This window comes from Staurois parvus, unplaced genomic scaffold (assembly GCF_062004578.1).
Source record: "Staurois parvus isolate SC_StPar_1 unplaced genomic scaffold, SC_StPar_1.0 ptg000096l, whole genome shotgun sequence".
NCBI classification, from domain to species: Eukaryota; Metazoa; Chordata; class Amphibia; order Anura; family Ranidae; genus Staurois; species Staurois parvus.
In genome coordinates, this window is record NW_028317892.1 from 4,250,666 (window position 1) to 4,505,278 (window position 254,613).

The following is a 254,613-nucleotide window of genomic DNA, read 5'->3' on the forward strand; positions in this document are numbered from 1 at the left end:
TTTTTTTCATAAATAGAATAAAAGTATAACTAAAGGCAAAACTTTTTTTTTTAGTTTTGGACAGAATGGAGATGGATTAGAACACCTGTCAGCTTTTATTGCTGCCTGTGTCTCCGTTAGAGAGGTTCACCCTTTCTATTCGTCCTGTTTACCATTATCCTTGAAAGTGAAAGTAATTGAAAGTCCCACATTTTGGGTTGTCCCTAGAAAAGTAACAGAGGGGAAATCTTCCAGTGGAGACACCAGTTCTGGTGGGGGGTTCCAGGTAATTCCCTTACTTTGCAGGGATTTAGTCTCATTTCCTATTTGGCAAAAGGACAGGAAGTGAAGAGAAGTCTTTGTCTTCATTTGGCAATGGAAGACAAATGGCAAAAATACAACAGGGGTTTTAACCCTTCCTTGCTCTCCCAGCCTTTTTCAGCCAGGGTGCCTTCAGGTTTCTTCAGGAGTGCCTTGACAAAATGCCTAAAAAGTGACCAGAAATTTTGTACAAGCCACCAGGTGGATCAAGCCTGCCTTTTAGTTACACAAAGCCACAGGTTTTCATTGTGCGCCACTGGCGACATAACAGCCAATGATGTCATCAGTTGATAAGAACATCGGGCACCTGCACAGCATCCTAGCTTTCCCCTTCCTTGCCCCTTTCTGTCAGCACAGGGATCACATTAGCTGAGAGAGGGAGAGAAGAGAAACAATGGAATACTAGTCAGTACCAGTTGCAAAGGTGTATTTGCTTTTGAAGAATAAATCACCTCTAATATTGGGTGTCCTACATGTGCAGATGTTGCTGCGTTATATAAAACTATTCGTTTTTTACACTTTGTTATGAGTGCCTTGAGATTGTGAAGCATTTTAAAGGGTGCCTTGAGTGAAAAAAGGTTGAGAAACACTGCTCTAGCCAACATGAAAAAAGTTTTGCCTATAGTTCTACTTTAAGCATGGTTGATTACCATACGCATACTAAAAACTTTGAATATCAACCAGATCAAATGTAAAAGTAGCTTCTGCTATATAAAATTATATAACAATGCACTGCAAACATAATAGCGGTGAAAATAATTACACTTTATAAAATAAAGTGTGTTGGAACTTTGGCAAATTGAGACAATTGCAGTAAAGGACTAAAGGGAAGATCAATCGTCAAGTCTCTTGGTAAGAATCTCTTTAAAGCAACAAGATCATGGACATAGGTTATCATTTCTGCAACTGTTGAGAGAAGTAGAGGTTTACAAATTAAATATTTAGTATGTGCAGTAATGTCTTTTAAGCTACTCCATAGGGACACTATGCAATCTTAAAAAGAATAGTGTATCTTCAGAGAAATGCAGCACTTAATGCTCCAAAATCCATAGAAATCTGTAGTTGTCATCTACAGAAGGATTTCTATTTCGTTGGTTAGAGCCAGAGGCATAGTTTGAAGCTTGTAAGCCCTGATGCAAAAGTTGAACTGGGGCCCCCCACTACCATCACTGCTTCCACTGTGTGTCAAGATGCTCCAAGTGGCTAAAGCAGGGGTAGGCAACCTTTGAAAGGTAGAAATCTACCTAAACAACATGAAAGATCAAAGATCACATGGGGTTCAGTACCCTTTTAAAAAAAAAAAAAAAAGAAATAACCCTGCTTATTGACTACCCCACAGCAGCTTTACTTCTACAGGGCGGGCACTGTGTGCAGAATCACGTATATATACGTGATTTTGCACTTCCTGGTAGGGAGCGTGCAAGCCCCCGCCTCGCCACAAGCTGATCAACGGGGGCTGGCCAATGGATGACAGCTGGCACCCACTGATCGCCAAGGAGAGAGAAAGAACAAGGCAGAGCCCTGTCTTGTCAGCAGCGATGTGCTGGATTTTGTTTCCCTGCAAAGCAGGTAATAAAATCCAGCACATGCCTTTCTTAAAAACAGCACACTGTACCCACACTGGTTAGGCACACAGTTAACCCCTTGATAGCGCTGGATGTTTAACCTCTTCCTGCCTAGTGTCATCACTAGTATAAAAAAAAATTACATAACTTTTGCGCAAACCAATCAATATACGCATATTGGGATTTTTTTTAAAATTTTTGGTCTTTTTTTGTTTATAGCGCAAAAAATAAAAAAAACAGTGGTGATCAAATAGCGCCAAAAGAAAGCACTATTTGTGGGAAAAAAAGACAAATTTAATTTATGTACAGCATTGCATGACCGCACAATTGTCCATTTAAAGTAAAAAAATGGCAAAAAATGGCCTGGTCAGGAAGGGGGGGGGGGGTAAATCTTTCAGAGGTCAAGTGATTAATTAGCAAGGCCCAACTAAATAGTAATGAAAACTTGGAAAAATATAATAAAACAAATGTCACTGTAAAAATATAAGCCTACCTTAAAAATATAAGCCTACTTTAAAAGTCGACATTGTCAGTCAGTAGGGCAGTGGACGGTGTCAGTAGGGCAGGGGATGGTGTCATTAGGGCAATGGATGGTGTCAGTAAGGCAGAAGCTGGTGTCTGTAGGACATAGGATGGTGTGTGAACAGTATCAGTAAGGCAGTGTACGGTATGGTGTCAGTAGGGCAGAGGATGGTGTCAGTAAGGCAGTGAACAGTGTCAGTAGAGCAGAGGTTGGTGTCAGTGGGGCAGTGGACAGTGTCAGTGGGGCAGTGGACGGTGTCAATAGGGCAGAGGTTGGTGTTAGCAGGACAGTGGATGTGTTAGTAGAGCAGAGGCCGGTGTCAGTAGGGCAGTGGAGGATATCAGTAGGGCAGTGGACAGTGGCAGTAGAGCAGTGGATGGTGTCAGTAGGGCTGTGCAAAGTGTCAGCAGTGCAGTGGACAGTGGCAGTAGGACAGAGGATGGTGTCAGTAGGACAGTAGCAGTAGAGCAGAGGTTGATCTCAGTAGGGTAGTGGATGATGTCAGTAGGTCAGTGGATGTGTCAGTAGGGTAGAAGTTGGTCTCAGTAGGGTAGTGGATGATGTCAGTAGGGCAGAGGTTGGTGTCAGTAGGGCAGTGGAGGATGTTATTAGGGCAGTGGATGGTGTCGGTAGGGCAGTGGAGGATGTCAGTAGGGCAGTGGATGTGTGAGTAAGGCAGAGGATGGTGTCAATTGGGCAGTGGACAGTGGCAGTAGGTTAGAGGACAGTGGCAGTAGGATAGTAGACAGTGGCAGTAGGGCAGTGGACAGTGGCATTAGGTGTCTGGCAGGGTCGTGCTAGTGTGACCATGTGGGACAATTGACTCTCTTGTGAGGTTCCCAGATAGCCCCCTCTATGGCAACTGGCATCTCTTTTTGATTTAGGAGGTTGGGGTAGGAGGATATTAAGCGGTGTTAGAGGTAATTTTGAAGGGGAGAGGATTTGTGTTATGGGGGGGGGGGGGGTCAGACTTCAAATCCAACCCTCCTTCTAGCACAAGTCTTCTCCACTTCCAAATCACCCCTTAACACATGTCTGCTTAACCCACCACCCAAAATCACTCCTGGCAACATGAAACTGTGATACTTGGCCATGCCCCCCACCCCACCTTCCCGGTCACCGTTTCCCGTTTTCTTGGCTTCGTTAAACCTCTTACAGTCAGACCTCAGATCACTGCAAATGCAGAACGCTGTCCCTCTCTGGCTCCTTCTGTCCTGTGTACATGAAACATCAGAGCCAAGCAGGAGGCACCTTCAATCTGCTCTTCAGTGAATGGCTTATAAAGGCAGCTGGCAGGGAAAGAAATGCCGGCTCCCATAGAAAGATGGTATTGTGGCGTTTTGGACTCCGGGCACCTCGAAAGAGATACGGGGCCCGCACTAGCACACACATGTCACACTGGTTAGTGGAGAACTTGTTTTGGAACTTGGCTGTACTGCACTGGCCTCCAGGAGGTTTGGATCACCTGTATTTTCCTCCTGGAATGCCAGTGTTAGAGGAGGAGAATACGGTATTCAGCTCCTGCGGTTCTAGTAAGTGCCACCCCTCCTGTCCAGTGTGTTACAGGCCTCCTGAAGCATGGGCGGGGTCACTCATGTCCGGGGATGCTCCTGTCCGGTACTTGCTGATAAAGTAAAAATGGGAACAGCAAGAACAGGAAATATGGTGGAACAACACACGTTTCATTACAGTATACTGCGCCTGCTTTTAAAGGTTGCCATTAACGGTGACTCAATGTGTCAGTAAAGACTTGGTCTTCAGGTGGTTTGAAGAGTGAGTGATGTGTGGCATAAACTTCTAATGCTGGGCATAAAATGCCCCCACCCCCTAAAACGACCCCTCTTTGGGAAGTAGACACCCCAAACTATTTGCTGAGAGGCATGTTGAATCAATAGAAGAATTTATTTTTTTACCACAAGTTTATGAAAAATTACACAAAAATGTTTTGTTTTTGTTTTTTACACAAAATTGTCACTTAAATGATTTATTTCTCACACATGCCATGGGTATATGTGGAATTACTCCCCAAAATAAATTCTGCTACTTCTTCCGAGTATGGGGGTACCACATATGACAGATGTTTTGGCAGTCTAGCCAAGTACAGGACCCCAAAATCCAATAAGCACGTTCAGGCTTTTAAAAGGGCTTTATTTCCACATTACACTTCCTGACTACCTATCACAGTTTCGCAGGCCCTGAAATGCCAGGATGGCACCAAACTCCCCCCAAAGGACCCCTTTTTGGAAAGTAGACACCCCAAGAAATTTGATAAGAAGCATGGTGAGTATTTTGCAGATCTTGTTTGTTTTTTGCAGATCTCGTTTGTTGGCACAAGTTTTTGGAAAATGAAGAAAAAAAACAAAAACATGTTTTTTCTTTTCTTTTTTATATTTCAAAACCTTGTGATGCACTCCATGCACTCCCTGATCACCACCACACCAGTTATATGCTGACGCTGTACTGCACTGGTGACAGTCTGTAAAAAAAAATAGTGAAAAGTTTTTTTCATTTCTTCATTTTCCGAAAAATTACGGCAAAAAAATTACAATGCCAATGCAAAAAGGGGTCATTTGGGTGATATCTGTACTGTTCGGACATTTTTGGGCCTCAAGAAACTAGAATGGCCGTCAGTACTTCAGGATTGATCAATATTCAGATATATACCATAGTTTGTGAACTCTATAACTTTCCTACAGACTAAATAATAAATACTGATTTTGGTTACTTTCACCTAAGAAATGTAGCAGAATACATCTCCGCCTAAATTTATGAAGAACAATTATTTATTTGCAAACTTTTATAACAGAAACAAAGAAAAACATGTTTTTTTTCTTCAATTTTCGGTCTTTTTTTGTTAATTTTACAAAGCATAAAAACCCCAGTGGTGTTTAAATACCACCAAAAGAAAGCTCTAGTTGTGTGAACAAAATTATAAAATTTTAGTTTGGGTACAGTGTTGCATGACCGCGCAATTGTCATTCAAAGTGTGAGAGTGCTGAAATCTAAAAATTGGCTTGGGCAATAAGGGGGTAAAAGTGCCCGGTATTGACATGCTTAATGTAAAAGCAATCCTAGTGGCTAATTAGCCTCTGGATTGCTTTTACAGGTGGCTGAAAGGCTCTGACATCCCAGGCTCTCCTGTTCTACCGAGGAGTCCAGACTGAAGTTGGTGGCTGACCAAGGATCGGAACGTACCCGATCATCTCTATGAAAAACTGGAAGCGACTAGTATTTTGTCACTTCTGGTTTCCATCTAATGTAAACAGACCATTACCAGCCTGTGAAAGCACCTAATCAAACTGATCTGGGTTTGATGAGATAATTTGAAGGGCAGAGGACCTAAAGAGGACCTGTCACTGCTCCAGCTATCACAAGGGATGCTGTTCATTGTTCCTTCTGATAGCCATAAAAGTGATAAAAAAAAAGTTAAAGAGAAGTGTAAAAATACAAAAATCTAAATATAATAAATAATGTGAAAAAAAGTTAAAGCACCCCAGTACCTCCTGTACATGTGCACAAAGGCAATCGCATACACAGGTCGTGCATGCATATGTAAATGGTGTTGGAGCCACATGTAAGGTATTGAAATTAACATTATAGCGAGAGCAATAATTCTAGCTCCAGACCTCCTGTGTAACTCTAAACCTGTAAAGGCTTTTGAGTGCCGGTTCACACTAATGCGGTGCGAATGTGATGCAGTTTCACAGTGCAGTATCACAGAGCAATTTTGTCTGTGACGGGTGCCAATTGAATCTAAGGGGACTAGGCATAGCAAGAGATTAAATTTGCACCACACATGTACTAAACTCGCACAGGACATGCGAATCTATGCTTTACAGATCGCATCTGATCCGCATAGAATTTGCATCAGTGTGAACAGGCACTCAAGCGTCGCCAATGGAGATTTTTAGGTACAGTATTTTGGTGCCATTCCACGCATATGCAATTTTAAAGTGTGACATGTTAGGTATCTAATTACTCGTCATCAGGGGTGGACTGACAACTCATGGGGCCCCTGTGTTCTTGCCCACACTCAAACAACACCCAAAAAAGCCTATGAAAGGTACCAAGGGCATCTCATGGGCCCCCTACCAACCCCGGGCCTTCGCGCAGTGCCCGAGTGCCTAAAAGGTCAGTCCACCCCTGCTCGTCATAACATCATCTTTTATGTTTCTAGAACAACCGGGTATTCCATTGTGTCTTTGTGCACTAAAATGCAGTAAAGTGTACTTTTTTCCATAAAATTTGAGTTTGAAAAACCCCTGTGGGACCTAAAAAATTGCATCACCTACTATTTATTTTTTAGGGCCTCTGCTTAAAAAATATATCATGTTTGGGGGTTCTAAGTCATTTTGTAGCCACAAAAATGCTGATGTTTACATGTAGGACAGGAATATCAGAATTGGCCTGGGTTAACCACTTCCCTACCACCTTATAGCAGTACTACTGCCACAGGGCGGCAGGGCTGCGCAAAATCACATATATATGCAAATTTGCATCTCCGGGTAGGGAGCACACGTGTGCTGCCTTACCCACGCTGCCATTGGCGGCTACATATGTCTGGAGACCGGAGATTCCCAGCCAGCACCTGGCCATCCCCGATTATCACTGACGGGAGAGACGTGTGTGTAAACAATACAGGTCTCTTTCCTGCCAGAAGTAATATGCTGCTGTGTATTTCTCTGCACAACAGAGAAATACACAGCAGCATGTTTCCCTAGTAACACACAGCACACAGTAAAAATGCACACAGTTAACTTTTTGATCGCCCCAGAGGTTAACCCCTTCCTGCCCAGTGTCATTAGTGCAGTGCTTTTATTAGCACTGATCACTGTATTGGTGTCACTGTGATGTCAGTGGCAGTTAGTCTAGATCAGCAATGGGCAAACTACGGCCCGCGGGCCGTATATGGCCCGGCAGACCTTTTAATCCGGCCCGCGGAGCTAGGCTCCCGCTAGGCTCCTCTCACAGTCCACCCTGAAGACCGGTGTAGCATGAAAATCTGTCTCCTATGAGGATCTGTCCCCCTCGACGTATCTGCGCATGTGCCGGAGATCGCCGATCGGCTGCTAATGCCTGAAACTGGCACATGCGCAGATACGTCGAGGGGGACAGATCCTCATAGGAGACAGATTTTCATGCTACACCGGAACGGTGCGGGACACGGCGAGAGGAACGCGCGGAGCAAAGGTAAGTGAATTGACACAGGGGGGACTTGGGGACTTAATATGGGGGATGAATTAATATGGGGGATGAATTACTATAGGGTGGATGAATTACTATATGGGGGATGAATTACTATATGGGGGATGAATTACTATGGGGGATGAATTACTATATGGGGGATGAATTACTATGGGGGATTAATTACTATATGGGGGATGAATTACTATGGGGGATTAATTACTATGGGGGATGAATTACTATATGGGGGATGAATTACTATATGGGGGATGAATTACTATATGGGGGATTAATTACTATGGGGGATTAATTACTATGGGGGATGAATTACTATGGGGGATGAATTACTATATGGGGGATGAATTACTATGGGGGATGAATTACTATGGGGGATGAATTACTATATGGGGGACGAATTACTATATGGGGGATGAATTACTATGGGGGATGAATTACTATGGGGGATGAATTACTATATGGGGGATGAATTACTATGGGGGATGAATTACTATATGGGGGATTAATTACTATGCTTACTATGGGGGAATATTACTATACTTACTATGGATGACACATACACATCATTCATCTACTCTTGGTCCGGCCCCCGGGTCCAATATATGAACCCATTGCGGCCCTCAAGTCAAAAAGTTTGCCCACCCCTGGTCTAGATTCACACCTATGCAGGTTGTATTTGAGGCATTTCTGCATTGCATTTTGCGGTTTTGTCGCATTTTTAATGCGTTTTGCGTTTTTTTCCATTTTTTTTCTTGTTGCTAGGCAGATTTAAAACACAAAATGCATCAAAAAATGTGGCAAAAACGCAGTAAAAGTGCAATACATGCTTTCAGCAGCGTTCCTATTGAAGTCTTTAGAACTAAAAATTCAACGTTTTGCATTCGGGTAGGTTCACACTATAGAAATGCAGTCTAGATGCATTCCGGATGCATTTTTACATGTGCTTTTTATACATTCCAGTTAATTATTCCCCTCTTTTTCTTCAATCTAAATAGGGACATGTGCGTTCTAGGTGCATTCCAGTGCATTTCAGTGAGTTTTTTATGCATTTTACCGCAGTTCTGTGCAGAAAAAATGCAGCATGTTCTACTTTTTTTCTGCAACTGGAACACACTGGAACTGCAAGCACTGGTGGGAATATGACACTGACAACCATATAACCTACTTTCTGTGCTTTTGAATGCAGAAAAAAAGCAACTGAAATGCATGTAGTGTGAACTGGCCCTTCAAAAAAGTCCCTCACCGTTTCCAAAAAATGCATCGGATGAAAACGCAGAGATGTGAATCTGCCCCATAGGAAACCATGTTAAGCCCCCGGTCACATTGGGTGCGATTTGGCATGCGATTTGCATGCCAGGCGACTTGCAAATCATGTGTCAAGTCTCACCCTATTGTCCACTATTAGAATGGTCATATTGGTGCGGTTCCAACTTGGTCGGATCCACACCGATTTCAAAAGTAGTGCATGCACTACTTTTGTTGCAATTTGCATGGACATCTGTTGTCAGATGTCTTGCAAATTGCAAGGAAATCGGCAGGTCACCCAATTCTGAAATCGTTCGACTTCACTGTAAGCCACCAGTCCGATCCATTATGCTGCCCAATCCGCAGATCCGATCCATCCTGCAGGGATCGTCGGCTTGTGGCCTATATGGGGTTAACTGATCTATCCACGAAAAAGGTAAGTTTTAAAGCAAGCCGACGATCCCCGCAGGATGGATCGGATCTGTGGATTGGGGAGCGTAATGAATCAGATTCTGATCCATTATGTTCAATCCACGGGCGGACTGACAACACATGGGGCCCCCGGGCAGTAGGGGATCATGGGGCCCCTGTGGCCTTGCCCATACTCAAAAAAGCCTATGAAAAAGGTACCAGGGGCATCTCATGGGGCCCCCTACTGACCCCGGGCCCTCGGGCAGTACCCGAGTTTCCAAATGGTCAGTCTGCCCCTGGCTCAATCTGTAGATCCGATCTATCCTGTGGGGATCGTCAGCTTACTTTAAAACTTACCTTTTCGTGGAGCTTGTGGAGAGATCAGTTAACCCCGTATAGGTTGCAAGCCGACGATCCCCGCTGGATGGATCGGATCTGCGGATTGGGGAGCATAATGGATCAGAGTCCGATCCATTATCCTCAATCCGTAGATCCGATCCATCCTGCAGGGATCGTCAGCTTACTTTAAAACTTACTTTTTCGTGGAGCGGGTCCGTTGTTACCCCGTGCAATAGGTGCTCACCCCCCGCACCTGCCTAGGGACACCCCTGTTTAGGGGTTCTATTTTTTTTTTTTATTAGCCAAAAAAAATGCTGATTTTTACATGTAGGAGAGGAATAACTGAATTTGCCTGGTCAATTATAGAGCACTTTTTCCATAAAATCTGTGTTTGAAAAACCCCCTGGGACCTAGAAAATTGCATCACCCAACATTTATTTTAGGGCCTCTGCTTAAAAAAAATATATCATGTTTGGGCAGGGGCGGACTGACAACTCATGGGGCCCCCAGGCAATAGGGGATCATGGGGCCCGTGTCCTTGGCCAAACTCAAAAAAGCCTATGAAAAAGGTACCAGGGGCATCTCATGGGGCCCCCTACTGCCCCCGGGCCCTCGGGCAGTGCCCGAGTTTCCAAATGGTAAATCCGCCTGTGTTTCTAAGTTATTTATTTTCTAGGCAAAAAAATACTGATTTGTACATGTATGAGAGGAATATATATATATTGGCCTGGGTTAATTAAAGGAAATTCTCCGTGCAAAAAAAAAAAGAAACCTAAAAATGTTTCCAGTTGTATGAAGCGAATGTGTAGCAAATGTCAGTCACTATAGGCTGCACTTTCCTCACAGATATAATGGGTAGTAATAAACAGTGCGAACTTTCCGTGTGCACTAAGAGGAGGGATAGAGAGCATACATCATCCCTCTGAGGTAATAAAAAAAAAAAAAAAACAAGCCAGAGAAGACGGTGGTGGCGGCATATGAAGGAGGAAGTGAGGAAGGCGGGCGGGCCCTGGAAGCGAAATATCCACCGTGTGGAGGCTCCTCGCTGCCTGAGTGTCCCTTTGTCCCTCCTCTCTCCGCACAGCCCCAATGACAGCGGGGACCTCCGGACCCATGCCATCCTGATCCCGGCCCCAGCATGCCGGAGCCAGAGCCGGACAGAAGCAGGAAAGGCCAGGCGGAGGGTGACAAGACAGAGCATGGCACGGCTGGGGTCCTGGGTAAGGCTGGTGCCAGCTTACAATAAACACTACAAATAAAGGGGGGGGGGGGGGCACAGCACAGGGTGACACATAGGAGGCTCGGGGAAGGGGGTGACACCATGTGTGCGGACTGACTGGCTCTCTGCAGTCTTTGTGTGCACCTTGTGATCAGCCAGCTGGGGATGGACGACCTGGTGGTGGCAGCTGTCACATCTGACATTGCAGAGCCCCTACCTACCTCGTGCTTCCTCCTGGATGCCTCTAGCAGGCATGCTTTGTGCACTTTACACAATGTGTACTGCATCACATGAGGGATGAGGATGACACCAGGAGGGGAGATGCTTGCTGTCAACATGCATGGCTCATGTAGGATGGTGGATTGGACATTGGCTGCTGCTGGATGCTCCCATCACTTTGTGTATAGGGGAAGCAGATCTCCGCTGCTGCAGTGGATGAGGTGTGCATTGTGTTTAGGCTACAGGACCCCCCCCCTCCCTCAATCTGCCTTCTCTCTGCATGGAGTGTGTATACTACTACCTGTCCGCCACCAAATAACCAGACTGCCCATATGGATGTCTGCGTACTAGTCCATAGTACAGTATTACCCCTTGCTAGGCTTTTGTCTAATGACATGGCACTTCAGTGGACTGATCTCCAGTCATTGATTTATTACATTCAGCCACTGCCTACACCGATCTATTATTTGGGATCCAGTCACTCTGAAAGCAGTATTAAACCCGAAAGCAAACATTTCTTATATTGCAGTGCATTCATTCTTAGATGTGATGGCTGCATTAGTTTCCTTTTTTTAAGTGTTATTAAACCCACAACAGTAAAATCAGCCTGTATATGCAGTAAAGTACGGGTGTCAAACTGGCGACCCGCCAGCTGTTGCCAAACTACAAGTCCCATGAGGCATTGCAAGATTGACAGTTACAAGCATGACTCCCAAAGGCAGAGGCATGATGGGACTTGTAGTTTCTCAACAGCTGCAGTTTGACTCCCCTGGTTTAGAGGGTGTGTCCTTTCCCTCCACTCAGGTCTCAGATTACACTCAGCTCCCTGCTGTATGCTGTGCCCTGTGTAACTTCTCTTCCCATGCCTTTTACTGCTAAGAAATAGCCTGTGTGTTTTAGAATGCTGTAGAGAAGAGATGGTTGCAGATAAACAGGTACAATGAAGGAGAATTGCTTCATCTATGTGTATCACCTGAGGCTTGTAATTACAGTGGAAGGGTTTAGGACCACCTAAAAAAAAAAAAAAAAAAGGAGTGGTCATGGCATCAGGACCACAGCATTGGACAAGAGATGTGGGTGCTGTTACTAGCGACAACTCTGCATTGTTGATTTACAAGCATGACTCCCAAAGGCAGAAGCATGATGGGACTTGTAGTTTCGCAGCAGCTGGAGGGCCGCCAGTTTGACACCCCTGCAGTAAAACATGCTTGTTATACTCACTGATGAACTCAAGGGGTTAATCCTCCACATTTGTGTAAAGAGGCTGTTTGATCCTATCTTCTCTGATCCTCCCCTTTTTTAACTGTCCCCAACCCGTCTACTGATAGTAAAGAACCTTGGGGGCAAGCTGCACATGCTCAGCTTGGTGTGTATTGCTAGAGATTTTTTTTCTTGGGCGAGTGCATGTGATCCGCATAGGACCAGTCAGTGCTGTCCAGACAGAGGGTCAGCGGTTTTGCAGCCTAATAGGACAATCAGGGGAGAATGAAAACTCCTCCTACAAGCTTTAACCAGTGCTCTGCTGGACACTGATAGAAGTCACAAGACTGCTATAACTGCTGATGAGAAAAGGTATTTAGCTGTTTATATTTACTAAAATAATTGCATTTCCATGTTCTGTGTACTGTGGGAGACCGGGTATAGTTTAATGCAGGGACCTGGGTTTAGTAACACTAAGCTTTATTTCTTCTATTTTCATCTGGTGATCCATCCAGCAAGTTTGTTTTCAGAAGCACAAGCTCTCCATCATCATGTGCACATGGATGAGACAAACCATTTAACACTGGCAGGGGTGGTTAAAATGATAAGCTTTAATTTATTTATGTATTCCAGTGGTCTCTAAACTGTGGCCCGCAGGCCAAATGCGTTCCTTTGCTTACTGTTTTCTGGCCCTTCAGTCACCTATTCGTCCACTGATATGAGGAGCTAATCATCCCACTGACACCAACAGCAGGGCAACAATTTCTGACACCAACAATGGTGCACTATTCTTTCCACTGCCACCAATAATGGAGCACTATTCCTTCAACTGACCCCACTGATGGAGCACTATTCCTTCCACTAACCCCAATGATGGAGCACTATTTCTTCCACTGACACCAATGATGGGGCACTATTCCTTCCACTGACACCAATGATGGGGCACTATTCCTTCCACTGACACCAGTGATGGGGCACTATTCCTTCCACTGACACAGCTGATGGGGCACTATTCCTCCCACTGATACCAATGATGAAGCACTATTCCTTCCACTGACACCAATGATGGAGCACTATTCCTTCCACTGACACCAATGATGGGGCACTAATCCTCCCACTGACACCTATGATGGAGCACTATTCCTTCCACTAACCCCAATGATGGAGCACTATTCCTTCCACTGACACCAATGATGGGGCACTATTCCTCCCACTGACACCAATGATGGAGCACTATTCCTTCCACTGATCCCAGTGATGAAGCACTATTTCTTGCAGTGACACTAATGATGGAGCACTATTTCTTGCAGTGACACCAATGATGGAGCACTATTTCTTGCAGTGACACCAATGATGGAGCACTATTCCTTCCACTGACACCAATGATGGGGCACTATTCCTTCCACTAACCCCAATGATGAAGCACTATTCCTTCCACTGACACCAATGATGGGGCACTATTCCTCCCACTGACACCAATGATGGGGCACTATTCCTCCCACTGACGCCAATGATGGGGCACTATTCCTTCCACTAACCCCAATGATGAAGCACTATTCCTTCCACTGACACCAATGATGGGGCACTATTCCTTCCACTAACCCCAATGATGGAGCACTATTCCTTCCACTAACCCCAATGATTTAGCACTATTCCTTCCACTGACACCAATGACGGGGCACTATTCCTTCCACTGACACCAATGATGGAGCACTATGCCTTCCACTGACACCAATGATGGAGCGCTACTCCTCCCACTGATACCAATGATGGGGCACTATGCCTTCCACTGACACCAATGATGGAGCGCTACTCCTCCCACTGATACCAATGATGGAGCACTATTCCTTCCACTGACCCCAATGATGGAGCACTATTCCTCCCACTGACACCAATAATGGAGCACTATTCCTCCCACTGACACCAATGATGGAGCACTATTCCTTCCACTGACACCAATGATGGGGCACTATTCCTCCCACTGACACCAATGATGGAGCACTATTCCTCCCACTGACACCAATGATGGAGCACTATTCCTTCCACTGACACCAATGATGGGGCACTATTCCTCCCACTGACACCAATGATGGAGCACTATCCCTCCCACTGACACCAATGATGGGGCACTGTTCCTTCCACTGACAGGCCAAATGCGTTCCTTTGCTTACTGTTTTCTGGCCCTTCAGTCACCGTTTCTTCCACTGACACCAATGCTGGGGCACTGTTCCTTCCACTGACACCAATGATGGGGCACTGTTCCTTCCACTGACACCAATGATGGGGCACTGTTCCTTCCACTGACACCAATGATGGAGCACTGTTCCTTCCACTGACACCAATGACGGGGCACTATTCCTTCCACTGACACCAACGATGGGACACAATTTTCCCTGCATGAAACACAGGTACAGCAGTTCATTCAAATGAATGGGTTGCCTTGCCTGCGCAGTTGAGACTTGCAGATCCACAATAATGTGAACCAGGCCTCATTCAGGAAGTGTGTTACTGGCCAGATCACTAGGTGAAAACAAAGGGAAAAGGTTTAAAAAAACAACTAATGCAGCCATTACATCTAATGAATGGTAAGCTGCAATACAGTACATTTTGGTTTTGTTATTAATGCTTTTTTAAATGTTTCTAGGTTTTTTTTTTTCTTTGTAAGGTTTATGCACAGGGCTGTATAGTAAGCTTGAAATATTTAGAATAATGTGCAGTTAGGGAACATCCTTTAAGTGGGCTTTAATGTTCCAGGAGAGGGGGGGGGCTACACGGCACACATTTTATATCAAATGACCGCTATAATTAGTCACATGATCAGGATCAGGAGCGCAGTCAATGGACATACAGAGCCACACTTAGGAGCGCAGTGAATGGACATACAGAGCCACACTCAGGAATGCATCTGCTTTGGTGCCCCCATAGCAAGCTGCTTGCTGCAAGGGCACCTGACAGGAGGGAGGGGCCAGGATCACCAGCCGGGGGACCCGAGAAGAGGAGGATCCAGGCTGCTCTGTGCAAAACCATTGCATGGAACAGGTAAGTATAGACATGTTTGTTTAATAAAAAAGTCTTTAGTATCACTTTAAAGTGTTACTAAACCCAGGACCCTGCATTCACTATATCTGGTCTCCCACAGTACACACAACATGGAAATGCAATTATTTTAGTAAATATTAACTGCTAAATACCTTTTCTCATCAGCAGTTAGAGCAGTCTTGTGACTTCTATCAGTGTAGGCCGAGCACTGGTTAATCTTGTAGAAGGAGTTTTCATTCTCCTCTGTCTGTCCTATAAGACTGCCTCTGCCTGGTCCTCTGTCTGGATTGTGCTGATTGACCTTGTACTTATTACATGCACCCTCCCAAAGAAAAAAATTAATCTAGCAATACACACCAAACTGAGCATGTGCAGAGTGCCTCTTAGGGCTCTGTACTATAAAGCAGATGGATTGGAGACAGTGGAAGGGAGGATCAAAGAAGACCTAATCAAACAGCCTTTTTACACAATGCAAAGGATTAACCCCTTAGGTTCCACAGTGAGTATAACAAGCATGCTTTACTGCATATACAGACTGATTTTACTGTTGTGGGTTCAGTAACACTAGCAATTAGGGCCAGTGCAAATTGTAGCATCAGGAATCTTCTAATTCCTGCTGTGGCTGTGAGCAGCTAGGTGCGGCCATCAGCCCTGTTTACTATAATGACAGGTCACCTTTCAATCACAGCTATTCATGACAAGCATACTTTATTGCATATACAGACTGATTTTACTGTTGTGGGTTTAATAACACTTTAAAGACAAAACTCTGCATGGCAAGATGCAGTGATCTTCAATTAGCCTCCTAAAGCAGGAAGTTGTTTGGTATGTGTATTGTATGTTGAAAAAACCAGAAACTAGTCTCAGTACATGTTTATCAGTATATCGGGGTCTATTTATAAATACAATTTGTTTAGCCATTTGTTCAGTGACTCTGCAGCACATTTATTTGGTTCACATTGGGCAAAAACTAATGTTCTTTAGGCTGTTTTATTATTATTAGGTTATTATTGTTGCACTGATTGAATGTTTTATTATGGACAGTAGTAAAATACTGCATTATGACCACTAGATAGAGCGGAAGAGCATAGGAAATACGTACATATTTGGAACATACTAGAGAATGCTAGAGGGAATTAACAGCTGTAATTGGCTTCATTTAGTACTCTTGTCATGAAAGAAATATCAGGTATGTAATTGTTGGCCTTCCCTGAAAATGCTGTTTGCCTGGTTGTGTTTGACTCACAGACCCAGAACAAGTATACAACACACGGGTGTCAAAAAGGTGTCACAATTCTGTATCTCTTTATTACTTGTGTGTTAGGGCTCGTTCACACTTGATAGTTTTACCAACTCTTGCCAAATGCCCCTATAGCGTTTGGCAAGCGTTGGTCCGGCGTTTGCAGAACGTTTTTTAACTGACACCAATGATGGGGCACTGTTCCTTCCACTGACACCAATGATGGGGCACTGTTCCTTCCACTGACACCAACGATGGGACACAATTCCTCCCTCTGACACGAATGATGGAGCATTTTATATCCCCTTAATCCCACTTTTACAGTAGTAGAAACCTCCCACTCTGGATGGATTCAGAGTAACACAGCTTCATGAAAAAAGTACTCCCCATGCGGGGTTAAAGCAAAAAGGTGCCCATAGTGTGATAAAGTTTGAATAAAGCGAATTTTATTTGAAAGAACAAAGGATTGGGGAGTACTTTTTTCCGGAAGCTGTGTTACTCCGAATCCATCCAGAGTGGGAGGTTTCTACTACTGTAAAAGCAACACCCATACATCCCTTAAGGGGAACTCTGTATCGGAGCCTAAATTGTTGTGATCCTGGACCTGCTTGATCTAGAGAGGGACACTCTTCCAAGGGCTGAACCAGATGTACACTTCCAGTGACACCAGGGATTAATATTCATACACTGCACTGTACCAAGTGTAGTTTCCGGTGAGTGAGCATTTCTTCCATTCTTTATTGAGGAACATCCACTGATCGGGAATTACTGAGGACTATTAATTTAAAGCGCTGCACTATTTCTTTGATACTATATATTGAGGTTTTACTGGTTGCCTTGAGTGTACAGCTGCTGAACGGATTAGCGCTCACTTTTTTACTCTGTTTACCATGCTTGTTATACTCACTGTGGAACCTAAGGGGTTAATCCTCTGCAATGTGTAAAAAGGCTGGTTGATCCTGTATTCTCTCATCCTCCCTTTCTTTTACTCTCCTCAATCCATCTACCATAGTACAGAGCAGCAGTGGCAAGTCTGTACATGCTCTATTTGGTGTGTATTGCTAGAGGTTTTCACAGAGCCAATCAGTGCTGTCCAGTCAGAGGGCCAGGGGTCATGCAGCCTCATAGGACAGTCAGAGGAGAATGAAAACTCCTCCTACAAGGTTAACCAGTGTTCTGCTGGACATTGATAGAAGTCACACGACTACTATATACTGCTAATGAGATAAGGCATTTAGCAGTTTATATTTACTAAACTAATTGCATTTCCATGTTGTGTGTGCTGTGGGAGACCAGATATAGTGAATGCAGGGCCCTGGGTTTAGTAACACTAGTTTAAGCGATGTTATTTCTTGCTTTTTTCTTGTTCATTCAACCTTGGATTATGTGTTGAGGAAGAGAGCTTTGTATTTCCTATGACAATGACAGGTACACACTGCTTTAAAAAGTATGTTGGGAATTCTGGAAAATGTTCCTGAAATACTTCCCACACTTGTGCCTGGCTATGATTGTTGTAGATTTGTATGGATGTATTTGGGTTCACCTCCTCACTGCCTATTTTAACCCGCAAAATGGCAACCCGCCATGGTCAGGTGGCACTAGTAACACCCACCAAATGCATCATGCTGGTTTGGAAAATGTTCTTGAAATACTTCCCACACTTGTGACTAGCTATGATTGTTGTAGGTTTGGATGGAGGTATTGGATGGATGTATTGGGGGTCGCCTGCTCACTGCCTGTTTTAACCCGCAAAATGACAACCCGCCATGGTCAGGTGGCACTAGTAACACCCACCAAATGCAACATGCTGTTTAATTATTGCGGCAGTTGTACAGCCCTCAGTAGCTGTGCTTAGCTGAGCAGTCGGGGATGGTAAAACCATGGCACAACCAACTGCTTTTACTGCCCCCTGATTGGCCATGTGAATTTAATTATATTTGCATTGTATGGGGGTTGCATTTACCTACAGTATGTTGTGCAGCCGTTAGTTGATTCTCGCCATAATGTATTTATTGAAATCTTAATCATTTTTTGCAAATTTAACCTCTAAAAATGTTTTTTTTTAATTTATTTATTTATTTTTATCCCCGACCTTTCCCAACTCAACAAAGGTTTACATGCTATCATTCACTGTAGCTGATACCCAACACTGTTTGTTTTTCATGCTGGTGGGCAGGCAGTTCGGGTAAAGCAAGGTGTCTTCTGTTTCATGCTGGAGTCGTCTCTGTACATGATGTCCTCTCACACACAGAGCAATACATCAGTTTTGCTGGTTATAAATACATTTTGTATCTTTAGTGTGTTTTAAAGCTAGGAGATGAAGATGGTTGGCTTTAAAGCTCCAGATAACGCCGACAGTCTTTTTTTTTTTTTTTTTTTTTTTCATAGCACCTTACAGTTTAATGTGCATGAAGCTGAATTCCAGGCAAACTGCCAAATGTACTGTACAGTTCAATTACATATATGTAAGAGGTTCTACCTGCCATACAATGTGTATTTCTGGCCCTAACCGCAGCACAGCCAGCTTGGAAACCTGACTTTCTCTGCTGCAGGTAAGGAGGTCAACTTGGTCTCGTCCCTGTCCCCTGAGAGCAACTGATTTGCTTCCTGTGCTGCTTCTTTCAGTCTGAGCTCTGCTCTATAGGGCTCAATTCAGGGACCTTAATTAGTTGCTTTGTAAACTATACATAGGGGCCAATTAATAAAGAACCTGTTGTACAATGTGAACTGTAGATGTTTGCAGGACAATTTTCCATTTGTATTACATGGCAAAAATCTTGTTTTAAATTAAAATGTAACTGGTGAATCTTGTTTGCTAGTGCAATCTCTGTTTTGTTGTATGCTGATTGGTGAACCTTGTTTGAATTTAATTATTAGAACCTGTCATTGTATGGGGGGATATTACTTGACAACAATGGGTGAATTTTCTGAAAATGCAGGGTGAAGGGGACGAATTCTCTGAAAATGATCATTTTAAAAGTCATTTTCAGAAAATTTCAAACAAAATTCACTAATTAGAGATTCCAATAACCGCATTCGCTTTCAGAGGCGGTTAACACGAGAATGTGGTGCAATAAAGGTGCGTAAGGGTGTGCCATGTTCAAAATGCACTTTGCGAATGGCTGCGGGTGCAAATGTAATGATAATGGCACCCCAAACGCAGATTGTATGGTACCGCAGTACCATGCGATTTGGTGCTGCGCATTTTTTAAAAGTAGTGCATGCACTACTTTTTCCACATTCAATTGAATGAGCTAAAAATTACACCACAAGGGAGCGTGCAGGAATTGCACAGGGCGTGTACTGCGTGCTGCGGAACTAAACCGTTCTATCTGTTTTTGGCCAAAGACATTGCCATCTTAGCCTCTGATCTTCAACTGCCATGATTCTGCACATGTGATCAGTTATAACACCAGCCATTTCATTGTTTGACATTTTGGTGAATAGCACAAGCAAATCCCTACTGTCAGAATACAATACCACAGCGGGAAGGATTCCCTTATTCACCTTGAATGTGTGGATAGGGGGGAATTGAGGCATTTGCTGCATAATGTATGGGCTGCCTAAATTTCACACATTTTTTCTCCATTTGATATCCAGGGATAATAGTATTACCCAGTGCCCCACAGCACACACTTGCAGGTAATAGACCTTCACAGAGCCTGGGCCCACAACAAATGGACAGATGGGGCCGTGTCATGATCCGATATAAAGGACGACTGTTGCCAGCACTTCTGAGGGGAATTATAAACCTCATCAGATATATTGATGACATCATGTCCGAGTGTTGTCTCACAAATATACAGTACCAACATAAATTAAAATAGAAGACTGCAGGAAAGAAAATTAATAGCCACTGCTACTGGAACAGACACAATATTGGCACCGGTGCCTGAAGCAGCATGGAAAAAGAATGGAGCCTCCATACAATATGTGGAAGCCAAAGGCTTTCCTAGTGTGATGGAATATCATTTCCAAAGCCAACATCCCAACGATCCTAGTAAAATAACAGGGAAGCTATAAGCTTTCTAATTGGTAACCAACCCTATGTAATTAGAAAATATGTGTCTCAAAGTAATGGAACACCAGTAAGGAATGGTGAGCACTGGTATTGTCCCCTTAAAGTAAATCTGCTCCCTTACAGTGCGGCTCCCCAAGTACTGCAGGGGTTAGGGGCCACAAAAAGCAGTTTTACTTACCCAGTCATCCTCTCCCCCGGCATCCAGCACTCTCTTCGCATTCCCTGAACTCTGGCAGTGGACTGTCCGCATCATAACATAGGCTATGGGCTCTGCATTGGATTTGATGACATTAGATGGTCTGTGACCTCTGGAATGTAGGGAAGAACAGGCTGCAGAGACCAGTCTTATAACCAGGAAGAGCCTGCAGTGGAGAAGGATCAAGTATGAAAAAGGTCTTTTTGTGTCCTTCTGGACCTGAATGATCATCTAACCCTTGCAGTGCAGGGACAGCCCCACTGCAAGGGCAGATTTTTGTTTTCTTTGGAGATCAGCTTTAAAGTGGATGTAAAGCCTGAAGGTTTTTTATAAATTAATTCATTTTATGCAGGAAGGTAAAAACCTTCAGTATGCAGCTCCCCTTGAACCTCCCTCCCCCCCAATACTTATCTGAGCCCAATCCAGTGATGTACATGAGAGCAGCTGTTTTCCTGGCTCTCTGCCTCTTCATTGGATCAGAGATAGCAATGGGAACCATTGGCCAGTGAGGAGGGAGCGGGGGCAGAGCCGAACCTGATTCTGTTATGGACACACAGAGCGGGACACAGGAGCGAGCATGTACAAGTGCCCCCATATCAAGCAGCTTGCTATGGGGGCACTCTGTGGGGGACCCGAGAAGAGGAGGATTGGGGCTGTTCAGTGCAAAACCACTGCATAGAGCAGGCAAGTATGACGTTTGTTATTTTGCAAAAAAAGAAAAATATTTAAGTCTTTAGTATCACTTTAACTGCAAGGCTCGCATTGGTGGAGGGGGGGGGGGGGGGGGGGGTTGGGTGTCTTAAATGCATTCCCAGTGGTTTTAGCCAATTTTCATTTTTCACACTATACTTTGACAGGCTTGATTAAGGCCGGATTCACTCTATTTTGTATGCATTGCAGTGAAAGGAGTATCGTGGGAGTGAATGGGCTCATATAGTTTTCCTTTAAGGTATTTCAACTTGAAATGCATTTTCATACACTAGAATGCATGTGTTTTGCTGCATGAAATTAGACCAGGGTGACTAGGCTCTAAAGCTGAACTCCAGGCAAATGTCCTAAAAAGCAGCATTTAATCCTGTGGACGTATTCATTAAAAAGTATTGAATGTGTTTTTATACAGAACATGCACAAGTATCTTCATATTGTCAGCCATGTGTAAACCTTTGCAGAGCATCACCTAGGCTGGTGAGCTGTCTGAGCCAATGTAGGCTCTGTTACTTTGTACTATACTGTTTTCTATGCTAAACATACATAGGAAAGGGGAGGACATCAAGGGGGATAGCCTCATCAGCAGACGCCTTCTCCTTCTTTGTCCAGGAACTAGCAGCTGTTTTTATATACATTTATTAAATAGGTGATTGCTATCACCATGATTTCAGGGGGAGAAGGTCTTTGAAATGTGCATACAGAGGATGCTTGCAGTGAATGTAGAACATACAGTGAGATCCTGAGATGTAAAGTTTTCCCTAAAATTACACTTAAAAATCTAATGTAGCATTTCATAAACAGGGACTTGTCATCTGATACTGAATTTTTTTTTAGTTTCACATTTTTAGCTCTGCAATTATCATGCTCCCTACTGATTGGAGAGCTCTTGTTCTAAATCAGCAGGGAGCGTGTCAGATTTCTGTACAGAGACAATTGCTTCCTCACAGAGAGCATGAGTCTCACTTTGCAGCATGCAGGTATTGGACAGGCTTTTCTTCTAAGGCTGTGGCTGCTTTCTAAAGAAAAACAACTTTAAAGCAGAGTTCCATCCATGGATCCACTTTAAACCTTTGTCCCCCGCTCCCCATTAAGGATTGGCACCTTTGGAAAGCGGGAACCTGAATTCGACAGGTACCTGCTCCCACTTCTACTGCAATTGGCTAGGCCAGGGGTAGGCAACCTGCGGCTCTCCAGCTGTTGCAGGACTACAAGTTCCATCATGCCTCTGCAAGTGATAGCTGTAACTGTCAGTTTTGTTATGTTGCAGTGCATCATGGGAAATGTAGTTCCACAACAGCTAGAGAGCCGCAGGTTGCCTACCCCTGGCCTAGGCGATCGGAAGCGGAAGTTGTCCAACCCCTCCCCCCCCCCCTCTCCCCGTAGTATTCTGGGACACGTGACAGGTCCCAGAAGACTACGGAACCATTCACAAAGCGCAGCGCTTCTCGCGCATGCGCAGCGGGCACCCGACTGTGAAGCCGCAAGCCATCCCAGCCAGGTGCCTACACTGAAGATGCCAGGCAGAGAAGACGGCTGGTGAAACCAGCCATGGTGAGGACACCGCTGGACCCTGGGACAGGTAAGTATCTGTATTTTAAAAGTCAGCAGCTACATTTTTTTGTAGCTGCTGACTTTTTTTTTTTTTTTTTCTGCTGGAACTCTGTTTTAAGTGCTCATGCACACAGAGTGTTTGCCTAGCTCTCCTAAATGCTTTTCCTTCTGGTAGCAACACTATGGCAGAAAAAAAATTTGATGAATGTAAACTTGTTTAGGCCTGTGAAGCACTTGGGTGTTAATTCATTACATTGGCAATAATAAGAATAATTTATTCTGGCTATTGAAATGAATTAACATTGAAAAGCTTGGCCCACCTCATGTTAATGCACATTTGAATACCCCTAAAAGCAGCATTTTTCCATGAGGCCTAAGACTTTGCACACGCTTTGTTTTGATGCATCTGGAATGTATTTACAATGGGTATAGAAAAGAATCAAACCGCATTGATATAACACCAACATGTCAGAAAAAATAAAACAAGCTCAAAAACAGAATCATTGAGTTGGAAAAAGGATCACTCCGCCGTGTCAGTATTTTGTTGAAAACATTCTTCCCATTGCCAACTTTCTGGCAGAGGGCAGCAGATTTTGCTCAAGAATTTGATGGTATTTTGCCCCATTCATTTTTCCTTCTATCTTAACAAGTACTCCAATCCCTGCTGCAGAGAACCCCCCCCCCCCCCATAACAGGACATTACCACCTCTATGCTTTACTGTAGGAATGGTGTTATATGGATGATGAACTGTATTGGATTTCCACCAGACATATCATTTAGTGTTGAGGCCAAATTATTAAATTTTAATCTCATCTGACCATAACACCTTTTTCCATGTGGCCTCAGAATCTTCAAGGTGCGTTTTGGCAAAGTTCAGTTGTGACTGCATGTGGCCTTTCTTGAGGAGTGGCCTTTTTTTTTTTTTTTTGTATCCATCTCCTGACTTATGCCTGTCCACAACTTTATCCCAGAGATCTTTTGACAGTGCCTTGCCACCCATAGTTGATTGTTTGCTTCAGTTGGACTATCAGGGACTGAAATGTTGAAGGAAAGCTCTTTTCATGCTGAGCTAATCAAAATGACCACAGCTGATCACAGCTGAAAGTCAGATGCTTTTGTGTGCCATTGAGAAGGTGATTAGCTACACCTGATTGACTTTAGAATTAGGGGGGTGATCCTTTTTCCAACTCGGTGATTCTGCTTTCGAATTTTCAAAAAATGTTTTCTGACTTGTTGGTGTTATACAGTCAGGTCCATAAACATTGGGACATCGACACAATTCTACCATTTTTGGCTCTATACACCACCACAATTGATTTGAAATGAAACAAACAAGATGTGCTTTAACTGCAGACTGTCAGCTTTAATTTGAGGGTATGTACATCCAAATCAGGTGAACGGTGTAGGAATTACAACAGTTTGCATATGTGCCTCCCACTTGTTAAGGGACCAAAAGTAATGGGACAGAATAATAATCATAAATCAAACTTTCACTTTTTATTACTTGGTTGCAAATCCTTTGCAGTGAATTACAGCCTGAAGTGTGGAACGCATAGACATCACCAGACGCTGGGTTTCATCCCTGGTGATGCTCTGCCAGGCCGCTACTGCAACTGTCTTCAGTTCCTGCTTGTTCTTGGGGCATTTTCCCTTCAGTTTTGTCTTCAGCAAGTGAAATGCATGCTCAATCGGATTCAGGTCAGGTGATTAACTTGGCCATTGCATAACATTCCACTTCTTTCCCTTAAAAAACTCTTTGGTTGATTTTGCAGTCTGCTTTGGGTCATTGTCCCCCAACTCACCCCCTCGGTCTCCGCCCGAATCACACACCTGCTGAGCGACAGACTGGATGTCGCTCCACTTCCTTAAACTGAACCTCTCCAAAACCGAGTTTCTTGTCTTCCCCCCAGCCCGGACACCACCCCCCATTGACTTCTCTATCACATCGAATAACGCTACCATCAAACCCGCCCTGCAGGCCAGAGTACTGGGTGTCATTCTGGACTCCAACCTATCCTTCCAGCCCCAAGTCCAATCTTTAACAAACTCGTGCAGACTACACCTCCGCAACGTCGCCAAAATCCGCACGTTCCTAACTCCAGAAACCACTAAACAGCTCATCCACTCCCTCATCATATCACGACTCGACTACTGCAACTCCCCCCTCACTGGCCTGCCTCACCGCTGGCTATCCCCTCTTCAGTCGATCCTGAATACGGCTGCCAGACTCATTCACCTTTCCTACCGCTCTGTCTCTGCCACCCCCCTCTGCCAATCCCTCCACTGGCTTCCGATTGCGCAACGGATCAAATTCAAAATCCTAACGCTGACGTACAAAGCTGTCCACCATACTGCCCCGAACTACATCACTGACCTAATATCCAAGTACCGCCCAGCACGCACACTCCGCTCCTCACAAGACCTCCTTCTCTCTAGTTCCCTGGTCTCCTCCTCCCATGCCCGCCTACGGGACTTCTCCAGGGTGTCACCCATCCTCTGGAACTCCCTGCCCCAACCCATCAGATTATCACCTACTCTCCTCTCCTTTAGGCGCACCCTGAAAACCAATCTCTTCAGGGAAGCCTACCCCACCCCCTGGTAACTTGCCGACCTCCTCCACTCTTCCTACCACTCCATCCCCCACAGCTATCTCCTCCTGTGCCACCATCCCCTCCCTCCTAGATTGTAAGCTCCAAAGAGCAGGGACCTCAATCCCCTCATGTTTTGCATTGTATTGGTATTGTTCTGTCACATGTTCTGTCCCCCTTTGTAATGTACAGCGCTGAGCGAACTATTGGCGCTTTATAAATACTGTATTATAATAATAATAATAATTGTCCATCTGCACTGTGAAGTGGCGTCCAATGAGTTCTGAAGCATTTGGCTGAATATGAGCAGATAATATTGCCCGAAACACTTCAGAATTCATCCTGCTGCTTTTGTCAGCAGTCACATCATCAATAAATACAAGAGAACCAGTTCCATTGGCAGCCATACATGCCCACGCCATGACACTACCACCACCATGCTTCACTGATGAGGTGGTATGCTTAGGATCATGAGCAGTTCCTTTCCTTCTCCATACTCTTCTCTTCCCATCACTCTGGTACAAGTTGATCTTGGTCTCATCTGTCCATAGGATGTTGTTCCAGATCTGTGAAGGCTTTTTTAGATGCCGTTTGGCAAACTTTAATCTGGCCTTCCTGTTTTTGAGGCTCACCAATGGTTTACATCTTGTGGTGAACCCTCTGTATTCACTCTGGTGAAGTCTTCTCTTGATTGTTGACTTTGACACACATACACCTACCTCCTGGAGAGTGTTCTTGATCTGGCCAACTGTTGTGAAGGGTGTTTTCTTCACCAGGGAAAGAATTCTTCAGTCATCCACCACAGTTGTTTTCCGTGGTCTTCCGGGTCTTTTGGTGTTGCTGAGCTCACCGGTGCATTCCTTCTTTTTAAGAATGTTCCAAACAGTTGTTTTGGCCACGCCTAATGTTTTTGCTATCTCTCTGATGGGTTTGTTTTGTTTTTTCAGCCTAATGATGGCTTGCTTCACTGATAGTGACAGCTCTTTGGATCTCATCTTGAGAGTTGACAGCAACAGATTCCAAATGCAAATAGCACACTTGAAATGAACTCTGGACCTTTTATCTGCTCATTGTAATTGGGATAATGAGGGAATAACACACACCTGGCCATGGAACAGCTGAGAAGCCAATTGTCCGATTACTTTTGGTCCCTTAACAAGTGGGAGGCACATATGCAAACTGTTGTAATTCCTACACCGTTCACCTGATTTGGATGTAAATACCCTCAAATTAAAGCTGACAGTCTGCAGTTAAAGCACATCTTGTTCGTTTCATTTCAAATCCATTGTGGTGGTGTATAGAGCCATAAATGTTAGAATTGTGTCGATGTCCCAATATTTATGGACCTGACTGTATCTTTGATGAAAAGCACAAAATGTGATTATTTTAAAGGGGGCGATTCTTTTCTATACCCACTGTAGCTGATTTAAACTAAAAGCTCGATTTAACTTTAAGAGTGAAGTTTTCATTGTGTTATTTTGTTCATTTTGATTCTGATTTCATCATTTTGGATAGAGTAGAGATGGGTCAAACCCCTGTCCATTTTTGTTGCCTTCTGTGTCCCATTTGGAAGATTTTCCTTCACGTCAGAACAGAAAGAAAGAAGAAATCTCTATAAAGTAAAGGAAATTGTCACTTAGATGTTTTCAACCAGAACAGATGTCCCCCCTATCATTTTTCTGGTTACAACTACCAATTTGGGATTTTTCCAAGTTCTTTGCTCCTATGGTGGTGTTCACCAGGAGAAACAGAGGGGTGAATTTCCCTAGCAAGGACAACCATAAAACATTGATAGGGGCGTAACTATGTCCTACTGCAAAAATAGTTTTGCTTTAGGTATACTTTGAATGGAAAGTATGAAAAACAGAATGAATGTGAGCTTGGTTTCGCACAGGGGCGGACTGACAACTCATGGGGCCCCCGGGCAATAGGGGATCATGGGGCCCCTCTGTCCTTGCCCAAACTCACAAAAGCCTATGAAAAAAGGTACCAGGGGCATGTCATGGGGTCCCCTACTGACCCCGGGAGCTCGAGCAGTGCCCGAGTTCCCAAAAGGTTAGTCCGCCCCTGGTTACGCACTTGTTTAGTTACAGCTTTAGGGACCCCAGCTGCATAGTATGGTGAGAATGATGAAAACAGTTTGCAGTATTACTCATTGTTTTACTAAGATCGTTTATTAGCATTGCCTTCCCTGTCGTCAAACATTGTCAGACTTGGTTGTTGGAATGAGCACAATAAATGACATGGACATGTATAGAAAATGTTCGCACTCAAGTGATCAGGAAAAAAGCAATTACTAGACATTTGTAATCCCAGATTGAAGTACATTTAATAGTTTTGATGTGCGAACAGTGCCCTGTGTTGCTTCAGGATACATGTAACTTCCTCTTGCCTTTGAAGTGTGTGGATGTAATTTTATTACTCATTTTCATGTGGATATGTTAAGTAAATGTACTTTTTTTTTAAAACTAGACCTCAGCATTTGATCTGGTACGTGATATATATATATATATATATATATATATATATATATATTTTTTTTTTTTAGATGCCTATGCATCCTAGACTGTCCTGGTGTATGCCATCCAAGACATTTTAGATTTATTTTTTCTCCCAATACCATAACATAATGTTTCATCAGTACCTATATATGTAGCATTTGGATCCTGTACTGATGTGACATTCTTTGGAGAGAAAATTGGGAAAGATTTGGTGTCTTTTCAGATCATTCTCATGGTTTTCTAGTCTAAATTGAATTGCCAAAGGTGCAGCTGTGGCTTTTCTTTGTCAAGGCATTGCTGACCAATTAGGCTGCATTCACACTTGAGCGTTTTGTAGCTTGAAGCTCCGAAAACGCTCAAACTTAAAAAATCAATTTTTCTCTATGGTGCCTGTTCGTGCGATCAGATGTGAACAGGCACCATAGAGAATAATTGATTTTTTTCAATTTGAGCTTTTATGGAGCTTCGAGGTTCAAGCTACAAAACGCTCAAGTGCGAATGCAGCCTGAGTGTGTGCTACGTTTTTATCCACTACTGGAAATGATACAAAGTATGAATAGTTTCTTTAGGTCTAAGAAAACGTAGGTCCCCATTAGTGATGGTACCAGAAGGAACCAAAGAGCGCAGGAAGAAACACAGGCGACTGACTCCTTAAATTATCATTGTTTTGAAGGTATATGAGCAATGATTCCTCTTCAATGGTGTGGACAGTAGTAGAGGTAGAGGTGAGAATTTTCTTTCTTCTTTACAGGTACAGCTGGTTTTTCAACTTGAATTTTTTTTTTACAGAGTCTCTTAAGTAGTTTGCCCTTGCTTAAACCTTTTCCACAAGTGAACAGCTCTGTTAAGGGTCCATGCATACTGGATAAAAAAACACCAGTGCTCTTGCCAGAAGAAAAACACTCATTTTGAGCGTTTTTTATACTAGCGTTTAGGAGTGTTTACTGTTTTTTTTTCCCGCCAGAAAACAGCTCAAAAACTCCAAACAGAAGGGTTTTCTTTTCTGCCTCTAAATGCTGAGTCTAAAAACGCCTCCAGACTACCTAATGTGCATGGACACATAGGATAACATTAGTTGCTTCTACAGGCAAAACGCTAAACTCTTCTGGAAGCAGCGATTTCTTTTTTTTTTTTTTAAGCCAGTATGCATGGAGAATTAACCACCGTCCGGCCATTGTATATAAACGGTCGGACGGTGGCAGTGCAGGGCTGGGTGGCTGTTTATAAACGGCCTCCCCGCCCCCTGCTTGTGTGCACTCCCTGGGAGTGCGCAGCACCGCGATTAGGTGCCCGTTGTGTCCTCTGGACACATGGGAACACCGATCGTCGTATGGGACCTCTCTACGAGGTCCCAATCATGTGATCACTGATTGGCCAATCAGTGATCACATGCGGAGTAGTAAGCAAGATGTCATTTCTGACATCATTGCTTACTACGTGTGAAATCTGTGAATGATCACAGAGGTCACATGGTACAAGGCTATTCACAACAGCCTTGTACTATGTGACAAGCTGTGAACAATCACAGCTCACACAGTAGTTCCCAATGGCTGCAAGAATGCAGCCAAAGAGAAGGAGAAATAATTGCTTTTACATCCTTTATGGGTGTAAAAGCAATCAGTGTAAAAAAAATCTTCATCACCCCCCACAAGTAGCACAGTGTCACCATGGTGACACTGTACTGCTAGGGTGACAGTATGTAAAATAAAAACAAAAAACATATAATCATATAAAAATGTAAAAAAAAATGTTTAAAAATGATAATTTTTGGTTATAAACTAATTTGGGTTATTTATTTTTTTTTTTTACTAAAAAGATAACGGAATACATTTTGGCCAAGATTTATGATGAAATAGTATTTGCAAAATTTTATAAGAAAAACACTTTTTTAAAAAAATGTTTTGGACATTTTCATTTACATAGCAAAAAAAAATAAAAATCCCAGTGGTGAATAAATATCACCAAAATAAAGCTTTATCTGTGTCAAAAAAAGGCTAAAAAATTCATATGGGTACAGTGTTGCATGACTGCGCAATTGTCATTCAAACTGTGATAGCACTGAAAGCTGAAAATTGTCCTGGACTGGAAGCGGGTGAAAGTGTCTGGACTGGAAGTGGTTAAAGTGCAGACATCTTGCAGTGCCTACACTTTAGATCAACCTCTGTGTCCTTGGAGTCACCTTGAAGCCTAGGTCTGTGTTATGACTGAAGCTTTGAATTTCAAATTGAGTCAAGAACCTGGGTCTAGGATCCACGAAGGCTCCACAGCAACAAATGGACTGGTTTAAAGGCTGAGAGAGAGGCTGACATTGATGACCCCTCCTGCGTGTTGCTTGACTGTCATACTGGCCTAGTGTCTTTTGTTACCAGGAGTAAGTGGTTCAGGAATTCTGACTAAATATGCTGAATACTTGTTCCAGGTCAGTAACTCGGGAAGCTCTGAAGGCAGAGACAGTCAGGCTGCTAGCATTTTCAGGAATAGGTTTTTAATGGTAGATAATGGCAGTGTACAGGAGAGCAAACAATCTGTAATGTCTTGAATGCTTGGTCTGCAGGTGACGTCCCTTCTGTGTGATTGCAGACAAATACAAGAGTAGTGGGAACTCATTCATATGTCGTAGAATCCGTACTTGTGTTTCCCTTGTCATGCGTAGCGTGCTGATGACAACAGTAACTAATGTATATCGCCAGGATTATTGTTGAATGGGGAATAGGATAGAATTTATAAACCCTACACTGCAGACTGAAAACTGCCGTTTCTGTGATATGAATATTCCCAGAAGTGCATACATGGTATATTTTTTTTTGTTAACAGATTTATACTTGCAAATTTATTTGACAGACTTACAAATGTTTAATATGTCAGAGAAAAGGTCTGATTTTTGGAATAGACAGGTTTTACGTGCCCACCATGCTTCCAGAGAATGTTCAGTAATGCCTATTGACTTGGTCTCCATGCATATTAGCTTTTTTTTTAAGCTCCGAGAAGCTATTAGCATTTTCTGCTGCTAGAAGCTAAACAGCATTTTTCTAGAAGTGAAATCGTGTTATCCGATGTGCACACTACTTTAGGTTATTAACATTTTTTTGAGCTTCAGCATCTAGGATCAGAAAAAAAACTTATTGTAAAGTTTTTTTTTTTTTTTTTTTAGAGCACTTTTCCAGCAGAAAAAAACACTTAATGCTCCTAAATGCTACTAAAATCTTTCTAACAGCTTTTTTTTTCTAGCTTTTTTCTTTGTACATGTACTGTAAAAATGCTAATAAAAAGCCAATGCTCCTAAACTCTACTAAGAAAAAAAAAAAAAAGCTATTACCAGCATTTTTTACTCTGCATTTTTTCCAGTGTTTTTTGAGCTGGAAAAATGCTAGTGTGCATGGAGCCTTAAAGAGGAACTGAACCCATCGATATAACAGTTTAAAAAACCATTACATTCCCTGCATTTGTGTACTTGACCAAACTGTCAAGCCATCAAATGGCTGGTGTCATAGCTGATAACATGTGCAGGACCATGGCAACTGTAGCTCAAACAGAGGCTAAGAGGGTTTAGTTCCAATTTAAAGCAGTTGTAAAGGCTCAAGGTTTTTTACTTTCATACATTTAAAGCATGAAGGTAAAAAAACTTTCTGTGTACAGCAGTGCCCCCATCCCCACCCTAATACTTACCTGAGCCCCACTGAGATCCAGCAATGTGCACGACAGCCTCTGCTGTCTCAGGTCTTTGTCTCCTCGTGGCTGAGACAGCCATTGGCTCCCACTGTTGTCAATCACAGCCAGTCACCCAGTAAAAGAGAGGGGGTGAAGCCAAGCCGCGACTCCGTGTGTGAATAGACACACGGAGCAGCAGGTGCCCCCATAGCAAGCTGCTTGCTGTGGGGGCACCCGACAGAAAGGAGGAGCCAGGAGAGCCTGCGGGGGACCTGAGAATCCAGGCTGCTCTGTGCAAAACCAGTGCACACAGCAGGTAAGTATAGACATGTTTGTTATTTAAAAAAAAAAAAATTAACCTTTTAGTATCTCTTTAAGAAACGGAAAACCTTTCTGCTCAAAACCATGTTTCCTCTTCCTAAGAAAGTGACAAGGGTTCCCATGATCAGTAAGCCTTTGTTTTGAATCTAGTCCTTTTTCATGGCAATAGTTCCCTTCTCTTTAGCTTAAAGTGGAGCTCCACCCAAAAGGGGAAGTTCTGCTTTAAGACCTTCTCCCTTGCTCCTCTTTCAGCATTGGCACTTTTGGGTAGGGGTTGATTTTGACAGGTACCTGCTCTCACTTCTGCTCCAATGTCCTATGTGAACGGAAGCTGAAGTTCTCCTCCACCTCTCCCTCCCCGCAGTCTTCTGGAACACCTGACAGATCTCAGAAGACTCTGGGACCCTTCACAATGCACAGCATGGCTTGCACATGCTCAGTGGGCTCCTGACTGTGAAGCTGCAAGCTATCACAGCCGGGTGCCCACGATTAAGATGCCAGCGCCAAAGACAGAAGATGAGAGGTGAAAATGGCTGGGGTGAGCACACCGCTGGATTGTCGGACAATTGAGTGACTGTTTATTAAAAACCGCAGCTACAGTTTTTGTAGCTGCTGACTTTTAATTTTTACACAGCAGAATGGAGCTCCGCTTTAAGTGAAAACGAAATATCCTCATTCTCCAAATATAAATCATACACATCCACTGTCTAATGACTGTAATCTTTTTTCATTACATTTTCTAATTGTGTTTTTGGCCTTCTAGAACGATGTCTGTGGGCTCTCGAACTTATCCTTCCCCCCCCCCCTCATTTCCATCTGTTTGGAATGAGCAGTGCACATTTGTTGCAGTCATGTGCCCTGCTATATATGCATTCACTGGCCACTTTATTAGGTCCACCTTACTAGTACGGGGTGGGGCCTCCTTTTGCCTTCAGAACTGCCTTAATTCTTCATGGCATAGATTCAACAAAGTGTTGGAAACATTCCTCAGAGATTTTGGTCTATATTGACATGAGTTACTGTTGCCTTTCTATCATCTCGAACCAGTCTGCCCAATCTCCTCTGACACCAACAAGGCATTATTGTCCACACAACTGCTGCTCACTGGGTATTTTCTCTTTTTTGGACCATTCTCTGTAAACCCTAGAGATGGTTGTGTGTGAAAATCCCAGTAGATCAGCAGTTTTTGAAATATTCAGACCAGCCCATCCGGCACCAACCACCATGCCACATTCAAGGTCACTTAAATCCCCTTTCTTTCCCATTCTGATGCTCGGTTTGAACTTCAGCAAGTCATCTTCACCACGTCTAGATGCCTAAATGCATTGAGTTGCTGCCATGTGATTAGCTGATTATCAATTTGTGTTACCATGCAATTGAACAGGTGTACCTATTAGAGTGGCCACTTTGTGTGTGATAAGTATGTATATGTGTGTATGTATGTATGTGTGTGTATATGTATATATATATATATATATGTGTGTGTGTGTGTGTGTGTATATATATATATATGTATGTATGTATGTATGTATGTGTGTGTGTGTGTATATGTATATATATATATATATATATATATATATATATATATATATTATGTATGTGTGTGTGTGTGTGTGTGTGTGTATATAAATCCCTTAGTCCATAGTTCCTAGGACATCTGAGCTACCTTCTCTTGCTTGTTCCTATATACCCACACGTAGTGGACCATGGCAAACAATGCTATCTACCCTATAACAGGAAGTCTGGTCACAGCAACAAAACTAGGAAATTAAAATAAACAGGTCTTTAACCTGGACAACTGACACTGAGAATATACTAAAAAATACATTAGCAGAGGTTATTGTTGGTGATGATGGTATGTCAAAATGTGAGCCAGAGATGTAGGTAGTTGAAAGATGAAGTTATGTATAAATTTGAACTTTTTTGTAAGCTTAGAGCTTGGCCCCGTTTATCCAATTGAATTTCTGCATTGGTCCTTTTTTAGGCCCTGTTCACACCATACGTGTAGAAAAACTGATGGAAACTATCACACGGATTTCAGTTGCAGAGACATCCGTTTACATCAGTTTTCATGCACTCTTCAATTAATTTTATATACGTTGCAGATTCTTGCGCATAAAAAAAATCTGAACGTGATACTAATGTTGTGGTGTGAACAGGGCACATAGAGAACAATTGTTTTTGTTGTGCCCTTGCAGAACGCGTGTAGAAAAACTGCACCATTATGTGAACGAGCCCTTAATGTGAGGCAAGATCTTAAAGTAAATATAAATCTTATTTTATATTTTTTTATAGATTAAAATAACCAACATGTCATGATTACCTGCTCTCTGCAGTGATTTTGCACACGGCAGCCCTGATCCTCCTCCTTTAGGGTCCCCTGCTGGTGCTCCAGGCTCCTCCTATTTGAGTGCCCCCATGGACAGCTACTTTCCATGGGTGCACCCATTCAGGCTCACTCCTGAACCGCCCTGACACAGAGTGAGCAGCTCGGCCTCGCTCCCTGTTCTCTCATCCCAGCACTTGATTGACAGCAGTGGACACCAATGAAAGTGTGTGTGACAGTTTTCAGTTTCTGCCTAACATTTTTTTTTTCCCATCATGTGTTCAGTGTCTCTTAATCAGGTTTGTGATAAGTTTACTTTAAATAAGAGAAAAGATATGCATGTTTCAGAAAGATCAAGATAAGCTTTTGGTAGCAATGCATTCTCTTAGTTGTCTTCATTGAGCTTGACACATAACAGACAACAAATATGTCAAATATGTACTGTATGGTTTATTATACATTTTTTGACAATACATCTATGTGGGAGCCTTTGGAGACCAGTAATGGAGGGGGTTTATATAGCACAGTAGAAGTAAGAAAGTGAAATAAAATGGAGTTCAAATGCTGCTTCCTGAAAATAAAAGGAAGCTAAGCATCAGAAGGACACAGGATATCAGAGCAGCTTGGAAAATGGCAGATTTGCTGCTTTTATCTGCTGTTTCATCTCCTGTGTATCCAAGGCACTCAAAACTGACAGGTAGAGTACTGTTATATCCAGCCACTAATGCAGCTGCTGATCACATCATTTTTCCTTTAACATGATATGTCGAGTGAGTTCACTTATGGACTGCAAATAGTCGATGCTGCATTCCAAGCACGCCTGTAAAACATAAACACCTATTTGGATGACGTTTTTCTTTAAACCAATATTTTGCTCTGTACTTTGCTGCTGAATGTATGAAGGTTAAAAATAGATGATTAGTTCTTTCTTGAGCTGCTTTTGATGATTGCACTCTAAGCTTGGCCCCATTTAGGGCAAAATGACTGGTCTGTTTTAAAGCGGGGAGGGCAAGCAGCATATACCAACCTTCCACTCACCCCCTGCCACCCTATTTTTATGCCACCTTGTTTCAGGTTTAGAGACATGAGAGATTCTCTCCCTCTGTACAGTGGGGACTCAGTACCAGAGCCAAACAATGCCACATAGGGGTGTGAAGGGGAGCTATGCCCCAGTGTTGGGTCAATACAGCCTTGTTAGTCCTCATACACACTGGACATTTTGATAACGCTGGTAACGTTAGCTGTGTAAAGTCGTGCAAAAACATTAGTTTTTTTTCAGCTTTTTTTTGTGTTTTCAGCTTTTCTTAGTGTTTTTGCATTGGCGTTTAGCGGCGTTTTGCCGCTTTAGCGGGTTTTTTGCATTATTTAGCATTTTGTTACCAAAACAATTGTGGGTTTTTTTGGTCAAAAAACATCCAAAACTGCTGGTTTGCAGCGTTTTGCCACGTTTTTCAGCTTTGGATCGTTTTTACAGCTAAAAAACTCCTCTAGAAACCCACTAGTTCTGGGGTTTTTTTTCCAACGAAAAAATGTTCCAGCCAAAAAAAGTTGATTAAAGTCTATGTGTGCATGGACACATAATATAATATGCTGGGGGGTTTACTGGCTGTAGAAAAAAATGCCAAAAGCCAAATCCAGCAGCTGTAAAAATGTCCAGTGTGCATGAGGACTAAGATGTCAGAAGATGCAAACCACTGTAGGGAGTTCTCATCATTGGAGTCTCAAAGAATTCTAGGAAGCCGCTGGGCAATAAAAAAAAACAGTGCCCACCAAACTGAAATATCCTTTTTTGGGATTACAGTGAGGTACATAAAAAATGCAATTAAAGAAAAAGACAAGGCTAGCTGAATATGGGTACATTGACACTTGAGGACATTTATAAAGCAGTTAAATGAGTTCTATAGTCATAGCATGCATATTCATTCTATAGCATCAGCATTGTAATTGCAATTCATAGATAGTTCTATTTGACAGTCAAATTTTTTTCAATATGCTTATTGAAAAATCTCCTTTCATGTTATGAGTTCTGCCTGTCTGCTAGTTATCTCTTTCCACAACTTCCTGGATTCCCAGCATGCTTTGCAACTTATCCTTTGCTCTTTACTTTCCATTTCTAAGGACTACATATCCCATGGTACCTTGCTGCCTGCAAGCAGTGATTCCTATGACTCCGGCTCCTGAAACGTCTCCTCTCAGCACCTGTATAGTTCAGAAGGCAAGCTCTGTGAAATGTGTGACACAGCAGTGCCTACTCACAGGGCATAGTGAATTCAGTGTTTGTCACTGAATTCAGGGAGGTAAATGTGTGCGGATCTTCACAGAGTGAATTTACAAACTTCAAAGCCATTCAGATTAATAGAAGTAGGCCAGAAATAACTGGAATACAGTCTGGACAGGAGTATACGAATTTACATTTTGACCATGGATGTAATTTAATGTGACTTTCACCAAACAGGCATGGGTGGCGAATTGTTCATTGTTGTTTAAAACACAAGCACCAAGAAAGATTCATCTGAAAGTTTTTATTGATTGTCAGATTCACTGATTTATTTTTTTTTAACCTACTTTTAAACAAAAGCAGTGGCCTGCAACAGAGGGCTGTTTGCTCTAGTTACTTTTTTACATTATGGTAAGAAGATAATTCTGTTTATCCAGCAACACCTATGTTTTCTCTAATTCATACCTATTCATTACTGCCCTATCAATAGGAATTCATTGCTATAGAAGTTCTCTGTACTACAAACACATTTCTCATCCTTTGCCTATTTATCCTAGGGGTCATCTCCATGGGTGATATCTGGATATGCAGCCTTTTCACACACAATTGTTTCCAGCACAACACACCTTCAATAGGAATGAATGGTAGTGAATATAAAGTTTCCCTAAAACACAGCACATCTGTCATGTAGAAGTTTGATGTGGGTCAGGATTGTTCAGTCGGAATCAGCCTAGTTACCAGTGCAGGTTACAAAATGATAGACATGTTTCCTGGTATCCATGAGTGATGTGGACAGTAGTAGTAGTAGTAGTAGTAGTAGTAGTGATTTATGCAGCTCCAATTTGTATTTGTAGAATTTTCTTAAAACTTAATTCAACCAGAGTGAATGGTTGATGGTAAATGTCAAGGTTTTTCTTTGTTTTTGTATCGTAAGGTTTTCAGACTTTTTTTTTTTTTTTTTGGAGTATCATGGGTGCTTTATTATGACTAGTATTGATGCATTCTTGGGTGAGGAGGCTTAGCATTAGTTTTGTCTGTTTGTCCTCTGTATAACGAATGGAATTTGCATGCAGCACATTACTACCCACTTTGGTAAAGATCCCCTTAGGGGCCAAGTCGAGAAACTTAGAAATTAATTTCCAGTACCATTTCTTGTCTGTTTCTTTTAAAAAGACACCACCACTTTGCCCACAGTAGACAGCTCTATATTGAAGGTTCATGAACTGGTGGCTCCAAAAAAAAAATTGCTCTGATTTGCACTTTAAATTGGACCTTGCATGCAAAAATGACATTGCAACATTTTAATTACTAGAGTACATTATATGCAGTACATTGATCCATTTTGTCCACTCAGCTTTTTAAAATGAACAAGGGAATAATCAATCCTATTTACCTTTTCTAAAAAAAAAAAAATAATAATTTGAGTCAGGATTAGAACTTGGCTCTTCTAGGGTGCATGGTGAAAGATGAGCTTGTCGATAGACAGTGCTGATGGCATACATATTCGGTATCATGTATCATTAGGATGGGTACCAACCATGGCACACAAAGGACTGTATCATTGAAAATGCCTAGAGGAAGAGTGGTATCAGACACTCCCTTCTGCCAGATCGATATAGGAAAATGAAAGGCATGTGATTGAATGCTAGGGGTAAGACTGCTCTGAGCTAAATGCACAAGTTCTTGGTGTATGGACAGTCCTCTGCTGATTTTTAAGGCTTTTTTTTTCTTCATATTTTGGATAGCTTTATGGGGGGAGGGTATAACCTCTGCCAGTTTTTTGCCATCTGTTTCCCATTGGGAGATTTCCCTTCACTTCCCATCTCATAGCCACAACAGGAAATGAGAGAAGATCCCTTCAAAGTGAGGGGATCCCTGGTTGTCACCAGAACTAGTGTCCCCATTGAAAGATTCCCCTTTATTCCTGTTCTGCAGACAACCTAAAATTTGGGAGTTTTCTTTTACTTTCACTTTTGTTGACAACTGTTACTGTCACGTACCTGATAGGAGACTGAAATGATGAGGTCGGCCTCACTTGTGTCGCTAGCCCTGACCCCACTGGACGTGGAACAGAGGGAGTCTAGGGACCAGGGGGACAAGAGCGCCAGTAGATGTTGTTTGTAGCTCTTGCAGTTGGTGACCTTGGAAGATTGATGAACCTCCGATTCCGGCACCGTAGTAATATGCAGAGCTGGTATGGTAGATCGCCAGGTGTGCACCAGAGCAAGGCAGGAAGCGGGGGTGAGAGACAGGAGCAGTATCATAGGAATAGCCAGGGTCATCAATGGGCGGACAGCGAGGTACCAAATCATAAGCAAGCCAAAGTCAGGAGCAGAGCCGAAGTCAGGAAGAAGTATCAAGCAGGAGAGTAATCGGAGTCAGGTCAAGAACAAGCCGGATCAGCAACAAGGGAATCACACAGGAACAAGCAGGACACAGGGGGGAGCTGAAGACCAGTCAGCACTTAGCATAGGCAGAGGCAACCTTTAAATAGTCCGTCTAGCGCCAATCTTTGCCGTGCGTGTGCGCAATCGTGCATTTCCGTGCGTATGCGCACAACCGATCACTCTTCTCCGCACATTTCTATGCGCATGCACATTTCTATTTGCAAATTGTCTCATCGGGAATCCCTTACATTGCCCCCCCTTAGGGGCAGCCTCCGGATGCCCACTAAAGCTTGTTTTTTAGGATGAAGATGGAGATAGGCTCGAACTAACCGTGGCGCATGGACATTAGCGGATGGTTCCCAGAAATTATCCTCTGGACCGTAGCCTTTCCATTTGATGAGAAACTGGCTCTGAACACACCTCTTTCTACAATCCAGGATAGCCTCCACCTCGTATTCTTCATTACCTTCAACCAGCAGTGGAGCAGGAGTCTCCGGATCTTGATTGGGAAATACACTTGGTATGGTTGGTTTTAACAGGGAGATATGGAATACCAGATGAATGAGGAGGAGTTGCAGCAAAATTCTTTCTTTTACATTGGCTGGAGGGTGATCTAGTTTGTTTCATAGTTTAGCAGAACCATCAAATGTATATCACATAGGAAAATAATAGGAAAAAGTGGGTTTGACATCAAGGGACCCCTTGCAGAATGAAATACTGGGGTCAATTAAAGTGGTTGTAAAGGCTGAAGGTTTTTTACCATCACGCATTCTATGCAAGAAGGTAAAACACCTTCAGTGTGCAGCAGCCCCCCTTCACCCCCCCCCCCAATACTTACCTGAGCCCCGTCTTGGTCCAGTGATGTGCACGGGAGCCCCAAGTCTCTCCTTCCTCATTGGCTAAGACACAGCAGCAAGAGCCATTGGCTGTGTGGAGGGGTGGGGCTAAGCCACACTCTGCTGTGTATTATGGACACAGAGAGTGGGGCTCAGAAGCGAGCATGCTCCAATGCCCCTATAGCAAGCAACTTGCTGTAGGGACACTACTCGGGGGGGAGGAGCCAGGAGCACTGGCAATGGACCCGAGAAGAGTAGGATCGATGCTGCTCTGTGCAAAACCATTACACAGAGCTGCTGAGTATAACATACTTTAGCTTATAACTGTGTGAAAGCCGTGTTTGTCCACATGGGATGCACAGGTGTACCTTGCATCCATGTGCAGGTAGTCCCATTTATGTAAATTGTGATGCAGCAGATACATGGACACAGTCCTGTTCTCAATTTGACACCAATGTGGGTGTAGGTGCATGTCCCTGAATGCAGACATTGTGGGTTCAGGGACTTGCATCTGCACCCATATGGGTGCACTGTGTCAGTGCAGCTGCAGTGTCCCAGTTGACATGAATAGGACTGTCTGTACACAGATGCATGGAACACTTGTGCATCTCTTGCAGGCAAAACATGGTCCTCACATGTAAATAAGAGTTAAATGCCACATGAATTTTTGCCCTAAAGCAGAGTTAAACCCTACTATATAGATATTTTTCTAAATGGGCTCCCATGAGGTGTATGCCATAATGTGCAAGTATGCACTCCATTTTAGCTCATTAGGGAAGACTTGCTATCAGGGGCGGACTGACCATTCGGAAAGTCGGGCACTGCCCGAAGGCCCGGGGTCAGTAAGGGGCCCCATGAGATAGGCTTGTTTGGGTGTGGTTTGAGTGTGGGAGAGGATACAGGGGCCCCATGATCCCCTATTGCCCGGGGGCCCCATGAGTTGTCAGTCCGCCCCTGCTTACTATGTACTCTGGAAAACATTTAGTATGCCATCATTTACACAGTGATTTTTCTCTGGTGCAATGTTACAAATTATTTACATTCCTGAGCTAACAACTTTGCATTCACACAATGACATATTGTTTCCTTTTCACTTACTGACCATTGCAGAGTTCCCCTCACTTTTCTACATTCCTAAAATATCAAATGCCTGTACCATGAGAATTTTTTTTTTGTTTGTTGTTAGTGAACTTTCTTTGTTGATCTTTATATTACATTTTTTATTTTATTCTTTATTAATAAATTTGCTCCTAAAGATGAATGCCAGGTATGGATATTTTATACATAGTTACATTGATCCAAAGCATTCTCTGATTGGATGAGGTGGAGCGGTGAGGCGCTTATGTCTTTTGAGCCACAATCTTGTGTTTCAAATGCAGTAGGGCAGCTGCTTAGCACAGAACCCGGAAGCAAGTGTAGACCACTGTATCAGGGGTGCCTACTTCAATGATTTCCAGCTTCCAGGGGGATCAGCCAGGTATGTTTTATATACTGTTCATAGTTACGTTGGTCCAAGTTGGACCAGTGTAAATACATATAAAATATCCATACCCAAAATTTGTTGCTGTGCTAGGAGCATACAAGCACTGTGCTTTCAGCACAGTAAAATGTTTACATTGGGCCGCATATATGCAGCCGTTCAGCTTTAACCACTGGCCCTCAAGGAGGATTTACTCCCCTTCCTGACCAGGCCACTTTTTGCGATATATGGCGCTGCATTACTTTAACTAACAATTGCTCGATCATGCAACGCTGTACATAAATAAAATTGATGTCCCTTTTTTCCCCACAAACAGAGCTTTCTTTCATTGGTATTTGATCACCTGTGCAGTTTTTATTTTTTGCGTTATAAACAAAAAAATACCAACAATTTTGAAAAAACCCCCCATTAATTTTGACTTTTTGCTATAAAACATATCCAGTAAAAAATTAAAAAAATCAAATTTCGTCATACATTTAGGCCAACATGTATTCTGCTATGTCTTTTTGCTAAAAAAAAATTACAATATGTGTAAATTAATTGGTCTGCATGAAAATTATAGCATTTACAAATGGCGGTATATATACTAGAATTTTTATTTTTATTTTTTTTATACTAGTAATGGCAGCAATCAGCAATTTATATTGGGACTGCAGCTGCCATTCGGACACTGGCTGAGAACTGACTAACTGCTACTGACATCATCCCAATGACACTTATACAGTGATCAGTGCCTATAAAAAGCACTGACACTGTACTAATGACACTGGGCATGAAGGGGTTAACCTCTGGGGCAATCAAAGGGTTAACCGTGTGCTGTTTTACTAGGGAAACATGGTGCTGTGTATTTCTCTGCTGTGCAGAGAAATATACAGCAACTTGTTATTGGTGGCAGGAGAGAGACCTGTGTTATATACACACAGGTCTTTCCCCTGTCAGTGTTACTCAGTGATCGCTGGGTGCCGGCGGGGAATCTCCGTCCGGAACCAGGTGATCAACATCTGTAGCCGCCAATTGCAATGCAGGTTTGGCGGCACACACGCTCCCTACCTGGAAATGCAAATCATGTATATTTACACGTGATTTTGCGCAGCCTTGCCACCCTGTAGCAGTACTTCTGCTATAGGGTGGAGGGGAAGCGGATAAAGCCCACGCACCCGGAGGCCGCATATATGCGTACAGCCGACGGGAAGAGGTTACATTTATGCAAATAGGCTATGTGACACTAATGTCACACACAGTAAACATTTGTTTCAATTGACCACTGTCTTTTATGAATCCCGTCATCAGGATTCAGGTATTTTGTTGCACTTACTGAAACCTTGAAAATGAATACACTAGTTTTTACATTCTTATTCTCCTAAACCTAGGCTAGTAAGAACTTGTGTTTCCATCATGTTTTGCAGCCCTCTTTATATCTACTGGACAGTCCAGTTGCTCACAGTAGCTAAAGAAGCAAGTCTACTGGGGCTCAGAAATGTGTTAACATTTAAACCGTTTCACATAACACTTAGCAAGTAGACATGCACATTGCTATATGCGTTTTCCAGGTGTATTCTTCCAGCTATTTTGTAATGATTCTTGGCAGGAAAACTAAATTAACTTTCACAGCATCTGTTTCTTTTGTTTCATTAGATTCTAATTTTGTGCATGATAGAGTACAACACATTTAGTTTTAACCAGTAAACCTACATAATAGCATGTGATAGGTACTTGTTTTTTTTTTTTTAGCATGAGATATAGAATTCTCACCACTAAATGTTACAAATATTCTATGAACTTTGTTGCCGCTTTCAGCCTCTGTATGTGTGAGTCAAATGTCAGATCAATATTGTGCAATGGTTCATTTATGTAGCAAACATAGGTTGTATTGTGTAGCTTATAGGATCATGTTTCTGCTATGGGCCTCACATTTTATGACTTTTCTGTAAGGAATGCATCTAAAAATAAAAACGATTCAGTTGCATAGCTATATCCAAAGTATATACCAATTTGGGTTTTTTGTATTATAACATTTTATTTTATTTTATTTTTTTTGGCTTTCTTTTTTTTTTGTAAAATGTATGTCAAGCAAAAAAAAAAATATTTCTCTCTTTGTTGCTGTTGGAGAGTTTCCTTTACTTCCTGTCTGGCAAAGGGTTATCAGCAGGACAGGAAGTGAAGGGAAATCTCTTTAACAGAGATAGCAGTAAAAACCGTATGGGGGTCTAGCCCTTCCGACTGTATCCAAATATAAGTAAAAGATTAGCTTTTTTTGTTGGAGTAGGCAAAAGCTAGAACCCCTATTCATTTTTGTTATTTCTATCTATGTCCCTGCAGATTTTTCCTCACTGGACAAACTGTTGACAAACAGAAAGTGAAGGAAACCCCTGTAATACCTTACCTGGATTATAGTCCTTTCCAACTCCATCCAAAACTAAAAAAAACTATTGCGTGACATTCACTTTAAGTGCCGGTTCACACTATTGCGGTGCGGGATACTGCATGTGATTTGGACAGGAATCTCACCGCATTCCTGTTCAAATCACATGCGATTCTTTGCAGAGTGATTTGGGACATTTATTTTGTATGGCTCAAATCGCACTGCAAATGGCATCAGCAGGAAAGGTGCATGTACATTTTTTTTTTTTTTCGGACTAGAATTGGATCGCATGGGTGTTCACACCAATCAGCCAATCACACTCATGTTCTGGGAACCAATTTTGGGGTGTTGTTAACATAGACACCCACATTTTACATGAATGGAGTGCAATTGTGATGTGGTACAGGAAACGCAAATCTCGCACTGCATCAGTGTGAACCAGCACTAAAGATAACCAGAAAAGAGTTACACTTAATTGGTAGTTCAGGGGAACAATTGAGCAACATCAGAGCTTTTTTAATTATTTTTTTATGTAAAGTGCTTTGCATTGTCTTTCACTCTTACATCAGTTACTGTTTTTCTTCATGAAGGTGCATAAATAGTATAGCGCGTTCTCTTGCTGTAAAGGAATAGTCTCAGGGGACTTCTTTCCTCGGGCATATTTAAATATTGTTAGTACTCGCAAACAATCATGATCTCTATTGTAATGGAAAAGAGCACTCCCAAAGTTATGTCAGAAAGGTCTGAAAGTTTATTTTATTTGGGTCTGTGGAAGGAAATTTCATTATATTCCACATGGACTGCAGGAAACAGGAATAAAAACAAACAAAAGGTCCAGAATGGCAACCTTCTATTTTTACTGTTGTGAGCTCTAAAGCAATTCTACAATGAAAAAAATCAATGAAAAAAAGCATCCTGTAAAAGAAAAGTACTACTACTCATCAGCCCTGTAATCGCTGAATTGGAGCATTGCTGTCTCGCAGCGCTAAAAGGTCCACTAGAATCCTCAGCATCCATCGATTCGGATGTCTGGTAACTTGTTGCATACTGTTTCACCTGCTCAGTAATAAGTCTTTAGTGTGTCCCTGGGCAGGGGGGACTACAGCATGCAGTGGGGGGACGCAAAACATCCAACATGCTTAGAAATGTTGGATACTGAGCATTCTGCTGGGCCTTCTAGCTCTGCAAGAGAGAGGCGATTCAATTCACTGCCCACAGCAATTGTAAGTATTAGCAGAGGCATCCCTAAGGTTGGTGTCACCTGGTGCGGTAACACTTGGTGACACCACCTTCGACGATCCCCACAGGATGGATCGGATCTGCGGATTAAGCATAATAGATCGGAGTCCGATCCATTATGCTCCCCAATCTACAGATCCGATCCATCCTGCAGGGATCATCGGCTTGCTTTACAACTTACCTTTTCGTGGAGCGGGTCCGGTGTCACCCCGTATAGGTTGCATGCCAACGATCCCCACAGGATGAATCGGATCTGCGGATTGGGGAGCATAATGGATCAGACTCCGATCTATTATGCTCAATCCGCAGATCCGATCCGTCCTGCGGGGATCGTTGGCTTGCTTTACAACTTACCTTTTTGTGTCACCCTGTGCAGTAGGTGTCACCCAGTGCGGCACGCACCCCCCGCACCTGCCTAGGGACGTCACTGAGTAGTAGTACTGTTCATTTACAGTTTCCTGATTTTATTCATGACAGTCGCTGTAAGGGCATAATCATACTTTTGCATTGTGGTAATGTGTCGGCACAATATGGTATTATTCATTTTGATAGGCACCCCAACACACCTGCATTGTGGCATACTGCAACAAAAGGTAGTGCATTGCCATGCATTGTGTTACAAAAGAAGGGTCATGCCTGATTTTTGGTCACATCTGGGTGTGCTGGTAGCCCATTCAAAATGAATGTACTGCCTTAATGCAGCTCATACATATGCACTACATAACATGCCACCCAAAAGTAAATGAATCCTACAGCTAAACTTCAGACATGTTAAAACACACTTGAATCCACTGTTTTATATTCATTGCAAATCACAGAACGTATTTTAAATGTAGCTAGCGTGTGTCCCTGAATATAACGTTCTGAAAGCCTATGCTAGCAGGACTCCGAATGGGAGGGAGGAACGACTCGGTATGCTACTGCTCCTTCATTGTAAAGGTTGAGGGGGATCTTTGATCAAGCTGTACTGCTTAACTGCAGTCAAGAATTGGGATGTTTTAGACCTGATTTTGCTTTCTGGCTGAAGTTCCAGGATCACGAGACTGGATGAACAGGATTACAAATTCCCTGTCAAGTACACCGTTTACATATATAAATCTCAACTGTGTATTTACTACCCCAATTCCAAAAAAAGTTGGGATGCTATGTAAAATCTGCATAAAAATGCAATGATTTGCAAATCTCATAAACCCTTATTTTATTCACAGTAGAAAATGGAACTGGAGTTGTATCTGCTTGCATAGAGTTCAACTTGTAGAACATGATAAAGCAGAATTTCAGGCTTGTTGGCATATCTTGCATAGTTACAAGTCCATGCATAGTCCAGCTTAGTGTACATCACACTCTTCGCCTTGTCGAATCAGAGAATACTTTGCATTGGCCGAACTCCTGTATTCAAAGTGTATTAGGTCAGCCGCTCAGCATGGGTCCCAGAAGCAAATGGAGATCACTGGAGCAGTGGTGTGTATTTCATTGATTTCCAACTTCCAGGGTTATTGGCCATTTATGGTATATACATAGTTACATTGATCCAAGCTGGACCAATGTAAATATGTATAAAATATTCATACCTGGAATTCATCTTTAACCCCTTAACGCCACTTTAACCACTTGTCTACCGAGCACTTTCACCCTCTTCCTGCCCAGGCCATTTTTCAGCTTTCAGCGCTGTCGCATTTTGAATGACAACTGCGCGGTCATGCAACACTGTACTTTTTTGAGACAGATAGAGCTTTCTTTTGGTGGTATTTAATCACCTCTGGGTTTTTTAGTTTTTGCTAAACCAACCAAAAACAACAGAAAATTTTGAAAAAAAAAACTTTTTTCTTAGTTCGTGTTATAAAATTTTGTGAATAAGTAATTGTTCTCCTTCACTGATGTGTGCTAATCTGGCTGCAGTGATGGGTACTGATAGGCAGCACTGATGTACACTGATGAGGAGGGACTGGTAGGTGGCACTGATGGGTATTGACAGGCATCACTGATGGGCATTGAAAGGCAGCACTCATATATGGCACTGATAGGTGGCACTGACTGGCACTGATAGGTGGCACTGACTGGCACTGATAGGTGGCACAGCAAAGGCAACTCAGATGGGCACTGATATGTGGCTTTGATGTGCACTGGACGGCACTGATAGGTGGCATGGATGTGCCTCTGATAGGCACTGGCAGGTGGCACTAATGGGGCTACACTGATCATCAGGGCACTGATCATCAATGCCCTTATGATCAGTGTACATGTTCCATCTGAGGAATGCCGATCACCGGCTGTTCTCTCCTCACGAGCTGTCAGCGTGACAGTTCATGAAGAAAGGAATGCCGCATTTCCTTATTTACATGCTATCAGTTGTGATTGGACACAGCTGATCAGTTGACAGAGCTGACGTAATCGACTCTTTCCGCTAATCAATTATCCGCTGTTTCTCAGGGACACAGCGCACTACCGATTGCCACACTGCATGCCCCCCAGGGGCAAGAATGCGCGGTCAGAATGGGAGGACGTCATATGATGTCCTTCCAGAACAAAAGAACCTCTGCCCTTCTGTCATTACTTTATATGGCGGGCGGGAGGCGGTTAAAGAGCTTCACATGCCGGGTTCTAGTTCATGTGACTGTTGTTATTGGCTGTTACAGTGGGCACATGATCGGAAGGCTCCTAATCACAAGTAGCGATTGAGAGCTTTCCATTGGGCGCTGGTAACTGTGCCGGGAGCATGCTTTCGGCACATGTTTGTTTACATGCAGGTACGCAAATATTGTCATCAAGGCCCACCTACCAAGAGGCCGCATATTTGCGTATTGTCGGCGCAAAGGGGGGGTTATATATATGTGCAGCACTGAGGTCCCGATTCGAATCCTGGTCAGGACATTATCTGTATTGAGTTTGTATGTGGTAATGTAGGGTTTCCCAGGTACTACAGGTTCATCCCACACTCTAAAGACATGCTGGTAGCTTAAGTGGCTTCTGTCTAAATTGACCCTAGTATGTGTACAGTGGGGCAAAAAAGTATTTAGTCAGCCACCAATTGTGCAAGTTCTCCCGCTTAAAAAGATGAGAGAGGCCTGTAATTGGCATCATAGGTAGACCTCAACTATGAGAGACAAAATGAGAAAAAAAATCCAGACAATCACATTGGCTGATTTGGAAAGAATTTATTTGCAAATTATGGTGGAAAATAAGTATTTGGTTACCTACAAACCAGCAAGATTTCTGGCTCACAGACCTGTACCTTCTTCTTTAAGAGGCTCCTCTGTCCTGCACTATTACCTGTATCAATGGCACCTGTTTGAGGTTGTGGACAGGTGTCTTTTATACTGATAACAAGTTCAAACAGTCACACTCCAAACTCCACTATGGTGAAGACTAAAGAGCTGTCGAAGGACACCAGAAACAAAATTGTAGACCTGCACCAGGCTGGGAAGACTGAATTTGCAATAGGCAAGCAGCTTGGTGTGAACAAATCAACTGTGGGAGCAATAATTAGAAAATGGAAGACATACAAGACCACTGATAATCTCCCTCGATCTGGGGCTCCACGCAAGATCTCACCCCGTGGGGTCAAAATGATCACAAGAACGGTGAGCAAAAATCCCAGGACCACACGGGGGACCTAGTGAATGACCTGCAGAGAGCTGGGACCAACGTAACAAAGGCTACCATCAGTAACACACTATGCCGCCAGGGACTCAGATCCTGCAGTGCCAGACGTGTCCCCCTGCTTATGCCAGTACATTTCTGGGCCCGTCTGAAGTTTGCTAGAGAGCATTTGGATGATCCAGAAGAGGATTGGGAGAATGTCATATGGTCAGATGAAACCAAAATAGAACTGTTTGGTAGAAACACAACTCGTCGTGTTTGGAGGAGAGAGAATGCTGAGTTGCATCCAAAGAACACCATACCTACTGTGAAGCATGGGGGTGGCAACATCATGCTTTGGGGCTGTTTCTCCGCAAAGGGACCAGGATGACTGATCCATGTACAGGACAGAATGAATGGGGCCATGTATCGTGAGATTTTGAGTGCAAACCTCCTTCCATCAGCAAGGGCATTGAAGATGAAACGTGGCTGGGTCTTCCAACATGACGATGATCCCATTGTCATGCGGTATGCCCGGGCAACGAAGGAGTGGCTTCGTAAGAAGCATTTCAAGGTCCTGGAGTGGCCTAGCCAGTCTCCAGATCTCAACCCCATAGAAAACCTTTGGAAGGAGTTGAAAGTCCGTGTTGCCCAGCGACAGCCCCAAAACATCGCTGCTCTAGAGGAGATCTGCATGGATGAATGGGCCAACATACCAGCAACAGTGTGTGCCAACCTTGTGAAGACTTACAGGAAACGTTTGACCTCTGTCATTGCCAACAAAGGATATATAACAAAGTATTGAGATGAACTTTTGATATTGACCAAATACTTATTTTCCACCATAATTTGCAAATACATTCTTTCCAAATCAGCCAATGTGATTGTCTGAATTTTTTTTCTCATTTTGTCTCTCATAGTTGAGGTCTACCTATGATGCCAATTACAGGCCTCTCTCATCTTTTTAAGTGGGAGAACTTGCACAATTGGTGGCTGCCTAAATACTTTTTTGCCCCACTCTATGTACTGTATGTTTAACTGTAAGATAGGTGCCTTAGATTGTAAGATCCCTGAGGGCAGGGACTGATATTAATGCACAGTATCTGAAGCATTGCATACATTCTCTGCTTTATATAAATGCCTGTAAAAAATAATTGTGAACTTTTTGTATTCTTACAAATTGCTGCATATTTGTACCTGTTTGGTGTTGGAGGTTGTATTACTGGTGCTGGTTGTGTTGTGTATGAAGGCCTGTGTTAATACTGGTCAAGCACAGGAATTTTCTGTCTAAGGGAAAGGTTTGGCTAAACCTGGCAAAAGAAGAAATGGCTGCAGTATGAAGCCCCCATTGCTGAGATAACTAGGCTAAATACAGGATTGCATACACAGTACAAAATAAGCATCATTTTTAAAGAAATACTCATAACTGAAGAAAAATCAGCTGCTGACTAAGGCTGATGTAAGGTAGGAGACTGTCGCTGGAGATTTGTTGAAATCACCAGTAGCAGGATGGCTAAGAGGCTGTTTGTCCTTATGGAATTGCTCCCTCTTTGGCTGAGGCAGCGAGATGTTGCTCCCATTGCTAGATTCAGCAGTGCTTGGGCCAGCAACAAAGCTACTTCTTGTGGGGAGAGATTCCATAGTTCCAGTACTGTTTAGTGTATACAAAATATTTTCTATAGATGTTGATACTGAGTTTTCCATTTCTTCCCTGGCTGCTCTTCCTGGCCTGTGGGCATTGGCTTCCTGAATGTGTATTCTCATCAGAACTTGTCAATTGAGAGAAAAGGGACATTCATCTTGCAGCATTCTTAGGGAAATTTGGCATGCATCTGAGACTACTGTACACATAGTGATTGACAGCCTTGGCCCTCCTTAACCATGATGTCCCTAGAGAAAGATGGTGGCCCCTGGACTTTGTATACTGGCTTGTATAGACAAACATAGCACCTGTTCCAGAGAGATGATTATACTTACATTTCTTGACATCTGTCAGGGTTTGTTCTAAAGTTTGGAAAATCTAACTGTTGCTTTAAAGCTGAAAACCAGGTATGGATTTTATGGAGTAGTTACATTGGTCCAGCTCAGACCAATGTAAGTGCATATTCCATACCTGTGGGATCTCTGTGGATGCTGAAAATCTCTGTAGTAGTTATCACTACTAAAGTGATGGCCACTGTCTTCCCCACTGTGTTCACATGTCAGTTTGTATACACTTTTAGGGCTCATTTACACTTGCTTCGACTTCAACACATTAAAGCACCTACTGCTTCAACATGCTTTTTTAATGTTTTTGATGCTTCTGTAATGCCTCAGTGATGCTTCGATCGTCATCAGTGATGCTTTTTTGAACCTTTAATGAAGTTTGGCAGATGCCATGTGTGTGTGGTGATTTTCTATTTGTTCTAAAGGGGCCCAGTAGAACCCCAGCTCAGTAGTACCTCCCACTCAGCAGATCTCCAGCTCTTTAGTACGCATGTTCAGCATTGGTACCCTCGTTCAGCAGATCCTCAGCTTATTAAAACTCTCGCTCAGCAGATCCCCAGCTCTGTTGATTCCCCACTCAGTAGTACCCCCAGCTCTGCTGGTCCCCCACTCTGGAGTAACCAGCAGCATTGCTGATCCTATGGTTTGCGGATCGTCCTCTCTCTCCAGATCCCAGTCACCTCCTGCTAATTGCTTCCATGCTGCACACCACATGTGACATTGCTAGTTTCTCCTGCTCTGGTCTGAGAGCTCTGCTGATCCTGTGCTGCTCAGCCCTCTCTGGTCCCCGCTTACCTTCTGTTATAACATTCCCATGTTGCACACCACATGTGCCATCTGCTAATTTCTTTTCTCTAGTATGGACCCCGCTCACCTTCCTGCTGCTCCACGCTGCACACCAAATTTGACAGCTACACCAGACACTTCCAGAATATATACCCATGAACCAGACGTGCCTGCTGATGACCTCTTTCTGGGTCTCTCCCAGTGCATCCTGGGATATCCCATACCTGCAATACCTCCAGAACAAAGTGAAGCTAAAGCTGAATAAAAGCCTCTCAAAAGCTGCAGGTGCTGTAAGCGAGCTTTGCCATAGACTTCTATGGAGACTTTGAATACGCTTTGAAGCACATGGGATATAGTTTTTGAAGTGAAGCAAACCAAACATGTGAAAAGGACTGTAAGCTTACCATTTTATTTAGTGACGGGCTTTGATGGGCAGAGTGCTTTAAAAAAGCATGTCCAATGCCACAATTTGAAGCAAGTGTAAACGAGCCCTAAATGTAAATGGGCCCCTAAACAGGCGGCAGCATGTATGACAAATGGAGGTGGAGATAAATGACATACATATGTAACAATAATGATGTGATGGTAGAAATAATATTGTACTGTTTTTGTTTCTTTGTTTTGCATATAAAAATATGTGCCCCATTATTATAGAAAGTTTATTCTGTGCTGGTTGAATAAATCGGATCAGCTCCAGACATGTCTGACCTAATTTGTGACCTAGTAGAAGTGAGTTTCGAGATGTCATTTTTTGTTGGGAAGGAGAGAGATTGGTAATCTGCGTGTAGCAGATTTCAGTCAGAGCAAGGAGCGGCGTGATGCAGTGTGGAGAGCGAGGCAGCTCGTGTGACCTTAATCCGAGGAGCCAAGGTGAGTTAGGGGCTCTGGAGGAGGGGATGTGAATGATACAAGACCCGTCAGCAGAGGCTGGCTCTGTCACACAGCAGGATTGGGCAGATAAGACACACGCAGCACTCTATAGGGCACAATACCTATTTCAATACACATCAAATGCAACTTCATGTACAGCGTGCTGCCAAGGGTATTGATGGACAAGTTTGCATATTTTTTTTTTTTTTACATCAGAACGTGACCCTTTTAGCAATTGTTTGTGTTTTTATAATTATTTATATTATAACAATTCTATCATCTACAGACATAATTGAACGGTCGTAGTGTTTTGCAGGTTAACGGAGAATGGAGAGAGAATGAATTATATTATCTGCATTGGCTTTATGGGTGGTTATAGTGTAGATATTTGGATATTTATTAAACCCAGCGAATGTGGATTTCTGCGGTGGACATAACACTATAGATTGTTATATTTTGTCAGCCTGGCAGGCAACATTCTTGCATCCTCATCCTGCTTCTGGGGGCTGATGATAAAAAAAAAAACAACATTATGGTCTTCTATAGAACATTATCATATGAGTAAATTCTAAAATATTAAATTGCATGGTATGGTAGCTACAGATGTGACATCTCATTATTATTATTACTAACAATCATAAAAAAATATAATCTTTCACACTCATCTTTGATATTGCAGCTTTTTAGGAGTTACATTTTCATTGTTCTTCAACTTGAAATCTCAGTAAATGATAAAACATAATTATCCATTTACCCCTTTGTACTGCTTGGTGTTTGTAATGTATATATCCATTCCCTAGAGCATCGGTAGAGGCTATGTCATCTGTGTTTCAGCTGAGGCTAGTGGAAGGGAGAAATGATCTGTCTAAACATGCCAGACCTCCATTTTTCATATGTCTTTCATCGGTTTGTATGCACAGCTTCCAATTCAGCTGCTTGGCATGGCATTGGTTAAGTCTGGTGCTGGAGGTAGACCGCTCTGTGTGACTTTGCCAGTAGGGTAGTGAGCACATTTTACTGCAGTCACATTACTCGGGCTCCTCCCAGCACCATGAATGGGACAATTCATAGTACCGAGGATTGACTCATGACTGAGATGCACAATTAGCAATTGTCCAATCAGAAACTGAAACCTAGGTCCATTCACTGCACAGACACTTGGTAACATCACAAACCAGTCAGTGATGTTCTGCCTGTCATGCAGGTACACTGTGTGCACTGTACCCCTATGTGCACTGCTCTTCTAGATACGTGTCTGCAGTGTTTACAGGATGCCTGCTTGCTTCCTTGTTTACAGCTCTGTTTTTCTAACAAGATTTTCTAAAATGAGGCATGCAAAAATCTGTCCTATACAGTGCCCACTAAAAGAATGTGTATATAATAGATGAAGAAATAACATTTATAGGGATAGATCACTAACCTCCAAACCACACAGATGCTTACTGCAAGCATAAAATTGACTCATTCTGTGACATCTCAGAAGAAAACAAAAAATAAATAATAATTAAAAAAAAAAAAAAAAAAAAAAAAAAATATATATATATATATATATATATATATATATATATATATATAAATATATCACTTTTTATATCTGGAAGCACCCACCTATTGTTACCCAAATGTTGCCATTACCTATTACATGGCGTGTGTAATCTTTGTTATGTCTTACGTGTATTCTTTGTATCTCTGCTTGCCATTTCTGAAAGATCCTTTGAGGTCCAACACTGCTGTATTTTGTCACATGCAGATATAGGATTTTTGACTTAAAAATAAATAAATGAAATTAGGAAAAATTAAATAAGAAAAAACAATATTTTTTTATTTCTGCTATAAAACATATCCAATAATTGTTTTTAAAAAAATCACATTTCTTCATGAATTTAGGCCAATATGTACTCTGCTACATATTTTTGGAAAAAAAAATCTCAATAAGCGTATATTGATTGATTTGCTCCAGTTATAGCGTCTACAAACTATGGTATATATAATGGAATTTTATTTGTTTATTTTTATACTAGTAATGGCAGTGATTAGTGACTTATAGTGGGACTGTGATATTGCGGCTGACAATCGGACTCTGACACTTTGTGGGAACTAGTGACACTAATACAGTGATCAGTGCTAAACGTTTTACACTGACACTGTACTAATGACACTAGTTAGGAAGGAGTTAAACATCTAGGGCGATCAAATGGTTAACTGTGTGCCTAGCTAGTGTTTTAGTGTAAACTGTGTTCTGCTTTTCCTAAGGGAAGTGAGGGATCTTATTCCATGCTTTGCAGGGACACAAGATCCATCACTTCCTCCCTGTCAGAACTTATTTACACAGGCAGAGCTCCGTTCTGTGTGTCTGCCCGACGATCGGCAGGTGCCGGCGGACAGTCACTGCCTGGCACCCGCAAATTAGTTTCTGCTATGAGCAATCACAGCCGAAGCAGCCCTCATGTGCACCCCCTAGGCGGAAGTGTGCAATCATGTATATTTATGCGATTTTTGCACAGGAGGACTGCCCTGTAGCAGTATATCTGCTATAGGGCGGTCCTTAACGTGATACTAAACCTAGGACCCTGCATTCACTATATCTGTTCTCCCACAGTACACACAAGATGGAAATGCAATTCTTTTAGTAAATATAAACAGCTAAATACCTTTTCTCATCAGCAGTTAGAGCAGTCTTGTAACTGCACTGGTTGAAGCTTGTAGGAGGCGTTTTCTTTCTGCTCTAGGAGGATGTAAAACCACCTGACCCTCTGTCTGGACACTGCTGATTGGCCCTGTGCTGATCACTTGCACTCTCCCAAGAAAACAAAAAAATTCTAGCAATACACACCAAACTGAGCATGTGTATATGACTACAGATTCAGTCTGTATCAGGTGGTCATTTCAACAAGAGGAGGGGCAGTAAGAAAGGATCAAATAGTGTTTTTACACATTGCAGAGGATTAACCCCTTAGGTTCCACAGTGAGTATAACAAGCATGCTTTACTGCATATACAGACTGATTTTACTGTTGTGGGTTTAGTAACATTTTCAGTGCTTGAACAGGAGGTTTATGGGAGGATCAAGGAGTTCATGGTCCAACAGAAATAAGATATAAAGTTTTACAATGGGATCAGGCTGGGAGCTGTCTAGCATTTCAAGTGGCACAATAAAAAGAGCTACTGCCAGACGCAATAGTGGTCCTGGATTCCTATTTGGATCCTGAGCGCAAGCGTCCCTCATTATTGTCCATTGTGTCTTCCCCATGCTGTATGCATTAAATTGGATAGTGAAAGCAATTTGTTTAGATACAGGTTTCTGTTACAGACTTCCTTCAGGTCTTTTCAAGTCATTCAGTAGTTAGTGCATCTCCAGTGCAAAAAGTTCCCTGGGATAAGACCTGTTAAGAAAACTTTCAGCCATCTCGTTTGATCTCTCAGACTAAGCCTTTTAGACCGTGTTCCTGTAAATACATTAGGGGGATAATACCTATTGTATAAAAGCAGTTGATTTGTATCAGTAAGTTTGGTGTACATGTCTCTACATAAAAGACTGCCAGACTGGTACACCAAGGTGTCCAGAAATGCAACCTTTTCTTTACACTTGACTGAATTGAATCTTTTAAAAACCAAATATTTCAATTTTGTAATGAAATAGAAAGAGGGATTCAGTTTAGCCCTGCCACAATATGAAGACATCATAAATGTAAGCTAAACACTGTAATAGATGAACTACTGTAGTTACCAGTAGATGCATTGGTTCTTAATTGTCCCCACAAAGGAGAGGGCGATATTGGATCCCATCACTATACTTTTGGACTTTGCTCGAAACTGTCATTGTGTTTGCACAGACTGTATATTTTGCAATAATAAAGACAGGGATGCCCAAGAACAGTCCAAGTTTGTCATGTATTTTTATGTTGTATTCAGGCAGCAAACAGTTTCAGTGCAGAAGGGCATTGTACAGCAATCATATGGCATAAAACAAGCAAAACATCTCCTCGCCCAAGTTGCTACCTAAACTCAGGTCAGTTCCTAAGTAAATGGGTGCCCCCCTATTGGGTTCCCAAAAGCAAGCAGGCAGTAGTACCTTTTTTAGTGTTCTGTCAGCACTCCACCTTTTCACTCAGCAGCAGCACCTACATATGAGAGACTAAGCGAGCCTGAGCACCAGTCAAAGTGGCTGTAAAGGCTGTAAGTTTTTTTTTTTACCGTCATACAATGTAAAAAATGTATATGTGCTGCTCTCTCCACCCCCCCCCCCCCTCAATACTTGCCTGAGCCTGATCTCAATCCACTGATGTGCAAGGGAGCTTTGGCTCTCTTGGATCTCTCTCCCCTCATTGGCTTAGACACAGCAACATGAGCCGTTGGCTTTCACTGTTGTCAGCCAGTGAGGAGCGAGCAGGTAAATATGACATGTTTGTTTGAAAAAAATAAAAAATACAAGCCTTTATTATCACTTTACGATATAAAAAGGTCTGTGGACTGCTGAGACTAACAATGAGGTGGACCTAGGAAAAGAGGCTTTTCTCCTTCTCAAAGCTCTGCAAAGCCTTCATGTTCCAGAACCCAAAATGGAACTTATTATGAGCTGAGAAACCCAAGTTTTAAACTCTGTAGCCTAAAGTGAGTGCTGTGCAACAGGGCTTTCCCAATCTGCCTCAAATATAGAAAAAAAAGTCCAACATTGCAGCACTCAATTTTTTTTTATTGAAGAAAGATTACAGTGTTTCACAGCGCAACAGTTTCGGACTTAGATCAGCTCTTCCCCTGTCAAGGAAACACATCTATTAATAATTTAACAAGCAAGAATGCTTTTGCAAATAGAAACCAAAGAAAAGAAATAATCACAACGGTACCTTGCAGATATACTGCATATTAGGCAGTTTTTGGATCAAGAAACCGAATTCAAAACATAACAATTTGTAAAAAAAATAAATAAAAATATAAACCAACATATTCCTAAATACCATCGACATAGGTTCAAACCCAACAGGTAGAGAGTGTCTAAACGATGAATCGATTGAACTGCTCTTTTTCTCAGAATCATTTCATGATCCTTTCCTATCCTATTTTTAAGGATATGGTCTACCATAGATTTTACCTGTGGCAGAAAGGAGCACATCCTACAGAATGTCTAGCTACAGGTAATTGTATGAACTCTGATAATGAGTATGATCTCTGATCAAGTATTTGTGCCTTGCAACTCTATCCATTGCCCTCTGTCATTTCTCCTGCATATAAAAGCCCACAAGGGCATTTTAAGATGTATACCGCAAAAGAAGATTGGCAAGTGTGGTATCTCTGAATTTTAATTCCATATTCCCTTTTTTGTTTTATTCTTCTCTCTGTTTTGATCATATTCTTTTTGATCACTTTTTTTCTTTAGGTTTCTGAGGAAGTTTTGAACTTATTTATGCTATATTTGCTCATGCTACTATAGCCTCTAGGAATTATTACAGATGTTTTGCTTTTTATCCTTTTTTTCTTTATACCGATTATCCTCTATATGCATATTTACCTTGGTGATTATGGTTCTTTCCAGCTCCTGTTTGCATAAATACACTTGCTTGTTAAATTGTTACTAGATGCAATTCCTTGCCTGAGGAAGCGCTGATCTAAAGGTTTCACTTTCTTTGAAACCCTGATAACAAAAACCCATATTGCACTAAAACACAAGGTCTGCTAATGTGTCAGCTTCCCACTCTCCAAACTAAAAAATGTTGGAGGAAAGCGGTAAAAAGAGGAAAAAAAAAAAACCACAAAAGAAAACCATCTTACCTTACTTTTCAGGTTTTTGCTACTTTCTCTGACTTAAACAGTATTAAATGCTCATATGTAAAAAAAAAAGAGCTGACAGGTAGTGTTTTCATAACAGAGGAGACCCTAGTGGTGTCTTCTGTCATAAAGGCCTCTCTCAGCCTATCAGTGGTAATGTAATCTGAGCCATGCATGTATAGCTCAAACCACATTTAAGCCACCGCAGATTGAAAACCCCGAAGGAAGAATGGAAGCACCGGAAGCCATGACAGCTGAGCGCTGGAAGGCTCCATTTGAGATTGTACTGTAAGTCTGTCACAATGTGCTAGTATGTGGTGCATATGAACACATTATTGCATCAACCTACAGGTAGACCATTTAATAAAATGTCAATTTTGCATCACAATAAGATCTTGGGAACAGATCAGGATACCAGAAAATGCTGTACAGAAGTGCATTATTATTTATTTATTAAAGGTACTTATATAGCACCGTCAATTTACGCAACGCTTTACATATATATTGTACATTCACATCAGTCCCTAACCCTCAAGGGGTGTACAATCTAAGGCCCCTAACTTACATTCATACATACACATACTAGGGACAATTTAGACAGGGACCAATTCACCTACCAGCATGTCTTTGGAGTGTGGGAGGAAACTGGAGTACCCGGAGGAAACCCACGCAGGCACAGGGAGAACATGCAAACTCCAGGCAGGTGGTGCCGTGGTTGGGATTTGAACCAACAGCCCTAGTACTGCCAGGCGGAAGGGCTAATCATTTAGCCACTGTGCTGCCCATTCAAACAGGATTTGAGATTCTCCTTTTTCCAGGATCCAGCAAAAAACCCTGAGATGTCCAGAGGCCAATGGGGAGTAAGGTATCTGTAATTAGGGAGTGGAGGTGTGCCACATAATTGGACTTCATGTAGTAATTCAAGGTTCGATTTAAAGAGCTTGTAAAGCAAAGCATTTTTAACCTTAATGCATTCACTGTGTCAATCAAATGTTCTGCCCATCTCCTCTCTCCCCTCTCTCACAGGAAGCAGTGGGAGCCATTTGTTCCTATTGCCTATTGAGGAGGAGGTGGGGCTGAGTCATGCTGTGTGTGTGTCGATAGATGCACACAGCCCGAGTCCAGAGTAAGCCCACAGGTGTGCCCCCATAGGAAGCCACTTCCTATGGGGGGACACAAAAAAGAGGAGGAGCTGGGAGGCCAGAAGAGGAGGTTTAGGGCTGCTATGTGCAATACCAAGTATAACATGTTTACTGTGCCTTTACAACCTCTTCAAGTCAGACCAGGACAAATCTCATTCACATCTATGAGATGGCTTTAAAAACCTAGGAGCCAGTACTATTGATTGTATAGTAAAACATGTTGCTGCATACTCAGCTCATTGTACATTGTCAATAAGAAGGGAAACCGGAAGATAAGTCCTTTTATTGCGTAAAAAAAGTGAGCCTCTTGTGCAGTAAAAAGCTGGCCTGGTTGCCTTTTTTAACTTCTACATAAAGTTCCACTTTACGTTGTTTTTTTTTTAGTTAGAACCATGTCTTGGTTAAAACAGTTCTATTTATTTTGAAGTATCTAACCCACACTTCTTGATATAAGTTATTTCATGGCAACTCTTTATAATATGATTGTCTGCAGATGTACTCTACGTTTGCCAGGACTTGCTATTGAAATCGTTAGTGTTACTAAACCTAGGACCCTGTATTCACTATATCTGTGAAAATGTGAAAAGTAAAGGAATGCTGCTGCGCTTTATGAATAAAAACCTAATGTGAAATGCCAGTGTAAGCTGTGAACTTATAAACACTAAGTTAATAATAAATACTAAATACCATGGTATTTATTATAAACTGCTAAATACCTTTTCTCATCAGCAGTTAGTGCAGTCTTGTGTCCAACAGAGCACTGGTTATAGCTTGTAGGAGGAATATTCATTCTGCTCTAGGAGGATGCAGAAGCCCTGATCTCTCTGGATACTGCTGATTGGCCCTGTGCTGATCACATGCATTCTCCCAAGAGAAAAAAAAAACAAAAAACCTCTCTAGCAATACACACCAAGCTGAGCAAGTGCAGAGTGTCTCCACACATTGCCTTATCAGGAGATAAGAGGGGGACACTGGAAAAAGGGGAGGATCAGAGAAGTCAGGATCAGACAGCCTTTTTACACAATGCAGAGTATTAACCCCTTAGGTTCCACAGTGAGTATAACCAGCATGATTTACTGCATATACTGACTGATTTTACTGTTGCGGGTTTAGTAACACTTTCAGTTATGATGAGCGACTGTTACTTAAGATAGTTTATGCTGTTCATTTTGGTGCCTTGCTTAGACTGTGCATCATGTATACGATGTCATGAAATGGTTTTTCAATTAAAAGAGGAGAACCATCCATTACTGTTTTTTTTTTTTTTTTTTTTTAGTGCTGTGCTGGTTTTCTGAAGAATTTTAAAGGAAAAGTAGGGCCAAAGCTCATTTGGCCCTACTTATCCTGTGGGTCACAGGAGTGCATAGAGTTCTGCTAAAGTCTGCTATCGGCTGATGTCACAGAGCTCCTCCAGACTCTGGAGAGATTCTTACTTTTAAGTCGGGATCCACCCAGATGTCTGGAGCAGCAGTTGACTGAGCCTCTCAGCATGCTTCGGTGAGGCTGGGCCAACCCCTTCTCCCTGAACAGCCCAGCGTTCTAGTGAGTGCTGGAGGGGCAGAGCAGAGGCCAGTGACTGATAGTCTCCGGCTCTCTGCTCACTGAAGACTGAGAACTGAGCGATCAGTGGTCATAGAAGCAGGGGGTGGTGGAGGACAGATGCAGCATCGGACCAATACTGCATCCACCTAGATGAGTATGACTGTTTGTTTGTTATTATCTAATCCAATATTTTTCTTTAAATTGACCATAGATGAATCAAAATGTGTCTGGTTCAGCAGCGATGGTCGAATTTTGATCAATCTATGGCTGTTCCTGTTCGAGAGGAGTTAATCTAATAATCAACCCCTCTCCTACAGGAGTTTTGGTAAATTATCGCTCGATCAGCACTGCAGCCAATCGACTTCAGCCCTGCTCAGTGTGTTCTGACAGCGGAGGAGTCCCTGCTGTCAGAATACAATACCGCAGTGGGGAAGATTCCTCCATTCACCTCGCTTGTGTTGTTTTTTCAGTCAGCCCGCTGGCTTGTATATTATTATTATTATACAGGATTTATATAGCACCAACAGTTTGCTCAGCACTTTACAATATAATGGGAGACAATACAGCAACAATACAGTTCAATACAAGAGGGTTAGGAGGACCCTGATCCTGGGAGCTTACAATCTAAGATTATTATTATACAGGATTTATATAGAGCCAACAGTTTGCTCAGCACTTTACAATATAACGGGAGACAATACAGTTTAATACAAGAGGGTTAGGAGGGCCCTGCTCCTTGGAGCTTACAATCTAGGAGGGATGTATATTCATTATGTGTGTGTGTATGTATGTATGTATGTATGTATGTATATATATATATATATATATATATATATATATATATATATATATATATATATATATATATACAAAAACACCAATCAGCTATAACTTTGACTACCCACCTAATATTGAGTAGGTTGTACTTTTGCCAGCAAACACGCTTCTTTGACCTGTTGTGACGTGGATCTCTGAAGGTATGCTGTGGTATCTGGAACCAAGCTGTCAGTAGCAGATCCTTCAAGCCTTGTAAATTGCACGGTGGGACTTCATGACTTGGATTTGTATTTCCAGCACATCCCTCAAATGCTCAATGGTTTGAGATTTGGAGAATTTGGATGAACACCATGAATTTGTTGTGTGCCTCAAACCATTCTTGATCCATTTTTGCAGTGTGGCAGGGCGCATTATCCTGCTAAAAGAGGACATTGCCATCAGTGAATACTGGTTTTCCATGAAAAACTGTACTTGGTAAGCTACAATGTTTTTAGGTAGGTGGTACGTATCAAAGTAACATGAATGGTAGGATCCAAGGTTTCCCAGCAGAACATTGCCCAATGCATCACCAGTCTGCAGTTATGCAACCCCATACACAACAAACTGCAATGCCAATTTTTCAGGGACATCAACTTCAGGGACAACATGTTTACTTGCTGCCTAATACACATTATATACCCCACTGATCGGTGTGTATGTGTGTGGGTTTTTTTTTTTTTTGTATTTATGAAAAGCTGTTCATGTGAGAAAAGCTGTGTATGTGCATTGTGCTGCATTGCCGCATTGCTGTTCATTTCGAATGGCACTCTGTGCACATACAGTGTAAACAAAGCAACTGTCCTTCAGGGCACCACAACGCCTGTCATCTGTCTTGTCACATTCCATGCCCTATACTACTGTCACAAGTCATACTTGTCATATCTTGTTGTGCACAGTCAGCCAGGGGTTACCTTTCAGTGTTGCTGCATTCTGAACACATTTTATCCAAAGCCTAGAGTAGATAGCAGATAGCCTAGCTTTAGATGAGCTCTATATGATTTGTGTGGCTCAGGCACATTAAAACACACACACACACATATATATATATATATATATATATATATATATATATATATATATATATATACATACACATATATATATATATGTGTATGTATGTATATGTGTGTTTTTTGTTTTTTTTCCAGCTATAATCTAGACAAAAGCACAGCTTGTCTCTTCTCATCTGCCATACTCGCTTAACTTCAGAAATGTTGCATGTCAGGTTGTGTTGTTACATGAGCAAAAATGTTCCGATTTGTTCAAATAGGGTTTGTTTGGAAGGGATAGGTTGTTGGTATAATTACAAATAGTTTCATCCCTTTCTGCCTGGTTGTTTTTTTGAAAGGTGCTGCAAAATTCATCCATGTTTTCTAAGGGTTTTCAAACTTTATCCAGGAGCATTCTCATAAAGCCCTGAGCTCTTTCATATCTCAGTGAGCATCACCTAAAGGATAACTAAACCCAACAGGAAAAATGTAATACATTGCTGCTTGCCAGTCATGTAGAGGCGGCATTAGATTTCTTTGTTTTACAGGCTAAGAATATTTACAGCAAACACAGAAAATCATGCCAGAAGATCTTGCCAAAAATGCAGCGTCTCTTTGTGTGAGCTGACCTGGAGGCATAAAACAATGTTATCTTATTGGTGTAAACTACTAATCTCATTACCTCGCCATGTACTAGAGATGAACAGAGGCAGGCGTGCTTGAAGTCCAGCATGTGTGCTAGCCATGGCTCCCTCTATAGATGCAGTAAAGGAGTGAACATAGCCACCTAGGACAGGAAATGTGTAATCCTTAGAAATACCAAGTGCAAATAAAGGGAAAGAAGCCTGAAAATAAATGATGAAGCCTCTAGATTGGAGGATTGATTTGCAGCAATATATTTTGTTTTTGGGTTTTTACTAGTTGATTACAGGAAACCAAGCAGACGCAAAGTGTTTTTTCTTTGCTGAAGTTGTAGCTGTATTTTTCCCCTTATTTAGGAGGCTGTTTTTTTATGATAAATTTTTAAATTTTGTCTTGGTGTCCTTTATCGTATGATAGGCTGCTATTTTTGTGGATTATGAATGTAGTAACACTCAAGGGGATGTACAACCTGTTTTCTAGGCTCCTTGATCTGCAAGAACCCAGCTTGCCATTTTGGAAATCTCTTGCTTGTCATATAAACGGTTTGTTTCTCCGTGAGGGTGATAAAAGTGCATTGCTCTGCAGTACCATCTGTCACATGTGGTGCTTATTACTGTCAGTACCAGGCAATGTTGGAAATGCAGAAAATCTGTTAACAGTGTGTTTCCTGTTTGTTGCATGCATCCTATAATGCATCAATGCCATTTTGTCCATCTCATTCACAGACGCAAAGCAGGGCATTGTGGGTATTTTCGTTGGAAACTAGGGACCAACAATCAAAAGTGGCTAACTTAGTTTGAAGGGCTCAGTCACCCGATGGACAGAGTTTTCCAGAAGCATTCTAACAATCTGTTTAAACAAGCAATAGCCTTGTTTTTAAAGCCTATCTATGGTCGCAGTTTAAAATCATATGTTAATTTTCACATTATATATCAATTATTTCTGTCCTCTTTTTTTTGAAGTTTGTAAACTTACTTTGCAAAGATCCCCACACATTTTATAGTGGGTATAGAAAAGAATTGCCCCCTTTTAAAATAATCACATTTTGTTGCCTAGCAGCCTGAAATGAAGAACGATATAGTTTTTGGTTTTATCCAGCTGTACTCACCCAGTGTAATTTATAACATCCAAGTGAAAGATATAACAATATGTCACAAAAAAAATTCAAGAACAGAATCACTGAGCTGGAAATAGCATCCCCCCTCTCCTACAAGTGTAGCTAATCACCTTCTCAATGGCACAAAAGCCATTTGACATTCAGCTGTGGTCATTTTGATTAGCTCAGCATGAAAGGAGCTTTCCTGGAACATTTCAGTCCCTGGTAGTGCAACTTAAGCAAACAATCAACTATGGGTGACAAGACACTGTGAAAAGATCTCCGGGATCAAATTGTGGACAGGCACAGGTCAGGAGATGGATAAAAAAATATTTCAAAGGCTTTATCAATGGCTAGAAGCACAGTAAAGTCAATTAAGAAGTGGAAGGTATAACACAGATCCTCCAAGGACCAGGACATCGCACCAAACTGGATAAAAGAGCCAGGACACTGGTCAGAGAGGCTACAAAGAGGCCTACAGCAACTCTGAAGCAGTTGTAGAAATTTATGACAAAGAGTGGTCATTGTGTGCATGTGACAACAATATCACAAATGCTCCACAAATGTGGCTTGTATGGGAGGGTTGCAAGAAAAAACCCACTCCTCAAGAAAGGACACATGTAGTCACAACTGAATTTTGTTAAATGCACTGAAGATTCTGAGGTCACATGGAAAAAGGTGTTCTGTCACATCAGACTAAAATTGAATTAGGTGGTAATATCCTGTTATGGGGGTGTTTCTCTGCAGCAGGGACTGGAGCACTTGTCAGAATGGAAGGAAAAATGGATGGGGCAAAATACCAATTAATTTTTGAGGAAAATCTGTTGCCATCTGCCAGAAAGATGTCAATGGGAAGAAGGTTTACCTTCCAACATGACAATGACTCAAAGCACATAGCAAGAATGAGCACACGGTGGTTGAAGGAGGAAAAGGTGAATGTCTTTGCATGGCCTAGTTAGATCCCAGACTTAAACCCCATTGAAAATCTGTGAAATGATGTGAATACTGCAGTACACAAATGGTTACCATCAAATTTAACTGAACTTTAGCAGTTTTACAAAGAAGAGTGGGCAAATATTGCAAAGTTTGTAGAGACATATCCTAACAGACTTTTCTATACCTGCTGTTCTTGAATTCTGTGGCATGATCACTATGCCCTGTGGGTAGGCACTGTGCCACTGAGACACAGATCCTGCCTTCTGGATTACAGTGGTGCCGAAAGGAGGAGTATCAGGACACGGAGTCAGTACAAGAAGCACTGCTTGCAGACAGCAAGGTACCATGCTTTAATGAAAGGAGATTTTTCAAGTAAACTTATATTGGATTGTCAAAATAACTATTGTTTGTATTACTATTACAATACTGATGTTATAAAATGAAAGTGTATACTGTGACTTAAAATTTCCATTCAAGAAAACATTTGTTAAGAAAATTGATGTCCTTGCTGACTTTTTTACTGAAAATATTAGTTGCCTTTTGGGCTTTCAAGAAATGAAAAAATACCTGTGGGTTGGCTAGGGGACATTTGGGTGCAGAAAATGAATTCCAAGATGAAACCCATAACTATTTAGCAGTTGGGCCTGAGAATGTTAGGAGTGAAGTGTACATATATTTTACATTTCATATATTCATTAGGGATGCACCGAAAGTTTGGTGGCCAAAACGTTTCGGCTGAAAACACCCCTTTTGGCCATCGGCCAAAATGAAAGAAAGCACCGGTACAGGTGCCAAAAAACACCGCCCCTTGTCTTACTGACCCCATATCTTTCCATAAAGAGGACCTGTCACTAATTACTTCTATCATAAGGGATGCATGCATTTCTTGTGATAAGAATAAAAGTAATTACATTTTTTTTTAAAGGAACAGTGCAAAAAAAAACCCCAAAAAAACCAAATGCATTTTTTAAAAAAAGTTTAAAGTGCCCCCGTCCCCCCGTGCTCGCACATAGTACTGAACGCATACATAGGCCATGCCCACTTATGTAAATTGTGTTCAAACCACACACGTGAGGTATCTCCATGAATGTCGGAGCAAGAGCAATAATTCTTGCACTAGACCTCCTCTGTAACTTTGCACTGCTAACCTGTAGACATTTTTAAAGCATTACCCATGGACATTTTTAAGTACTGTAGTTTCACGCCATTCCACGAGCGTGCACAATTTTAAAGCGTAAATCAAAAACAAATTCTCCTGCGCTCTAGGACCCAGACGGGTGGCGAATGGATGGAACCAGACCTGAAAAAATCGACCACCAATGCATATAGGGTTTTGCGGCTCCAAACAAGGCTGGGGAAGCCCAACCAATACTGCAGAACGAAATGAAAACGAGAAGCGCATCAACCTTGCGCATTACCTCAATAACCAAAAATTAATTCATTATAAAAATATACTCACAAACAGCGAATAAAATCAGGCATGTAAGTCCTCAAAGAGACTTGAAGACAGCATGAATCCCATCAAGGGGATGGATATTCAGTACAGCTGACGCGTTTCGAAGGGTGTCCCTTCTAATAATTAATACATTTTAGTTATTGAGGTAATGCGCAAGGTTGGTGCGCTTCTCGTTTTCATTTCGTTCTGCAATTTTAAAGCATGACATGTTGAGTATCTATATACTCGTAGCATCCTCTTTCATATTTTATAAAACAATTGGGGTATATATATATATTTTTTTTTTTAATCAAAGTGTATTTTTATCCAAAAAAATATATATTCATTTTTAAAAACTGCGCATTTCGGTTTTCGGCCAAGTGCATTTTGAATTTTCGGTTTCGGCACCAGAATTTTCATTTCGGTGCACCACTAATATTATGTCATTTTGTATTACAAACCATTTCAAACCTGATGGAGAGTCTTGTCTGCACTGCAGTATATTTCAAAGTAAAACTGCACAGGAAGTCTTCTATACATGGATAATAATACTTGCTACACACAAAAGCTCATCTGTTCCTGTGTAGCCCATCTTGCAAAGCCCCCCTCCTAACCCCCTTCCCCCCCATACTTGCTTTGTCTGTACACTCTCAGTGCTCCTTCCTTCATTGCAGCCAGTGCCGGAATTGGTGAGCCAGAGTAGTGATGATGTTACTCCCTCAGTCACATGCCAGTGCTCAGATTTAGTGGTTGGCTACCAGGGAGGAGCACTGTCACAGGGAAGCAGGTCACAGGCTCCCCCATACCTGAAAATGCTTGGGCAGTGTTGCTAGTTTAGGGGGTCTGTGTCTTAGAGCACTGCATGGGCAAGGTAACAGTGTCATTTTTTTGTTGCTAAAATTTCTACTTTCCTTCTCCGAACAATTACTATTATTTATAATGCATACCGCTGATTAGGCACTTGTATTTTTGCAGCCAGCAAGCCTGCAGCATTCAGGCTTTGTTTACAAGGCTTTCCCTGAGCTTCCGGGGTGTAGTATTGTGCAAATAGCTGGCAGCTGCCTACACTTCTATGAGTTGTCCATCTGTTCATCTGTACTGAAGCCCATCGTATTCCTTGCAACTTCCTTGTTTATTAACACCTGCCTGTTTCTGTTTTAGGGTTTTTAGTCTTTTATTGCGGTTAATGTCTGCTTTATTGAATTGAAAACCTACCTGGTAGAACTCTTTGCTTAGATTTGCTTTACTTGTGGGCACAAATAGCTATTCTGTAAGTCAGGTTTATTCATTTAAAGTGGTTTTAAAATCTTAAAGAGGAGCTCCAGTCCTTTTTGTGCTTTTTAAAATTCAACAAAAACTGTAGCTGCTGATTTTTAATAAACACACATTCACCTGTCCCAGGATCCAGCGATGTGCTCAATGGAGCCATCCCTTCTCTCCCTCTTTTCTCCCTGGTACCAGCATCTCAACTGTGGACACCTGGCTATGACAGCTTGTGGCTTCACAGCCAGGAGCCCATTGAGCATGCGTCACGCTGCTCCTCCTGAATGGTGCAGCAGTGTTCTTCAGGGACTTGTGAAGTGTCCCAGAAGACTGGGGGGGGGGGGGGGGGGAGGAGGGAACTGAACTTCCAGCTCATTCTGTGCATTAAGGTAAAAAAACCTTCTGTGCCTAAGTCGTCGCCCCCCCCCCCCACTTACTTGATCCCTATTGTGATCCAGCTATGTGCATGCGCGGCTCTCCAGGCTCTGTCCCTTCTCAATCACACTCTGTGATGAGGCAAGTGAAGGGCGGGCCCCACTGTCTGCGTATATGGATGCAGGCAGCAGGGCTCGTGAGCAAGCTCGCATGAGTACCCTCATAGGAAGGGCACTGGATGAAGAAGACGATCCAGGAGCACCTGCAGGGAATCCAAGAAGTGGAGGATCGGGCTTTTCTGTACAAAACCATTGCACAGAGCAGGTAAGTATGTTTTGATATTTTAATTAAAAAACCTAAGCGTTATAATTACTTTAAAGAAGTCTGCTTAGCATTATATGCACTCATTGGTCAGAAAAATTGGGCAGAAAATGTAACCACTTGCCTACTGGGCACTTATACCCACTTCCTGGCCAGGCCAATTTTCAGCTTTCAGAGCTGTCACACTTTGAGTGACAATTGCGTAATCATGCAACCCATATGAAATTTTTACATTTTTTTTGAGACAGCTGTCTTTTGGTGGTATTTAATCACCTCTTGGTTTTTTTATTTCTTGCTAAACAAACCAAAAACAACTGAAAATTTTGAGAAAAAAAAAAAATTTCTTAGTTTTTGTTATAAAATTTTGTAAATAAGTGATTTTTCTCCTTCTCTGATGTGCGCTAATGAGGCTGTAGTGATGGGCACTGATAGGCGGCACTGATTGGCAGCACTGATAGTTGGCACTGACTGGCATTGATAGGTGGCACTGACTGGCACTGATAGGTGGCACTGAAAGGCAGCTCAGATGGGCACTGATATGTGGCATTGATGTGCACTGGTAGGCACTTGTGACGTAACCGTTCCGCCTGGGCTTCCTCGTGTGGAGCGATGCGTCTCAGCCAATGGTCCCCTTTTCCGGCAAGTCTTCCAGTGCTCTGCCAAGGCAGGTATTAGAGCTGAAAACCAATCCTTCCCTGCTATCCCAAACCACGAGTCGAGACTTCATGTAGGGTGAAATGACTCAATCTTCATTGAACACAGTTCACTATATACAGCTTCACCCCCACCCCCACCCCCACCAGACAGCCTGGCACTGGGTTTTCCCCACCCACAACAAAACCCTATGACACAACAATACAGTATGAACTCTATAGACATGAAAGACTACAAGTTCACATTACCCTAAACAAACAGTGTAGAATGCCTGTCTACATAACAGCTGCTAAACATATACAGCTTTACCAAGGGGAAAAAACTGAAACAGAAAGGGCAAAATGTTATCACAAAGGGACGGTTCGTCACAGCACTGATATGTGGCATTGATGTGGCACTGATGGGCACTGGCAGGTGGCATTGATGAGCACTGACAGCTGGCATTGATGGACATTGACAGGTGGCACTGCTGGGGCTACACTGATAATCAGGGCACACTTATCAGTGCCCTGATGATCAGTGTACATTTCCCCTCTTAGGAATGCCGATTACCGGCTCTCCTCTCCTCACGAGCTGTAAATTCCTTATTTACATGCAATCAGCTGTGATGGACACAGCTGATCACATGATCGAGCTGACGTCTTCGGCTCTTTTCGTTGACCAGTGATCCGCTGTGTCCAAGGGACACAGCGCACCACCGATCGCCACACTGTGTGCCCCCGGAGTAGCGCATGCGCGGTTAGAGTGAGAGGACATCATATGACGTCCTACCAGAATGAGAGAACTGCCTTGCGCCTGTATTTACCTTATATGGTGGGCGGGAGGCGGTTAAAATCTGTCCCTACTTTAGTAATAGGTGTGAAAGTACATAAACAAAGACTTGAATAGTTTACTGAGAAGTGGCCTAAAACATAGCAAGTTTTTTTTTTAGTGCGGATTTTCAGTTATGACAGCTTCAGACTCCAGTACCAGGATTCAAGATGCCTCATCGATATCAACAGTGTTGAAGGCAGCCATTGTTTGATGAACATGGGACTCAATGGACGGCTTTGGACTTAATGGCAAATTATGGGTCCACAGTAAAGTAGTTAACATCAAAATAAAGCCGTGGGTGTCAGTAATTGATATAATGCATTGCACTCTTGACTGTATTTGCAAACATCAGTTGACCATACAAAGAGCTTCTCTGCTAAACCAGTTAGAGTTGTTCAATGAGTCCCAGTTCCAGCTATACGACTGTGATGGATGATTTTTGTCCTGGAGTTATATTTAATAGATGCAGTTTCAGCACTGATCTAGCACTGCACGCTGAAACTGCATCTGATAAATATAACTCAAGGATAATAATTATCCATCCATATTTTTCCAGCAGAAAATACCTACGCCTCAATGAAGGAAGGCTTTTGTATAATCATTAAATTGTGTTGTCATTCTTCAAAAGACAACTTTATTGGAACAAATAAAAGTTGTACCTGAATTAACTTTCATGATTTGGCACTAATGTCACTAATCAGTGGTCAGGCGCGTAAGGAAGTGGACAAGTATCAACTAGCTAGTTAAAGTCAGTACTGTGCATAATAGAGAACCCTTATTTACTATAGTGGAAGTAATTAAAAGTTTATTTTTATTTTACTTTTTTAGTAAGTAAAATGGCTGAAACAGATGTGTCACAGGTGTCAAAATTTGGATTCAGCAGATGCACCATGTTTCAGTAATTAGCCACATTGGTTATGAGACCTTTTGCTTATGACAGTAAACATGTATCAGTCACTTTTCTTTTTGCAGACTATTAGGAGAGAAGAGTAAAATACTTAGCAGTAATGAGTAATAGTTTGAATTCATATGTGGTACTAAGTGACATGGGTTGGCAGTTAAATTCAACCTGAGCTGAAATTAACCCTTCAGCTGTAGATGGAGTAGTCATTGGATTGCTCTATATTTAACAGGAGTGGGTTACTGTGACAAGATCAGGTTCCAATGACCTTTGCAGTGTCCAGACATCAACCCTGCCTACAGGTTTCTTGATATCAGTTTATCTTCTAGACATGAAAAGGAAAGCAAAATCAAAGCTGTCTTTTTAATAACATAAAGCATTTATGTGTCCTAGTGTATATAGTTAGTTAAAAAAAACAACTACATAGTGGTATGTAAAAGTATTAAAGATAATCACATGCTTTAGGATACCAGCTGTCCCAAAAATGGGGAAAAAAAGAGGGAAGACCGTAGTCCAATGTTTTGATTTTGTAAAACTGTGTATTTTCTCATGGTAAAAATGGGACAGTGAAAAAGTAACCAGACGTTATCCATACTCAACAATTTACTGCTCTTTGAGAAAATGAGGCAAGGACTCTTGATTGATTCCTATAGGCAACAACTGTTCTTAATGCATAATAAAGTGCTGTTCTTAATGCATAATAAAGTGCATTGTGTATTGTTTAGAAATGTTTTATGGTGTTTCAATTCGTGTTAAAATGGCAAAGATATTGGCATTTGTTGCACTGATGTGCATTCACATAACACATATCACGTAGCCTGTACAAGTTCATTTTGGGGATACACTACAGATAGAGCATGAATTTGTAGGCTATACTGCAACCTGTTGCTTTTTTTTTTTAACATATGTTTTCACCATATTTCTGCCAATGAGATTGTTCTTTTGTGCAGTTCAGCAGCTTTTTGCTATCTAAATAGAATTGCAAACTCTTGATATTGACTGAAGTGCGCTATTTTTCATTTTTGAGGAGTAAGGTTGATGAAATCTTTTGTGTAAGTAGATAAATTTGAGTTAGAAAAGAATTGAATGTTGCCAAATCTCTCCTAGAATAATTCTATTATTTTGAATGAAGTCCAGTAATGAAATAGTGCATCATCTATTTTATGAAGTCCATGTAAAATATAATAAAAAAAACCCTCAAAAGCTATATGTATTTCCTCTCTCAAATGATTACTGTAAGTGAGCTACTATCGCTGAAGAGCATTAAGTCTTACTATGCTGGCATTATACCCTTCTGCACCAAGTATGTGTTTTCAATGGGCCCCTGAAAAAAAAAAATCTGCAGCTCATTCTTGATAGGCTGCATGGTCTTTGGTACTCCTAATGCCTCAAGTAGGTTGTTTTAGGTCATGGGGAGGGTACCCATGGTAATATTCAATTAATAGACACAATTTTTCCTCACTGCACTGTTTAAGTGGTCAGTTTGACAGCTTACAAGTTTAAGTTTAATGTAAGGGGTTGTGTGAAAACAATTTAATAAAAAATACTTCCTTTAGCCATGCACCCCCCTCCATTTTTTACTATCTTTCCACCTCCTTCCCCAGATAGCATGATATTGCTTCGTGGAGCTGGAGGGTAATCTATATATCCTGTCCTTCTCTTCTCGCCCCCTACCCTGTTTTAGATTAAGAAAAAACCTAAGATTTCTGTTGTGCAACGCTGTAAGGCAGCCTTTCTCAACCTTTTCAACGCAGAGGAACCCTTGAAATAACTTTCCGATCTCAGGGAAACTCTGCTAAAAATGACTATATCTAAAACTCATGATACATTAGTGAGATGGTCACTGGGAAGAATGCTCTTTACACTTGTGGTCATTGGAAATAATTACCCCCTCATAGATAGCTAAAAAAGATCAGTGGTGTTACCGGGAACTTATCAGAGGGGCAGAAATTGCTAATTTCTCAAGGATCCCCTTGCAACCTCTGGAGGAATCCTGGCAGAGAAACGCCGTTGTAAGGTATTAAGATGAAACATAGGGGTGGATTTACTAAAGGAAAATAAGCTGTGCATTTTGCAAGTGCAATTGTACTCATTTTCCCTAGAGCATAGTAAACATGGTGAAGCTTTACTTTGCAGAGAATACCCAGTCTGATGCAATAAAAATAACATTTTTGCTTGCACATGATATGATGATGGAAATCAGCAGATCTTCACCACATTCACTAAGCTCAGGTGAAAATGAGTGCAACTGCACTTCCGAAGTGCACAGTCTGTTTGTCTTTAGTAAATCAACCCCGTGGTCATTTGGCCTTTTTAGATCTTGCTTTATTTGAATATAGATGTGAAATCATTAATTACGCTGGCCAGACTGTTCAATTTGTATACCATTTGTGTTCACTAATCTGAAATCTTAAATAAACTAGAAAAGCTACAATTCCTGGTGAAATTGTGTGAAGTGTTCTTGCCTCCACCAGTAGTCTACAACTGGAGTGGGCGGAGTAACTGGGTGGAGTGGCTTGAGTAACTATTGTGTGGTTGGAGTGGCTGGAGTAACTGTGAAAAGGTTGGACTGGGCAGAGTAACTTTAAGGAGTGGGCAGAGTAACTGTGTGGAGTGTTTGAAGTGAGTAAAGACAGTAAACATTACACTAACCAATTGATTGATCAAATTTAAAAAGTGCACATGGCAAGCTTGATAGAGTGAGAAATGCATTTCAACTTTTAATTATTTATATAGCACATTTAATTGCAATATTGTTGCCCAAAGTGCTTCACAGTTACATTAAAACATACATTTATAAAAACATTAGCAGCATTATTACCTCAAATACTCTCTACTGTAGAAAACTTATTTCCAAACCTTTAACCAGAAGCCGGCCAAACTGTCACCAATTCAAAATTAGATTTCAAATAGGGCAGAGAAGAGCGGTTAAAAACAAAATGCTCCAAATTGCTCACTTCACTGGCATCTTCAAATGGTCGTAGTTTTAAAAACTATAAATCCTACAGCGAAGAGCTTTATATTGTGAGAATCACAAGACCCAGACCTACATTTTGATGCATAGTATGTCTCTGAAATATTAAAAATGAAGGCACAGTCGCAGTTTAGAAATTGCCCTTCAAATTTGAGGTGGCTAGAGTGCAGTTTCAATGAATGTCAATGGGCGGCGTGAGTTGCAAACAAATGGTCATATTGTGAAAACTATCAGGACTATGGCTTAGCCGTGGACATTTTTTTGTGGCAGCAGGGATAGCTGAACGTTTTGATATAAGATTTGTGTAGGTGGGCTTGAAAATGAGGGATTGATGGCAGTTTAGAAATCATGTCCTGATTTTTCAGCTCATACTCTAGCTTTTGTCAGCTCCCACTCTAGTTTTGAACATTCCGCCATTCCTTCCTATGGGAACAATTTCACCATAAAAACGCTGATATTTCGTGAACCATTCGGCAAAACGTTCCACAAAGTAATAGCACACCAATCGGGAACAGTCCGCACGTTTCGGTATATTACTGTCTATGTAGAGTAAAAACTGTGGGAGGAGATAGGGTGGTAAATTTGGCTATAATAACAAGAATATATATGTGAGATAACAGTAAGTGGTATTGCCATGCAAGAACACTTAATTACAAACAATGTTTCCTCCTTTCACCATTTCAGTAGTGAAACAGTTAAACAAAAGAGTAATATTTTTTTTAGTTCCCATGATGGTCTTGATTCTTAGAAACCATTTGTAGGACACAGCAGTTCCCCACAGCCTTTCCTTATGGCGCCCAGATCTAGAGTAGGTTGGATCTCCTATGAGATCAGCTCTACAGTGTCAGACTGCTATGAATTCTTGTGTAATCTTCTTCTTTTGCTTAATAAAATACAATTATTTAAAAGGCCTATTTAGAAACAAAAATAGAACCCTTGCACTTGACTAACCCATTTTTCAGGTTTGTGTAACATTTACAATTGTAGAGGAACTTGGGGCACTTTTAAAAAGTCTCTCCAGTAATACATTAAACACACATTCTACCAATAAAATGCATATTAATAGTAAATGTCACTTTATATCTTTCTATTGGATAAAATATATGCAGATGAGAACAACATCAATTAGCAACACAGACTAATTTGAGCTCTAATGACAGATTGCTTGAAATGCGCATTATTGTAAAAGAGGAAACTAAAAGGCTAGTTAATTGCCATGTATATTAGTGTGTCATGCTTGAAATTATGTTTAGCAGTGTGTTCAGTATTTTAGCTTGGCTGATGATCTCTTGGAGTGAGAACATTAATCTGTATTAATCTGTAGAATGTTTTTTGTTACGAGAAAGCTTATTCCATCTTCTTAGGAAAACAGGTAACCTGGGGCTAATGGCATTTATAAAGATATGTAACTGTGTCTATTTGCTCTAGTAAGTTGAATGCAAGCAATAGCAAAGTAACTAGTATTGTAGTCTTTTTTTTTTTTTGTTTTTTTTTGTTTTTTTGTCAACTAAAACAAATTATGTCAACTACTTTCTCTGTTTCAACAGATAAACTTTTTGGAAAGCGCCTCCTCCAAGCTGGCAGGTACATCACATCACATAAATCCTGGATGAGAACTGTGCCCACTGAAAATTGTGATGTGGTCATGACATTTGCAGGTACGTTCTACAGTTTACATGTCTAAACTTTTTAACACCAGGATATTTTCATGAAGTCATGATGTAATTGTGCTTTTTACCTTTTTATGTGCTTCCAGACACAACAGATGATCACACACTGCTCTGGCTGCTGAATCATGTACGATTGGGAATCCCTGAGCTAATAATGCAGATCCGTCATCACCGACATACCCGAATCTATGCCTTTTTTGTTACAGCAACATATGAAAAGTATGTGCCTTAAAAGTATTCACTATGGCAAGTTAAAAATTGCTTATTGGCAAAGCTGCTGCCTTCAGTTATAAAGGTTGTTTACCATACTTTAAAATTTATGTTGCTGAAAACAGAAGCTTCTGAATGGGACCAGTGTTAAAGCCCAAAATCTAACTGGTTGGAAAGATAAGCTAATTCACTTTTAGCTGTGGACTCTTTCTTCATTTATATATGGTATTCAGAACCAGAAACCTTTTAGTGCAAATTGTAAAAACTTCTTCAAAGGGTTCTGCAAACATTGTGTGGTAAAAGTTGATCTTTTTTTTAAATTCTACTTTATGTTTTAAAGTGGTTGTAAACCTTAAATATACTCATTGAAGTGACTGACCTCAGGTGATACACAGAGACATAACAAATCCCCCTACATAGGTTGTACCTATCTGCAGTCTTCTCTTCTCTATATCCATTCAAAGTACTGAATGTATAAAGCTTGTTTGATAGTTCAAGAAAAAGGGGGCAGAGAGCTGAAATTACACACTGCAGTGCTCAGTGAGGAGAGCTCTGAGAGCTGATTGGAGGGAAGAGATACCACCCTCCCCCTCCACACCGTTCACAGGTACAGATCTGAGGCTGTCAAACTGCTGGCACTCCCTCCCCTGTCACCATTTTTCTCTTGGTGTCAGGAAAACCTGTCGGAAGTGATTCATGCTGATCACAGAGGAATGAAGCAGCTGACAGAAATGACACTTAGTGCTCTTTATTGAGACAAGTACACACTTTAGAGGGATGTGCTTTGTTCATATGTCACGTCTAGAGGTTTACAACCTCTTTAAGCTAAATCTGTATAGTCATCGTAAATACAAAAAATACATAACACCAGGTAATTATAAAACCTTATTTAAGTTATTGGAAAACTTTATTTTTCTCTATATTTACCCTATCCATCTTCAAACCACCTTATCCATTTTTAGAGCCTGAACACCCAAGGCCACAAAAAATTATACTATTAAAAATCTACTAGTATGATATATTATATTACTTTTTTGAGGTACCTTTCTCTTAACCAGTCTTTTGAGTAATTATTTTAATGTAATCAATATTATCAAAATTGCCATCCCTTTCCTGGGAACTAGGTAGAAACACAATCTTTTTTAAAATATTTTTTTGTCTCACCATTAAACCACTTACCCTCAATTCTATTCCAAAGCCTTTTAACCTTTCTACAGTCAAAGAGTAAATATTTCAATTTGGAGTAAATTTGGCCCCACACCTCAAACAGTGACAAGTATTATCACCATTCTACCTTCAGAGCATCTAGTTGTAGAAATAAAGGCCTTATTGATACATTTCAGATATATTTATTGTCTCTTAATCAGATCTTATGTCTCTTAATCAGATCACAAACCTTATAGCCTTCCTCTACCAATTCCCCCAAGTGTCTTTTCCTGGGGAATGTAGTCCTCAACTTTTTAATATGCAAATCCTTTACTTACAATCTAATTGTACAGTCTGTTTAACTCCTTTAGAGTTACCAAAACTATGTAATATGAGGACAGATCTAAACAGCCAATTCAATTTGTATCAAAGCAGACAAGCTTTTGTGCTATATAGTTGATGGTAAATCTAAATGAGATCTACCAACTAATGAACCATGGCATGCTACTGTTCATGTACAGCATCCATTGTGTCCAACAAAAAAGTTTACAATTCTAGGGCGGTTAGGGGATAGTACGACTTGATTGTTTACAAATACCTACAATAAGACTTCTGCTTCTTTGTGCTATGCATCTACTGTATGTACATTTAATGCATTGGCAATGCGTTTTCATGCTTCATGTTTCTTTGGTTTTGGCCAGTGGCAAGCTATAAAAGGTTTTTTTTTTTTTTGTTTTTTTTTAATGCATAGTGACAATAGAGAAAACACGTTTGCATGCAGATGTGTCATTTTGTTCCAAAAGTAACATAGGTTTGCTTACTTTCTGTGTGGAAAAGTAACAATGTCCTCCCATCCTCTCTCACAGATAGGTGCAGTCTTTGTAGGTGTCAGATGGGTCAAAGAAGGAAGGTCTTGCCCTCATCAGCTGGATTAGCTCTTCTGTGTCAACCATGCTGTGGCCTTCTCACTTGCTCGTTCTGTACAGCCAGTAGAGTAGATGATGCTGGTGGTGTTTTGCTGTCATGCTACAAAACAACTCAAAAATGCACCAAAATGCATGTGCGCTTTCATTGAAGCCTATTGACTCAAAATTGCACCATCCTTCACAAAAAAAAACACCTGAAGCTTTTCCAAAAAGGAAAGTGCATAGATATAAATGGATATAGAATAGAATGAGAAATGCTATCTTGTGTGCTGTTGCTTTTCAGTAAATGTGCATGAAAATGCACAGGTATGAACAGAGCCTGAGCTATGATTTGACCAACCTCCTAAAGCCAACTATACAACTAAAGAGGGCTGTTTACATGCTACGGTCTCAATCCTTTGTGACAAGGCCATGGCAGATTTAGCATAGTGTGTCCACTGTGGATCGCTTTTCAGAGACTGTATAAGGGTTTGCACTTTTAAGCCAGGAGAGACTTTGTATGCCTTTTTTTGTCAGAAATGTTTTTCCCTACCTGTCAGCTTTTTTCTTTCCCAGTGGGCACTGAGCACATTATAGTTCAAGCTCCTGGAGTCTCAAAATTTGTGGGCTGTTTAGTTCTGCTTTAAAGGATAAGTTCACATTTGTAAAGAAAATGTTGCAGGTAAACAATGTGCATTTCTATCTATCTATCTATCTATCTATCTATCTATCATATTATTTTTTTAACTAGGAGTCTGCAAAGCATTGCACCCATGATCAGCAGATTGATGGGTGCAATCTCAGGCTCCAGCAGACTGTCAGTGTATCTGTCTGCTCGTACCTCGCATGGGCAGGCAGCTACAGAAAGTATCAATGAACTACAGTACCTAGAGAGCTCGACAGCACCTTGGTAGTTCATTGAGAACTACAAAAGCCACAAAGGCTGTTGGTTCTTGTAGTTCTCCCATTCACGAAACTCTGTGAACAAATGACGCGGCCGATATACTTGAGACAGCGGGTGAGGGAGAGGATCCCTGGCCTGCTGTTACAAGGGGGCATCAGGGGGATGTGGAGGCTGTTGTAACAGTAACATGTTACATCCTGAATATGGGTGTAACATATATCATGTTACAAAAGGTGGACATATCCTTAATTCAAGAATCATAGCCCCTTATGTTTTTTTTTTTCTTATTTTACACAGGTGAAAGAGCTATCTATCTATCTATCTATCTATCTATCTATGTGTATATATGTATATATATGTGTGTGTGTGTGTATATATATATATATATATATATATATATATATATATATAATGGGGTTTTGTGTTTTGTTTTTTTTTGTTTTTTAAAACATGGCTAAAGTAAAAAATCCCATATGCATTTGCATGAACATGCTGTAATATGTACAAATATAGTGTCATATGATTGCATGCCTGCTAAGCCCTGCCCAAGTCATCAATATGCAAATAAAGTCCCCTGGTAACCATGAAAAACAGAATAGTTGGCATATAAGTTATGGGTCATCCCTATGGAGATAATGAAAGGGAGGTGCCTTAGTTCTGCTATCCCCAGTATCTCAGTTATGTTGAACTTTCTTGTGTTGCATATCTTAAACATGATGCATGCAGAGTACCTTCTACACCCTGAAGAGCACATTCAAGTCTATGAGTCAATGGATGCAGGGTTTATTCAATTTTGTGTGACTACTGCCAGCTTGCAGTGGCATGCAGGAAATATGGAGCCAGACAGAATAAAGACATCTGCATCTCCAGGACTGTTAGAGCCACACGTGGACCCGGAAAACAGTACACAAGGAGGGTTGCTACTTTGGAAAAGTAATTGAATTTATAAAGGAGACAGCTTGGATACAATTAGCCGTTCCAATAATTTTATTGGCATCTGTGCTGGCTCCAGTATCTTTCTGATTTCCACTATCTGTGACATCTGCCATAAGAGGTTGATTTGAAAAGTAGTTTGCATCTTTTATTTGCAAAATAGAAACCTGGTAAATCAAATGCTTGTTCTTTAAGTTGCAGGTTTTGTAATTTTCCTTTCTCCTGTACACACCTCCCAGTTTATCACTTTTTCTACAAGAATAATGACCACACCAATCCCATTTCTACATATATTCCATTTCTTATGTTTCAGTTTGGCATGATTTGTTTACAACATTATTCAATTATTTTATTAATTGAATTATTTTATTTGCTATTATTCTATTATTATACTAAAACTTACATGTACATATGTTTCTCCATAGTACTGTGTCAGTAAGTGTCTTTTTTTTTTTCCCCCGTTTTACCTTTTGCAGTTTGCTCCGCGGTGCGGAGGAGATTGGTCTACGTAAAAACGTTAAAGCTGAGTTTGGGGGTGGAACGCGTGCTTTTTCCTGTGAAGAGGACTATATTTATCAGAACATTGAAAATGAGCTGAACTTTTTCACATCTCAGGTAATTTTACCTCTTGTATAATATACAAGAAATAATTGGCGTGTGCTATAATCACTTTTTGTATTTATCTCATAGAAACATTTTATCCTTTTAATGAAAGAGCTGTAACCCATATAAACAAATCAGGAATCATCTTACTGATCTGACTGCAGTGCAACTAAGTTTAATTGGATGCTATGGGTTACTGCACTTCCAGTATCATCATTGCTGTTATGATGCCTTAATGAATATGCCACTTGAGTACATTTCATCTCTTTATAATTCATAAATGGTTCTAGCAATGACAGATACAATTAATAATATTGTGAAAATGTGCATATCAGCAAGAGCTTTGTCCTGCAGTTTGCAAGAGCAGCACAGAAACCAAACTGTACAGTTGTGAAAAGTACGTCTGTAGAGCTTTGGAGTCAAACCTCTGGTTTGACGCATCTGAAATAAAAAACAAGCAATGCCATGTGCTGGCACAACACATTGCAGCACTGGCAGCACACATTCACATTGCACGCCAGCATATGCATTTTGTGCTATGTGTTATGCACTGTAAAAAGTGAAGGAGCCCTAGGTGTCATGTCATACTTTTATCTACAGTGATGCTAGTTGCTTTGAAAAGAACACTGGTCAGAGTAGAATAAAAAGCACAATTTTTTAGTTTTGTTAAAGCATATCTAAGGTCAGAATGGTCAAAATGTAAAATCATATATTTATTTCCACATTACAGTTCAATTATTTCTAGCCTACTCCTATTAATCTGAACAATCTTGAAGTTTGTAAACTTTGTGAAGACCCCCACACATCTACTTTATTGAGTTCTGTGACATGCATTCACTATGCCCTGTGAGTAGGCTCTGCTGTGTGTCACATTTCACAGAGCCTGCCTTCTGAACTACAGAAGTGCTGAGAGGAGTAGTTTCAGGAGGAGGAGTCAGAACAGGAATCACTGTTTGCAGGTAACAAGGTACAATGAGATATGTAGTCCTTAGAAATTGAAAGAAAACCACAGAGGAGAAGCTGCAAAGCATGCTGGGAATCCAGAAAGTTGTGAAAAGAGATGACCAGCAGACAGGTAGAACTCTTTCAATAAGCTTATATTGGATTGTCAGTAATAACTATTATTTGTATTGCTATTATAATGTTAAAGTTCTAAAATGAAAGTGTATGCCATGGCCATAGAATTCTTTTGTGTCTTTTGCCTTTAGATTGTGTATAAAATAAAATGATTTTTGTGAGACCATCAAACCAAAGTGTTTCCAGAAAAAAAGATATATGCATTGCTTCATTATCAGAAAATTATTACCAAAACAAAAAGCATATAATGGAAAGGCAAAAATTGCTCTGGTCCTTAACTGGTACAAGAGCTGAAGTGCACTCTAAAAAATAATGTTTTGGCTCAACAAAAAAAATTAACGCAACAGTTTGCATCAAGCTTTTTAAGTTATGACAATGTCTGGTGAAATTAAGTTGAAGCAACAAACTACATTGCATTGAGGTAATTAGCTTTTCTGATAGAAATGAATGCATTTTTATTTACCGCCAACTTAATTACTGGCATTATAAACACATGTTTTTAAGTTGAGTACTTAAACATATTAAGTTAATTCAAATAGTTTTTCCAGTTTTTATAAGAAACCTTCAAGTCACGTGTACTTAATTGCTACAATTATGAGCAAGTTTTTTAAAGTTGAAAAGCAGTTAAAAATCAAGTTGATCCAAATTGATTTTCTGTATTAGTTTTTAGCTTTGTTTTTTTTATACTAGCTTTCAAAAATGAATTAATCAGTTTAGGCTTACACTAGAATGTGTTGCAGAAACCCCGCAATCTGTGTGCATTTCGCGCACCGCATTCAAATCGCACTACCCTTGCAGTCTGCAGTGGATGTCAGTGTTGCAAACACAGTGCATTTGCTGGCACCAGATTGCATGGTACAAAACAAAACATGCAATCTGGTTGCACTGTGGTTCAAAAATTGGTGCATGCATGTCTTTGGTGCGATGTGGTGTGATTTGAGCTCATTCAAAATGAATGGGCTCAAATTGCATTACACTGAACCACATGTGAATTGCACAGGAATGTGTTGCCGTTCCTTTGTGATTCACATGCACTTCATTGTGTGAACCAAGGCCCAACAATCTAATTGTTAAACAATTGACATTTTTTGCACACCAAAATCAAATCCTTAAAGTTGTACTGATGAATGAGTAAGCACTTTGCATTAAGATTTTTTTTAATATTGTCTGTCTGGTGCAGAAACTGTTTCTCTACAAGACCTTTGCTATATTGTGCAACAAATTGTGGCAATATAGTGAAGCTATTGGAGGATATTGAAAGTTGATATTTTGTGAGCTTTCTTACAATTTGCTATATTCTTTCCGCATTACCCTGCGACAACCATTTTGTGAACTGAAATAAAAGTGAAAAATGTCATCTGAGTATGACTGTGCTATGGAACACATACGTTCTTCAGAGAATACTGTACTTGAGACCCATTACTTTAGCACTGGCTTTCAGTCCATCAAGTTCAAGGAACAGTTTTTGAAACAACTGAGACTTGATTTGTGTTAAGTGAATGGGGGTGGAGACTTGCAATGCAGCTCTCAATGTAGAGCAAAATTAAGTTACCAAGTCAAATTTATTAAGGTACCTTAACTTAAATTTCATTGTACAACAATGAATGCAGAAATGTAACTGTACATGACACACAATATTAAGTTGATGTAATTTCCAACATTATCATTTCAACACAACTCATGAAAGTAGGTTTTTAAATGAAAAACCAATAAATTAGTATTTTTATCTTGGAAATACACATTTAATTAAGTGGTGGTAACAGGTCGCTTGAGTTATTTTTTAGAGTGTGGCTTAAGCCTCCTTTTTTTTTTTTTTATCCTGTGCAGCTCCGCACTGCAGAGATTTCTCCCACTAGAGCAGGGGTCTCCAAACTGCAGCCTGGGGGGGCCAGATGCGGCCCATGGCTTGCCTTTATTTGGCCCTCGGGGCACTATTCATCCCACGAATATTAACAGTGGGGCTTAATTCCTCCTAGTGACACCAACATGGGGCACTATTCTTCCCACTGACACCAACCCTGGGGCGCTATTCTTCTCTTGGACACCAGTGATGAGCTCCGTTCCTCCAACTGACATCAACAATGGAGCCCTTAACACCAATGATGGAGCACTATTCCTCTCACTGATATCAACGGGACTGTGAGAATCCAGATAGATAGTGGGGGGGGGGGGCTATAGGTGAATAGGAGTTTACCAAACTCCTCAGAGTTGAATGAAACTGGGGGCAATCAGATCTGAACCCTTTTGGTTTCAGAGCTCCAGAATCCCAGTAAGGTGCTCACCTGAAATCTGTATGGATTAGAGGCATAAACTCCATGAAGAGAATCTGTCAGATAGGGACTTATCCACTGCTTGTGATAATGGTGTTCTACTTTTTAGTAGAGGTTCCTGAAGCTGATGATGGGAATTGAATGGTTCTGTGGAAGACTGGCATATAGGAAATAATATCCAGTCTGCCACAGATCCTGCTTCCCAAATGTAAAGCTCAGCGTAGGAACCCACTTCTATTTTAGAGCTATAGATTATTTGAAATTCAATATTATATTAGAGATGTAGTGAACTCATTCTCAGCCTTGAGTGAGTGAAACAGTAGGGACTGATCACAGCATGTATTTATTTATGTAAAATTGTAACTCTTATTGATGGTAACATGGATAACTTTATGTTCTAGAAAAAATTCACAGCGATGAGCAAGGTTAGGTGAGCAGAGTTCTCCCTGAATGACAGGTCAAAGAAATACATCTGCCCACAGCCTGTAGTGCTTGAATCTTGGATGAACAGTTGTACAATTTGCCCAATGAATTAAATTTGTATGAATGTTGTTAATAGATTCCTTCCCTCCACTTAGTGAAAACATGTTTGCGTATGGCCAGCAGTAAACAATTAGTTCTATTTCACATCCTGTTTTTCTGCTGGCATGCTCTATATGAAAATTTACCTTGCTTCTTAGTCATTGATGCATAGCAGGTCATTTGTAGGATACCTAATAATAAAGTACTATATGTGATTTGTTTTATAGGAACGTCAGAGCATCATCCGATACTGGATGGAAAACCTCCGAGCTAAACATGGAGAATCTCTGCACAACATACACTTCCTAGAAGGCCAGCCAATCAGTGAGTACTTCATAGCTATCAACATGAAACAAGATCACTGATATATCTGTAAAATGTTTACAGCTGTTTTATAAGACATTTTTGTACAGCATTCTTTCTAAAATTGTGCTTTACAAACTTTATAGTACATACTTCAGTGGCTTATATTTACTACAGGAACTTTGTGTAGAGTCACATTTTATAATAATAGATTTACAATAATTTTCTGATTTTAATTAGAATGCTACCTATTTTTAGGATAGCATGGGAGGGCTAGAATTTCTATCAGGTTTTATTAGTGTCTGTCCCCACCCCCCACTGAGGAGATTTCTCCTCTGCTCTTGGCCTGGTCAGGTAATTACCAGAACAGGAAGTGAGTGAAAATCTCCCTAATAGGAATAGGCCTGCGTAATAAAAAAAGGGCAAAAATAATAATACAGATTGTCAGTAAGAAGGTACTTGGTATGCTTTTATGTTGAGCTAAATGGCTCAGGCCACAAATTATGGCTTCACTTTATGTTCCCAAGCAGAAAAGGGATATCGGCTGTACCATATCTTCATTGTTACACTGTTCCATGCTATCTTGCTTGCTCCCCAGAGGGCCTCTTCTCCAGGTGTGCATTTGACAGCCAGGCATATTGCACGCTAAAAGCTACAAGTCAAGGGTACCTACTGCCTTTAAGTGCAACTTAGTCTTAAAGTAGTATTAAACCTAAGTGTTTTTAGTTTAGCACATTGAGCACAATAAAATAAACATTCCAGAGTAAACTATTTTTTTAAATTCTTACCTCAGAACAGTGTATAATATTACCTGCTCTTGTTCCATTATTGTTGCTTCCCAGAACTTCACAGAAAGCATTTACAGTGGACAGTGCAGTCTCCAGACAGTTTGGAGGAGGACAGAGCAGATTAGTGCCTCGTTATCCTAGGCTACAGTGCTGTGTTTCTATTGATACATACAGTGTAGGGAGACACCACTCTAATCCCTGCATGCAAGCATGGCTCCATAGCATGCTGTAACAGAAAGGAGCCACTGGAACAGGAAACCTTGGACACTGGACATGACACCAGTTTAAACAGGAGCACAAGCAAGGATTAAAAGATAAAGAAGCTGCATACTCAGTAAATGATTATATCAGCTACTGAAATTGTTTAAGCATTAGGGTTAAATATCGCTTAATTAGTTTTGTCCCATCTTCCTCAGGCTACCTTTTTGACTTTCAGTTATAGTCAGGTTAAAATAAATTTTAGCAGTCGTGTTTGCAAATAAGTGAGTGAATTACTTTACTATGAAAGAAGTATGAAAGAAAGAAAAGAAAAATATGTATGGCTAGAAGGATGTGAAGACAAAAACTACAAAAGAGCAAAACAAAGATAACAAAACTTGTAAGAAAATAAGAAATGTTGGCAAATATATTTCAAGTATATAAAAAATAAGTCTGATATTAAAAGAGACACCTGCCCATGCAGGGCAAGGTGATTGTGTTTCTGTAAAGGTGTCACAAATATTGGCTTTACCAGTGGTCCCTCAATTCTCCTTCCTCCTCAACAGCCAACTTTGAAATGACTGGCGTCGGCCCAGAGAATGGATGATACCATTGCCCTTGTCATATGCAGTGCTTAGGCCTAGTGATTGGCTTCTAGACCATAGCACTGTCACGGGTGAGAAATCACTAGCAGGGGGATATAGGTGGTCACAGGTAAGATAAATACAGGTAGGTCAGGGTGATGAAGGTTTTTACACAAATGTTTACTTTGTCCTGCATGAACAAGGAGATTTAGGGATTGATTTACCTAAACTGGAGAGAGCAAAATCTGGAGAAACCAATGAACTTCCAGGTTTTAAGCTTAATTGAGCAAGCTGAAGTTAGAAACTGACTGGCTATCATGCACAGCTGCACCAGATTTTGCACTCATGAGTTTTAGTAAATCAACCCCAATGTCTATTCAAGTGGCATCCCTCTTATACAATGTAGACCAGAGGAATTTTGATACTATACTTTTTTTTGCAAAAGAAGCAATTATTTCAGTTAGAGGGAAAACACTGTTTGTAAAACATTCATATATTGCATGTTGTCTTGTTAAAGAAATATTTACTCATGCGGCCAGCAATTTAATATGCACATTTTTTTCTTCAGTTCCCCACCCCCACATTTCTAAATAAATTTTGATGTACTAATTTAGTACATCTCTCCTTTATTCCACAGTCCCAGAACTAGCAGCCCGTGGAGTTATCCAGCAGGTGTTTCCTGTTCATGAACAGAAGATTCTGAGCCGGCTTATGAAATCCTGGGTCCAAGCAGTATGCGAGAGACAACCCCTGGGTAATCAAATACCTTGTGCTTCTCTAAGAATATACATGGAGTAGAGGGTGAATGTGCTTTCCATTGGAAATGCATTTTGTGGTAGTGATCAAAAGTCTTGGGACTAATGAGTTGAAGATGGCACAAAATTATCATAATAGCGGTTGATTTACTACAGGCAAATAGACTGTGCACTTTGTGAGTACAATTGCACTACTTTTCAAAGCTTAGTGAATGTGGTGAAGCTCCATTGATCATCCAATCATGTGCAAGCATAAATGCTGTTGTTTTTTTTGTTTTGTTTTTTCATTTTCCTTGCTCCTGATTGGGTAATCTTTGCAATCTAAGGTCTGATGAAAATAAGTGCCACTGCACTTACAAAGTGCATACTGTAGTCTATTTGCCTTTAGTAAATCAACCCCATAGTGTCCTTAGAGGTAAAAATAAAAACAAAGCACTGAGTTTCCTGGAAGTATGTATTAATACTAAAAGAATCTCTATGAATCTTGCAGCAATGTAGAGCATGTGTTTATGAGATGCATGGTACCTACAGTGGATATAAAAATCTATACATTTCTGTTAAAATGTCAGGTTTCAGTGATGTAAAAAAATGAGACAAAGATAAATAATTTAAGAACTTTTTCCACCTTTTAATGTAACCTATAAACTGTACAACTCAGCTGAACAACAAACTGAAATCTTTTAGGCGGAAAGAAGTAAAAATAAGTGTGCACACCCTTAAACTAATACTTTGTTGAAGCACCTTTTGATTTCTATTACAGGGCTCAGTCTTTTTGGGTAGGAGTTTATCATCATGGCACATCTTGACTTGGCAATATTTGCCCACTCTCCTTTGCAAAAACTCTCCAAATCTGTCAGATTGTGAGGGCATCTTCTGTGCACTGCCCTCTTCAGATCACCCCACAGATTTTCGATCGATCGGATTCAGGTCTGGGCTCTAGCTGGGCCATTCCAAAACTTTTAACTTCTTCTGGTGAAGCCATTCCTTTGTTGATTTGTATGTATGCTTTGGGTCATTGTCATGCTGAAAGATGATGTTCCTCTTCATGTTCAGCTTTCTAGCAGAAGCCTGAAGGTTTTGTGCCAATATTGACTGGTATATGGAACTGTTCATAATTCCCTCTACCTTGGCTAAGGCCCCAGTTCCAGCTGAAGAAAAACAGCCCCAAAGCATGATGCTGCCACCACCATGCTTCACTGTGGGTATGGTGTTCTGTTCGTGATGTGCAGTGTCGTTTTTGCGCCAAACATATCTTTTTGGAATTATGCACACAAAGTTCAACCTTGGTTTCATCAGACCATAACACATTTTCGAACATACTTCTGGGAGACTTCAGATGTGGTTTTGCAAAATTTAGCCGGGCTTGGATGTATTTCTTCATAAGAAAAGGCTTCCGTCTTGCCACTCTACCCCATAGCCCAGACATAGGAAGGATACAGGAGATTGTTGTCACATGTACCACAGAGCCAGTACTTGCCAGATATTCCTGCAGCTGCTTTAATGTTGCTGTAGGCCTCTTGGCAGCCTCCCAGACCAGTTTTCTTCTCGTCTTTTCATCAATTTTGGTGGGTCTTCCAGTTCTCAGTAATGTCACTGTTGTGTCATATTTTCTCTACTTGATGATGATTGTCTTCACTGCGTTCCATGGTATATCTAATGCCTTGGAAATTCTTTTGTACCCTTCTCCTGACTGATACCTTTTAACAGTGAGATCCCTCTGATGCTTTGGAAGCTCTCTGTGGACCATGGCTTTTGCTGTAGGATGCGACTAAGAAAATGTCAGGAAAGACCTACTAGAACAGCTGAACTTTATTTGGGGTTAATCAGAGGCGCTTTAAATGATGGCAGGTGTGTACTGACTCCTATTTAACATGATTTTGAATGTGATTGCTTAATTCTGAACACAGCTACATCCCCAGTTATAAGAGGGTGTGCAGACTCATGCAAACACATTATTTTAGTTTTTTAATGTTTACTCCCCCCCAAAAAAAATATTTCAGCTTGTTTTCCAATTGAGTTGTACAGTTTATAGGTCACATTAAAGGTGGAAAAAGTTCTGAAATGATTTATCTTTTGTCTAATTTTTTTACATCACAGAAACCTGACATTTTAACAGGGGTGTGTAGACTTTTATATCCACTGTATGTATGAATGTCAGTCTAATCTGACTTTTTAAAGTTCCAGTATGAGGTATAGAATAGTGCACCTCTATAGTGAAGTTTGTGTATAGTGAATAGAACATACTAAGAAGATCTAGATTTTATGGCTTTATGCAGGAACATTCTTCATATAGGTAGGGTGAGGTACCAAGTAAGGTGTGTGTGAACAGTGGGATGACTGAGAGAAAATAAAGTATAAAATTTAAAATGTTTGTGTTAATTGCCTTCTTTTGCCCAGCCAGACTCCTCCCTCTGACATGATATACTGTAGAAAAGGCTTAATTGTAACGATTAAGAGCAAACCCTTAGCGGAATGAAATGTGATCATTGATTGGCCAATCGGTGATCACATGCAGAGTAGTAAGCAAGATGTCACTTCTGACATCATTGCTTACTACGTGTGAAATCTGTGAATGATCAGAGGTCACATGGTACAAGGCTATTCACAACCGTGACTAATCACAGCTCACACAGTAGTTCTCAATGGCTGCAAGAATGCAGCGAGAGAGGAGAAATTATTGCTTTTACAGCCTATATGGGTGTAAAAGCAATCAGTGTAAAAAAAAAAAAAAAAAACGTCGTCACCCCCCACAAGTAGTACAGTGTCACCATGGTGACACTGTACTGCTAGGGTGACAATATGTAAAAAAAAGCAAAACAACATAAATAATATAAAAAAAAAATAAAATAAAAATGTAAAAAAAAATGTTTAAAAATTATTTTTGGTTATAAACTCATTTGGGTTGTTTTTTGTTTTTTGTTTTTTTACTAAAAAGATAATGGAATAACTTTTGGCCAAGATTTATGATGAAATATTATTTGCAAAAATGAAAAAAGAAAAACACTTTTTTCTTTTAATTTTTGGACTTTTTCATTTACATAGCAAAAAAATAAAAATCCCTGTGGTGAATAAATACCACCAAAATAAAGCTTTATCTGTCTCAAAAAAATGCTAAAAAATTCATATGGGTACAGTGTTGTATGACTGTGCAATTGTCATTCAAAGTGTGATAGCGCTGAAAACTGAAAATTGGCCTGGACAGGAAGGGGGTAAAAGTGTCCGGACTTGAAGTGGTTAAGGAGCTGGCAGCTTCTGGCATCCTTAAAGTGGAACTACACTGCATCCGACCACCACAAACAAATAACAGTTTAATTCATGTTTAATACTCAGAGCAAATCCACCCATCCATCCAAGTCTCCATACTGTGTTTTGCTGACAAATCACTTTGAAAACACCCTCTGGCATTTCTGGCTGCAGCCATCTTGAAGAAGGGCAGTAGCATTTACTTCCTGGAATCCATACTTTAGCTAAAAAAAACACCTCCTCCCCTCCAGAAGATATCATTTGCCTAAGCATTGAAACCAGGAAGTAACTGAAGAAATGTAAAAAAAAAGTTTAAAACAGGAAAGTATATCATAGTTACTTATCTATTTAATAATGCTAGCAGCATGAGGATTACAAAAATTCAGTGATGATTGGGAAAGTGAAGTTTCGCTTTAACAACCAGTAAACATGAGTGATCCATTCATAGCGATTGATATTGGATCTACATCGGAGGACAATTTTTAATTTTAATTTTTTTTTGTTACGTTTTTACTACTTTTTGGGGAATGAGTAGGGGTACACTGTCGGAGTGCTCAGACTCACAGCACACTGAGAAGCTGAGCCAGCTCCCTGCCAGGCATCTGGGCAGATCTTGAAATTATTGTTGGGATCCTGGCAGAGCCTGGACTGGCTCTGTGACTTCATGCAACAGCGGGCTTTAGTCCACTGTAGGCTGAATCTGGGTCACAGGAGTGCAGAACTAAGTGAGCTCCTGTGACACAGGAGTATGGTCAAAATGTATGATCTTTAAAGAGTAGTGATAATTCTTAATATATTGATGTCAGTTAAGTGACATATACTGTATATCACTGCAATGAAATATACATAATATGCTCTAAGAACAACAGCTGTACTAATGCAATAGATAACATGCAAAATAGGGCTCTCCTACTGATTTTAAATATGTTTTAGAAAAGAAGGCATAACTGTCAGTGCTGGTAAAAAGCAACTAGATATAAGAGCTTCTATTAAGAAAGAAATACAATAAACAACTACTCTTTGTGATAAATGCATATTTATTCAGTTTGCAAGCGTCTCGTATATACAACTTACAACAAAGATGGTTCTATTCCTTGTACAAAGAAACCTTTTGTTTACCAATACTAACTGGTTGTTCGTAATAAGTGTCATTGTGGTAATGCGAAACTCCGTTAAATGATTTTATGTATGCTACAAAATAGTGAAACAGGAAATTACCATTGCTAGCTTTTGATTTATTTGAATGGATAAGGCTCCATGTACACTGTGCTTGGAGGTTTATTCATTTCATTGGCCAAAGTACTTGCCATTAAAATTAATAAATGCCCAAGCGCTGAACTCGTTTACATGTGTTTTTGCCGCATTTAGTATTCTTTGGCCAAAACGTTCCTCTCCTGAATGCGATTTTTATGTGTTAAGGAGAGGGACATTTAACTGGCCCTAAACTCTGCTGCTGTTAAACTCTGATAAAAGTCTGTGTGCATGGAAGGCTTTTATTGAGTTGAGTTCAGGGATTTGGCCAAAAAAAATGCCAAAAGCTTTTTAACGCACATTTATGAGCAACACTTCATGCGGCCTAAGTGCTTATTTGTGATAACATGCTATGCCGCTCCACATATCTGTTTGATTTAGTGCCAAGAGCCATACATTATGATTTCACTTACTGTAGATCTACACAGCACCCAATGTCTGTAAAAATTTAAGAAAGTGTGTGTTCCCAAACAAAAACACAGGGATGAAAAGCTGAGTAAAGGTGGCGTCTGCCCAGGCTTCGTTAGCTGAGTCCATTTTATGATATCTGGTATAACTTTTTTGATATGTTTGTTGCACTTGTTGCCCAGATCAGCTCATGTTTGGAAGACTGCCTAGAGACGGAAAACAGATTGACGGAACCCATGATGATGGTTTCCAAAGTACAAGAAAAGAAAGGAGGTTATGGCTATATATAGAGATAAAGGAAAAGCTCAGTGCTGTGGCCAGTTTGGAGACTGCTGTCAGTGTGGTAGACGGAAGGTCTCAACCTGGGGTCAGGGAAACCCTGTCAGGAGCCAGGAGTTAGAGGGTCTCAACCAGGGGTCAGAGGTGCCCTAGCCATAAGCCAGGAGACAGCAGGTCTTAGTTGCAGGAGTCAGGTTGGCTCCTATTGGGGTGTCAGGAGAATCCCAGAGGTGGGCCATACAGCAGGGCACTACAATTAAAGGCTAGTGAGCCAAGCATCCTGGTAAGAGAAGCAGCGGTGCTGCCAACCCATCAGGCAGGTGGCATTTGTTCATATTTCTGGAAGAAACCCCTGCATGGCCAACGGCTGTGCATGTGAACTTTGTTTATTGAGTAAAAATGGGCTGCCATGCCCTAAAATACAGTTTTGGACTGGCACAACTCATTGTAGACACACCTATCGCTTAAGTTTAATCACCCCAATCCAACAATATATACTGTATATAGCCAGGCTGTAGGAGATAATGAGGGTGATTCAATGAGGCATATGTGTAATGGAAGTAAGTAAATTGTAGGTAAATATGACCTCTTCCATGTTGGAGTAAATTGTGCTTTACATGCAAGACAAATTTGGCCATTTGTCTTGTTACTTCAAGACAAATTTCTATTGAGTATTTGCAACACTCTTTATAGGTTTCACAGAATGTGTTTTTAAAGTGGAACTTTAGTCAGAAAATTAAATCCTGCTAGATCACTTCAGGCTGTCCCTTTTTTGCAGGTATAGCTTTGTAAGATATTAAAAATAAATGCCTATACTGTTTAAAATCCAGTAATACACTGTCTCCCCCTGCTCTGCACATGCTCAGTTGCTCTCTATTTTTAGGCACTGTGCCAAATTTGTAGAGGTCGATCTGCTGACAGCCCAATTTACTGCTGCTCAGAGCTCTCAGCGTCAGTAAAATGGCACCCTCCAGCAAGAAGACACAGGAACAATGCTGGAGGCAATTTGCAATACACACTAATTTTAGTAACATAATTATTATTGTCGAATATATGTTTCTTGCTAAAAAACATAATTTTTAATCGAATTGTTATGCGTTAAGTTCCACTTTAAATTGCCTTCATCAGTTACATATACCCAGTGAAATGACTGGCCTCAGGTGATACACAGAAATTAAACAAATACTCTTTACATACGTTGTACCTGTTTATCTAAAGCGTCTGTCTCCTGCATCCTTTCAAAGAACAGAATTTATACTGAATTTTTCAAATCTGAAAAGCAGGGGGTGGGAAGCTGAAATTACACTCAGTGAAGGGAGCTCTGAGAGCTGATTGGAGGGAAGGGAAAAACCCCCTTCACACAGCACACAGGAACAGAGCTGAGGCTGTTAATCTGCTGGAGCTCCCTCTCCTGTTACCATTATGATCTTGGTGTTAGGAAAACTCACAAGTGGCTCATGCTGATGGCAGAGGAACAATGTAGCAGACAAAATAAATGACACTTAGTGGTCTGGACTGAGACTAGTACACACTATAGAGGAATATGCTTTAAAGTGGTTGTAAACCTCAGACATGATATATAATTAAAGTATGTATAGCATTTTACAGTATAACATAGTAGTAGCATCAATCACCGTATCAATGTTTGTTCTGCCTAAAGTGTATGTCCAGACTCATTCTCCTTTTTAGTTATGGATATAATAGAGATGGATTAGAACCCTAATAGGTCCACCATGTTTTTTTTCTTCTTTCTTAGTAAAGTAGAGGAAATCTAGAACTACTGTCAGCTTTTTATTGATGTATGTGTCCTTGTTGCAAATTTATCCCCTCACATTCTACCAAGTAAAACTTTTACTGGGGCAGGAAGTGAGTGGAAATATCTATAATGGAGCTTCCGGATAGCTTAAAAAAAAAACCAGATAAGTGTTGTAATCCTTCTGCACCCTATCCAAAACAAAAAAAGTTAGGGCTTGACATACTTAAACTACTGTTGACTCATTGAGGCATTTTTAGAAAATGCATGTTTGTTGAATATATCCAATGCATTTGAAAGACAAGCTAATACTTGCAAGAAACAATAGATTATGCAAGGCTAAAGAATATAAATGAACAATGACACCTATTTAATTGCAGGAGGTGTTGAATTTATTATGCTATAAAAATCATATCCTGGATCACCCTGTGTTTCTAGTCCGTGACCTTTTAGAGTTCATTAAAGCATATCTATGGTCAAAATGTAAAATCATATAATTATTTCCACATTGTATTTCAATGAGTTTTAGCCTAATTCTGTTAATCTGAATAAACCTGATTTTGGTAAAATGACTTGCTGAAGATCTCCACACATTTACTTCCTTGTATTCTATGACACACATTCACTATTGCCCTGGGAGTAGGCACTGCTACCTTCTGAACTACATGGGTGCTGAGAGGAGGAATTTCAGGAGGCAAAGTCAGTTTAGGAATTACTGCTTGCAGACGGCTAGATACCAGAGCAGACAGGCAGCACTCACAACATGAAAGGAGATTTTTCAAGTAAGCTTATAATGTATTGTCAATAACAACTACATTTGTATTGCTAATATAATGCTAATGGTATAAAGTGAAAATGTAGATTGCGACTATAGATCTCCTTTAATTTGCTCTTTTTAAAAAGTGTACTGTTTAGTGGTATGTTGTGTAATATATGTTTTTTTTCTGTACAGATGAAATCTGTGAGTATTTTGGCGTGAAGATTGCCATGTATTTCTCATGGCTAGGATACTACACATCATCATTGGTCTACCCTGCTGTCTTTGGAATGATGCTCTGGTTTTTCACTGAATCTGACCAGGCAAGGAATAACATTCTACACAAAAAATACATAGCTGAAAAATCTCTATGAAAATGACAAGGTTAAACAAAGAATACAGTATGCTCATATGATTTTAGGCTCAATAGGCAATGACAGCAAATATTTAGAAATGACTCTTTTTCCCTCCAGTTTTTTTTTTTGCCTCCTCTGTACTGTAAAGACGCAAATGCATCACTTTCAGCATTTATTATCTTTGTGTTTTTAGTGCTGTGTATCAGAGACCTCAAGATCTGTTGGTAGCATTTTGAAACGAAAAATGTTTAGCTGGTCAAACAAACCATCAAATGCACCTTTATTTGACTAGATAGTGCATTTCTTCCATGCATCTGGTGTGCAAAAGAACTAAATTGATTTAACGGGGAAATTTAAAGCTACTCCTCAGAAAAAAAGCAATTATTATATTATTCTTGTACCAACAATAGCTTGTCCATAGTAACTGATTATTTTACTTCTCATACCATTCTCCTGCCAAATTATTGTAAATGTGAACTGCTGAGAGGAATTGCTTACTGCCAGTGTGCAGTGTGATGGGTTGCCTCACCGCATTACAGTGAAGGAGACCAGGGGACCACCAGCAGAGGATATTGGTGGAGTTTGCTTAAGCCTTTACCATTAATTGAACTGTCTCCCTGTCTGCAAAACTCGCCTGTCCCTGGCACCAAACCACTACCTGTTATTACAATAGGAACCAGTGGTGAAGAGGCAACTGATTTGGTGCTGCATTTGTGCTGGTCTGGATAGATGTCCAGATGCTGTGTGCATGCTAACCTGAAAATCAATGCTGCCTTGACTCGTTCTGTGAAAAAGTCACAATGTAAAAGAATCTCTATTTCTTTCTTGTCCATTTGGTGATTCAGCCTTATACTGCTGGGTTACACTATTGCCTACAGGAGGATTGGACACTGGCAAAAAAAATCTGTAGCCCAACCAGGATAATCCCTCATTTAACTATCATGCCTCTGTTTTTTTTGCTATTGTGCTAGGAGGATATATGCCTTTTCTGCAGTGTTTCTGGGAAATGTTGAACTAGTTTTTTCTTCAATTCTTCTTCAAACTTTATTTTTCAACCAAGATTCCTGCACACATGGGCTTGATGCATTCTTTTCCATTCGTCATAGAGGAAGCATTGCTCCACTGCTGCTCCTGCTTTGCAAAACTGTCATGTGAAATTAGGATTTCTGGTCTTTTCCTGCTGCCTTCTTTGGCCACCAGCTGGCTGGGTTTGTGAGTACCTGAGACCTTACTGTAATGGTCATGTGTACCTGGAACCCTAATAGCTGTGTGTGTAGCAGCCAATTTGTTCACGGCACAAGTCTCCCTTACCATTTTGTCATAAGAAGGCATAGCCACAGAGACCTTTCCTCCCTCCTTCCTTCAGTTTATACAATACACAACCATTAACTGATGCCAGACACCTCTTATCCATCTGTTAATAGGACTAGCAGAGTCTAATCCCCAATATACATCTGAGGGTCCATAAACGTGTCTGACTTAGCTGCTGCGGTGACTTTTAACAGACACTGGATCATAAATACCTCTGTTGGAAGTCTGTAGAACACACATATCTGTCTCTTAATAGACACCATCATCATCCCACTATATTTCATAACTTCTGAAATTATAACTGTATAGCCAGAATACAGTTAAATTCCCCTTCATCAGTTATTTGGTAGCTAGGAGGTACCAGAGCAGATTAGGCACCCACATCTCTCCTATGAGAAATAGATATCTGAGACATTTCAAAGCTAATTTCATGCTGGACAATAAAATGCAGGGTAGCCGACTGTACCCTGCAGATAATCAGAGCTATGAATACTTATAGAAAACTGCATATGGGACTTGATCATAAATGTGGTGACATCCCAGCAACTATCCTTTAGAATCTTAATTGGTTAGATGACCTCTGTCAACACCCCTTTGATACCACAGAAAAGGGGACTGCCAGGGCACATTGACTGCTCTTGTTTTAACATCAAACCAAGGAACACCTAACAGCACCTGTGAGAGCCACTGTACCGTTTTTGCTTATGCACTGGACTTTGCTGAAACCAGGATTTGCAAGTATTCTTCATTTTCAACTCCTTTTTATATCTATGTTGCTTTGTTTCTTTGCAACACCTTTTTCTGTTAATGAAAAGGTCAAAATGGTGCAAATAAAATATTAAATCCTTTTTTGAAAAGTATTGAAATTGTCTCTAACTCTTTTAATGAGAACTAAAGGAATCCCTGTCTCTTGAAGAGCGCTACTGTAGTATAAATCTCTGAACATACCTGTCTGTGGTGACAGTGTGTGTTACTGACATGTATTCTAAAATCATAGTTATTGCAAAGATTGTGAGTTTTCTCCTTCTCGGTAAAAAAGTAGTGGTGGCAGTTTAAAGGGTTAATTGCTTAATTAACTAAACCCAGTAACAATCGCTCTGTCTGTTGGCACCTAGACTGTAGTCCCGCAAGCTGGAAAATCTTTGCGCAGTGTGGAGCTGAGAGTGCCATTGTTGCGTAAGTGACTGTGTGGTGTGAGATTGACCTCCTCTTCGGTGAAGAGGAGAAATGTCGGACACCTGCATTCGTCACATATTGGCAGCAAGTGTACGTGGGAGAGTTCTTCATTACAGCATTCAGTGCAGCGTTAGGAATTAGCTCTGTACTGAAGGATTGTAACCTTTGTGGAAACCGTCCTTAGATACAAGGCGGAGCATTTTTTTTTTTCTTATTTAAAGGGACATACAGCAACAGCTCCTTCCTATCTCTGCGTTCTGTTCTATCTCTTAATTTTTGCAAACATGCCTGGTTTAGCAGAGTACAAGATAATGAGCAAAAATTATTTATGTGCTAAGTGTGAAATGAGGAATTGACGTTGGCGGCAAGAATTGTGAAAGTCTGATTCATGCCCTACAGGAGAATGATGTCCAGGCAGACCAGAACCCAGGGGAACCTAGAAACAAAGGGGTTCCCACTACCTCAGAACCCAGTGGTTCAGATACAGCCTCGCAGGATGGGCAAACAGAGACTGACACTGGAGTATCAATGACTGTCACCTCCAAGCCACAGCATGAGCAGGCCAGCACCAGCGTGCCTGTAACCAACATAGACTTTCCTCAAATGCAAAAAGTATTACAACGCATCAGGAAGACGGATCCTCTGGCACACCTACAGTTTGTCGAGTGCCAGGCTGTGGTTGAGAGAAAAATGCCAGGCTGAGAAAGAAATGCCAGGCTGTGGCTGAGAGAGATAAATGCCAGGTTGCAGCTAAAAGAGAGGCTGCACAGAGGGAGGCTGATTGCTGATGCACACTGGGGATGGCTAGGCTCTAGCAGCAACAGGCTCAGAACCTCGGGTCTCTAAGAGCACAGGGACGCCTCTCTGTCTGTGGGCCCGACAGCAAAATTTCCAGCAATGGAAAAGGACAGTGACATTGTAGTGTATCTTCTGTCGTTTGAAAAAACATGCTGTCAGTACCATCTGCCCCAAACACATTGGGCTTGGTACCTGACACCAGGGCAGGCAAGGCCCTGGATGCTTATGTAAAAATTGCTAGCGGAAAAGGATGACAATTATGAGGCCATAAAGGACTTAATCATCCGAAAGCATCAACTAACCCCGGAAGTGTACCAAAACTAAATTGGGTACTTCCAAAAGGGACCTGGGGACTTGTACATGGATGTAGTAAGTCGCCTAAGCACCACATTCTGGCAGTGGACAAGAGACTTGAAAGCCAAGTCCTTTGAGTCCCTGGAGGATCTCATGGTTCAGGATCAGCTGCTTAACCTCTGTCCTGCATTTTGTGTTGGAGAAGAGACCAGCTTCTGCCAAAGCAGCAGCCGAACTGACAGATACCTATTTCAACACTTGGGTATCTGACCATCGCTAAGCTGTTCTTAATGGCTAGATAGGTGGGAAATCACCCTTGGCAACCTCTCTTCTGCCTGCAAACCAAGTTCCTCAGCGACTGGCACCTGCAGTTCTTGGTGCCAAGCCATCCCTTACTGACAACCACAGCTGTTACACCTGTGGAAAACTTGGACATCTCAGGACGCAGTGCACTGAGCAGAAGAAGATGACATCACCTGGCCAGCCAGGAACCCTTTCTCTGTGCTGTCCGCCAATGGGAAACCCCATAGATCCAACTTGCAGCCAGTCTTCGCAGGCAACCGGACTGTAACTGGTTTCTGTGACACTGAAGTCACATTAGTCAGACCAGAGGTGATAGATGAAAAGGACATCATCCCAGATAACTTTCTTACCCTCACCGGAGTTGGGGGGGCTCATTCCCGCATATACCCCGTACCTATGTGTCTATTGATTGGGATGCAGGGAGTGCACTGCCCGCCCAGCCGCATCACGCATTAACAGTATTCTGTGAATGAAAAAACTACAGGTTCTGACAGCCTTTGTGGCTGTTGGCTTGTAGTTCTCAATAAACTACCATGGCAGTGTGGATCGCGGTGGTAGTTCATCGATTTTTCCTGTCAGAATGTATCTGCTTGCCCTTACAATATACGGGCACACAGAGTCTTGCATGGCACCAGTGATCTACTGATGCAATGCTTTACAAGCTCCCAAAACAAAAATTAGTAAATGCACATTTTTTTAACTGCCAAAAAAATGTGCATTTATTATTTTTTGTTAAAAGGTGAACTTGTCTTTTAAATCTTGAGTCTTTCAGGACCCCTGTGGTTGCAAAAACCTTTCTACTACACTTGCTATTCAGGGTTTTTCTCTGTGCAGACTAGAAGCGCCCTGCAGGCTCCTGTACCCCACCAGAGCATTTTTTGGAACTACTCACCTTTTATGGGGGTTTGTATTAAGCAGTAATCACTACCCACTATAGATCAACCAAGTAGTAGAAGGCGTTCTCACCTTTACGGATTCTACTGTCCAGCAGTTGGTATCCCTGCTTAATATCTCTTTTTTTACTGGCAGGAACTACTCTTCACCCTATAATGGCTGTGCATTAATCTGTCAAACTGTGGCAGGCTGGGTTAAATCCCTTTTAAAAGTGATCTCTCTACCATTGCAGTAGACCTCTTTCTGATAATTTGTGGAGCAAATATCTCAAGCCCTATGTTTCAGGTGTGATGGCTTCTTAGAAGTGCCTAACCTTGTGTCCCATAGGAGTCTGCTGTCCATACATACTCTTGGTAAGATGCTGGGAAGTAAATGCTTTATTTAGGAGAACCTGACTCATGATATTGGGCATATAGCAGAAGGCCAAAGAGTACATCTGCCTACAAAGAAATGTCAGATTTCATTCCTTTTCCATTATACTTCTGGAGTAGACACATCCATCTAAACCTGATTCTCTGCCAGCCCAAAAGTGTGGAGGCAAGACCTTGTGGATCCTTGGGAAATGAGAGAGTGCCCTTTTGGGTTCTCAGGATAATCCTGAACTTCTTCCCTTTCTTCTCTCCTGTGCCACCGCAGAGATTACTCAACCTCTCCCTGTTCCCTTGGGGGTTCCACAACCTAGAGGCTCTAGCTCTAGTTCTTGTGTTAATTTGACCTCTGGAGAAGTGTGCCATCCTAGCCACCTCCCTTTCCCTCTGAAAAAGTATCTTTCCTTGGGGTATATAAGGACATTTGGTACCTACATACCCCTGTTGGAGTGTTTTCCCATTCACCTTACCCATTCAGTCATGCTGACTCTGTGGGATCGAATCCTATGTTCTCTACTGGACTTGGGAGCCATTTTCACACCCTTTGCAGGATTTGATTCTGTTCTCTTTCAGGGCTCTTGCTTGGTAAGCCTCAACTTTCGAGGTGATTGTTTTGAATGACAAACTCTTAAGGAACGTGATTCTTGTTTCTTGGGCTATATGGGGTCAGGTGAGTAGAGGCTTAGGGTCTTCATACATAGACTGCCTGGTCTTGTCCTTGCAATGACTTTCTCCTAGGTACCTGTTTCTACATGAGCAGCAGGTGGTCCCTAGTTTTAGTCTGTTGATCCTCAGTTGGACTGCTTTTGGATGCCGCAACAGCATATGGCTTCAAGTGACCCTTAAAGAATATGCCATACCAACAGTTCATGTTCCTGATATGTGTCTTTTGTATCATGTTTTTAGTGTTGAAATACTTGGTGATCCTGCTAGTCCCCCTGCTTTTTTGGCTGTACTGGAATCACAGCCTGCCTTTTCTACAGTGGCCCTAGCATATGTTCACATCCCCTTCTGCTCAGCTCTTCACTGGGAAGATCGGTGTATTGCAGTTTCTTTCCCTCTGCTGCCCCCTTGCAATCTCCACCCCCACCTCTCTAAACCCCTTATGCACCTGAGAAAGGAGCTCATGTGATCACTTATAAAAAAAAAAGAAAAAAAAGAAAAATGTATTTATATATTAAAACGCATTTCTATTTTAAACTGAATGGGTTCTTTTACAAGCTAAGTGTTCACATATACATGGATGAGAAAGAAATCAAGGTTTTTGTACTCGCCATGAAATCCTTTTCTTGGAGTCTGTTGAAGGACACTGGTCCCACCCCTCTGTGTTTATGATCATTCTCTTGGTACTGCATGCTACAGAGCAAGGCATGCCAGATAGAAGGGTTATTCTGGGCTGGCCTACAGATTTTTTTGCCAGTGTCCAGTCCCATTGTCCAGTCCCATTGTATGTGGCAGTATAACCTGACAGTATATGGCTGCTTGTGTCCTTAATGGAGTCCAAGAAAGATTTTACAGTGAATACAAAAATCTTACTATCCACACCTCACAGTACAAATAAATTACTACCAAGCTGTACCTAGACAGGACATACTTACCTTTCCTGATGCCCTTGGCGATGATCTCCTCTTTGATGCTGAGGAATCCTCTTCTAAAGTGTTGCACTGAAACCGACTCGTATGGAAATTGTGATCTCCTGGGTTATCTGCAGCTTGCTCTGTTTCCTCCTGTTGACCACCATGTTTCTACTATATCCTGTAATGGGGTGAGGTCAAAGGGAGGAACCAGTGAGAGCTGTTAGGGTCTACAGAGATCAACACTCATGGAAGTGTTGGCATTGATGTAGATTTCCAACCGAACATTCCACAGAATCAAACAGAGAAGTTTGGTGACATGGGCAGCAGGAAAGAGTGAGAACATCTTTTGTAGGTACTGTTTGGTAGAAATGTATCTGTACAGCTGTTCTGTGTTCATTAGGAGGAATATTTCTATGCAAGCTGTGTTTACCAGAAACAAGATTTAAATTGAGCATATGATAAAAAAAACGCATTAGTGAAAACTAAAAAAATAAATTATGGTTAAAAAAAATATTTATTAACTAGTTCTTCTGAGAGCATTCTGTTACATAGTTAGTAGGGTTATCCCATTGAGCATCTTATCCCAATGGGTGCCTGAAGCAAAACTCTGGGCAAACCACAAAATACAAAGCATTTATATTCACTGTTTTACCTAACAAAGAATTTATAATTCTGCATGGCCAGTCTTTCAATTTTCACACATTTCCATATTGTGCTGCCAGACAAATAACACAAATGATTTTTGGCTAAGCAATTCATCTTCCTGGTTCAGCAGTAAAGATTCCTGTGCTACCTCTCTCCCTCTAGCTTTCTCATTGGATCATAAAGCCGCATCATCACTACTGTTCAATGAGGATGCAGCTGACTTTCAAAACGCATAGCCCATGAATCAGTACTATTAAACCAGGAAATAGCTGAATAATTATGTACAAAGGTGTGTACCACAAGAATGGCTGACCAAAATTACAAATGGCAGGTAAAAGGGCAAATATATGCTTATAAGTACCTGTTTGGCTGGAGTTTCACCTTTAAGTCAAATCCTGAGAACAAAACTAAGCTTTTTGCACATGAAATGAGTGTCTATTTCACTCGCTGTTTTTCATTTTGCATTATTTTTCTATTTTGGATTTTTCCCCACAGACTAGTCGAGATATTTGCTGTGTGGTCTTCGCTTTCTTCAATGTTATTTGGGCTACTTTGTTTCTGGAAGGCTGGAAACGTAGAGGGGCTGAACTGGCATACAAGTGGGGGACATTGGATACCCCTGCTGAGTTTATTGAGGAGCCCCGACCACAGTTCAGGGTAAGGGATGATGCGTTTAGAGTCAAAGTTTGTGTTTCGTGATGATTTTAGGTTAAGTCTATTTACTATCTTGTCGTTTGCTTTCTGTGATGTTTACTTTTTTCCACTTTTAATATACATAGGGTGTCAAAAGAATCAGTCCAGTGACAAACTGTGAAGAGTTCTACTACCCCCCATGGAAGCGTCTTCTATTCCAGTCGTGTGTCAGTCTACCTATCTGCATGTCCTGTCTCTTCTTCGTCTTCATTGTGATGCTTGCTTGCTTTGAGCTGCAGGTTAGCAAAACCCTATTCATCAGAAATCATTTTTGATTACCGTATGTTTTTGCAGATCTATCTAAACCCAAGAAAAAACCTATAATATATTGCAATTAACCAGTCCATAGATGTGGTGGCTGCATAAGTTTCCTTTTTCAGGCTAAGTTCTTTTTTCTAAATACAGAAAAATACCTGTTGATCCTGTCAGAAGTCTTTTGTTTAACTTTCTTTGTGTGAACTGAAATCTCAAACTACTTATATCAGCAATTTTCAAATACAGTTAGGTCCATATATATTTGGACACAGGCATTTTAGTTTTTTTCAGGTATTTACCAAAACATATTCAAGCTATTGTTACCTAATGGATATGAGCTGAAAGTGCACACTCTCAGGTTTAATTTGAGGATATATACATCCAAATTGGAGGAAGGGTTTAGGAATTATAGGGGATTGCTACACTTAAGAGCTATAATTCCTAAACCCTTCCTCCAATTTGGATGTTCATACCTTCAAATTTAACCTTAGAGTGTGCACTTTCAGCCCATATCCATTATATAACTATAGCTTGAATATGTTTTAGTAAATACCTGAAACAAAACTAAAATTGTGCCTGTGTCCAAATATATATGGACCTAAATGTATCTCCTGTGAACCTCAAAGCAATGCCCCTCTATGTAATGGAGATAGAGAGAGGAAGGTATTTGTAGTCTGTATGAGGAGTGCTGCCTATGGTGACAATGTTGCTCCCCCATAGATACAATAAGCCTTTTCAGCACAGTACAGGAAGTGTGTTGTTGGGAGAATCACATGGTGAAAAAGAAGGAAAGAATTCTGAAAACAAGGAAACTAATGCAACCACCACATTTAAAGACTAGTCAGCAGCAATAAATGCATTTTTTACTATTGTGTTTAAGTACACTTTAAATTGTACATCCAGCCAAGTTGTAGATAAAAACCCTCTGGTCTGGCTTTTACAGTCTGTTTTTCACTGCTTTCTGGGGCTCTGCTAGAGAGACTTCCCCTCACTTACTGTCAGTGGAACAAAAAATAAAAAATCGCAACTGCAACACTGACAAAAATAAAAATGCTTTTAAATTTATGGTTTGATTTTTTTTCCCTTCGTGTATTAAGAAAGGGAAATATATAAATCCATACTGTTAATTTATTTAATATCATTCCAATACATCCTGCACAGTACTCTATTTCAGTTGTCTGTTTGAAGTTAGAGAATTCAATAAAGAAAACCTGGGATCTGGATTAACCAGCTTTTTAGTTTCCCAGTTATGATGCTCTTAACATTGTTATAATGATAGAGTGGATATTTGCATAGCCATCAGCTGGTTATCACTTGTTCTCATGTTCTTTTCTTTTGCAGGAGTTTGTCCTTAGTATAAGAGAGCTCCCACGGCTCATTCGCTTCTTCCCCAAGATCCTCTTGGCCATTATAGTTAGTTCTTGTGATGAGGTGTACAGGAAGATTGCCTACTGGTTAAATGATATGGGTATATTGACTTTTATTCCTTTTCATTACCTTTCCTTTTGTATATAGTACTGTACTGTATGTCATCTCACCATTTCAAGTAAATGTATATATTAGTTTGGGGAAAATAGACTGTTTACTCCCTAGTGCAGCAGTCAAGCTGTCCTCTATTCTGCAACAACGACCTCCACATAAACTTGGTGTCATTCGTCATCTGCACTGTGGACTTACCTGAAGCTTGCCTCTGCTGTTTTCGAGTATTTCATTGCTTAGAATGACTCATTCTTCTGTGAAAGTTTTTATATTCATAGATGTTAACCTTCACAGAGCCAAATTGGTTTAAAGGTTAAGTTCACCTTTTACATAAACTTGTGACTGCAAACAAGGGACCTCTGTGTTTTAAAATACACTTTGCTGTTTGTAAAAATATTGTTTACTGCCAGTCCCATATCGTTTGTCCTTTTCTGTCACCCAAGAAGCCTGACTGAAATACTTCAAATGTTCACCGTCTTATGTTCTGGCTTATTTTCAGGACATGGCAGTCATTGGGTGCTCACTCCCAGCATTGCATGTTGCCTGATTCAGAAGCTGGGCATGCGCAGTCCTCTTTCTCCCTTCATAAAAAATACTCTCTGGTTGCACATCCTCAACAGGATTCTCACATTTCCATCTCATACTCTGGACTACAACAAAATGACCTCCAACCCTCTTCCTTTGAGGACAAATAGAGTTTATCACTTTAGTTGTCCTCAAAGACAATTGCTCAGCAGCCATTATGTTGCATCTCATGTCTTTGAAAAAGCCATGACTTGGAAGTATTTTGGCTAGACATTATGGGACAAGTCCTACATGTATGGCATTGGCATTAATATTTTAACAAATGGTACAGTGTATGTGAAACTACTGGGGCTCCTTGTCTGCATGGGGCTGTTTATGTAAAATGTTATCTTAGCTTTTAATACACACTAGGTGGTAGTTTAAAGTTGGCAAACAATCTAACCACCTGAAATCGTATCACTTCTTCAACCCTAGTAAGCTATGAAAATACATTTAAACCCAGTCTTACCTTTTCTTCTAACACCGTTTACTGCTGGTTGCATAATAAATCCAGTGGCCTGACAATTTTGCCATGATTAGGGAAAACGTATATTTATCTTGGAGGAGTGTTCTAGTCCTTTGACTCTTAAAACCAGAGACAAACTCCCCCTGTCCCCTTAGTGTCTATTTACAACACCAACTGATGCAGCCTTTTTAAGTATTCTAGAGCATTATACAGTATATATCTTCCTTTTTTGTACTACCTTGTTACAGTAAGCTTTCTTTTGCTGATGTGACAGATTGTTGGTCTTGGCACCTTTCCTTACCTCTTATTTTGTTGTACTTGCAGAAAATTATCGTTTACAGAGTGCCTATGAGAAACATTTAATCATCAAAATTGTTTTAGTAAGTATTATGTTAGAAAGTGGGTTTGCTAGAACGTAGGGAAGTGCACCTGTGACATGGAGTGAGAGCCTTTGATGGAATGTATAGAAGAGACTAGAGGTTGCTTATTTTCTTCTAACTATAATTTAGAAGACCTATAATAATATACTTTGGGGGAGCTAGAATGTAATTTTGAAAAGTGGTAGGAGTTTAGATTTAAAGGACAACTATGTGTGTATAGCTGGTGATTTCATGTTTTCTTTGTCTCCAGTTCCAGTTTGTAAATTCCTATTTGAGTCTTTTCTACATTGGTTTCTACCTCAAAGACATGGAAAGACTAAAAGAGGTAAGTGAAGACACCATTGTCAGACTTATCATTTGCATTTTAAGCAATGAGATGTCAGCCTCAACATAAAGTACATTCAGGCCTTTCGCTTTTTAACATGCTGTGCTGAGCTATACTAACATGATGTGATTTTAAGGGAGTGACTCCTTTACGAGAGTGTCATAAAATTAAAGATGGTTATTACCAATAACAAACAACCAACGTGGCTTCTTTCATGTTTCTAGTGCATCAGTTTTGGTGCGTGGTGTTTTTAAACCATTGTCAAATAATCCAAAGCCAGCTTTCACTAAATATTTATTAGATTATTAAATAAGTCCATGGTCTTCTCTTAAATTGTTGTTGCTACATGCTCACTGGATATTTTGAAGCACAAAAAGTTAACATGAGCTACTTTTCAATTCAACTTTTGTTTATTATATATTTTCAAATTTTACTTATGATGTTCCCCCTCAGCTTTGTTGCTACATCATTATTACTGCATATGGGTTTTATTAGTGCCCAACTAATGTGTTGATGAGGAACGCCATAAGAAAGCAATACATATAGCGAATAACTGTGAGAAAATGTCTTTTTTGTGTGGTATGTATTCTTCTATTAGGCATTATACCGCTCTTCTCCTACTCCCATCATATGAGTATGTGTTACATTCTCTTTTTCTGACATAATCATTCCCTTCACCAACCCATCTTATTTCTGAACCCTTATCATCAGCTTCAAGGTCACTGTTCGATGAGGAACATGCATGTCTTATAGGTGACATATTTTGAAGGATATGTCCAGTTTGTGCACATCTAGATATTAAAGACATAGCCATTAAAAATACATTTACAAGTAGTCTTCTTTGCAACTTTAAAGCAGTAAATTACGTCATCCATAGGACCCACTCACACCACTTGCATTGCTGTATTGCATGTTGCATGTGTTGGTGTGCTGTGGTACCATTCATTTTGAGTGACACTCCAATGTGTCTCCAAAACACACATGCACTTCAACACACAACAATGCATGTTTCGTCCAGTGCTATGCATTGTGAAAAAAAATAAAGTTAGCAGTTTTGTTTTTTGTTTTTTTTAGTATCTTACAGCCCATTAATTTTTAGGGGGCTGGTTAATGCAGCACACTGCAACATGCATCAACACATGGAGTTGTATTCGCTGCACATGGTGTGAATTGACTCTTACTGATTCTCAGCACTGCTGAATTGTTGGTCAATGAACCAGTACTATGGATGGGAACAAAGATTTATGTTCAAACTAGATGGCACTGTTCTTGTTACTGGTGCTCATTGAAAAAGTGAAGGATGGGAAACCGTGACAGTTACTATAGAAGAGATACAGTTTCATTAGTGCTTTTCAGCATAGTGCTTTTTTAGTCTTGATTAGCCTGTCAGAATTGGTTCAACCTGGACTATCTTTCAAGGGTCTTTCACATAACTTAGACCCAATTACTACTCCTACAGATGCCAAGTGGCTCACAATATTGCATGCATGTGAAAAGTGCTGTTCTATTGATTAACTGTGCTGCCTAAATCTTGATCGACAGTGACTGGTTTAAAGCAGGTTCACATGTCAGGGCTTTACTGCAGTCAAGGTATAATACATTTCTTTTTCTTTCTTTTTTTTTTTTTTAATAAGAGAGTTGTAGCAAGTTCACATTTGGGTAACAGATGATAGATAGATAGATAGATATTGTAGAAAAATAACTGAACATGTGACACTGCTTTAATCCTTTTTCTTTCTGTCCCTACTTTATAATTTTGTTTATTCTCCTTTTGTTCTTATCTCTCTTTTTTTCCCTCATTTTTTTTCCTTCACCTCACACTGTCCTTTCCCATCCTCCTTGCAGCAACTGCTTGTTTTCTCTCTGCCTCATAGCTTCACCCGTCAGATTAAAGGCGCCCTCCTTCCTTTCCTCACCCTCCAGTTCCAACTGTTCCTCATCTTCCTCAGGGCACTTCTCAGATCAGCCCGGCGCTTCTTCAGGTCTAAAGTATGAAACTGGGAGATGGGAGGGGAAATTCTGTGTTCTTATTTAATGTACAGGAACTTTGTGAACTATACTCCCATTGCTGTGGTGTCAAACTAACTATCGTAGTACTTAAGAGGTCAAATGTTTCCTTGGTTTGACACTGTCTCCAAAGTTAATTTGGTATAGGATGGAGGGTGGTTAGAGGTTTATGCTTCCTAGTGCAGCCTGACTACCTCCGTGATCTTCCTCAGTATTCTACTTTGCTTTTACCTCCCACTTTACTAAGCAGAAAGAACCAAATAGGGTAAATACAGCACGATAAATATGAAAATAGGCTGTAATGAAAATGATGATAATGCATGCAGAGACCCATAATTATCCTCCTTCCAGAACTAAAAGTTTTTGTGTTCTGTTCTAAAGAACATCTGTGTATAAAGCAAAAACTGCTCTGCTATTTTAAACCATTAAACGGCTTTTTTATGAGCAGGCACCACAAAAGTGTCTCTATTATGATTACTACCCAGAAAAAAGTTCTTGATTGTGCCTCTGTGATCCTGGTTTCAGGGGGCTCAACCTTCCCAGATCTGGAGATTATCCCCATGACCAAACCATACCTAACGCCACCGTGTCCTGTGAGAGCACCTCCATTTTCAAAAAGAACTCCATTGGGAGCATAAAGTATAGCATTAGTGGTGTGGCTCCAGAATTAAGGATGTCAATCCCTCAGTGTTCCAAAACAGGGAAGTCAAGCCCTTAGCAAAACAGAGAAACTAGGGTCAGAGAGGAACAGATGAAAAGTCTCTGTCTATATCTCCATGGTGTTTTTTTCATGATGGCAGTGCAGCATGGATAGATTGTGGAAGAGGTTGGATGTGAAAGACAGCTGTCAATCATCATCATCATCCTAAAAAACTAAGACGCGAAACTTCACTACAACCATAACCTAACCTCATTATGTTAGCAATATAGGCATAGAATAGCAGTGTTAAGTGTGTCTTCGTATGGTTGAGTAGGGCATAATTAGTGCAGCAAGTGGTCGTCATGATTCCAAAATACTCTTCAATTTTAATGACTAAAAAACACAAGGGATTGGTGGCTAAATTCCCTATCTACTTTTTCCACAACATATCATTTTATCTAATACTGCAGGTGCACTTTAAATTTGCAAATTCTAGTTCTGACATACATATGCTGAAAGCTACAGCATTTAGAAAAATGAAGCACCGCAGTGTCTGTTTTTTTTTTTTTTTTACAAACCACCTTCTTAACAATAATCTCTACATTTGCTTTGTAGGCTTTAAAGGATAAAATGGAGTTTTGCAAGCTTTTTTGTCTGAAATAACTGGTCTTAGCTTTGCCTGGAGGAGGCAGAATTATTCCTCCTTACATGACTAACACGTATATACAATGTTCCTTCCAAAGCAGTCAGATCAGTAGTAGCTTGAATAACTTCTAATAAGAGGGGTATTAAGCCTTTAGATAGCCGAACACAGTGGTTTAGATAGAGAGATGTCTCACAGAGAACAGTGGTAGCAAGAAGCTGTCATAAGGTCATCTCTACTCTCAGGCCATGTGAGATAGCAGCACATATGCTGTTAGATTGCTTCCATTTTTCCTCACAGAAAAAGGAAGAATCAAAGGCTGATTTCACTTTTGCCATGATTTTCATGACACGATCCAGAGTAGGGATAGTTGAATCAGGCTTGGATCAAGATTTGTACTTAAATTGGCTTCTAAGATCAAAGCTGATTTTAGATTTGCAAATGGAAAAAATATCTGTTCAGATTGGGTAAATATCTATTGCACAGTGAATACTGAGGTTAGAAACTGTATACTTTTTTTGCTGTTGGTGTTCCTCTGAGGAAATTTCCCTTCTCTTCCTGTATTAATGTCATTTGTCAATGGGACAGAAGATGCAAGCTAATCTCCTCATCTGGGAAACTGCAACATAAACCCAGCAGAGATGTTAATTCTTTCTCACACTATCCAAAATAGTTTTTTCGATGGAGTACTACTTAAAGGGATAGTTCGCCTTTAAAAAACAAAAACACAATAGCATTCTTCTAAGCTAATCAGGAATTGAAACTATACCTCTCTTCTGATAACACACATGTGAGCATGTTGGCCATTTTCACATTCACAGAAGCCTGTTGGAAAAACTACAACTTCTTTTAATGGCTCTGTCCTGTCTTCTTACTAGGAAGGAGCAGCCGTTAGGATGAGTGCCCCCTAGCACTACAGGTAGGAGCACTGTCGTTTTCCTGAGGATTGCACATGGGCATTGCGCTTATTTGTTGCAACTGCTGAGCTCATCAGAACCATCAGAAGAGGGAATGCACTGTGCTTGTGCGGCCCTCAGGAAAAGGACAGTGCCCCCTCCTGTAGTGCTAGGAGGCAATTACTTTAATGGCTGCTCTGTTCTAGTAAGAAGACCGAATGGAGCCATGAAAAGCATTTGCAGTTTTCCTGGCAGGCTTCCGTCATTGTGAAAATGGTATTTTGGCAGAAGAAAAGCAGAGTTTTAAAATCTTATTGATTTAGGGTGATAATATTGTGTATATTAACTGCATAATGTGGGTTTTTTTTTTTTTCAAATGTAAACGAACCCTTTAACCGTCTCCCACCCGCCATATAAGGAAATGACGGGCGCAAAGCGGTTCTCCCGTTCTGGAAGGACGTCATATAACGTCCTCCCACTCTAACTGCACATGCGCGGTGATTGGTGGTGCGCTGTGTCCCTGGGACACAACGGATCACCAATCAATGGAAAGAGCCGATGATGTTGGCTCTGTCATGTGATCAGCTGTGTCCAATAACAGCTGATTGCATGTAAATAAGGAAATGCCGGTTATCGGCATTCCTCTCCTCACGAGCTGTCACGCTGACAGCATGCCCTGATGATCAGTGTAGCCCCATCAGTACAACCGGTCAGTGCCCATCAATGCCACCTGTCAGTGCCACATATCAGTGCCTACCAGTGCACATCAATGCCACATATCAGTGCCCATCTGAGCTGCCTATCAGTGCCAGTCAGTGCTGCCTATCAGTGCCACCTGGCAGTGCCGCCTATCATATATGGGTGCTGCCTTTTAGTGCCCACCAATGATGCCTGTCAATGCCCATCAGTGCCACCTACCAGTGCCTCCTCATCAGTGTCACCTATCTGTGCCCATCAGTACAGCCTATCAGTGCCCATCACTGGGGCCTCATTAGCGCACATCAATGAAGGAGAAAAATCACAAATCGCTTATTTACAAAATTTTACAACAGAAACTAAGAAAAAAACTTTTTTTCCCAAACTTTTCAGTTGTTTTTGGTTTGTTTAGCAAAAAATAAAAAATCCAGAGGTGATTAAATGCCACCAAAAGAAAGCTCTATCTGTCTCAATAGAAAGATAAAAATTTCATATGATTACAATGTTGCATGACCGCGCAATTGTCATTCAAAATGCGACAGCACTGAAAGCTGAAAATTGGCCTGGGCAGGAAGGGGGTAAATGTGCCCTGTCATGATAATACATTGACCAAATATTTTCTTAAGGAATTACATTTGTTCATTAATTATTCATCATTTACTGCAGTTACATGTATATTTTTAAATAAGACCTTTAACCTTAAAGTATATTGCTGTATGAATTGTGTCTTTATTTTGGATGCATCCTATACTAATTTAAAGTTCTTTCAAATGTACTTTGCTGTTCTCTTTTTTTTTTTTATATATATACAGATGCTAGCCACACTCTTGGTCATACGCCAGTTTCTACAGAACGTAAAAGAGGTCTCACAACCTCACCTGTATCAGAAAATGCAGCAAGGAGAGATTAATCCTAAATCCATCTGGCTTATTATTCAGTATGCACTAAGAAGGCTTGTGCAGAAGTATGCTTTCCCTCAGCGGCCACCCAAGCCACCTGGAGATCTTTTGGAGCCTGGTGTAGGAGGACGTAAGAAATGCTTAAATGGAGGTTGTGGTGTCCCAGAGGAGGAAGAAGAAGGTGCTTTCTCTGAGGAAGATGAATCAGAGGAAGAAAGTATCATGGATTGTGGACTGAAATTGAAAAGGGTTAGCTTTCTGGAAAAAGGTGAAAAGCAAGCAGAAGAGTGCCTACTAATCCAGCAGGAGGATGAGATAGGCTTCTTACAAGAAGGAAGTCCTACACTTATGGAGAAAGGCAGTGACCCAGCCTCAGTTTTCCAACTGGGGGATGATGAAGAAGATGAAAAAGAACTTGTGGCAGGGCTTCAGGAATTAGAAGAGCAGGAACCTGCAGTAAAGCTGAGGCCAAGGAGAAGGAGAAAAAGGATGACTGTGGAACCTGAGATTAGTAGGGAAGGTGAGGATGATGAGCAGTTTGAGAGAAAGCAGAAACGAGAGTCATGGATGGACCCTCCAGAAGACCATTATCCTACAAAGCTGACTCAAGCTGAGGTGGAAAGTTGTATGAAGAAGTATGAGGTGAGAAAAGTGATATTGTTTTTATGTGTGGCCATTCAGTGCTTTGCCCTTGGAAGAGCGCATTATGTTTTCTTTCTGTATAATCAGTTTTTAAACCGTTTTACATGGTATTACAAAAACAGAAGATATTAACAAGACACTATTAAAAAAACAAAATCACCATAAGTGTAGGCACTTTGTAACAGCAGCAGTACTTCAGTTCTTACATATGTGCCAAAGATAACAGTGGCATACCAAGTAAAGTTGTCCCCAGAACCAACAGGCACTTGTGATTAAAATGGAAATCATAATGCAAAAGCACAGATAACAAGGGTTATCAGTAGTGTACCCCAAGGTTCAGTGTTGGGACCCTTACTTTTTAATATATTTATAAACAATATAGGTTCTGGGCTTAAAAATACCATTTCAGTCTTTGCAGATGACACCAAGCTGTGCAGTGGAATAACGTCCTTACCAGATGTCTCCAACTTACAAGCTGACCTCAATGCACTGTTTAATTGGGCAACTATGTGGCAAATGAGGTTTAATGTTGATAAATGTAAGGTTATGCACTTGGGGGCTAAGAATATGCATGCATCATACATACTAGGGGGAGTACAACTGGGGGAATCAATGGTGGACAAGGGTCTGGGAGTTTTGGTGGATCACAAGCTTAATAATGGCATACAATGCCAAGCTGCAGTTTCTAAAGCGAGCAAAATCCTCTCTTGTTTTAAAAGAGGTATAGACTACAGTGAGAGAGAGAGATATCATATTACCCCTGTACAGATCATTAGTAAGACCTCATCTGGAATATGCAGTTCAGTTTTGGGCACCAATTCACAAACAGAATATTGGGGAACTGGAGAAAGTACAGAGAAGGGCAACCAAACTGATAAGAGGCATGGAGGAGATCAGCTATGAGGAAAGATTAGAGGAACTGAATTTATTCTCTCTTGAGAAGAGGAGATTAAGGGGGGATATGATCAACATGTATAAATACATCAGTGGTTCATATAGTGATCTCGGTGTAAAGCTATTCACCCTGAGGTCATCACAGAGGACAAGGGGCACTCTTTACGTCTGGAGGAAAAGAAATTTAATCTCCAAACACGGAAAGGTTTTTTCACAGTGAGAGCTGTGAAAATGTGGAATAGACTCCTTCAAGAGTTGGTTCTGGCCAGCTCAATGCATTGCTTTAAAAATGGCCAGGATTCTTTCTTAGATACACAGAATATAACTGGATACTAACATTTATAGGTAAAGTTGATCCAGGGAATATCCGATTGCCTCTCGGGGGATCAGGAAGGAATTTTTTTTCCCTGCAAGAACAAATTGGATCATGCTTTGCTGGGTTTTTTTCCCTTCCTCTGGATCAACTGTGGGTATAGGATTATAACTTTTTTTTTTAATGGTTGAAGTGGATGGACTTTTGTCTTTTTTCAGCCAGACTAACTATGTAACAATAGAAGTGTATTATCCAATCACATGCGATCCTGCGGAGTATATCCATCAAAGTCTAGTACAGGAGGAATATGGGGCCTGCCGAGCAGACTTGACCCTGTTAAGGATGCTGAGGCACTAGGAGCTGTTGCCTGTATCCTATAGGAGGAACCTCACCCCTTGGGCAAGGGACCTCGTCATTTATTGCAATGAGTGGCCAAGGTCAAATTAGTGTCACCTATGGACCCAGAGAGGAAAATGTGACCAAAAGAATATATATAAAAAAAGAGAGCAAAATAATAAAGAAGAGGGGGGGCACGGACAATGACCCTATGTGAAACATCTATGTATCCAGGGAATATCCAATTGCCTCTCGGGGTTCAGGAAATAATTTTTTTCCAATGCAGGAGCAAATTGGATCATGCTTTGCTGGGGTTTTTTTTTGCCTTCCTCTGGATCAACTGTAAGTATAGGATTATAACTTTTTTTTTTTTAATGGTTGAACTGGATGGACTTTTGGCTTTTTTCAGCCAGACTAACTATGTTACTATGTATTTCTCTGAGTTTGCAACTAAGACACCGTTGCTGGGCACCCAAAGGTCCCATAGCCCTCAAGATCAAATGCCATAAGGGGGATAAGGTAGCAATTATAAACTCAGTGAGCTGGGATAGGGAAATTGCCCTATTAATTCTGAACTCTTTTTTTGGCTGCATTCAGTAGGTGCGGGATGACACTGTGTTTGTATGATTTAAAGGAGGAGGGGGTCGCGTGGAATAAGCAGTGGAGAGGGGTAAACCCCTGAGGCCTAAGCGTCATCTTCTGAATCCAGGGGAAATGTCCTGCCAAAATGGCAGTTCCACCATATATGTAGATAAGTACTGACTTGGGAGCAGCCCCTCCAGCAACGGGTATCTGCTTGTGGAAAAATTCTAGCCAGCCTGTGGGGTGTCCACTGCCATCTAGAAAGAAACTTGTAGCAAGTTTCCTGGGCTTCAATGCTAATAGAGGAGACGTGAGAATTTAATTATATTTTGCAGTTGAGGAATGGTAAAGTCAAATCCCCATTTTTTTCCTCCCATTCCCTGATGTAATAAGGGATACAATGCGATTGCATTCCCTGTATCAGCTTATACGTGTGGTAGAACAGATGCTTGGTGTCAGCTTGGAGAATATATAATTTTTTCAAACTCAGTAAGTGAAGTCATTGCACGTAGTTTTGGACATAGTTTACTAAAAAAAAAATGCTGCATTTGCCTATGGTGCCAAGTGTCCATGGGGAACCCTCCATAAGTTTGCTGTAGCTGGTTTAGGGACAGGAGGTGCCTTAAGGCCTCGAACCAAGGGAACTCCCCAAAGGTGCCAGGGAAGACATCGGGGGAGAAAATTCTCTGTGTCTCGTTATCTGGTCCAATGTATGCAGGGTTGCTAGCGTAAGAAGGGAACTCCAGGAAGAGAGTCTCCTATCTTTTGTTGGGATCCACAGCACTCCCACAAAATTACGGCCCACCAAAGTTTTCTCAAGGGGGACTCACAATTTATCTGGGGAATCATGATGCCAATTTAAAATACGCACAAAAGTCATGGCTTTTTAATACAGATTAATGTCTGGTAGCCCTAACCCACCATTGTCTTTGCGTCTTCGCAAGAGGGAATGGGCAAGCTGAGGGTGAGTATGCTGCCAAATAAACATCGTATAAAGCTTGCGTATTGATTAAAAAATTGTTGCAGCAAGGAGGGAAGAGTGTATTATGTTTTCTAACCTGACCAGCAGTTAATGCTCATGTTTCCTTCACTCCCCTCTCCCCCGCTCCATTTGACCACTAGGGTAGGAAATAAATACCCAGTACTTCTGGGTATGCAGAAGCATTTGACTCATTCCCCTTCTTCCCATATGGGAGCACTGGTGCTTGACTGCTTAGGCCTCCAGCGCTGAAACATGGGGAGGGGGGTCACAAAGTGTCCTCAGTCCTGTGTAAACTCGGAAAGGTAAGTATTACTGCGGTTTCAGCTACCACTAAACTGAACTAATTTCTTAGCTGTCCATGGGCAGTACTCAAGTTCATTTTCTTCCTAAAGTCCCTTATATATGACTCCATCATGACACAACCTTGTCTGGCCATATTTCTAAAGAGAATATTTATTGATATTTTTGTAACATTTTGTATTTATCTGTTTCTTCTAAGACTGGTTTTATGGTGTATTTCTTAAAGTTCCTGATAAAGATGAGGTCTGCTTCATTCTGATCTTGTTTGTGCTTTCCTTAGGATACCTTCCAGGATTATCAAGAGATGTTTGTTCAGTTTGGTTATGTGGTCCTTTTCTCATCTGCTTTTCCACTTGCTGCAGTATGTGCCCTTGTCAATAACCTCATTGAAATTCGCAGTGATGCCTTCAAACTCTGCAGTGGATTTCAGAGGCCGTTTGGTCGCCGCGTGGACGGAATTGGACAGTGGCAAGTAAGGAGCTGGTGGGTGTGGACGGCAGTGAGAGGTTTACAATATAATGTACATGGTTTGAACAACTTCGTACTGCCGATATATTTCTATAGCTGTAGCTTTTTCACCATGTGTTCAGTGATCTTTATCTGCCAAAAAAAATAATTAACAAAAGCTATCGAGTGAGTAAAAATAGTAATTTCTGAAGGTAAAAGCATGCACACTTCTCTTTCAGAATGTAATGGAGGCAATGGGTGTAATAGCCATTATTGTGAACTGTTACCTGATTGGACAATGCGGACAGCTTCAGAGACTGTTACCCTCACTTGGTCCTGAATCAGCGATTATAGTTATTGTTGTGCTTGAGGTTTGTATCCTTGTTCTCATATTGTTCTCTTCTGTCTTATGTTTTCTTCTCTTTCTTGGACATTGGGGTCCGTGAACAGTTATGGAGGTTAGCACGCTCAAAAACATTTCAAATATCAGGTGTTTAGACGCAATACAGTTGTGTGACTAGTGTTTAGATTTTATTACCTGTAGATCCTGACAGATACAGCTAGCTATTTTCACTGCATACCCCAACCTCTGTTTGCAAAACTTATAGCCATTGGCGTTTGAAATTTGTTAGATCACACGTCATAGGAAATTGTCTTTTAATGTTTGAATATACACTCCCTTTTTATTTATTAGGTACACCTATTCAATTGCTTGCTAACACAAATTGCTAATCAGCCAATCACATGACAGCAACTCAGTGCATTTAGGTACGCAGAAGTGGTGAAGATGACTTGCTGAAGTTCAAACTGAGCATCAGAATGGGGAAGAAAGGGAATTTAAGTGACTGAACGGCATGGTTGTTAGTGCCAGATGGGCTGGTCTGAGTATTTCAGAAACTGCTGATCTACTGGGATTTCCACACACAACCATGTCTAGGGTTTATAGAGAGTGGTCTGAAAAAGAAAAATATCCAGTGAGCGGCAATTGTGTGGATGAAAATGTTGATGTCAAAGGAGAATGGGCAGACTGGTTGCTGCGACATTCACATGGTAGGGTCAGAATTTGGCGTAAACGATATGAAAGCGTGGATCCATCCTGCCTTGTATCAATGGTTCAGGTTGGTGGTGTAATGGTGTGGGAGATATTTTTTTGGCACTAGCAAGGTGTACCTAATAAAGTGGCCGGTGAGTGTATGTATTGATGCTAAAAGGGCTCAAGTATATGGGGTGGAAGATATAAAAATGCACATCGCAATTAGAGATGAAAATCTGCTCCATCTGTTAGTCGGCAGAGTGAACTCCATCACTTGCTCCACCGAATAGAGATTTGATTCACCTAATTTTTTAGTTAACTATTAAAAAGTAAAAAATTAAGCAACGCTTACTAGTTTATGTTATGCAGAGTGCACAACAGTATCACTTTTATTGCTGAAGAGGTTTATGGGATGTGAATTTCTGCCACTTATGACATTGTCTAATAAGAAAGTAATATACTCTACTTAATGTGTAAATGTAACACAATGGGACACCCCACTTTACCAGTTCACTTATCCCTAATCACAGTAAACCTCAGTTTCAACATTAATTGTGTGAGTTGCACTGCCCAAAACCAGTCATTTAGTTTTAGGGAACATGTAACAGGTTTGATCACTCAGCTTTTTAAGGGTCTCTAGAATTAGGGTCAAAACCAAAATCCAAGCTTTCAATAAAAAATGTCTTCTATGTCAGCTGTCCCTTTCTGTACTTTCTATATGACAATACGAATACCCACTTGGCCAAGCAGGACCTCAGAGACAAAGCCTATTACAGTGCTTTCTGGTGAACCTCCCTTAAACGGTCTCGTTTTTATTTTTTCCTCCTTCTGAGGAAGTCATTTATCGTTATAATGCCACCTACAGGAGGGTTACACACTGGCAAAAAAAAAGAAATTGTAGGCCAGAAAAATTCTTTTAAAACAAACCAAGACAAAAACAACTCAAAGCGCTGCCCTATACATTATTACATATCCAAAATGTGTCCAATGTCTGTGCAGACACCAGTCAACTTAAAGTTCAAATAATTGTGCAGTCTGTACTGGCGTTGTGCAATTTTCTTCCAAAACAATAAGTGCCAAAATTACTGTGCAGTGCCCCCCTGCTTTACTCCCACACTCACAAACAGTTGTGGTTTCTTATACAGTTGCAAGAAAAAGTATGTGAACCCCTTGGGATTACGTGGAGTTTTGCATGAATTGGGCATAAAATGTGCTCTGAACGTCATCTAAGTCACAACAATAGAAGAACACAGTCTGCTGAACGTAATACTACACAAACATTAGATGTTGCCATGGTTTAATTGCACATAACATGTAAACATTCACAGTGCAGGGAGGAAAAAGTATGTGAGGCCCTAGCTTAATGACTTCTCCCAGAGCTAATTGGAGCCAGGAGTGAGCCAACCTTGATTCCAATCAGTTTGATGATATTGGATGTGTTGCTGACAGCTGTCCTGCCCTTAAAAAACACACACCTGTTTTGGGTTTACTGGTTTCAAGAAGCACTGTCTGATGTGAACCATGCCTCGCAGAAAAGAGCTCTCAGAAGACCTACGATCAAGAATTGTTGACTTGCATGAAGCTGGAAAGGGTTACAAAAGTATCTCCAAAAGCCTTGATGTTCATGTGTCCACGGTAAGACAGACTGTCTATAAATGGAGAAAGTTTAGCACTGTTGCTACTTTCCCGAGGCGTGGTCGTCCTGTAAAAATGACTGCAAGAGCACAGCGCAGAATGCTGCATGAGGTAAAGAAGAATCCCAGAGTGTCAGCTAAAGACCTACAGAAATCTCTGGCACATGCGAACATTTTTGTTGACACATCTACAATAAGGAAAACATTAAACAAGAATGGAGTGCATGGGAGGACACCACATTGCTGTCCAAAAAGAATATTGTAGCATTTTTGAAGTTTGCAAAAGAGTACCTGGATGTTCCACAGCACTACTGGCAAAATATACTGTGGACAGATGAAACCAAGATTGAGTTGTTTGGAAAGAACACACAACACTATGTGTGGAGAAAAAAAGGCACAGCACACCAACATCAAAACCTCATCCCCACTGTAAAATATGGCAGAGGGAGCATCATGGTTTGGGGCTGCTTTGCTGCCTCGGGGCCTGGACGGATTGTTGTCATTTGATGGAAAAATGAATTCCAGAGTTTATCAAGACATTTTGCAGGAAAACGTATGACAATCTGTCCGCCAACTGAAGCTCCGCAGAGGATGGGTGATGCAACAGGACAATGATCCAAAGCATACAAGTAATTCAACAAAACAATGGCTGCAACAGCACAGAATACGTCTTCTGGAGTGGCCCAGTCAGAGTCCTGACCTCAACCCGATTGAAATGCTGTGGCATGACCTTAAGAGGGTGATTCACACCAGACATCCCAAGAATATTGCTACACTGAAACAGTTTTGTGAAGAGGAGTGGTCCAAAATTACTCCAGATCATTGTGCAGGTCTGATCTGCAACTACAGGAAACGTTTGGTTGAGGTTATTGCTGCCAAAGGAGGGTCAACCAGTTATTAAGTCCAAAGGTTCTCATACTTTTTCCTCCCTGCACTGTGAATGTTTACATGTTATGTGCAATTAAACCATGGCAACATCTAATGTTTGTGTAGTATTACGTTCAGCAGACTGTGTTCTTCTATTGTTGTGACTTAGATGACGTTCAGAGCACATTTTATGCCCAATTCATGCAAAACTCCACGTAATCCCAAGGGGTTCACATACTTTTTCTTGCAACTGTATATAAAGAGTCTAATGTGCTTGTGTTACAAATTCCTTGTGATCACTGGGACTTGTATTCCCCTTGGTCAATCTCTTTTCCACTACATCTCCTATGGTTGCAAGGCTGATGTTCTCTCACATAGAAAAAAGAATGGAAATAGGGCCCACATAGCGTAATTCTGTTTTATTATAAACACAGTTAAAATTAGTTGCACATACATAAATTTTTAAAATCACGAAAACCACTGGACTGGAAATCCCGCTCTGGCATGTTTCATCGGCTGGATATGACATCACCTCTGGTCTCCGGCTAACGCGTTTCATCCCTCTCACAGGGTGTCTTCCTAGGCTCTTTATATTTTTTATATTATATTAGTTTATTTTCTAACACTTATTAGTCCTAGTGTGGGTAGTTGTGCTATTTCTTGTTAGTTGCAGTGCGGGTAGATGTGCTATATGTACAAGAGACTCCTTTGGTACCCAGCATGCTGTCATTCTTTCTAGTGATCTAGAAGGTTGGACATCTTTTATTCAGCTCTGCTGGAAAATGTCTGTTTCTTGATAACATTTTTCTTCGATTCTACTTCAGTTTTTTCTTCAATCAAGATTATTTGCTACATCTCTGCTTGGGCTGGTCCCTACATGGCACCTATCTGGATCAGCCTATCTTCAGCCTAACTTTGGAGTGCGGTACCCAGAGCACACTGGACTGGACATGCATGGTGAACCTGTGACCTTCAGGCACAGGGCTTTGTGTTGACTCCATGGCTAACTTGTTACCAAAATGTGGTCTGGCAAGCACTATTTCCAGGTCCAGAGCCACTGGCATTGCCTCTGCATTTGCCCTGGCTGTGTGAGCACCAGGAGGTACCTTGCTATTTGTACAGCTGGGTGTCTTTCCTATTTTACGCCAGTTGTGCCGTGGAAGGGATTAACGCTGAGTCACTGAGCACTGACCTCATTAGCTGGTTGGGGTGTTGCATGCATGCTCCGTGTTCTCTTTTACACTATTCAGCATTATAGAATGATCACCCTGCTGCTGCTGCTCCTGCTTTGAAAAGGAGCCATGTGGAACTCTGATCTCAGATCCATTTTTAATGTCTGTCTACAGTAGCCTTGGCCATTTCTGGCCTTAAGACCCTCATCGGTTATCAGCTGCCTTGATTTGGGAGTACCTGAGACCTTGCCTTGAACCCTGAGCTATTTATATCACCACCACACGTGTTGTTAACTGTCTGTATCTAGACACAGAGAGGATAGTCCTGCTGCAACAGGTGACCCCAGAGCGTGCTATAATCTGGAATCCTTTTACACCATGATTATAGAGTCTACCTTACCAGAGTCCCCCTTGGCTCTGTCAAGCAAGGTAGAGTCACCTGTCTTGTCATCAGAAATCTCTACCTCAGTCACACAAGACTTTGTGGCAAAATTCACCCAATTCCTCACAGGTGTTGACTGCAGAGGTTCTAAGCACCTTCCCATGCCTTCCCCTGCAGAGTGAACTTCTATTTTCCACATGGCCTTAGAAGATGCCAGGACACCAGTCACAGTGATTATCTAGGCAGGATTATCTTGGCTCTCTCTGATGAGATTGGGCTTGAGGAATTGGTTTTATGCCATTGCCTCAGAAATACAATAGACCGTTTGTGCCTCATTTGAAGCATTACATACTACTCTGCATCTGGAGGAATCGCATTTTGTCTCCATACTCTTGGTGTTTTAGAGCCTCTCAAGCTGAAAAGACTTTTTTACCACACTCACACTGTTCAAGATATTCCTCTATGTCAGTGGTTCTCAACCTGTGGGTCGCGACCCCTTTAGGGGTCGAACGACCCTTTCACAGGGGTCCCCTAAGACCATCAGAAAACACATATTTCCGATGTGTAAAGAGCAGCTACTGTGTAGAAAGCAGCTGCTGGGTTGAAAGCAGCTACTCTGTTAAAAGCAGCTACTGTGTTGAAAGCAGCAGTATTGGAGGTAAAACGACACTCATGAATTATAATTACTGGGTAAATAATTTTATAGTTGGGGGTCACCACAACATGAGGAACTGTATTAAAGGGTCACGGCATTAGGAAGGTTGAGAACCACTGCTCTATGTGGACTGGAAGTGACCTGATGGGTCCTGGACCCCACCTGAGTGTTTGTTGGACATGTTTCCTTTGGAAAGAAACCACTATTCCAGAAGAGGATGTTCTTACCGTAAATTTTCTATTGACCAAAATCTGGACTCCCTCTTTAACACTCAGTTTTTATTGGTAGACTCTGCTCTTCTGCCCTGTCCTAACTGTGACCTTAATCTGTCAGACTGTGACAGAATGGGTTAAATTCCATCAAAAGAGATATCTCCTCTTCTGCAGTGGACCCCTTCTTGCTAGTGTGGATGAGGCAGATGTCTGAAGTCTTGAGTTGGCCATCCATGATCTAACCAACTGGATGAAATTCCCACTGTGGCTAATGCAATGCCTGTATGTAAATGGATTTTCAGTTGATGTATGTGGGACGGAAAGGTGCCGTCAGGGCCACTAACTGTTGAATTTCAGCCAGTTCATTAGGAACTGGCTAGCACTACTAAAGAGGGAGTACTTACTTGTCCAATGTTTCCTTGCTGGTGCTGACATCTTCTGACTGCTGGTCTTCAGGCCTTTTCATTGGCTGGTAGGGCATGATGTCACTCCTGTGCATGCACAGAAGCTAGTCATCCTGCTTCTCAGAGACTGGCCTGGCACTGCAAGCTGAGCTGTGCATGTGCTCCGTTTACAGCACAGGAGAAGACAGCAAGCATGCAGGTAGGGTATTTAATTGTAGAAGAGACCATGCTTGTCTCTTCTGCAATAAAAGCCTGCCTGCTCACTGATTCTTACAGATGAACTTTAGTTCTGCTTTAATTCAGTATATGGCCAGCTTTAGTCTTCAGTTGTGATGGCTTGCTAGAAGCAAATGTCCTGTATGGTCACTCAGTATAGGGTGTTGTACAGCAGATGCTATGTCAAAGCACTACCTGATTTACTTGGTCGTCAAGGCATACCATCTCTTTGAACCTACCCTTAATATCACCATCATCAAGGATTTTACAATAGGTCAGAGCATTCACCTACCTCAGAATAAGAAGTTTGAATCCCATCCTTCTCTCTCCTCACCTACTCTGTAGGCACACCTAGATCTAACTTTGGTTCTTAGGGTGCTCGCAAGGCTGGACGCAAGAAACCTGCTAAGCCTTTAGAGAAGCCTTCAGCATAAAGGTGTGCCCACACTTGGGGGTTGAATGCACTTTTTCAGCTGTTCTGTTTATATCTCCCTGCATCACCGCACAAATTGACAGACCTTTTTTGATCACTTGGGGGTCTCCTTAACCATTTTCCTGTAACTTCTCTGTCAGCATTGCCTCAGGAGCTGTGACCCACTCTGGCCACTGCTTTCTCCCTCAGGCCAATTCTCTAGCCTTGGGGCATGTAGGACCAATACCTGGTACCCATCATCATTCCTCTTCATAGGAACCCTCAGGGTCTGCTTAATTTTCTGACCCAGCAGGTCCTAACCCCCCCATTCTGCTTCTTAGGTTGTTGGCACCAGTGTCTGCCATGGTCCCTTCACATAAGATCTTTGTGCCAGCCTCGGTCCCTTCACATAAGATCTTTGTGAATGCCTGATCTTTGTGAACAGGCCAGGTAAATGCTGGCCTGTTCACTTTCATTGAAATAATATTGTCTCTGGCTACTTTTTTGGATTTCTAGGAATAGATGGTTCCTTCAATATTGTGAGATCCCTCTTTGGGCAGGTCTCCCTGTGTTTATCTCATTTAGGGAGATCCTTTGGACAAAAGTTCTTCCAAATTGGTAGCTTCTGGACATGGAGAGGTTCACGTACCAAGGTGCATCTCGGGCTCTACCTTCCAGATTAAGAACATCAGAGGAGGGCTCTGTGACACCTTGGGCTGTCTGGAGCAGAATAACATAATCTGCTGCAGATATTTTCTGACAGGTACCAGGACAGCCTTTATCACTTTGTGGGAACTTTCTGAATGGGGTTAATCCCCTCTTCCCTGGATGATTCAGACTCTTTTAGAAAGCCCTTCTGTCACTTTTCCCTACTTTGTATTCATGTTTTTGGTGGGTTTAGGTTGACCAGCTCCTTGCTTGGTCCATGGTTTGGTGCCCCCTTCTGTGTGGCGTCATTCCTGTTTGGTTGGTGACTATTCTTTGCTTGGTCTTGGACACCAGGGTAATCCCCCATGTCCTCCCTCTTGTCATGTTAGCAGGTTTCCCTATCAGGCACCATTTGGTGTCAGATTCGGATGTTGGTCCTTCAGGCTGCAGGCAGTGTCCAGTTCTGTTGGACTGCTTTTGTATATCCTAACAGCATATGGCTTTTTGTGTCCTTCAATGGATGAGAAAGAATAACATTTTTGTGGCCTTCATTGAGGGTCCCACCCCTCTGTGTTTATTACTATATGAATCAAATTGAGGCATGCCGGGTAAAAGTGGTGCTTTGTTGGCTGGCCTGCAATTTTTTTTTTTGTATGCCAAAGTCCTCTAGTAGGTGGCAATATAACCCAGCAGGACATGACTTCATGTGTCTCATAGTACCTAATAAACATTATAGCTAGTCAAGCGATCACTCTTTCATCTATATAATCATGAACACTGCTTTTCTTGGTATGTGAATAGAATTAGGACTCACTCCCACCGACTGCATAGCAGTTCCTTATGCAATTGTTTTTCCCCTCAGAAAAATTAAAACTAGTTAATGCACATTTTTGCAACAGAGCTGTGTTAAGTGAAAAAAAACTTGGCTGCCTGATTTTTCTTCCCTATATTGAGCCATGAACTGTGCCAGGAGATTCATCCATTTTTCCAAAGGAATCTTGGGTGAAAGCTGTATGATTTTATAGGCAGACCCATAAAATGTTATGTGTGCATTCCCAGGGATTACAAGTGGGTTACGCTTTCTTTGTTGGATATTTCGCTTCATGTATAATAAGTAGACTGCAGCAGGAGAGGCAAGACTCTGTCAATGGAAGCAAAGCCATGAGCAAGTGCAAGAGCTCCCAACAAAGTGTTAATTGGACTGCCATTTATTCATTCAAACCATTGTTTTGCCATAAACAGGGTGCAGCACTCCTTCAATAGAGGATCTGACTGAAGAGAATCTCATTTTCATAACCATTTCATCCTCATAGTAGAAAAGTATTTTCCATCAATAAAAAACTTCACCACGTTCTTGCTGGGGCTTATCCTGATATTCCTGAACTTAGGAAAGCCATAAATTATGCTTGATTTCCCCATCAACACAGTCAGTGTTGATTGGGGAATCACTCTCGCAACACTATCGTGTTCTTCCGGCAAGGACCCTTCCCTGCTGACAGAATACAATGATCACTGCTAGCGGCTCTAGCCGCCAGCATTAATTGTATGCAGAAAATCTGACAGGCTGGTTGTACTGTAGTCAAACTTAAATACAAACAGCCTGCCCATAGATGGATCGAATTGTGGCTGGTCCCTGCTGAACTGGACAAGATTCAATCTATCTATGGCTGACTTTACAGTATGTCTTCTTGGTTTTCCACGGGTCTGAGATTAAGGCCCCTGAACCAGCTACTACATTTTTAAACATAAATGTTCATACCTATGTTTCTGCCGTAAACTGCACTCTGATGCTGAAAAGGGAAAAATGTATTTTTACCTCCAAATAGGTGTGATATATTCCATTAGCAATCATTACACCTGTCAGTCCACCACATAAGTGAAACTATCTGGGAAAAAAAAAAGACCAGGATGCTCAACATTATGATATGATCTTGAAAGCATAGGACTCGTTACCTGTGTCTAAATACTTTCCTTTTGAATATTTGAATCCCCTTGTTGCTTTGTAAATTACAATCAGCTTGATGAAGGGTGGGGATGCTTGAAACTGTCTTCATATGCTTTTTGATGCACCATTTTGTAGTAAAATAAAGAATAAAAGAGCATCTAAAGAGTGCTGTGCTGTGCTCTTATATTGGTATATAAAAAGTATATAGAAAATCAACATGTTGAAGTTTTTATTTTAATTGTTTATTGCTAGATGTGATATACACTTCAGTAATGTTTTTAAATGTGCTACAATTGCTGCAGCTTATGGCTGTCAAAGCAGGTGCTAGAGTAACCCTTTTAAATGTGGTGTTCTAAAATACTAGAATCTCAGTATACTCTTCCTTACAGAACAAAAGTGATGGTTTTATTTTTGGACATTCTAATTAATAATTAATTGATACTTAAAACTGGATTAATGGTCCTTGTCCTTTTATACTATGTGTTAGTCTGAAACGCTAGCCAGTGGTTTCTTGATTTTAGAGTTGCCTCATCACACTTCATACACTCCAATATGTGGATTATATATACCTCTTAATAGAAGACCAAACCCGTTGGGATCCAGCATGTATAACCTACACAGTTGGTACCTCACCATTGATCGTGTCATCAGGTTTATTGTACACCTTTTATGAATTTTTTTTTTCATCCTGTGCATATGTGCTTTGCATCACTTCCAAGTAGATTTTAACATGATTGCGTTTTTATTAAAAATTATTATGTAATAGTTAATAAACTGCTTATGATATTTTTATCTTTTCCACATCACAGCACTTTGCACTGCTCATGAAGTACATAATACATGTGGTGATTCCAGATATTCCAGGATGGGTAGCAGAAGAGATGGCAAAGCTGGATTATCAGAGGAGGGAAGCATTCAAGGTACATATTATATCTTCAGATACTTCTACAATATATAAAAGTTTTGGTTTTATCTTTTAATCTTGAATTGTTAAAGAAAGGATTTAGGGTTGTTGCTTGCTAAAATCTAATAAAGTATTACTGTCCTACTGTTAGAATGATGTATGGGAAACATGATATTTTAAGGCCAGGGAGAAGCCATATGTAATTCTCTTCTAATCGCCCTTTGCTGATAAGGCATTTGGCTAATGTTACCGTGTTTAAAGTAACCAATACAAATTAATATTCATGCACATAATTTTATACCAGTGATGCTGATAAGGTTATTTAGATGGTCTTTGGCAATAGATCACAACATAGATAGCAGATAAAATCACATTTTACCTGATTCTGACATCACAAAATAGTGAGCTTGCCTTCAAACATTTACAAACTAAAAAAAAATAAAATTTTCAGAAGTATAACATGTAACCATTCAGATACGGTCATTTGCACTCTTCGGAAAACTTGTCTCGTCAACATGTGTGGTCATACCATTTAGAGCTAATTAACTTCTGTGATGCTACTGTTCTGTATAATATTTACTATTGGGGAAAAAATAAATAAAGTACAGATACACTGGAGTGTAACTTTTTTTTTTTTTCTTAAAAATCTCATTTCAATTTTACAGAAACATGAGCGCCAGGCTCAACATCGTTACCAACAACAACAACGCAGAAAGCGGGAAGAGGAAGAGAGACAGCGCCATGCAGATTACCATGCACGAAAGGAGCGAGAATCGAGGGGTGGGGAGGAAGGAAGATCTGGACAGGACTCTCAAACACATGACAAAAACTCAAGTAAAAGTAAGCCATGTGGTCCCCAAGGGGGCAGTACTCATGATAAACCGAAAAGGCCAAGCTCCCTGCTGGCCAGCAATAATGTGCTGAAACTCAAGCAAATTATACCCCTGCAGAGCAAATTCTTGTCGGGGACCAATGCCAAATCTCCACAATCTCCTCCAGGGGGAGATACCAAAATTCCCAGCTTCCTGAGTTTCAAGTTCTTGAAATCCCCTGAGACACGGAGAGAAGCGCAGCCAGAAAGAGCCCACTCTCCAACCAAGCCTTTTCATCCTGGAAAGTTGTTTAACTTTGGAAAAGGGGAAGGGCAAGGGCAAATGGGTGGCAATGGTATAGCAGCACCTATCTCAATACAACCTCGTGGGGCAACAGCTGTGACTGCCTCTTCAGATGGAACAATTCCTGGAAAGTCTCAACTTAATGGAGTTTCAGAAGACATGCCTGTGGAAGAGACTGAAGAGGGCCAGGGAAGGGTGCATAAACAGTGAGCCACATTTGTCCTTCAGCTGCCTCCATTCCTCTTTTAGAAAAGAGCATAACAGTGCTGTCAGAGGTGCGTTATTGTCAGGGGAATTACTTTCCCAGAATCTCTTGGAGTCCAGGAAAAGGAGGATTCTCCAGATGCTGAGATGCCACCTTATTTAGCTACACTGGTGCAATATGCTCCGTACAACGGTGTCACCTTGAGACAAAAAGGTGCTGCGTTGTATCTTGATGCTTAGTATCATTATACAGTTCCAGCCTTACTGGATCATGAACAATCTGAGCTGTGTATTGTTACTGGGTATCCATATACATCTCAAGCTTTTTGATAAGTGGAATTTGTTTTTGCGAAACACTGCGCTGTACCATGGTGATGACGATGAGTATCATACACATGCTGGGTCTGGGTCTTCACATCCCAATGATTTCATGGTGTATACAGTAACAGAATATATCCAATACATATCTGAGCCCTCAACAGTGAGCTTTCCAAGGTATATAATGATGATTATTTCTGTGCTGAAGTTTTCCACTCTGTCGTCCTGGCCAGGAAAATTGCAATATACTCTAGGACCTTTTTCAGCATTGGCTAAGGAGTGGAGATGGCGTCTGGGGTATTGTAAATGACATCCTCTTTGGCATTGTCTTTTCATAAGCCAGGCTGGCCGAGTAGGGGGTTAAAAAAATCATTACAACAGTTCACCATGGATAAGTCAGTCTGTGTCTCTGGTAATTTTCCCACTCCACCACTTCATTCCTTTCAAAGAGACCATCAATATGATAAAGTCCCTCTAACATGCAGAAATCCAGTTATGTACTGATGGCCATAGCACTGGGGGAAGAGAGATTCCTTCAGTGCTTACTTGATGCAGTCATGCTTGAATTGATGGATTTAAACATTTGGCTTCTATAAACATCTGTTGATGGAGTTTACAGAGAAGCTAAGCAATGCCATGTAGCCACCTTTGACTCCTTGTGTTTGAGCCTGTATGGCCCATAGAACCCAGCCAGTTTCCTTCTTTCATTAAGATTTGTTAGGTATATGACTGCTGGGATCTGGTTGCTATGAGCATTACAGAACACTCGGTTGCTGTGAGCTTTACAGACCCTTACTTCACAAGTTTTTTCTACATTACCCCCTCTAGTATGTATGTTTGGTTTTTTTTTATGGTTTTTCATAGGAGCTGGATGGTTAATGACCATTCCAACAAAAACTGTAAACAAACAGCTTCACCAGTTGCTGCTATATACAAAGCATTTTTCTGGCGTGTATATTTTTCTTTTATACACAGAGACAGGCATATTTTAATAAGGTAGTGCAAAGGGCTAATGCAATCTGTATGTGCAAAGGGCTGTAAATGATGGCAACCAATCGGTTTAAATTTTTTCCTTATCTCACTACAGTAACCTGATATCTGCTTAGTTGGTATGGATTTCTGTCCTTTGTACATATTCATTGCACTGTCTGATTAAATAAGCCTGAAAGGGCTTTATATGGAAATATAGTATGTGGCACATTGATCAGAAGGCTAAAACAACCAGTTCTTTATGACGAAAACTGACACTGGATTGATATGAGTTCTAGCACATTTCTGTTATTTGCACTCTTTTTAACCCCTTGTAATAATAATAGCTATACATTGTGAGGGTGGACCTCACAATAAAGATTGATATCTCTAAATTAACATGGTAATATCTACCCATGTTTGCACACTTGTACCTTGGAGTGTGAACATTCTCAAGCACAGTATCCTTGCTGTGACAAAGTCACAGTAAACCATTTTGGCTGGTGATCACTGTCCGTAAATCTAAAAAAAATGCTTGTCTCCTGCTACCTGTTTTCATTGAACACACACACTGCTACATTGTGCCCTAGCCCAGTAGAGCAAGGTAAAACAAATTTAAAGCTTTTTGACTAGCATAGTTCTTGCTGGAACGGCAAGTATACCCCCTGTCATGATGCATTAAACAAAGTCCAACATAAACAAATGACATAGATCTGTCAAATAATGTTCCATTTATGTAATACAAGTAAAAGATAATGCTACTGTGAGATGTTCAACCCATGTATGGATAGAGTTTCTATTCCATTTCCAGTCCAGCCCCAGTTATTTTTTGGGGGTACTTGGGAAATATTTGTATAAAAAGGGAGTGCAACCATCCCCTCCCCCCACACACACACAACCGCACACACACACATATTACTTATTAGATGGCTACAACCTACCCAATCAGTAGATGAGGGACATAGAAGTGAGTGTTGTGTACAGTTTGCACTCATTTTCACCATTCCACCAAACCGCTCTGATAGAAACAGCTTTTTTTTCCCATATACTGTACATGTCTGTTGTGTAAATGGGAGGCTTTTGAGGAAGGCACGCAGGGCATTTGAATACATTTAGAGACTGAAGAAGAAAGGAGCTTTATACTTCAGATATTCAGTTTTCTTTGCACTATACTCTAGGTGCTGAAGTTCTTTTTATGTTTTTTTCAGCCTCCAATCTGTCTACGGAATCACTTCTGACATGCTGTACTTAAAGTGGAACTCCAGCCCAAACTTGTTAGTTTTGGAAAGACTGGAGAAAGGTTAGATTCTCTGTTGGGTATTTATTGTTTTCTGTGTCCATGCTGGGGAGATTTCTCCTCACTTCCTATCCCAGCGACCACCAGGGTATTGCTGCGAGTTGAACATCCTGATTCCCTGCTCAATAAATTCCTAGGGTGTATGCGCTATTAAGCAAGGGATTATTACTGAGAAAATATTGAAAATTTTGTTTGGCAGGAGGGAAGATTAACACCTAATGATTAAAAGACAAAAGTAGGTTATATGGTTTGTAGCATGTATTGACTTTTAGGTTGGAATTTACAGGTCATTGAAATAATGATTTGGCTCCTCATAATGCAAATAAACAATATGGGTAATATAAAAAAAAATGAAAGGCTAAAGTCATGTGTATAGGGCTGCTGTTCCATATCCGCTCAAGCAACACTGGATTTAATGTAGATGTTATCAGCATGAAGCAGTGTAAAGGTGTAGAGATAGATTGACACAACTGAAACATACATAAAGGGAAGAGTATGGCAGCATTTTTTTCTTTAGCTTAGGAACACTTTAAGGTCTCCTTTACAGCAGTTAGCTAGATTCAGCAGATTTCAGCAGCAAGAATCATGGATTCTTGTGGCTGGGATCACAGGTGTTTGCAAACAGATGTATTTTCTCAGCCTGTACAAAGCAATGACAGGCTGAGAGGCCACACACCAAACAGTTGCCTGCAGTTAGGGACGGATGAACAACCCTGGGTGCAGACATCTGTTCCACAAGTAACCACTGGGTGCAAACAGCTACGTCTCCTCTCATCCTGTCATTGCTTTGTACAGGATGAGCAACCACAGATGTTCATACACTGGTGATTCCAGCCACAAGAATCCCTGTATGCAAGTAATTGTCCGTGTAAAGGAGACCTTAAGAAGTAAACTGTCCCATGATGGACATACACTCACCGCCCACTTTATTAGATACACCTGTTTAATTGCTTGATAACACAAGTTGCTAATCAGCCAATCACATGGTAGCAACTTAATGCATTTTAGGCATGTAGACATGGTGAAGACGACTTGTTGAAGTTCAAACCAAAAATCCGAATGGGGAGGAAAGGGGAATTAAGTGGCTTTCAACGTGGCATGGTTTTTGGTGCCAGACGGGCTGGTTTGAGTATTTCAAAAACTGCTGATGTACTGGGATTCTCATTCATAACCTTCTCTAAGGTTAAAGAGAATGGTCCGAAAAAGAGAAAATATCCAGTAAGCTGCAGTTGTGTGGATGAAAATGCCTTGTTTGTGTCAGAGGTGAGAGGAGAATGAGCAGACTGGTTTGAGATGATAGAAAGGCAATAGTAACTCATGTCAATATGGACCAAAATCTCTAAAGGAATGTTTCCAACACCTTGTTAAATCTATGCCATGAAGGATTAAGGTAGTTCTGAAGGCAAAGGGGGTCCAACCCGGAACTAGCAAGGTGTACCTAATAAAGTGGCCGGTGAGTGAATATTACAGTGGTGTTTTGTTTGAAAAAACACAATGTATAAGAGAAGAGTGTTGAGAAGAGTGTTGAGAAGAGTGCATGAAAACTGTCAGAATCTCCTTTTTTTTCAATGAAAGGAAATGTCTAATTGACTGCTGTGAGCAGTAAAAACTGTCCTGCTGTTGACATATTAGAGACTTCACACAGCTGAGTTTAGGAAAAAAGAAGAGTAAGAAGATAAGACTGTGATGATGTGAGGATAAAGCCACATAATACTGTTAGACATGGTTTATGTAAAGAAATCCTACTTTATGCTTAGTTGTTTTGTAAGTTGGTTGACCAAAGAATCTATTTACTAGAACAGCGGTCTCCAAACTTTCTAAAAAAAAGGTCCAGTTTATTGTCCTTCAGATTTAAGGAGGGCCAGACTGTGGCCAGTGGGAGTAGAAAATGCCCCAGCATCAGTGGGAGTAAACAGTGCCTCAGGCTTGGTGGTCAGTGGCAGTAAAAAAATGACATAGGGCCTTCTAGTCTGTAGGAGGAGGAATAGTGCCCTATCATTGCTATCAGTTGGAAGAATAGTGTCCAATCATTGGCATTAAGGGGAGGAATAGTGTCCAATCATTGGTATTAGTGGGAGGAGTAGTGTCCAATCATTGGTATTAGTGGGAGGAGTAGTGTCCAATCATTGGTATTAGTGGGAGGAGTAGTGTCCAATCGTTGGTATCAATGGGGGGAATAGTGCCCCATCATCAGTATGGGTGCGGGGAATAGTGCCCCATCATTAGTATCTGTGGGGGGGGTATAGTGCCCCATCATTGGTATTTAAGGGGGAATAGTTCCCCATCATTAGTATTTGTGGGGGGAATAGTGCTCCATCATTAGTATCTGTGGTGGGGGGGTTGGGTCCCATCATTGGTATCTGTGGGGGAAATAGTGCCTCGTCATTGATATCAGTGGGGGTAATAGTGCCTAATTGTTTATATCAATAGGAGGAATCATGCCCTATCATTGGTGTCATTGAAAGGAATAGTGCCCCATCATTGGTGTCAGCAAAAGCAATAGTGCCCCATCTTTGGTGTCAGTGGAAGGAATAGTGCCCTAAGGGCAAGATAAAGGCAAGCAAAGGGCCTCAGTTTGGAGACCACTGCACTAGAGGAAAGATATCATTATGCATGGGACAGGTATGTATCAAAATGATAGGCATTTTATTTCCTTTTTCGCAACCCAAATGAGTATTGTTATAAGATCTTAAAGAAAGCGCATTGTGCATTACAATTCTGAGAACTTTCAGAATTCATTGACAGGCGCATTTGACCTGCATCAAGTGGGTTTTGCATTCGCTCGAGGGCATTTATGCAGGTATGCTCCCAAGCTAGGCTTGGTATGTCCATAGACACACACACAGCGTCGGTAATTTATGCCCCTGCCCCCTCCTCACAGGAGTTTGACTGACAGCAGCAGGTGCCTATAGCTCCCACTGCTCTCAGTGGGTCCTGTGAGACCAGTAAGGGAGGAGCATGGCGGTGCAGCTAGGACAGAGCTGAAGTGGTGAGAGCAGTCAGGTAAGTGTTTGGGTTTTGTGGGGGTGGAGAGACAGTTAGTGTGATGTTTTTAAAATACAATCCATTGGATTACTTTTAGAACTACACCTCTATGTAGCTACTTACAGTTGGTTACTCAGTGTTCAGCTGCTGATGCCAGTCACAGTAGGGGAAAGACCTATACTGCTGTCTAAGAATGTGATGGATGAGTTCATGAGTGCAACAGCAAATAAGAACTGGAGAAATGCTTGTTTTAGTATTTGTCCTTGATGTAAGAACACCTAGTACATAAGGGGTCCACTAGTGCATGCATGTCTCTGCATTGCTGACATTAAGTAGTGCAGTTGGGCTTGTAGGGGAACTCAACCTAAGTAAAGTATCTCAGCCTTGTGTTTGAAAATGCTGGGTCTTCTGACACTTTCACTACATAGGCCAGCTCCTCTTACAAGTAAATGAATTAAGATCAAAGAAAGCGGAGACAGACTCCAAAACACACATACAATGTTGCCTGACATTTATAAATTTGCTGGTTGCCAGTCTATGATGAACCCCACCCTTAATCCCTATCCCCCTGCCATAGGAGGGTCATGGTTTCAGTACACAGCTGCAACATCACTCCACATAAATAGAAAGGGTATCAACTGTTGTTCTTCTTCATCATTGGGAGGCCAAACCCTAAAATACTAAGATGAAGTTATAAACGCTCCCGGCAATGATATATTTCATACCACATACTAAAAGAAAATGTATACTGAAACAGATGAGTGTTAAATATCTTAAAGACTTTAGATAGTCTTACATAGTTGGTAAGGTTGGATAAAGACAGGAGTCCATCCTGCTCAGTGTGTGTGTGTGTGTGTGTGTGTGTGTGTGTGTGTGTGTGTGTGTGTGTGTGTGTGTGTGTGTGTGTTTATGCCACTACTATTTTCCATATAGCTGTACATTGTGTTCCTTAAGAAACAAATTTAAACGTGTTTTGACTTTATCTACACTCCCTGCTGACACCACCATTTATGGAAGGGAGCTCCACATCCTTACCGTTCTAACTGTTGTAAGCGGTGAGGATGTAAAAGGCATATAACTCGAGGTAGAAGTGGTTAGATTGTCTCATCTCTCTTCTTGTATTTCCAGCCATAGTGGCTATTGAGCCTTTTGTTATGGATCCCACTTTGCAATACCATGACTAAATCCAGAAACTATGCAAGTGCTCCTACTCCTTCTAGTAGGCAGGCAGCTAAGAAAACTAATGCACAGCTAAAATTGCTCATCACAAAACCGTATGAAGGGAGATTCTGTCAGGTGCACTGTAAATAGGACATGCATTTTTACAGAGTTATCTTTTGCGGCTCTATGGAGAGAAAGGCAACTAGTGGGTTGAGAAGGTCCATTATAACCAAAATGTGACATTATTTAATATAAAAGCACTTGTTAATAAATGTAAAAGAATTTATATTTTATGCATCATATTTATTTAGCTTAGTGGGGGTGATTAGAGAAGCAATCTGACTTTAAAACCAGAAGTTTGCTTTGAGGCAGCTAACAAGACAGCATTTTAAATATGGACAGTCATGCTTTAGCTAACTCAAGTATCACACGCAATTGTATAAACAGCTACAGAAATAAACTCATACATGACCTCAGCTGTTCTTTATTCAGGAATGCTACATATTGGATGTTGTCCATAAGTAAATTGTCATTGTCACTTAAACACTAGAAGCAAAATATCACATCTAGAAAGGTTCTCGTTTATCCAGGTCATGTATAGATCTCTACTACCTGTGACCAGGGGCCATATACAGTCCTTTGGCATGTATTCTGAGGTCCTCAAGTCCCATGCAAACTATTGTCTGTGTGTTCCTTACCTAAGTGCTTACTCAAGCAAGTGAAGGAAAATATTCCCTAGACTGTCTTCAAGTAAGTAAATGATTTGGTTTACTTCTTTCACACTCTTACTTTTTCTGAGCTGTCCATACATTTTCTAGTTATGCATCCATATCAAATATAGCAGAGGTCATTTTTGTGGCTGTAGGGAGCACAAATGTGGGAGCACTGATTTTTAAAATGGTTGTAATAGCTGTGATCATGTAATGTGTATTCAATCTATGGCTGTCTTCTGACACTTGTCCCCATCCTCCAACACCTAGAACTCCTTCTCCTGTTTCATGTTTGCAGTCTCTGACCATCTCTTGCAGCATACTGTAATCACTGATCATCTCCTGTTGTATGTTTGTAGTCTCTGATTGCTTTCTGTGGTCTTAACTTCACTGAATATTATGTGGACACTTTGTCAGAGGCTGCACTTGTGGCCCCCATATCAAGTAAGTTGTCCAACACTGAAATAGATAGTAGTAGTGTGTTGCATTTAACTGGCTTTCTTGGTTCTGAGTGTCAGGAAAGTCCAGAAAATAGCATATAGTTTGTAAGTTTTTTGAGTGTATTTTGCTGGCCAATAAATGCACTTCTAATTGGTCCATTAAGTATTATAAATAAACCCGATAGTCAGGAGATTGTTCTCATACTCTAGGCATACAGGCACGGCCTGAAACACAGCAGTGCTTTGACAATAGAGTATGTGAATGTGTTGGGTGCATTGCTGTGTAATTTGTTGTACAGTGCATAGCAGTATTGACCACTGCTAAATGGTTTTTCTCCCTCTTGAAGGTTTACAGGGTTTGACTCGTGTTAGATCTGATGGATATTAGGTTGTCTCTTCAGACACATTTATTTGCCTATGCACATAGGTCATGAATTTACTATAACAGAGAGCAACTGCCTGTATCGCAAGCGGCAAGTATAGCACTTAGTGGTGACCAAATCCACTAATGCTTGTAGGGAGTTCTGTGTTCATTTGATACTTTATTGTGAAAGGCTTTCAAGTAGCCAGCTGATATCTACACAATGTTCTGATACAGTATACACAACAACTGGGTAAAATGATACTATCAGAGCATCACATAATAATATAATTAAGAAAATGATGTAAAGAACAAAACAACCCTATTTTAAAAAGATCAATGTCACCTTTCTTAAGTCACTGGTTAATCCAATATTTAGATTTCATAGAACAAGGCCTTCAAAGTATAGAACAGAGCAAAGAAAATGCCTTACATGTTTACTTATATACCCTTATTCTGAGTGCTCAGTTGGTAAAAAGCATGGCTTTAAGCTCACAGAACAACAAAATGCCTCCTTCCTTTCCTTCTAGAAAATCAACAGCTGGAATCCGGTTTATTTGTACTGGCAACGCTGACGCTCTTGCCTTTATAAACAAGCCCAACTCACCTTTAAAGCTGGAGAGGAAGAATTGCTGAAATGCATGTGTATAGCGGCTTACTCTAAGAATGTAAGGTCAGGAACATTATGACAGCCCTGTGTAAGCTCATGCCTATCATTAAGTGGCTTTGACTGGTACATGGATCCTTAAGCAGGGATCGACTGAGATGGCCTGCAGCTGACCCTTGAAGTGTGCAGATGTCTGGTAAGGATTGTCTTCATGAATGAAGCATTCTTCGGGTCATGTTAATTATAGCTTATTCTCTCTGTGTTTTCCTACATCTCGTCTTCCATTTGTACTAAGATATGTCATGTTTTCTAATATCTGTTCGTACCGATGCATCCCTTGGGTGTAGTCTTAATGGTTTTTCAAGGACTAGTCATGTTAGCAGATGTATTTTCTGTAGGTACCATTAGCAATTGAGCTTGTGGCTTTATGACAACAATCATATTGCCATACAGCTGTCTTCTATCCCTGACGTTAACAGCACATTTCAAGAAATGCCTCCAACTTCTCATATGTAACGATTTACTGCATATCAACATGGAAGAAAAATTCTACGCATTTAGATATAAAAAACGAACTATGCAAAGAGAAAAAAAATGTTGTAATTAATGTATAAAATATAGTAAAATAAACCTTAGTATTTCCTAGGTCCTGATCACTTGGCTACATAGCTAGCATGCCCCGAGCCATGTGCTTGACACAAAAAAATAGAGAAAAATGAAAGATGAGACTTCGAGAGAATTGTTTTCTAGGTGACTGAACATTTCTGCTTTCACTACTGAACCTGGTTTAAAAGAGCAGCAAGAATGAGAGAAAAGGGAACAGTGCTTACTTGAGGAAGCCCTACAGAGACATGTGTCAAAGACCAAGATCAAACAGATGACAAGGGCACAACAACCATTTGAATGAGTCTGGCTATTTCCGATGTACAGAAATAACCCTAATAGAAGGGATGAACTACCAATACATTTAAAAAAGTACAATTACCATCCTGCCCAGCTTTCCTAAATGAAACTCCTCATCCACCAGCTGCATATTGACTTGAACAGGATAGCCATGGTCTCAGGCTAATATACTCCTTGCCACTGGTTGCACTTGCACAGTTCACCATCATTTGCTTGTATCGGGCCATTTTCTGAAATGAGACAGTAAGTGAGTAGTTGGAGGGTATTTGGATAGTTTAGGTCAGGAGAGTTTGATACAGTGGGCAAGTGCCTTCCAGTGCAGAAAAATGCTGCTTCAGCCTTACTCAAGTGCTGATTACATACCCAGAAGCCTAGGCGTTTGGTCACATGACTTCTGCTGAGCAAGAATCTGCCAGTCAAAAAGCTGATCTTGACTAGATACAGTATGAAGGCCACTTGGTCACGTGATTAGATGTGTAGATAACATGATCAGTGCAGGAGTGAGCATAGAGAAACTTTTACTCCCAGAAATATATTTGTCCTTCTATTACTTTTTAATCAGTTTCCTCTCTTTGAAGCTAATAAATAGTAAAATGTAAACGGTCAGTCCACAAAACTAAGATTTCAATTTTTGGTTAACGATGTAGTGTTAAACCACCTAGCAATGTTTTTTCATACATCTCGGGGTCTTCATCTACATTGAAGTTCTCAGATTTGCAAACTAGCTTTTGGGAGGGCAGTCTGCTGGATTATTACTTGTACCTTTTACTGTTATATAGAGAGAAAACACATCAAGGAAGATGGGAACACCCAAAACTCCAAGTTCAGCAAGAATACAGCTAGGACCTGTAGCAGTGATATCTTGCCATAAAAGTGACTCAGCCTACTACATTCCATCTACAGTAATCCTTTAACATATTTATGCAACTATTCTAAGTTGGGGAAAATGACCTGTTTTGTTGCTTGAGGACTGGAAATAGGAAATATTACAGTTGATAAAAGAATCATCATCTACGTATATCTGCTCATAAGGAGGTGGCCTGTGTAGATTATGGCTGAACCATGCGCTAAGTGACCTTCTTTGCTAATAGAATTGTCACACTACAGCAGACTCTCTAAAGCAAATACATCACTAATTACTTTAAAGAATGTCAAACACATTTGAGCTTAAGCTTCAACAGCCAACTCAACTATCTGATAATGAACGTGTTCATAAAATGCACTATGGCATGGTATGGAAAAGCCTACAAATCAAAGACAAGCCATCAAGACCTCTACTGGTCATCTTTTTACAATATATCTAGTATCGTATATAAGAAAAATGGAACACAATTAAAAACACATCGCCGGATTTGATAAACAAACCGGATGTTTTAAAATATAATAGGTGGGCATGTTTGTAGCCGTTTCAATCATTTCTACATGCTGCAGTTTTCATTAAAGAGAAAATATAGCCTTTTATAGTCCCGTAAAAATGAGCAGTTTACTGTAAATCTATACCCAAAATTTGAAAACATTTTTTGGGTGTATAGTTTTGTATATGTAAGTGGGGGCATCCCAAGTTTCTGATTGCAAGCTCTGCTTCATAGTGCTACACAATGATTGTGCTTTAGTATTCCTCGGTACAAGCCCATCAATATCACTCTGAGTAAAAACAACATGCATTCTACAGCTTGCCTTGTAACTGATTATATCTCAGCAACTGTTCAACAGACTATATTAGAAATGAAAAAAAATCTGAATTTAAAAAATTGCTTTCAGATAAACATTATAAAGTCTCTGAAAACACTATAGTTTCCCTTTTAATTGAAAATTGCATTATGTCCTCATGCTGAGTGAACACAGGAGACATCAGCTCAGCAATGGTTTCAGTGAGAATTGCATTCCCATCACACTAACGTTTTGGAGAAATATCTCTTCGAAGTGTTCCTGTATTTAATGTTAAGAAAATGGAATGTGTGGTGTTTCCTGTAGACCCTTAGAAATCTGTTCTCAGTGAAACCTGGTGCTCGGGTGATGTGTGCATCAGCTCAGAAAAGGAATAGCATGCTGCAGATTTAGTGTAAAAAAAAAAGAAAAAAAAAGTCAGCATGCAGAATTTATAAAACTGCCCTTAACCTATTGCTGGAACATTGATTTACAGCAGGTATGATTTTCCCTGTTTGAGAACTCCCATCACCCTAGAAACCCTTTGATATTGGTTCCTAGCAGTGTTGGCAAATCAAGCAATCATAAAACGACCTTTTTTTTTTTTTTTGTTCTCCAGCATGCTCAGTATTAGAATTAAAACATATCATAAAGTCACTGCATGTGTGGGTGACATGAGATCAAATGCAAGCATGCTTACCAACCCAATTTACAAACCTAAATTTGGTTTAAAAAATATTTGCAATTATTATTTCTTAACCCTTCTGTATGCATCAGTTGAAGCAGAAAATAGGACAGTTCACCAAAATGCATGAGAGCGTTATCAAGTCTAAATACCAGTTTCTGTCTAGACACCTTGATAAACCAGTCGCTTTTTCCATGGCTCCTTTAGACTTCATTCTACATTGTGTAATTCAGGAGAAGATATCTGTATTAAAAAAAAACATAATGTGCTCACCAGTCACCCTGAATGGACTGGCCTAAGGTCTATTTATTTTCCTTTCTTCTACTGTCAGTAAATGTTTGTCCTAGGTGGCATTATACAATGACCATTTCACTGTCATCAATTCAGTAATTACCAGTCTGAATCCATTTCTGTTGCATCTTTAGGTAAAAATAATTTTGGGGCTAATATCACGGCGCTGTTGGGATTTTTTTAGGATGAACTATACAATTATCTAAGCTATGTTAATATAATTGTCTTACAATGGCAAAAAAACTGGGGACCTCAGAAAAAATATTGGTAGCCCAATCTGAACATATTTGCAAGGGAATGTATGCAAAGTTTTTTCTTTCTAGCCTCTCCTGCAGCTGGCTTAGCAATAAAGCCGCAATATTTGTCTGCCCTAGGGTAGCTTGTCAGTCCTATACACACAACCTGTGCACTGAGGAGTTCATTGTCCCAAGGGAGCATCAGAGTGCAGATCTTTGTATTTGGTAACAGAGAAAACGAGAGTCATTAAAGCATTGCAAAATAGTACTATTGACCAGATGTGTCCTGTAGAGGTGCATTGTAAACATGTCATTATTATTATTATGTGTAAAGGATAAGTTCTCCTTCCTTGACCTAGCATCAGTAATTGCCTTATGACGACATAGAACAGGGGTAGGCAACCTTGGCACTCTGGCTGTGGTGACACTACAAATCCCACCATATCTCTGTATTTAGGAATCGTGTGTTGCTGTCAGTCTTACAATGCCTTGTAGGATTTATAGTTTTACTATAGCTGGAGTGCCAAGATTGCCTACCCTGGATTCAGAGCAATGCAAAAAAGTCAGTCTTTAGTGCCTGCCTTATTGCGGCCTCTACTCCCATCGTGGTGATTGTCCATCATACAGGGCTAAGAAATTGACAAGGTTTTGCCATAGAGACACATGGAGACCCCGCGTTTGTCATGGGATGGATGGATTGCCATTATTCCACAAGCATTGGTCTGTAAACAGAAAAATCAGCAACGTAGAGGCTTTGCACTGAAATGTTTCCTTCCTTTATATAAGGCGTATTTGGCATTTTCTGATGCATATGCTGGGACTAGCCCTTTTTTATTTAATGGAGTACTTATCCTTTAAAGCACGGGTGTCAAACTGGCGGCCCTCCAGCTGTTGCCAAACTACAAGTCCCATCAGGCATTGCAAGATTGACAGTTACAAGCATGACTCTCAAAGGCAGAGGCATGATGGGACTTGTAGTTTCTCAACAGCTGGAGGGCTGCCAGTTTGCTTTAAAGGGAGCTTGTGAGGATATAATATGACAGCTGATGTAGATTTGTTTTTAAGTTTTCAGGTTTTGGCTTTACCACCTGAGTGTCTCAAGCCTGGGACAGTCCAACATGGGAGTTCAGATTTCTCTTGTTGCATGCTGTTCCTGGTCGGTCAGTCACAGTGAGCCCTCAAACCATTCCCTATTTGTATCCTCACAGGTACTCTTCAAAAGTACTAAAAACAAGCAATCAGATGACAAGTCTTTTCTTCCACTAGAGATCTGCAGAGCTTGGCGTGATAAACTTTGTACATCTGTAGGCAAGATTTAGAACTTACTCAGCTTACTGTCTTTTAAATCAACAGCCTGGGGAAATGGGATATTTATTTCTTTATTTTCTCATATTTTTGTAAAATCAGCAAAAAATGCAATAAAAATATATTTCAACAAAATCTCGTTTTTTTTTCTTTCTCACATTAGATGTTTATTTTCTGTGAAAAAAATTTATTTAAATCAAGCACGTTACACCTTGTGCTGTGACCTGTATTTTTCCACATCAGATAAACGCAGGTCACTGCACAGGTACATAGACAACAATGGTGCCTTGTTTACATCACATTGTTGTGCATGTGGCGTTAAAATGCAATCTATGCATATAAACACAACATACATGAACTCCTGTAAATGCGATGCAACTAAGCATAAATTATTGTGTGCATGGCGTTAAAATGCAACCTATGCATATAAACACTACATACATGAGCTCATGTAAATGCGATGCAACTGAGAGTAAAGATATACAAAAAATACATGAGGGGGGATTTACTAAAACTGGTACAGCTCTGCAAAGAAACCAGTCGGCTTCTAGATTTTGTCAAAGCCTAAATGAAACTATAAAAAAAAAAAGTGATACCCTGCGCAACAGTATTTTAAACACAATCCTAGAAAGCTGCTTCTCCGTACATGTGAAAACCACATCTAATAAATCCAATCATAATCCCTTATTTACATATATAAATCCAAATTACAAATATAAAGTGTTTTTACAATAACATCTAAAGTGAGTGGTGCCCAAAAGTGCAAAAAAAAATTTGTGCTATATGTCTTCTTAAAAGAAAGAGACCTCTTAGCTCTGTGTGTTAGTGCCCCATGCCCTTCTGGGACCAAATTCACCAAAAGGTGCTGACCACCTGAGTTTACACTGAGGTAGGTAAAAGCACTGGATCACAGCCCCGCTGTGTGTGGCAATGTTTTAGGATCAATATACACAAATGTCTCATGCCCATACAAAAGAGGAATCAAACAGAAAGAATTCTCATAGCGTAATACTGTTTATTTTAACTAAAATCAGCAAAAGTCACTCTCACAATTTATGGTGCCCAACCTAGCACCCCAGAATCATCTATCAAAGCTCTATTCTCTGTCACTGCCACTCCAACCAGCATGGGAGCCGGCGAGCATTCCAAAAGGCGTAAGTGGCGCATGCACCAGAAGTTCCTGCCCCTACGCGTTTCACCACATCGGGACATCATCAGGAGGCGAAATTTAGTCATTTGGGTTAATATATGTAAATAATGGATTAGATAAGCGCAGCTCCTATTTTTATTCATTGAAGTTAGAATGTGACTGGTTACTATGCAGAGCTACACCAGATTCTGTTTGCACCAATTTTAGTAACCCCCCCATTAGTATTTTGAATCTTCCAGGGACCTGTCACTTCACAATGGATGACATGAAAATGCATGCCAATATGTACAAAAACACAATGTAACACAACCACACATGCATTGCAGTGGATTTTAATGTGCAGTATGGTAAGAAAGGCTCCTGAAACAAAAAGTATAATTCCTACTACACTTAACAACTTGTTGCAAGGAAGGACAGTGCCTTGAAAAAGTATTCGTACCCCTTGAAATTTTCCACATTTTGTCATGTTACAACCAAAAACTTAAATGTATTGTATTGGGGTTTTATGTGATAGACCAACACAAAATGGCACATAACTGTGAAGTGGAAGAAAAAGGATAAATGGTTTTCAACTATTTTCACAGATATTTTAAAAGTGTGGTGTGCATTTGTATTCAGCCCCCTTTACTCTGATACCCCTAACTAAAATCTAGTGGAACCAACTGCATTCAGAAGTCACCTAATTAGTAGAGTCCACCTGTGTGTAATTTAATCTCAGTATAAATACAACTGTTCTGTGAAGCCGTCAGAGGTTTGTTAGAGAACATTAGTGAACAAACAGCATCATGAAGGCCAAGGACCACACCAGACAGGTCAGGGATAAACATCTCACAGAGCACTGTTCAATCCTAAATTGCCAGGCCAGGCCAGGAGAGCATTAATCAGAGAAGCAGCCAAGAGGCCCATGGTAACTCTGGAGGAGCTGCAGAAATCCACAGCTCAGGTGAGAGAATCTGTCCACAGGACAACTATTAGCCGTGCACTCCACAAATCTGGCCTTTATGGAAGAGTGGCAAGAAGAAAGCTATTGTTGAAAGAAAGGCATAAGAAGTCCCGTTTGAAGATTGCAAAAAGCCATGTGGGGGACACAGCAAACATTTGGAAGAAGGTGCTCTGGTAAGATGAGACCAAAATTGAACTTTTTGGTTTAAAAACAAAAAATGTATTGTGTGGCAGAAAACTTAACAGTGCACATCACCCTGAACACACCATCCCCACCGTGAAACGTGGTGGCAGCATCATGTTGTGGAGATGCTTTTCTTCAGCAGGGACAGGGAAGCTGGCCAGAGTTGATGGGAAGATGGATGGAGCCAAATACAGGGCAATCTTAAAAGAAAACCTGTTAGAGTCTGCAAAAGACTTGAGACTGGGGCGGAGGTTCACCTTCTAGCACAGTGGTTCTCAACCTTTCTAATGCCGCGATCCCTTAATACAGTTCCTCATGTTGTGGTGACCCCCAACCATAAAATTATTTTCGTTGCTACTTCATAACTGTAATTTTGCAGTGGGAGGACTAGCGCCCCATCACTGATGTCAGTGGGATGAATAGTGCCCCATCACTGATGTCAGTGGGATGAATAGTGCCCCATCACTGGTGTCAGTGGGAGGAATAGTGTCCCATCACTGGTGTCAGTGGGAGGAATAGTGTCCCATCACTGGTGTCAGTGGGAGGAATAGTGCCCCATCACTGGTGTCAGTGGGAGGAACAGTGCCCCATCATTGGTGTCAGTGGGAGGAACAGTGCCCCATCATTGGTGTCAGTGGGAGGAACAGTGCCCCATCATTGGTGTCAGTGGGAGGAACAGTGCCCCATCATTGGTGTCAGTGGGGGGAACAGTGCCCCATCATTGGTGTCAGTGGGGGGAACAGTGCCCCATCATTGGTGTCAGTGGGAGGAACAGTGTCCCATCATTGGTGTCAGTGGGAGGAACAGTGTCCCATCATTGGTGTCCGTGGGAGGAATAGTGCCCCATCACTGGTGTCCGTGGGAGGAACAGTGCCCCATCGTTAGTGTCAGTGGGAGGAACAGTGCCCCATCGTTAGTGTCAGTGGGAGGAACAGTGCCCCATCGTTAGTGTCAGTGGGAGGAACAGTGCCCCATCGTTAGTGTCAGTGGGAGGAACAGTGCCCCATCGTTGGTATCAGTGGGGGGAACAGTGTCCCATCGTTGGTGTCAGTGGGAGGAACAGTGCCCCATCGTTGGCGTCAGTGGGAGGAATAGTGCCCCATCGTTGGCGTCAGTGGGAGGAATAGTGCCCCATCGTTGGCGTCAGTGGGAGGAATAGTGCCCCATCGTTGGCGTCAGTGGGAGGAATAGCGCCCCATCGTGGGCGTCAGTGGGAGGAATAGCGCCCCATCGTGGGCGTCAGTGGGAGGAATAGCGCCCCATCGTGGGCGTCAGTGGGGGGAGGAATAGCGCCCCATCGTTGGCGTCAGTGGGGGGAGGAATAGCGCCCCATCGTTGGCGTCAGTGGGGGGAGGAATAGCGCCCCATCGTTGGCGCAGTGGGGGGAGGAATAGCGCCCCATCGTTGGCGTCAGTGGGGGGAGGAATAGCGCCCCATCGTTGGCGTCAGTGGGGGGAGGAATAGCGCCCCATCGTTGGCGTCAGTGGGGGGAGGAATAGCGCCCCATCGTTGGCGTCAGTGGGGGGAGGAATAGCGCCCCATCGTTGGCGTCAGTAGGGGGAGGAATAGCGCCCCATCGTTGGCGTCAGTGAGGGGAGGAATAGCGCCCCATCGTTGGCGTCAGTGGGGGAAGGAATAGCGCCCCATCGTTGGCGTCAGTGGGGGGAGGAATAGCGCCCCATCGTTGGCGTCAGTGGGGGGAGGAATAGCGCCCCATCGTTGGCGTCAGTGGGGGGAGGAATAGCGCCCCATCGTTGGTGTCAGTGGGGGGAGGAATAGCGCCCCATCGTTGGTGTCAGTGGGGGGAGGAATAGTGCCCCATCGTTGGTATTAGTGACACAAATGATGGGGCACTATCCCTTCCACTGACACCAATGATACTTACCTTGCTGACTCCTGCTCCAGCCTGGGCTCGCTCTCTCCCTCTCCCATCTACAGCCTGCATACCTGGCTGCAGCAGCAAAATTTGCACTTACCTGTCAGCTGTCTTCCTTCTCTGGCCTCTCTCTTCACTCGTTCCTGCAGCTCCCTCGATCTTCTTCGATCTCCGCGCGCTGCCGCTCGGCTCCTCCTCTCCAAGCTCCACCTCCTCACCGGTGATTGGCCGCCTGTGTGCCTCTCCTGAGCTACAGTTCCGGTGGCCAATCAGCGGCGAGGAGGCGGTGACAGGGGCAGCATATCATCCCGCCCACACATCGCCGGAGACAGGAGCGGTGTCTCGGTTCCTAAGACCATCGGAAATATGTTTTCCGATGGTCTTAGGCGACCCCTGGGAAATGGTCGTTCGACCCCCAAAGGGGTCGCGACCCCCAGGTTGAGAACCGCTGTTCTAGCAGGACAACGACCCTAAACATAGAGCCAGAGAGACAATGGAATGGTTTAGATCAAAGCATATTCATGTGTTAGAATGACCCATTAAAGTCCAGACCTAAATACAATTGAGAGTCTGTGGCAAGACTTGAAAATTGCTGTTCACAGACACTGCCCATCCAATCTGACAGAGCTTAAACCATTTTGCAAAGAAGAATGGGCAAAAATGTCCCTCTCTAGCTGTGCAAAGCTGGTAGAGACATCCCTAAAAAGACTTGCGGCTTATTTATTTGTAAAAAAGTTTGAAAACCATTTATCATTTTCCTTCCACTTCACAATTATGTACCACTTTGTTGGTCTATCACATAAAATCCCAATAAAATACATTTCCGGTTTTGATTGTAACATGACAAAATGTGTAAAATTTCAAGGGGTCTGAATACTTTATGTAAGCTGCAATTGTAGGTCCCTGACACAGGCACAGAGGTCTGTGTTTATGCGTCTGGGAGTGACATTCTGAGCACCTGTGGCCAGCAGCCTGTTTAAAAAACAATTATAGGCACAGCCAGACAACTAGTATTTCCAGAAGCAACTGGCTCATCACTATCAGCTGGATTTCTCTTGAGTAATAACAACAGGTACTCGCAATACAATATGTCAAACTATAACTTTTTTGTTTTTGTTTTAGAGCGGAGAAACTACAACTCATGCATACAAATACCCTTTTCTTCAGTGAAGTAGGGGCTGGAACCTCTGTCAACCTTTTGTCCCCATTGCAAATTTTCCTTCACTTCCTGTCTGGTGAAAGTGTCACAGTAACAATGAGTAAATCTCTCTTAAAGTGGTAGTAAACTCATTGGAAAAAAGAAAAAGTTTGCTGCTGCAAGGTAAAGTCATAATGTGCTAGTATGCATCATATACTGGCACCTTATGAAAGGCTTACCTTAGAATGAAGCCCTCCAGCGGCACGCTGTCACCATTCATGGTGCTTCCATCTTCACCTGGTCTTTTTTCCAGGTTCCCGGGCTGCAGCTGCTTGATGACCGAGCCACCGATGACGTCACTCCTGCGCATGTGCACGGGAGTTTTGGTCACGGCACACAGCTGTGAAAGAATGGCACAGGTATGCCGTTCCTTCAGAGCTCATGCACTGGTGATGTCACTGGCTGCAGCTCTGTAGAATATCTCCTAAACGGTGCGCTTTTAGGAGATATTCATTTTACTTCATCATAAAAATGGAAATGAGAGCTTACTAGCACTTTAATGGAGACCCAGACAGCAGGCAATACTAAACAGGGCTTCTAATCCTTCTCTGCACTCTATCCTAAACTAAAGAAAAAAAAACTTGGCTGAAACTCCACTTTAACCAAGACGTGATAAAGGTAAATATAATCTGGTGATCTGCTTTGTGTGTCTCGGTATAGATTCATAATAAATGCCTTTTTGTTTAAATATGTACAGTAGCTTTTTGAAACTGAGGGTCAAGCAAAGAAGCCCATGCAGGACATTCGGTGCACTTTCAGAAAACGCACCAAAACTGCCCAACCTAATTGAATTATTTGACAAAGTGCCCATAACCAACACAAAAAACAGGTATACTACCAAATGCAGCAAAATCAGTGTAAACACCCCACACACACACTTGACCATGCTGCTGTCCAAAGGTGCCCCTGTGCTCCTTCAGCCAGAGCAGGGGTCTCCAAACTTTCTAAGCAAAGGGCCACTTTACTGTCCTTAAGACTTTAGGTGGGTCAAACTGTAGCCAGTAGGAGTAGGAAATGCCCCCGGCATCAGCACCCCATCATTGATTTTAATGGGAGGAGTAGTGCCCCATTGTTGATATCAGTGAGAAGAATAGTTCCCCATTGATGGTATCAATAGGGGGAATGGTGCTCCATCACTGGTGACAGTTGGTGGAATAGTGCCCCAAGGGTCAGATAAAAGCCTAAAAAGAAAACCAATGCAGCCACCACATCTAATGTCTAGTAAGCTGCAATATATAACTTTTATGGTTTGGTGTTTATTACTGCTTTAACCGCCTCCTGTCCGTTATATAAGGAAATGACGGGTGCAAGGCGGTTCTCTCTTTCTGGGAGGACATCATATGACGTCCTCCCACTCTAACCACAAATGCGCAGATCCGGGGGAGCACAGCGCAGCGATTGGTGGTGCACTGTGTCTCTCAGACACAGCGGATCACCGATCAACGGAAAGAGCCAAAGACGTCGGCTCTGTCGTGTGATCAGCTGTGTCCAATCACAGCTGATCACATGTAAACGGAAATGACGGTTATCGGCATTTCTCTCCTCACGAGCTGTCATGGTGACAGCTCGAGAGGAGAGGAGAGCAGGTAATCGGCATTCCTCGGAGGGGACATGTACACTGATCATCAGGGCACTGATGATCAGTGTGCCCTGATGATCAGTGTAGCCCCATCAGTGCCAGCTGTCAGTGCCACATCAATGCCACATCTCAGTGCCTACCAGTGCACATCAATGTCACATATCAGTGCCCATCTGAGCTGCCTTTCCGTGCTGCCTAACAGTGCCAGTCAGTGCCGCCTAACAGTGTCAGTCAGTGCCGCCTATCGGTGCCATATATGAGTGCTGCCTTTCAGTGCCCATCAGTGATGCCTGTCAATGCGCATCAGTGTCACCTACCAGTGCCTCCTCATCAGTGCCCATCACTGCAGCCTCATTAGCGCACATCAGTGAAGGAGAAAGATCACTTATTTACAAAATTTCTTAACAGAAACTAAGGAAAAACTTTTTTTTTCAAAATTTTCAGTGGTTTTTGGTTTGTTTAGCAAAAAATAAAAAAAACCCAGAGGTGATTAAATACCACCAAAAGAAAGCTCTATCTGTCACAAACAAAGTGCTAAAAATGTCATATGGGTACAGTGTTGCATGACCGCGCAATTGTCATTCAAAGTGTGACAGCGCTGAAAGCTGGAAATTGGCCTGGGCAGGAAGGGGGTATAAGTGCCCTGTAGGCAAGTGGTTAAATAGACCATGCAATATATATTCATTATGTAGCTTGTGTCCATTTTAAGAAACTTAAATCCTCACTCCAGATTTCTTTTCCCTTTAAACTAACCCAAACTATTTCTTTTACTAATAAATGCAGCCACAGTCAGCTTTGAGTAAACTGTATATAGCATCAAATTCAAGTCAAGCTGAGCACTGCACAGCAATTCACAGGAAGCCTTGTATTTTTTCTGGCTGAGGTAGATAGACACATGGATGACATCAGGATCTGCACCTTAGTCAATCAGAGGAGGCGTTGTAATCATTGATAAAAATACAAGGCTTCCTTTGAATGACTGAGCAGTTTTCAGCCCAACTCTACTTTGTTTCAGCAGCAGTGCTCTATACTATGTAACAACTACTGTTTATATCATTTAAATGCACTGCTTAGGTAGTAGGCCCTTGCACTACCCTAGTTGTTTGTAAATATAATAGGGATTAGGGTAGGGCTTCATGTTCGAGTTGAACATAGTTGTTTGTGTGTTCACCAAACACACAAACGGTAAGGGCATTCGGCAGCTCTTCGCCCACTGCGCCCTGACAGTGCATTCCAGATTCCGATAAGCCCCCCGCCCGCAGACCTCCACAACCACTGACCACGGTTGTGTGGAGGAGGCCCTTGTCTCATCAACATGAGGACAAAGTGCTTTGGGGCAGAGCACCCCCTGCCCCAAAGCACCCCCCCATGTTGAGGGCATGTGGCCTGGTGTTGTTCCGGTGGGGGGCTCGATTGCCCCTCCCCCCTTTTCTGACATGACAGGCTGCATGCTTGGATAAGGGTCTGGTATGGATTTTGGGGGAAACCCCATGCCATTTTTTATAAATTTTGCCACGGGGGTTCCCCTCAAAATCCATCCCAGACCTAAAGGGCTTGGTATGAATGGGGGAGGGGGGACCCCACACCATTTTTAAAAAAATGTTTTAATCGGCGGGCAATTCTTTTTGCATTCAGCTGTCAGCAGGGTATCCCGCTGACAGCTGAAACATTAACCCCTTGATGCCGAAGTCACACAAATATGCGGCCTCACGGAACTGGGCTTTTTTCCGTGGGGCTGCATATTTGCATACCTGTCTTTGCGACGCGCTCCCAGCACAAAGACCGCGGTGTCACTGAGAGCCCCGGGTCCCGTTCTAACGATCGGGACCCGGGACTCCCAATTCGGGTCACATGATCGCTGTGATAGCCTCTGATTGGCTATCACAGTGATCAGTCACTGTGCAGCCCGGCCCCCTTGCATTTTTCTCTCTCTATGAATGGAGAAGAGAGATACATTGTATCTCTCTAACTCCTGGCATAGAGAGAAAAAAAATGTTTGTAAAAAAAATAAAAGAAATATTAAAAAATAAAAGAAAAAATAAAAATACCTGGATCAAGGTTTGACCTAGTTCACTGCCAGGGTTAGTGTTTGGGTCAAGGTCAGGGTCAAAGGTCAGGATTTTAAAAAATAATTGGTATCAGTGTCAGTGTGTTTTAGGTAAAAAAAAAAGACAAAAACAAAATGTGCACTATTGTTTCTGGGTTGTACTATGGGTACAAACAACAAATAACATACACATATATGGTATTGCTGTGATCGTCAAGAGCTGGAGAATTTATTTTGGGTTGTTTTTTTGTGGTAGGCTATGGTCGTAACAAGAACCGCACAGCTAAATAAAAAAAAATATTTTTTTTTTACTATCTTGGGCCAGTTTTCCTTTGATAATAAAAAAAAAAATCAGGAGATATCCATTACCATTTACCACCAAATGAAAGACCAATTTATCCTGAAAAAAATCAAGGTATAATCCACCTGGATGTACAAAGTAGTTGTGATGATATGTACGGTTTTACTAACACATGTCAACATTGCAGAATTGTGCTTAGGCATTTAGATTTGTTTTACCCTTAGGTGTGAAGGGCTTAAAGAATGTCTTCACTACTAAAATACCACGACTTAATAATATAACTCATGCAGTATTTTAGTAGCTGTGCGGTATCTTACCGTATACTAAGATACTGCTTAGTGAATTGTCCCTGTTGGAAGTTCGCACTTTCAGTGGGTTTGAATGTTCGACTGCGAACTGACCAGGGGGGTGTTTGGCCCATCACTAACAGGGATTATACAAAGAATGAGTGATCTAATATCCATGTAGCTTGTTAACCTAATGCCTAGTACACACAGAGTTTTTTTTTGTTCAACCCAGAGGGCTGAACAAAAAAAAATGAGAGGTCGTTGTACTAGCTAAGTGATGTTGGTGTGGAGATCTCCCCCACTGAGCTATTGTGTTCTGATAGGGGGACTGCGTCCCCTCTGTCAGAACACACTGATCAGCGCTCGCAGCCATTGGCTTCAAGAGCTGATCAGATACTGGTTTTCTACCATGCCTATTCGATAAAAGCCATTTATTAGAGTGGCTTCTGTCAGACAGGCTGCTGTACACAGGGCCCACCAGCCGGATTCTGTTGAACTGGCCAATATCCAGCCTTTAGGCTATTAGTGAAAAAAAAGCACAAAATTGATAACCAAAAAATCTTTAGGTCCCACAGCAAAGAAAACCTGCAGGCCAGCCGAGGATATAAGCCCTCTCTACCCAGCATGCTTTGGTTTGTAGCAAACATTACCAAGAACAATGTAACAAAATAGAGGGGTGGGACCTGTGCCCTTCAATGGATTCCAACAAAAGCATTTTACAGCAAGTACACCGGTTTCTTTATCATACATTAGAGGATCTTTGTCTTGGATGATTGGGTTATACAGCGCCTTCCGGTGATTGGACACTGACAAGCAAAGCTGTATGGACAACCTCAATGTAACCCCTCCCACTCCCAGCAAAGCTTAGTTTTCGCTAATGTCCTTAGGTGTATGGACATCTCTCTGTTCTTAGAAAGGCAAACCATCTTCTGTTGCGTTTCCAAGCTGTAAAGTATACATTATTAAGTATACATTACAGATTTCCCTCTGCAGCTTTCTGAATGGGTTGACTACTTGACTGAGCCTTAGGGGACCATACCCAGACACTGCCAAGAGGAAAAAAAAACTGGGGTAATGTTGGTTTGGGCACTGAATTCTGCATTAGGTGCTCACCTAGGCATGTGGTGCAATGCATTGAGGTAGCCACAGGGTGCTATACAGGTCCAGGGACATGGTAACACAGCCTGGTATAACCCGGATCCTGCCGAAAGGGCAAAGACTGCCTGTATAGACATGCTGATCCTGCATTGGCACCTCTTTAGGACTGTACTGTTGGTCCATTGTTGAACTGCAACAATAAGTTGTTACAACTCGACCTTATTTTATGGAGCTTGTGCTTCCTTCCCTATTCGGAGTTGGTGGGAGCAGGAGATACATTGTGTTTCAGATGCCTTTTTTCTTCTGTTGTGCACCTTTAGCTCTTTCTCTGCAGTTGATCCGCGAGTAGCCCTTCTGGGTATTGTCTCACCAGCACGCCGTTTGTATAGCACCCTAAGGTGCCTTAATCACAAAACAGCCATTAACCCCTCCTGGTCTGCTGTCGGTCAGTGAGTTACCCTTTGCAGGTACTGTCTCACTCGCATACTGTATTTATGACGATCTTAAGAGTTACAAAACAGCTATTAACCCCTTCTTCTCCACAACTGGTCAGTGAGTAATCCTTGCTGGTATTGGCTCACTTGCATACTGTTGTATGGCAGCCTATTGTAAGCCAATCACAACTGGCCTTTAGCAGCTAGTGCTCTGCAGTTGGTGCTGACTCGCTTTCATAGTTTGTATAGGGGCTTAAGTTTTCCTAGCCAAATCAGCAATTTAACCCTTTCATCTCTGCAGTCAGTGAGTAACTGTTTTTAAAGCAGTCTCACTTGCACAATGTTGTGTGGTGGCCTGCATTGTGTGGTGGCCTGCCTTGACATTTCCATGATTAACCCTTGTGGGTTACTTAAGAAAAAAAATCCTTTACAAACATGTCATACTTACCTGCTATGTGCAATGGTTTTGCACAGAGCAGCCCCGATCCTCCTCTTCTGGGGGCCCCTGTCAGCGCTCCTGGCTCCTCACCCCTTCCGAGTGCTCCCATCGTGAGTGCTTGCTATGGGGTCATTTGTGTGGGTTCAATCCTTGACACACACAGCATAGATCAACCCTGCCCCCCTCTTACTCTCTGTGATCAAAAGCAGAAGAAGCCAATGGCTCCCACTGCTGGCTCCATGCGCATTGAAGACAGGGACTTCGCTGTTGCAAATGGAGCTCACACTATGTTGCCGGGATAGGGGATGGTATTTATTTTAAATCCATACAAGATCTGACACTGCACAAGTGGGGGACCATTAGGCTCTAAATTGCTCTGCAGATTCTTTGGAGTAGGCAACTTTTGCATATATATATCTTTCTATGGAGGATACCTTTTGGCACACCCAAGATGATTTTTCTAAGGACATGCCTGTTATGGGTCCAGAACATCGTATTTAGTAGCTACAAGCAGGAACTTCAGTTTCTGCTTTCATAACTGTGGAAATAGGGGCCCTTCTCATACTCCAGTGCAGCTCTTCTCTCAGGTGGTCATAGTCCTTGTTTTGGGAGAATGAGGTTTCTCGGTTTCTGCTCAAATCTGTTCACTGTTCCCGTGGCTAAAGGAAGCATCCACCACATGCTGCTTTTTAAGGTTCTACATACCTTCCTTGGGGGGCAAATTTTCTATGTGGAATCTTCCCACTCTGCTGACAATGCCTCCCTTCATTTGGGTGACCTCCTGGTCTCTGTTGACATCAAAGATGCTAGCGAATAGGTATCTTTTTTTCAAGGGCATTAAAACCACGTCCCGTCTGGCCCATGTATATAAACAGCCGGACGGTGGCAATGCAGGGTCGGGTGGCCGTTTATAAATGGCCTCCCCGCACCCTGCTTCTGCGCTCCCTGGGAGCCTGCAGCACTGCGATCCCGTGCCCGCTGTGTCTTCCGGACACAGTGGAATACCGATCGTCAGATGGGACCTCTGTGCGAGGTCCCGATCATGTGATCACTGATTGGCCGATCATGTGATCACTGATTGGCCAATCAGTGAGCACCTGCAGAGTAGTAAGCAAGATGTCACTTCTGAATGATCAGAGGTCATATGGTACAAGGCTATTCACAACAGCCTTGTACCATGTGACAAGCTGTGACTAATCACAGCTCACACAGTAGTTCTCAATGGCTGCAAGAATGCAGCTAGAGAGGAGAAATGATTGCTTTTACAGCCTTTATGGGTGTAAAAGCAATCAGTGTAAAAAAAATCTTCATCACCCCCCACAAGTAGTACAGTGTCACCATGGTGACACTGTACTGTTAGGGTGACAGTATGTTAAAAAAAATATTAAAAAAAAGTTTAAAAATTATAATTTTTGGTTATAAACTAATTTGGGTTATTTTTATTTTTTTTTACTAAAAAGATAACGGAATACATTTTGGCCAAGATTTATGATGAAATACTATTTATTTGCAAAATTTTATAAGAAAAACACTTTTCAAAATTTTTGACTTTTTCATTTACATAGCAAAAAAAATAAAAATCCCAGCGGTGAATAAATACCACCAAAACAAAGCTTTATCTGTTTCAAAAAAATGCTAAAAATGTCATATGGGTAGTGTTGCATGACCGCACAATTGTCATTCAAAGTGTGATAGCACTGAAAGCTGAAAATTGGCCTGAACAGGAAGGGGGTGAAAGTGTCTGGACTAGCAGTGGTTAATGGTGTCTGCATTTCACAATGAGTACAAGGGAATTTTTTTGCTGTTCCCTTTGGCCTCTCCACAGCATCTTGGGAGTTCCCCAGGCTCCCAGTCCCTACTCTTTGACCCGCTTTGCTCTCAGGGCATTCCTATTTTGGGATATTGGGACAACCCCTTCCTGGGGTAACAGTTGTTTCAAACTCTGCAAACCAAGATCGAATATGCTGATTTTCAGAGTGTTGGGTGGATCCTGGATCTCTAGAAACCACCACTGGTTTACTTGCTGGGTGTATCTGGGCCCAGCCTTAGACACGGCCCTGTCTGTTTTACATCTTTTGACAACCCTAGTCTCTTTGCTCTAACTTTCTGACTCTACAGTCCAGGAATCAACCAAACCTTTGCTTTCAATGTGGGTATTGGGCCTAAGGTTGTCCTCGCTCATGGCAGTTCCATTGATATGCCCATTTTTATTCTAAAGTCTGGAAGAGTAGGACAAGAGGGTGTAGCCTCTGGATAACTCTACATGCCTGACCAGCAGGAGCAGGCTTTCTCTGGCATGGCATGCTGGAATTGGAGGAAATCTTCTCTTTTGGGTTGGAAGGTGGAGAAATCCTAGGTACCCTCTCAGTCAACAGGTCATTTTTGGAATCCTGTTCACCAGACACATGGATACACAGTATACACACAATGCCATGCATTGCAATAACTGCCGGACTTTAAGGGCCACAGTGCTAAAAATACTCTTGGCTTCCCAGCCCCAACAAAGCAGCAATATTAACCACTTCCCGTCCGGCCCATGTGTATAAACAGCTGGGTGGGAGCATTGCAGGAGCGGGTGGCCATTTATAAACGTTCTCACCTGTGTGCGCCCCCTGCGAGCACACGGAACCACGATCCGACGCCCCGGACACAGCAGAACACCGTTCCCTGTACGGGACCTCTGTGTGAGGTCCGGATCAAGTGATCACTGATTGGCCAATCAGTGATCACATGAATAGTAGTAAGCAAGATGTCACTTCCTGACATCATTGCTTGCTACTAGTGAAATCTGTGAATGATCACACAGGTCACATGGTACAGGGCTATTCACAACAGCCTTGTGACCAATCACAGTATTTCTCAATGGCTGCAAGCATGCAGCCAGAGAGAAGGAGAAATTATTGCTTTTACATCCTTTATGCGTGTAATAGCAATGTAAAAAAAATCATCACCCCCCCACAAGTAGTAGTGTCACTACGGTGATAGTATGTTAAAAAAAAAAGTGAAATTTTTTTTTTTTAAATTATAATTGGTTATAAACTAATTTGGGTGTTTTTTTTTTTTTTTTTTTTACTAAAAAGATAGCTGTATACATTGTGGCCAAGATTTATGAAGAAAGATTTGCAAAATTTTATAAGAAAGATGCTTTTTTTTTTTTTTCTTCAAAATGTTTGGACTTTTTCATTTATAAAAATCCCAGTGGTGAATAAATGCCACCAAAATAAGTTGTCTCAAAAAAATGCTAAAAAATTCATATGGGTACAGTGTTGCATGATCGCATAATTGTCATTCAAAGTGTGATAGCGCTGAAAATTGGCCTGGACAGGAAGGGGGTGAAAGTGTCCAGACTTGCAGTGGTTAATGGATCAAGACCTAACAAAGCAGCAACATTAATGAATCAAGATCTATCAGGTCAGTGATAAATATTTGAATTTGTGAACCTAAAATGGAAAACTGCAAAAAAGTCTGTCCTGCAAAGCAACCACAGAAAAGGTCTAAACCCATGTGGACAGGTCCAACAAAGTTCTCAAGACATTCCTGGTTCCTGTTAGCAGATACCTAACAGAAGGTTAGTTTGTTCTGCTCAAAAACAGCACAGAGTAACATGGGGCACTCCCTCAATGCCCTTCATCTTCAACACAGGTTCTGGGACACACCTAGGCACATGAACCTCTCCTGCATGTCCGAAAGCTACCAGTTAGGAAGAACATGCCTCTAGCGGATCACACAAAGGATAATGTAAACAATAAAAATATGAGCGCTGGGTGACAACAGGCGAAATACAGGCGGGAGCAGCCAGCATGGAAGAGGAAACAACCTCAGATCCTCCAAGAAATGCCAGAAATAAAAGTACAAATGCGGCGCTCTATAATAATTACAGTATGCAGATGGTATCTCACAGTATTCAAACTTATTTGATATGATACATCCGCATGTATCATATCAAATAAGTTTGAATACTGTGAGATACCATCTGCATACTGTAATTATTATAGAGCGCCGCATTTGTACTTTTATTTCTCACACAAAGGATAAGTTCACCTTAAAGTGAAGCTCCACCCAAAAGGGGAAGTTCTGCTTTAATGCATTGTCCCCTGCTCCCCGTTAAGGATTGGCACCTTTAGGGAGAGGGTACCCAAATTTGACAGGTACCCACTCCCACTGCGATTGCCTAAGGCAATTGGAAGTGAAAGTTATCCTCAAGCCCCCGCCCCCCCCCCCCCCCTAGTCTTCTGGGACACGTGACAGGTCCCAGAAGACTACGGGACCATTCACAAAGTGCAGCGCTACTCGTGCATGCACAGTGGGCACCCAGCTGTGAAGCCGCAAGCTGTCACAACCAGGTGCCTACACTGAAGATACTGGCACCAGGGAGAGCAGAAGGCTGGTGGAACCAGCCATGGTAAGGACACAGCTGGACCGTGGGACAGGTAAGTGTCTGTATTTTAAGGCAACAGCTACAGTTTTTGTAACGGATGACTTTTTTTTTATCTTTTTTTAAATCAACTGGAACGCCACTTTAAAAAAAATAAAAATAAAAGTGTATTTATTTATTTTTTATTATTATTAGGAGCCTGGAAAGCATTGCACCAGCAACAAGCAGATCATGGGTGCAATGCAGGGCTGTCTACTCATATGAGCAGACAGTTACACTGCTGTCCAATGACACAGTAGATCACCGGGTAAATGCAGTTGCCAGTTATTGCCTGCACTTTCCTCACGCTGTGAGTACTGCCGATAACCAGCAATTGTCAGAAAACAGATTGGCACTAATGATCAGTGCCTAGCAGTGCCACCAGTCAGCGCCCATAATTGTATATCAGTGCAGCCTCGTCAATGCAAATCAGTAAAGGAGAAAAATTACCTGCTTGCAAAATTTTATAATAGAAACAAAGAAAAACTTTTTTTTTTTTTAAACTTTTTGCTCTTTGTTTATAGCGCAAAAGATAAAAAACACCCAGTGGCAATTAAATACCACCAAAAGAGTGTGTTAACGTCAGACCGACAGGCATTGGAGCAGGAGCCTAACCAAGGCGGTAGGAGAGAGGGCGATGTGAGCGCTCTCCGTAGGATGGCCACCCTCCCTCCCCAAATGTTCCCCGACTAATGCTGCGAAGGTGCCCGGTTGAAAACTTGCGGGTGAGAGGGGTTCCCGAAGAGAACTTGAGAGGACGGAGCTGCAGGAGTCCACGACTGCGGGGCGGTTGAAACCTCCCGCCCAAGGCTGCTGGGAGTGCAGGTGAAGCGGGGCGGTCACGTGATCTCCCGCAAGGGAGCTCTGGGAGAGAGAGAAGCTGGTCGGCTTCCCGATTCAGGGGGAGACGCCGGCTCTCTCATGGATGAGACACGTGGTCCTGGCTCAGCGTCCCGGCTCGGTGACAGGAGAAGGGGAGAGAACTGGCTGGTCTCTAGTGGAGTTGGAGAAGACGCCAGCTTGGGAGAAAGGGGAGTCTGTTTGCCGGATACCAGTGAGAGAGGTAGACGGAGGAGGAAGGAGACCCGGAGAGAACCCCCTTCCCCCCTCCTCCAATTGAGGGGAAGAGGAACGGTGCCAGAACAGAGGACAGAGATTCCAAAGAACAATCTCCCAGGAAAAGCAGCTGAAAGAGGGTGAGTGAGAGTGGCTGGACTATATATAAAATCTGTTATAGAGGGGGAACACCAAGCAGATTGAATAAATTAGAGCCTCTCTAAAAGACCCATTACAGCATATACCCTAAAGTCTTAAAGAAGAGGGTTTGGACACATATAGAAAACATGAAGAGTAAAAATAGCAAAGGGAGTGGTTCCAAGCATTCCCAATCTGGAACAATTAGAAAATTTACGTCTCAAGGTAATGTGACCCCAGAAAGAACTCAAGGGGTAGGTGAAAAAAGTATAATGGAAAATAGTATGGATAAGAGCGCCAGGTCTCCCGTGGAAATGGATAATAGTAGCCAACAAAGAATAGGAGGAATAGAGCCAAGAGAAAATGAAGGAGAACTACAAATCCCAAATAAAAAGGAGATGGCAGAAATGTTTGGAAATTTGGAAAAATCAATTAAACAGGAGATGGGAATTATTCGGAAAGACTTGGGACGTCTTTTGTCCAGAGTAGAAGAAACAGAAGAAAAAATTAAAAAACATGCTCAAGCCATTCCTGAACTGAGAAATTATATAATGGAGATTAGGCAAGAACAGAAAAAGCTGGGATATAAATTGGAGATACAAGGTAACATGCATAGGAAAAATAACCTCAGGATAAAGGGAATCCCAGAGCTTGCACAAGAAGAAGATTTAAGAGAGATAATACAAAAAATTCTAATCTCCATCATGGGTAGACTTAGAACTGAGACATTTGTATTGGACTATATATATAGGGTAGGAAGGTTTCAACGAGATCGGGTGGAAGAGAGACCAAGAGATGTAGTGGTACATTTTAATAAAAAAGGAGAGAGAGAAGAAGTATGAAAGAAGATAAAAGGAAGAGCTAGTATTGAGTATGAAGGAAAAAATTTACAAATTTTTGCAGACTTGACACCTGAGACATTATGGAGAAAAAGATCATTGAGACCACTAATAGAACAGATGAAAAAAACAGAATATACAATATAGATGGAATAGTTCGATGTGTCTAATCGGATGGAAGAATGGAGTTACTGCATACCTGAGATTTCCTGAAGAATTAAGAGACTTTTTTGATAAACTTAATATTCAAAGAATAGAGATTCCAGGTTGGGAGGAAGAAGAAGGAGGGATGTATGCTGAGGGAAAAGAGGAGTGGCAACAAGTTAGAAGGAATAGAGAATGGATAGGGGAACATCGGGGGAAATGGAGGGTAGGTGAACCGTACAAGGTTAGAGTTCTACCTCAGGGTCAAGATCCAAACGTGGCATTAGGCTCACAAAAGGATTAGATGGCAAAGAATAGGCCTAATGGGGGAGGGGGGAGATGGAGGGGATGTGGGGGGGGAGGTGGATATAAGGGAGGGGGGAGGAGAGAGGGGAGGAGAGAGGGGAGGGATATAGTAGGGGAGGGAGAGGAGGATGGTATAGGGGAAAGCTTTTAAAAACACTCTGTATAGGGAGGAGATGTATACAAGAAATATGGAAGATATAAGATTTATAACATATAATGTAAAGGGGCTGAATAGTCCCGGGAAGAGATTTAAGCTATTTAAAGAATTACAACATAGAGAAGCCTCGGTAGTTTTGTTGCAGGAGACGCATCTTGAGATTAAGTCAAATATAAAATTGAACACCAGAAATTATCCAACATGGTTCTATGCGGATTCCCCAATTAAGAGAGCTAAAGGGGTGGCAATTGGGTTTGCTAAAAACACAAGGTGGGAGATGGAAGAGAGAGAGAGACAGATCATGAGGGGAGATTCTTGTTTTTGAGAGGTAGATTGCAAGAAATGGAATGTACAATAGCAAATATCTATTGCCCAAATAAGAAACCAGAGACATACCTGAAAGGGATATTAAGAAAATTGATGGATTTCAAAAAGGGAAGATTGATAGTGGCAGGGGATTTGAATCTAAGTTTGGACCCACAGATGGACACAACCTCTTGTGTGCGGAGAGAGGGAGGTAGGTCTCTGAGGATTTTAAAGAAGGAGATACACGAGTGTCAACTAGTGGACATATGGAGAATAATGCATGGAAAGGAAAGAGACTATACCTTCTTCTCTAATGCACACGAGATTTACTCGAGATTAGATTATATAATGGTAGATCACCAACTTATTGAGAAGGTGGTTAAAGTAGAAATAGAGTCAATGACGCTCTCAGACCACGCCCCGGTTATAATGAAGGTAAGATGGGGAAGAAGTTAACAAGGGGGTAGGATGGAGGTTAAATGAGGCTCTGCTACAAGACAAAGAGACTGATAAGAAGATCAGAAAGGAGATGGAAAGATTTTTTCAGGAGAATGAAACAGGCAATGTGTCAGTGGCCACAGTTTGGGAGTCCCATAAGGCATATATTAGAGGTATACTGATTGCGCTAGGGGCAAAAAAGAAAAGGGAGAGGAGTAGGAAATTAACGGGGCTTTTAGAAGAAATATATGACCTGGAACAGATCCATAAAAATAGAACAACAAGTGAGAGAAGACAGAAGGTAATAAAAAAGAAGAGAGAACTGGAGTTATTAATGGAAGAAGAGAGGAGGAGAGTACTAAATAAAGTAGCAGGAGAGAGGTATAGATGGGGAGATCGACCAGGAAAATATTTAATGAAAGCCCTAAGGAAAAAGAAAAATAGAAATTATATAGAAAAAATTAGAAATACCAAGGGACAAATGGCGCACTCTACTAAAGAGATCGTAAAGGTGTTCAAGGAATATTATAGTAAGTTGTATAATATTAATTCCCAGGATGTTGTGAATGAAGGTGAAAATGAGAATAGAGAAAAAAGAATATACTTAAAAAATGCAGGACTACCAAAGGTAGATGAAGACCTATTGAAATCCCTGGAAGTAGAAATCACGCAGGAGGAAATAAAAATAGCATTAAAAAATACTAAGGTGGGGAAAAGTCCAGGCCCAGATGGATATACCGCGAGATATTATAAAAAATATAGTGAATTTCTTATACCTAAATTGAAAGACTATATGAATGCCCTGGGTGGAGAAATGGAGATTAGACAGGAATCCCTACAAGCCCATGTGACACTTATACATAAGGAAGGGAAGGACGCTACTCAATGTTCCAGTTATAGACCAATTGCACTGCTAAATATAGATACGAAGTTATACGCAAAGGTCCTAGCAAATAGAATGAAAGATTTAATGCCAGAATAGATCCATGGAGATCAAGTGGGCTTTGTATCGGGGAGAGAGGGTAGAGATAATGGAATCAGAACTATGTTATTGATTCAGAAATCTAAGAAGGGGAAAACCCCGGTAGTGTTACTCTCTATCGATGCTGAAAAGGCTTTCGATAGAGTAAACTGGAGCTTTATGATGGATACCCTAGAGATCATGGGAGTAGGTGGTAGAATGAGGGAGTAGATAGGAAAATTGTATAGAGCGCCCTCCGCAGTTATCTTGGTTAATGGTGAAAAATCTGACCCCATAGAGATGTCAAACGGGACAAGGCAGGGATGTCCATTGTCCCCACTGCTATATGTGTTATCATTGGAACCTTCTACTGGAAACAATTAGGAAGAACGTAGACATAAAGGGAATACAGATAGGGGAAACTGAACATAAAGTGGCAGCTTTTGCAGACGACCTGTTGTTTTATGTGGGAAATCCTAGGATAACACTCCCGAACTTAATAAAAAGCTTAAAGGAGTATGGGAAATTATCAAATTTAAAAATGGGAAAATGGATTAAAAAGGAAGATGATATCCAACTGAGAGATATTATGGATGGACATAAATTGAAACCACTGAAGGATTTAAAGAAAGGTGGAGGGGAACTTTTTAGTAAGATTGATGAGTGGAAATATCACCAATTAAAACACTTTGTAGAAGGCCTCCCGAAACCTATGAGAGGAAAAAAAAGGAGTGGAATTTGTTTGAGAGATTGTTGGAATCACGAGGAGATGGGAGACGGGGCACGGCAAAAATTTATAAGATTCTCACTGAGTTAGTCATGAAAGCAAAACCAATCTATATAAATGGGAAAAAGATTTAGGGATAGAAATAGATGAGGATAAACAGAGGAAAATATATAGACTTACACATGAAAATGTCAGTATGAGAGAGGTGGAGGTAAATTATAAATGTTTGGTAAGGTGGCACATCACACCGACTGTTGAACACAAAATAGAGGTAGAAAGAACACAGGAGTGTTGGAGGGGGTGTGGAGGGATTGGTACGTGGTTTCATATGTGGTGGGAGTGTCCAAAGATACAAAGGTACTGGGAGACAATGGTCAACTTAATAAGGAAAATTTCAGGGATAAAGATAGGACTAGATTCAGAAGTGTGCCTGTTACATAGTACAGAGATACCAGTGAATAAATTCAAAGATTGGGGTATATGGTACTATGTGAATGCAGCAAAGGGCCTAATACCTAAATTCTGGCATAGTCCAGAGGTGCCGAGAGAAAAGGATTGGGTAGAGAGAGTAAATCAGATCAGTAGGATGGAGAAGTATTATATCCAAGAAGATAAGATGGAGATCTACACTAGGAGATGGAGGCAATGGGAAGAATTTGTACATCAAACGAATATATGTGAAGCAATGGGAAGTGATAAGTGAAGTTTCTTTTTGATTCTTTAGGAAAGGATGTAAGAGAGAAATGCAGAGTGGGAGGGTGGAGGGAGGTGGTAGGGAATAGGGGTAGAGGGAAGGGAAATGAAAAGGGGGAAATAGGAGATAAGAATTTTATATGAGAGTGTTGAATGTATTATCTTCTTTTATTTTTCTCTTTTTATATTTATAAATATGAAAAATTAATAAATATTTGAATTTAAAAAAAATACCACCAAAAGAAATCTCTATTTGTGCGGAAAAAAAAAATGATAAAAATTTCATATGGGTACAATGTTGCATGACCACGCAATTGTCACTCAAAGTGCAACAGCACCAAAAGCTGAAAATTGGCCTGGACAGGAAGGGGGTGTAAGTGCCCAGTAGGCAAGTGGTTAAAGGAGTATCAAAAGCTGAGACTTGTAATGTAGACTGAGAATGTAATGTCTTAATTTACCTCCAGTCTATCAGCCTCCAGCTTCTCTGGGTTCAGCTTCTGATCTTCCCTGCACAGAGCCCTTACATCACTTCCTTTTCCTGCCTAGGATTACGTTCCTTGAGACATTGCTCCTCACACATTCATAGGTTTTCAGGCACTTCCCGACATGTATGGACAGTGTACTGAGCTGTATGTGTGCACTTTCATGCAAACCAATAATGCATTCTACAGTGTGCGCAGGCCAACTAATCGATGAAAATCATTGACAACTATTTTCATTGATTATTTTTGATTAGTTTTTTTCAGGCCCAAAGCCAATCATGCTATACAGTAGCATTGCACAGATTATCAAAACAGTAATAATCTCCAATATTGCATAGTGTTGTCAATCTAAGATTCAACATTAGTGCGTTGCTGTTACTACACTACCCAATTACAAGCTAGCACAAGCACTGGGCCAACCTGTATAAAACTTTAACAGTGGAGAAAAGTGAGGTCAAGGGATGTAGCTGTCTGATAATGGTGAGGGAATCTCAAGACTGGCTGAAATGGATTAAAAATCCCTTGGCAGATAAAACAATTACACATATGTATTTTAACAGAAGTTTGCCTTTACTTCTAGGTCTATAACAAATTAGGTGAGTGGACATAGTATTCGTAGGAGCTGTTTTATCTCTGCGGAGAGAATTTCAGAACAAGATTTTGACTTAATTGTAAAATCCTTTTTTGGAGTACAGTATAGGGACACAAGCAAAATCATAAAAAAAAAAAAGTGGGTTATATACAGATACCTTCAGGTGATCGGGCACTGGGAAGCAGAGCTATAAGGACCCACAAATAACCACTCTGACTCCTAGTAGTGAGCAGTTTAAGCAAGCAATAAAAGAATACACAAAAGGAGGACAGGACACATCCCATACTGTACTTCAAGAAACAGAAGTTACAGGCAAGTAAAAAAAAAATCCCGTTTTCTTAGTCGCAGAGTACAGGACACAGACAAAACCATATAGGACTGGGAAGAAGCCCGTACACAATGACCTGTCTTATGCACCCAGCATTGATCTGCAGACAGCCCCATACAAGAGGCTCCCTGAAGGAAAAAGGCACAACATGAACCACATCCAGATAGTGGAAAGAAACCTCCCTGGGATGCTTCATAGCAGGGCAGAAGGTGGTGGTTCCTTTCTTCCTACCTTTTTCAGAAGGCCACCTTATCCTTTTGCTGAACCAAAAGAAAGCTTCCTTGCATGATAAAGCTGTCAGACCGAGGTTCTTGCTATAATGAAAGGACTCCTCCCTTCAATCAGCTTGGAGGGAGAAGTTCTTTAAAGGTATGGGTACCAGCCCACTGGCATGCCTAGGATACCGATCTGGAAACTGCCATTAACCAGTGAGACTTTTGTGCAGTCCTATACTTGACACAAAATCCACATAGGAAAAAGTTCAGGAAAGCCAGGAATTTCCTAACCTCCCAATCCATCACCTGAAGACACTAGCACAAACTGAGGATTTCTGGGAGTGGGAGGGGTTATTTTGAAGTTACTAAAGCCCTGCTTGCCAGAGTCCAATCAGCTGCATATAACCTAGGTGTCTATGGTTTTGCCTTTGTCCTGTACAATAAAGAATATAGGTTTCAACTGTTGCTCAACTGGAAGATTAGTGGTTCTAAAGGCTGATTGTTTATTATCGTAGGCATTCTATGCATGAAGATTAAAAAAAAAAAAAAATCTTGTGTGCAGGGGGCGCCCCCCCGCCCCCCCCTCAATACATGCCTGAGCCCCATTGTGATCCAGCGATGTGCACAAGAGCCTCGACTTTCCAGGGACTATCCCTTCTCATTGGCTGAGACAGCAGCAGCCAGTGAGAAGAGATGGGGAGCAAGCCAAGGCAAGGCTCTGTGTGTGAATGAACACAGATCAGCAGCTCCAGAGCAAGCCTGCTTGTGCACTCCCATAGCAAGTTGCATTCTCTGGGGGCACTAAGCCACAGGGAGGGGCTAGTAGCCCTGGCAGGGGAATTTGAGAAGAGGATCAGGGCTGCTCCGAGGAAAACCACTGCACAGAGCACGCAAGTATAACATGTTTGTAATTTTTTTTTTTTTCTTAAAGTGCTTCAATATCACTTTAAGGCCAAAAGACATTTATATGTTTGGACAGATTCCCATATATATTAAAAAAAAAAAAAAAAAAAAAAAAAAAAAACACACCACACCCAAACAACCCTGTGAAAGAAAAAAAAAAAAGGTGGTTGCCAGTAAACTTATTTGTAGTTTAACTGAATAAACACCTACATATAATAAGACAATTGGTGTGCAAATGGACGGAAAACGCAGACCATCTCTGCTTCAGAGACTTTATTGGAAGGCCACAGGATTATTCCTTATCACAGAATAGAACATGGTTGACTAGTGTGCAACAAAATTTTCTAGGCAACATTTCTAATCAGGAAGCACAATCTGAGCTTTCAGGCAACTATGGGTTATGAGTGTCAAATTTGCTCCAAGAACATTCTGGATCACATGGCTAAACAGTTGTTTTTGCTTTATAGACCTTTAACAAGACAAGCAAAATATACAAAAGAACTATCAAGATGTAGTTGGTTGACATTTATTTAATTGCGATTCTTTAGCTGGGATGTAAGTCATGTTGTTGAAATCCCATGTAATTGTACTGGTAATCATCCAGGTGAATATACGGTGTGTCCATGTTGCATTTGTTAACAGTCTCCATCAGAATGAATATCCAACTTCTCCATTAAGTTAGTGATACCAAGGAGTGGACAAACACAAAGGCTCTTGGTTGATGATGCAGTGCAGTGATTATTCTAAGACAGCTACACAAAGTCAAATGCTTCACAAAAAAAATAAATGTTGGTCATGCAGAGATCTCTGAAACAGAATGTGAAACCCTGTTATGGCACATCAGTCACTACTTAGGTCTTGACTGGGGAAAAGGGAGCAAGAAAACAGTCAAAATAGACTAGCCAACAATAATTAAAATGGCGTGGTCTTTCTAAACTGCAGAAGAAAATATCTTCGATAACACAGTGTCCGATGTTTGGGAGATTAACAGAAATGAAGGGGGAGAAAAAAAAATATTTTTTATATATGCATGCAATCGCTACTTTAACCTTCCTAAAATCCACTGTGGATGTGTACTGTGAATTATGCACCTGCAAAACTTTCTTAAACTCAACTGAAGCAGATCAGCAACTGATAAACCAAATTTCTTGCATCCTTATATAAATTAATCCACTGACTGCCAGCAAAACCTTGGCTGTACTTGGTCACAGCCATTGTGGCAGCAAAAAGGCTAAGCAGAGTCCAGCATTACCAAGACAAATGAAGTTAGTTAAAAACATATGCACTCCTTTGTGGTGAGCTGCGGGCGGTGCGATTAAAAAAACAAAAACAAAATACAAAACAAAAAATGAAAACCTGGGGCTGGGGAGGGAGGAAATATGTCAACACCACCTGTTCTCCAAATGAGTTTCAGCACAGCATAAATAAAATCTGGAAGAAATAAATAGAATTTTGGCTCCTATGAGATCCGAACAGAAGAGGGATGTACTCAGAAAAAAAAAAAAAAAGGTTGTGATACCCCCAGCCACAATACAGGGCGATCCTGTGCTGTAATGGAGGGATAAACGGAGATGTGAACTGAAAAGTTGATGAACAGGATTTGAAGTGGCTCCTATGTGTCTTCATTCATTTCTTGACTGTCTGTCCGGGCAATCTTTCGTGGAGGGGCAGATGTCTCGCCTATTTCTAACTGGTCTTGGTCTCTTTTCTTTGCAGCATTCTATGAAAAAATAAAAAAAATAAAAAATAAAAAAAAAATGTACCATGCAGTAAAAGAACAAACCTTTTATCCAATATCTTACAACAAAAAAACTGCAGACTGCTAAACTACTTAGTGAGCACTGGCTTGTATGTAGTTTACAGGATATGTGCTGTATGTAGGAAACTTTAGGGGTCCAAGAAGTGTAATAGCTGAAAGGGAAAAATACAGTTCTCACTTACTGTATAAGCCACCTACAGATGTCTGCACACATGTGATTTTGTACTTAACTATACATGATTTTTATAGCACCAAACAGTTTGCTCAGCGCTTTACAGTATAACGGGAGACAATACAGCAACAATACAAGAGGGATAGGAGGGCCCTGCTCCTTGGAGCTTACAATCTAGGAGGGAGGGGCTAGAGGTACAAAAAAGGTAGTAACTGTGGGGGATGGACTGGTTGTAGGAGGAGTAGAAGATTCCATTATTAGCTGAGGGCAGGATAGGCTTCCCTGAAGAGATAGGTTTTCAGAGATCGCCTAAAAGTGAGCAGAGTAGGCGATAGTCTGATAAATTGGGGTAGAGAGTTCCAGAGGATGGGGGAAGCTCTGGAAAAGTCCTGGAGACGAGCATGGGAGGAGGAGACAAGGGAGCTAGAGAGCAGGAGGTCTTGTTAGGAGCAGAGAGTACGGTTTGGGTGATATTTAGAGACAAGATCGTTGATGTAATTTGGGGCAGAGCTATAAATGGTTTTGTAAGTTAATGTTTTGAATTTTATCCGTTGGGCAATGGGAAGCCAGTGGAGGGATTGGCAGAGAGGGGTGGCAGATACAGAATGGTTAGTAAGGTGGATGAGTCTGGCAGCAGCATTTATGATAGACCGAAGAGGAGATAGCCTGTGATGAGGTAGGCCAATGAGGAGGGAGTTACAATAGTCAAGGCGAGATATAACAAGGGAGTGAATAAGTTGCTTAGTGGTTTCCGAGGTTAGGAACGGGCGTATCTTGGAGATGTTGCGGAGGTGAAGTCTACAAGATTAGGACAGTAATTGGTTTTGGGACTGAAAGGACAGATGGGAGTCTAGGATTACACCTAGTACCCTGGCATGAGGGGAGGGACTGATGATTGTGTTATTGATCTTGATGGAGAAGTCAGGGGAGGGGGCACGGGCTGGGGGGAATACTAAGAGCTCAGTTTTGGAAAGATTGAGTTTGAAGAAGTGGAGTGACATCCATGCCGATATGTCGCTTAGTAGGTTAGTAATGCGAGAGGAGACTGAAGGGGTGAGGTGAGGGGTAGAAAGATAGATTTGTGTGTCACCAGCATATTCACATTCATTTTCATGCTTTGCAAAAAAAATACCATTACTTATGCAAAACAAATAACAGAAGGAATTAAAAAAAAAACAAACAAAAAAAAAAAAAAACACTTACCTTTTTGTCCCACTGTTGGTGTAGGTAACGCAAGAGTATATTTGTTTTTTCTGTTACTATGACTGAAAACAAAAGAAACCATGAAGAAATTTTCTTCCTCGTCCTTGCAGAGGAAAACTTTATTACAACAAATAGAATACAGACGCAGAGTGATATGGAAGATCACCCCAATAAAAAACACATGCAATTAGCCTTGAAATGGCAAAAAGGGAAAAGAGAACATGGTAAACCACATTATACTTACTTTGGTCTGAAGGGTATTCTCTTGTGGGGAGGTAAACTGAGGGCCGTCTGTTCTGTAAAACGATTCACCAAATTGTAAAATATTTATTTGTAAGCACCAACCCAGCATTATTTATTAATTACACTTAGGTGCACCGTCAGAATCTTACAAAACTGTGATGGACTTAACAATAAATCGTTAGCTCCATTAAGTGAATACCCTTTCTCGGATGACCAGCTGTGCTCAAGGACATGAAGATACATGTGATCACTAGAAATACTGTATTTACTGCGTTACATGTGAAATCCATTTAGAAGCTGATGGTTACATACCGGACTCCCAACAGTGGTCTCCTCTGGTTTAAACCAGGGGTCTCCAAACTATGGCCCTCCAGGTGTTGAGGAACTGCAAGACAGCTACAGGCAAGACTCCCAGAGGCATGATGGGACTTGTAGTACTTAAACAGCTAGAGGGCCATAGTTTGGAGACCCCTAGTTTAAACCATCTACATTCATTGACAGGTGCATTTGACCTGCAGTTGATCTTCAGATCTGCACTTGATCTGCTTTGACCAGTTGCCGCTGGCCTATGGCCAGATGAACACTTCGTCCTTCCGGGAAGACTACATACGGCATCCTTCCTGGAACGCGCACGGCGCATGCCAGCGCTGTGGAGAAATCTGTCACCGGCCGTGTCCCAGGTACACGGCCAATAACAGATCTGTGTACCGGCCCTGTTGCCAGTACCATGTGACCTGCTATGACCAATCACAGCAGGTCACATGACAGTTGTATACAATGGATGGCTTCCTTTCATGCCATCCATTGTATACAAGTGTGTCTAGCTGTGAATGGTCACAGCTATCACATGCACAGGCTGGGCGTTTGGGAAGAAGTGCGAACAAGCCCTTAAGGAAAAAATAACCGCCCCACTATCTTTTCACCTGTACCCAAATACTTACCTGACTTGTCCGATCACTCCAGCACTGACCCAGCTACAGCAACTCTCCACTTTCTGGTCTCACAGGAGACACAAACAGTGGGGAGCCATAGGCTCCTGCTACAGACCGCCAAATTCCTCTGAGGAAGGAGCAGGCGTGAGGCTTACCGGCACTGTGTCTATGGACGCACACAGCCCAGATCAAGAGTGTGCCTGCATGAGTGCCCATTAGCAAGCTGATTGTAAAGGGGGCACTCAGAAAAATTTTAATCACTTTAAAGTGGGTTTTGTATTCCAATAGACTTCTTTTGGAATTCAAAACCCATCTGACATGAACAAAAACCAGGTCGACACGGGGCCCTTAAAGTTGACCACACTAAACAGTTAGATTGTACAATCTACTTTAGTACATGCCTACACATATATTTAATTTGTATCCAATCAGGCAAGCCATTGCACTACATAGTTGATAGAATAGCTAAAAGATTGTACAATCAGCTTGTATAGGATACAGTCAAATGTAGGCTACTGCACAAACAAGCTTTTTCTTGTCACCAGAACTAAAACAGGTCTCACTTTAATGGGACACTTGTTCTAGTGACAACTATCTACCTTTCTGATCCTTCTGTCCAAGACTGGAAGGAAAATCATCCCGATAGGACACACAAAAAAAAAAATAAATAAATTTACAGGGACCCATACAAAAATAATAACCAACAGAGTTTAAAAATTGACATACCTGTAAATTGGGAGTACAGTGCATGGACACAAAGCAAAGTATTCAATTACTCCGAGTTACTGGGTTATAAGCTCATAGCTTCAGGTCCTTGGTTACTCTGCATTACTTTTTACAAAACTAAACACATTCTCCAAAATATGAAATTTACAGGCAAGTCAACAGAACACAGGCAAAGGATTCAAAGACCCAGGAATGTCCAAGAAATGAATGAGAAGGATGAACAAAAAAGGCAAAACAGACATGTGCTAACAGGCAACAACAGCACCAAGGGTCTGAATCGGGACCCAGCTTCAGACTGCCACTTCAAAAACCTTGCGGCCGAAAGCTGCAAGACTGAAGACTGAGCATCCACTTGGTAGAACCTTGAGAAGGTATGAACAGAGGACCAGGTAGCAAAATGCCCAGGAAACAATTTGGTGGAATGGGTGAGTAAAAGCACAGGTGGCGATTTGTCAACAGTGTAAGCTCTGGAAATCAGATTTCTAATCCATCTCGTGATAATGAACTTGGAAGCAGTGTGCCTCTCATGAAGTCCTGAGAAACAGGCAATCCCTAAGTCTCATGGAAGCTGTAGCTTTTAGGTAGATTCTAATGGCTCCGACTATGGCCAGGCAATGAAGAGAGATTTCCTTAGGATGCTTTGAAGCAGGACATAAGGATCGTATGACTTTGTCCTTATTGAGGTTGCAGACTGATACCACCTTAGGAAGAAAGGGTGGTTTGGGGCATGACAACTTTGCCTGTGTGAAGTATGAGCAACTGCTCCTTACAGATGAGGACCAGCAATTTAGAGACACCCCTAACAAACATAACAGCAACCAAAAATGCCATTTTACAGGAAAAATCTCCTAAGGGAATATTCCTGATGGGTTCAAAGGGTGTTTTTGCAGTGCAGAAAGAACCAAAGTTGAGAGCCCAAGGAAGCATACGGAGCTGCAAGGGGGGCTTAATGTGTGGTACTGTACATCTTGATAAAAACATTTTACAAGGGATCGTAAAGCTGGAGGTCTTTAAAAGGACAGGTCTCAGCCTTACCCATTCTGTTTCAGAATGCTTAAAGCCAAGTTCTGGTCAATACCTGACTGTAGGAAGGCCAGAACCTGAGGCACAGAGGAATCTCTGGCATTGAAGTGATGGTGTTCATAGCAAGCCCTGAAAATAGTGGTGCACTGAAATTAAAATTCCGATGCCTAAACCGAATCTTCAGGATGCACTGGCGTTTTTGTATTGAAGTCTAGGGCAAAAATGCTGATAATACTACTTTTGGCCGATATATCGGTGCATCCAAAAAAAAAAAAAAAAAAAATAATAAAATAATAATAATAATAAATAGGAAAGGGGGGGGGGAATTTTGTAGAGCAAACTGAACTGCTCTGAGCTCCAGGATTTTGATGGGGAGCTTGGTATACACTGGTGACACTGTCCCCTGGACCATGAGGGACTAGAAAACTCCTACCCAGCCTGACATCTGTATTTATCACTATTTAGCGAGAGAGAAGAAAAGACCTCCATATTGTTTGGGTTAGGGTTCATATCCACCAAGCTATGGAGTCCACTGTTTGGCTGGACAAGAGCTTGGGAAGGTCGAGAGAAGGAGAATGTCTGTTCCAGGTTGACCGGATGATGTGTTGAAGACAGGGGCGGACTGACCATTTGGAAACTTGGGCACTGCCCGAAAGCCGGAGTCAGTAGAGGGCCCCATGAGATGCCCCTGGTACCTTTTTCATAGGCTTTTTTGAGTTTGGGCAAGGACACAGGGGCCCCATGATCCCCTATTGCCCGGGGGCCCCATGAGTTGTCAGTCCGCCCCTGGTTGAAGAGCTCTTGAATTAAATTGGGCAAATGGTACAACCTCAAGGATACCATGAGGCTAAGAACTCTCACTAAGAATCTCATTCTTGGATGTCTGATTTCAATTCTAGAGCATTGGGCTCTGATAGAAAGAATTTTCTTTTCTGAAAGGAAAAACTGCTGCTTTGGAGGTGTCCAGGACTGGACCCAAGTAGTCCAGGCAAAGACGACTGGAGAGCAGATTTTTTTTTTTTTATTATATTGATCACCCAAACTAAAGTCTGCGCATCTGAATTGTCCTGTGGACAGCTGATGAGAACTGAATGGGAGGGGAGGTCTTCAGGAGAAGGTCATCCAGACAGCCTGTGAACTGGATGCCCTGAATTCTGAGAATGGCAAGAAGGACCTTTGTGAATATTCTGGGAGCAGAAGATAAACAAAAAGGGCAGTGCAACAAAGTAAATTTCCACCATTGCAAAGTGCAGAAAGCACTGATGAGGTAGATAAATGGAAACATGTAGCTAGGCATCTTGTCTATGAATCTCATGTATTACTCAAGAGAAGCAGTTACCAGCCTTGTAAGATCTGAAAGCATTCGTTGAAGGATTTTATAGCCAGAATAGGTCAAATACACCCGCTGGACTTGAGTATCAAAAACCGGTTTGAAGAAAACACTTTGAATCTGTCTTATGGAGTTACTGGCACAACCACTCCCTGGGATAAGAGATGGTTGAAGACACTGCAAATCTGACTGCCTTTGTCAATTTTTGGTTGATTTGAGAGAAAGGGGGGGGGGGGGGGGTAGAGATTTGAACTTTATTTTGTACCTCTTTGAAATCATCGCATGAACCCACAGGTCTGGGACATCTGGGACCCAGAAGGAGGCAGAATAAAACCAAAAAAAAAAAAAATAGATGTCTCCATCCCAACGTAGGAAGGAGGGCACCCCATTTGGAAGAGGGCTTTAAGGAAGACTTGCTTGATTTTGTTGCCCAAGTCTTGTGCTTGAAGGAAGGGCTGAAGCCTGGGTAGAGCTGTTAGGTGCTCTGTGTAAAATTCCTATCTGGAGTGACCCAATCGTCAGACTTCATGTTCTATCTGTTCATGAAAGTTTTGAACAGCCTCTTTGTACTCAAAGGGCATGGCGGGACAGAAAAGAAATCAAGCTGCACAATGGAAACAGTGAGTTTTTCAATGTTAGCAAGTATGCTGAATGAAGCTCCTGCTTCAATATAGAAGCAACCTGGGGGAGAAAAATCTTCTGCGGTTTCCGCCAATACTGCCTCAATGCCCGCTTCATCCCTTTCAGTTGCTGCCTCGTCTATGGCAGACTTATCGGGATCTAACTCTGGTGGAGAAACAGGAATAGGTGAAGAGGTGTGCGGTTTGAGTCCTGGGCAACAAATTGCTGCGTATTCAGCCCATTAATTGTCTGATTGTTACATAGATACAGAAAATTCTGCTTTTGTCAAGTAGGCCACTTGTTGCTTGCCTGAAATACTGCTAGAATCGGATTCAGCGATTGGAGTGTTGGAGCTGGCGCCTGCTCTAGTGCAAGTGGTGCAAAATCATTTTGAGATGGAGTAATGTGCAGTCCTTCTGCAGAAGGAATTTTTGCCTGTGATTTTGCAATGGCTTCCTTTCATCTGGTCTCTGCCATAGCTACACGTGAGGGTATGCCCCTGTGAGGTACTCAGGAAGTAGGGGAGGGAAATAGAGGGTAAGTGTCCAGAAGGACAACCAGGGGTGTAGACCATCCTGTAGCAAATCTTCATGGAGAAAAGGAAGCAGGAAACACCTGAATAACTTCTAAGGGCTCTAGGCAGAAGAAGCAGTAAATTATGCGGCCTGTAGTGTGATGTAACACCTGGGCATCCACCCCAGACTCAGCTCTGTTGAGTTTTGTTTTTTAATTGACCTATTTTTTTAAGCGTCAAAATTGAAAACTATATACCAAAGTCCACACAATTCAAAATATCCTTGTCTTTAAAAGTAGTTGTCAGAAGCATACAGGATGGCCCTGTCTTATCGGTCTACAATGTTGGACTGTATATAATGTCCAGTTTTCACCCATCATGGTGGGCATAGTGCTGATGGGGGGCTTCAAGAACTGTGTTCCATAGGGATAGACCACAGCCCTGGACCTGTAAAGTATCTTGTGACAAACTACATGTGCTGTACCAAGTGCAAAAGGTAAGTGCCCATGCAGGACCCAGTGCCTAAAAACAACAATACAGGTTGTTCCTAAGGTGCAGGGTCCAGGTAGGGCTCCCAAGGTTCTGCCAATTGCCTGCACTGCATTAGAAGGCATCAAGGAGCTCATTGAAGCATTCAAAGAAGTAGTTCATCACCTTAGGATAGGGGAAAACACACACACACACACACACACAAACTTAGAAAGTTGGGTAGGGTTATTTGGTAGGTGCCTCAGAAGCTTTTCCAGTTTCATATTACCTGAAGGTACAACCCTATAACCTAGGGTCTATGAATACTTTGCCTGCGTCCTGTACTATATGATTAAGATATATCAATTTTGCCTTTAGATAAACTAAGGTTTGGGATCAGTAACTTGCTAACAGGTTTTTCAGGTGTGGCTGCTACGCAGGGGTAATAAATTATTTTTGATTACCCAAGACCTTAAAATTGTTGCGAAAAATATCTGTTAAATGACAATCTATTGTTATACAAATTCCCTCATCTCGGGAAAAAGCCACGGGCCTTTGATAAAATATGGAGTAGATGAGATTCAAACCCATGTACACTTGTTTCTCTGGATCCAGGATCCTAATCACATCAGGGAGCAAATGTAGTCTAATAGTTTGTCATTGTGACTGTGTGTGTCCACTATAGACTATATACTACACCTACAATAACCTGCTCTAAAAGATGTAAGAGACTAGTATGATGATTTTTGTACTTATACAAGTTTATTGAAAAAAAAAAAAAAAAAAGCCCCAAAACATCTTAAAAAACAAATAAAAATCTATAGATCTATAGCTATTCTGCTGAAATTCGTATGCCAGTTTTCTGAAGTCAAGAACCTTTGTTACTACAAATAAAGCATGGCAACAAGTGTGCCAATGAATTGAGTTGCAATGCCATCAAATTATTAAGATGCAGTATTTACTTACAAACTGCTGTTTGTTAAAACACCGCTAAGAGTACAGCTGATGGACATGTAACACTGAGCAAAAATTAAAAAGGGACCCTATAAAAAGGGACATATCTAATTACTGCTTTTAAGATTGTGCCATTAAAACACCAATCAGCGGAAGACGCTTCAAGATGAACTGGTAAAATTGGAGTATATTAGAGATACCAGCTATACCAGGGAAATAAATTACATCACATGGATTGACTGACCTCAAACCTATTTTGCAGAACAGTCTACAAAGATAACAGAAGAAAATGGCAAAAAGAGGAGACCACATGGATCTGACAAATTTTTAACACAGTGGAAGTTATTCTGTGAGCTTCAGAAGAAAGTGAATCTAATAAATGGCTCAGAAAAACATAGGCTTTTCCTTTACCCAAGCTGTACTTAAAAGCACAGTATTCTTGAGTTCCAACCCAGGGATATAGACTTCAATAGACTACAGAAGGGTGCTGATGGTGAATGGTGGTGATCTTGCAGAAAAATCTCAAATAAAATGTCTGGATACAAAAAATAAAAATAAATAATCAGTATCTCTCTGCAATATATGCACATTTCCCATATTTGGGGCTTTTTAAATTGCTGCAAGAACAGAAAAATAACTGATCTGCCAGAAATACAGTGCATTTCTAACCAAATTTGACCTGAGAGCATAGTGGTGTGTATTTACTAAAGCTGGGTCACTCAGAATCTCGTGCACGGTAGCCAATCAGCTTCTAACCTCAGCTTGTTCAGTCAGATTACAGGTTTTATTGCTAAATCTTAATTGGTTTCCATGCAGACGTGCATGAGATTGAGTGTAACAGCTTTAGCAAATAAACCTCAGTGTCTACAACACTGAGGACCAGTTCACACTACATGCGTTTCAATTGCTTTTTTCTGCATCCAAAAACACACAGAAAGTAGGTTATATGGTTGTCAATGTCATAGTTCACATCAGTGCTTGCAGTTCCAGCTGCAGGAAAAAGAAAAGGAAAAAAAAAAAAAAAAAAGTATAACAGGCTGCATTGTTTCTGCACAGAACTGTACTGGAACATGGTAAAATGCACCAAAATCACACTAGAAGGCACATGTCCCTATTTAAATTGAAAAAGACAAAAAATTGAAACTGCAATGCATAAAAAAAAATGCACTGGAAAGTGCCAAAAACGCACCCGGAACGCCCCAAAAAAACACATCCAGAACAAGTTTCTATAATGTGAACCGGTGATGAAGTGCTGTCAACCTTGTCTGAGGTCTTCCCGGCTGGACTACAGAACACCTACTCTTCCTGCCATTTCCATTACATAAAGGGAGAAGTATTCTGTAGCTCACTAAAAGAAATCAAAAGGCACGCCACACTTTTCAGATATTTGCAAAAAAAAAAAAAAAATCTGAAAACCATTTATCATTTTCCTTCCACTTCACAGTCACTGTGTTGGTTTATCACATAAAGTCCCAAATACATACATTTACATTTTTGTGGAAAAATGTGGAAAATTTCAAGGGGTATGAATACTACTGGCAGCACGTTTGGGATTTGATCCAGAATCCACCTTCAACTCGAAAAGGTCCAACAAGCTCATCTTTAATACCATCCCATACTATTAGCCCACCTCCACCTTGCTAGCATCTGAGACGAAGTGGAGCTCTGTGCCCGTTACTGATCCAGCTATGGGCCCATCCACCTGATCTGTCAAGAGTCACTCATCTCATCGGTCCATAAACACTTTGAAAAATCTGTCTTCAGATATTTCTTGGCCCAGTCTTGACGTTTCAACTTATCTTTGCCATGTCTCTGTGCACTGAACACCTTGTACTTCTGGGCACTCCAGGTAGGTTGCAATCCTGAAATATGACAGTACTGAAGGATAATGGGTTCCTGTTAGCGTCACGTTTGATTCTTCTCAAATCTTTGGTAGTTAGTTTGCATCTTCTCAACACGTTTCTTGCAACCCTGGTAACTATTTGTAACAAAACGTTGGTTCTTTGATCATGCCCCAATATCTTAGCAATTTCAAGAGTACTGGATCCCTCTGGAAGACTTTACACTTTTTGACTTTTCAGAGTTAAATCTCTTTTTTGGCCAATTTTGCCTGAGGAAAAGAAGCTGCCTAATAACTATGCACACCATGATATAGGGTGTTGATCTCCTTAGGACACACCCTCCCTCATTACACAAATACACATCACCTGATATGCTTAAATCCAATAAGCATTTATGTTTATACAGCTTATGAGTTGGACAATATGCATAAAAATGAAGGTTTGGGCAAAATAATCACTTGCCTAATAATTGTGCAGTGTACTCTTAAAAATGCTCACTCCGCCCTCTGCCCCAAAACCTATTCTGGCTAACCTGTACATGAAAGATTTGTAGAACTACCTTTTTTTAGGCTTGTCTGGACACGTGGTTTCCTCTGTTAGCCAGGGTTGGCTACAGGGGAGAGGAGAAAGCACTCAAAAGCTGGCAATGCCTGGAAGTGATAAAGTCACTCATAGGCTCTTTGGGCCCATCCACTGTCAGTGCTCCCTTGCCACTGACTGTCAAGTAAGCCAGATCATGTGACCGGAGCGGCCTGAAAATAGGTAAGTGTATATATTCTCTCTTACACAGGTTAGTATAGGTGTTAGGAGGGGAAGGGAGCATTTTTAAGAGTAGCTAGGTTTTGTCCGAATTCCACTTTAAGCTGGTCTACAAAAAGTAGAACAAGTATCCTACAATATACTTGGTTTTGTCAACGCTTAAAGTGATAGTAAAGCCTAACTAATCTAAACAAGTCGGTCAGTCTCCCTGATCACTGCCATGCCTCTTACTACATACCTTGGACTGTCTACTTTCCAAAAAAGGGGTCATTTTGAGGATTTGTATTGTCCTGACATTTTTGGGTCTCAAGATGAGATAGGCCATTGATCGATTTTCAGTTATATGCCAAAGTTTGTGCACCAACACTGTGCACGCTAAATATTCCTACAGACTAAATAATAAACACCGATTTGGGTTATTTTCACCAAAGAAATGTAGCAGAATACATTTGACCTAAATTTATAAAAGAACAAAATTTTCAGAATTTTATAACCCACTGTTGATTAAATACCACCAAATGAAAAAATAATAAAAATGTAATTTGTGTATTGTGTTGCATGACTACGCAATTGTCATTCAAAGTGTGACAGTGCTGAAAATTGGCCTGGACTGGAAGGGGGTAAAAGTGTCCAGTATTGCTTAAGTTAGCATCTAGTGGGCAGCATGCAGGTGGGCGTTCAGGTGAGGACAAATAAAAAGGATAATTGTTCTTGAAGTCACTAAAGTATGCACAGAATTTCTTAGCTACATGTGTTCTGGGTTAGTGAAAATAATTGAAGATGCTCAACACAACAGCAAGTCAATTAGCACATGCAGAATAAAAAAAAAAATAAATAAAAAAATTCAGCATAAGAGGCCTTCGTGTATAGAAGTTCTGAGACCAGGAGTGGCAGGTATGTGAATACGAAGATTTCAAGACTGGAAATAAAAGGCAAACTTTTTTTATGAAACTACTTACTGAAGCTTTGCACACAGAGTCTGCATGAAATCGGCTGAAATTGCTCTCATTGTACACTGGTAAACCTTTCAGAAAATCCGCCTGGGGAACAAAAAGGAAGAAAAGGTTACCAATTTGTAAACAGCCATGTCAACAGTGGGTTCAAGTACAAAAAAAAAAAAAAGTGGATATTCTTTCCCAACTTTCAAAGTCTCAGCCTAAGCATTTACTCCGGTGATTTCAGCGGGAGGAAAGGATGAGCCAATCCAAACCTTGCAATAAATGTTATGTGACAAAATGCCTAGGCATTCAAGCCTAATTTAAGTGATTCAAACAAGTTTTAATTTATTTATTTATTTTAAACAAACAGCCCTGATCCTCCTCATCTCAGAACCCTGCTCCTGGCCCCTCCCACCACACCACTGACACATGCTTGATCCAGAGTCCTGCTCTGTGTGTCCAAAAGACGCAGAGTGTGAATTTGCCTTGACCCCGCTCCCTTCTCACTGGCTGTGGTTGATAGAATGGCTCCCACTGCTGTCTCTAAGCCAATGAGAAGTGAGAGCCAAGAGAGCCTCTGCGCTCACATCCCTGGATCGAGATCAGGCAAGTATTTGGGAGAGCTACAAGCATAAGGTTTTTACCTTTATGCATAAAATGCATGATGGTGAAAAACCTTCTGACTTCACAACCACTTTAAAATTGATGGAGGTGTGAAAATAAATAAAAAAAAAATTTAAGAAAAGCAACCTTGTATTAGTCACAAACTCCAGGCCATTTAAAAACAGCCTATGGATGGTAAATGGTTACTACATTAGCTGATTCCAGGTCAGAACATTTTTAAACAAATAGTCTGAAGTCCCTGGTGCTATGGACAACCTGTATAATAGACTGTACAATTACATAACTTATACATCACAAAATAACCAAGAAGGTGCTACTCAGATCTATCAATTGTACAAAAAAAAAAAAAAACCCTGCCAAAAGCAACCCTTCATTTTCTTTGGGTTTATGTACATTACATTTTGAGATATTTGCACACTGTTCCACCTTGTATATTCAACATCCACCTATATGGCTTCAACAATACCTTGCAGCAGACTCCCAAACCTTTGTCACAGCTGAATCCTAAACCATTTCATGAAGAAAAGCTTTAAAACTTTGATGTAATGTTGGAGCTTGCTGCCCAGGCCTGCTTCCGCACACATTTCTACTGGTACACTATTATGGACAGCCTCACTGGCTAGTAAAAGTACAGAAGGCAGGAAAGGGAGGGCAAGCTCACAGAAAAGGATGAGCCAGGAGCACAAGCAGGGGAACCAAGAAGAATAGGTTCGGGGTTGCTCTGTGCAATTCTATTGTACAGGGCAGGCAAGTAAAAACCTGATTTTTTTTTCAATAACAAAAAGGAAGAAGAAGAATTCAAAACCGAAAAAAAAAACAAAAAAAAAAAAAAAACAAAAGGACATACATTTTAGCAATCTAAGGAGTAGGTCTTCAAATAGGGGATTTGTAATGAATTGTTACAGAAAATAACTGCTGCTGAAACACAAAGTGGTTAGAAAGCACTATACTACCAGTGATGTCCACAAGATCCTGTATCAAAAATGCTACTTATCACATTACTAGGTAGACTAACCAGCAAACTGTGATATTTCCCATTATGATCTATGAAAACATCGCAAAACAAGACTGCACCAGCAGGTGGCACTGCTAGAGAAAACCTGAGAAAACAAGCAATTGAGGAACCTTATATAACCACATTTAAGGATAGGATGTGCTGCTTTTGAAATAAAAATCACTAAGTAATTCCCTTGGTGAAGAGGACTAAGCCAAATATACTGCAGCTGAATAAAGAACATTCAGGGAAATGCAGACTGAAGGAGCCAGAACATGCAGCAATTAAGCACAGCAACCAATTTGTTTCTAGCTTTCATTTTCAAAGCTTAAATTGAACAAGCCAGAGCTACTACGCTCCAATTTTAACCACTTGCCCTCCAGAGGATTTACCCCCCTTCCTGACAAGGCCATTTTTTGCGATATGGTGCTGCATTACTTTAACTGATAATTGCGCAATCATGCAACGCTGCACCCACATTTTACGGTTGTCTGTGTGTGCGCTTTACTATGTAAGCATGCTGCTGTGTATTGCTCTGCTATGCGTGCTGGTGCAGACAGGGGAGAGATCTGTATTGTTTACATACAAACCTCTCCCTTGTCAGTGTTCCTCGGTAATTTCTGGTCAGGACCCGGAGATCAACAGCTGTAGCCGCCAATGGCAGCGCACGCCCCCTTCCCGGAAATGCAAAAGCGCACACACACAACCACCTTGTAGGAGTAGTTCTGCTATAGGGCAGTTGGGAAGCGGTTAATAAACCCCTCCCCCCATTAAATGTCTTTGCTTATGCTCACAAAAAGGTACACAAATAACAGGTCCTAAAGCTGTAGTAAAGCCCCCCCCCCCCAAAAAAAAACCCTTTCACCCTGAAAGGTAATGTAATATTGTGCTGATTGACAGCCTCAGCTCTGTTTCTGTGTGCAGTGTGAAGGGGGCGTCTCTTCCCTCAGCTCTCAGAGCTCTTGTACAGTGTGTAACTGCAGCTCCATACCCCCTGCTTTGTGAGTCTGTAAAAACTCCATTTCAGCTCTACATTTGACAATGATGTACAGGATAAATGGCTGAAAATTAACAAGTACAACTTATATAGGAGGATTTGTTTCATGTCTGTGTATCACCTGAGGCTTGTTACTTCACTGGGTATAGGTAAGGGTTTACAAACTAGTTTAAAGCAGAAATAAACCCAACGATTTCCCAAAACAATTGCATTCAAGGCATGCCACGAATGCCATCACATTTGCTTATGCTCACAACGAAAATGTCAAACCATCAAATAGTTGGTGTCATAGCTGATCACATGTGCAGCACCATGGTAAATGCAGATCAACAGAGGCTAAGATAGCAACTTCCTTGGCTGAAAAGGAGAGGAGGGTTTAGAGTCGCTATACCAGCTTTATTAACCACTTGCCCTCCAGAGGATCCCCCCCCCCCCTTTCTGGCCAGGCCATTTCTTTACGACACAGTGCTGCATTACTTTAACTGACAATTGCGTGGTCATGTGACATTGCACCAAAATGAAAGTTATGTCCTTCCCATCCCCCCCCCCCCCCAAATGGAGCTTTCTTTCGGCGGTATTTGATCAACTGCGCATTTTTTATTTTTTGCACTATAAACAAAAGACTGACAATTTTGAGAAAAAAAAAAACTAAAATATTTTTGAAATTTTGCTATTAAACATGTTCAGTAAAAAATAAAATTTCATCATAAATTTAGGCCAAAATGTATTCTGCTACATCTTTGCAAAAAAAAAAAACAAAAAAAAAAAAAAAACAACCTATATAAAAACAATTTTTTTTATACTAGTTTGTCACGAACATCCCCAGTGACAATAATACAGCGATCAGTGCTAATAAAAAGCACTAACACTGTACTGACACTGAGCAGAAAGGTGTTAACATCTGGGGCGATCAAGTAAGCATGCTGCTTTGCATGGCTTTGCTATGCAGAGCCATACAAAGCCGTGTGCTGGAGCTGACAGGGGAGAGGCCTGTATTGTTGCAATTGCCGGCTGGGAATAAGCGGCCAGGACCCGGTGATCAACACCTGAAGCTGCCAATGGCAGTGCGGGTAGGGCATGCACCCCCTTGCCGGAAATACAAAATCGCATACCTTTTGCACCACTAGCCCCTCCCTCCTAGATTGTAAGCTCCAAGGATCAGGGCCCTCCTAACCCTCTTGTATTGAACTGTATTGTTGCTGTATTGTCTCCCATTATATTGTAAAGCACTGAGCAAACTGTTGGTGCTATATAAATCCTGTATGATAATAATCTTAGATTGTAAGCTCCCAGGATCAGGGCCCTCCTAACCCTCTTGTATTGAACTGTATTGTTGCTGTATTGTCTCCCATTATATTGTAAAGCGCTGAGCAAACTGTTGGTGCTATATAAATCCTGTATAATAATAAACCAAGCACCAATCAAAAATCCTCCACAAGCAAACCCTGATATGAATCCATAATGCCCAGGCTTACCTCAGACAGCAAAGACCTAGTATTTATTTATTTCAGGTACTTATATAGCACTGTCAATTTACGCAGCGCTTTACACACACACACACAGTACTATATATATATATATATATATATATATAGTACATTCACATCAGTCCCTAACCCTCAAGGGGTGTACAATCTAAGGTCCCTAACTCTCATTCATACATACACATATTAGGGCCAATTTAGACAGGATCCAATTAACCTACCAGCATGTCTTTGGAGTGTGGGAGGAAACCGGAGCACCCGGAGGAAACCCATGCAAGCACAGGGAGAACATGCAAACTCCATGCAGGAGGCGCCATGGTCGGGAATTGAACCAATGACCCATTTACTGCAAGGCAGACGTGCTAACCACTAAGCCACTGTGCCACCCTGGTAGCCAAGGAAATGACATCTTGCTTGTAAAATAGTTCCTATAGTTTTTGCATCCCTCTGCATTCATGGTTGGAGTGCAGGGAGACCAATGCTGCTGTGTTGCATGGCCAAGCACAGGGCAGACAAGGTTCAAAGACAAATGGCAGCAAACTGATCCAAGGGTGGACTAGACGCACTACCTTGTTCCCCAAGTCACTGCCCATAAGCCAGAGAGAATATGCAAAGCACAGCCAGCAAGGATACTAGAGTTGACCTCACATTTCATGGAGTGACAGGGTACAATTTAGCTCTATCAATAGCTCCCCTCAGTATAGTCATGTCTGTCTCGGAGATGTAAGACGGCAAGACATCTCAGAGACAGAGACATGATTATACTGAGGGGAGCTTTTGACAACAATAACCAGGGCAACAGCAAAACAAAACATTACAAATTTGTACTCCTGGATTCTTGGAAACACAATGAAACTGAGGACGGGGGTATGGCAGGGACTTTTAACCTTTATTTTTTGGTGTTTCCTGTTGAATCCAATAATCTCTCAGATAGCGGTCCTGGAAGACGATTTAGAAAACAGCTTTGATACCCAAAAATGTCCAAGGGTGTCACTTGGAAAGTTATACAAAACTATTTACGTGCAGGCACTGCCACCTACACAGCAATTATGGTAGCAGCAACAAAAAGGTTAAATGCAGATTCACTTTAACTTAACCGTTGATGTCATTGTAAGCCACAGGGACGTTAAAGTATCCTCACCTTGAAAAACAACCCATCTAGATTAAAATAGAAATGAAAAAGGTAAAATATTTGTGTAAATTATATTTAGGAATACCATTTTTTTCCCATTTTGTTTAACCGCATTCCCGACACCCTATACCAGATGTATTGCTACAAGGTGGCACGGGTGCACAAAATCACGTATATACACACACAAGTGATTTTGCATTTCCAGGTAGGTAAATAAAACAGTTCTCCCTGTCAGCTCCTGCACACTGCTTTGCAGCTATAAAATCGCTGAACGCCACCATTACTAGTAAAAATTAAAAAAACAAAAACACCAGTATATATAACGCCATTTGTAAACGCTATAACTTTCACGTCAACCAATTTATACGCATTTGTATTTTTTTTTTTTTTTTTCTAGCAAAGACATGTAGCAGAATACATTTTGGCCTAAAATTATGACAAAAATTGATTTTTTCCTGAACGTGTTTAAAAAGTAAAAAAAATTGTTTTTTTTCCACAATTTTTTTTTTTTTATAGTGCAAACAATAAAAAATGCACAGGCGATCAAATACCACTGAAAGAAAAGGACATAAATTTGATTTTCATGCAGCGTTAAATGACCACGCAATTGTCAGTTAAAGTAACGCAGCAGCGGAACGCAAAAAGTGGCCTGGTCAGGAAGGGGGGGTATATCTTCTGGAGAAGAAGTGGTTAATAAGAGATCACAAACTCTGATCTCAGTTGCATAAGGGTCTTGGAAAGGTGGGGGTGGAGAGGCAGCAGTATGCAGATCTTCCCAGTGAATGGCTGTGCAGCACATGATCACAATGTCAGCAAATCGGTTATTCAATATGATTCATAACAGCTTTGCTTCCCTTCCTAGTGCACTGTGGGCCAATGGCTCTTGTTGCTAACTCCGCCAATGAGGAGGGAGAGTCCCTGGAGCGATGAGGCTAGATCGCGATGGGGTTCAGGTAAGCAGGGGTGTGGAAATTTTTGAAAAAAATGACTTGTCCAGGGACTAAATCTGTACCAAAATCTACTTGTCCAGAGAAAATTAAATAAGTTTTAACCAAAAAAGTAATTAAATCGGAGGTGATATTAGGAATGTCTGGGGTATTTAAAAACAAAAAAGGGGCTTTATGACAACTTAAAAGTTTAATATTTTTGACAATTGAGCGGTTTATCTCCTCCTCCCTGTCGGTTTCCAGCTCCACACCCGGGGACTGGCAGGGAGGAGAGAGACCTTGCAGTGTAATGAGCACCGATTGGCTGCTCCTCAGGAAAGGGTGAGTCAAGGCTTATCTGTTATCCCTTTTGCTGCCAGAGCCGTTTTTGCACAAGTATAAAAAAATCATTTTAGGCCTGAAGATTACATAAATCCCCCAAACATTATATATTTTCTGAAAGCAGATACCCTAGAGAATAAAATAGCAGTAGTTCCAATTTCTTAATGTCACATGATATTACCGCAGAATTTCAGTAAAAAATACAAGTTAATTTTAGGGCACAGAAAAAAAAAAAAAAAAAAAGCAATAAAGTTACCCTATTTTTTTGTAAAATATAAAAGATGAGGTTGCACCAAGTAAATGGATATCAAAACATGTCAAACCTTAAAATTTGTGCGAGCTCATGAAATGGCGACGAACTTCAGTACCCTATATTTTCCTTAGGATGACACTTTTAAAGCTCCTTATAGGTTATCAGTTTAGCGTTACGGAGGTCTGGTGCTAGAATTATTGCTATCATTATGGCATGAGCAGCGATATGTGACAGGTGTATAGCAATTGACTTCTTCATGCGTAAGCGCCCCAGTGTGTGCTTGTACGTTTGTACGTGCGTATATGTGGGGGTGGGGATGGCATGCGCTTGGGTGTAACTCATTTTTTTCAATAAAAAAAAAAAAAAAAAAAACTACCTGCCCGACGCCTGGAACTACATGTCCCGGGCATTGGGCGATAGGAATCGAACATCCCAGGGTAAGTATTACGGAAGGCTGCTGTAAACAGGTTTTTTACCTTCACGTGTGCCGCATTTCACACATTTTTTCTGGGTCTTTGAATTACCACCTGGCAAGTACCCATAGGCTCTCTTGATCATAGAATGCATAAAAAGGTAAAGAAACCTTGAGCCTTTACAACCACTTTGGGGGAGAGTGCGTGTGTCAGGGACCTTAGTAAGCTCTTTGAGGGTTAGGGACTGATGCGAGAGAGAGAAATAAATAAATATATATATATATATATATATATATATATACACACACACACATATACATACACACACACATATACACACACACTTAAAATTGACGGCGCTATACAAGTACCTGTAATACATGAATTAAAAAAAAACACACATACCTGCCGAATCAGAATGTACTACATGCAGACTGACAAATCAGCGATCAGGTTTCCATAGAAAAGTCCTCTTCAGCTTGGTGCACGCAGCCTGTAACTGATTTCTGTCTCACAGTCAACAATTACAGCCTGCAGGGCACATATGCCAAGCTAAAGAACACTCATAAACTTATCCTTAAACATGAACCTTCAGTTTAAATCAGCTAAACACATTCCAAGTGCACGACAACAAATTCATTTTCTTTAATAAAAAATAAAAAAAAAAGGGGGGGGGGGGGGGGGAGAATAAGTAGGAATCCTGTCCCCTGCCAGCATACTGCACAAAAGGTCCCTTCCTCGTTGGTAGCCAGATGTCTCTTGCTGAATCAGAATCATACCCGTCACCAAAGCTTATGCTTCATGCTGATTGGAGAGCTCTACCTGTGTCAGTTGTTCAGGTGGACCTAATTGAAAGGTCCATGCATTCCTATTGTAGCCAGGTGGCTGATTGCCCTCCACAGCTGATCTACCTGCACCCCCCCAATCAGCAGCGTGGAGTTGAACCATGAGACGACTATGTATGTGGACTCTCTTCCCCCTCTCTCCTAGGAAGAGCTATCTTGTTTATTTTTAGTTTTAGGCAGGCCATAGATGGGTCGAAAAATCAGCCGAAAATTTGTCCGAAAGAATAATCGGCCGATTTTCAGATCGTTAATGGGGGAATTTGTCAGCAGTTTTTTGTGATTTTGACACTTTTTTAAATCGGTTATGTTGGAAAAAAAAACGGCCGATTTTGTTGATCAGCCGATTTTCACAGCAATGATGGACAAATCGGCCGATCTTTTTACCGATTAAACAAAATGCGCATGAGCCGTGACCTGCAAGAAGGAAAAGAAAAAGGATGAAGAACATCTGTATCTATTTGTATTTATTTTGGATACAGATGTTTCTATTCGGATACAAATAGATACAATGTTGCAACCGCAATACTTTTAAATGTCAAAAATAATAGTGGAGTGTCCCTGCAGAGAGCTCCGCTATTATATTTGACAGTTAAAAGTATAGCGGTTGCAACATTGTATCCGAATAGAAACATCTGTATCCGAAATGGATACAAATAGATACAATGTTGCAACCGCTATACTTTTAACTGTCAAATATAATAGCGGAGGTCTCTGCAGGGACACCACTATTATATTTGCCGGCCGTAGATGGGACGAAAATCAGCCGATTTTTTTTTTTTTACCAATGGTGGTAACGTCGGCCAATTAAACAACCGATTTTTCGTTTTTAAAAAAAAAAAGGGCCGGTTTTCGCCCCGTCTATGGCCTGCTTCAACCTTTTGATTCCAGGTCAGTGGTACAAAAATCTAATTTTTTGCCAATTTGGGACAGTTATTATTCTAACAAGCCTGCATCATAATTTACCAGTGTGTGCGCTCATTTATGTCAAACTGTCATTTATTCTAACATGTATCAATAGGTTAAGAATAATTGCTATTAAGTGGGTGTATGCAACTACTGCCATTACCCCCAGCCAGGTTAAAGGCATTTTTCTCTTGTGTATTTTTTTTTTTCATACTTGCAGTGATTTTTACTCAACCAGGTGTGTCAGATGGGCTGAAGTTGTTCTTTGAGTTGAGGCGCAGAACAGAAAACCCAAAGTTACCAAGCGGCTCCTTTGGGAGTGGCATTACACTATGGACAGGACCTGTGTCCATTTACACCCGCCTACCTCTGGGCTTGATCTAGTCTGCTAAAGAGAAGAAAAAAAAAAAAAAAAAAACCACACAGAAGGGGAAAGGGATCTGTCATCTTCTGTTTAGCTGGATCGGATGGCAGTTGAGTGTAAACAGACAGCAGTGTCTGTTTACACCCATTTCCTAGAGCAAAGCAGGCTCTGTGTCCACTCTGGAGAAACTGAGGGGACAGGGATGAGTCATCCACCCAATCTACTCCAATCAGCAGAGGATCTGTGAGCGGATCCCCTCCTGTTTAGAAAGGAATCTGCCTCCTGTGAAGGGGGCTTTACTCAGCAAGAAGTATGTTGGCACTCCATTAAGTAACCACTGCATCCTTCCAGAGAACAGGGGTCTCACTATGCAGCAGGCTGGCAGTGGACAGGCTTTGCTTCTCAGGCTGTGGCTGCTTTCTAAAGAAAGCCAACTGTAAGACTTTGCACACTTGTTGGAATGCACTTCGGTGATCTATACTGAACGTTGAGTTGGGTTTTAACAGATTGCTGTAGGTGACAATGTTCAGGTTACAGTTTGCTGCAAGAGAAAACATCCACACAGTAAAGTCAGTGACAAGTGCACACATGGTGAGAACAGCCATACCCCACCCTCCACTGAGCTTCCCATAGCAAGACACAGACCTACCAGTGCAGGCAGGACTAGGCCACTTACCACCACACTGTACGAGTGCCCACAAGTACGCCTTAGAGCCCCATAGCCTAAGTACCCGCTCCCCAGCCGAATACTCCCTCCGTCATCTCCCCCACCCCATGACATCCAGCAATAGACCTCCCAACCCCACACACACCAAGCGTACCATCTCTGCTCCGGCCCACATAGTGCCTTGTGCCCCTGGCACCCCGCAGCCCTCTCTTCCTGCCATACACAGGAGTACATACCATCTTCAACCACCTCCTCCTCCTCTTTAGGGCTCCTCCGGCCTCACCGGCTCACACAAACTCGCCGCGAGATCGTCCCCCAACCAAACCGCCAGTCATTGGACGCTGTTCGCACGCTCGGCCCCAAAAAGTAATCTCCTATTGGCTTTCTTTCTTATCTGTCAGCGATTCGGCCCTCTAACTGGCTCCCTCTGTCCTCCCCCTTCGTGACGTAGAATTAAACAGGGTAGGGTGCACAGGAAAAGGCGTCCGCTTTCGCCGCTCGAATCGCTGTTGGTTGGCAAACGCAGCTCAGCGCAAGGTTTCCTGGGACATGTAGTCTTTGGGAGGAGGCAGACACGTGATGAATCCCGCACAGGTCAATAAGGAAGGCGAGAGTGCGCGTCTCTGAAATGGAAGGACTGATTACTTATTGGAGTCAATCTAAAGGCCTCATGCACACGGGCCTATGAAAATCAGCAGCGTTTGCCAGACTGTGATACTCCTAATCCACTTGAGGGTAAACGCAGGGTACTGGCCAGAATATTAACCACTTGCCCTCCAGAGGATTTACCTCCCTTCCTGACCAGGACATTGTTTGCAATACGGTCCTGAGTTACTTTCTTTTTTGCGCTATAAAAACAAAACCCGACCATTTTGGGAAAAAATGTTTTTGACTTTTTGCTATTAAACATGTCCAGTAAAAAAATTTTAAAAATCAAATTTCGTCATAAATTTAGGCCAAAATGTATTCTGCTACGTCTTTGTTAAAAAAAATCCCAATACGTGTAAATTAATTGGTTTATGTGAAAGTTATAGTGTTTACAAATGGTGGTATATACTGGGATTTTTATTTTTTTTTATACTAGTAATGGCAATCAGAGACTTATAGTAGGACTGTGGCGGCCATTCTGACACTGGGGAGGAACTGACTAACTGTCACTGACATCCCAATGACGTTAATACAGTGATCGTGGGACTGCAACTAACTGCCAATGACGCTAATACAGTGATAGTGGGACTGCAATGGCCATTCTGACACTGGGGAGGAGCTGACTAACTGTCACTGACATCCCAATGACGATAATACAGTGATCGTGGGACTGCAACTAACTGCCAATGACGCTAATACAGTGATAGTGGGACTGCAACGGCCATTCTGACACTGGGGAGGAACTGACTAACTGTCACTGACATCCCAATGACGATAATACAGTGATCAGTGATAGTGGGACTGCAAATAACTGCCAATGATGCTAATACAGTGATAGTGGGACTGCAACGGCCATTCTGACACTGGGGGGAGCTGACTAACTGTCACTGACATCCCAATGACGCTAATACAGTGATAGTGGGACTGCAACTAACTGCCAATGACGCTAATACAGTGATAGTGGGACTGCAACGGCCATTCTGACACTGGGGGGGAGCTGACTGTCACTGAAATCCCAATGACGCTAATACAGTGATCAGTGATAGTGGGACTGCGGCGGGCATTCTGACACTGGGGGGAGCTGACTAACTGCCACTGACATCCCAATGACGCTAATACAGTGATCAGTGATAGTAGGACTGCTGCGGGCATTCTGACACTGGGGGGAGCTGACTGCCAATGATGCTAATACAGTGATAGTGGGACTGCAACAACCATTCTGACACTGGGGGGGAGCTGACTAACTGTCACTGACATCCCAATGACGCTAATACAGTGATCAGTGATAGTGGGACTGCAACGGGCATTCTGACACTGGGGGGAGCTGACTAACTGCCACTGACATCCCAATGACACTAATACAGTGACCAGTGCTAATAAAAAGCACTGACGCTGTACTAATGACACTAGGCAGGAAGGGGTTAACATCTGGGGCGAACAATGGGTTAACTGTGTGCTGTGTTGTGTTTTACGTTATGTGCTGTGTGTGTTTTACCTGGGAAACATGCTGCTTTGTATTGCCCTGCTGTGCAGAGCAATACAAAGCAGCCTGTTTTTGTTGACAGGAGAGATCTGTGTTGTTTGCATACAGACCTCTTCCCTTTCACTGTTCCTCGATGATCACCGGGTGCCAGCGGGAAATCTCTGGCTGGGATCGACAGCTGTAGCCGCCTAGGCCAGCCTGCGCCCCTACCTGGAAATGTAGAATCACGTATATATACGTGATTTTGCACAGCCCTTCCACCTTGTAGCAGTAGTTCTGCTATAGGGCAGCGGGAAGCAGTTGTTTTTTCAGGCCGTTGGAATGCATTTACACGCGTATCTGCGTTTTTTTTTCTGCTCAAAAGTGCCTCTCAGAACACACCATTGGTATTTTTTTCTGTCTGTAAGTAGTCCTCTGCAATATGCCTATAAGCACCCATGTGTCCATAGACACTCACCCTAGGTTCACATGTAAGCGTTTTCCACAGCGTTTTGAAGAAATGCAGTACAGTCCATTTAACATGATTTCCTAAGGGACACGTTCACATCACGTCACCCGCTGCGTTTTTTGGAAAAGGTCAGGGACTTTTTTAAATGCAAAAAGTTGCGTTTTTTGGTTCTATAGACTTCAATGGAAATGCTGCAGAAGAGCATGTAGTGTGTTTTCGCTGTGTTTTGCGTTTTAAATCTGCCTAGCAACAAGAAGAAAAAATGCAACTAAAATGCATGTGCAACAACGCAAAATGGACCACAAAAAGCATTGTAGAAATGGATCAAAAGCAAACTGCACAGGTGTGAACCCAGCCTTAACCCCAGTTCACACTGGTGCAGATTACCATGCAACTTGCAACACATAGGGATTTATTTACTAAAAGCTGGTTTAGCCCTGGTTCACACTGATGTGGTGCGGAATTCGCTGCGTTTTTAGTGCAAATTCCGCACCACATCAAAAATCGCACCCTATCCATGCGATCCGATGCAGGTGTGTATGTTAATTTAACAACATGCCAAAATCAGTCCGCAAAACGCAGTGCAGAATCACATCGCATAGGTGTAAATACCTATGTGATCCGATTCTAGTGCGGACCAAAAAAGGGTCCTGCATGTTTTTGGTGCAGTGCGAATAGAGCCATACAAAATGTATGGCTGCAATCGCACCACATACAAAATGACACATGATTTGCACAGGAATGCAGTGTGGTTCCTGTTCGAATCACATGGGATTACCCGCACTGCTGCAGTGTGAACATGAGCTCACTCAGAATCTCGTGCACTTCTGCATAGAAACTAAACTGCTTTCAGGTTTTATTGCTAAAGCTTAATTGAACAAGCTGAAGTTAGAAGCTGATTGGTTATCATGCACAGCTGCACCAGATTTTGAGCGCACCAGCTTTGGTAGATAAACCCCATAAAGTCACATGACAAGTCAAAACACATTCATTTCAGCAGGTGCTCTTTTAACCAATGTGACTCAAGTCACAGCGGCAAAAGAAAAGTTACTGCGCTACTTTTCTGCAACTTGAGTACCATAGACTGCAATGTTAAATTACAAAAGTCACAAGGAAATTGCAAGCAAGTCACATGACTTGGGGGTTGTAGCAGTGTGAACCAAGCCGGATGCCTCATACATGAAAATATGCTGCCAGAAGCTGGCAGAAAAATGCCTCTAATGCTTCGATTTTGTGTGCGTTTATGCGCATATGTGTGTAAACTGGTTCTGTTGTCTGGAATATTAATTTTTTCTAGCCACTAGAATACATGGCCACACTCTTGTACATGTTTACGCATGTATAGGTGTAATGCAGGCCATAGATGGGGAGAAAACCGGCCAATTTTTCCTTAAAAAAATGGAAAAATCGGTCATTCAAGCGGCCGACGTTACCAGGAACGGTAAAAAAAATCGGCCGATTTTCATCCCGTCTACAGCCGGCAAAAAGTGTCCCTGCAGAGAGCTCCGCTATTTCTTTGACAGTTCCTTGACATTTATTGCAGTTGCAACAACTATCTATTGTATCTATTTGTATCCGTTTAGGATACAGATGTTTTTATTCGGAAACAAATAGATACATTGTTGCAAACGCTATAAATGTCAAGGAACTGTCAAAGAAATAGCGGAGCTCTCTGCAGGGACACTTTTTGCCGGAATGGAATTCTTCTTCTTCTTCATCCTCTTCTTCTTCTTCATCCTCTTCTTCTTCATCCTCTTCTTCTTCTTCATCCTCTTCTTCTTCTTCATCCTCTTCTTCTTCTTCATCCTCTTCTTCTTCATCCTCTTCTTCTTCATCATCCTCTTCTTCTTCATCCTCTTCTTCATCCTCCTCCTCTTCTTCTTCTTCATCCTCTTCTTCTTCTTCATCCTCTTCTTCCACTTCTTCATCCTCTTCTTCCTCTGCTTCTTCATCCTCTTCTTCATCTTCCTCTTCATCCTCTTCTTCATCCTCTTCTTATTTATCCTCTTCTTCTTTTTCTTCTTTTTGTCTTCCTCTTGCAGGTCACTGCTCATGCGCAGATTTTTTTATCGGTAAAAAGATCGGGCGATTTGCCCATAATTGCCACGAAAATCGGCCAATTGGCAAAATTGGCCGATCTTTTTCCAACTTTACCGACAAAAAAAATCTGCCAAAATACCGAAAAACGGCCGAACTATTAGCCCACTATTAGCCCACTAACGATCCGAAAATCGGCCGATTTTATTTTCGGCCAAAAACTCGGCTGATTTTCGACCCATCTATGGCCTGCATAAACTACACTGGGAAACGCTCTGAATGCAGGCTTGGGGCATTGTTTTTCTTGTTATACCTCTGACTGCTGCTCTTGAATACACCTGTAAACGGAACATTGCGTATATACACATTAGATAACCTAGAGCTGCTTTCAGAGACTTAAAAAAAATGCCAGACATCCCTAGCAGCAAAAGATTTTTTTCTGCACATGTGCATGAGGCCTCAGGCTAACACAGAGGTGTCTTTAGGGCCATTTCCAACCACCTGGATGCGTTCCAGATGCATTTTTTCCTTCCAGCTCACACCACAAAAACTCACTTCAGATGCATTTCTGCATGCGCATTTTTTTATGCGTTTTCAGAGCGATTCAGTATGTTTTCCCCCCTCTTGTTTTTTCCTGTTTTTTTTTATTGTGATGTATTCTAGTGCATTCTTGATGTATTTTCCCACATTCCATTACAGTTCTCTGCAGAAAAAATGCAGCATGTTCTTCCTTTTTTTCTGCACTGTAACACACTGGAACTGACCGCACTGGTGTGAACTATGCCATTGGAACTCGTACAATCTACTGTCCATGTGTTTTTGATGCAGAAATAAATGCACTGGACTGCATTTGGTGGGAACCAGTCCTTACAGGCAGATAAAAAAAAATGCTGTGTAAATGGCATTTTTAAGCTCCATGTACATGAGACCTATAAAAGGGCCTTCTATAAGTCTAGGCTCATATATACAGGTGAAACTCGAAAAATTAGAATATTTCAGTAATGCAACTTAAAAGGTGAAACTAATATATGAGATAGACTCATTACATGCAAAGCAAGATAGTTCAAGCCGTGATTTGTCATACTTGTGATGATTATGGCTTACAGCTCATGAAAACCCCAAATCCACAATCTCAGAAAATGAGAATATTACATGCAATCAATAAAACAAGGATTGTACATAGAACAATATCGGACCTCTGAAAAGTATAAGCATGCATATGTACTCAGTACTTGGTTTGGGCCCCTTTTGTAGCAATTACTGCCTCAATGCGGCGTGGCATGGAAGATATCAGCCTGTGGCACTGCTGAGGTGTTATGGAAGACCAGGATGCTTCAATAGTGTCCTTCAGCTTTTCTGCATTGTTCGGTCTCATGTTTCTCATCTTTCTCTTGACAATGCCCCATAGATTCTCTATGGGGTTCAGGTCAGGCGAGTTTGCTGGCCAATCAAGCACAGTAATCCCACGGTCATTGACCCAGGTTTTGGTGCTTTTGGCAGTGTGGTCAGGTGCCAAGTCCTGCTGGAAAATGAAGTCAACATCCCCATAATGCTCGTCTGTGGAAGGAAGCATGAAGTGCTCCAAAATCTCCTGGTAGACGGCTGCATTTACCCTGGTCTTAATGAAGCACAGTGGACCAACACCAGCAGATGACATGGCTCCCCAAATCAACACAGACTGTGGAAACTTCACACTGGACTTCAAGCATCTTGCAGTGTGTGCCTCTCCATTCTTCCTCCATACTCTGGGTCCTTGGTTTCCAAATGAGATGCAAAAGTTGGTCTCATCAGAAAAGAGGACTTTGGACCACTGAGCAACAGACCGGGCCTGTTTTTCTTTAGCCCAGGTAAGACGCTTCTGACGTTGTTTGTTGTTCAGTAGCGGCTTGACAAGTGGAATACGACATTTGAAGCCCATGTCCAGGATCCGTCTGTGTGTGGTGGCTCTTGATGCACTGACTCCAGCCTCAGTCCACTCCTTGTGAAAGTCCCCAACACTTTTGAATGGCCTTTTCCTGACAATCCTCTCCAGGCTGTGGTCATCCCTGCTGCTTGTGCACCTTTTTCTTCCACACATTTCCCTTCCACATAACTTTCTATTAATGTGCTTTGATACAGCACTTTAGGAACATCCAACGTCTTTTGCAATTACCTTTGAGGCTTTCCCTCCTTATGGAGGGTGTCAATGATGGTTTTCTGCACAACTGTCAGATCAGCAGTCTTTCCCATGATTGTGATTCCTACTGAACCAGACTGAGAGACCATTTAAAGGCTCAGGAACCCTTTGCAGGTGTTATTGCTTAATTAGCTGATTAGAGTGGGACACTTTGAGCCTAGAATATTGCATCTTTTCACAATATTCTAATTTTTGAGATTGTGGATTTGGGGTTTTCATGAGCTGTAAGCCATAATCATCACAATTATGACAAATCACAGCTTGAACTATCTTGCTCTGCATGTAATGAGTCTATCTCATATATTAGTTTCACCTTTTAAGTTGCATTACTGAAATAAATGAACTTTTGCACGATATTCTAATTTTTCGAGTTTCACCTGTAAATCGCACACATTTTCACAGCCACACACATGGCAATATATGGAAAATGTATGGCGGTGCTAATAACTCTTAATGGCACCTCTACGCACTGATAAATGCGATGCGGATTCATGCAAATGGAAATTGCATGATGCAAAAACCATGCAATTTTAAAAGGGTGCAGGGACCTTTTCCCTGCTGAAGAGGCAGACACAGCAGCTCATTCAAGTGAATGGGCTACCCGCGGTATGTACAGCCGTATATGTGAACTGGGCCTAAAGGTTGATTGGTTAAAAAATAAATTAACTTTATTACAAAAAATCTTGAGATCTTAGAATATGTCATTTTGCAGTCACTTCGGAACAAAAATAACATTTTATTTTCCATTATAATGGCCATTTCACATCAAGAATCGCACAGGAATGCACTGTGTGATCCTGTGCGATTCAAATGCGATCCGGGTGCAGTACAATTTCAGACCATTCATTTAAATGGGCTGAAATTGCTCCGGACTGCACCAAAATTAGTGCATGCACTACCTTATAAAACACACAGCAACTGGATCAGTAGTAGTACTACTACATACACTATAATGCCAAAAGTATTGGGACACCCCTCCAAATCATTGGATTCAGGTGCTGCAATCACCTCCATGGCCACAGGTGTATAAAATCAAGCACCTAGGCATGCAGACTGCTTCTACAAACATTTGTGAAAGAATGGGTCGCTCTCAGGAGCTCAGTGAATTTAAGTGTGGTGCGGTGATAGGTTGTCACCTGTGCAATAAGTTCATTCATGAAATTTCCTTGCTACTAAATATTCCACCGTCAACTGTTAGTGGTATAATAACAAAGTGGAAGCAACTGGGAACAACAGCAATTCAGCAACGAAGTGGTAGGGCACGTAAAATGACAGAGCGGGGTCAGCACATGCTGAAGCACACAGTGAGCAGAAGTCAACAACTGTCTGCAGAGTCAATAGCTAAAGACCTCCAAACTTCATGTGGCCTTCAGATTAGCACAACAACAGTGCGTAGAGAGCTTCATGGAATGGGTTTCCATGGCCGAGCAGCTGCATCCAAGCCCTACATCACCAAATGCAATACAAAGTTTCAGATGCAGTGGTGTAAAGCACGCCGCTACTGGACTGGAGAGCAGTGGAGACGTGTTCTCTGGAGTGACAAATCATGCTTCTCTGTCTGGCAATCTGATGGATGTTTCTGGGTTTGGCGTTTGCCAGGAGTATGGTACTTGCCTGACTGCATTGTGCCAAGTGTAAAGTTTGATGGAGGGGGGATTATGGTGTGGAGTTGTTTTTCAAAGGTTGAGCTTGGCCCCTTAGTTCCAGTGAAGGGATCTCTTAAGGCATCAGCATACCAAGACATTTTGGACAATTTCATGCTCCCAATTTTGAGGGAACAGATTAGGGATGGCCCCTTCCTGACATCCGTGGCACTACAGGTCACACCAATGCCTGGTGTTCGTGGAACTACAAGGTGCAGCAATACCAGCTGGGATGCTCAAGAGTGCTCATGATCCAACATGGGAATCCACCACCTTATATGGATGTGCACTCATCAGAATGCTACTTGTATAATAGAATTAATGCTGATTCTTGTGGGGGGTCTCAGGAAGCCATAAATAGGGACCGGACTTCTCCAGGATCAGGGCTATGCAAAACCAGCAAAGGATCCTCCGAGGGGGAGAAACTCACCACAGGAGTCGAAGGTATGGGAATATAGGGTAGTATTTATTGTAAATAGTTAAAAGCAATATACATGAATACAACAGAGTTAAAAGCATAACAAAATGGCCGTTCAGCGTGCCCGTGAAGACGTTCATGCACACGAAATGCGTTGGGTGGAGGCTGACGTCACGCTGCCGTGGCCGGAGCTCGGAGCGGCAGCCATTTTGGTATGCTTTTATGCATTTAACTCTTTGCTGTATCCACGTGGATTGCTTTTAACTATTTACAATAAATACTACCCTATATTCCCATTTGTATTTATTGATGATGTGACTGCTGACAAAAGCAGCAGGATGAATTCTGAAGTGTTTCGGGCAATATCTGCTCATATTCAGCCAAATGCTTCAGAACTCATTGGACGCCGCTTCACAGTGCAGATGGACAATGACCCAAAGCATACTGCAAAAGCAACCAAAGAGTTTTTTAAGGGAAAGAAGTGGAATGTTATGCAATGGCCAAGTCAATCACCTGACCTGAATCCGATTGAGCATGCATTTCACTTGCTGAAGACAAAACTGAAGGGAAAATGCCCCAAGAACAAGCAGGAACTGAAGACAGTTGCAGTAGAGGCCTGGCAGAGCATCACCAGGGATGAAACCCAGCGTCTGGTGATGTCTATGCGTTCCAGACTTCAGGCTGTAATTGACTGCAAAGGATTTGCAACCAAGTATTAAAAAGTGAAAGTTTGATTTATGATTATTATTCTGTCCCATTACTTTTGGTCCCTTAACAAGTAGGAGGCACATATGCAAACTGTTGTAATTCCTACACCGTTCACCTGATTTGGATGTAAATACCCTCAAATTAAAGCTGACAGTCTGCAGTTAAAGCACATCGTGTTCATTTCATTTCAAATCCATTGTGGTGGTGTATAGAGCCAAAAAATTTAGAATTGTGTCAATGTCCCAATATTTATGGACCTGACTGTAAGTAGTGAGTAAGGCACTCAATTCCCTTTTGAAAGCCATGGTGCTTATTATGCTACACATTATACTTATCATATTATGATACATGTTATACTTGTAATATATTCACCATACAGGTGCCTGGTAAGATGTACTAGCAATAGGTGTAATGGGAATGGAACCTGGAGAAAATCTTATGGTATGCTGTATGTGATGGTAGGTGAGCAATGCAGGACACAGAAGGACATTTGAGCAGTAGAAAACAGAAGGACACAAATAACCAGGGCTGCAAGACTGTAGAAAAGTGGTAACATCAGTAGATGGAGAGGAAGAGTGGCAAATGAAGAATGCAAAGTGCTGGGGAAATCAGTTGTTGTACAGGGCAGATAGATTGGAGAACCAAGAAATTATGGGAAGTTAGGGCTGTGGCCCTCAAAAGATTGGTGTATAGTGGACAATGGCATCAGGTATTGAATTGGTGTACAGTGGTCCTTGATTAGGATGACCAGGGTAGGTAGATAGTGGCAGTCAGGGACGTAACTACAGGGGTCACAATTGCAACCCAGCCCCATGCTTCGGGGAGGCCAGTGCAGCTCCACTGTACACTTGGATATAGGTCTGCTGTTAGAAATCATTGGGCCCCATACAGCCTACCTGACAGGCTCTCCCCCCAAAATATCAAATGTATATTCGATAAAATGCCACACCCACAATGCTATGCTTTGCAGCCATAGCAGAAATTATACCCTCATTGAATAAGACCCACTCAAGTGAATAGCGGTTACAATGTGTTAGTGTGGGGTTAAAGCAGGTGGTGAGGAGGCAATATGCTTCTTGCTGCTTGTCAAATGTTCCCTGAAGAGCGATCCAAATGCTGACTTCAGAGTGCAAAAGCACATGTGAATGAGTCCTTTATTTTTTTTAATAATTTTTTTTAGGATTTTTTTTTAACTTTTATTTTTTAGAATATTTATTTATTTTTAAATTTTTTAACTACCCTGTTAGGGGGTTTTGGTGAAATATCAGGTGTCTAAACAGACCTCTGATGTCTTACTTTTGAGACAGAAAGGGACTGAGGACAGAGTTTCTCCTGTCCTTTTCTCTACAGCCTTAGCTGCACTGGACAGTGAATGAATGGGAAGTGCTCTGTGCTGAGTGGCTTCCTGTTCATTCACAAATTGGAGAATAGTAAACACAGTTTACTATATTTCAGTTATGAAAGGACTCAGGAGCGATCAGTACCAATCACTCACTGTATGCATTCTGGAATGGAAATTACATATTTACCAGCCCCTTCCCCCACTCTCCATCCTTAAAGGATCCCCGTGTACCTGCAGCAGCTGCCAGCAGGAGAGGAGGGAAGCTGACCGCTCTTCGGGAGAGTGGGTCACACGGGTGCCCCGGGCAGTGAGTGGAAGGGGCAGGTACTACAACCGTTCCCCCCTGCAGCACAGAGGGAGAAAGCTAGCAGAGTTGCAGGGGGATCCACAAGAGTCACATGGCAATACAGCTGATTCTCCTGCTCGGCAGGTATCCGGTCCCCCCTTTTGAACTGATGGGGGCCCGGTACAGGAGGGCCAGCTGTATCTCTGCCCGGATAGTAGGGTGCCGGGGGCGGCATATAGAGGAACCAATCCCTCCATTTTCCTCCTGAAACCACTGAATTCTTGCGGGAGGCAGAATAGGAGAAGCAAACTTTCATACTGATCACTAACTCTGTCCATTCATAACTCAAGAATAATAAACTGTGTTTACTATGCTTCAGTTTGTGAAAGACCGGGAAGCTCTGTACAGGACTGTGACGCAATCTCCTTTCTCTGTCTCAAAGGTGAAACATCAGAGGTATGTTTAGGCCCCTGATATCTCACCAAAGCCCCCCAACTGGGCTCTTAAAAAAATTGTAAAAAATAACATTTTAAAATAAATAAAATAAAAAGGTAAAAAATAAAATAACAAAAATAAAAAACTGACACCAGTGGCAGAACTACCAGAGTCACAAAGGTCGCACTTGCAAGTGGGCCCTGGTGTTCTGCCATTGGGCTCAGAGGGAAAGGCCCAGGGCTCAAAGGGAAGGGCCCCGGCCGGGGGTCGAGGGGCCCTTCATGTTTTTTTTGCACCGGGGCCCTGAAGGTTTCTGTTATGCCTCAGGTGGAAGTGGTTATGGAGTAAAGTGTGGCAAAAGAGAAAGAGATTGTCTGAAGAGAGGATGAGGAAAGTGTCTTTTAGTCTTAGATAAAGTGGAACTAAACTCACAAAATATATTGCAGACGTGGGTGGTGCTATTGTTGCCACTCCACCCAATATGCTTTGATTGAAAAGCCAAAGGACTTGGGTGGGAAATTGTTTGCGAAACAGCATCTGCATCAAATCGGATGCAGGCACCGTTCGGGTAGTTTGGCAACCGGCAACACCAACTGTTAGAATACTACAGCCGCAGTGGCAGATTTGTCTATCTAGGCAGTGAATTAAAAAATTCTACGGGTGTAAGCAAGCCATGGATAATTCGATTGCGACAATCTCTGTTCATTCCAATAGAAAATCGGTGTGCCACTAGTCTTGTGTATATTTAAAAGAGAAGTATGGGGTTTGTTTTTTCCCCAAATCATACTCACCCAGGTGGATGCAGCATCGGTCTGATGCTGCATCTGTCCCCCACCGGCTCTAATGCAGGCCATACATGGGTCAAATTCTGAACGTTTTTTCTTCCGAAAATCGGAAACGCCGTTGGTGCCATCAATGATTTTGAAAATCGGCCAACCAAGTCATAAAGTTCACCCCATATAACAGGTTAAACCTCAGTTCCTTCCAGGTCACGGCTCATGCGCATATTCGTTTTGGAAAAATGATCGTACTATTTGACCATCATTGAGTTAAAAATCGGTAGTTTTTCACTAATTTTCCAATATGCCTGATCAACAAAAAGGGGAGGAACCATGAAAATCGGCCGGTGCCATTGACCCACTAACAGAGTGAAAATCGGCTGATTATTTTTAGTTCGAATTTCGACCCATGTATGGCTCTTAAATCCCTTCGCACCTAAAGGTAAAACATATCCTAACGCCTAAACACAATTTTGCAACTTTGACATTTGTTAGCAAAACTGTACATATCATCACAACTACTTTCTGCATCCAGGTGGATTATACCTTGCCTTTTTCAGGACAAATTGGGCTTTCATTTGATGGTAATGGATATCCCCAGATTTTTTGTTTTCATTATCAAAGGAAAAATTACTCAAAATAATAAAAAAAAAATTTTTTTTTTAAGTTTAGCTGTATATTTCTTGCTACTACTATATTCTTCCACCAAATGAAGATTTTTTTTTTCTTTTTTTACACTGATTGCTTTTACACCCTTAAAGGCTGTTAAAGCAATCATTTCTCCTTCTCCCTGGTACCAAGTGACCTCTGTGATCATTCACAGATTTCACAAGTAGTAAGCAATGATGTCAGAAGTGACATCTTGCTTACTACTATTCAAGTGATCACTGATTGCTTAATCAGTGATCACATGAATTGGGGCCTCACACAGCGGGCACCAATCGCGGTCCCAGGAAGAGCGCACAGGCAATGGATGCGGGGGGACGTGTAGAAACGTCCACCCACATCGGCAGCGCTCCCGTCTGGCCATTTATCGGCAATGGGCCAGACGGGAAAAAGGTTAAAGTAAAGTTGTTTTCAGTTTTGGATAGAGTGAAGAGGGATTAGATCTCCTGTCAGGTTTTTATTGCTGTCTGTACCCCTGTTAAGAAGATTCACCCACTCTTTTTCCTGTTTGTTAATAGCATACAGACTGAAAAGGAAAAAAAATCCCAAATTTTGAGTTGTCACCAGAACAGGAGAAAAGGATAAATCTTCGGATGAGGAGACTAGTTCTGATGACCCTGGAGAAAGCCAGGGATTCCTTCACACTTCCTGTTTTTTTTTTATAATTCTTTTATTTAAAGCAGTTTCAACACAGTACAGATCTAGGTACAGAAACAATCCAATGTATCGCAACTGGGTATTACATAGGAACAAAGATCAGATATATGGCAGCATTAGCCCAGGAAAACCTGCAAAGAGCACTTCCAGTGAGCATCAAGATAGCATAGCCAAGCCGCAGATGGTACCAGATCAAAATCATAAAGAGAGGGGTCAACTAAATACATTAGAAAGAAGACAAGGTTTTGTAATACTATTTGTCATTATTACAATGTGGGAGCCAACAATTGGCAAATAATGGACCCAAACACTGAATGAAAGGCTCACCCAATCATAAGATAAAGGGGGTAAAAAGGAAAATAAAAAATTAGCATGGTAGAGAGAAAGGGGTCTTCATGGAAAACTTCAGCAGAGCAGGTAGATCAGGAAGGAGCTCCCCAGAAAAAAAGGTGAAAGAAAGAAAAAGAAGAAAGAAGCAAGGAGAAGACGATAAAGGTCCTCCCTTGGGCAGGAACCAATCCAAGGAGGCAACATCAACAGGTGGCGGACATCTCCCGTGAGTAGGAATCGGTGTATGTAAAGTAATGCCAGGGTCGCCAAGTCTCAGTAAAGGCCTCCTCCATATTATGTAATGTGGCTGAGAGATCCACACTTCCTGTTTTGACTTTAGAACAGGGAGTGAGGAGGAATCTCCCCAGTGGAACACAGATGGCAAAACAAAAACTGACAGGGGTTGTAACCCTCTTTTACTCTACCCAAAATAAAAAAAAAAAAAAACAGTTTTGACTATAGTTCTACTTTAAGCCCCCATTCACATTTCAGCATAAGCATAGGCAGGCAATTTACAGGATTTTTTGTGTGCTTGTACACGTGACTTGCATTACAGAGTAGAATTGCATGTTTTTATTAAAGATTTTGAGATGGGGGCACCTGAAAAACAAGTGTAAACAATCATTATTCAAACAAAAAAACTAAAGAAATCTCCAGAAAAAAAAATGTATTTTTGTTTGGAGTAGAACAAGAAACGTTTAGAACGTCTCTCTTTTTTTTGTCCCAGAGAGAATTAATGAGAACATTTTTATGTAACTAAGAAAGTTTATTGTAACACGATAGGAAGGTTCCTGAGTATTTGCCACCCAGTTTATTTTAGTCTGCTTGCTCTTTGTGTTTCCCAGTAACTGACAGGGAGTTCTCCAGTGGTTAATTGGTAGGAATCCTCCGACTGCTGCAACTAAAAGCATGAGCTTACACCCATGGGTACTCAATGTGATCGATAATAAGAGGCATTCCTGCTATTAAAATAAGGGCAGAAACCAATTAGTCAGCAGAAGAATATCCCTGTACATTATTAACACAGACTGGGGCTTCTACCACAGAGTAAAGTGGAGCCAGGAAGATTTGAAGATGCACATGGAACTTTGACAGCTGTTATTCAATCTCCATTTGAAATGGAACCCATCAGCATAGGAATATGGCTGCCTTTTCTAACTTGTGTTGAAGGTGCAGAGAAATATGCTACTTACCTGGAACAAGAATGTAGGTTCAGGCTTATGACATTACTGAATGTAGGCTCACCAAGCAAGAAAGTAAGCAAAGATAACTTTGACAGCCTTGAAGCTTGACATTTTAGTATGTAATAACACCCATATTACTATTTTACAGGTTTGTGTAAGGTAATAAGATCACACCGGAGCCTTGTCTATTGTGACCCATTGGGGGTTATTTACTAAAACTGGAGAGTGCAAAATCCGGTGCAGATCTGCATAGAAACCAATCAGCTACCAGGTTCAGTTGGAAGCTGATTGGCTTCCATGCACAACTGCACTCTCCAGTGTTAGTAAATCTCCCCCATTATATTTACGTATTTGTAAAAGATGCACTTATACAAATACCATTCCTGAGGGTAACGTACTTATAGTTGAGACATACCAGCTTTTTTAACCACATGCCGCCCAGCCACTGTAGAAATACGGCGGCAGGGCGGCACGGCTGGCCAAAAGCACGTTTTAAAACATGTGTTTTGTAAACAGGTAGGGGGCGCGCGCGAGGCGCACCTCCGCCCTACCTGTCCCGCCGATCACAGCCGCGGATGTCAGTCGCCAGGTCACAGCTGGTCGTTACCGGCTATGTCCCGGCGATCGGCGGCAATCGCTGACAGAGAGCACAGCTGCTTCTTTCCCAGTGCCATTAGTACAGCGTCAGTGTTTTTTTTTTTTGCACTGATCACTGTATTGGTGTCACTGGAGATGTCAGTGACCCCAAGTCAGTACCCCCCAATGTCAGAATGTCCGCCGCAGTCCCGCCATAAGTCGCTGATAGCCGCCATAAGTCACTGATCGCCGCCATTATTAGTATAAAAAAAACTAAAAATCCCAGTATCTTTCCCGCCATTTGTAAATGCTATAACTTTCACGTAAACCAATTAATTTACACGTATTGGGTTTTTTTTTTAGCAAAGACATGTCGCTGAATGCATTTTGGCAGAAATTTATGACTAAATTTGATTTTTAATATTTTTTTTTACTGGACATGTTTTATAGCAAAAAGTCCAAAATATTGTTTTTTTTCCTCAAAATCGTCAGCCTTTTTTTTTTATAGCGCAAAAAATAAAAACCGCACAGGCAATCAAATACCACCAAAAGAAAGCTCAATTTGTGGGAAAAAAAAGGATGTCAATTTCATTTATGTACCGTATTGCATGACCGCGCAATTGTCCGTTAAACTGACGCAGCGCTGTATAGCAAAAAAAATGGCGTAAATTGCAGTATCTATACCATAGTTTGTAGACGCTATAACTTTCACACAAAGCAATCAATATACACTTATTGGTATTATTTTACTAAAAACATGTAGCAGAATACATTTTGGCCTAAATTTATAACCAACTTTGAGTTTACTATATATTTTTTATAGCTGAAAGTAAAAAATATTGTTTTTCTTCAAAATTTTTGGCCTTTTTTTGTTTATAGCGTGAAAAATAAAAAGTGCACAGGTGATCAAATACCACCGAAAGAAAGCTCTATTTGTGTGAAAAAAAGGACGTAAATTTCATTTGGGTGCAGCATTGCATGACCGCGCAATTATCACTTGAATTAGTGCAGCGCCGAGTAGCAAAAAGAGGCCTGGTCATTAAGGGGGGTAAATCGTCAGGAGGGCAAGTGGTTAAAGCAGAACTAAGCCCATCAATTTATCGATTTAAAAAACAACCGTCACATTTCCGGGATGCCAAGAATACTGTCACATTTGTTTGTGCTCTCAACCAAACTGTCAAAACATCAAATGGATGATGTCATAACTGATTAAATGTGCAGCACTATGGCAGTTGCAGATCAAACAGAGGCCTCCTGGGGCTCAAAAGGATAGAAGGAGGGCTTAGTTTTGCTTTAAGAGTAATTGTTACCTGGCCCATGCAGGACAAGGTGACAGTGTCTCTGGAAAAGTCATCCTTCAACCCCTTTTTACTCACCTTACCTGTAGTCCCTCACAGTTCCCTGTTCCTCTGCAGCTATCAATGAGATAGAGTGTGTTGCCAATGCAGGGGAATAATGATATCCTTGGACCTAGTTATTGGCTGCTAGGCCCAGACATAGTCATAGGGTAGCAGGCCATATGCTCAAATGGAAGTGCTGGGTAATAACACCAGTTGCAGTGGAGAAAGAACCTGTAAGGCTGCGCATACAAGTTGACTTTATGATGGTTGGGGGGATGCATGGGCATGGACAAGGTGACAGTGTCTCTTTGAAGGTGACCTATATCTAAAATATAAAGCAGTGATCCTCAAACTATGGCCCATAGGACAGTTATAGCCCATTATTTTCCAAACACTGTCCCCTGCAATGAGAAGGGCTTTCTTTTTGCAAGCTAGAAAATGGTGCTAAACACATAGTGGCAGTGGGTGCAGGGTGCTGGAATCCAGATAATTTCCGGACCTAGAAATTAATATTTTTTTATTCCTATTAGCCACATGAGTATGTCTGGAGGAAAAGAAATTTAATCTCCAACCACGGAAAGGTTTCTTCACAGTAAGAGCTGTGAAAATGTGGAATAGACTCCCTCAAGAGTTGGTTTGGCCAGCTCAGTGAATTTCTTTAAAAAAGGCCTGGATTCTTTCTTGGATACACAGAATATAACTGGATGAGAGCTGTACTATACTGCAATAGTATCAGGTACATACAGTCTGGAGAGCTGTGTTGTGGCACAAGCAGGGGTGGACTGACAACTTATGTGGCCCCCGGGAAACAGGGGATCATGGGGCCCCTGTGTCTTTGCCCAAACTCAATAAAGCCTATGAAAAAGGTACCAGGGGCATCTCATGGGGCCCCCTACTGACCCCGGGCCCTCGGGCAGTGCCTGAGTTTTCAAATGGTCAGTCCGCCCCTGGGCACAAGTATGAGTGGTTCCAGAGGAAGCCTTGTAATTTTTATCAATGAATACAAGGCTTCGTCTGTTTGGCTGAGGTAGAGATTATGACATCATCTGCGTTCCTCTGCATCTTGGCCAGAGATGTATTCCCTCAAAATATAGATTTCGTTTTGATTTTTTCCAGTAACAGAGCAATCCCTGTTTTGTGAGGGTGTCTAGGCACTCCTGTGCCTACAGTCTTATAGCTGTGTATCTGCTATACTGCCTCTGACTGCTGCCTCACCAGATTTGGAGTGAAATATGGAGATGTCAGCACTGTACTGCTCATGTTTCTCCTTACTGGTGGCTGACATGAGGAAGCAAAACCATGACTCTATCAGGATGGCCACCTCCACACAGTGCAGAACAAGGCATGGAGGGTCAGTAATGAGGAGTTGATCAGGAGCAGGGAGACCACAGGCAATACTGGTGACTAGTCCTTTGCCCTCTGTCAGCTTTTTTTTTTTGGAACGGTTCAAAAGCAAACCTTTCCTGAGGGACACAATGGGACTGTCATTGGCAATCCCTTTGTGGGGATGTTATTTATTTTGTTGGAATACTGTCCATATGGACTTAATAAGGTTTCAGTCATTGTCCTGGAACAAGTATGCATACCTAAAGTCACATATGTTTATAGCTGTTCCAGGTGAAGGACACAAAGCATTTCAGCAAGAGGTTTAACATGACAGCCATGGAACCAGTATCTGCAAAACAAGAAGTAGCAATGGCAGCACCCATATCTCCCTTCCAAAATGTTTCCTTTACAGCCACTTCACACCAGATGAACACAGGGATGGTGTGTACAATCCCTTGAGACCTAATGCACACTGAGCATTTATCCCTGATGCATGAGACCCTAGTGTTTAGGTGTAAGTGGAAGGCACAGGTGCACCGTCCATTCCCGCTGCTGACAGCGCCTGTGGCTGGATGGTGCACCAAGCAGTGTTAACATTTAGGGCCGTATGTGTCCGAAGATGAATGTCTAGAATCCAGACTGCTTGCGTTTCAGGCATTCGTTCCTGGGCACATACTGCCTTAAATGTTAGTACGGAGGCCTAATGCTTCATATCTTCCATTTGTTCAGGTGTAGCCATTAATACCTATTAATGGCTACACCTGAACAAAAGCAAGATATGAAGCATTAGGCCTCCATACTAACATTTAGGGCAGTATGTGTCCAGGAACATAACGCAAGATATAAGGCGAGCGCAGATAATATGGTAGCCGCTAGCACAAAAGGCACGGTAACAAACCCACAGTAATCAATTCAAATGTAAGTGCAGCGCTAAAGCGTAAGTGACAAACGCAATCATAGAGTGCTTATGTGAATAGAAATGTTCATACAATAAAAACGTTTCAGATCATATAAAATCATAGAATCATAAAAAAACTCTAAAAATCTGAACATAAATAGTGAATATAAATAGTCAGTGGCACTACAGGTCACAGAAGTGGCAAGTGATACATGTGCGCTTTTTAGCAATATTAGTGATTATACATAGTCCGTGGCACTACAGGTCTCAGTAATGCCCGGTGTTCGTGGAACTACAAGGTGAAGCGATACCAGCTGGGATGCTCAAGAGCACTCATGATCCAACATGGGAATCCACCACCTGTATAATAGCGTTAATGCTGATCCTTATGGGGGGTCTCAAGAAGCCATAAATAGGGACCGGACTTCTCCAGGGTCAGGACTATGCAAAACCAGCAAAGGATCCTCCGAGGGGGAGAAGCTCACCACAGGAGCCGAAGGTATGGCAATATAGGGTAGTATTTATTATAAATAGATAAAAATAATCCACATGGATACAACAAAGAGTTAAATGCATAAAAGCATACCAAGATGGCCGCCACTCCATACTCCGTCCGTGGCGGCGTGACGTCAGCACGTGAGCCTTATGTGCTGACATCACGCCGCCGCGGCCATCTTGGTATGCTTTTATGCATTTCTTTGCTGTATCCACGTGGATTACTACTTACAATAAATACTACACTATATTGCCATTACTTTGGCTCCTGTGGTGAGCTTCTCCCCCTAGGAGGATCCTTGGCTGGTTTGCATAGTCCTGACCCTGGAGAAGTCCGGTCCCTATTTAAGGCTTCCTGAGACCCCCCATAAGGATCAGCATCTATGCTATTATACAAGTAGCATTCTGGTGAGTGCCCATCCATATAAGGTGGTGGATTCCCATGTTGGATCATAAGCACTCTAGAGCATCCCAGCTGGTATTGCTGCACCTTGTAGTTCCACGATCACCGGGCATTGCTAAAAAGTACACACATATCACTTGGCACTTCTGTGACCTGTAGTGCCATGGACTATTTATATTCACTATTTATGTTCAGATTTTTATTTTTTTGTGATTCTACGATTTTATATGATCCAAGACGTTTTTATTGTATGAACTCTTCTATTCACCTAAGCACTCTATGATTGCATTTGTCGCTTACAGTCAGGTCCATAAATATTGGGACATGGACACAATTTTAACATTTTTGGCTCTATGCACCACCACAATGTATTTGAAATGAAACGAACAAGATGTGCTTTAACTGCAGACTGTCAGCTTTAATTTGAGGGTATTTACATCCAAATCAGGTGAACGGTGTAGGAATTACAACAGTTTGCATATGTGCCTCCCACTTGTTAAGGGACCAAAAGTAATGGGACAGAATAATAATCATAAATCAAACTTTCACTTTTTAATACTTGGTTGCAAATCCTTTGCAGTCAATTACAGCCTGAAGTCTGGAATGCATAGACATCACCAGACGCTGGGTTTCATCCCTGGTGATGCTCTGCCAGGCCTCTACTGCAACTGTCTTCAGTTCCTGCTTGTTCTTGGGGCATTTTCCCTTCAGTTTTGTCTTCAGCAAGTGAAATGAATGCTCAATCGGATTCAGGTCAGGTGATTGACTTGGCCATTGCAGAACATTCCACTTCTTTCCCTTAAAAAACTCTTTGGTTGCTTTTGCAGTATGCTTTGGGTCATTGTCCATCTGCACTGTGAAGCAGCGTCCAATGAGTTGTGAAGCATTTGGCTGAATATGAGCAGATAATATTGCCTGAAACACTTCAGAATTCATCCTGCTGCTTTTGTCAGCAGTCACATCATCAATAAATACAAGAGAAGCAGTTCCATTGGCAGCCATACATGCCCACGCCATGACACTACCACCACCATGCTTCACTGATGAGGTGGTATGCTTAGGTTCATGAGCAGTTCCTTTCCTTCTCCATACTCTTCTCTTCCCATCACTCTGGTACAAGTTGATCTTGGTCTCATCTGTCCATAGGATGTTGTTCCAGAACTGTAAAGGCTTTTTTAGATGTCATTTGGCAAACTCTAATCTGACCTTCCTGTTTTTGAGGCTCACCAATGGTTTCCATCTTGTGGTGAACCCTCTGTATTCACTCTGGTGAAGTCTTCTCTTGATTGTTGACTTTGACACACATACACCTACCTCCTGTAGAGTGTTCTTGATCTGGCCAACTGTTGTGAAGGGTGTTTTCTTCACCAGGGAAAGAATTCTTCGGTCATCCACCACAGTTGTTGTCTGTGGTCTTCCGGTGTTGCTGAGCTCACTGGTGCGTTCCTTCTTTTTAGGAATGTTCCAAACAGTTGTTTTGGCCACACCTAATGTTTTTGCTATCTCTCTGATGGGTTTGTTTTGTTTTTTCAGCCTAATGATGGCTTTCTTTACTGATAGTGAGAGCTCTTTGGATCTCATCTTGAGAGTTGACAGCAACAGATTCCAAATGCATAAAGCACACTTGAAATGAACTCTGGACCTTTTATCTGCTCATTGTAATTGGGATAATGAGGGAATAACACACACCTGGCCATAGAACAGCTGAGAAGCCAATTGTCCCATTACTTTTGGTCCCTTACCAAGTGGGAGGCACATATGCAAACTGTTGTAATTCCTACACCGTTCACCTGATTTGGATGTAAATACCCTCAAATTAAAGCTGACAGTCTGCAGTTAAAGCACATCTTGTTCATTTCATTTCAAATCCATTGTGGTGGTGTATAGAGCCAAAAATGTTAAAATTGTGTAGATGTCCCAATATTTATGGACCTGACTGTATGTGCCCAGGAGCGAATGCCTGAAACGCAAGCTTGAAGGGATTTGAGGCACCTGAGCCGTTTTAAAATTATTCAGGTCATTGTAACTTTTTGGAACGTTTAAGGTAAAGAATTATCTAAAACCAGTTTACTATTTTTACAGTTTGGTTAGTTTGAATCCTGTTCCTTGAGTCCTGGTTCACACTGATGTGGTGCGGAATTCGCTGCGGTTTCTGTGCGAATTCCGCACTGCATCAGAATCACACTCCTGCGAACCGCTGCGGGTGTGTATGTTAACAACACCCTGAAAGCGGTCTGCAAAACACGGTGCGATGTGCAGAATCGGATCGCATAGGTGTGAATACCCATGCGATCCAATTCTAGTGTGGCCCAAAAAAAAGGGTCCTGCACGTTTTTGGTGCGGGTGGGGTGCGATTAGAGGCATACAAAATGTATGGCTCCAATCACACTGTACACAAATCGCATGTGATTTGTACAGGAACGCGGTGCGGTTCCTGTGCGAATCACATGCGATGTACCGCACCGCATATATGTGAACCCAGGCTGAAGTTAGCGCAGAACTAATCCATCCAGTTTCCAATCACTCACTAAAGTTGCACAAACATAGAGGTGTTTCATAATGCCTTGCTTCCATTTTTTTTTCTGTTTAAGCAGCGCAGATATAAGAATTGGGCTGCACATTTTACTTGGGAATACAAACCAAGGCGTATTTTCATGTATTTGTTATTCATAATTTTAAATGTATGTATATATACAGTTGAAACTCAAAAAATTAGAATATCGTACAAAAGTTCATTTATTTCAGTAATGCACCTTAAAAGGTGAAACTAATATATGTGATAGACTCATTACATGCAAAGCAAGATAGTTCAAGCCATGATTTGTCATAATTGTGATGATTATGGCTTACTGCTCATGAAAACCCCAAATCAACAATCTCAGAAAATTAGAATATTGTGAAAAGGTGCAATATTCTAGGCTCAAAGTGTCCCACTCTAATCAGCTAATTAAGGGTTCCTGAGCCTTTAAATGGTCTCTCAGTCTGGTTCAGTAGGAATCACAATCATGGGAAAGACTGCTGACCTGACAGTTGTGCAGAAAACCATCATTGACACCCTCCATAAAGAGGGAAAGCCTCAAAAGGTAATTGCAAAAGAAGTTGAATGTTCCCAAAGTGCTGTATCAAAGCACATTAATAGAAAGTTATGTGGAAGGGAAAAGTGTGGAAGAAAAAGGTGCACAAGCAGCAGGGATGACTGCAGCCTGGAGAGGATTGTCAGGAAAAGGCCATTCAAAAGTGTTGGGGACTTTCACAAGGAGTGGACTGAGGCTGGAGTCAGTGCATCAAGAGCCACCACACACAGATGGATCCTGGACATGGGCTTCACATGTCGTATTCCTCTTGTCAAGCCGCTCCTGAACAACAAACAATGTCAGAAGCGTCTTACCTGGGCTAAAGAAAGACAGACCTGGTCTGTTGCTCAGTGGTCCAAAGTTCTCTTTTCTGATGAGAGCAACGTTTGCATCTCATTTGGAAACCAAGGACCCAGAGTATGGAGGAAGAATGGAGAGGCACACACTGCAAGATGCTTGAAGTCCAGTGTGAAGTTTCCACAGTCTGTGTTGATTTGGGGAGCCATGTCATCTGCTGGTGTTGGTCCACTGTGCTTCATTAAGTCCAGGGTCAACGCAGCCGTCTACCAGGAGATTTTGGAGCACTTCATGCTTCCTTCCACAGATGAGCTTTATGGGGATGCTGACTTCATTTTCCAGCAGGACTTGGCACCTGCCCACACTGCCAAAAGCATCAAAACCTGGTTCAATGACCGTGGGATTACTGTGCTTGATTGGCCAGCAAACTCGCCTGACCTGAACCCCATAGAGAATCTATGGGGCATTGCCAAGAGAAAGATGAGAGACATGAGACCGAACAATGCAGAAGAGCTGAAGGCCGCTATTGAAGCATCCTGGTCTTCCAAAACACCTCAGCAGTGCCACAGGCTGATAGCTTCCATGCCACGCCGCTTTGAGGCAGTAATTGCTGCAAAAGGGGCCCAAACCAAGTACTGAGTACATATGCATGCTGATACTTTTCAGAGGTCTGATATTGTTCTATGTACAATCCTTGTTTTATTGATTGCATGTAATATTCTAATTTTCTGAGATTGTGGATTTGGGGTTTTCATGAGCTGTAAGCCATAATCATCACAATTATGACAAATCACGGCTTGAACTATCTTGCTTTGCATGTAATGAGTCTATCTCATATATTAGTTTCACCTTTTAAGTTGCATTACTGAAATAAATGAACTTTTGCACGATATTCAATATACAGTACATGGATATCTCTCAAAGCAGTTACATTTTCATTTCTGAAATGTTAGTTGCTGGTGCAAGCGGAGATGCTGGTGCAGAATAGATGATCAGTTTTAGGCTTAGGTTTTGGAGTTTAGATGAACTTATGTTACCGTCAAACCAAAGTACAAATCTTTGATCTGCTCTTAATGGCTACAACAAATGAAATTGTTACAATATGTATATGATTTAGACAAGAGCTTTTGGCATTTTTTACCAAAGCTCCTAATCTCAACTCCATAAAAGCCAGTGTGTCCATGTACACATAGGCTTTTGACAGAGTTTAGGAGCTGCTGTGTTTAGGTGAGGTCAAACCTCCCTCTACTGAGCGCGGAAGAATCGCGTTAAGGATAGGAACGTTTTGACCGCCAACCGTGGGAAAACACAAATCGCGGCAACCGCGGTACTGCAATTTGCTTTTTCCCGTGGCCATTTTGAGTTGCTGCAATGAAGTTTCAGCAAAATGGACTAGCATGCTGCATCATTTTTCACTTTGATTTTCAGGGTGTCTTTGAATCCAGTCCTTTGTAGGATGATAATTTTCATTTCCACTAAACGATGGGGCATCCTTACGTTCCAAACACATTACCCAGTCCATATCAGTATAGATATCCAGCATTATATTTTTCCCCATTGAGATCTGATGTGTTTTCAAAGTGTTCCTTTAATTTTTTTGAGCAATATATATATATATATATATATATATATATATATATATTTTTTTTTTTTTTTTTTTAATTTACAAAGGCATAAACTGGGTTAAAATAAAAGTTTGGCTTATAGCTCATTTAAGTTACATAGCATGTAAACCATGTGTTTTTTGGACATTAGTGCACTTAGTTTTGGGCACTGACCTCCATAAGAAGCAAATTATCTTACTTTTTCTGTTACCAGACCAAACAAACATTCTTTGCTCGAGAAAATGTGAAACTTCATTTATAAACAGTGAAAACAATGTCACTTTTTTATCATTTTCACAATGAATCAAAAACTGGTGGAATGTTTCCTGAAGGCATAGGGACAACTTTACTTTGCATGTAACTAGAGTACACACATTTTAATATAACAGAACATGATTTTCAGACAGTCATTGATTTCCTCCCCTTCAGCTTCCTGCGCAGAATGACTTCTATGCCCCCTTTTGTGCTTATCCGTTTAAACCACCCATGTGTTCTTTGACGTTTAATGAACTTGGGCTGGTATTCCATGCCCCTCTTCTTGGTTCGGACAGGAAGCAAGCTCCAGTGCGAAGGTACCACCCGTGTCAAAATACTGCTGCCTGCAGGAAGGGAAGATGAGGGATACTCTCCCAGGTTCATGCTCCGAAATACGTTTGAAAATGTCCTGTGTTGTGTAAATAGAGCAGGCAGAGATGGTTTCTGCCACAGAAGCCTTGAATAAATGAAAAACAAAAGTATTTTTGTTAGTTCTATAATATTATATGATAAAAATGTATATACAGTATAACAATGTTCAGAAACAAAATGACCTCCAGCAGGTCACCGATGTGAATGTCTCTAACCAATCAGAAACAGACTTCACGAGGGTGGCCTGAGGGCCCGACGTCCTCTAGTGGGCCCTGTGCTCACTGCCTGGCACCATAGAGCTTGATTGGCATTTGCCATTGAACACCAGAATTGGCAGGTCCGCCACTGGCACACTGTACTTTTCACAGATGAGAGCAGGTTCACCCTGCGCACATGTGACAGACGTGAAAGAGTGTGGAGAAACCCTGGAGAATGTTATGCTGCCTGTAACATGGTTCAACATAACCATTTTGGTGGAGGGTCAATGATGGTCTGGGGAGGCAATTCCATGGAGGGACACACAGACCTCTACAGACTAGACAATGGCACCCTGACATTAGGTCTCCTGGTGAAATCCTTGGACCCATTGTCAGAACTTACACTGGTGCAGTGGGTCCGGGGTTCCTCCTGGTGCACAATGCTGGACAATCATGTGGCGAGAGGATGCAGACAGTTCCTGGATGATGAAGGAATCGATACCATTGAATGGCCCCCACGCTCGCCAGACCTAAATCCAATAGAACACCTCTGGGATATCATGTTTCAGTAATAAAGAACAAAAACAAAAGCACACCAATCTTGCGCATTACCGCAGTAAGTAAAGGGTGAATTTATTGAATTGAGATATATACTCACAAAAGTAGCAATAATAAAAGCATGTAGAGTCCAACATCAGTGCTCTGGAATAGGAGACACGTGCAGAACCCATCGAGAGGGGAGACTCTCAGGATGAAGCTGATGCGTTTCAAAGAGGGATCCCTTCCTGAGCTGTGCCACGTTTTGAAGGGGGATCCCTTCTTCCTCAGCTCTGAGGAAGAAGGGATCCCCCTTCAAAACAGGTCAGCTTCATCCTGAAAGTCTCCCCTCTCGATGGGTTCCGTGCGTGTCTCCTACTCCAGTGCGCTGATGTTGGATTTTATATGCTTTTATTATTGCTACTTTTGTGAGTATATATCTCAATTCAATAAATTCACCCTTTACTTACTGAGGTAATGCGCAAGGTTGGTGCGCTTTTGTTTTTGTTCTTTGTTAGTTTTTATTGGGCTTCCCCAGCCTTGTGTTTAAGCTGCACAACCTTTAATCCGCTATTGGATGAACTTTCACGTATTGTTCTACCCGTTGAATTCTGATCTGGGTCTCTGCACGCAGGAGGTTTTGTATCTGTTTACACATATGTTTGGGTCCATCCAACGCCACCAGGTTGCATCTCAGACTGTCCAGGAGCTCCGTTATGCCCTGGTACAGATCTGAGAGGAATTACTCCAGGACACCATCCATCGTCTCATGAGTATGCATCGATGCTATCAGGCATGCATACAAGCACATGGGGGCCATACAAACTACTGAGTACCATTTTGAGTTGCTGCAATGAAGTTTCAGCAAAATGGACTAGCCTGCTGCATCATTTTTCACTTTGATTTTCAGGGATTTTTGGGGTGTCTTTGAATCCAGCCCTTTGTAGGTTGATAATTTTCATTTCCACTAAACGATGGGGCATCCTTACGTTCCTAACACATTACCCAGTCCATATCAGTATAGATATCCAGCATGATATTTTCCCCATGGAGATCTGATGTGTTTTGAACAATATATATATATATATATATATATATATATATATTTTTTTTTTTTTAAATTTACAAAGGCATAAACTGGGTTAAAATAAAAGTTTGGCTTATAGCTCATTTAAGTTACATAGCATGTAAATCATGTGTTTTTGGGACATTAGTGCACTTAGTTTTGGGCACTGACCTCCATAAGAAGCAAATTATCTTACTTTTTCTGTTACCAGACCAAACAAACATTCTTTGCTCGAGAAAATGTGAAACTTCATTTATAAACAGTGAAAACAATGTCACTTTTTTTATCATTTTCACAATGAATCAAAAACTGGTGGAATGTTTCCTAAAGGCATAGGGACAACTTTACTTTGCATGTAACTAGAGTACATACATTTTAATATAACAGAACATGATTTTCAGACAGTCATTGATTTCCTCCCCTTCAGCTTCCTGCGCAGAATGACTTCTATGCCCCCTTTTGTGCTTATCCGTTTAAACCATCCATGCGTTCTTTGACGTTTAATGAACTTGGGCTGGTATTCCATGCCCCTCTTCTTGGTTCGGACAGGAAGCAAGCTCCAGTGCGAAGGTACCACCCGTGTCAAAATACTGCTGCCTGCAGGAAGGGAAGATGAGGGATACTCTCCCAGGTTCATGCTCCGAAATACGTTTGAAAATGTCCTGTGTTGTGTAAATAGAGCAGGCAGAGATGGTTTCTGCCACAGAAGCCTTGAATAAATGAAAAACAAAAGTATTTTTGTTAGTTCTATAATATTATATGATAAAAATGTATATACAGTATAACACAGTTCAGAAACAAAATATGAGAGCAACAATATATACATTATACGGTCAGTCCACCCAAAAATTATACATTAAAGTGAAGCTTAGTACACTCCTTGTGTCTTCCTGATAGATTTACACCTATGTGTGAGAATTATGTTTTGATGCGGGATTGGAATTTATTTTACATGTGTTACTATTCATCCCTAAAAAATGCATTTTGATGGAAATCGCATCAAAGATGCTGCAAGCATTTTCTTTAATGTACTGAAACACAACAAGTCACAGAGATGTAAATGCACCTTTTAAGCAGCCCATAGATTACTCAATTTTCTTTTCTTGCACCACAGGTGCAAGAAAAGAAAATCGCTTGATTCCCCCATCAGCACAGTCAGTATTGATGCAGGTATGCCCCCAGCAATGGTATTGTGTTTTGCCAGCATGGGGTCAAAGGGCGCCTTCCTGGTGGGCAGAACACAGTTGTTACAGCTGCTGGCAGTAATTAACCACTTGCCTACAGGGCACTTATACCCCCTTCCTGCCCAGGCCAATTTCCAGCTTTCAGCGCTGTCACACTTTGAATGACAATTGCGCGGTCATGCAACACTGTACCCATATGAAATTTTTATCTTTTTTTTGTGACAGATAGAGCTTTATTTTGGTGGTATTTAATCATCTCTGGGTTTTTTATTTTTTCTTAAACAAACCAAAAACCACTGAAATTTTTGAAAAAAAAGTTTTTTCTTAGTTTTTGTTATAAAAGTTTGTAAATAAGTGATTTTTCTCCTTCACTGATATGCGCTAATGAGGCTGCAGTGGTGGGCACTGATAGGCTGCACTGATGGACACGGATAGGTGGCACTGATGGGCACTGAAAGGCAGCACTGATAGGTGGCACTGACTGGCACTGATAGGCATTGACAGGCATCCCTGATGGGCACTGAAAGGCAGCACTGATACATGGCACTGATAGGTGGCACTGATGGGCATCACTGATGGGCACTGAAAGGCAGCACTGATACATGGCACTAATAGGCGGCACTGACTGACACTGATAGGTGGCACTGATTGGCATTCATAGGTGGCTCTGATGGGTGACACTGAAAGGCAGTTCAGATGGGCGCTGATATGTGGCATTGATGTGCACTGGTAGGCACTGATATGTGGCATTGATTGGGCACTGGCACGAGGCACTGATGAGCACTGACACAAGGCACTGATGGACACTGACAGGTGGCACTGCTGGGGCTACACTGATCCTCAGGGCACACTGATCATCAGTGCCCTGATGATCAGTGTACATGTCCCCTCCACGGAAAGCCGATTACCGGCTCTCTGACAGCTCGAGAGGAGAGAAATGCCGATAACCGGCATTTCCATGTTTACATGTGATCAGCTGTGATTGAACACAGCTGATCACATGACTGAGCCGACATTTTCGGCTCTTTCCGTGATCGGTGATCCGCTGTGTCCGAGGGACACAGCGCACTGCCGATCGCCGCGCTGTGCGCTACCTGAGCCGCGAATGCACGGTGAGAATGGGAGGACGTCATATGACGTCCTCCCAGAACGAGAGAACCACCTTGCGTCCGTCATTGGACTATATGGCGGGCGGAAGGTGGTTAAACGTCAAAAAATCCGACAGGCTGGTTGTACCCAAGTCGATCAATGGATCAACTTAAGTAGAAGTCTCCCTGTGCCTGAGTGGGTTTCCTCTGGATACTTCGGTTTCCTCCCACACTCCAAAGACATGCTGGTAGGTTAATTGGATCCTGTCTAAATTGTCCCTAGTATGTGTATGTATGAATGCAAGTTAGGGACCTTAGATTGTATGCCCCTTCAGGGTTAGGAACTGATGTGAATGTATATGAATATATATGATTGATTCAATTATATATCAATGATATATATAATTGATGGCGCTATACAAGTACCTGTAATAAAGAAGTATATTCAGCCTGACCATACATGGATCGAATCTTGGCTGGTCCTTGCTGAACTGGTCAAATTTCGATCCATGTACGGCTTTAAAATCTAGTAATGAAATTAAATATGTATGTGCATATATATATATATATATATATATATATATAAATAGCACATGTACACATTTTTAACATTAAAATGTTATTAAACCCAGGACCCTGCATTCACAATATCTGGTCTTTCACACTACACAGCACATGCAAATAGTTATTTTTAGGGAAGCACCGAAATTTCGGTGACCGAAACGTTTCGGCCGAAATGAAAAAAGGCACCTGTGGGCTCTATGCTGAGCCGGGGCTGTGTGTCCACTGACTCAGCCCTACCCCTCACAGGATTTGATTGACAACAGCAGGAGCCAATGGTTCCCACTACTGCCTCTGACCTGTGGGAAAAGGGAGAGAGGAGAGAAGAGATGAAGATGGGTACAACTGGATCAACTGAGGACTTTTGGGGACGGGGGGAGCAGAGCTGTAAAAGTTATATACTTTAATTCAGGAAATGCATTTAAGTGGTAGTAAAGTGATATTTTGAAAAATTGCTCATAGACAGGACATTTATGACAGAAGAGACCCTGTTGGTCTCTTCTGCCATAAAAGCATCTTCCTGCCTGTCAGCCATCATACACACTGAGCCGCGCATGCGCAGCTCAGTGTAGATTACCGTCCCCGATCTGTGCTGTGGCGACGCGACTCTCATGCGAATGCGTGTGAGCGATGTCATTGCCACCCGGGCATTCAAGCATCCGAAGGTACGAAACCCGAAAGGAAGACCAGGTGAAGATGGAAGCACTGTAGGCCCACCGGATCGATTATACTGAAGGCTTCTTTGGGAGGTAATTCGGTCATAATGTGCTAATATGTGGTCCACACTAGTACATTATGGCATAACTCACCTGGGGCCCCAAAAAATAAAGAACATTTAAGTGTGCTTAACTACCACTTTCCCACTGCCCTATAGCAGAAGTACTGCTGCAGGGCTGCGCAAAATCACACACACATATATATATATATATATGATTTGCATTTCCGGGTAGGGGGCACGCACGTGTACATGCACTCTACCCACGCTGCTATTGGCAGCTAGGGATGTCAATCACCAGCGATTCCCGGCTGGCACTCAGCAATCATCGAGTAAAGCTGACAGGGGAAAGACCTGTGTAAACAACACAGGTCTCTCTCCTGTCAGCATGGACATGCTGCTTTGTATCTCTCTGCACAGCAAAACACAGCACAGTAAAACACAGCACAGTTAACCCTTTGATCTCCCCAGATGTTAACCCCTTCCTGCCCAGTGTCATTAGTACAGTGTCAGTGCTTTTTATTAGCACCGATCACTGTATTAGTGTCACTGAGGAATTCAGTGGCAGTAAGACAGTCGTCCCCCCCCCGTCGGAATGCCCGCCACAGTCCTGCTATAAGTCACTGATCGCCGCCATTACTAGTATGAAGAAATTAAAATAAATAAAAATTCCAGTATATATACCACCATTGGAAAATAATTTACAACGATTTGGATATTTTTAGCAAAAACATGTAGTAGAATACATTTTGGCCTAAATTTATAAAGAAATTTGATAGTTAAAATTTTTTTACTGGACATGATTAACAGCAAAAAGTTTAAAATATTGGTTTTTTTCTCAAAATTGTCGGTCTTTTTTTGTTTATAACACAAAAAAATAAAAACCGCAGAGGTGATCAAATTCCAACGAAAAAAAGCTCTATTTGTGGGAATAGAATGTAAATTTAATTTGGGTGCAGTGTTGCATGACCGCGCAATTGTCAGTTAAATGTAATGCAGCGCCGTATCACAAAAAAAATGGCCTGGTCAGGAAGGGGGGTGGGGGGCTAAATCCTCTTTAGGGCAAGGGGTTAAGGTTAAAAAAAAAATGTCAGACTTTAGAACTACTTAATCCTAGGTTCACACTTAAGCGTTTTCTACAGCGTTTTGCAGAAATACAGTACAGTCCATTTAGCCCGATTTCCTATGGGACAGATTCACATATTTATTTATTTATTTCAGGTACTTATACAGCGCCGTCCATTTACGCAGCTCTTTCCATATATATTGTACATTCACATCAGTCTCTAACCCTCAAGGGGTGTACAATCTAATGTCCCTAACTTACATTCATATATACACATACTAGGGCCACTTTAGACAGGATCCAATCTGCGCGTTTTCATCCAGTGTGTTTTTTGGAAAGGGTCAGGACTTTTTTGATCGCATAATGTTGTGTTTTTGGTTCTATAGACTTCAATGGGAATGCTGCAGAAAAGCATCTGTTGCGTTTTTGCCATGTATTTGATGCATTTTCCATTTAAAATCTGCCTAACAAGAAAAAAAAAAATCCTGCAAAAACGCAAGTGCAAAACGCAATCCAAAAATGCCTCAAATGCAACCTGCATAGGTGTGAACCTAGAATTTGGTGCCAGTTCACACTATATGCATTTCAGTTGCTTTTTTCCTGCATCCAAAACGCACAGAAAGTAGGTTATATGGTTGTCAATGTCATAGTTCACATCAGTGCTTGCAGATCTAGTGTGTTCTGGTTGCAGAAAAAAAGTATAACATGCTGCATTTTTTCTGCACAGAACTGTACTGGAACATGGTAAATGCATAAAAAACGCACCGGAACGCACCAAAAATGCACTGGAAAGCACATGTCCCTCTTTAAAATAAAGAAAAAGAGAGGGGAAAAAATGAACCGGAAAGTATCAAAAACACACTGGAGTGTGCCAAAAACGCGCATGCAGAAACACCCGGAACGCATCTGGACTGTGTTTGTATAGTATGAACCAGCCCTTAAAGCGGAACTTCACCCAAATATTCTGCTTTTCCAGTTCCCCTTTAATTTTTGGGTACTTTTTTTTGAGGGAGGGGGAGCTGACACCCTCCTTGCCTGCAGCCTTCTGGGACACATCACAGGTCCCAGGAGTCTGCGGGACCTTTCACAAAGCACAGCGTGACTCGCATATGTGCAGTGGGAAGCCACAAGGAGCCGCTAGACAAGGCGGCAATGGAGACCCAAAGACCGGCAAAGAACCGTCCTGGATAAGGACACCACTGGATCCCTGGATAGGCAAAGTGTCCTTTCATCCAAAGTCAGCAGCTACAGTATTTGTTCTGTATTTTTGTATTTATATTTCCTCTAAGTCTCTGCAAAGTAAGCCTGTGAACTGTTCAATTTAGAGCTTCCTGAACCCCAGTCCTATATCACATCAACAGACTGAAATCCATCCTGACACGACTTCACTCCTGTTCTGCCCAGGACTAACCATTCAACGCCTGCCCCCAGCTCCCTCTGACACCTATACAAGGTCAATAGCAATTACAATCCCGAGTGCCATGAACTAAGCCAGGTGAAGGAACACTCACACCCCCCGACCACACTGATCACCCCAATCCCCCACCGATCGCAAACCCCTCACTCTGCTCCCCTCTTTACCTGCTCACAACTCCAAGCAGCGCCATGCTGCAGCAATGACAAGCAAGTTCTGCGCATGCGCCCCTCTCGCTGCCCTCCTGCGTGCCTGGGCCTGAACGCGAGGGATTCTGGGAAGTGTAGTTTTCGGCAGTCGCTTTGCTGTGGTATTTTGCTTTGCTTGTATACAATAACACAGTCATGCGTGGCCACTCTGTTATAAAAGAAGTTTCTGAATATTATTTATTTTGAGGGTCATATTTTGTCCCTGATAATCTGTAAAGTTAACATTCCTTGCTGGTGCTAAGTAGACAGTGTAATGTAGATGGTTTTGCCAGGCGTAAGGCCCTGTTCTCATACGCATCAACGCTCACAAATTTTTGATGCACGATTTTCACATGATTTTACTTCAGTGGGCTGCTCTATGCGTGTTTGTGGCCAAAAGAAGCTCCTGCTTCTTTTTGGGCAAGAAGATTTAGCCGTGGTTCACACTGATGTGGTGTGGAATTTGCAGCGTTTTCAGTGCGAATTCCGCATCAGAGTTGCACCATGTTCATGCGAATCACTGCGGGTGTGAATGTTAACAATCGGGGGCAGACTGACAACTCATGGGGCCCCCGAGCAATAGGGGGATCATGGTGCCCCTGTGTCCTCGCCCACACTCAAACCACATCCAAAAAAGCCTATGAAAGGTACCAGGGGCATCTCATGGGGCCCCCTACTGACCACAGGCCCTCGGCAGTGCCCGAGTATCCAAAAGGTCAGTCCGCCCCTGTTAACAACACCCCGAAAGCAGAGATGTGCAGAATCGGATCGCATAGATGTGAATACCCATGCGATCTGATTCTAGTGAGGACCCAAAAAAGGGTCCAGCACGTTTTTGGCGCGGGTGCGGTGCGATTAGAGCCATACAAAATGTATGGCTCCAATCGCACCGCACACAAATTGCATGTGATTTGTACAGGAATGCGGTGCGGTTACTGTGCAAAATACATGCGATTTACTGCACCGCATATATGTGAACCCAGACTAAAAGTGCATTTTGGCAGAATTCCGCAGAATAGCACCATGTTTGGGATGCCATTAAAAATAATGGCACCTAAGCATGTGTTGTTCATTTTGCTACGATTTGAAATCCTGGGCAGAACTGAGGCAATTCTGTCCTCAATTCCAAATCGCATAATGTGAAGGGGACTAACTAGAAAAAGGCAGCAGAAGTGTAGGAAAGTAAGAGCTCAAATGCATGGGGTCAAAGACAACTGAATGGGGGTGTTCATAGGGGCGGACTGACCATTTGGTCACTTGGACACCGCCCGAAGGCCCGGGGTCAGTAGGGGGCCCCATGAGATGCCCCTGGTACCTTTCATAGGCTTTTTTGGGTATGGTTTGAGTGTGGGTGAGGACACAGGGGCCCCATGGTCCCCTATTGCCTGGGGGCCCCATGAGTTGTCAGTCCGCCCCTGGGTGTACACATATCGTCTCTTATGATCTGTGCGCAGTACTACTGCTGAACGAGATCCATTCAAATGCACAGGGCCATGCTGCAACTGCATACAGTGCAGGCGCAAGGCTTACGTATCACCTGTCGACCACTGCATCACTTTTCACAGGGGTAGTTTACCAGCTAAGGTAAATGAACACTAAAAGATTAACCACTTGCCCTCCAGAGGATTTAACCCCCCCCCCTTCCTAACCAGACCATTTTTTTGCAAAGCGTTACTTTAACTGCAAATTGCGAGGTCATGCAACATTGCAACCAAATGAAATTTATGTCCTTTTTTCCCACAAATAGTTTTGTTTTGGTGGTATTTGATCGCCTGTGCTTTTTTTCTTTTGTACGCTATAAACAAAAAAAGGCCGACAATTAAAAAAAAAACAATATTTTTGACTTTTTGCTATAAAACATGTCCAGTAAAAAAAAATAAAAAAAATCAAATTTCATCATAAATTTAGGACAAAATGTATTCTGTGACTTGTCTTTGCTAAAAAAAAATCCCAACACCTGTAAATTAATTGGTTTACGTGAAAGTTATAGCAATTACAAATGGCGGTATATATACTGGAATTTGAATTTTTTTTTTTAATACTAGTAATGGCAGTGATCAGCAACTTATAGTGAGACTGCAGGACTGCAGCGGACATTCTGACACTGGGGGGGAACTAACTGCCACTGATATGGGAAGCATGTCAGTGCAGTATGCAGAGCAATACAAAGCAGAGTGCTGGAGCTGACAGAGGAGAGATCTGTATTGTTTACATATCGACCTCTCACCCATCAGTAATATTCGGCGATCACTGGGTGCCGGTGGGGAATCTCCGGCTGGGACTCAGTGATTGACAGCTGTAGCCACCAATGGCGTTGCAGGTATTGCGCGCACCGCCTACCTGGAACTACGAAATCACGTATATATATATGTGATTTTGCACAGCCCTGTCGCCCTGTAGCAGTATTTGTGCTTTAGGGCGGCGTGGAAGCGGTTAAAGGATTATTAACCTTTACCAAATATCACCAATGCAGGTCAGGGGCACCTGTAGATAAAAACAAACTGTGGAGCGTTGAACAAAATTAAATAATGCGCTTGCTATAGGTTTACGCCATTTATTGTACATACCTCCTAAAGCCTGGTAAAAAAAAGAGATGACATCATCCCGCCTGCCTTGTTTCTAGGATGTTGCTAAGACACTCCCACCTGATTCAGATCCTCTGATATGCTCTCTCTACCAAGCTGCAGTAGCTCTGAGCTCAGGGATGCTGAATCAGAGCAGATAGTGGACCACACGTGTGTGGGTTTGAGAGCTCGCTCCTGTGATGGTGGGGTGACCAGTAATGATTGAGTCTTAGCAACATCCTAGCAACAAGGCCGGCAGGATGATGTCATCTCTGGGAGTGTCTTGGCCCAGTCTTTGGGAAGTACAGTACATTGATGGTCTATACTTATAGCAAGGGTGTTATTCAAGTTTGGTCAAAGTTGAACAGTTTGCATTCATCTACAGGTACCCCTTGCATAAGCAGTTTTTGGTAAAGGTGAACTAACTTTAAAGCCATATTAAGCCCAAAAGCAAAAATGTATTATATTGCAGCTTACCAATTCTTAGATGTGATGGCTGCATTAGTTTTATTTGTTAGGATTTCTTTCTTCTATTTTCATCTGGTAATCCAGCCAGCAAATCTGTTGTTTTTAAGAAGTTCAAGCTCTCCAGCAGAATATATCAGTTTACATGGATGAGACAAACCACTTAACACTGGCAGGGGTGATTAAAATGATTAGCTTTTGTTTACTTGTGTAAACCTTTATCCCAAAAAGGAAAGAAAGGTTTGCTGTAACTGAGTATAAAGTGTGATCTGGAGTTTGTCTTCAATTTGTTAGTGGTTCTAAATCTACTAATACATTTAATACTCTCCCACCCTCCAAATGCTGGCAATGCTGCTGTACCTCCTGTGCTCGTTCATCCAGAGTTGTCTCTCACTAATACTGGAGATGTGTTACTGACCAGATCACCAGGTGAAAACAGAGGGGGGAAAAGCCAAAGAAAATAAAACTAATGCAGCCACCACATCTAATGACTAGTAAGCTGAAATATATAACATTTTTGGTTTGGTTTTGGGTTTAATACCACTGTAAATATTTTAGTAGACAATACTGGTCCCCCAAACTAACCTAGAAACTCCACATCCAGACCTTCATCTACCTTAGCATGACAGCCTTGGGAATGTGTCTCCAGTCTGAGTATGGCTACTGACATGGAAGAAAAATATATTTGAAATATATTTTTAAAATATTCTTCCCAAATATATTGACATATATTTGAAATACTACATATTCAATATATTTAAAAATATATATATATATATACTGTATGTTGAAATGCGTTTTTTATATATTACAAAATATGTGAAAAATATTTTTAAAAATATTTTTTTTTTAAATATATTCTTCAGATTTTTTTAATATAAAAAAGTAATTTTAACATATATTTTTACATATATTAAATGCATTCCAAAAATGTAGATTTGTTTTTTTAACTAACTGTACATATACGGCGGCAGGGCGGCACTCGCAGGCAAAACCACGTTTTAAAACGTGTGTTTTGTAAACAAATAGGGGGCGCGCGCGAGGTGACGCCCTATTTGTCCTGCGGATCACCGCCGCAGATGTCAGTCGCCGGGTCACAGCCGCTCCTTAGCGGCTATGTCCCGGCGATCCGCGGCAAACAGTGACAGACAGCATAGCTGCAGTAGCTGTGCTGTCTGTCACTTCCCTGTCAGCTCGAGGATGAGCTGATCGAGAAAGAACAGTTTCTCTTTCTCGATCAGCCTTGTCCCGCCCAGTACACACCCCCCGCCCCCTAGTAAAACACTCCCCTCACTCCTATAACCCTTCCCTGCAAAATAAAGTTAACCCCTTCCTCCCCATTGCCATTAGTACAGTGTCAGTTTTTTTTTTTTTGCACTGATCATTGTATTAGTGTTTTTGGGGATGTCAGTGACCCCAAGTCAGTACCCCCCAATGTCAGAATGTCCGCCGCACTCCCGCAGTCCCGCCATAAGTCGCTGGTCGCTGCCATAAGTCCCTGATCACTGCCATAATTCGCTGATCGCTGCCATTATTAGTATAAAAAAAAAACTAAAAATCCTAGTATCTTTCCCGGCGTTTGTAAACGCTATAACTTTCACGTAAACCAATTAATTTACACGTATTGGGGTTTTTTTTTTAGCAAAGACATGTCGCAGAATGCATTTTGGCAGAAATTTATGACTACATTTGATTTTTGCATTTTTTTTTTACTGGACATGTTTTATAGCAAAAAGTCCAAAATATTGTTTTTTTTTCCTCAAAATTGTCAGCCTTTTTTTTTTATAGCGCAAAAAATAAAAACCGCACAGGCGATCAAATACCACCGAAAGAAAGCTCAATTTGTGGGGAAAAAAAAAGGATGTAAATTTCATTTATGTACCGTATTGCATGACCGCGCAATTGTCTGTTAAACTAGCGCAGCGCTGTATAGCAGAAAAATGACGTAAATTGCAGTATTTATACCATAGTTTGTAGACGCTATAACTTCCACACAAAGCAATCAATATACACTTATTGGGATTTTTTTTACCAAAAACATGTAGCAGAATACATTTTGGCCTAAATTTAAAAACCAACTTTGAGTTTACTATATATTTTTTATAGCTGAAAGTAAAAAATATTGTTTTTCTTCAAAATTTTTGGCCTTTTTTTGTTTATAGCGTGAAAAATAAAAAGCGCACAGATGATCAAATACCACCAAAAGAAAGCTCTATTTGTATGAAAAAAAGGACGTAAATTTCGTTTGGGTGCGGCATTGCATGACCGCGCAATTATCAGTTGAATTAGTGCAGCGCCGAGTAGCAAAAAGAGGCCTGGTCATTAAGGGGGGTAAATCCTCTGGAGCTCAAGTGGTTAAAGACATACATATATTTTGTAATAAAAATGCATTTCAACATACAATATATATATATTTATTGAAATATATCGAATGTGGCCAAAATTGTAGTATTTCAAATATATGTCAATATATTTGGGAAGAATATTTTTAAAATATATTTCAAATATATTTTTCTTCCATATGGGTATATACAGGCCTATGGGGGGGGGGGTTACTGGGCAGATGATTCATCCCTGAGAAGATTAACAGAGGAGGAGGCAGTGACTATCATGCCAGGTCAGAGAAGTGATTTTGTAGCAGTGACTGTTCACTGCTAGAAATCGAAATTGCTAGCACTTAACAGTGGTAACTAAATAATTGCTATTAGGGATGCAACAATACCCGTATTGGTGCCTATACCAAGTATTTTAATGCTCCTGATACACGAAACTGATACTTTGCGGTGCGATTTGCGTCCATATAAAATGAATGGACACAAATCACAAAGCCAAGAATAGCATGCGATTCGAACAGGAATGCGGTGCGATACCTGTCCAAATCACATGCGGTTTCCCCATTGCTCCTGTGTGATCCCAGACTTGTCATAGAGTCATAGAGTTCAGACAAAATGAATGAGCACAAATCACATTGCCAAGAATAGCATGCAATTTGAACAGGAATGCGGTGCAATGCAGTATTTTTACTCCTCTGTGAATGTGGTGTGATTCCTGTCCAAATCGCATGAGGCTTCCCCACTGCTATGTACTGTGGGAGACCAGATATAGTGAATTCAGGATCCTGGGTTTAGTAACACTTTAAGCCCTGGTTCATATTGATGTGGTGCAGAATTTGCAGCGTTTTCAGAGCGAATTCGGCACCGCATCACAATCGCACCCTGTTCATATGAACCGATGCAGGTGTGTATGTTAAGTTAACCCCGACATCGGTCCGCAAAACGCTGTGCGATGTGCACAATCCAATCACATAGGTGTGAATACCTATGTGATCCGATTCTAGTGCGAACCAAAAAAGGGTCCTGCATGTTTTTGGTGCGGGTGCAGTGCAAATAGAGCCATACACAATGTATGGCTCTGATCGCACCGCATACAAATCGCATGTGATTTGTACAGGAATGCAGTGCGAATCACATGGGATTTACTACCGCTGTAGTGTGAACCTAGGCTAACTCAAACTAATTTAAATGTAGTGTCAATGTGCCTGAAGTTTCTACAAATGCCTGAAAAGTAAATCTAGCTTTTACAAATATATTTTAAGATTCTACCCCTTTGGTAAATCAACCCCAATGTCCTGTAGGCCAAAAATGGTAATAATAATGATAAAATAACATACTATGGGGGTTATTTACTAAAACTGGAGAGTGCAAAATCTGGTGCAGCTCTGCTTAGAAACCAATCAGCTTCCAGGTTATATTGCCAAACCTTAACTGAACAAGCTGAAGTTAGAAGCTGATTGGCTACCATGCACAGCTGCACCAGATTCTGAGTACTCCAGTTTTAGTAACTCTCCCCCTATGTATGGTAACTTATGATTGTGCAATTGTTCCGTAAGGGACCTAACCATTAGGAACTCTTTTGGGTACATCCCTGAGAATGAAAGGATTTTCTACAATGGCCAAGCAGAAGAAGTCTTTGCTGAAAAATGTATGCCAAATCACAAGAGCTGCCAATGAGTTTTGGATTTTATTTTCCAATTAGCTCCAAGGTGGCTGTGGACTCAGAATAGTTTAGCTAATTCCAGCACGCTGCAGAAATGCTGCAACCTTAGTAAGCCCGCAGCAGATTGTTGGCAGCAGTCCCAGAAACAAATTCTCCCACATCCTCAATGTTATTATATGCATATACAAATTTATGTTGCTAAAGTATGCAAACTGGTAAAGTGATATTAAATCTTCAGTTTTTTAAGCACTTTCAGCAGCTGATTCAATTTCTTACTGAGTATGCAGCTTCTTTCTTTTTTAATCCTTGGCTATGTTCCAGTTTACGCTGATACCATGACCGCTGCCCCAGAGTTCCTGTTTTAGGGTTGCTTCTTTTTCTTTCTGCGTCCTATTAAGCCACCCTTGCATGTAGGGACTAGAGTTGTGTCTCCCTCCACTGTGTGCATCATTAGAAATACACAGTACTTCCCTCCTCTCTCCCTTCTCCATTCAGATTGGTTGGAGACTGCTCTGTTCACTGTTAACAATTTCCTGTGAAAACTGGTTGTTCAGGGAAGCAGCACTGAGAGAGCAGGAACCAGCAAACTCCAAGTGCTGGGATAAGAATTTTAACAATTTACTGGGGAACGTTTACTTTATTGTGCTCATTGTGGTAAGCTAAGAGCACTGAGGTTTTATTAAACACTTCAAATGGGACCTCTCAGTAATTTGATGAGCCTGCATCAATAAACTGCTGACATGCAATAATATACAGCAACAGTATCCTTTTTAAATAGAGTTCAGACAAAATGAATGGGCACAAATCACACTGCCAAGAATAGCATGCAATTTGAACAAGAATGTAGTGCGATGCAGTATTTTTCCTTCTCTGTGGTACAGCACTCTTTAAGCCTGAGCTGGCTCATGGCCAGGGTTTTACTATCATATAAAGAAGGACTAAGCGAGCGCTACAAAACAAAGCTGCTGAAACACCAAAAGGTAACCATAAAACCTCATAGGAGTAAATAAAATTGAAATGGGTGCAGTGCTAATAACAAATAAATGTATAAAAAGTGCTTGATGCAGATGGAGAATGATAACTCATTCAACTCATATAACATATAATGTGCCGATAGTGCAAAAATTCAAAATAGTGACATAGGTGTTGAAGATAAAACATATATAAATACAATAAATATAAAGTGCACAATCAAAACCACTTGAAGTGGTTAAAGTGATAGGTGAAAGTCCAATTAATTGATTGTGGGGATCCTAAGAGATCTCAAAATAGATATTCCAATTTCTTATTCCAAAGTGGTAGATGGTGTGATCGATAATAGGTAAAATGCGCACTCACCAGATGCGTGATTTAATCACGCATTTGAGATATAACTGTCTCATCAGGTCAGCCAGATCATCCACTATGGTGCATAGCCAGGTTCCTCTTCCCTTCAGGGTCCTCCAGTTAGTAACAGTAACGTCAGGTTTCCTCTAAGATAGGCTCTGTGAATGGTTAGAATCAAAGACAGCCCAAAAAAGGATGCCACATAGCATGATACTGTATTTATCAGGGGATTTTTATTCCCAAATCAGGGTGCACAAACAGAAAACAAACAGACTGACCATGTGTGTCCAAGATGGCCGCCAGAGGCGGCATGACGTCAAGATGCTGTAGCTCCTCTCTGACTCGTTTCATGCTCTAGCACATAGTCATAGGGCTTATGCCACTATGTCACTATAGGCTTTTACTATCAGTCTACCCTTCCCCCGAACATTTCTCTCCCTCAACATCCATGCGCCTGGCGCAGCTTTGAAGGGATATAGCCAGAGAGGTTTATCTTCGAATGAGTAACAAGTGCAGGAATTGGAGTGGGCTGAGGTGTGAAACTGCAATAATTAGGTGGTCAGAGGTGTGAAGGTAAAGGAATGGAAGTGGTCTGAGGTGTAAAAGTGCAGGATTTGGGGTGAGCTGAAGTGTGAAGGTACAATAATTGGGGTGATATGTGCTGTAAGGGTGCAGGAATGGAGATGATCAGAGTTGTAAAGGTGCAGGTGTGTGGGTGATCTGAGGTGAGAAAATGCAGATGTTAGGACTGATCTGAGGCCTGAAAAAACAGGAATTGGGTCATGTGGGTTGTAAAAATGCAGGAATTGGGGTGAACTGAGGTCTAGAGGTGCAGAAATTGGGACTGATCTGAGTTGTGAAGGTGCAGGAAATGGGGCTGACCTGTGGTCTGGAGGTACAGGAAATGGGGCTCATCTTAGGTTTGGAGGTGCAGGAATTGGGCCTGATCTGAGGTCTGGATGTGAAGGAACTGGGGCTGATCTGAGCTTCAGAGGTTCAGGAATTGGGGTAATCTGAGGTGTGAAGGTGCAGGAATTGGGGCTGATCTGAGGTTTGGAGCTGCAGGAATTGGGGTGATCTGAGGTGTGAAGGTGCAGGAATTGTGATCAGAGTTCTGGGGGTTCAAGAGTTGGGGCATATCTGAGGCTAGAAGGAGGTGGGAAAATGCAGGAATTGGGACTGATCTGAGGCCTGAAGGAACATGAATTGGGGCTGATCTGGGTTGTAAAAATTCAGGAATTGGGGTGAACTGAGGTCTGGAAGTGCAGAAATTGGGACTGGTCTGAGGTGTGAAGGTGCAGGAATTGGGGCTGATCTGAGGTCTGGAGGTACAGGAACTGGGGCTGATCTGAGGTTTGGAGGTGCAAGAATTGGGGCTGATCTGAGATTTGGAGGTGCAGGAATGGGGGCTGATCTGAGGTTTGGAGGTGCAGGAATTGTGATCAGAGTTCTGGGGGTTCAAGAGTTGGGGCATATCTGAGGCCTGCAGGCACAGGAATTGTCCAGGAGAATGTTGTGTGAAGGTGCAGAAACTGGGGCTAATCTGAGGCCTGAAGGCACAGGAATTGTCATTGGAGAATGGGGTGTGAAGTTGTAGGAATTGGGGTGAGCTGAGGTGTGAAGGTGCAGAAATTGGGGCTGTTCTAAGGCCTGAAAGTGCAGAGATTGAGGCTGATCTGAGGTGTGAAGGTGCAGGAATTGGGGCTGATCTGAGGCCTGAAGGCACAGGAATTGTAGTTGGAGAATGGGGTGTGAAGTTGTAGGAATTGGGGTGAGCTGAGGTGTGAAGGTGCAGAAATTGGGGCTGATCTGAGTTTGGAGGTACAGGGATTGGGGCTGATCTGAGGTGTGAAGATTAGGAATTGAGGTGATATGAGCTGTAAGGGTGCAGAAATTGGAGATGATCATAGGTGTAAAGATGCAGGTATTTGCGTGATCTGAGCTGTGAAAATGTGGGAATTGGGACAAATCTGAGGCCTGAAGGAACAGGAACTGGGGCTGATCTGGGTTGTAAAAATGCAGGAATTGTTATGAACTGAGGTCTAAAGGTACACAAATTGGGGTAACCTGAGGTGTGAAGGTGCAGATATTGGGACTGTCCTGAGGTGTAAAGGTGCAGGAATTGGGGCAGATCTTAGGTCTGAAGGTACAGGAACTGGGGCTGATCTGAGGTTTGGAGGTGCAAGATTTGGTACTGATCTGAGGTCTGGAGATGCAGGAATTGTGGTGATTTTAGGCTTGAAGGTGCACAAATTAGGGTGATCAGAGGTGTGAAGGTGCGGGAATGAGGGCTGATTTAGGGTCTGCAGGTGCAGAGATTTTTATTAGCTCATAAGCGTGAGTTTATCAGCTGCAGTGTACAGGAGCCCTTTGAGTCTACATGCATTTTAAAATAATTAGAAAGGCCATATCATCTTTTTTCCTGTTCATTGAAGGGCCTATGATTTAGAGACAATTGGGTTATACTGCTGCCTATAGGAGGATTTGGATAGTGGCAAACAAAAAGACAGTGACCAGCCTGCAGCCTGGTATACCCCCTTCCATTCCCAGCATGCCTCAGCTCTAGGAGGATGGATGCCTTTTCTCTTGGAAAAAAACATTTTTGGCCTTTTTTGGCATTTATATTTGCATTGTAATTTAATGTTCTTCTTTCAAAACGTCTCCCTATGCAGCCATTGTGTAACCTCAGCAATAACTTTGGAGGTCATACCTTAATTCCATTGAACTGGATGATTGCAGGGCCTTCTTGGAATGTGAGCTTCAGGCACTGGGCTCTATTGTGGTACTCTTCAGAGCTTTTTGTATTGTGTTAGTTAGATGATGGGCCTTTTCAAGGTCTAGCGTCATTAAACAGCTTCTGGTGTGAACCTGTCTCTGAAGACTCACTTTGTGAGTAGGCTATGTGGGCTTCATTTATTTGAATCATTGGGCACCATTATTAGCCTATTTTCTTTTTGTTTTCTATGAAAAGGGTTAAAACACTGAAGGTCAGAAGGCATCATTGGTGGAGTGTCATGTGCACACACACACTCTGTGCTCTTGTTCCCATCATTTATTGTGAGGTACCAGCTTCTTGCCAATGCTCCTAACTGCAGGAAACAGGGTTTCACCTTAGTTAATCCCTCCTGATGTATACAGTGAACTTAACAATTTGACACTTCCGCGCTATATTAAGTAAATGGCACACAAAAGTTGATAGCAGCCAACACAGTATTGCAGGCAACAACACATAGACATGTAGAACACAAAGGTGCTAGCGCCGCACCTTTGTGTTCTATATACAGAGGACTTGTCACCTCTGGCCATTTGAATCTCTTCTGCTTCCAGCTGCCGGTTAGTAAGTACTCAAGGTTTTACCTTGTATTCTGAGCTGATTTGTCCCTGTCTGCTGTGCAAACACACGTGAAACAGTTCCGTTACTGAGTCCCTCCAGCTCATGATCCACTGACAGTTCCAGGACAGCCTGCAGTTCTCCCTCTCAATAGCCTGGAACTCTGTCCCCTGCCTGAGTCCCTAATCCATTTATTACATCTTCCTTACAGATTTCACTGCAGTTATTCAGGCTGAATTGGAACAGTGATTACTGACTTTGACCACAGAATTTGCTACCAAGAAACTCCACCAATAGATGTCAAGGAGATTCCTAGTTAAAGCGATTCTTCAGCTTCCTGTAAAAAATTAAAAGTCAGCAACAGCCATCCTGAGAAGATGGACATCGCTACCCCCACCGTCAATAGCAGATGTGAAACAAGACCTCAACAGCCTATTTCACATAGAACACCTGGATCTTCAAGTCTCTACCTCTTGCCACTCGAACTCTTTCAACCGTAAATGGTTCAATTACCTCACTAAGTCGTATCCTACCACTATCCTTCCAGCCTACTGGACAGGTCGACAGAATGTACTCCCCTTAGCTCAATGATACAAACATGTGCTATACTATACTTGAGTCAATGTTCTCTACCACCTACACAGTCAACTCATGCCCATAGCGGGCTATATATGCTTCCACAACCTGGTTTCCATTGATACTAGGAAGTCTCTAGTGTTTTAGTGTTTTAGTTACACTAGAAATGATTATTTTTCAAACGCTACTCTGGGAACTAGTGTCTTTTGAAAGTTTATTTTAGTCGAACATAAGTCACCTGAGATCCCGCTATTCTCTGTGCTCTCTCTTCTTTACTTATCTTTTCCCCTTTTACACCCCCCCTCTTTTTTCTCTCTTTTCTTTTTTTCTCCCCCCCCTCTTTTTTTACCCCATCTAATCTCCAGTCCCACTAAACCCTCTCCTCCCTCTCCTCATTTCTGGATATTTCCCTATCTATTCTCTAGACCGATAAGAGTTTGGTGTTTCAACTTTGATATTCTCAATGTCTCGATATTATGTGAATGGTTTCTTTTTTTTGGTTATGAAAGCATAATTGGGATGTTAATACTGCTTCAATTACCCAGAAAATGTATTACCAGGGACGGACTGACAACTCATGGGGCCCCCGGGCAATAGGGGATCATGGGGCCTCCGTGTCCTTGCCCAAACTCAAAAAAGCCTATGAAAAAGGTACCAGGGGGATCTCACAGGGCCCCCTACTGACCCCGGGCCCTCGGGCAGTGCCCGAGTTTCCAAATGGTCAGTCAAAACTCAAATAAAAATTTCTTTAAAAAAAAAAATCAGCAGCTAATGTTCCACAATCTAGCTATGTCCTCACCCCAGCTGTTCTTTCCATAGGTATCCTGTCCAAGGTGCCGGCATCTCAGCTGTGGACACCCAGCTGTGACAATTTGCGGTTTCACAGCTTGATGCCCAATGCGCATGAGCGAGTAGCGCTGCACACTCTGAATGGTCCAGCAGTCTTCTGGGACCTGTCATATGTCCCAGAAGACTGCAGGGAGGGAGGGGGAGGAGAACTTTTGCTTCCGATTGTCTGGGCGGTCGGAGCAGAAGTGGGAGTAAGTACCCGGCAAAATTGCTTACCCACTCCCCTTTGCTCTCATTAACCTCTCATTTCTTTACCAAGAGCGGGGGAACAGGCCTTAAAGTGGAACTTTGCCTTTTGGGTAGAGCTCTGCTTTAAGTTAGGGATTGACGAATTTCAAATGGGATTCCCCAAACCCTTGGTGAATTGAAACTGGGCAACTGCTTAAAAGGGTCAGACACACATCTGTAAGGCTGGCCATACACTGTATCCTTTAGTGTTAACAAAACCATGTTATATGAGGACAAACCTGAGCAATCTATTCAATAAGTATCAAATCATCCAGGCTCTTACACTGCACAGTTGATGGTAGATCTAAAGGAGATTATAGAATCAAATTATACATTGTATGGCCAGCCTCAAAGACATTGTCAGCCTTTCTAATGTCCTGAGTTTTTTAATGTTTCAAGATATTTTTAAAGTGCATACTATAATTGTCATCTATCTTCTGCGTGGATTTAATATTTTTCCTGTAGAACTGTGTCTGGTTATTTTTATAGACAGGAAATATACCTTACATAAGAAACTGCACTGGCAAGGACACAAGTTACAATTTATGTGTGAGTCAGCAGTAACTGCAGACTTGTCCTGTCCTAGGAATTCTTGTAGCACATCATGTATTTAATTTCACACAATGATTAATGAACCTGTTATCCTTTTGTTTGAAATAAACACGTACAGATCAGATTTTTAGCATAACATATACAAAAAGTTAGGTTTCCTTTTTGAGGCAGTAGGTTCAATACATATGGCGACGCCGGTAAACACCATAGATGGTTTCATACGTTATCTGGTGTCTTTTCTCAGACATTCGTTTGGTACCCACTGGCCGGTGGGGGGTGTAGGGAGAAAGACATACCTGCCAGTAAACGAAACCATGGTTTAATAGGTGTAAGAGATTCTGACTATATATGTGTCAGGGATCCCCTCGATCCCCGCCGCGTTGGTCCCGGCGCAGGGACTCGAGCACTGGGTCCGGGCCGGCCGCGGCGTTCGAGTTCGCGCATGCGCAGTAGAAGCCGCGGCCGCCCGCTGGGCACCAATGGCAGCGCAGGGCGGGATATTTAAACGACCCTGAGCTGTCATTCAGTGCCTTCTGGTCTTTCCTGCATCCTGTATCCTGTGAACCTGTACCCTGTAAGTTATTGACCCGGATTGTACCTGACCTTGCTGTTTTCTCCTACTCTGACCCTTGCTTTGCCGGACCTCTCTCCTGAATGCCCCCTATTGGATTTGACCTGCTGTTGCTGACCTGGCGTGTGACCCGACCATTCTATGCCCGCTGCCTTGTACCTTGCCGCCCTCTCTGTTACCGACCCGGCCCGTCTGACCCTGCTCATCCATCCATCCATCCCGTGCAGTGGGGTCTTCTGACCTCCTCACATCAGACTCTTCCCCGTGGGAGCCCCTTGCGCATACTACTACCACTGACGGACGCACCCGGTAGTCACGACCTGGTCTCAGGGAGCTCCAAGTCCATCCCCACCATCAGGGGCCCTGGTGAACAAGCACCCTGGGACTTAGATTCCGTGCGCTGGGGACGCCTATTCAGTGGAGTGCTAGTAGTACCGCCGGGCGGTCCCTTACAGTACCAGAAGGCCATGACTGAGTCTAGAGGAGGTCCCTCGCCGCTGGAGGAGATCTGCAGGCACCTATCCAATTTGACACAGGCCGTATCGGCCCTGCAGGATAGATGTCAGCAGATTGAAACTCAATTCCAGGCCTGCACTATATCCGTTCCTGCCCCACAGGCCGCGGTCCCCACACCTCCAGCAGCCCCTGTGCTGGTGTCTGGGGCACTCGCACCACTCCCGGCGGCCGACCCCCGAGTACCCTTACCAGAACGTTTCCACGGGGACCGCACACGGTTCAGAGCATTCCGCGAGTCCTGCCTCCTCTATTTTGAGCTACAACCCCGAACCTTCGTGACTGAATCCGTGAAGGTGGGGTTCGTCATATCCCTCCTGCAGGGTGAACCCCAAGACTGGGCCCATCGATTACGGGGAAAAAATGACCCTCACCTTGGTTCGGTTGACAGTTTTTTTGATGCTATGGCCATCCTTTATGATGACCCGCAGCGGGCAGCTTCTGCTGAAGCTACTCTGTACACACTCCGGCAAGGCCGCCGAGCGGCGGAGGAGTACGCATCTGAATTTAGGCGGTGGATGGGGGATACTCGCTGGAACGAGTTCGCACTCCTGCATCAGTTCCGTGTTGGCCTATCAGACGGCCTGAAAGACGAGCTCGCCCGGGTGGAGGTACCTGAGACTTTAGAGGACCTAATAGCACTGACCATTAAAATTGACCGTAGACTGCGGGAACGCAGGGTTGAGAGGTCCGGCCAGGGTCATGGAAATCCCTGGGGATCATTTCAGGGTCCCAGTCAAACACCTAGGCCAGTCATCCAAAACCGGCCACCTGGAGACAACCCCGAACCCATGCAGCTCGGCCTGGCACGGCCTAAACTATCCCCAGAGGAACATCTGCGCAGACGATCCCAGAACCTGTGCCTCTATTGTGGAGAAGCTGGTCATATGGCGCGTTCCTGCCCGCAGAAACTGAGTAAGTGCACCTCTTCTTCCTTATCCCTTGGCAATGTTGGTCCATCCCAATACTTAGTGGTGCCCCTTTCCTTTCAGCTTCCAGAAAGGACCGTGGAAGTATCGGCCATAATTGACTCTGGGGCATGCAGCTGCTTCGTGGATATTAATTTTGCTCACCAGCAGGGTATTCCCCTTCAGTTGAAACAAAAGGGGTTCAATATTTATTTGGCCGACGGTTCTAGAATAAAATCGGGGGTAGTGAACCAGGAAACCCCCTCCATCACCACTGTCATTGCCGGCCAGCACCAGGAACTCCTCCGCCTGGATGCTATAGCTTCACCCCTCTTCCCAGTCATTCTGGGGCTCCCATGGTTACGGGCCCATAACCCCCAGATTGACTGGGAAACCGGAGTAATCACGTTCCCTTCCCCATACTGTCGGATATACTGCCGCACTTCGGGCCCGGGGACCCCCCAAATCCTCCTGTGCTCTGAGGTGGAAGCTGAATTAAAACAAGTAATCCCTGCGGCCTACCATGGGTTTCTAGATGTGTTCAGCAAACGGGGAGCTGATACTCTACCCCCCCACCGCCCTTATGACTGCCCCATTGACCTGTTACCCGGCTCAGAAGTTCCTTTTGGGCGAATCTTCCCCCTTTCAGAGCCCGAATTGGGGGCCCTAAAGGAATATATCGAGGACAGCCTCCAGAAGGGGTTCATCCGCCACTCCACTTCACCGGCCGGGGCGGGAATCTTCTTTGTTGAAAAGAAGGACAAAACCTTAAGGCCATGTATCGATTACAGGGAATTGAACAGGGTCACGATAAAAAACCGTTACCCACTACCGTTAGTACCTGAACTGTTCCAAAGTTTAAAGTCAGCAGTAGTTTTTACCAAGCTGGATCTGAGGGGGGCGTACAACTTGATTCGCATAAGGGAGGGGGACGAGTGGAAGACGGCCTTCCGCACCCGCTTCGGTCATTTTGAATATCTGGTCATGCCGTTCGGGTTGTGTAATGCTCCGGCCACGTTTCAACATTTTGTAAATGATATTTTTAGAGATTTTCTGGATGTCTTTGTGATCGTTTATTTAGACGACATTCTGATTTTTTCCCCGTCTCTGGGGGAACACAGAATACATGTAGCAAAAGTATTGGGGCGGCTGCGGCAGCATGGGTTGTACGCCAAGGCAGAAAAATGTTGTTTTGAACAATCCAGCATTGCCTTCTTGGGCCTGATTATCTCCACCGCGGGGGTCGCGATGGATCCCCAGAAGGTCGCTGCAATACTGGATTGGCCTGAACCCACAGACAGGAAAGGCGTCCAGCGATTCATCGGCTTTGCAAATTTTTACCGGAAGTTCATCAAGAACTTCTCGGGTCTGGTCTCCCCCATTACTCAGCTAACCAAGCTGGGGACCCGATTCAGATGGACACCAGAAGCGCAGGAAGCTTTCGATGCCTTAAAGAAGCTGTTCACTTCGGCACCCATTTTGGGTCACCCAGACGCCGCTCTGCCGTACATCTTGGAGGTAGATGCATCGGAGAATGCGGTAGGCTCCATCCTCTCCCAACGAAAAGGCACCAAGGAACTGCTCCACCCGGTAGCGTTCTTCTCACGGAAACTGACCCCAGCGGAGAGGAACTATGATATCGGTGACCGTGAGCTACTAGCGATCAAAACGGCGTTAGAGGAATGGAGGTACCTGCTGGAAGGTGCGGTGCACCCCATCTTAATATTTACTGACCATAAGAACTTAGAGTATCTGAGAACTGCCAAGCGTCTACGCCCGCGACAGGCGAGATGGGCACTATTCTTTTCAAGATTCAACTTCCATATTACGTACCGGCCGGGATCAAAGAACACTAAGCCGGATGCGTTATCACGGATGTACGAAGACGCCAAGGAGACCCCAGTACCTGACACCATCCTATCCTCGGGTAACTTCTTGGTCCTTCAGTCGGACCTTCGTTCCAGGCTAATGGAGGCATCCACAAACTTCTCTACCCCAGGCGGAGGGCCACTCCAGAACAAGGGGGGACTCCTATGGAGGGAAGATCGAATTGTGGTGCCGGAAGAAGCTCGAACCCTGGTCTTGGGGCATTGCCACGACCACCCAATGGCGGGGCACTTTGGCCCAGAAAAGACCCTGGAACTTCTCCGACGCTCATTCTGGTGGCCAGACATGGCTAAAGATTGTAAGGGCTATGTCAGGTCCTGTGTCACCTGCCAGAAGAACAAGCCCTCAAGAAACAAGGTTTGGGGTCTGCTGCGACCCTTACCTATTCCTGAACGGCCTTGGCAAAAGATCTCACTAGACTTTATAGTCGAGCTTCCGCCATCCCGAGACCACACGGCAATCCTGGTAGTCGTGGACCGCTTGTCCAAGATGGCCCACTTCATCCCGTTGAAGAAGACCCCCTCGGCGGCCGAGACCGCGCGAGTCTTCATTCGTGAGGTAGTCAGGTTGCATGGGGTCCCCGAAGACATTGTCTCGGACCGAGGGGTCCAGTTCACGTCCAGATTCTGGAGAGCACTGTGCAAAGCCCTGGACATCAAATTATCTCTCTCTTCTGCGTTCCACCCTCAAACTAACGGTCAAACCGAAAGGACCAATCAGACCTTAGAGCAATATTTGAGATGCTATACCTCATTTACTCAAGATGACTGGCTGCCACTTCTTCCTTTAGCGGAATTTGCGTATAACAACGCCCGCCACTCAGCAACAGGGCAGTCCCCGTTCTTCGCCAACTATGGCTTTCACCCAGTCTTCCTCCCGGATTTGGTGTCGGAATGCCCAGTACCAGCAACACAAGATGTGGTAACGTTCTTCGCTGCGAACAATGAGAAGCTTCAGGTGGCCATCAGTCGGGCCCAGGAAGACTACAGGAAAGCATTCAACAGGAAACGGAGAGGAGATCTGGTATTGCGGCCCCTGGGGAGAAGGTTTGGCTGGCGACGTCCAATCTAAAGATGCTTTGCCCATCGAAGAAATTGGGACCCAAATTTATAGGCCCCTTCTGCATTAAACGGATGGTTAACGAAGTAGCCTATGAACTCGCCCTCCCTGACACGCTCAAGATCCACCCGGTCTTTCATGTGTCCCTTCTGAAGCCTGTGGTCCCAGATGCCTTCCCTGACCGGGAATCTAGACCCCCGGAAGCGGTAACGGTCGAAGGAGAAGAAGAATTTGAAGTTGAAACAATCCTGAAGTGTCGAAGGAGGGGAGGCCAGACCCAATTCCTTATCAAATGGAAGGGCTATGGTCCTGAGGACAATTCTTGGGAACCAGCCCATAATGTCCATGCACCCAGACTTGTCCGGAGGTTCTTTCGCGATCACCCGTGGTGGAGAGATCGGGTGGGCATCCGGAGGTTGCCCGTAGGGGGGGGGCAATGTCAGGGATCCCCTCGATCCCCGCCGCGTTGGTCCCGGCGCAGGCGCAGTATGCCGCCTGGCGCAGGGACTCGAGCACTGGGTCCGGGCCGGCCGCGGCGTTCGAGTTCGCGCATGCGCAGTAGAAGCCGCGGCCGCCCGCTGGGCACCAATGGCAGCGCAGGGCGGGATATTTAAACGACCCTGAGCTGTCATTCAGTGCCTTCTGGTCTTTCCTGCATCCTGTATCCTGTGAACCTGTACCCTGTAAGTTATTGACCCGGATTGTACCTGACCTTGCTGTTTTCTCCTACTCTGACCCTTGCTTTGCCGGACCTCTCTCCTGAATGCCCCCTATTGGATTTGACCTGCTGTTGCTGACCTGGCGTGTGACCCGACCATTCTATGCCCGCTGCCTTGTACCTTGCCGCCCTCTCTGTTACCGACCCGGCCCGTCTGACCCTGCTCATCCATCCATCCATCCCGTGCAGTGGGGTCTTCTGACCTCCTCACATCAGACTCTTCCCCGTGGGAGCCCCTTGCGCATACTACTACCACTGACGGACGCACCCGGTAGTCACGACCTGGTCTCAGGGAGCTCCAAGTCCATCCCCACCATCAGGGGCCCTGGTGAACAAGCACCCTGGGACTTAGATTCCGTGCGCTGGGGACGCCTATTCAGTGGAGTGCTAGTAGTACCGCCGGGCGGTCCCTTACAATATGTTTTTCTATATATCTGATCATGTGACACATACCCTGAGATCTTATGAGATATAATAGTTCATATGGAAACAACACTCACTTTGTCCCGAGGAAGCAGACCATATCAGCGAAATGCGTAGATCATAGGGTTGTAACTATTTAGGCATGTTGACATTGATGTGTCAGAGTGTGATCAAAATCAAGTGGTTTTATGTAAACAAATGATATATGGTGATGTGATTGTAAAGACATTTATTTGTTTTTAATATATATATTTAAAAAAATATACATTTTTGTATATACCATGTCATGGTTCCTAGATAAGGTTGCATGCATTGGAGAAAATGTGCCAATCAAAACAATTTCTTGTTGAAATTTGAAATTTGCCACATGGCTAAAATGAGGATCCTGATGTTCATAAATGTAAGGTTATGCACTTGGGGGCTAAGAATATGCATATCTGAAGGGAAATAAATTTAATCTCCAAACACGGAAAGGTTTCTTCACAGTGAGAGCTGTGAAAATGTGGAATAGACTCCCTCAAGAGTTGGTTCTGGCCATTAATTTACATGTATTGGGATTTTTTTTAGCAAAGACGTGTAGCAGAATACATTTTTGCCTACATTTATGATGAAATTTGATTTTTAAATTTTTTTATTGGATTGTTTATAGCAAAAAGTCAAAAATATATATATTTTTTTTCAAAATTGTCAGCCTTTTTGTGTTTTTAGCGCAAAAAATAAAAACTGCAGAGGTGATCAGATACCACCAGAAGAAAGTTCTATTCTATCCCCCCTTTCTTCCCTGTGTTTGCCCTCTCTTTTCCACAACTTAATAAAAGTGCTTGAGTCATTATGTAAACCCATTATACAACATATTACAGAGCACAGTGCTTGCCATTTGATTTCTATATTTGATCCTGGTCACTTTTATTTTTCTTCTCAGAGATTTGAATCATCAGAGGCAATTGGTGTGACTCTATCTCATCTCCATCCTCAATCAGTCACAAAGCGGCAATTTTACTAAAACTGGAGCACTCAGAATCTAGTGCACAGTAACCAATCAGCTTCTTATCTCAGCTTGCTCAATTATGCTTTGACAATAAAACCTGGAAGCTGATTGGTTTCTATGCCGAACTGCACCAGCTTTTGAACGCTTCACTTTTAATAGATCTCCCCCATATTGTCATGGGAAGATATAATTATTCCATCCCACTAATGGCAGGTGTGAGCAGGGCTGATGACTCCACTTGGAAAACTAGGCAGCCACCTAGGGCATGCCGCCACCTAGGGGTGCTTGGAGGCAGCACAGGCTGGCACTCCCTTTAGCTGAGGGGAGGGGTGGCAGAGGGGAGGAAGAAAGGACAGAAAGGAGTGCACTTCCGCCTTCCACGGCCAGTGCATGCTCCGAAACGTGTCGCAGTGCACCCTGGGATCTGACGTCATCACGGCCATGCCGCCGCTACGTTCCAGCGTGCATTCCATCCAGCTCTGAGGGAGGACGTGCACGCCGGCCGGCCTCACCGCTGTTCCCCTCCAGCCACCACACTGTTCCAGCCGAGAGCTGACCTCCCCACATCGCAGAGAGATGACGGCTCTTCACCCGGGTTACCACCCCACCGTTAACTATTGTTAACCACGGTTTTTAAGCTTATGATTACTTCACACATGTGAGTGTTTCTACATTTAGACTTGAATTAAAAGACTTATTGCACTTAGAGGCGCTTCTCTCCTTTTTCTCATCTACAGAGGTTGCTAGAGCTTATTTGGAAGCCTTGCCCTCAGTGCCACACGGAATCCTACGCTCTTCATACAGTAGCCACTAATACCACGATCACCCGATACTACCATTTCCCAGGACTTTGCAGTGTTTGCGCTGTTACAACCCTTCCTCATTTTTACCTCCCCCCATTGCCTGGGGAATTCAGCCTGGGATCTGTCAGGGTGTGGATCCATCATCCTCCACTCACTGCAACTGTCACCCTGCCACGCCAGTCACAGATACAGTCCACCCATGACACTGACTTTGTCTTTAATAGTGGTGCTGGTGGCATTTTATGGCACTTGTTTTTGCAAATTAAAAGAAATTTAGCAGTTTCATGTTTTGTTGATTTAATATTTTCTACTGTTTTAAAAATTATAATTTTTTTTATGGGGGGGGGGCGCAAGTGACTACTCTTGCCTAGGCCGCAAGATAGTTTTGTAATTTTAGCATGAACAGCATCATTCTCTATAACATTTTATTAGCGAAAGGGTTGACAATACAGTGAGGTAAGGAAAAAGGCCAAGTTTGACTCATTACTGTCTTAATATCGAAGCTTCATATGAGATGGAAATATGGAAGCGGATGAAGTGGGTCATTTTTTTCATAGATTTTGGTGAACAGCCAATGTTGCTGGCAGTAAACTCTATGATACCAGTTATCAGGCTGATAGGATTCCAAGATGACAGATTCCAGGAGAGAGAAAAAAACAGACTTGGATTGGTGGGCAAGCTGTGCATGTTTCTAGAAGGCAAACTGTACCATTAAAGAGGATCTCCGCACTGTAAAAAAAAACAGACACTTACCTGTCCCAGGATCCAGCACTGTGCTCACCCGACCCAGCTCTTTGCCAGTCTTCGGGTCCCCAGTGCTGGCATCTAAACTGTGGGCAGCCGACTGTGACTACTTGCAGCTTCACTGCTGGTTGCCCACTAACATATGCGCAATCTGCCCTCTGACCCCATGAATGGTCCTGCAGTGACTGATTGGGGGGATGCTTTTGCTCCAATCACCTAGGCTGTCGGAGCAGATGTCGAAAATCAGGTACATGCCCCCCAAAAAGCATAGTGGCATCCTGGGGATGAGTCAGCCTGGGGAGTGAGGAAGTGAGGTTATCTCAGGACAGACAGGGAGGCTGTAACAGGTCAAGGCTTCTGGAGCCCTCTCAGCTTTCCAGAAACCCGAAAACTTCCTGGAACAGGGGAGGAGGAGGGGAGGAAGCCCAGATCTGCATGTTTGAGGGACCTTGGCCAATCCCCTGGCAGGAGGCTGGGCATGGTGACCAGGGCAACCCTCAAGTGTGGCAGAGCCTGTGGGAATGTTTGCAGTTTTGGGTGGAAAATGGATTGAGGATGGAGTGATAAGCCTAGCAGGGGAGCCCACCTACAGGCAGATTGCTGGACAAGAGGATCTTCACTGCCTCAATGTCTCCTGGGGAGGACAGCCTGTGTAACAGGGAAAGAGCCAGCCCAGCATAAGGCCTGAAGACAGCCACCAACCCACTAAGCTAACAGGAGAGCACAGTGTGAGTACTCTTACACCCCCTGGGCCAGATAAGGGGAGAGGGCGGTCAGGTACAATACCCTGCTAGCTTCTCATCTGAGATTGTTCAATCAGTAGCTCTTGGGCCCCCTTGCTCAGAGTTACCCTCAGGCATCTGCGTGGTGAGAAGGAATCATCCGGGGTCTAAGGAGGTACACCTAAGAGCCTTTAGTGCTCTTCAAGAAGAGACTGTTGCTAATCCAAATCTTTGTACATGGTTGCTAAGGAGTTTTCTTCAAATCCTGCAGTTCCTCTGGCATCCCATATACCCCTAGACCCTATCCAAGTTTACCCTCTCAGTAAAATCACAAAACCAAGCTCAAGGACTGTTTACTGACTCCAGTGTGCAGGGTATGGGAAATGCATGTTGCCTTGCCATGCAGAGCATAGGGGAACCCAATCAAATTCAGTGACCCTTACGAACATCTCTAGATATCTTCATGTTGACCTTTTCCTCTGCAGGGTTCCCTCTGAGAGCACTCTAGGTGTATCTTACTGTAAATCGATGCACATTTGCACATTTCTGACAAGTTTTAACCATAACAGGTAACTCCACTCTAACTAACTCGTGGGAAAAAGACAGCAAATAAAAATATATATATTGAGGCACATATAATTGCAACAGAAGTCATATTGTAACTGAATTTTATTAAGAAAGACCTTTTCTTTTGAATCTGCAGCAGTGTAATTTTCTGTAAAACTCAATGCAATATGCAGCCTGGAGGCATTACATACACCATTCGTGCATGGAAGATCCCCAGAAAATGTAATTTTCTGCTTGTGTAATTTTCCTAGAAGTCTGCACTATGATACAAATCAGATTTTAGGCATCCCCTGCAAGAAAACTTTTTATTTTTCGTGAGATACTCCCAAAGGGTTATTCACTTCTGAAGGGATTCAGACCCTGCAACTTTTCTCTTTATAACATGGCAAGTGCATCAGCTGATTAATAATGAAAAAGTCACTCCCATTCAGGTTCACTCTGCAGATAACAAACAGCTATTTCTTCAGAGTAAAAAAGGTAGGACTCAGCAAAAAAGTATGTTAGAATCCCTTCAGTGTGGTGGCTGGGCAATTGTTGTACTGGATAGGGGGTGGGGCGTGAGCATGGCGCTCCGCAGCTGGTGAGGAGCACAGCGGAGCAGCGAGACGTGCAGCAGCAGAGAACTGGGAGGCGACCGCTAGTCACTAAGAGGAGAAGGACCCTGCAGAGAGGCAGACGATCAGGAGAACGCAGGTGATCGGTCTGCTGACCGGGCGGGAAGCCTGGGAACCTTGAAGCTGAGGGCTGGAGAGAGAATGTCGAAGCTTCTCCACCACATCCATAATGGGCCACCTTTGTAGTGTAATGGACCCCCTTTTGAGAGGCATAGTGTGGAGTGGTGACGGCAGTGGTGTGCAGCACAGGGGGAGTGCGGTGCATAGTTGGCCACAGGACACGAGGCGGAGATCCGAGGAGGAGACTGACGGACCTGGGAGCCCCCAGACACAAAAAACTAACAACCGACGACCAGCCAGAGTAAACAGCACACAGGAATGGGTGAGTGGCCGCGGGAGGCAGTAAATCCCCAAAGTTGAATACCTGTACGCTACAGTGGAGGCTGGGGGAATTGAGGATACAACATTAGTGTGTAGGGGACCCCAGGGGTGGAAGAGACAGTGTACCCAGGACTCTGCACCTGAAAGAAATTTCATAGCCTGAAAGTGAAAGGGGAAAAAGAAATACGGAGGAACAGGAAGCAAGGCCACAAATGCCCACAAAAGCAGAAATCGCCGATATGTTTGCAAAATGGTGCTTTTACACCGCGAAATGGGACAAGATCTGTCATGGGTAGAAGAAACGGAAGGGAAATTTGAGAAACAAGCACAAGTAATTAATAAATTAGAAGAGCAAATGGAGGAAATGAAAAGAGAGCAGAGACTGTTATTCTATAAATTAGAGCAACAGGAAAACTGAGATAGAAGGAATAACTTAAGGATCAGAGGTTTGCCAGAAATGTCTCAAGGAGAAGATCTAAAGGACATTATGAGAAGATGTTTTAATCCAATAATGGGAAGGAGAGAGACAGCAAATGAAAATAAAAAAATGAATATGTGTTCGGTTTTAAAGGGATGAAGTTGTGGTGGTTTATGTAAGGATATATATTATTTATAAAGGGCGTGTCCCTTTCCCTTAGATGAAATATTACAGTGCCTCCAGCCGTTAAAATACGGCAAATATTTAATAAACCAATAATTTGGACACCTTGATAACTTGATCACCACTTATTATTATACCTTGAATTCTTTTAGCCAATATGATTTCGTACCATACACACAAAATTTGCCTTATAATAGATAAATATAAAAATTTATTTATGTACAAAAATTATATATATATTAACACAAAACGCAAAAGACTGGTGATAAATGAATATTGGTACACACAATCAAAAATATATCCTACCAATGTAAGACACAATAATAAGGTCTCTAACTAATTACATCAATCACAATTTTTAAATGATCTGATTATTTATTAAATTTATTAATAATTAATAATTTCGAATATCTCAAAGGTTATATTCTCGCAAGCCGTGGCCATAGGATTGCAAGAAGCAAGCCCTTGATATATGATACTCTGGTTATTAATATTCAATAAATTATGAAATATGAAAAAATTTATAATATGGCAATAAATAATTTTTAACAGTAAAATAGGATTTCTCTACATATATCTAACTACCCAATATTGTTGTGATACACTAAGATAACTTTATGATTCCACACAACAGAGAAAATAGGTTAATACAAAATCAAATAAACATCTCACCACACCCGGAATTCAGACTAGGCAACTCTCCCGTGGATTTAGCTGGCAGTGGAACGCCTTTGGACTGATATATAGGGCAAGTGAAAGATTCTCAGTAGGGGAGAATGTAGGAAGTTATAAGATTAGAGGTTTAGGAATTTAGTTAAAGTTTTAGGAAGTTTGAAAAGATGGAAGAGTAGTTGTTCAGCAGAGATCTTCTTCTTGATCAGGTCTTTCCATGAGGTTTTTATGAGGGTCTTTTTTTTTATCTTAAAGCACAAGGGCTTTTATATCCACTAGTCCATTGTTCTAAGATACCTTCCCACCAGGCTTCCTGATTGGCTAGTTGAGAAATGTGTGTACATAAGCTATTTCTCACCTGCCCGCCAGGTGGCGGTCATGTATCACAGAACAATGTGAGTATTTGAGATGACTCATACCTTGGGTGGAATCTTAAGGTAATTTCAGGAATTAAATATACGGCTTTTTCCAGATATAGCAGTGATCATACCTATACTATTCTAAATAGGGACCATGGAATATAGGTGTATATTCAGTTATTCCTCCTTGAAGTACCATCCTGTTTGTTTCCTGATAAGACATGTAACTAATGCTAGTCTATAATACATCTTACTTCCCATCATCTCAATACTCAAATTAGTGATATATAGTTCCCATTGCTGAGTATTTAGTGGTGTTTAAAATCTATAACATCTTATTTATAATCTGTTTTTGTAGTATATTTTTGTAATTATATACAGTGAACTTTTAGACTTAAATGTCCTGAATTTCACCTCTTTGTTTCAGAATCAACATTTTCTCTGTGTAGGAAAAAAACTCTCTATTTGCCTGGCCCTTGTATTGGACTCATGGTAAACAACTGTTAATGCTTTCACCCTTGGTGAACAATAGTATATTTTAATAGTTTCAGAGGTCTGTTAGTTTATCACACTCTACAAGGTTTGGGTAAGCTCTCAGACAATCAGTTTGGTTCCTCTATTGTCATGTCCAGACCTTGTATATGTTTACCTGCTTATTGAAGTCTGAATAATGGTGTTTGATCACCTGTAGAACTTCAAAATAGTATTGTCTCTAGGAGGAAAGAAAAACAATCCCTTCACCCATTACATTTCTCTAGCTAGAGGGTCATTCGACTTTCCAACCAAGACAAATTAACCCCTTAACATCCGGCTATGCTGACTTGATGTTATATAGGATTATGTCTTGATAAATCATGTTTTTGAGACATAATTCAAAAGCCCACAACAAAGTGGCAACCCTAGATGGCGTTCAGAGCCTGCGTAGTGGCTCTTTGGACATTATTCACACTACTAAAATGGTGTTCTTTCAAACCCGTCTTCTTCTATGAGATAAGTAAAAAGTCGTAAGGCGCTAAGTCGGGACTGCAGGGTGGATGGGGAAGCACCGTGGTGTGTTTTTCAGCCAAAAACTCTCTGACAGCCAAAGCACTGTGACTCAGTGCATTGCCGTAGTGAAGAATCTACGTTGAGCCGATCTCAAGACGCAAATGAAAAACTCTTGTCTCAAGCGACCAGGAACTTCCAGCTAAAATCTTTGATTCACAGTTTGACCAGTAGGTACAAATTCCTTATGGACAATTCCATGAGAATAAAAAAACAATGACCATTGATTTGGCTTTCTAATTTGCTCTTTCGAGCTTTCTTGGGGTGAGGTGACATGGGTACGTGCCATTCTGAACTTTGTTTCTTCATCTCGGGATCGTACTCAAACACCCAGGATTCATCTCCTGTGATCACTCGACTAACAAAATCTGTCCAACAGGTTTGTTTGCACACACTTTTTTTTTTCAAATATGGAGGCACGATTTCATGAACAATTGACTGGTAATTCCCATTTCTGTGTCCTGATCGTTGTTTGTCTTCAACACCTTTCTTGAAGGCCTTGTACCATTAGTACAGTTGCTCAGATGATAGTGTAGCTTCTCCATAAGCTTTCCTCACTATTTGCAAAGTTTCTGAAGCACTTTTACCCAATTTCACACAAAATTGTATTGCGCACTAGTATTCCAAACTTGCTTGCATTTTTCTTAAATCTAGAAACTTGAACAGAATGTCTCAACTCTGAGAGGGCTGGAATGCAACCGATCAGTGTTCTAAGCTATACCTGGCACCCCACCCCACGTGACCTTGACCAGTTTCTCCCTTCACAAAGCCCTTCTCAAACATAGAAACATCATTCTCATTATATTATGAACACACCTCGTATATTGTCTTAGACACAGGATGTAAAGCAAAAACTCCCCAAAGGGTCACAGACAGCAAAAAAAAACAACAAAAAAAGTTATATTATAAACACCCTTCTGGCACTACACACCAGAGTGTTCTGTTATATAATCAACCCAGTGATGAGGATCTAGAAAGCTGTTATGTCTTGGCTGCAGTGTTCACCAATAATGACAAAGATGTTTTTATGTTGCCATGTTTTTTTATGTTTTTGTGTTATCATGTTTTATTGCTGTCTGTTTCCCCATTAAGATATATTGACTCTGGCACAGGAAGTAAAGCAAAATCTCCCCAATGGGTCAAAGACAGCAAAAAAAAAAAAAGTTTAACTATAGACACCCTTCTGGCATAACACACCAGAGTGTTTTGTTATATAATCAACTCAATGATGAGGATCCCTTTCTAGAAAGCTGTTATGACCTGGCTGCAGTGTTCATCAATAATAAAAGTGTTCTGCATGTGAGCTCAGGTGATAGGAATGCAACACATGACATGCTGGATGGCAAGCTGAGCAGGGCGAACGAACATTGTATTCTTTTATAAGGAAAACAGAGAACATGGCACTCACATGGCACCGTTCTGAAAATTCAAAAACAACAAACAAGCTTCTAAGAATGGACGCCTAAATTCTGTCTACTGTCTTCTGTTTTCTGCAAGTTGTAGCAGACTCACTGCGGGGAAATATATCAAACCTGGAGCAGACAGAATCTGGAGTAGCTGTACATGGCAGCCAATCAGCTTCTATCTTTAGCTTGTTCAATTAAAGCGGAGGTCCACCCAAAAGGGGAAGTTCCGCTTTAAGGACTTCTCCCTCACTCCCCCTTAAGGATTGGTACCTTTGGGGGGTGGGAGGGGAGCGGGTATCCAAATTTGACAGGCACCCACTCCCACTTCCGGTCCGATTGCCTAGGCGATCAGAAGCGGAAGGTGTCCTCCCTCCTTGTAGTCTTTTGGGACATGTGACAGGTCCCAGAAGACTACAGGACCATTCATGAAGCGCAGCGCTACTTGCGCATGCACAGTGGGTACCCGGCTGTGAAGCCGCAAGCCGTCACAGCAGGGTGCCCACACTGAAGATGCTGGCCTCCTGGAATACAGGACGGTCGGTGAATCGGCTGCGGGGGACACACCGCGGGACCGAGGGACAGGTAAGTGGCTGTTTTTTAAAAGCCAGCAGCTACAGTTTTTGTTGCTGCTGACTTTTATTTTTTAACAGGGTGAGCAGAACTCCGCTTTAAGCTTTGAAAATAGATAGTATCAGATTGGTTGCCATGCACAGCTGCTCCAATTTCAAGAAATTCCTCTCATTGTGTATATATGGGGATATTAGTCTGTTACCCTATGCTTGTTTTCTTTTGTCCATTTCCAGTTTGTGTTTTCTCTATCAAAAGTGTAGGGTGATTACACCTGAAAAAAATCAGCCCTCTAGCCACTGGCTGGCAACATTTTATTTTTGGTACGTTTACAGACATAAAACATAAAGATTATACAACTTACAAAATTTGGTTTGAATAAAGCGTCATTAAAAGTTAAACTTTTTTTTTTCATTTTTGGATAGTGTAAGGGAGGGGTATAACCCTTCTCAGTCTTTTTTGGCATCTCTGTGCCATTGAGAAGATTTCCCTTCACTTCCTGTCCCATAGCCAAACAGGGAGTAAAGAGAAAGCTCTCCAAAGTGAAGGAACCCCGGTGTGTCTGCAGGGTCACCAAAATGTTTGGTGACCCTGGTGACACCCAATGCCATCATTGGGGACTCCAGTGTCCCCATTGGACGATTTCCCCTCCATTTGCATTCTTATGTCAAGCCAAAATTTGGGATTTTCTTCTACTCTCACTTTTGATGATAATGGTAAACAGAACAAATAGAGAGGGTGATGCTCCTTAAAATGGAACTACACTGTATCTGGGCAACACAAACCAAAAGCGCAACTTAACCGCTTGCCGCCCTGCCACTGTATATAAACGTGTGCAGGGCGGCACTGGGGCACAAAACCACATTTTAAAACGGGTTCCGTGCTCCCGACGTTTTCGCCGGCAGGGGGCGCGCGCGCGCGCGCGTTCCCGCCGACCCGTGGGTGACACCATTTGATCCCGGAGGGATCAATCATTCGATTTCAGCCAGTGATGTCTGGCTGAAATCAGATGATCGGTCCCTGTCCTATCCTGTCCTGTGTTGACATTTACACAGGACAGGATATGATGTCATTCTTCTCTGCCTGGGCACATTCCATCCCAGAGAGGGAAGAAGACACAGTAAAAGTGAGTAAAACATTACACATTTACAGTTAGAACACACCTAGGTCACATTTAACCCCCTGATCGCCCCCCCCCCCAGTTAACCCCTTCACTGCCCTGTCACCAGTGTCACTGATCAGTGAACCCGATTTTTACTGATCACTGTATCAGTGTCGCTGGCGACTTCCGATAGTGTTAGCGCCCCTCCCAGATAGCACCAGATTGCCCGCCAGTACACCAGTAATCCCGTTTAACCCCTTGATGCCCCCCCCCAGTTAACCCCTTCACTGCCCTGTCACCAGTGTCACTGATCAG

At 42.0% G+C, this 254,613-nt stretch overlaps 4 protein-coding genes across 9 annotated transcripts; 1 reads left to right on the forward strand and 3 right to left on the reverse strand.

Moving 5' to 3' along the window:
* The first annotated feature begins 10,576 nt into the window (after nt 1-10,576).
* On the forward strand, nt 10,577-142,340 carry ANO8 (anoctamin 8). 5 transcript variants are annotated; one of them, XM_089670850.1, is made up of 20 exons: nt 10,580-10,805; nt 75,315-75,425; nt 75,524-75,656; nt 80,012-80,150; nt 84,235-84,331; nt 86,518-86,634; nt 94,522-94,649; nt 102,544-102,705; nt 102,828-102,980; nt 104,338-104,464; nt 105,830-105,885; nt 106,136-106,210; nt 108,056-108,199; nt 111,905-112,633; nt 116,321-116,512; nt 116,727-116,858; nt 126,877-126,987; nt 127,637-127,811; nt 130,786-130,877; nt 137,062-142,340. In XM_089670850.1, exons 1-19 carry the CDS (start codon nt 10,724-10,726, stop codon nt 130,827-130,829), a joined length of 2,907 nt encoding a protein of 968 aa, XP_089526976.1. In that variant the 5' UTR covers nt 10,580-10,723; the 3' UTR covers nt 130,830-130,877; nt 137,062-142,340. The 5 variants fall into 5 exon arrangements, with proteins under 5 accessions (XP_089526971.1, XP_089526972.1, XP_089526974.1 ...); XM_089670845.1 differs by having other exon boundaries at nt 10,577-10,805; nt 127,637-128,785; nt 130,786-142,340; XM_089670846.1 differs by having other exon boundaries at nt 10,577-10,805; nt 127,637-128,361; nt 130,786-142,340.
* A 24,357-nt stretch (nt 142,341-166,697) lies between these two features.
* DDA1 (DET1 and DDB1 associated 1) lies at nt 166,698-190,239 on the reverse strand. Of its 2 annotated transcripts, none has more exons than XM_089670853.1 (5): nt 190,103-190,239; nt 179,944-180,024; nt 169,818-169,869; nt 169,574-169,635; nt 166,698-168,159 (listed from the first exon to the last, which is right to left on the reverse strand). In XM_089670853.1, the coding sequence occupies exons 1-5, from the start codon at nt 190,103-190,105 to the stop codon at nt 168,052-168,054; spliced, it is 306 nt and encodes a 101-aa protein (XP_089526979.1). In that variant the 5' UTR covers nt 190,106-190,239; the 3' UTR covers nt 166,698-168,051. The 2 variants fall into 2 exon arrangements, with proteins under 2 accessions (XP_089526979.1, XP_089526977.1); XM_089670851.1 differs by having other exon boundaries at nt 190,021-190,153.
* A 25,202-nt stretch (nt 190,240-215,441) lies between these two features.
* On the reverse strand, nt 215,442-218,058 carry LOC149467961 (large ribosomal subunit protein bL34m-like). Its single transcript, XM_089670855.1, has 2 exons — nt 217,919-218,058; nt 215,442-215,831 (listed from the first exon to the last, which is right to left on the reverse strand). Exons 1-2 carry the CDS (start codon nt 217,936-217,938, stop codon nt 215,519-215,521), a joined length of 333 nt encoding a protein of 110 aa, XP_089526981.1. The 5' UTR covers nt 217,939-218,058; the 3' UTR covers nt 215,442-215,518.
* Nucleotides 217,862-223,837, reverse strand: LOC149467962 (large ribosomal subunit protein bL34m-like). The gene is made up of 2 exons (XM_089670854.1): nt 223,742-223,837; nt 217,862-218,256 (listed from the first exon to the last, which is right to left on the reverse strand). Exons 1-2 carry the CDS (start codon nt 223,765-223,767, stop codon nt 217,944-217,946), a joined length of 339 nt encoding a protein of 112 aa, XP_089526980.1. The 5' UTR covers nt 223,768-223,837; the 3' UTR covers nt 217,862-217,943.
* Between the last annotated feature and the right edge of the window lie 30,776 nt (nt 223,838-254,613).

Bases quoted from the DNA above. Each gene is read 5' to 3' on its own strand.
- LOC149467961 (XM_089670855.1), bottom strand. From the start codon at position 217,938: ATGTTCTGTTATATTAAAAT. The intron at 215,832-217,918 runs GTATGTACTCTA...CATTTATTCAAG, and splicing joins ATGTTCTGTTATATTAAAAT to GCTTCTGTGGCAGAAACCAT.
- ANO8 (XM_089670845.1), top strand. From the start codon at position 10,724: ATGCCGGAGCCAGAGCCGGACAGAAGCAGGAAAGGCCAGGCGGAGGGT. The intron at 94,650-102,543 runs GCAAGGAATAAC...TTTTCCCCACAG, and splicing joins TTTTCACTGAATCTGACCAG to ACTAGTCGAGATATTTGCTG. The intron at 126,988-127,636 runs GTACATATTATA...TCAATTTTACAG, and splicing joins AGAGGAGGGAAGCATTCAAG to AAACATGAGCGCCAGGCTCA.
- DDA1 (XM_089670851.1), bottom strand. From the start codon at position 190,086: ATGGCAGGAAGAGAGGGCTGCGGGGTGCCAGGGGCACAAGGCACTATG. The intron at 169,636-169,817 runs GTAAGTATAATG...TTTTGTTTTCAG, and splicing joins AGAATACCCTTCAGACCAAA to TCATAGTAACAGAAAAAACA. The intron at 168,160-169,573 runs GTAAGTGTTTTT...ATTTTTTCATAG, and splicing joins ACCAACAGTGGGACAAAAAG to AATGCTGCAAAGAAAAGAGA.
- LOC149467962 (XM_089670854.1), bottom strand. From the start codon at position 223,767: ATGGCGCTGCTTGGAGTTGTGAGCAG. The intron at 218,257-223,741 runs GTAAAGAGGGGA...CATTTATTCAAG, and splicing joins CTGCTTGGAGTTGTGAGCAG to GCTTCTGTGGCAGAAACCAT.